The sequence below is a fragment of the Colletotrichum gloeosporioides genome (genome assembly GCF_011800055.1).
Source record: "Colletotrichum gloeosporioides strain Lc1 chromosome Unknown consensus_92, whole genome shotgun sequence".
Lineage (NCBI taxonomy): Eukaryota > Fungi > Ascomycota > Sordariomycetes > Glomerellales > Glomerellaceae > Colletotrichum > Colletotrichum gloeosporioides.
Genome location: NW_025544737.1, coordinates 1 through 226,268, shown reverse-complemented (window position 1 = coordinate 226,268; position 226,268 = coordinate 1). Strand labels below are relative to the sequence as shown.

Here is a 226,268-nt window from a genome sequence, read left to right as displayed (position 1 = left end):
AGTTAAGCGTTATTATTATTCTTATATTATTATTATTATTATTATTATAAAAGAATATTATATATTAATATAAACTTTATTAGTTTATTTTATTTAGAATATTAAAGTAAGTTAAGCGTTATTATTATTCTTATATTATTATTCTTATATTATTATTCTTATAAAAGAATATTATATGCTAACAGGCCCTATTAGTTAGGCCTCTATAGCTCTTAAAAGCATAAAGGAATAAGAATGACCCTACCTCTGTCCAGGAGGGGGGCCCCTTCGCGTAGGTATATAGTAAAGTCGGGCCCCGCCTCAATACCTGCATCTCCAATATTTTGCCACACCTCAGTCTCGCGATAGCCAGCAGGACCGCGCCGCCGATCCAGGGTACACCCCAGTGATGCCCCTGCTTCTCCAAACCGCCCCACAACCTAAAGGTTATTGAAGAAAACGAACGATTGACAGAACAGATCGTGTACTCTCTAGGGTATCAAGACCAAAGAAGAAGAAAATAAAAGAGCCAAGTCGAATTTGCCCACAGACACATCAAAACCACAAGCAGCCCATAATCACGGACGTGCACGATTGTCCAACTAAGATCCTCCATAACGGAGAAACGGCCCTGCTGCAACCACCCAGGGCGCATAATATCCCATCCAGTAGCGAATCTCGTTGACGACACTGGCGAACAACACAAATGAAGCGGCCCATGATCCCGCCGCGTCTTCCTGTTCACTTCAACTAAGGTACCCGGGAATTACGAACTCTGCCGGCCGTCCCATGACCCATTCTCTCCCTCCTTAGTATCCACCCTCATTGGCACAAGCTGTTTCTCCCCCAGTTTGGTTTCCCCAATTACTTCCTCTTAGCACCCCTGCGTTCGCTGCACTTCAAATCACAGATGTGCAGCGCCAGATTTAAGTGCTTGGCTACGAGATGTGGCGGACAATGCTCGGAGAACCCACGTTGCATGCAAGGAACATCAGGTAGGTATCCGTAGTAAGATGCCTCACCTGTCCTCTGCGCATAGATTCCCTGGTCGACACGTTGGCTAGCAACCCTGCAACGCCGTCATCTTCAGCGAGACGGGAAAATTGTACCTGGCCTGGAACTTCTCCCGGCGAACCGCGCCGTGACCATTTCAATGCACACCTACAGACACACTCACACACTCACACACACACACACACACACACACATACCCCAGCTTTTCCTCTGCCGCCCGCTATCCGCTAACGGGAGGCAATTGCCTGAAGTTGATCGACTGCCATCCTTTACCCGGCAGATGATCCAATGCACCCTCTTTCACATGCGGTCTAGCAGACAGACAGTAACAGCTGTCAAACAGCGCGTAGGCCTGCTCAACCGGCTACATCTCTCGCTTCTGCGCCCGAGTGGTCATGTGTTAACGTACATCCGCCCGTCCCTGATCCTCGGTCTGGAACAACAGCGTTGTCAGACTCAACACGTAAAGTTGAATGGGGTTGCGTGGTGTCTCGACGTCGCATCGTGCGACGACTGTCCGATTGCCTCCCCACATCCTCGCGTCTTTCGATCGACTTGGGAAGGAGACAAGCAGATTTCCATGCAAATGTTGGCTACCATGACTGGGATGACTCGGCCAGCTGCTGGCCGTGAAAGTCTACGCGTCCTATCGTTCAGTCGGTGAGCATGTTTGTCCACGGCCCCAGCCCTAATACTGTCCATATACATTCATCCTTCATCTTCCTCATCCCTTCCCTACGGCCTCTGCCTCTTCTCTTTCCCCATCTACTCATCACATTGCGGTAATCCTACGGGCTCGGAGCGCAGATATTATTATAGGCTGTGTTGTTAGACGTGTTTCTCGGCAGATGCTGCGAACCCCATACCGCAACATCCGTTTAATCATGAACAGTGTCGATGATGCCAACAAAGTACCAGGGCACTACCAAGCGACTCACAAGGCTGCGTCCGTAACACCTCGTTAATGGCGGGGTGAAATATGCGCATTCCACACAGATTTCAGACAAAGGTCTAGCGACTATCAAAAGTTGATGTCCAATTCCACACGCCCCATATCAAGAGATTCTGCTTGATACTGGCCATCGGACCTGACGACCCGTCTACGTCTCTTCTCCCTTCGCTAGCTGCATTCTCCCTGTGAGAATGAAAAGTCACGGGTGGTCAGGACAGGGGTACATGTATGCGTGCGCGCGAATGAGCTTCGGCTTGCTGTATTCAAAGGTACCTACACATTGTTGCAACTAATAGCTTGATCTGACACTGGAACGTTTCCTTTTTGTGGCATTTGGAATAATTAAGATCATATTGCAGTCTCCATTCTCAAGACGGTTTAAGCTCACAAGACCAAACAACAGCGTCGACCGCGGATGTTTTGCATGTCTATGACACGGCCATCACTTCGGGAGACTCGTTTGTACTTGTCGCAAGGCACTCAAAGTCAACGTACCCCGCCCGTTCGAGAGCCCCTGGAATAGAAGGTAGCTCTCAAGTGGTTGGAACGATATCTTGCAGAGGGCATTGGGTGGTCAGCACAGCTAGCATGGGGCAACGATGACAAGACGGCTTGGTGCCCGTCGGGCAATTTCACTTTTCCTTCTTCGTTCCCAGAGACTTGGACCGGAGGTTGTTGCTGGTCGTGGGAGTAGAATGAAAAGAGCAATCAAGAGCGGCCAACACAGTCACTTTCATGGCTTCGATAAACCATCTTCGGAAAGCTAGCCGAAGCCCATGTCTTACATCCTTTCTTCATGCCCACTTGGTCCACGTCGTCAGCAGCATAACAAAACTTGTCACTGGGTGCCCTTTGAAGCCAAACAACATCGAGTTCCTGACTTGAAGATTAGGATTCTGACAATACCTGCACGGAACTTAACTATGCGTCATAAATCGCAGGTATTTGAACGACACGTTGTGTGAGGCCTGCCATTCAAGTTACAAACTTAAATCTCACGGGGAAGCCGCTATTTGCCTCCCAACTCTAAGCCCCTTTCACAGGCACATTCTCAGAAACGACATTTACACCTCTCTACTAGACCATACGTTTGAACCCCGGCAGGGTTGATGCCCTTTGCGCCGGTCGAGCCCACCACCCCCCAGCGTTCCACCCAAATCCTGACTGCAAGGGACTGCGGTCCGACGAGATCCTGCCCCAGGCCCCACACGCTCAACGGGGTCTTTCGAGGTAGTTGTTGAAGGGTTGCATTCCCCTGCCCTGCACAACAGTTTTGTGCACCACTCATGCAAGAGTACGTCTTCACGCCGAGCCCAGAAGCCTAAACATCTCAGCGACCAGGGTTGCTACTCACACTACTAGTTGGACGTTCCCCAATGCCAGGGGACCCTTCCCTCCGAGATCTGCAAGCCCGACGCTGAAGTCCATAGGGGGATTGTGCATGTTTTCGTCTACCCCTCCAAATGCATGTATACCGGCCGAAGGGTATGCAGGCTTAAGTGGCAGGGGAGGCCGGCAGAGTGGAAAGCTTTCCCGGGTCTACAAGCGAAGTACCTGGGTCCGGCTTCCAATGCCGTCGAATATGCACGTGTTCTCGATTGGGATGTACTGATTCGTGATTATCTTGATCGTCTCCTGGGCCACCATGCCGCCTGCCGTGGCGGAGACGTTGTGAAGTTCTCCGCCACGAGCACGGGACACCTCGTGAGCGGCTTCGATGACTCGTTTGTTGTCATCAGCATCTGGCAGGATTTTCTGGACGGATGCCATAATATCGTCCGGTGTGGCCGAAGAGCTGTGAGATGTTGCGTGGAGAGCAAGATATATTGGCAGAAGCGAAAAAGGCATCGGCATCGACGGGTCCTTGGCCAGCTCATCGTTGGCAAATTCCTGTTCTATCGATGGTTCAGCTGTGGCACCTCTGAAGTAGACAACAGTGCTATACTTACGAGCTACGCTTCTTAGTTGGCCGACCCCATCAGTTGTGGGGATGATTAACTTGATGAAAGCGGCATTTTTGCAAAACATGTCAACTTCAGCTGGGTCAACGCTGTCGCCACAAGGATTCTGGCGAACAATGCCCAGAACCTCAGCGGCGTCCTTGCGAGCCTTGTCCTTGTAGATGTTTTGTAGCTTGATGTAGACGTTCGATTGAGCCTTCATGTCCGGAAGACCGCCGGGCAGCGGCAGACACTTGTGCTTCTCGTAGAAGTCGCGAACTGCAGCGGCAATGACCCAGAAACTTGACGTTGATTCCAACTGTGGCTAGGTAAGCACCGGTTTCTATGCGGTTTATTCCGTACGTACCTCGTTAGTGTGCTGGTACTCAAACACCTGCTTTACAGCAGTGGGCAGGGATGGCTGCGAGATGGTTTTCAAGACCGCAGCGACAGCCTCTTCAAAGTTTTCCTCGCCACCTTCAGCGTTATCGGCCCTGGCAGCGTTGGCCACCATCTTGCGGAACTCGACTTTCTCCTTATAGTTGGTGGGCGGCACGTCGTCATGGGTTGATCTCCACACTTTGAGGTAATGTAAAAGAATCACTACGAACGGCAAGTGACCGTGCTCGTGGTTATCAAGGCCGTCGATATCCTTGGTCATGTTCTCGGCAAAAGCCGTCAGTTCTTCCCAAGGTGTCAGAAGACGCAAGTCCGTGGTGGCGGTTGCATCCGGGTGAGTGTCGACGATGGGGTAGACGCCAGGGAGACGTAGCCTAAAGTAAGCGTAAAAACCTGCTGAGTGGATGGCGATGAGTGGCGTCTTGCGTTCTCGGCTGTAGGACTCGAGTGCGCTGAGATGTTCGGGTCTGATGGGCAGCGTATACAGGATGATTGTGAAAGGGCTGTCACTGCCTAGAACTTCTCCAAGCTCCAGGGTTTCCTGTTCCTGTTGTTAGCACATGAGCTCCTTGATATGGATCATTTTGTGGTAGCTCACCGAGTTCCGAGGATGCCAATCACCGTCGACTTCTGGGTTGAGCTCAAGAAGTAGCTCAGTGCAGCACTGTGCACGAGACTTACCCAGAGAGCTCTCGTCAAGGAAGAAGTTGACACCCAGATCAGCCTCAGTCACGGTAGTGTCGTCGGCGATGGTGAATTTGCCGATGCCTGAGTTCGATTAGCTGCTCTTTTCGGCTCCAAAGCGGTATAGTCATATGATGCCTACCTGGGAGAACAAGATTCTTCAGGGTTTCTACGCCGACAGTCCCCGAGCCGGAGTTGACCAGCAGAACATTGGCTGACTCCAGAGCAGCCTGGCCGCTGGCGGCCCATAATCTGAGCTGGCGATCATACTTCTTTTCCTTCTCTGAAGGAACAGAGAGGGAGGGCAGAGCTTGACCGGCGATGATATCAGTCATATTGGACTGTACGCCACAGAGGATTGAACGATTTGGGAGGTTTGTACGCTTAATGTTGTGACGCTGACAGATGGAACTTGAAGGCTGTGAAGACGTGCAGGTACCGTTGCCGCGAGATGTCTCCGCTGAGATGAGTAAAAGGCCAACTGAGCTCCGCTTGGTTTTCCTGGCTGGGTGATGCGAAGCCAATTCGAAGAACGGCGTACGAGGTAATCCGATTGCACTGGCCTGCCTAAGGTAGCAGGGTAGGTAAGTAGGGTATGGAGCGTTTGCTGAGGTAGTCACTAGTGTAAGGTAGTATACAGAGTACAATGAGAGAGAACCTTTACCTAAGGTAGGTAAAGGCGCGGTAGGTACCTACCGGGCTTGGCACGTCCCAGAAAGACTGGTCAGGGAATGCTTACATAACAGCAATCCGAGCTGGACCTAGGTGCCCCCCGCGACACCGGGGGCTTGGCTTCACCCTTTCGGAAGTGTGGCAACTATCTTCCGGGCGTGACAGCGGGTCCAGGTCCCGTCCGTCTTTCAGCTGCGTCTTCCACGGGTGTCGTCTCGTCTATTCCAAACAGGAAATCAAGCTGAAATCGGGAAATAAGCAAAATGGACAGGTAAGTCAACTACCATGTTCCCCTTCATTGTCGCTTTGGTGCCTGCGGGAGATTTTCTTGCCGCCCTTCACGTCCTGCTGTTGTTTCCATCCGTCCCCTGTGTTGCTTGCGAGGGAAGGCCCCTTGCAGGTGCTCCGACAGTAAAATTTAGCAGAGAGGGAGCATGGCGTGGTCGCCGCAGCCGCCCTATTTGGTAGAAAATTTCGACTCACGCACCTTTCACCAGGCGCCCGGTGTCACAGAGACACCGCCATCTCTACGAACGTCTTCTGCGCAAAAGCAATCATGTTCGCCTAGGTGGGAAGGTGTATCTAGTCGTCTTGACATCCATGCGGAATAGGTGAACACACGTTTAGTAGATGCTGGCTGACACCGAAACGAAGCCGCCTAGAACCTCCAGGGCTTCCGGGATATTGCCCAAGGATTGAAACACTCAATCGAAACGTTATTCAACCTTCAGCCCGCATTTTCCAATCCATTCCTCGCGCATGCATGCCGACTAGGGCTGGGCGTCTACCCACATTGTAGCTCGGTGTCTCTGATGCTCGCTGCGCCTTTGCTTTGGTTGGCTCTCTTTTTGGTTATGCCGGCGTTTGGTGTATCATCCATCACCTTGCCAGCAGACACCGACCCCGATATCCAATGACCTCCGACGCTAGGTTCGGTATTGAGGACCGTGGACCATAAAGGTCGGCTTCCCCACAAGATGGCAAGAACGAGACCCGTGGACGGATTCAAGGGAACGGACCACTGGCATGTTGTGTTGGCTCAAGTCGAACCTAGACCATGCCTGCCGCCCACACCCTCAACGGCGCGCGGCTCGAGGTCTTGATTACTTAGCATTCCTCATCTGTAATAAACATGCTGGCCCCGAGCGAGAACTACGAGACGCCGAAAGTAGTGAACGCCTGGAATCTTGACAACCTTCTTCTTGCTTTCTTCTTTTCCTCTCGGTTGGTGTTGCCCTTGCTTACACTGGCCTTGCGCCTTGTCTCACCACTGGTCTCAGTCTCTGGGGGTCGGCGTGGCGCGCCGGCTCCACGCCGTCTTCGCCCACGGAATCAGCTTACGGCCGGCAGCGTCGGGCGAGAGACAAACGAATAGAGCCATGAGCCGCGAATTCAGACATACTAGGAGGTTGATTGCCCAGAGACGGTGGTTGAATTGGGTGATTTGCCTTGGGGCGTGATTCGGAGCTAGTGGATCAAATGCGAATGCATTCTGAACGCCGAACATGCTTTTTCGTGTGGTCCTGTTTCCATTTGTCGCTCCGAACGCCGACTCGTTTTTTTTCTTGCATTCGGAAATGGCACCGTCTGTCTATTTGTCTTTTAAGTCATGGTTCTCCGTTGCGTCGCGTATTCTCTGTCGTTTTTGCTCGCTCCTCGACGCGCCTCCCAAGCGCCATCCAGTCGCTGTTCTGGCCATCTCAACGTCGTGGCATTCTTCACTATGAGTTGTGCTGTTCTGCCGCCAACCGCTATACCTGTTTATCACGAGTCGTCGTCGCCGCAAATGGTCCGAGCCAAAGGACCTATAGCCTGACATTGCGGTGCTGTCCTTTCAATCGGAGAGGTTGCCCTGTTCCAGCACAGTTGGCTTTCTTCTGTCTTGCTAGAAAGCTCCAAGCCTGCCGATGCTGTCGCCAAACGCCACATATATCTCGCATATTATACTCACGATCGATCGATCGACAAGCTTTCCTTATCAGAACACTCAAACGCTCTGTCAGGCGGCCTGTCAGGCAAGCCTGAGATCACTTTCAGTTAGGTAGCGATGGGTCACTTGAGGGGCGATGTCGAGACCGCCAAGCCGGAGACGTTGCCGAGGCATCAATATCGCGATGCCTCCCTGCCAGCATGGAGATTTTGGTTACTGAGTGTCGGGTATGTAACTTTCGTCCTCATCGTCGGTGTATCCAGTACTGATCAGGAGCTAGACTTTGCCTTGGCCTTTTTCTGTCCATGTTGGACTCTTCTATTGTTGCCACGAGTCTGTATACGATCGGCGCAGAATTTGAATCCATGGATCTCATCAACTGGGTCGCGTTGGCTTACACGCTCACCTACCTGAGCTGTGCAGTACTGTTTGCTCGAGTCTCCGATGTTATCGGGCGTCGCAATGCTTTCTTGGCAAGCTTCGTCATCTTCTTCTGCTTCTCCCTTGGCTGCGGCTTTTCTCAGAACCTTGAGCAGTTGATCGCATGCCGCGCACTACAAGGCTTAGGCGGCTCTGGTATGCTGAACACGTTGTATTCTCACCGGAAAAGAAACTAAGTGACTGCAACAGGTTTGTACTCCATTACTATGATCATATTCCCAGAGGTCAGCCCGAAGCATCTGCGCCAGCATATCGCCAGCCTCGTGGGAATGGTGATCGCTAGTGCTGGTGTTCTTGGACCCGTACTTGGCGGCATCTTAACGCATTACACCTCTTGGCGATGGATTTTCTGGATCAAGTAAGTCTACTCACAGTCAGAACGGGCTGATGCTAAGTTGCTACTAGTGGTCCAGTTGGATTTGTATCCATGGTCGTTTTCTACTTGACTTGGCCCCAGGCTGAGCACCTCCCAAGCCTGCAACGTCGAACTTGGAAAGAACTAGACTTTGTTGGGTCCTTCCTCCTCGTGGCTGGCTCCGTGCTCGTTGTTTTCTCGTTTCAGAACGTTGGCTCGGATGGAGACAAGTGGCATCGGGCTATTTTCATAGTCCCGGTGACTGTAGGTGTCTTCTCCTTCATTGCCTTGGTGAGCTGGGAGACACTCGTAGCTCGGTTCTGGGACAAGCGCGTTATGGCGGCAATTCCGATTCGACTGCTACGAAACCACGTGTACGTCGCTGCTATGCTACACACCATGTTTCTGGGATTTCCGTACCTGCTTGTTGTCTACGCCTTCCCTGTTCACCTGCAGATCGTCAACAACAAAAGCTCCTTGCTCGCCGGCATACTTCTCCTGCCGATGCTAGGATCCGTCGCTCTAGGCAGCACTCTTGGCGGCCTGGTGAGCAAGAACAGAAACCTTCTCTTTGAGACTCTGCTCACCGCAAGTTGTTTCATGACACTGGGTTGCGGACTGTTAACAACATTATCACCGTCGGCTGAGCTGGAGCCGAAGGCACTAGGTTTCCTAACCCTGATCGGCTTCGGATTTGGATTGTCGGCAACATCGGCCACTATCCTCGGCACAACAGAATCCGAGATTCCGGACCATGGTAAGTGCCGCGTCAGCCCTGCACCTCTTCTATCTTGGTCTCTGACAGAGCACAGCTGCAGCCCAGGGAATCATCGCACAAGCCCGTATTCTCGGCGGTAGCCTAGGAATTGCGGCGTCGACGGCGATCTTAGGTACTCATATGAGAGAAGAGCTGGCAGGAATCCTAGGACCAGACCAGCTGTCAACGATAACTGGAGTGGGGACGAGCCTGACGGAGGCGCAAGCTACGGCTGTCCGACAGGTGTACGCAGAGTCATTCCAACAAGACATGAAGGTTGGGGCCATCTTATCAGGCGTGGCAATACTGATCAGCTTGGGAGCCTACCGCCGAAATCGGATTTCGATCGAAGAGCAGCGACAACTGCACATCGAGACAGAGATGGAGAGGAGAAGAAGGGCGTCGGCAGCGACTACGCTCGTGTCTTCGACAGATTGAATATGGATAAGGCTGGTTGGTCTGGTTTTGGCGTACGATAGATGACACATAGATTGGCGAGCATGGCGGCAACGCATGATGAATAGACATGACAACGAATTGTTTCCTGTGGGTATTCATACACACTCCTCTGCTGACGAGCGGCGGGGGTCTTGGACTGCGGTGGCGGGGGGAGGAAAGGCCGCCAAGTTTGACATTGCCTTGCACTCATCTTCCATTAGTGGGCGTTTGGTATGACGAGCCGCCCTAGAAGACAACACGCAATGTGGCATTGCCCGGCCCCTAAGTACCTACACCAAAGCGCGACGAAATTCTGTTTACTCCTCGTCTAGTCGTTTACTGCGGTGAAAATAAAATAAAAATAAAAACGCATGTTTATACAAAATATCTACATAGTATCATAAAAGCACACACCTCGGATAGGAAATGATGCAATCGCGTTCCCCCGCCGGTTATCGGGCTGTTGAAACCCCGCATAGTGGGGCTTATCCATTCCGTCCGCCGTACCGTCTTATTCTACCATCTGCTTCCCCTTGCCTTATCCGTCTCTAGAAAGTCGGAAACGTGCTAAGAATCATTCGTCCCTGGGGTTACACGCTGCCTTGGCCAAAGGGTCCAAATCAACAACTTAAAGTCGGCCATTACTTTTAAGTCCCCAGTTGTGCAATCTCCCTACCCTCCTCTTCTGGCTCTTACACATGAAACGCATAGTCCGCTCGCTGTCTTCTACGCTCTGCTCTCGTCATCACCTTCGTCTATCGTCCACCTTCCAGACCATCTTCAACAAGAGCCACATCAGAACCATCATGTCTGCCACCGCTGCCGCCAGACGCCTTGAGGGCAAGACGGTGCTTATCACTGGCGCCTCCAGTGGTATTGGAAAGAGCACTGCCTTTGAATACGCGCGGACGTCGCCCAATAATTTGAAGCTCATTCTCACAGCCCGTCGTATCGACAGTTTGAAAGAGATCGCCGCAAAGATCAACGAGGAGGTCGGAAATGGCGTCAAGATTCATCCTGTCAAATTGGACGTCAGCAACCCGGAGGAGGTCCGCCAGCTTGTGCCCAACCTACCCGAGGATTTCAAAGACATCAGCATCCTGGTGAACAACGCGTAAGTCCCCACCCACGATATTTTAACAGCCTTCCCCATGGTCCTCGCGATTACAGTCATTGAGTGAGACTGATCTTGGCATGCAGAGGTCTCGTCAAGGGCGTCGCAAAAGCCCCTGAAATTGCCGAGGAGGACATCAATGTAATGTTCGCAACCAACGTCACTGGTCTTATCAACATCACCCAGGCCATTCTGCCCATTTTCAAGGCGAGGCCCGACGGTGGCGGCGGTGACATTATTAACATTGGTTCTATTGCCGGTATGTTGAACTAGGGTCTATGGGTTTGAGAACTTCGTTGACGTAAACCACAGGTCGCGAGCCCTACCCGGGTGGTTCTATTTACTGTGCCACCAAGGCTGCTGTGCGTAGCTTCACGGACAGTCTGAGAAAGGAGCTCATTGCCACTCGCATCCGCGTCATCGAAATTGATCCCGGACAGGTTGAGACTGTACGTTCCCAACTCAAGGCGGAACGCCAAATACCTGCCGGCTCTTTTTCTAAAACCAAATTAGGAATTCTCCGTCGTCCGCTTCTATGGTGACAAGTCCAAGGCCGACGCCGTCTATGCGTAAGTGAATAGCCTCGGAGTCCCCACGGCTCTCGTCGATGTTCTTTCCAAATATCTCAGACGCTCCCCCATCTGGAGCTGGTATAGACTGAGCTGACGTTCGCCTGGGTACAGCGGCTGCGAGCCACTGACTCCCGACGACATTGCCGAAGTAGTCGTTTTTACCAGCACGCGCCGGGAGAACGTGGTTGTGGCAGACACCCTCATCTTCCCCCAGCACCAAGTAAGTCAATCAATGAAGGCAAATCGTCGATGGCTCGACTGACATGCTACTAGGGTGCTGCTGGTATCCTCCATCGCAAGTCTTGAAAGTGATCCGCAGTACTGGGATACCTATTCAATCGAGAAAGCTTGGCGTCATTTGGCATTTGCGATCTGGGTGAAGTTGATGAGCCTGGAATCGTTGAGTTAAGCAACTGCACAGATAGATTCAACCAACTTGACAATGAAGAATTGGGTACTCATTGCTAAATCGACATATCAGCAGTAAGAGGCCAGGTGTACTCGATGCTGCAAAGAGCCGTGGGAATAACCTAATATGCGAATGCAAGCTCGGAAAGATGTCCGATAATGCGCTTTTCCGTTACTCAACGACGTTTGTAGGCACATACCTTAAAAGGTACCGAAATTACCTACGCACGCCTCCCCGCCCGGGTCACGAAAGTAGGTACGCAGTATGGGTACCTAGGTACCGATTGTGTTGCGGCCCCCTACCCCGCCCAGAGGCACACCTGCCCGACGGCCTGCCCGGGACTCCCCGCAAGCACGTTGAGGTGACGTTTGGGACACTCAGGTGCCTTAGCTAATACCAACCTCGCAGCCTAGTCCCTAAGTACCTTCGGGTAAGGTAGTCCCCAATGAGGCGACAGAAAATAGAGCAAAAACAACGACATCCCCTAGACCGCTTCTTTAACTCTTGTCAACAGTCCTCATGCCCGTCTCCTGACCCTTTACCTACACGCCTTGCTTCCACGACGACTGCGTGGCTCGCCAACCCCTCAGCTGTGTCCATGCCGCGCGTGGTTGGCATATTGCCCTCAGTCGCACCGCATCGATCTGCTCTGATCCCAATGTCAATGCAACTTCGTTGACTCTTACTTCGTCAGTCCGATTCAACCGCGTCGCAGTACTGCTTTCGCGACATGCAAAGCCTACCACGGCCATGAGCAATCGAAATGGGCTTCACGACCTTCCTCGGCTCCTCCACCGAACGACTGCATTCCCCTCGCACAAAGCCTTCGGCTCCTTCATGCACCGACAAAGTCGACGACACTCTGAATGTAGACTCGGACGTGACCGCGGACACCACCTCTCACAATGGTTACATCTACGACGAATCACACATGTGCGGTCTGCCAGCCGACTGCCCCGATATACGCGAACTTAACAACAGTTTGGTGGCCCTGGCCGCCGTGTTTCCCGACGTCCAGATCCAGGTTTTCCGCGAAATGCTTTCCAACTTCGACCAAGAGTCCAGGCTTGCCGTAGTTGCCGACGCCCTTCTGAAAAACCGTGTCGCCTGGGTCAAAGGTCGCTGGAGAGTCGCCAGTCATCAGCGCACAGAGCCCCAACGGCACGAAAAAGACTTAGGAGAACCAGAAAACCTGCTGGTTCCCCGTGTCGAAACATTTCGAGCCTCTGACTACAAGCAGGCCGTTCAAGCCTTGGCCTGGCACGAGTTCAAGGGTCTCTCGCGATCCACTATCAACGCTGTCCTTGCGGAATCCAACTATTCATATCTCGAAGCACGCAAAATCCTCGTGTCTCTCTCGTCGAAGTCCTGGCGTTTTACCATATCCTCTCTTTTCCTCCGGAGGAAGCCCGTGGCATCTGTCGACGCCGAGAACCATCCTCTAGTAGTCTGGAAGTCAACCGGACAGGGCGCTATTGTGCCGTCTCTCAAAGCTACGGGAAATGCCGAACTGGACAGCGAGTTGTATCGTAATCTAATCCAACCACTGAAGGAGAGGGCCAGGCAAGCGCAGGAGGAAAAAGACCACGGTTATGCCATTCTACTGAATCACGAACAGGCTGAGGAGGTTCACGCCTATCACGAATGTGCTTGCTGCTTTACCGAGACCACCTTCGAGGAATTCACGAACTGCAATGCGGATGGCCACATGCTATGCTTTCGTTGCGTTCAACATTCCGTCAAAGAGGCTGTTTTTGGCCAGGGTTGGCACAGCAGCATCGATATAGATTCCGGCACGCTCAGATGCCTGGCGGTCGAAGCGGACGGATGCCCTGGCTGTATCCCGTACGATCATATGCGCCGCGCAATGCTAGAGGAGAGGAAAGGAGCAGAAATCCTCCACAAGCTCGACCAACGCTTGGCGGAAAACAGCCTGCTAGCATCGAATTTGCCGCTCATCCGGTGTCCATTCTGCGAATATGCCGAAGTTGATGACATTTACCTGCCGGCTCACGAGACACGATTACGCGTCAGGCTTGATAGCCTTCTTAGCCTTTTACTGATTTTTCTTTGCATCCTGACGGTGCCCTTCATTCTCCCCATAGTATTACTCTCATCAGTCGTCTGTCTCTTGGTCAGCACCGAGCGCACGATGGGCGACCACCTCGTGATTCAATGGAAACTCGCTCTCGGTCGCCATCGAAGGCGGCGTCGCGGACTGAAGTTCACTTGTCAGAACCCTGATTGCAACAAGGATTCTTGTCTATGCTGCTCCAAGGCGTGGACAGACATCCACGTGTGCAACGAGTCATCCTTGGTTGCTCTGCGTACACAAGTGGAGCAGGCCATGAGCATGGCCATCAAACGAGTCTGTCCGCGTTGCCATACGTCCTTCGTCAAGAACTCAGGCTGTAATAAACTTACCTGCCCTTGCGGATACAAGATGTGTTACGTATGCCGCAAAGACATCGGGGGCATGAACGGCGAGGGCGAAGGTTACCGGCATTTCTGTGATCACTTCAGGCCTGATGGCGACCCACGACCATGCACTGAGTGCACGAGGTGTAATTTATGGGAGAGCGAGGATACGGACTTCGTGCTAAGGCAGGCGAAGGAGGAGGCCGAGGCCAAGTGGCGGGAGACGGAGAACCGGGAGTTGAGTGGTGCAGAGAAGGCTTTTTTGGAGACGGGCTTCGCTAGGAATGGAGTCTCGTCGGTCGAAAGTTACATCAAGAACGGACGATTGCCGACCTTGGCCGAAGTGTGCGACTTTATAGTCGAAACCGGCTTCGTCTGACGGCCGGCCAGTGGTCTACATGTAGATCACCCACAATGTTGCCTGGTTAGACAAGCCCCTGAAGAACACAAGTTCCGTGGTTTGGGCCGAGACAGGGCGACTTGAAGTTCAATTGTTGTCCCACTTTTGGCTTGCAGGAGCACATCTGGGTGTCGTGATACAGGAACGGCACGTTCTGCCTGCCAGCCGTCCCAAGCGGGATGCTCAATAGGGATTTGGATCATCAAAACGTCCGTTTCGGCTCGTTACAGAGGCCTATGAAAGAATTGTTGACAACATGCTACGTTGTAATAGGAAAACAGGTTAAATCTGAATGCACCGCATCGATTTTCTGATAATATGTATCACTACGAAGGGAAGACATGCAGTACCACTGGTTGATTGTACATGAATTTACGTGTCAAGCGACGAACTAAGGGCTATTTCTATGAAGCCTGCCGGATTTCCAACTTTCAACTACACCGAGCAAATCCGAGCACGCTAGATCTTACTCTTATCGGACAATAGCTCTGCTGCGGCACCGCCGATGGCGAGCTTGCCCGTCTCCTTCACCTTAGTCTGGAAGATGACCTTACTGCCGTCCTTCCACATTTCCGTAACCAAAGTTTGGCCAGGAATTACAGTGCCAGCAAAACGCACCTTGACGTTCTTGATGGGGCCGAAACGCTCATAGACGGCCTTGCCGGCGATGCCAAAGAAGCATAAGCCATGAAGGATGGGAGCTTTAAAACCTCCCATCTTGGCAAAAGCTGGGTCTACGTGTAGAGGACTGCAACCGAACACATTAGGGTGAGATCGACAAGAAAAGGGCAATTTAAGGGGGCAAACGTACTTGTAGTCGCCGCTCAGTCGGTACAATGCGGCCTGCTCCTCGGTTGTCTTTTCCTCAATCACGACGTCAGGATGCCTAGAAGGAGGCTTGTTGGCAGCGGTGCTGGCTCCGCGGTCAGCGGGTTTCTTTTGGCCGCCAAAACCACCACAGCCTCTCAAGAACACTGTCATCTCGTTGTAGAAGATGGGCTCCTTAGTCTCTGCATTGACAGTTGTGATGCCGTTCTTGACGATGGCAGCGTTACCCTTGTCAACTACCTCGAGCAGCTTCCCGTACGATACGAGCTTCGCCGTTGTGGGTATGGGATACTTCTTGATCTCCAGGTACTGCTCTCCATGTAACAGCATCATTGGCGAAAAGTTCGGAACGATATCGTCGAAGTTGTATGGCATTTCTGTTCCAAAGGGAGGAATGACTCCAAACGTCGGAATCACTTGGAAGTCATCAGCACCCTCAAAGACATACTTCAACTGCTCGCGCTTGGCACCAATTCCCAAGTTGTAAAGCATGACATCACGCTCTTCGTACTGGAATTCAGTGCCCTTTGGTTCGGCCTTCATCGCGGCCTTGATGGCTTCGAGGTACTGCGATCCACCGCCAGACGATTCGTCTTGCTGTAATTCAATGGTCAATAACTTGGGTTTCTTTGTTAAGACTAGCGCTACTATACAACGTGTGCCGACAGCATCATCGGGAAATGTAAAGTCATACCTTGTTGCTCTTGTTTTCCATGTTCGCCATGACCTTCTGCAGACCATCCTGTGTCTTTTCGGGATGGTCGGCGCGTCCATCTTCAAAGTTGCGGATCGCATCCCAGTGTTTCAGCACCTCCTCAGGGGTTAATGGGACGTCGACCGGGAAACCGTGACCGCCGCTTCGTTGCCAGCGGGTCTGGCCAACCCAGCCACTGCCGACTTCGTACAGACCGCCGGTAGGGTTTTTCGGCACTTTGTCACTGCAAAGGGCCAAAACAACTGGGGCGATATAGTCAGGCTTGAAGGCCTGGACCATCTCCTCGGGCATAATCGTCCTAGTCATGGCTGTACCGGCATTGGGCGCGATAGTGTTGACATAAATGTTGTACTTGTAGCCCTCGAGAGCCAGCGCGCGAGAGAAGCCCAAGATACCGCATTTCTGCGTGCCTGTTAGTCAAGTAACTTTGCGCATACGGAGACGGAGGAACACGTACAGCAGCTGCATAGTTTGCCTGCCCGAAGTTACCGTAGATACCCGAGGTAGACGTGGTATTGATTACGCGACCATACTTCTGCTTCAGGAAGTAGGGCCAAGCAGCTTTGGTAACCTTGTATGTGCCACGTAGGTGTACGTTCAATACAGGATCCCACAGACTGTCATCCATGTTGTTGAAAGCCTTATCGCGGAGGATGCCTGCGTTGTTAATGACAACATCAACCCGGCCAAAGGCATCGATCGCAGCTTTCACAACTGCGTCACCGTCCTCGGCAGATGCCTTCACTCCAACAGCCTTTCCTCCGAGTTTCTTGATCTCGTTGACGACGTCGTCAGGATTCGCCAGGTCATTGACAACCACGGAGGCGCCATGCTTCGCAAACGCTAAACTATAAGCGCGGCCAATACTGAGCCTTGTTAGCCGGGTCCGGCAGACGTAGGCATGAGGCAACTTACCCAGCACCTCCGCCGGTGACGAGTGCAACGCGGCCAGTGAAGTCCAGCTTCTCTCCCTGATCATTAGGGCCCATCTTCATGGAGTCCTCCAGAAGAGTCAAGAAATCATTGGGTCCCGATGGATATTGAGGATTGGAAAAGTCGGTAGCCTGATCCCACCTTTTCAGAACAGCTCCAGGAGTGTAGCTGTCGTCGGCCTTGAGCAACAAACCGTTGGATCGTTCCCAGCGCAACTTTGCCACATGGCCGCCTCCGACCTCAAAGATGGAGCCGTTCTCATCCACATTGTCTTTATGTACCAGGACAGCAACGAGGGGAACGACCCAGTCGGGCTTCAGGTTTTCCAAAACATCGGGCGGCATCACGGTCTGGGTCATCCTGCTGGCAGCTGTCACACGACTTAGCGCGCCATCTCGCTTGAATCTCCGCTTATCCCACGTTGCACTTACCGATTGGTGCAATCACATTGGAAAGGATGTTGTACTTGGCGCCCTCCTTGGCCAAGGTTTCGGTGAAGCCAACCATAGCGAGTTTGGCAGCTATGCGGCAGCTTAGCGTTAGAAAATCATCGGATGTTGGGCCTTGCAACGAGGCTTACCCGAGTAGTTGGTCTGGCCGAAGCTGCCAAAAAGTCCAGCTGCTGATGCAGTATTGATGACGCGGCCGTATTTTTGCTTCCTGAAATGGGGCCATGCTGCGCGGGCGCACTTGTAGGAACCCTTCACATGTACCTTCATAATCAAGTCCCAGTCTTCGTCCTTCATGTTTTTGAAACTAATGTCCCTCAAAATACCGGCATTGTTGATGAGGATGTCGATGCGACCGAAGTTTTGGATAGCCGTCTCGATAATTTTGTCGCCATTCTCGACCGAGTCGTAGTTCGCAACAGCCTTGCCGCCGGCAGCCTTGATCTCGTTGGCAACAACGTCAGCAGCCTAGAGTGATGTTAGCAACTTCCGAACTATTGACGGCATGTGTCGTGATACCATCATGGTCACAAACCTTTGTCGAGTTGCCTTCGCCCTTGAAAGAGCCGCCTAAATCGTTCACAACAACACTGGCACCGCGGGAGCCGAAGAAGGTGGCATAAGCCTTGCCCAAGCCGCCGCCAGCGCCCGTGACAATAACGACCTGGCCGTCATAGCGTAGCTGGCCAGCCATCTTATCTCTGGAGCTTTGGGGGGACAATGAACGAATAGACGTTTGATGTATTGGGGAAGGGTTTCGATGTAACGCAGACACAGTCGAATGAATGATAGCGTGAGGACATGCGAGATAGAGAAATTGGATAACGCGAGGTTGGAACTGATGTATTGAGAGAGGATGGGCGGATGGTTTTCTAACGCAGCACGTCCGGCAACTCTGAAAGAGCCAGCGTGACGGTTGCCGCAGACAGAGCCGAGGCAGCTTCTCTGACCGAAGCCGACAAATGGCGCTAGTCCGTAATAAGACAGAGACTGGATTCACATGCAACTTAGCCGTGGGTCTGGCGGAAGTCTCCATGAGGTCATGTGGAGAAAAAGACGTCTCCCCCGCCCCTTCCCCATGTCACATGTCCCCAGATTTTGTAAGTTTGACCAGTGACACGAGAGTATTCCGACGGGGCATAATCTGCCTCCACTGAGCCCACCTCTAAGACACCTTACTGCGTAGTGTCCATACATGCAGCGAACCTATTAGTACCTAGGTATTACCGCAACCACCAGGTAGCAGGGTAGGAAAGACGCCGCCACAGGTATGCGGGTGGAAATGCAGTAAGGTTGGTGCTGTACTGCGGTAGCAGGCCAAAGTAAAAGCCCCTATTCAGGTATCTGTGGCTCAAGCAGACCAGGTGCGGTACATCGATCGCAGGCGAAAGACCGGCCACTCAGCGGTTATTCCAGAGCTTCCTGTGGGACCGTCAGTCCCCACGATACGTGGCTTGGGGCTATTACTTACCCATAACACCATAGTATGTTGCGCCTCGGGTCTTCCTCACCTAGAGCTGGATGGACCCAGCTGCCGAACAACACCAAGGTAATGGGATATCGACTCGTGCAGCCAGCAACCTAAATTGATTACAAAACCCAACCCCTGGATTCTCGGAAGTATGATTCGGCACATGCGACGCAGCGACCGGTTGACTGGTTACGCCGCAGAAGACGTACAACACTTCTTCAATGTTTAGGAGAAACTCATCTCAGCGGCAACGTCCACTCCGTGATGCTTGGATGTTCTCCACCCACTAACAACCTCCCTCCCCGGAGTTCGGCACACCTTCGGGACGTCTCAAGGCCTCTACATGTACCACAAGCCTGAGGCCTACTTGCTGCTGTTTGCGCTCAATCTAAACATCATCTTGGGTCAGTCAAAGGAGAAACTTGTGGCATGATGACCGATTCCATGGACATATCCCTTCACATTGATGCGGAGGATAACGAACACGGAGACCTTTTGATGTTTTTTCTTTTTTTCCTCCCTTCGGATAAATAACATCCATCATTCTTCGACCCCATCAACGGTGGTGTGGTGTCTTCGCAGCAAACCAGGGCATCAAGTTCAGACTCGTCGTGGACAAAAACAAGAGAATGACGACACATAGCGGTACAAATAATGTTCTCACTGACGACGTATTTTCTTTGGTGGCAAAATTGATTAGAATACAGTATCGCGGCGGATCTTCCTGTCGCAGAAAGGTTCGTTTTCTCCCCAACTCCAATCGTGATAATCGTGATTCGTAACTCGTAATAACTTTGTCACAGGAAAATATACTCTCCATGGATCTCATACTTGTGACCGTGAGAGATAAAAAAGCAGCTTAGAGGCAAGCTGGTGAATCGTTTCAGAATTCCTTATCCGCCAACATGTCTTCACCCTTGTGTTTGATTTGATTCAATTTTTTGGCGATGCTCTCGGCCCGAAGACGAACAGCTTCCTCCCTAGTTGCGATTTCGTTCTCGAACTGTTCGACCATGTTTCGCTTGTTCTGACGGGCAGCTTTCAGCTTCTGGGTAATCTGGCTGAACTGTTCCAAAAACCAGTCGCCAGAGCGTTCCCAATCACTGACTGGCATTTGCATGAAAAATTGCTTCTGGTCTGCTTCACGCTGGCCTTGGAAATGGACAAGCTTTGCAGGCAGACTATCACCAGTAAGGGGACCGATTCCTTTCAGGGATTTCTTCGTTGGGTCATCGTCAAACGGTTGCTCACGCAGCTCAGAGTACGTCATTCCTGCAAGCTCGTCATCGGCATAGTCGCAGCTGCCCCGGCGCCGCTTTTTTGTATTGTTTCGCTGAGTGCGGCTGGGTGCCGGTAGAGGATTCTCCACGAGGGCCGGCTCTCGAGACAAGGCCTTCTTTCGATTGGCTCGAGGAGTGCCATTATCGTCCTCGCTCAAAGGGTAGTCGCTCGCGAGGCTTCCATCGACCTCGTCATCCAGGTGAAACCCGGCAGTGTGGCGAGTTGGCTGGGTTTGTCCAAGCTTTTCAACCCTTACGAGGCTATTGTTGGGGATCTTGTATGTCGGGGAGTCCGAAAAGACTTCCTGGTCGTCTTCGTAGGCAGCAGGTGCATAAGATCGTCGTACAGTTGCAGGATGCAGTGAGAGTTTCACGGGACGTTGTGGTGAAGAAGTATATGGCTCAGTGGAATAGGCATCCTTTTGAGCTGCAGGTTCGACAGAGGCAGGACCATCACTTTGAGTAAGAGGCAGATCGGGGCCATCATTCGAGTGTGCAACGCGCATGGCACCGTTCTTGCTGATCGTGTATGGCAGTTTGTCAACAGTCTGCAGCGGCAGGAGATTGCCCATAGCGAAAGTAGGCGGTGGGGAGCGGAGCCGGCTGTGGATGTCCATTACGGCGTCATATTTCTCGGACCGTTGAGTCGTAGGCGAGCCGAATTGGCTATCGATCTGTGATTCTGGCCAAAATGCGGACCTATCGCTGCTCTGGGAGTTGGCTCGTTGGTGATGGTGCCTTCGCGGTGAAGCATCGGGAGCGTTCGCGGCAGAGTGCACGCGCAGGGGCTGCATTGAAGATAATCCCGACTGAGGAGGCTGTCGGAGAGTTGTCAGATGTGTAGTATGCGCTCTAGCAGATGCAAATGGTTTTGGGGCAGGAAGCTTCGTGGAGTCGGTAATTGCGTGACTTGAGATTGAATATGCCGGAGGTGTTGCGGAACGCCGTTCCACTTCGTGATTTCTGGCGAGGTTCGCAGTTCCATCGGGAAGAACCGAATCAGAGGAAGGGTTCCTGGCGTACTGGGCCATCCTGTTCGAGCCCAGATTCGGAGGCATGTTGCCAGTGACGTTGCGTCCGTCACTACGCGGCGCCTGGTTTTACTGGGTGTCAAACGTCGAGATCGGATGTCGGGAAAGAATTTTGCGGAAGCAGTTGGGAATTGGTCATTGCAGATGACCACGATGGTCAACAAGCCTTGGGTTGAAAAGGACTGAGACACAATGAGGTGTCGGGCTTTCTTTGATCGAGAACCGTAGGCTGATGCAGCATCAGCTCATCTCTGGTGAGACGGAAGGAGGTGTTTGATACAGCAAGTAGTAGGCTTTAGGTACCGGGCGCGTCAAGGTTCGCGTATTAATGGCCAAAGCGCGCTCAGATGGCATCGGGACAGGGGAGCACGGGAGTACATAAATGTACCTTTTGTGGCGTTAAGTCGGACTCCACAAAACAGCCTATCGCACTATTCGGGTCCCCCCCCCCCCCCCCCCCCCNCCCCCTTTTGGGGCCCCCCCCCCCCCCCTTTTCTGTCTAAAGTTTCGTATCGCGAGTTTTGCCGGTTGAGTGATGTATCCACGTATACCATTCATTATCGCGTTGGGAAACGGTACAGCCCTGTCGCTGATACCACTCCTGCGTGCTTCGGCAAGCAGGCGCGTGAACCATCAGTAAATTGGGCTTTCGATACGCGTCGCCACTCTCGCATGATTATGCCACACGCACTCACCTTGGGGATCTCCCAACCACGATGCGTAAATGACGCCTCTGAGAATTCGGGCGAAAGTTGAATCTCCTTCAAAGGCATAGAAGCGACTTACTAACGACAAGAGCCTCAGTCTATTTCACTGCAGAGCGACTGAGCCCGCCAGCCTGCATTGCCTAGGAGACATAGAAAGACGTAACACTCCAGTTTGCGGTAGCCCCAGCTTGACATCTAGTGCAAATACTTTCAAATCAGTACGGCCGATTGGTATGATCTCTGCCGGCGGCACCAAGCGAGGTTATTGACCGTATCTCGTCAGCGGTGTCACGTGAAATTGGCGTCTCTTCCGGTTATCGGGCCAAACGGGCTTCCAGTAGCTTCTTGCTATCGTCGTCATGATCCATCTCTCGTACCTTAGCGATGAGGGTTAGCAGCTGGGGCGAAACGTGACAGCCCTCAAACTCACAATCCAGTAAACAAGTACCTCACCACTGTTTTCTGACCTCGCATGGCTGGAATGTCTGCACAATGGAGGCATCACATCATAAAGTAGAACGCCAATTCACGTGGTGCTTGAGGAAGGCTGACCAGACGGAGAAGACTGTATCCGGCTTACCGCAGAGACAAAGTTTCAGCGACGTTCTATTTATGCGGTCAGGTGCGGAAGGCGATCCTCAGATTTGGTAATTTGTTTCGGTATTCTCCGGTTCCTCAATAGACCTAGTCTAGCAACCATCTTGGCTGACGAGAAGCTGAGCATGCAGCTCTGCTAACCGCTAAGCCACTTGGGCGCCTCACACGAATTGCTCGACTGCTTCTTCCGATCTATCCTCTTGTTCTCTATGGCGAAGCAATGGTTTCGCCGACTCCCTGGGCAAATATCGTCACCTGCACGACCGCGCCTCCCGCTTACCAGTCATATTTGCTGTCTCTTGGTCTCAGTACTATCCGCTCGCCAGATCTGTAGCAGCTTCATTGCCAGCCAGATCGGCCGAAGCTCGTCTCCAAACGCCGTAGCTCGCAGACGCATTATGAGCAGAGTCTGACGGCAGGCAACGAAAACTGGTGTCGTTAGTTTGTCGGTGCCCTTCACGCCTGTCCTTTGCAATCACAGGACCCATCCTTCCGGCCAACCTCTCACTCAGACTTTTTTCTGGTGCTGCCAATGTTTTCGTGGCCCCATCACCTGGCGCTTAGCCCGAAAAGTGAAAACGGGCCGCCTCAAGTTGGCCAAGACCCTCTCGGGGAGCTACATATCGCCGGCGGTAGGTGTTGGTGAAATCTTGCAGAAGCGCTCTCACTTGTCTGATTGCGCCAGGATCATCACCGCCCAGGCGCTCCTTGATTTTAGTCATCAGTCGGTTTGCTTCGACTGGCGTGATTGTGCCTTGTGGCAGGAGATGGATGGTTCGCTCAACCCAAGCGGTAGTCTCGGCCGGGAACAGCTGGAACATTGCCAGCAGAACGCCGCTGCCATCTGCAAAGCAATCTCGGGGAAAGGTGATCATCATTCCTGCCATGACTTGCTTGACCAGTTTCTCACCGTGTGTGCTGAGCAACTTACTGACGACCTCGCGAATGTGAGCAGCAACATCCGGAGGGAGAACGTCTGATGTTGCCGGGTTGTCGCCGCCGTATGTAAGGAGGTCGCGAAGGAAATGAAGCGTAGCCGAGAGAGGATCGCGTTGTTCCAATGTCAATGCAAAGACGGCTGCTTCAAAGATCGGACCCAGGAGCTCCGATGGTATCAGTCGTTGCGGGTAGTAAAGTAGCGCGTCAATCAGCAGTCGGAAAAAGTCCTCAATGACATCTGGCACCTCGCCGGGCTGAAGCTCGCTCATAACGCGCAGGAATGTCGTTGTCTGCGCCTCGAAGAAGGCGTATATGCTTTGCGTGATTTCCTGGTCCACGTGCTCCCGATCCTCCGAGAACTCTCGAAGTATAGCTGCCGTAACCCAGAGAAAGGCGCCTTGGCGAGAGGCCGAGAAGCCACTGGCCAGCTTGTTCGCCATCTCTGGCAAGAGCGGCGTCATAGCCGTTCTGTAAGAGATGATCATGTTGCGCCAGCACCGGCAAATTCTTTCACAAATGGGAACGAATCCCAGGAAATTGTCCAAGATCGTGGCAAGCACAGGAAAAACCTCTTGCCAGTACTTGACAGCGGGGTTCTCTTCCCCAGGCCCGACATATGGCACTACAACCTGCACAAATGTAGTAACGAGCTGAAGGTGGTCTGGTTATCGTGTCAGCGGCGTGTTAATCGATAAGTCTCAATTGCCAACCCACCAGCAAGTGCCAATTTGCCCTTGTCATCAGTGGCGACATTGGCTTTGTTCATCAAACGTTGAACCAGTGGATCGCAGTAGAGCTTAAGAAGTTTGTAAATCTCAGCAGCCGGCTGGACGGCAACAACACTGGCCACTCCCTCTGTGATTTCCTCCTGACTCATGTCGGGAAGTTTGTCGAGTATTTGATCGTAAAAAGTTTGCATCTGGAGTACTTGCCCACTAAGGAGCTGCTTGCAGTCAGTGCAGAAATATTTGATGGCCATAGCTGCCGCCCTTACAACCTCTTTTGAGTCTGTCTGGAATGAGGTTACGATGTAATTGAACTGCGGCTCGAGATATTCGGGGTGGGCCGCCGTCCATTCCGTATATCGCCCCAGGACCATGATAGTGGCAAACCGGAGCTTCTCATGGCTAGGGATCTGGACGAGTAACGGCATCAACTGCGGAAGAACAATGTTCTCGTCCTTTTCGACCATCTGTCCCATTGCCCGCATCGCAAATAGCGGAGCCTCCAGCTCTTGCCAATGTGGAACGGAAGTTGCTGTGGCTTGACCGGCATACTTTTGCATCCAAAGCTTGATAGCCTCAAGAACCTTAGTAAGGCAGTCTGTCACGCCCATTACTTCGCACGAATCCTTGAGAGTGTCGCCCATTTGATGTCGGAATTCGCGGAATCTTTCCTCCTGCTCCCGATCACCATCAAATAAGTCAGTTTCGTCTGTCGATTCTGACTGGGGGTATTCCAAGTGCTTCAGAAGTAAATCCACGAGTTTGGAATAAACGTCGACAAGCTCCAATCTCGCCTGAATGTAACGTTCGAGTGTCAGGTACTGCTTGAGCTCATACCAGAACTGGAAGGTGTGCTCAATCACATCTCTGTCCTTGTCTCTGGCCGCACATTCCAAGACTGAATCGACGAGAGACCGGAAGTGTCCCGGCTCGCGGGCAATAGCTACCACCCATGCCTCTGCAGCCAGAGCGAAGATCTTGGTCAGAGACTTGTATACTTCCGTATCTTCCTCGTTGACAACAGCCTCGATCCTGGGACGGAGAGCAATAACGCGAGGCAGGAGAGCTTGTATCGTGTCGAGATTGTCGTCGACATCCCTCGTCTCCCGAAAAATTGTGCAGAGACATTCTGAGGCCTCCTGCGAAGCCTGATCGTTGCCCACAGCGTTGAAGATAACGTCGAGAAGAGGGGACTTAACAACAGTGCTGACGGGAACCTCACGGAGCCAGGATGTAATACACTCCATTAACTGGGGGTTTTGAGCAGCAGAGGCTGCATAAATGACTCATCAGCGCGGTTTCTAAGATGTATATCTTGTATACGGGTTCAGGACGTACCAGATGATTGAGAGTAGTTAATTAGCAGTTGCACAACCTGGTCCGTATTGTCACCCAGCAATTCCCTGGTCCGCTGAGAAAGCTCTTCTTCCTGTCATTGCCAATTAGACTCTGATCCCTGTTGATATCGGCCCAGCAAAACCCCGCCGCTGGAAGTAGAAGGCCGGTCGGTGTTTCCGTGATCCACGTACAGTTAAGGTGATTTTGCGGCCTTCGGTCACCTCCTCGGGCAGCACGCGCAGAAAGTCGAGAATGGCGGCGTGGCTCTCAACGCTGTCCCCGAGAGATGATACTACCGTGGGAAGAACATCCTTCCAGTCCTTCATCTGCACTGCCAGTGTCGCCAGACACACGCAGAGCTGAACTCGTATGGGTTTGGGACCGGGAGCGAAATGCTTCAAAAGGAACAGGATTTGGTCTCGCAGCGCAGGCAGCTCTGTTTCCGATACTTGCGTCGTCAAGTCGTAAGTTATCTGTACAGAGTCATGATCAGCTCACCATTTCAAGAAAGACAACCTGAATGTTGTACCTTTCCGCGCAAAGTAATAGCCGCAAAGAGCTTGGCCTCGGGCTCTGCGTCGGACTGAAGGATGCCAATGATGGTGCCCCATGCATCTTTCTATAATCGTTGTTAGCAGAGAAGTAAGCCGGTGACAGTTGCGTCAGAATTGTGGTAGTCTGACAGATTTTTGGAAACGTTCCAGGTAGGCGTGCGCTTTCTTCTTTGTCTCTTGCTCGCCGCCGCGCATGGTCACCATTGCCGACAAGACGTCGTTGGGCGCGAAGGCCTCTTCAATCCCGTTGGTGGCCATACTTCAGACGTCTAGCGATGTCGCAAGTGTCAATCGGCTGTTTGATAAGGCGGGGAGCGGATATGTGGTCGAGAGAATGTGGTAGGAAAGCCGCATATGACGTCGTGCGGAAGGACCGCAGGTGCCGCAGAAGGGGTATGCGATGAGAGATTAGGTTGCAACTCAGCTCTCGTTTCTTTGAGGCGAAAGGAGCGTTGGGCCAGTGAGGTGGCAGTTGGGAGGCTATCAAAGCTATGCGGCGACGTCCAAAAAGGGTGGATGGAGGGGGTGGAAGAACGTCGCGAAAGGAAAATAAAACGTCAGTCAGGCTGGCGGGACAGCAGGCGGGTCCAGAGACAACCTACCTAGGTACCTTAGGAATCCGACCTGACTAGGTGTCTAAAGCCGGCTAGGCTGTTCTCTCCCCCCTACCATACCCTATGCTTATTCGCACCTTAGGTAAGGAATCCGTAGGTACTCCGTACCTAGACCAGCACCTACGTCCCTACCTACGTCCCTAACTACCTCCCTGCCTACCTCCCTACCTAGATAGGTAGATACACTGGTAAAATACAAGTATGATTACCTGCATACATTGCATCAGTGTAACGCATATAATATTGCTGAGGCACACCAAAGAGCGCCTCATATAATGTACCCATCCGTAGCTGCGCCAACAACATGTCCTCTCGTACCTTTCCTTGGGTGCCTAGCATTTCATTCCCTGGAGCTTGCAGTGTAGGCAGGTATACTACTTACCTTACCTGCTTACTGACTGGAGATTCTCAAGTTGTTTGCCACGAGCAATTGCCGCGGCACTATTTGAGTCGTTAGAAAGATCTTTTGAGTTATCCGTAGCACCTTTCAGTGCCATGGTAGGTGCTGTGAGGCGCCGCCGGCTTGGGCAACCAGACCTGGATGAGCAAAAGTGGCAGGGGAAGGGACATGATCTATCTCGCGCCGTAACACTATTACGGGTCCATCCATGGATCCATGCCGTGCGTACCTACGCGGAGGACCCCCCTCCTGGACAGAGGTAGGGTCATTCTTGTTCCTTTATGCTTTTAGGGGCCATAGGGTCCTAATAGGCAGAGCCCACTGCAGGCCATTCTTAGCTCTTAATACTAGCGCCCTTCTCGATCCATTCCTTCCCTCTATTATTATTTTTATTCTATGAATAGAGTGATCTACTCCTAATAGACTTACCTACATAAAAGCGATCTCACGGTTCAGATCATAAAAATAATCGAAGAAACAGGGAACTCAAGCGAGGAAATAGGTCCTTTATTATAACCCAATTGACTTAAGCCAGACTACCCTGACTTCAGCATAAGCACCTTTAGAGGCATAACCTCTGCCCTCTGTCGTGCACCCCCTCCCGGGTAGCTACCTAAGACCGGATGGAATATCATTTTGCCAGCCCCACCTAAATTCTAGCAAACCACGGGAACCACCCACACCTGTAACTGACTGAGCCCAGGCCGGGAGTCGCGCACCCTCATCGCGCCCCAGCTGCGAAGAACGTGCTTGCCGACAACTTGCTCCGCCACAACACACTCGACGAAGCCGAACGCGAGCGACAGACAGTACTTGCCGCTGTTCCATATCGTAAAATATTCGAACTCAAAAGCATTGCTCGACCTCTCTCCCACACACCAAAATATGTCAGGACGCGGCGGCGGCGGTGGTCGCAGAGTACTGCTTCCTCCCATCAACTTCATCTTCAGACTCCTTCAGTATGTCGCTGCACAATTCAGGCCCTATGTGTACCGAGATGCTAAAACTTTTATAGGCAGCACACGACCGTCCAGATTTGGCTGTACGAGCAGCTTTCGATTCGAATCGAAGGCAAGATCAGGGTGCGGCGAGTCGTCGAGGTTCTATCAAGAAGCGCTGTACTGACTTGGAGATCACAGGGCTTTGACGAGTTTATGAATCTTGTCATTGATGATGCAGTCGAGGTCAAGCAGGTCACAAAGACGAACCCGGAGGAATCACGGCGGCCACTGGGTGAGTGCCGAAGCTGGTATCAGGCATCCTATTAAGCTAACCACATTGTACAGGTCAAATATTGCTGAAGGGTGACAATGTCTCGCTGATTCAGAGTGTCTCGGAATAGACAGCGATCATGGCGAAGGAACCACATTGCGACGACGAGCCTTGCACACGGATGTTAGGAAGAAGAAAAAGCTTGATACCACGAATTTATCAACATGATGCGGCGGGCTGTCAGCGGTTTTTGAAGCTTTCCACCGGCCTCCTAACCTCCCCGCTGCCGAGGACCACGCCGTCGAGCGGCTGGTCGTGTTGTGCGACGGGAACTGTGCTATCTGAAGGCTGGGAGAGAAATTGCTCCGATAGGGCCAGGCCAAAGAGCATCAGAGGCTTTGTCGCTACTGACGAACTGTTGTTGTACTTCGCAGCGTAACGTCGAATAAAGAGGTCATAAAATCCCTTGCCATGGCCTAGTCTTCGCAGCGAACCTGACTGGGGGTCAATGTCAAAAGCAACTCCTGGGAGCAGCATAAGGTCCAAGAAAGAGGATTCTGGGGGTTCGGCTCCATGCTCACCCAGGACGCGTTGTCTCTGGTCGATGGTGGCTGGGTCAATGCTGGGAATGCCCCATTTGTCCGGCTGCAGCGACTCGTAGTCTTGAAGATCGCGCAAACGGACCATGTCCATGACCCTGGGCGGCGTCTCCTCGGAAGGAAAAGGTGGTTTGTGGAGATACGGGACGTAAACTTGCTTTCCGGATGATAAGGCATGGCGCACAATGTCGTCCGTCTGTATCTCGCCGGACGACATGGAGAGGAAAACGCTGACCCTCTGCGCCTCCACATAAGGTTTGAATGTCTTCAGAGTTTCGCAGACAGTCCGGCCTTTTGGCGAAGCTGAGCATGTGCGTTCCAGAAGAGGTGAGCAGCTTACTTTGAATGTTGATGGACTCATGAGCAACGCCACCTAGCCTGTCCCTCATGACAGACCGCAGCTGCTTCTTGGCGGCCACTAGCGTGGAGCCCATTGTGATTTGTTCCCGTTCCCTCGGCTGTCTGGGGTGCTGGTGTATAGAAAGAAGCTTCTCTGGGTCTTCTGGCATCGGCTTGGTTCCAACTGTGAACGTTATGCATTAGTTAAAGACGAACGAAGCATGCCGTGGAGAGGGATTCACGTGGGGCGTATTTTGAGCATCTTCTGACGTTTCGTTCGTGCGTTCTTGAGGCGGCCTACCTATTGTCGACGATTCACATGCGGGCAAGCGGGGCGTTGTCAGATGGTGACTTGCAGCGATGGTCTTGGGAGATATGTAATAAATGCAGTATGCAAATAGAAGGTACATCGGGGAAACGTATTGTATGTAGTAGTGTTTGCAACGATAATCGAGGCCTCGCAAGTACAAGCATCACCTACGTGAAAAAAGAGACAAAATATATCTGGCGCAGATTCATCGGGACACACATGCTAATGTGTGTGATAGTGGCTGTGTGTCGGCCACTGAAGAGGCCACGCGACAACCTCATCGGGCGAAACAGTAAGTTCTCAACTTGCTGGTGTATTGTTGGTGGCTCTCAGCAAGCCATGCTCTGAAAGGAATTGTCAACCAAATCATGCCAAGTCTACTGGACTCTGGAACCGCACGTACGGATACTTTGGTGCACGTTAATGCGCCAAGAGGCTTGTTGCTTGGCTGGACGTGAAGAAGCCGACACAGGACGGCTCAGTCATATGGATTGCAAGGCTAAGACGCGGGGGAAAGCGTTGGGGCAGGCGAGGGTGGCCGGCCAGAAGCATCACTGGCAATGCGCCAACCCAATTGCCAAGGCGTGGCATTCCGCTACCTTGCTTTACGACTAGACCGACGGCCTCAATAGGCTTGGATCTGTCCTTGGTGACGGTATCCTAAGACGAGTTCTGGCCTTAATTTCCCCGTGCTGTGGGATTTGAGGGGGACAGGGCGGACGCATTTCCTTTCTCGACGTGAAGACAAGCAACTCTGTACAATTTGTTTTTTGTGTTATAGTAAATCACAGACGATATGGGAAAACCCAACAGCTCCAGCTCTTGAGAAGGAAGCACCGCATTGTCTATCCGCCGGAATCCATTCACTAACGCTGCCAGGTGTAGTCGATCCATGCGCAGATTTAATAGGAATGTGGTTTTATCCAATGTCTTGCAGTACCATATCTTACCTACTTGGTACCTTTTCGGCCAGCGAGTTACGACGCCATTCCAGGTTCATGTCGTAGTACTTATTCACACAAGACGTACGCCCACGAAACAAGGGGACCGTCCGGTCTACTGTGCAGTATACTACCCCGCAAAGGCGCATCGCTGCACAGCGGTGCATCATCTGTGTCGCTGCTGTGCCTGTATCCGTACTTAGCTGCGTGAGGGAGGGAAGCTTCACGACTGACGGCTCCAGGCACTTGGTGAAATATATAGATCATTCCCTCAACTCTCTGGTTCGTATTTTCAAAGCACCCAAGCAAATACGTACGCGATAGCGTTGGTTTGTGGTGTAGGTTCATTACTCTAGGGCACCTACTGTGGCGCGACGAGTGTTTTCTACCTGCCTGACCTTGTCCATTGATGGATATACACACGTACTGAGGTAGATACTGCGGTGGGCAGGCAGGTTCAGTGAGGTACCTAATGTAGCTAGCGGCTGCAAGGATCCTGTCAATTGGAAAGTGCGGGACGCTCCCTGGATAGGTAGGTACCCAGGTGTCTAAAGTACAGTCCAGCAGGAGGTAGAGTGCACTGACTTTCACACTACCTATGCCCAGCTAGCTAGGCCTGGAGCTTGAGCCACACTATGACTTTTGTGGAGATCCACTCGCCCTCTCAAAGCAAGTTAGAAGAGCCAAGAAACCCCCCCAGAAGCTCCCACGAGCGTGTCCGGCGTCTTTTGACGGCACTTTTTGCCTTCCCTTCCCATTGCCTGTGCCTTCTCGCCATCCGACCAACAAATACCCCGACCGCCCCCTTCCTTAGCTGCTTTACTACGTAGACCTCTTTCCAACACCAAACTCCACAATCTGAAGATCTTTAGCTCCTACCAAGCGCTCACGGCGACCTCCTCCAAGAAACCTACTGTCGCCCACCTCGACCCGTCGCTTCCGCGCGCCGTCCACGTCTTTTTCTCAAGCTCCCAAAGGCAGCGACTGCAAACAGCCATAATACTCTTCCAGGTAACCAATATCCTAGACGCTCATTTCAGCAATGGCTTCGCCGCCAAAGTCCAAGTACGACATCCTGCCCAGGATGCAGGTCAAGGGCCCATTCTCCGTCCCCTCGCCTGGTGCAATTCCAAAAGAGGGGGAGACGTTACCTCGTCGCCTACCCCAGGCTGTTCCCGACCTGATCACCCTTCCCGGAGGCAACATCACCACCACATACGAGCTAGTCAAGTCAAGCGCCGAGAAGTACGGGAACGCAAAGTGCCTGGGTTCCCGCAAGCTCATCACCACCCACCGCGAGTCAAAAAAGATCAAGAAGATGGTGGATGGTGAGGAGCAAGAGGTCAGCAAAGACTGGACCTATTTCGAGCTGAGCCCTTACGAGTACATCACCTACCACGAGTACGAAAAACTCACCCTCCAGCTCGGCTCTGGCCTGCGCAAGTTAGGCATGACCAAGGGCGATCGCGTCCATATCTACGCTGCCACCAGTGCGCACTGGCTAGCCATGTCCCACGCCGCCGCTTCTCAGTCCATGCCTGTCGTGACTGCCTACGACACTCTAGGCGAGCAAGGTCTGAGATACTCAATGGTTGCTACCGCCGCCAAGGCCATCTTCCTTGACCCTCATCTTCTCCCTACACTCGTGAATGTCCTCAACGATGCCAAGGACATCCGCTACGTCATCTGGAACAACCAGAACCAGGCTCAGCAGGCACACGTCGACCAGCTCAAGTCTGCACATCCTCAAATCACTATCCTCAGCTTCGATGACCTGAGGAAGCTTGGCCAAGACAACACAGTCGATCCTGTTCCCCCTGGTGCCGAGGACTTGTGCTGTATTATGTATACTTCGGGCTCGACTGGCACTCCAAAGGGTGTCCCCCTGAAGCATAAGGCTGTCGTTGCCGCCGGTATGTTCCCAATCTAGATCTCGAGATCGTCTCGATGGCTGACATTCGTTCCAGTTGCTGGTGTCAGTGTCGTCGTGCAGCCACACATTGGACCTGGCGATGGTCTTCTGACGTACCTCCCTCTCGCCCATATCCTTGAATTTGTTTTCGAGAATGCCTGTCTCTACTGGGGGTCGACCATGGGCTACGGCAACCCCAAGACATTGTCCGATACTTCGGTCCGAAACTGTGCCGGCGATATCAGAGAGTTCAAGCCCTCCGTCATGGTCGGCGTCCCTGCAGTCTGGGAGACGGTCAAGAAGGGCATCATCGCAAAGGTCAATGCTAGCGGCGCGGTTGTCAAGACGCTCTTCTGGAATGCCTTGGCTACGAAGACGAGCCTGATGAATGCCGGCCTTCCGGGATCTAGCATCGTTGATACTGTGTTCTTGAAGAAATTGAAAGAAGCGACTGGTGGACGCCTCAAGCTTTGCATGAACGGAGGTGGACCCATCGCCAAAGAAACTCAGCATTTCATTTCCATGGCCATTGCGCCTATGATCATAGGATACGGTCTAACCGAGACTACCGCCATGGGCTGTCTTATGAACCCATTGGAGTGGAACGTCAACAATATGGGAGCTATGCCTGCGTCAATTGAGGTCAAGCTGGTTGACTTCGCGGAGGCCGGCTACTTCGCTCACAATAAGCCGAATTCCCAGGGTGAGGTGTGGATCCGCGGCCCGTCGGTCATGGAAGAGTACTGGGACAACCCTAAGGAGACCAAAGAGGCTATCACTGAAGATGGCTGGTTCAAGACAGGCGACATCGGTGAGTTTGACGGCAACGGCCACCTCAGGCTCATCGACCGAAAGAAGAACTTGGTCAAGACTTTGAACGGCGAGTACATTGCCCTTGAGAAGCTGGAATCAATTTATCGTGCGTCCGCACTTGTGGCCAACATTTGTGTGTATGCCGATGCCCAGAAAGCGAAGCCTATTGCGATCATTGTTCCTGCCGAGCCTGCTTTGATGAAGCTGGCAGAGAGCATCGGGATCAAGGGCCCATCTTTGGAAGGACTCGTACATGACCGGAAACTGCAGAGCGCCGTTCTCAAGGAGTTACAGAGCGCCGGCCGACAGGGTGGTCTTTCTGGCATCGAGATCATTGAGGGAGTTGTCTTGTCCGACGAGGAATGGACGCCCCAGAACGTAAGTTTACATGGCTGACCCGGGTTGTCTCTAAAATTTCTTGGATGGCTAATATCTATCGCAGGACTTGGTTACAGCAGCCCAAAAACTGCAGCGCAAGAAGATTTTGGAGAAGTACAAGACCGAGGTGGTCAAGGCGTATGGCTCATCCAACTAGTCAAACACCTAGATGCTTGTTTTCTAGTTGCGTTGAAGTTCTCTAGGACTTGGTATTTATCGAGACCCTTTTTCTTTTTCTTTCTTTCTTTTTTTTCTTCCACAGGTTGGGTTGGACTACGAAACGCTTGATATCCAGGAGTGTGCACGATTCGACTTTGTAACACATAATAACGATTGAGGCCCCTGTTCCCAATCAAAACCAGTTAATGCAATTCGTATTTCACACTCACAGGTAAGGCTAAGGCTCTTACAGAACTATAACGGAGTAAGTGCTGGAATACCGGAGGTTTCGCACGGAAGCTGCTGCTGCCCGGGCGGCCCGGGTTAATTTCAAGGTTGCCTTGCCGACTCGGGACGGTCGGTTCTGGCCACCATCTATACTGGGTTTCCGACGGACCCAGCGGCCCTGGGTCCAGCAATCAGGTGTGGCGTGTTGGTCAATATGATATTGTGAGACACAACACGGCAAAATCACTGGAATCCCATTCCTGTCTGGCCTTGGGTAGGAAATAATAATAATAATAATTGCACTTTGTCCCGCACAGCTCGTCTAGCCCGCAAAACACCACAATACCTTTCAAATCATGGTGAACGTTCCACTTACACCAGGCCATCGTACAGAGAAAGGGCGGATACGATGGTCTCATCGCGTTTGCTACCCTCCTTGAATTCTTCCATGTCGAGACTGCCGTTCTCGTCCTTGTCCATCATGCGAAAAATCTTCCGTACCCGTTTCTCGGGGGTATCTTCGTCCTCAGGAAGCTTAACCATGGAGCCAACCTAGTTCCGAGATTGTCAGCGGGCAACATGGGACAGGCCGAGCTATTTTCCCGGGAGGAGGGTGCGGTATGAGAATGGGACCGGCACCATTGCAAACTGACCATCTTGTAAATCGCCTCGACGATCTTGAGCATTTCGTCGTAGCTAATCTTCCCGTCGCCGTCGATGTCATACAGCTGGAAAGCCCAGTCGAGCTTGTCCTCCATTTTTCCGCGGCTCGTAACGCTTAGAGCGCAAATGAACTCCTTGAAGTCGATGCTTCCTGACTTGTCGCTGTCGAAGACGTTGAAAACGTAGTCTGCAAATGAACTTGGATCGCCAAACGGGAAGAACTGTCTGTAAATCTTCTGAAACTCCTCCTTAGTGAGCATGCCCGACGGACAGTCCTTGAGGAAGCCTGGGTTGCAGGTCAGAACCGTTTGTTCTCGGAAAGTTCGCGATGCGCCCCGAGGAAACAGGTAAAGTAACGAGGAAATATTTTCCGGGCAATTCGTGGTTCGTTTCGCGCGCGATAGATTTTGGGGACTGTGACCAACGTACCCTTGTACCATTGTTGCAACTCCTTCTTGTCGAAATGGGTCGACTTCTGCAGTTCAGCAAGCTGCTCTTGGGAAAGCTTGGACTGGCTGTACAACGGCTTGTTAGCCAATGTCTCGGATGATCTCATTCGACGCAGGTGCTGGAGTCCTCGCCATAAGGTCCGCAGGGTGGTATTCCGTGCCGATGATGGTGACAGAACATGGAAGGACGGAGGACAACGGCACTGTCCGGTGGGTGGCGATCGACTCACGATTTGCCCATGGCTATCTAAAAGCCTTAGCAGCCGAGAACAAGGCGCAGCGAGAGATGTCCTAGAGATGCAGGAGGGGGTATAAGGATCGTGCGAGCGGGCGGTGCGCGATAGGCTTCAGTCGGCAGTGAGTTTGTCGCAAAGAGGGATTGTGTGTGAGAATGATTAGCGTCGGCGGTTGCGGAGGTGGTGGCCGGCTCGGCGTCAGGTTGTCGGCGCGACAGAGTAGGTGAAAACAGGGTGTCCAGGATAAGCGCAAGGAGGTTCTTCCGTTTGTTGGCCAAGGCAAGTGACGAGGATGGCGCGTAGACGAAGACGAGGAGGACAACGAGGCTGGAGACAGGCAAACAAGGTGACGGTGGTAGATGACACAAGCGGGGGAGGGGAAAGAAATAAAGCCCAAGGATGCTGGGGGGGACGGGACACTGGAGGCGACCAACCCAGCCAGGCGGGGGACCAGACCCGACGACCTGACGGGAACTGAGGGTTGAGGCCGGGAACTCGAGGTAAGGTAGGTAGGTAAGGTAAGCTGAGCTGGCGGCGATAGGAGGGGCGGGTACCCTGTAATGAGGAAGCTGTAGCGGAGTAGATGCTGTGCGCGGCCTGTTGGGCAGGCAGTCGACGAGGCGAGAATGAGGTGGAGATACCTGTCATGAAGTGGCTTTCAATGCTGTGGGCGAAGTCGCTATCCACCTATCCCGGGTGAGCTTGCCTACTACCTACCTCACCTGAAGTACCTGGGTAAGTACGTGAGGCAGGCATGATTTGAAGCTACCCGCTCCCTCCCCCCTCTTTGTTTTTTTTCTTTCGTACGCGCTGTCGCTGGCGACTGCGCCGCAGCAAAAGAGCGAGGCCGGTGTTATTCGTCCGATATGGTGGAGGCAGCCCGGCAGCTTCCATGACATTCACCCTACGGCAATGATTCGCCGAAGTGTGCTTGGTCGAAGCTCGCCTTGTCACTGCAAGGCTCGTCAACTACTGTTGAACTGCTAGGACGGTGATGGTGACGGTGACGGTGATGGTGACGGGACTGCATGCGTGTGCCACCAGCCACACTGCGCTTGGATATCTGCTGAGCGGCATGTGCTGAAGCCTCGGAACATTCGCACAAGTGGGGCATATCTTTTCTACGGCGAAAGTACTACCTTAGGTACGCTACTTTAGAGCAGAAGGCGAAGAAACAAGAGCTAAGAAACCTCCAATGACGTTACCCCGGGCATCCAAATCCTGAACGAGGCCCGCTCCTTCTACCAAAATGCGACTTGTCCCACTCGACGTCTTAAGGTAGTTGCCAAGCGGCCTCCGACAACACAGCCCGCCACTTTGGTGCGCAGGAACGTGTGGTAGTCTGCCAATGGTAGGAAGCAGGACGTCAGCTTGGCTCCTTCTCAATGAACAGTGACCTGAACAGTCTGCCCCAATATACGTCTTCATGCAAAAGGCAGTTCCTTGGGCATCCCTTGATCATCGCACGAAGAAAACCGCCACCAGCTTCTGTGTGTGGGGATGAAGAACCACCGGAACAGTATCATAACGAACCACGGCAGCGCTGGCCACCACGCATATATTCCGTCCTCGAACAACTTGTCTCGGTTTGTGAGAAGAAGCGGGATCGTTGTTGTCTGCAATCAAGCCATCATGTGAGCCATCCAGTCGCACATCTGTGCCGGGGGGGAGGAGGACAAGACCGTAATTGGTGCATACCTTAAGCGCCGGGTCGTTGCTCTTGCGAAGCAGCTCTTTCATGAGTTTCTCAAACCACTCGTCCCATTCGACATCATATTCTCCAAGCTTCAGCAACGTGTCAATCTCGTCGCTCAAATGCTGCCGCAGGCCCGGCATGAACGAGTCAATGATGCCCTTGAGCTTCATTCCGTTGTACGCCTCCTCGCCCTCCCCTTCCCCCTTTTGCACCTTCTCCAAATAGCTCAGGTACTCATGCAACCCGCCAGTAAAGGCCTCATGTTGGGCGATGTTGGCTTCCATGAGCCCCGATGCTTCTGCCATCTTCTCGATTGCCGGGAACACATCTCTCTCCTCGGTCTGGTGGTGTTCTTCCACCATCTTTGCCCACTCTATGGCGTACGAAACAAAGTCCTGGACGTCGTTTGGCGACTTCTCTACGTTGATGCACTGCAGGTAGACCGTGTTGATGATACGGATGATCATATTGTGGATAATGATCATGTCTTCGGCCATGCGCCTGGCTCCGGTGGTTTTCACGCCTTTCTAACCGGGCACAGAATGTTAACCCAAGTTCGACGATTGCGAAGCGCTCGCCACAGCAAAGAGTCTCTGTAGACATACCTGAGATCCTACACGAGCACTGCTGATGAGGGTAAAGGGCCCGTCGGCCCATGGCTTTTGGCCAGTCATGCTGATGGGATTGTGTAATAAAAACTCGACTCTTTTCGCAAATGTTTCTGGTAGAGATGCTGTCAGCTAACGAGGAGATGGCAAGATGACCTACGTATGCTCACACATCCGAACAAAGACTGCAAGCGATCAGGAGCTGCCTGGGCCATATTTGAAGTGTTCCTCGAGACTTGGACTGTCAAGCCTAGTTTCCTTACAATGAGCGGCTGACGAGACAGGATTTTGAGTGCTGACAATAGCACCGAACGCGGCAAGACGAGCCGGGTTGATGGCCCGTTTGAGATGCTGTCACGCCTTGGCCCTTTTTTACCCAACGCCTGTCAACCTATTGTTGTCTTTGGATTGTCAGGATTTGCCCTTTGATTGGGCTTACTGTTTTAATTACCCCGGCCACAGAATATCCAAAGTCCCAAACGCTGGCAGGTTGCCGTGGAGCATCTGCTTCCGAGAGTAAGACATCGATTACGGATCTGGGGCGGGGGCTTTTCAGACACAAGCCGACGGAGGAGACTCCAGGTCACTAAGAATCCTGATCACAGGATAGCGATGATTGAAAGGTACATTATCTGATGGGCCACCAATACGCTACGAACCCAACACTTGAGACTGCTCTTGCCGCTAGAGTTGACAAAAAATTTGATAATTACGAAAGCAGAATGAATGATCCATGCCCGTGTCTCGTTAAGCTTGTTTCTCCCGGCCAGGTCTCTCATAGTCAGAATCAACGAAAAACGCCTCAGTCCACCGTGTAAAAAGAAAAACCCCCGAGCCACCACCGCGTCTCTCAGTTGAGCTCCCCTCGCCCGCCTCATTGTGCGCTGGCATGTCCTTTAACCAACCACGGCTTTCATGCTTAGACTTTCCAAGAACGCCCCTAGATCCTCCTTCTTGACCTCCACCACGCAATGCTCAAAGCTGTCTATTCGAACACGAGCGTTGGTCTCTGCGACAACTTCCTGAAACGCGGAGCCGAATCGGTTTAAGCCATATCCCCTGTCTTTAGCGGGCTCGTCCTCATCCTCGTCCTCGGCCTCGTCGGAATCGGACCCGTCTGATGCCTCTGATTCGGTATCGAGCTCATCATCGTCCTCATCATCCTGCCCTGCCGCTCGGCGAGCAGCTCTTTTTTCTTCGCGAATCTTTTCCTGGTTTCGCCGAGACTCCTCCTTTCGTTTGGACCTTTCGTCCTTGGCTGCCTGTCGTTTTTTTGCCGCCTCGCGGTCGAGAAAGGTCGAGTCCGGCCCACCGCCGCCGCCTGTTCCGACAACGAGGTACACACCGCGTTTGTCATTCAGGCTAGCGACAACTAGGGGAGTACCGCGGCCGCCATGAGAGAGGCGACCTGTAGCATCCTTCTCCTGCTCCACAAGAGCCTCACCCACCCAGAGGGCTAGCTTGGTAAGGGCAGCTGGATGACCAAAAACGGGAACGTCAGGACCCTCCTTGACCACACACATGCGGAACGCCCGCAGATGCTTGATTTGTTTCTTATTTATGAGCGAAGTGCCAGTGCGATAAATGGCGCGGTGTAGAAATTGGGCAGTCGGCAAACCCGACTTGAGATCATCGATGCTGGCGCGAGATCGTTAACAGCAAGATACGCGAAAAAATCCAACGGGGTACATACTTTTCGAGGGCATCATACGCTTCCCAGAACCGGCTAACCCACTCTTGGCTCTGTGTGTTGACACTATCTTCGTCATTGCCGTCCTCAATTTGGGAATCTTTGATTGGATGAGCCAGCTCCGAGCCATCTGCATGTTTGCCGACTTCTAGCAGAGCGCCGATGACAACACCAACATCCTGTGCGCTCAGTGTAGCTCGCCAACCCCAACTTCGAACGAAACCCCAGCCATCCTTGGCGCCAGCGCGGTCTCTGCCATCGGTGTCTACCGCAGGGACCATGTCATCCAAGTTGTAGAGAGAAGCGTATTTTAGGAGCTTGGCTCGAAGCTCACGTTTGAGCATCATGTCCATGTGGGTGTAGCTCTGTTTGCATTGAACAAGGCTCACGCCCATCTTGGCCAACAGCTTGTGCAGCCGCTTTAAGCCAGTCTCACTCCACGTCTTTAGACGGGCAAATAGGTAGGGCGAATGGAGCATGCTGTCGTAGAGACTCCAATGTCTAATGAGAAGGAATTTGGGTTCTGGAGATAGCCTGATGCTCATGTCCTCCGGGCTCCGGGCAGTAGTCGGAATGATACCGGAGTTTTCGGCCGATGTACGGGAGCTGGAGACATCCGGAGGATTCAAACGGCGAACCTCATCTCTGAGAAGTTGGCGGATGCGAGCGCCGCGAACTCCCATCCAGCCGTTACCCTGCCCACGGTCTGAGTTGCGGACTGGGACGGCAATGCCTGCAGACGACCTGCCATAGAGCTCCATGGAGGTGACACCAACGATGGTAAGCCAAAGAAGATCATTGTCTTCACGGCCAAGCTCTGACGCCAACGAATACATCATTGAAGATATGGGTTCCGAAAACGAGGCGCCAATTTTGTAGTACTTTCGCAGGACCCCCTCTTTTTCTCTGCGCAAGCGCAGCAGGCGATGTCGCAAGGACCTCGCTGATGGTGCAGGGGGTGGTTGAGCAGCAGATGGGGGCTCCAGAGGGTCGCTAGACAAAACCATGCCAGCGTCACGGAGAGACACTAGTCCTCTGTGAGCTGGTCGCTGGGGCGATGAGGGTATGGATGAGGACTATTCGGTCTACGGTCAGAAGCTGTCCTGCGATAAAGAGCAATCGGGAATGGGTTTAACTCACAGAATTGCTTCTTCTGCGCTGCCGTGGCCTTTCGTCCGTGTCGCTGGAATCTTCGTCCGGATCTGACCAACTTTTTCTTTTCTGGCCAGCATGGACAGAACCTTCAAAGAGGTCCTCGTCATCGTCGTCTTCTTCTCCAAGATCTTCTCCGTCGTCGTCGATTTCGGGCATGTCAAGCAGAGCCAGATATGCATCTTTTTCGGTCGTGAGGTCGTCCTCTATGTCGCCATCATCAAAAACAATGATCCCTCCCTTTCCTGGTGTATAGGCACGTCCAATTCGACCTGCAACTACTCCACCAGGACAGCGTGCCTGAAGACTTTCATCCTCGTCAACGGCAGGCTCAAGAGGAAAGCCGCCGAAGACATTGCCAAGGTTCCAGGGACGGTGAGAATCGATGACCCAGACCTCAACGCCGCCAAAAGTCAATTCGTCTCCTTCGGGCTCCAGCCCGAGCAAAGTACCCAGATCGACCATGCCCCCAACACCGAGACAGACGACAACTCCTCCGCTCCCCCCTTGGGTTTCCATCATGGGCTGGACCAAGTCCCGGCCGGCGCGCTCGAGATCGGCATAGCCGGAGACAGGCTGGATCTTGTGGGGGATGTAGTCGTGTTTCAATAAACGAGTCAAGATTCGGCATGCGCAGAGGGCGTCAGGCTCGAGCGCAACGAGGATGAGGACGGGTGGTGATAGTGGGTGTCGCGTGTTTTGTAGGTGAAGGTAGAGTTTGGATATCTGAGACCGTGGAAGATACATGGCTAAGAGGATTTCGATGCGTTCCCACGGTATCTGCCGAGTGGCTTCATGAGATGTAAAGGTCGCTTCTTTTTCTCAGGATATGGAGGCGTACTTTGGATGTTGTTGGCGTTCGGGGGCAGGCCGAGAAGACGGGCGTCGGTAGGTTCGAAAGCAAACGCGGCAAGCCAACTCGGACAATGAGCTTGTAGGACCTGATTGAACATTCAAGAACGGCAGGTCGCTTGAATTTGCTACCTCATGCAAAGTCAATCGGCGGCGAGTGCAGTCGGCAGAGATGTTGACGAGCAGGTTTTGACAAGGCAGGCAGTATGAACAAGGTACCAGCACCAGGGAAACGAGGTGGGAGTGATTGACTGAGAGGATGGCCCGGGCGGTTGATTGCCTGAGTGTTTTGCGCGTGAACGCGGTTTACGCGACTGGGGATTGATCTGTACGCGTATGGTGGGGACGGGACGTGCACGCCTACCTTAGGCAAGGTAAGGTGCACCGCACCACACCCTAGGTGCCTCACGTGGGATGGACACTCAAGGAGTTCGGCCGAATGCACTGACCAGATGGAAAGCCAGACCTACCTTACCTTAAGGTAGGTAGGGAATGGAGGGGAATGTCTTCCTACCTTAGGCCGTCCAGCCGGACCTGGCCTTGTGTGCCTCGATGCCATCCACGCCGTCGGATGTCAACCAGGCACGCCAGGGAGGCACCTTCGCGCAAAGCTCAAATTTGCTGGCATCATTTATCTTCACTTCGAGCCATACAACTCCCTTCCCTTCGCCTCTCGACGCCTTTCAGGTCACAAAAATGCCGCGACCGCTTTCTCGAGAAGCTGCATGCGCATACTGAGGTACACCCGGGCGGTTGTGCCTGTTGCATGCCGCATATGCGAGACCTCCTCGAAATGGCAAAGTCCGCGTAGCTCGTCCTCGCGAATTGGTTTGCTCCATCCATCTAGTTAGTTATCTATTGCTGGGTACCTTCACTCACAGTGATCCGCCTGCCCGCCTTGTAGGGGATTCGACTGATATGAGGTGTCCGTTGTGACTCTCGTCATGGTCGTGGATTCGGACATTTACCGCCACAGCACGTTGGAGCCGGTTCTGCTCTTGTATTGCTTTAGTCAACGGATGGGCATCCTTAGAACATTGGGACCAGCCCCGTCAACACCAACGGCTGCGAGCAGTTGGCCGTGATTGGCCTACCACGCCGTCGGTACTGGGAGGAGACCCGGTTCCTGTTACCAGGTGGTGTGCTCTGTTTTCTCTCGCCTGGCTTCTTCCCCGTCCCGCGTCTCCCAGATCCATCCTCCCGTCTCGCCCTCATTTTTTCCCTTTGCCTTCACCACAATTCGTTCCCGCAGTGTTCCGTACACCAATTGTCACGCTCTGCTGCTGCCTGGCCTTTTCGGCATTGCATGTCCAACAGTCTCCACAGCTACGATTTACTTTGGCACCTTCTCACTTCGAGGTCACATCTCAGTTGCTGGACCCTCCGCTCGACGCCACCCGACCCTATAGTCCGGTTCGGACATTGCTGATGCACCCGCCTGTCACCCAACACTTACCGCAGTCTTAGAACAAGCTTACAAACACCGGCAAAACCTGCTCCGTTACGAGGCATCTTAACTGCCCACGACACCTTACAGGTAGGCAGTGCTATGTCGATGAATTAATAACCATCCGTTTCTCTGCAGACCTGGTCTTAGGTCACCTCTCAGAGGCGCTGCGGCCATGAATATGTCCACCACCGAGCCAATAGAGCCGGCTCCAGCAGACATAGTGGATGACGACGCATTCGAGGGTTCGGATTACGGGGAGTCGCTCGCATCCTCGGGCTTCACATCGCTTGCTTCCCGCGTCATGAGACATTCGCACGAAGGTGGCAGGTATATTGCCAACACCCTCGTCTTCGTCCTTGGTACAAAACTGAGCCTTCACTCAATAGACGATATCAGTCCTTCCTTCAGGGGATATACCCCCTGCCCAACGACGAGACGGAACAGTTCCGGGAAGAAATGAAGCACCAATTGATCAAACGTCTTCTTGATGGCAATGACTACCTCGCCCCCATCAATGACAGTCCACAAAAAATCATGGACGTCGGCACCGGCACCGGCCTATGGGCTGTAGAAGGTAAGTTTGGTGCTAGTCGTACCCGGTGCCTATGTTGGGCGAAGCTCGCAGTTCTGACCCATCTTCAAGTGGCCGACAAGTTTCCTAGTGCGCATGTCATTGGAGTAGACATCTCTCCGATCCAGAATTCCTATGGTCCTCAGAATGTGGACTGGCGAATTGACGATATTGAAGAAACCTGGTCCCCTCTATACTCTGACTTGGACTTTGTGCATTTGCGTTCAGTCAGTGTGACCCTTCGAGACCCAGTGAAGGTCATCACGTCGGCGTATCAGTAAGATGAATGCCATGGGTTGGCCCTTACAACGGCTGACGTTGTCACAGTAATCTAAAACCAGGCGGTTGGATTGAATTCCAGGACGCTGGCGTCCAAATCGGATGCGACGATCACACGATACCCGAGCACTATGCTCCAACAAGATTCATGGACCTTTTCGTTCGCACGTTCAGAACTCACTTTTCCTGGGACCTAGGGATTCCTCTCGTCCTACCAGAGATTCTAAGAAATATTGGTTTCGTCAATGTCCACTGCCGAACTCACAAAATGCCCATCGGGCCATGGGCCAAAAGCAGGCATCAGCGAGAAATCGGCCTCTTCTTGAGTAAGGACGTCTTGTGGCAGCTCGTTCGCGCCGTCCTCGTGAAATGGCCGCAGATGGGCCTCACCCAGCAGGAGGCCGCCGCCATGGAACAGGAAATCCGGAAGGCGTTCCACGACACCAGAATACATGCGTATCTGCCGTGGATCTCCGTCTGGGCCCAAAAGCCTTCCGCTTGAAACGAGACCTCCGCTTCCTTTCCTCCGCCTCCTGTGGTACCCTAACCGGCAGGATATGATCTACCGATTGCCGACCAGAACTTGCTGGGCCGTTCGCCAATGGTTTCAATATGTTCCAGAAGGTCCAATTAATTGTCAGTCCGAGGGCCAAGAAGTGTTCCTTTTTGGCTGCGCTTTAGACTCATGCAAGAGTCTCCGCCAGACTTGTGACGTTGGCTACGTCGGCCGCTCCAGTCGTGGGTCGCGTCGCCTAGGAAGCAGACAGGTACAATACACGGTTGACAGCATGCGTGCCAGGGAGTAACAATTTGGCTTGATCGCGGTGCGAAGACTCGAAAGCATGACCGCCTGGGCACCGATGATACAGTCAGCGACCTCCGACAAGAAAGCTCTCCATCACAATACACCCCTCGTGCGATGTGATGGCCTAAGGGTACAGAAAATGCGACATCAATTTAGCAGCTAAACATGTTATGGCTTTCTCCCATACGTAACGTACACGTCGAAGTAGCCATGCCTCCTTACATCACGCCATTCTGCACTCGCCCTCGCGCTGAAGTCCCATACCTCCTCCTTTCTCCACCCCATAAACCGGGTGAAGAGGGCCAAAGTCATCGACTCAAGACCAACACTGAAGTTGGCTTCGGTCCAGAGGCCCAGGGTTTTATGCCTGACATCCCGCGGCCATTGATTTATTGGCCATTTGAACGGTATTCGCACAATGTCAATGAAGCCTGCATTGGCCATCATTTCCGCTGCGCGGCCACACGTGTCGAGGAGGAAACCCGATCTTCTACCAGCCTCCATCATGAGGTCATTCCATCTCCCCAGATCGCATTCGGGTGGAATCGTCCCGTCATCGCATCTCATGGGAAAGTCAATATCCTGGATCTCGAGCCACCCCCCCGGGTTGAGGTTACTGCAAGACAATATTAGCGAAGGACAGGATGATGAGTGGGGATCCGTGGTTGGAGAAGCGACAGACTCAAATGCTTGTCGGTGAAAGTTGGGCCAGTCTCTAAAGGCACCTGTCATCATCATGCTGTGGATGTAGTCAAACTTTCTCGAAAAGCTCCATTCTTCCTCGAGGTCGTCTATTTCATAGTGGACGTTGGGTGGTGTACTGTAAATGTTAGTGAAATCGCAGTAGAGCAGGACAAGCGATTCTTACAAGCCTGGCTGAACGGGCGAGAGGTCAACGCCAATCACCTCGGATTCGGGATGCTCTTCGCCTGGTTCCGGAATAAACAAGCCTCCATGTGCTAAAGGGACTCGAATAGTATCTTACCAAAGTCTATTGCCCACATGCCTATGGGTTGTCAATATGCAGGCTACAAAGACGTCCGCGCGGAGGCCTAAGGATCGGGGCAGAGACGGAAAGGAAGAGAGCGACACACACCTATACCACATCCAACATCTAGAACCCTATGTGGGTGGTAGATCGGCGCGAAGTTGAGCCTGTTCTCGAACGTCAACTGGCATAGCTGGTACTGAAATGCTATTGCGACATTTAGAAAGCAAGTACACCGCCTGAGTTGGTCTGCTAGCAGATGAACTCACCTTGGCGGTCGAGCTCCTCCTGCAGACAAAATTGCGTTAGTCTAGACGGCATCGTGTCGGCAGTCGTATTACGCTCGGAGATACTCATACTTGATCAGTTGGCAAGACATATTTGCCATCTTTGTACCCATGATAGATGCGGCCGTTCTCCTCCATGGCCCGGACTATGCTCGACCGTAATGAGGCGGTTGACGAAGGCCATGCTTCGGACTGTGATGCGTAAGCTCGCTAATCTACGATTCCATCAATGCTGAGAAACTTGCTTCGCCCAATGCCGAGTCGACATCGCTCCCCAAATTGCTCTGCATATCGGCATCGGAAACTTCCTGTAAGGCGTGGTAAGTAAGGAACATATGAGAGATCAGGATCCCGAAGGTGATGAGCCTCCACTTCGACGCTGACCTCGTCAGGTTCCAGGTCCAGATTGGCTCCCAGTGGGAGCACAGTGTCGACATTATGCGTCGCTTCCAGGACCGGGTCCTCCATCGTCATCGCCTTGTCTCGTCGAAGCTCCTTCGAAGTCCCTGGCAGTGGTGCAGCATTAACTCGAGCCTGCTCCGACAATTCCGACAACAATACGGTGGCGAGACAGTTCAAGGCTCTATTCGCTCTTTCTTCTTTATCTACTTTTGCTTCAAAAGAAACCCCGAAAGCGGCTCGATACAATATTTGAAAGGTGCTGGCTGCATCTCCCCTCTCTGTCACTGAGGTTGGAGACGGAAGGTCACGTCTGTGGTAATAACATGAGGGGAACGGCTCGGCTGCGGTGCTCCTGGAGAGGGAAACACGAACAAGTGGCTTCCTTGTCAGGCCGAATTTCCGGTTCCGTGTCACTCAAAGCTGTGTATCTTTCTATCTTCACTTTGGGCTAACCACCCTCCCCTCAACACAGGGTAGGGACTCCGTGCCTTATTTCTATCAGCGCAAAAAGCTCGGGACGATGGCGTCAGCCGCCTTCTGGTATAACCACCACAAATAATGCTGTACAGAAGTTAGTCATGGATGTAAGAACGGTAGCTATGGAATTGCTCGACTGGGTTTGCACCGGGTCGGTCGAAGCATACGCACAGTTGAGGTATCAATATCGTACTGGGGAGGAGGGTTACACAAGCCACGTGCATTCGTCCAGTCATAACTTGACAGCTATTACCTGCGCCTATGGCCAGGGGGTAGGTTGGCGTCTTCCGAGCTGTCAACTGCTGATGATGTGCACGAACCATGATCGTGGCCTGCAGAGAGGGGTAAGGATCCCGATGGCGAGGGTTCAGGTTGTGTTTTGAGAGCCGACAGTCGTAGCATACATCACGGCCGTTCCGCTGACAGTCGGTTTCCTGCATACAATCATGCAGGCAGTCGGGGAGAAGACAAATACGGTGGGTAGCATGCTGCTGCTGTGGCCCACCAACGTCTTGCTATCATGACCATGCCGCGAGAAAACAGGAATAGTGGGTGTGGTAGCCGGCGAGAAAACAAGTCCGTCTATCCGTTTCCTGGGAATCCTGCATAGTCCGAGGCGATTCTTGTATTTCGAGCACCCGTGCGACAAAACAAGAGTGGCCGCAACCAGTGTAACTGGCTGGGTCCAGCCACCCATTTTAGTCCAACGTCAGGTTCGAAAGATCCTGTGACCCGTTCCATGAAATATCCTCGTGAACCGAAGAGTGGCTGGCAATTCATGGCTAATGGTTGATGGTTTATAGCTAATGGCAGTAAAGTTTGGCCACCGCGATCATGCATGTTACACGCAGATACCTTGGGCGGGACGCAGTATTCTCCCAGGCTATAGTGAAAGATGGGCACACAGCCGACGCATGCAGGTATGCCTGGGGAAATTGACTGGCAGGTACAAGTAGTCTTCCGATGGGTCGGTCGGCAAAGGAGGCCAACAAGTCGGACGTCTTGCGTCTGACCGCCGTGTCTGTCACATCTGGCCAGGCTCTCGTTCGATGCCTAGCAGGCTAGAACGGAGGACTGCAGATGACAGCTCATATTTTCCATTGAATGTAAGTGCAGGAGCGTGACCAGAGAGGTAGTCGGGCAGATCACGACTGAAGGAGAAGAGTCTTTGACGGGGTGCTGGGAGAAACCCTCGTCAAGACGGAAATGGCAGCAACGGGAATGGGGTCAAAAGCAAAAGAGTGAGAGGGGAAGCAAAAGAGTCAGAGGGAAGCAAAAGGAGAGAGGAAACAAAACAGATTTGTGCTTGTTTTGATTTTTAGGTTGTTACCGATTTGCCTAAACCTGCCTACCTGATAAATGAAGGTGAATATTTGCGATTCTGCCGCCTTCACAGTATTCTCGGCGGGCATCTGCCCTGGATACCTTAGATATCAAAGAAACCTTACAAAAATGCGGAAGATATTTGAAATGGCCATACCACAAATTGTGACCGTCACTGCAGGGCAAGGTACCATGAGATGTCAACAAAAAAAACCCGGCCAGGCCGGAGGCGGTCGACGACACTCATCCTCCCTCCTCCCTCCACCCGCTCTTGCCCACCTAGGTGTTCGTTGGTAAAGCACCTACCTACCTTACCTCACCTCGTCCAATCTTACCTGCAACTGGTTACTTACACGTTGATTTTCATGCCATCACCGGGCGTCATTGCCGCCTGCCGCACTTTTATGCTCTTGCCCTCTCGGGAAGAAGTCGATGCCATCCAAGCCCCGGCCGCCGTGCTTACCTTACCTTCCGTTACCTACCGGGCTGCCTCGACCTGAGGTACCTTACCTTACCTGATCACCTACCACCCTTCCCCATCTCTCCGAGGGAGCCGAAGTAAAGTAAGCAGGTAGGTATCTACATAACCTAACTCCTGGTTTGTCTAGTCAAAAACTTGCCTCCTCCCTCGACTTCTTCCGGCTGTCAGACTCTCACCCTGCATTCATTCTCACACTCAGTTCGATCCACACCACCTTCAACATTAGAGGAAGGGGGAGAAAGGAAAAGGAAGATAATACCAGGTGGAAGACAAGAACCAGAATCCACTCTTCATCTCACACCACAGCCCCAGACCCTGCCTCACAAAACCGCCTCAGACAACGCGTCATGGCTGCCCTCATCGAGCTTTCGGGCCGCTTCCAGAGCCCGTTTATTCCTCTGCTTGCTGCCATTCTCATATATCTAACGGTGATGAACTACCGCTCATGGAACCGTCTCAGACATGTTCCTGGACCGCCAGCTGCTGCCTTCAGCAAATGGTGGATGCTACGTAACACACTGGGTGGGCAGATGCATCTCGCCCTCAAGCGAGCCTGTGATGACTACGGTGAGTCAACCCTGGAATCTTCCTACGCCCGATCCCCAGCACATTTCCAGTCCTCACCACTCGACCGCTCGCCTCTGCCACAGAGATGGGTTGTGCCGTCCGAGAAGGTCTCAGACACACATGCGGACTCATCCACTGCGTGCTCAAGAGCCGCAGACATTTCCCCCGTCTGGCTTCCACAGGCTGCTGACAGAAACCCTTGCGTCCTAGGCCCGGTCGTCCGCATTGGTCCCAACGACTTGGTAACCAATGACGCGGAATTGCTTCGTCGGATGTGGGCGGTTCGTTCGCCATATCGCAAGGGCGCCTGGTATCAGGCCGTCAGATTCGATCCTACCAGGGACAACATCATCTCCATGAGAAACGATCATGACCACAATGAACTCAGAGCCAAGATGGCCATTGGCGTAAGTTGTGCCATGTTCCTGTCTTTCCCGTTCTTACATTCGATTTCAATCAACGCGCCATCTTCTGACACAAAACCAAACAGTACTCTGGCAAGGAAAATGAGGGTCTGGAGTCCACCGTTGACATTCAAATACAGTCACTCGTCCGGCTCATTGAGGAGAAATATGTGTCCACTGCTGTAAACTTCCGACCTGTGGATTTGTGCAGGAAGATTCAGTACCTCACATTGGATATAATCACATCGCTCGCGTTTGGCTATCACTTCGGGTACCTCGAGCAAGATGCCGACGTTCACCGATACATCCAGATGACCGAGGAGAGCATGCCAGTCATGATGACGCTCACCGTGTTCCCTCAACTGGCAAAACTGCTTCAGTCGCCCCTTTTCCGCCGGGCAATGCCCTCGGAGCATGACCGCGTGGGTTTTGGCCAGTTCATCGCGTGAGTGATTGTGTTGCTCTGTGCCATCTTTGGTGTGAACACAAGACCACTGACTGTTGTTTGCTTCATGCTAGCGTCGCGAAGAGGGTTGTCACAGAAAGGCTTATGTCAGACAAAACGGCGAAACGGCAGGACATGTTAGGGTCCTTCCTTGCACACGGCCTGACCAGAGAGGAGGCTGAGGGTGAGACATTGGTACAGATCATAGCCGGGTCCGACACGACAGCCACCTCAATCCGGACCACAATCCTGTATCTGATGACAGCCCCATCCTGTTATTCCCGGCTTGCCAACGAGATACGGGATGCGTCGCGAAGGGGTATCATATCATCCCCCATTACTAACCGGGAAGCGGGTGACCTTCGCTACTTGCAAGCTGTGATCAAGGAAGGCTTGCGTGTGTTTCCTCCGGTCACCGGCCTCATGTCGGCGACAGTGCCCAAGGGAGGTGATTTCATGCATGGCATGAGTATACCCGAAGGAGCTGATATTGGTTGGACTGCCTTCGGAGTGCTCCGCTCCCAAACGGTATACGGCCCAGACGCCGATGTGTTCCGGCCGGAACGCTGGTTAGAGGCCGAAGATGATCAACTCAAATCCATGACGGCGCAATGGGAACTGGTATTCAAATACGGCAAGTGGCAGTGTCTGGGGAAGACGGTGGCCCTATTGGAGATGAACAAAGTGTTCGTTGAAGTAAGTCTTCCCTGGGCTAGCTAGCATCCTGCGCAAGAGGCATCTTTGGTTGACTAACTTTCACTGCCAGCTCTTGCGGCGATTCGACTTTGCCCTGACAGACCCCACCAAGTCATGGAACTCGTTCTCGGCTGGAATCTTTATCCAGTCTGACCTATGGGTTAGAGTGAGCAGAGTGGAGTAGCCGAGACGAGAGGTAGCCAAGAGGTCGTTGGAAAGATCAGGTGCGGGATGTGGATGGCGAATCCTTTGAGAATAGGTGCGAATGATGCAGCACACACGCATGCGTTGGTAAAATTGTAGATGGAAGCACATACAACCGAAGCAAGTTGGCAAGAGCCAAGCCCCCCCTCCCAACCTTTGGACTACAGGCTACCAAATACGGTTTGAAGGCATCCAACCTGTGTTGAAAGTGAACCATAGAGTGCTTTGCATACCAGTCGACCCTGTGGGCGGATGAGGATAGGTCGGTCGCATGCTTCAGAGATCCGAGACCGAAGTTCGTCTCGGCGAGTCATGGATGTGTGTTTTCTGTGGTGTTCGTGTGGACGGTTCAGAAGGTTGCAAATACTAATTATATAGATTTCTGATGGACGTGGTAAAGGTGAGGGTGCTAATTAGGCGATCCTTTCCTCCTCTCCGCACTCAGCCGGCTTAACCGAGCCCCTAAACCCCACAACTTTGAAGTAAGTTGCCGTCCTTAGCAGAAGCACCTTACTCGGCCTGCTGGGTTTAGACCAAATAGTCCGGTGTCGCCCCGGGCCCCTTGTAAACCTTCCCACTGGGTTCACTTTCGAATGAAATGACAGTCCCCACGCATCGCGGCGACTCCTTTTCCACTTCCATTGCCAGGCAGGCAGAGGCGCCATCCCTGTAAACAAGACGACTTGGGATGAACGTGCAGGGCAGTCCAGAACGATGATGCCGGTAATAAGCTTTGCTGCAAACTATTGTTTTCCTGCACAATACGAGTTGCTTGGGATGTCTCAGCACGAGGATTTTTGTTTGTATTGTACACAACAACTTTCTATATATACATATCAGGCAGCCGTCACCAATCGCGTCGATGTTGCCGAATCCTACCTCCGAAAGCCATCCATAGGATCAAGCACGGATTTCGCCATACGCTGGGCACTTGCTTCTCATTTGTGACGCCATGTCTCTGCGATCTGGGTTGCTCTCCCTATTCGGCCTCGTCGCCAATGTCCTCGCGGCAGATCTCGATGACTTTGTCACTCGTCAAAGGGACATTTCTCTCATAAGCGCCCTGAACAACATCGGACCCCATGGTTCAATGGTTCAAGGGGCTGGTGCCGGCATTGTTGTCGCCAGCCCGTCCAAGTCGGACCCTGATTGTTTGTTACCGACCCCAAACTCCATTGCCTTCGTTCGCTAACCCAATACGCGCCGCAGACTTTTATACCTGGACCCGAGATGCCGCGTTGACCATGAAGATGGTCGTTGACGAATTCATTCTTGGCAACAAGGATCTCCAAGTCTACATCGAGGACTACTACCACTCTCAGGCTATCCTGCAAACCGTCACAAACCCTTCGGGATCTCTGCTGGCCTCTGGCCGCGGCTTAGGCGAGGCCAAGTACTTGGTCGACGGCTCACGCTTCAACGGTGCCTGGGGTCGCCCTCAAAGAGACGGGCCGGCGTTGCGAGCAATCACACTCATTACCTATTCGCATTGGCTTATTCAGAATGGCCAGGAATCCAAGGTCAAAGACGTCATCTGGCCCATTATCGCCAACGATTTGTCCTACGTTGGCCAATACTGGTAAGTCAATCTCCGAAAGACGCATGTCGTGTCGATGGCCTGACAAGGAGCCTAGGAACTCTACTGGATTCGACCTCTGGGAAGAAGTCTCCGGCTCTAGCTTTTTCACCACTCAGAGCCAGTATCGAACCCTCGTGGAAGGCAACGCGCTGGCACAATCTCTTGGCGTCAAGTGCACAGGCTGTGAGTTGGCACCCGACGTCTTGTGTTTCCTGCAAACTTTCTGGAACGGGGAATACTTCACGGCCAACATCAACACCCAAGCACAACGGTCCGGCAAGGATGCCAACGTCATGCTCGGGTCCATCGCCGTGTTTGATATCGCAGCTAGCTGCGACGATCCTTCCATTCAACCCTGCCACAGCAAATCTCTGGCCAACTTCAAGGTCTTGATCGACGCTTTCCGCAACGCCACGCTCTACCCCATCAACGAGGGAATCGCCATGAACAAGGGTGTAGCTCTGGGCCGCTACACCGAGGATGTGTACTTTGACGGCAATCCTTGGTGAGTTAAATCCGAAATTCCACGCCACAAGCATGGAGCTGACCCGAGATCAGGTATCTCATCACCATCGGAGCAGCCGAGTTCCTGTACGACGCAGTGGCTCAATGGAAGTCGCAGGGCCAAATCAAGGTGGACTCGACGTCGCAGCCTTTCTTCGCCGACTTGTACCCCAAAGTCAAGGAGGGCACTTACCAGAAGGCCGCCAACCTATCCAATGACTACAGCAGCATTCTCAGCGCCGTCACCGCCTACGCGGATTCCTTCGTTGCCGTAGCTCAACAGTATATCCCCAAGAACGGCTCAATGTCTGAGCAATTCAACAAAGCCCCGCCAGGCAACCCTATGTCTGCAGCTGACCTCACATGGTCGTACGCGGCCTTCGTCACGATGAGTGAGCGCCGCGCCGGCTTGTACCCGCCTAGCTGGACTGCCTTCACGGAGCTACCGGCTACATGCACCACGTCCTCGACGACCGGCAGTTACGCCCCGGCAATTGCTGCCGGAGCCCCTAACGTGACGGGCTCCTGTTCTGTACCCGTCAGTTTCTTGGTCAATGCGACGACGTACTACGGCGAAAATGTCTACCTTGTTGGCAATGTTGCCGAACTTGGTTCCTGGAACGTTGGAAACGGCCAGCAATTGAGCGCATCAAACTACACCTCTGAACGTCCGCTTTGGACCGTCGACGTAGAACTTCCCGGGGGCCAGAACGTGAGCTATGTCTACGTGAGGAAGCAAAACTGCGACCAAGGCTACATTTACGAGACAACAAACCGTACACTGTCTGTCCCTGCCTGTGGCTCGACGCAAAGCCCGGTGGCAAACGATGCTTGGAAAGGGCCTACGGGATCAAGTGGCACCTGCTAAGCTGGGCACCAAGTGTTGTGCTGATGGGTAATAAAGTACATAATGTGAAGCGAGGACTCTCATTTAATACATAGACTATTGCCCAGGCCTTCGCCTTACCCTCCAAGGAGGGATTGAAAGTTCCTCAACTCCCAAACATATTACCACCATCCGGGTTCCCCATCATCCCCGGGCCGACCATGCCATTACCGCCCAGAGGAAAGCCGCCGAACCCCCCTCCAAATGCCGCATACGTATCCATGTCGTACCCTTGCATCAAGTAGCTCCAATCCATATCCACAACATCACCTTCCGAAGCCGGGGGACCCATTGCCGGGGTCCCCGCAGTCACCGATGGTGGCGTCATAATCATGTTTGTCGGCATTTGCATAGGGCCGACCTGGGACGTAGTATTGTTGACCGGTGCATTTCTGGCGGCCTGTTGTGGGAATCCGGCGCCTCCATCTGGCCCGGGCCGGCCGCCGCGCTGCTTCTTGCCCGCCTTCTCTGCCCGCTGGCGCAACCTCGTGATCCACATGGGCTCCTGCTCAGGTCTTCCGATCTGTTGCTGGCCGGCTTCGTGAGCGTCCCATGCCTTTATAAACAGATTGCCGAAAGCGATGTGCATCGGGCTATGCAGTGTATTCATCAGCCCTCGCCGTTCGTGGTTCTCAGCAATGGCATCCCATGCTCTTTCAACCATCGGCCCGGTCAGCCGTTGCCGTAACTCCGTAACCAGGAACATGTAGGCCGGAAAGGGGAAGTGGAGGTACGTATACCACTTGTATCCCTGCAGGCTTTCCGCAGCCTGAACGATATTATCGTATTCGATCATCTGGATAGCTTCAAGAAAGAGCGTATCGCGCTCATGGTCTTGGAGCGTGGTCGCTTCGCCGTTGCCCATGCGTACAAGGAATGAGATGACCCTCATCTTACAAAGTGATTGCCGCGTCATCGTGAGAGTAAAGAAATGTAAGGGTATTTTGGGGTCACACCATTTGAGGTAGGTGCCCTCGATATGCGCGAAGAAGCCGTCTAGTGTGTAGGTTTGATCCTGCCCAGCCATGCGAACCGTCGGGACCGGTCGCGGTGCAATAGCCGCAGGACCGGATTCTTTCTCTTTGTCCCCATTGCGCTGCCCATCGCGTACAGTATCGCTGCTAATAGCCATGGCCAACTCTGTCCGGATGAGGACGAAGAGCATCTCGGTCGCACCCTGGTGTGGAGTCGGAGCATCTTTACCGTTGATATGTAGGTCAGTATCGTTGATATTGAGAGGCAGCTTGCAGTCACCGGCAGTAGACAAGGCTGTTACGGTTGAGCCCGTCATCTCTCCTATCCGACGATCGTAGCCGACAATAGTCCACCAGAGACGCCGCCTTTGCTCGACCTCATAGGGTGAGAGCCCAAAGGCTGCGGCATCCCGATGCAGACCCATCCGCTGGCCGATCCTTACAGCTATGCCGACCAGGCAAAAGATCTGTCTTGGATCGACGAACATGCGAACGGCGATCTACGCGTGAATTAGCAAGCCTGCCGTGCAGAAACGCGTTTGAAGAAAGCGGTTCGTATCTACCAAGAAGAGCATATAGGCCTGGAGGACCATTGTGTCACTTGTCCGCATAAAGCCAGCATTGACAAGTGCCTGTTGGAGAGCCGTGTGGAACCTAGATAAGACGGAAGGTTTGGGTTCGTTAAACATCTTGGCGACCTCGGTATCCTCAAGTGAGGTGACTGCTAAAAGATAGATTGCAAACATGAGACATTCCACGTTCTTTGAAATCTTCTCTAGGTTAGCACTGGCCTCTATGATGAGACCTTGAACAGTGGGAACGTGTGTTATTTTCAGGAGAGGATTGACGTTGTTAATATAAATTTGCCAGAGTTGGAAGATTTGAATGGGAGATGGATGCAGGTGTGTCACGGAAGCATTTCGGTTGCCGACAATGAATGGGAAGCCATCCTGGTTGTCATACATCTTATCGAAGGCGTGGTGTATCGTGGAACCATCGACCTCATCTTCCGAGGAATCCCTCAACAGTTCCTCGCTGGCTCTGAACTGGGCCATCAGTTAGGACAGAGTGTGGCAAAGGGCAAAAGTGAGGCGCGTAGATAAATGAAGCGGAGTAGGGCAGCAAACCTCTTTGTGAAAGGGAAACCATTTGTTGAAGGGTCTAGTATACCGAGTTAGATATTAGCGCATGTACAAAGGGGGAGTTCTTGCTGTTGCTGTTGTTGTTGTTGTTATTGTTGTTGTTGTTGTAGTAGTAGTAGTAGTAGTAGTAGTAGTAGTAGTAGTAGTAGTAGTAGTAGTAGTAGTAGTAGTATAGGGCCGCTTTACTCACTTGTCGGACTGTGACCTCCTACTGCCGGCGACGGAGGGTGATGTGCTTCCCTCGGGCGACGTCTTGAGACCCTCGAAGTCGTTTTCCAGCTCAGCAACCTCATCGATACTAGGGCCCTCGTCGATGTGGATAGAGTCTCGGTCTGAAGGCTTCAGGTCGGCTGCGATGGGGTCGAACTTGACGCCATTTTCAGCCAAGAGCAGCTCATACTTTTTCAGTCTGTCGACAAGGTCTCTCTCTTGAAGACGCTTCTTTCGTCGCCTCGGTGGTTGTGGGGGAATGACTCGACATTCGACGCGAGCCTTGACACAGTTGGCACATGGCTTGTTCTTGTCGCAACGAACCTTTCGCTGCTGGCAAAGAACACATGATGTGCCCCTGGTAAGCTTCATGGCAGCCATGGGGTCGGGCTCGGGGGGAGGAGGAGCCCTCGGCGGAGGTAGTAGTTGTGCTTCTCCCGACATGGTTTATTATGTGGATACGGGCAACTTCTGGTATGCAGATGGCGAGACGCTGACTGACTGGCTGATTACCGTACAGATCTTGATGTCGGCTGGCTGAATCCCGGTTCGGATCCGAAAGGTGAGGTTGCAGGCGAAACGTCGACGGGTGCGGGACGAGTTTAATGAAGAGACCAATGAACAATCATCAGATGCGCCAAGGGGCAGCTGGCCAGACCCGTCGGTCCGGAGTGTAGTGGAGTGGAGCGGAGCGGCGTCGTATTCTGTCTCGAGGGGCTCTCTGCCGGAGACCACGAGGTTCGGTGAAGATTTGGTTCTGACTACCCGAGACACTGTTGAAATGGACGGTCTGTTGGATTGTTGGAATGGGCAGAAGATGGCTGCGGTAAGCCGAGTAGATGTGTATGTGTGTACGGATAACGAGCAGGCAGCAGGCAGAAGCTCAGCTTAGGTAGGTTTGGTGGAGACAAGCGTGGATATGCGTGCAGAGATGGAGAATTTGGGGGGACGGGCGAAGTAAGGCAGACTGGGGTAAAGGTATGGATACGTAGGTAGGTCCAGTCAGATGCGGATAAGGTACCTAGATAGGTAAAGCGGTTGGGTTCGGTTATGGAACCAGGCGTCGAGGGTAATGGATCCGTAGGCGGTGGGAGTATCAGCATCAGCACCAGCACCAGCACCAGCACAAGCTCTAGTATCCGCAAAGATGGTATGCTAGAGCCAGGCAATGGGCCTATTCGTGGACCAACCCGGTAGAGACAGGACGAACGACAGGGCCGTGGGCGTTTCCAGTCCGGTGGGTGCGGTGCTGTTGAGGCTCTTGCCTAGGTTGTAGGGTAGGTAGGTAGACCGTAGCTTAGGCCCGGCGACGACCACAGGGCGAGACTGGGACCTTGGAACTGGGAACTGGTGGATGGGATGGGATGGAACGTCGCGATGTCTGAGGGGGAAGACCGGCAGGGAGAGAGAGCACCTGAGGAGAATACCTAATTAATTACCCGTCCGGGACCGAACGAGAGGTGACGTCGATCCAAGTTGACAGATTCAGATCAGAGGTCAATGCAACAACAGAGCCCGCCAGCTTCACAAAGAGCCCTGAGCAGTTTTAGGTAAGCAGGGGCATCGGGCAGTAAGGTGCACCTCATGGGTAGTACTACGGATGCCCAGGTACCTTATCTATGCATTACCTACCCGAGCACCCGAGGCCCTGCCGCAAACGGCGCAGTCGAGACCCCGCCGGACACAAGGACGACCTCCGGTGTCCGAGACATGGCCTTCTAAGGTTCTATGGATGCTGAGTATCCTTCGCTTCTCCCTACGAAAATGTCCGAGACTAACGAGCGACGACACTCGCCTGGACATCCCCATCGGCCTCGACTAAGCTCTTCTGGCACCCATCGCATCCCACCGCCATTGCGCCATTGCATCTCAGTCGCGTGAGACACTCGCGGCAGCCACCATACGATGATGGTGTACACAGTATCGCGTCGCGTCCGAGGCACCTTCACTGGTCGCCGACGGCCGCGTTGACACCATGCTAACTAACCAAGTGTCCGTAGCCACCCATATTTATAATTAAAATGGCCTGAGTTGACCGATTCTCACCCGTCTGTGGTTCATGCCTGTGAACTGCCCGAGCGCCAAGCAGCGAGAAGAAAAAGCGGCAGAGGCGAAAGAAAAAGAAAGGGGGGGAAAAAAAAGTCCAGCCGAACTTGTTGTCTGCTCACTCATTATTCTGATCAATTCCTACCACCAAAGCCAAGGCATCTTTTTTCTCCCACCGTCTTGTGCGGCGCCTCCTTCTCTACCTCCTCGAGGGCATCATCGTCGCGAGTGGGCCTAATTAGAGAGCATCCCGAATCATCATGGTCGACACTACCCCAACGACCAAGTCTGCCGAGGGCGACGGCGCTTCTTTCAACGGCGAAGCTTTCCGAGGAACAAATACCTCAACGCCCACCTTGGCCCCGAGGGAAAGCGATGATCACGTGGAGAAGAAATCGGAGGACAGGCCATCAACGTTACAGGAGAAGGTCACGGTTCACACGCCGATAATATCAGCCAGCCCGTCAGCCAATGCCAGCCAGCTCGACGTCTCGAAAGAGCCCAATTTGGACGAGAAGCGAGATGCAGAGAACCGAGCTCCGGAGGGGCTACCGGTTGAGATTGACGAGGCAGAAGAGAATTTCAAGCCAAAGAGCATCAAGTTTTGGCTCACCATCTTTTCCAACTTCATCGCCTTATTCCTAGTGGCACTCGATCGAACCATCATAGCCACCGCAATCCCACGCATCACTGACGAGTTTGGGAGCTTGGGGGATATCGGCTGGTATGGGTCGGCTTACATGCTCACCACTGCCGCTTCCCAACTGGTGTTTGGCCGAGTTTATAAGTTCTACAATCTTCGATGGTACGTAGTGCTACGACCAGGGGCTATAGAAGCGTTCGTGGCTGATCTTTTGGGCGTACAGGGTTTTCCTCAGCAGTATATTTGTTTTTGAGATTGGCTCACTGCTTTGCGGCGTCGCTCCCAACTCGGCCACTTTGATTGCAGGAAGAGCCATTGCAGGTGTCGGCTCCGCTGGTATCTTCACTGGAGCCATGATGGTCATGATTCCAATGGTGCCGCTACACAAAAGGCCAATGTTTCAAGGTAACCAAAAATCACTGTCTTGAGCAGACGTGTCCAAGTTTTAACACCAACCGTAGGAATCTTTGGTATGGTCTTTGGCCTTGCTTCCGTGATCGGGCCACTAATCGGCGGTGGCTTCACGGGCACAGTCACTTGGAGGTATGTTGCACTCAACATGTCTCTAGCTAGAATGGCTTGGACTAACGCGGGAATCCGGAAAACAGATGGTGCTTCTACATGAATCTTCCTATTGGAGGTGCGGCTTTGGTATACCTGTTCTTCATGCTCAAGGCTCCCAAGCAGCAACCACGAGAACCTGCAACACTCACCCAGCATATCTTGCGCCTTGATCCCTTGGGGACGTTCTTCTTCCTACCCTCCATCGTGGCCCTTCTCCTTGCCCTGGAGTGGGGTGGGGCGACGTATGCATGGAGCGATGGCCGCATCATTGCTCTTTTTATTGTCTTTGGGGTTGCCTTCAGCGCTTTCGCCGCCGTCCAGGTATTCATGCCCAAGACGGCAACGGTTCCAGTCAGGATCATCACCCAGAGGACCATGCTAGCCGGCGCATTCTTCATGTTTTTCTTGGCTGGGTCGATGATGTTGGCGGTTTACTATCTTCCTCTGTGGTGTAAGTTCTGCTTTCCCCCCCTCTTCCAAAAAAAGGAGAAAAAAAGGGCCGGTGTTTTGCTGCGAAGAGAAGACGTGTTAATAAATATTCCAGTTCAAGCTGTACAGGGTGCGGATCCCGTGGACTCTGGTATTTATACACTACCGCTGGTGCTCAGCATCGTGGCGTCATCCATCATCTCAGGGGGGGCGACGCAAAAGATTGGCTACTACGTGCCATCGATGATCCTCTGTCCATGCATCATGGCAACAGGTCTAGGGTTGATGAGTACCTTTCAGCCGGGAATTAGCTCGGCACACTGGATCGGATACCAGTTTCTCACAGGTTTCGGCCTGGGGTTTGGCATGCAAACCGTTGGTCTTGCTGTGCAGGCGGTGTTCCCCAAAGAAGATGTGTCAACAGGTGTTTCCATCAGCTTCTTTGCGCAGCAATTGGGAGCAGCCATATTCGTCTCGGTAGGACAGTCGATTCTCAGCAACATGCTTGTGTCGCAGCTTTCTGGCATTCCTGGACTACCTGCACAAGTCATTGTCAAGATTGGGGCAACCGATTTACACAATGTCGTTCCGTCCCAGTTCTTGGATGTGGTCGTCAAGGCATACAACTACGCATGCACTAGGATCTTCTTGGCAGGCATGGGACTGTCATTGGCAACCCTTGTCTGCGCTCTATGCATGGAATGGAGAAATATCAAGAAGGGGAGGAACCGTGCCAGTAGAATCGAGCCGGAAACTGAGGCGTAGTGCTGGATCATCAGGCGAGGGGACGCGGCAAGGACGACTAAGTGACATACAAGCACATACATACCATATACGGTACCTTAGTTCACCTACCTTGACATACTTACCTTAATGATGATTGCACTCGTTGGCCTCAGGCGGTCAGGGCCATCTCCAGTGCAATCCTGGAAGGGGTGTAGCGCCAACACACGATGTTGGGCCCCGAACGGGCTGACGTTTCGGGGCTCACTGACGGAGGCCACCCACAGCCACAATGCACGTCACGCCTCTCAAACCACCATACTTTTTTTTTAAGAAAAAAAAAAAAAGAAGAAGAAGAAGAAGCCTTCGAAACCGGCCCATTCCCGTCCGATCACCTTTTCTCAGGTTCATGATCCTGCCTGAGTCAGGTTCGTTGAGTAAGGTACGGCTGAAGTAATATAACACTCCGTTTAGGCATCCGTTCCCGTGTTCAAGTTCTTATCAGATCTCGTCGTCCCACATGACGCTGTCAATGTGCATGCATGCGGACGAGGCAACCTGCTCCACGTATTTTCGCGCGCCTGCTCCCCGATCAGTGAACGTCCCATCACTCGAAATCCGCCTTCGTTCAAGCCAATGGTTCCCATCTCGAGGATCAGTGGAAGCACCGCGAGTATGCCAAAGCAGACTGCTGTCCCTGTGAAATGCAAGAGGGCAAGCAAACCCAAAGTTCGAACAGGGTGCTTAACATGGTGAGCCCCTATTCATTACTATTGCCCCTGTTCCCGCGGCTGTAAAGATTAACTGACCGCAGCAAGTACGGCACTCTTACCAACGAGAATGGTGCCTGAGCTGCGATCCGCTAACACATGGCTACAATTTGTTATAGAACAAGACGCATCAAATGCGGAGGAGAGAGACCTGCCTGCATACTTTGCACATCGACCGGAAGGAAATGCGATGGTTACGACCAAGTTATGCCGTCTCGACCGGCAGAGGCGGACGACGATACGCGTGGTCCCGCACTAGTTGCCCAGGCATCTTGTATGCAGCCATGCTCTGAAATCAAGGCTCTGCGCATATTACGGCCCTTAGTCGCCGACATAGACGGCACTCACACGGAGCGTCTCTATTTCCACCGCTTTCGCCGCGTTGCCGAGACCGGTCTCTGTGACCATGTCACCAACCTCACCAGTTTTTGGAGCCGATTAGCCACTCGGTTGAGCCATGCTGACGAGGCTGTAAAGTGGGAAACTCCAAGAGCTACGGATCAAAGTTGAAGAAGACTAAATACGTGCTTAGGCAAACCCGGTATCGACACAATAATTTACTCGTGTGTCCCTAATTGTTGTTGTTGCTGTCCTCTCTATTCTACGGATGTGCTGGCCCTCATTTGTGTATAGAGAAGAATATGAGAGGAAAGAAAGTAAAAAAAAATCTATAACCTAAAGCCTCAGACGTTTCCCGTTCATTAGCAACTCCATTGTTAAGTGAGTACCTACTTACTTCCATATGAGTGAGTAGGTTAGGTAGCTGCGCAAGACCGCCTTACAATACCTACCTGAGGTAGGTACCTAAGGTGCACTGGTGGTCAATGGCCCGATGGTACGTGCCCTTCCGCACGGCGTCCTTCGTGGGGCTTTTGCTGAACCATATCATCGAAGCTTCAATCACCACGCACTCGTCGCGCCTGGTTTGCAACGTCGATACTCGAGAAGCGCTGAAAACGCGCCATTTGACGCCAAAAGTCGCACACGATGGCGTCATTTCCTCACGAAGTCCCCACAATCACCGAAGAGAGGACCGGTTTCGACTTGAATCTCCAGCATGGCCACCAGGATCTGGTTCAAGCTGTAGCCTTCAATGCCTATGGCGATCGCTGTGCAACCGGCTCCGTCGACGGGAAGATCAAAGTTTTCAACCGCCACAAGGATGGTGTCTGGCATCATTGCGATACTTGGGGGGCGCATGGCAGCGAGATTCTTGAGGTAGGCGACTCTGGTGCTGCGCACAATCACTGCCCATTCAAGACTGACACACCCTCCATCCAGCTCCAATGGCTTCCCCCAACCGTATATCCGAATCTCATCGCATCTCTCGGGATAGAAGGCCGCTTCAAGTTATGGGCCGAAGATCCATCTGCTGCTCCAGGCCGTCGCTTCAGCGCCAGCAACCGTGCGACGACAAGCAAAGCCGCATACGAAATGCGCTCCTCGAAATACCCCTACCGCTCGTTTTCCATGAAGCACAACGAGGAGACGAGGCACACTTACCTTGCCCTTCTCGCCTCCGACGGTCGCCTGATTGTGTACGAGAATGAGCAACCTGAAAACATGTCCGAATACACCTCGATAGACGAGTTTAGCGTATGTCCCAAGCCGAATCGCGGAGAAGAGGTTAGCTTCAAGGTTCGGTTCGATTCGAATCCAGACCCGTGTTACAGTGCATTGCGGGCAGGGGTCGCAAACGACTCTTTGGGCCTCGTTGTGGCGGGTATGTCTTCGGTCAAGGTGTATCGCTCTAGGGACGTGATCACAACCTCGTACGGCGTCGCTCAATCACAACGCGAGTTCTATCTTGCTGTTGACGTTGGTGTCCATAGAGGCCTTGTGCGCGATATAGCATGGGCGCCTGGGAATATCCGAGGATACGACATTATTGCGACGGCTTGTCAAGACGGGTTTGTACGCATATTCCGCATAGACACACCCTACTCGTCAGATGATGGCAAGACATGGTCAACGGCGGAACTCACTAGGCATGAAAATCACCAAGCGCAGGCATTCTCCAACGTAGGCCAGTCTACAGACAACAAGCAACCTCAGTCAGGTCTCAGTGCCAGTCTAGCTAAGTCTGGCTCGCACGTGGAGAGGCACTTCTCGGGCCAGCCAGGACAAGTGAAGCATATTTTCAAAGAAATTGCCAAGCTGGATAGCCATCGTACGCCTGTATGGCGCGTCGGCTTCGACGATGATGGCCAGATCTTGGCCAGCACTGGCGACGACGGAAAGTTGGTGTGCTATCGTCAGACTCCAAACGGCGCCTGGGCAAAAAGTTCTGAGCTGGCTATGGTGAAAACGAGAATGGCCCTGCCTTGAGCCGGCTCCATGGGTTGGTCCAGCTTGCATCGATCGGCCCTCATCGCTCACTCGTGCCATTCTCGTGCCGTGGTAGTGTTTCAACCGACGCCCAGCGGCCAAATTAGCATGACCTCCTCAAAGGCCAGGGGCCAACATCAACATGGCTCTAATGCAAAATCCCGGCTTGCTGCTATCGCAAACCAGTGTCCGACGCAGACGTGGCTGTTGCACTACAGGTAGGCGGTAGAAAGGGCGATCTGAAAGAAGTAGACTACCATGATGGATCGGGCCATCAACTTTGCCATCCGGCTACCACACATCTCGAAATGCGGATTGGCTCGAGTCACAGTCTTGGTTTTCAAGGAGAAGTTAGATACCCCCAATGAATGATTTTGCAACCTAAGCCTGACTGATGCGACTAATTGCCAAGCGCCCTTAATTACACATTCTTCGAAAAGTAGTAGATGACTTTTGACCCGCCCTAGACATTTTCCCTCACTACTTCCTACGCTTCTGACCTCCGCCGCCGGCCCCCTCGTCCGCTGCTTGGCGCTTTCTGCCGTTCTTACGCCAGAACTCCTTGCTCTCCTTCTTCTCCCTCGCCTCCTTCTTTTCCTCAGACTCGGCCACCTTTTTGCGGTACTCGGCACGCTTCTCCTCCTTTTTGGCGGCGCGGCGAGCGACCTTGTCGTTACGGATCGTGGTAAGCTGCTGCAGCAGGTTGCGCGCTGTCTTCTCCTCCTTGTTGAGCACGACAGCCCGCTTCTGCATGTAGGTCTCTTTGTTCTGCTTGCGAGCCTGCACAATCTGTGACTTGAAGGGCAGCTCGGCGGCGAGGGCACGGGGCACGCGCAGAGCGTTGAAGTGGCGAGTCTCGCGCTCAATCTTGCGATACTGGCTGTTCTTTTGCGAAGGTGTCTCGATGCCCTCAGCGCGGCGCACCTCACCCGTAAGCCGCATCGCCTGCCAGCCGATGAGGTTTGTTACGGGGCTGTAAAAGCGATGAGGCTTGATGGGATACCATGCTCGCAGGAAGACGATATCGCTGTACAGAATCTTGTCTTCGAAGGTGGCACGGAAATGGCCCTCCGGCTTGGACAGTGCACGTTTGATCTGACCACGAACGCCGGAAACTGTCTTGATGGACGCGCCTTCGAATTTCGCGATCTCGAGCGACGAGTTGAACATGCCCTTGATGAAGGCCGTGTTCTTGTGGATCTTGTCGGCAGTACCCGTGAGCTTGAGCTTCTTGACAATTTCGGTTGATTCGTCGACGCTGAGGACTGTCCCTGTTGCTGCTATCCGGAAGCCAGGATTAGATGACGAGAAGGAATTGAAACAAACAAAGCCGGAGTTAGGCGCGATGAGTGGACCGTAAATGGTTGCGAAACAATGCATATGCTCTGGTGTGTATTTCAGCATGCGATTTCTCGTTCTCGAGTCTGAGATGCTGTAAATAGGCATGGTCTGGAATCGCCTCCATCCGAGGGAGAAGATCAATGGATCGTTCGTCTTGAGAATCTTTTTGTGCCACCTATGCTTTTTGATTCGGACCTGCACATATCCAAAGCGATCCTCGGTAGGGCTCAGACCACCAAGAATTAGAGGCATCCTCGCATTGAACATCTGGACGAACTCGGCTGGAATACCGTCCAGGACAATCTTGGCATACTTGCCGGCCTTGAAGCCCTCGACAACAGTTCTCTGCCTCTCGTCAAGGTTTTCGAACTCTGCCTTGTTGATATCCAGCTGCTTCTGGATAAGGGCCTTTTGCGATTCGTACCACTCGTCCTCGCCGAATTCCTGTTCGCCGCCTTCCCTCCGGGCATTTGCTTTGTCGTTGAGAAATCCTTCTCTATCTTCTTCCTCAAACCGTAGTTTGAGTTCCTCTTTGCGTTTCGCGTTCCTTTCACGCTCGTCCTCGAAGTTTTCCTCTTCGTCGTGCTCTTCGGGGCCGTGCTGTTCTCCGGTTTCCAGGTCCTCGAAGACACCATCGCCTTCGTCATCGTCCTCGTCATCGTCGACGCCATCAAATTCATCGTCATCCCCGTCATCGTCATCCCCACCTCGTGACGCCGATGTTGTGAACCGGCGCCTCAATGCCTCCACATTTGCCTGAAGAGACCACTTTGCGGCCAGATCCTGATAGTCGTACAAGGGTATTGACCTATCCTCCACTTTGTCTTCCGTCTCCTGTTTGGACTTTTTGAAGAATTCGTCGTCGTCCTCTGAAGCTTCGACATCTTCTTCCTCCTCCCGGTCCTCACCACGCCACCTCTTCAGTGCTTCCTGTGGTGTTATGGAGTCGTCATACATGAACCTAGCGAGATCCGGTGTATGGAAGGAACGTCTCTTGCCATGCAGCCTCTTGGCGCGCTCTGCCATGTTTTCCTTCCACTTCAGAGCAGCCGCTTCCTCGTCCGAGTCGAAGCCTTCACCATCCATGTCCCCATCCTCATCTTCCAGCCCAGAAATGGATCCGAGGTCAGAGTCACTGTCAGCGAAGGCTAGATCCTCATCGTCACCATCCCTTTCAGAATCCTTGAGGAAGATCTTGCCGAGCTTGCCCTCGTCGAATTCTTCTTCAACGTCAGACTCGCCATTCTCTTCACCACTGACGAAACCCTCGTCATCGACCATCTCCTCATCGGACTCTCCATACCGGTCTGGAAGATGCGCAAATCGTTGGGTCTTTCGGCCAGTATCATTGTCCTCGGCGACGTCCTTCAGTTGTTCGCCGCCCTTGAAAAGCTGAACACCCTCCTCGGTCTGACCTAGCAACTTCCGCTCGCCCTGAAGTCCAACAATGAGCTCTTCACCTTCGCCCCTCTCGCCATCTTCGGCATCCTTGTCGAAGTTGAACCCCTTTTCCCTTGTGATCCAAATAGCGTCACCGTCGATCTTGAGACCGCTGCGATCTGACAAGGGGGCGTATAATTTCTTCTCCTTCTCGTCTAGGCGTCGGCGTGTCGTCTTGCCTGTGATCTTGGCCATGGCTTGTTCCATAGCAGGAGTCGGGCAGGGGTCTGGAAGCACCTCGAGGTTGGCGACGGTAAAGTCCCCAAGGCCGGGAATATGCACTCTTTGGCCTTGGGAGGCAAAGTTAGTTCCTCTGAGGTAGCCTGAAACAACAACAGAGCGGTCGCACTTGGGGTCCTCCTCGACCTTGGTGGGATGGGTGATGTCTCGATAGCTGTCGACGATGGTGTAAGGATGGGAGTTTCTCCAGACCAATGGTCGCGGATTCTTCATGACGGAGAGGAAGCGCGAGAGATTGTGAATCTCACGGTCGGGATAACGCCCATTCATAACTCCTGAGAGATAGAAGAGGTGTGCGCCTTGGTAGAGCTCGCTCCAAAGTCTTCTCTTGATCCGTTTCTTCGCATCTTTCAAAGTCTGAACTTTCTTGAACAGGTCCAAGTGAGTCAGGATCGTAAAGACGTTTCCAGGCATGCCGACGGAGCTAAATATATTCAAGGCTTCCATTGTCTCCATCTCGAAGCCGTAGTTGCCATCGATCATCAGCAGGACGATGTCTGCGATCTTGGCCAAGTCGACCATGGCCTCGAGTTCGTTGGGACACTCGACAAATGTCAGCCGCTGCTTCTTTGATGTAACAACGGTGATGGGACCCTGGGGGTCGGAAATGGTTTCCTTCGCATATCGACGGATCAGAGATTTGAGTAGAGTCGTTTTGCCGACACCAGGAGGTCCTATGATGGTGACCAGCTTTGGTGGCGGCTCGTCGGGGAGTCGGTCGACGAGGGGCACATGAAATCGCCTTTCTTTGATCTATCCAATAGCATTAGTCAACGCTTGTGTAGATTGCCGTCGGTTCACGGGTGCGTACGTCGGCAGATCGCGCGTTGGACTTGAGAAGCTTTCCGGGGTTGGAGAAGGTGAAAGCCTTCGGGTTTCGGTCTGAAGCGCTTGTGAGTATTGAACTGAATGCAGCCAGGGTCAGATCCATGTAATTTACCTCCAGTATGACCTTTCTTCTTGTCCTTCGCCTTGCGGTGAGGCTTGTGCACTTGGTCGTCCATGATGGCGGCAGTGTTACCCAGTACGGTTGAGGATTCCTGTAGCGACACGGCGAGCGCATCCAAGATTTTTTTTTCCCTCTGGTCGCGACGCTGCGCACTTACCTTCCTTAGCTTACCAGAAAATTTGTTATGGGTCTCGCCGTATCTTATCGCGTTATCGATAAGAAGAACACTGACCCATTGCATGGACCCCACTACGTACCTAGTCCCTAGCACCGATAGGTAAGCTAAGGCACTGGCTGCGTTACCCCTCTTACACTACCCCTCCCTCCCTCTCTCCCCTTGAACTGACTCTGTCGATGAGGCCGATCATCAAGGCGTTGCATTACAACCAACACAGACGTACACCTGATATGAGCCGTTTGAGAGGCATACGTAATTCTTGTACCTGCCACTCAAAACGAATGAATAAGCCACGGCCCATGCGCAGCAGCAGCTGGGTACAGTTTAGAAGCTACCGCGGGATGATGGACAGGCAGAGATGGTAGCTATTTCACGTCAGGCAACATTTCTGCAAACCAGCCACAGTCAGCAGTGACGGCATAGCCGATGACGAGTGTTGTCGAGGCAGATGATGATACTTGGCAGATAGACCTTGATTGGCTTCTGCGTCGAGTCACAAGACACCAAGGGGCTCCGCAATCGTCTGCGAGCAGACGCATCATGCCTGAAGAAACAAGACAGGCGCTCGAACACTGAAGCTGCAGATTAGGTCGGTAAGATTTCTTATCTGTAATCTGGGTACACGGAAGGCGGACATGGTCTGGGGCGTAGTTATGCAGTAGCGGTGTTTATTCAGATGTGGTGTGCGCTCCACGCGCGCGGGTTAAGGGCGTTGGCTGGCTTGAGGCAGCCACAGCACACGCAGACGAGGGTTCAAGTGCGTTATGGGATGACGTATTGGCAGGTGTGGGACGCCTCATTGAGTTGTCCGTGATGGATGGGGGTTGAATGCTATCCGTATGTGCCACCCACACACAATCCTCACCTACCTACCTGACGCTCACGTTTGCATGGGCCACACTGAAGCACCGCCTACGGTTCGCTGTCTCCTCAGAAGCAAACTTGGCGTCACTTTTAGTTCCCGGCAAGTCGCGAAGTTCCCACACCCCGTTCAAGCCTTGCTACTGGCCTGTTGTCCCTACCTTCCTACTGACCTTCCTGACCTGTCTGTGCCTTCCATGCCTGGGAAAACCGGGCACGTATGAGACCCGTTGGCCTGGTTATAAAGACTGCCTTGCAGACGCATTCCCGTTTGCTAACTTCACCTCATCATCTGCTTCAATCTCCATACACAACCAAAATCGTCGCCACATACTACCAACTTCAAAACTCTTTCCACACCACCCCGCTCGTCACCATGCCTACATACATTGTACGTATCAAGCTTGCTTTTGACGTTGTTTCTGGAACGCATCGTGTTGACGTGATGCTTTCCTAGGTCACCTGCAAGGAGGATGCCACTCCGGAGCAATTCCAGGCGTAAGTCGGCAATTACGTTTTATGAAGCATCACGTTTTAACTGACCACGCAGGGCCAAGAAGCATGCTGAGGACCAGGGTGGGAAGATTGGCCACGAGTACAGCCTGATTAAGGGTTTTTCGTAAGTCTCTGCGACGATATAGTCCCTTTACACTGACTACGACTGACCTAATCAACTCCGTCAGTGTCGAGTTTCCCGAAGACCAGATCTCCACTCTCGAGAAACACGAGCATGTCAAGCACGTCGAGAAGGACCAGGAAGTTCGCACGCAATAGACACCGAGCAAGGCTTTGGCTTATGGTTTCAATGAGCCTTGCACCCGATTCAGTACATACCTTAACTAGAATCATGACGTCCGTAATGATTTGATGCTCTTCTTTTCTTTCCGCTCCCACTTGCACCTTCTAGGCTCTATGCGTGACAAACGTGAACGATTTGTGGCGCTACAACAGAGCCTCGCATTTCACTGGGTTTCACTGCACCACCGCGCATCCCCTCTCAAAACTGTTTCTGGAAGAGTGACAGTCATGTGTCTTTGTACCATTCGCCCTCCGCACCCTTCGTTCGCCATTTGCTTGAAGCGCCTCGCGGTTGGCATCGGCCCCCGCCTGTGTCTCATCACCCGGCACGGAAGCCACAGGGATCGGTCTAGGCCATCAGCCACCCCTGCCTTCAAGCCCCAGCACGGACAGCACCCGGTGACTACGCTAAGATCGGCTCCCTGCGTCTAATTCGTTCCGAGTCAAGCCTCTTGTCCCGATGCATATGATCTCATTCCCTCCTAAGCCAAAGTTCTCTTCCTCGCACTCCTTGACCGCAACATCTCTTGCCCGGCAACTACAGTTCTTACAATGCCGCCATGAGGAGTATTGCTAGACTGTTGAGGCGCACACAGCCCCAGAGGATACCCCTACGAGCCTGCTCTTCTTATCCCTGCCGTTTCTTCACCTCACGCCATGGCTACGGCGGTGCCAACTCTTCCTATCTGTCGCGTGTCGACGAACACGAGATTGTACAGCTGGCCAAGAAACCTCAGCATCCACTGAGCCTCGCCGATTTGGTCAAGTATTGATGACCCTCCCAGCCCGATATTCCCATGAGCTTTTCAATCTGACGTTTGGTCAACCCAACCTAGACATGGCCGTCCTCCGCTGAGCGAAAAGTCCCTCTTCTCTTCGGCCAACTTCACCCTGTCACTACTACCCATTCGCCTTGCCCACCGCATCCAGGCCCTCCGAAACCTGCCATATATCGTGGTGTCGAACCCCAACATTAGTCGAATCTATAACAACTACGTCCACTCCCTCTCGACACTACTTCCTTGGTGGACTAAGGGCGGCAAGGGCGGCGAGAATGCGGTTCGGACGCTCGACGATGAGATTCGCTTCACAGAGGTCCTGGCTGAGCTCGTCGCGACACACACCGATACCATACCGATTCTCGCTCGGGGTTTTCTCGAGTGCCGCCGCTATATAAGCCCCGCAGAAGTCACTCGCTTTCTTGATGAACATCTCCGTGCTCGCATAGGCACACGCCTCGTGGCCGAGCAGCACATCGCCCTTCACTACAGCAGCCAGCCGCATTTCGACCCGGCTGCCAGTCCGACGCCATGTCCGGAGCATCCCAGCTACATTGGCGTTATCGACACCGCTCTACGTCCTGCTCACATTGTCGAATCCTGCGCTGGCTTTGTTGCCGACATTTGCGAACTACGGTACGGCGTTCGCCCACACTTGATCATTGATGGAGAACCAGACACTACCTTTGCCTTTGTGCCAATGCATCTCGAGTACATCGTCACCGAGCTGCTCAAGAATGCCTTCCGAGCCACCGTAGAACACCGTGACAACAAGGAGCCTATCGTGGTAACGATCGCTCCCGAGCCGCCCGCTCGCAAGCAGTCAGGCCAGCCCCTCAAGATTGACGTGCCCAAAGAGGGCAGGGGTGAATTTAGGAGCGATGCTATACGGCCACTGGATGACAACGTGCCAGGAGTGACCATTCGGATAAGGGACCGAGGGGGTGGTATAGCCCCTGAGGTACTGCCCAATATCTGGTCGTACTCATTCACCACGTTCTCCGAAGATGATGAGTTTCCTGGCTCCGATAACGATGGATTAAACGTGATATCCAATGCGAGTGCAGGCGGGAGCACTATTGCAGGTCTCGGATACGGTCTGCCGCTCAGCCGAGCATATGCTGAGTATTTCGGTGGTGGCATCGCTGTGCAGAGCCTACACGGCTGGGGTACTGATGTCTACCTTCGACTCAATGGTGTGGGCAAGATTCAATAGAAGCCTCGTTCTGATGCACTGCCAAGCAGTCAACGCTCGGCCGAACAGCTAAGATTCACACGTGCAAGGGGGTTAGAAAGCGTTGTCAGCACGAACGTCATGAAGATAGCGCATCGTCTGTTCGGTTATTCATACATATTAATTGAACTGCTAGGAGATTGATTACCAGGTGGATGCCGTCCACATTTGATGCGTTACCAATAGCAAATATGTGCCCCTGACCGACAGAGAGAGAAAAACGATAGAATCAAAGATGACGTAATCGAGTAAACTCTTTTCGAAGATGAATTGCGCAACGCCCCAGATTTTTGACCAGCCTCCTGCAAATGCCCTCATTATACGACAGCGCAACGGCTCTTATGTACGATCTCTTGCATATCTCTTACATGTTCGCCAGCTCGTTGTCGATCTGCCTGTCCATGAACGTCCTCCTCTCGCCAACGAGTCCGGTCTGCAGCCGCTGCTCAACCAGAGCACGCACCTGCTTCTTTGTGACGGTGTCGAGGTCCACTTCTCTGAGTACGCCCTGAATGGCTTCGATGATCATACCGTCGTCGGGACCTTGCATGTTACCACGCTGGAAGTCGAACGAAGAAGTAGACTGGTTCGCGCTGGGACGGTTCAGACCCAGTGCTGATTGTGACCGGCTACCGCCGAGACCAGGCGAATGGCTAGCCTGGCCACGAAGGTTAGAGACGCTGGGACGATTGCCGGGGAAGTCTTGATAGGGGGTCTGCATGCGATGGATGTCGTGAGTACCCAGAGAGGCCATCGATTGCCTATTAGCCATGGTCTGGTCATTGTGGTACGGGCTTGTCGCACCTGATGCGCGAGCCATGTGGCCTCCGAAAGGAGCCGGGGACTGAGGCGGCATGTAGGTGTTGTTGCGGTTCATGCCGGTGAGAACGGAGCCCTGGCGAACGGACGAGTAGACCGACCTGATCTCGTCCATCTCGTACTGGTCGTCATAACCCATGTCGGCCTTCTCCATGTAGCCGCCACGACGTCCAGGAAGATTGTTGGCCATGGCGTAATCATCCCATCTCTGCAAAGGAATGCTCCTAGGGTCGAATCCCTCGTCGTCAACAGCGACCAACTGCTTAGCGCCCTTCTCTCCAATGACGATACGAGTGTTACCCCAAGAGAAGTTGTCCTGGTTCCAGAAAGAGTAGATGGGAAGGGCGAAGGAGTAAATAGGGAAAGCAAGAATATAGATGATCATCCATCCGATATGTTGCCACTGTCTCTTCAAGATGAAAATCAAGGCTTGTAGACCATACACTGCAGCGATCATAATAATGGAAATGTACGGAATCTGGCCAGTGCTGGTAGCCAAGGTGTAAATGAGGTATCCGAGATAGACGGTGGTGGCGGGGAGGATGATGGTTCCGAAAAGATCGATGAAGACGATGAAGCGCATGCTGAAGCAGCAGAATCCGCACATTTCCTTCAGCTTCATCAACTCAAAAAGGTTGTGGATGGTGGAGTTGATCCAGCGGCGACGTTGAGACAAAAGAACGCTCCACGATTCGGGAGCTGCGGTTTGGCAGTACGCATCGGGAATAAATTTGTACTTCATAGACGGGAAATATTTCGTCATCAGCGTTGTGAGGTAACGATCCTCACCGAGAGACAACAGGTTCTTCTTGTGAAGAGTGTCGACGTCGCAAACACTGTAGTCGCGAATCACGCCGTCAGAGATGATGAGCGGCTTGCCCTTGTCAACGGTTCGCAGACGGTACATGGTGAAACTGGTGCGGGGTTAGTCAAGTGTCCTCAGTGCGAAAGTCATCGGCAGTCTTCGACTTACCATCCAGGCAAACAGGTAACGCTACCGAAAAGAGACTCGAAGGCCTTGGCGAGGTTGTGGGAAATGAAGTACTCGTAAACCTGGATCATAGTCCACCATGTTCTGTCGTCGTTCTGCAAGCCGGTTTCGCCGCAAATACCAGCAATCTTGGCGTCATTGGCGCAAGCCGACACAAGTCTATTCAGCGAATCTTCCCTGACGCAGGTATCGGCATCAACCATCATGAGATACTCGTAGAGTTCTGGATCAACTCCAATGATGTTGTTGATCTGGTGGAACATCTCAAGTTCGAGAGGACTCATGGGGGCGCGGTGGTGAACTCTGTTGAGGAAGCTCATCAGAAGAATCTGGGAATCACGCTTGCCCCTGTTGCCAGGCTTAGCCTTGGACTGCTCAGATTCCTTTCCAACCTTGACGACAACGATGTATGGGACTACATTTCCCTCAAACTCGTACAGACCTGAGTAGACCTTGCCGTAATTCAGCTGCTCACTGCCAGTGCCAACAGACTTGAAAGGAAGCGCGGGTGGGTCAACCTTGGGATCAACACCGAGGATATCCAGAACGATTTTGGGGGTTGGACGATCGTTGCCAGCACCAACGATGATACCGTCACAGATGACGCAAATGAGCTTCCGTTTGTTGTCATATTGCAAGGCTGTAAGGGAATCGAGGGCTTTCCGCAGTGAGTCTTCGCCTTCAGTATAGGCAGGCACCTGGCAGATGACAAACTTGTCCTGGGGAGCTGGACGTCGCTTCGAGCCAAACTGAAGGGCGGACAAAAACTTGATAAGAATGACGGAGCAGAGAATGATCGTCATCGCTAACATGATGTAGTTGTTTGCCTGACACTTGGCGGAGTTACGAAAGTCCGGAATGCCAACGTAGAAAAGATTCTTTATGCAGTTCATGCTGTTCTGCACAGATGTGTTCTCGGTTGTGTTCGAGGCCGCAGTCTTGATGACGTCGTTCCACAAGTCTGTGACATCTTCGCCAGGGTTGTTGGAAACGACGTTGGTAAGTTTCGTGTTGAGAAACTTGTACGTGTCGACGTTTTTCTGTATATCCATGGTGTTGTAATAGTCGGTCAAGTCGTAGACGGCGCCATCGTAGATAACCCACATGTGGCTGTCGTTGGAGCCTTCATCTGAGACAGTCTTTTTGTCCCAGACGAGGTCACCCTTGTAGTATTCCTTCATACGGGGCAGGAACGTCTTGCTGTACCAGTCGGTGTTGCCCAAAGCACTGGTGCGGTCGGAAGCGTAGTAGCCAGACGTATGGACACCTGTTGTGTACTCCGGGGTGTTGTTCGCTGTCAACTGAGTAGTCTCCGCGAGTCCGAGACCAGGACATACCAGCGTCAGGGGAGGGGGGAAGTACTCGTCCAAGTTCATACCCGCGAATGGCAACATATTGTCCTTGGTGGTCTCGATGGCCGTGTCAGAGTGTTGCGTCTTCCAGAACTTCGAAATATCGTAAACGCGACCTCGAACGCTTACATAGAAGTCGGTTTCACCACCATGATACCCGACTTCTTTCGTATTCCAAGCCTTGTCGAAGTTGGGGCACAAGAGTTTTCCGAACCAGATAATCCAAAAGACGATAGCAGCATTCATGAGAATGATGAACCAAACGAGAACGAGCTTCTCGCGCCAAGCCATGCGGACATCGGGCCGCTTCATACGGCCAACAAAACTCAACAGAGGAGAAGGAATCCACCAGGTCCAAGCCCAGACGATCGCGACCCAAATCCGTCGCTCCTTTGTCATCTCCTTGGTTTCGACATGTTTGCCGTCAGCAAGCTCGGGATCCATCTGTCCGACGAATTCGCCCTCGTTGTTGTAGAAAACTTGGCCCTTGTAAGTATCACCCTTTGTACCCAGTCCATAGTCTCCTGACTGTTGCACATTGCGCATTCCGGAAGGGGCAATGGATGGTGCTCGCATGGCGTTGTTGTGGTTCAGCGTGGCTTGGGAAAGGTTGCCTTGGCTGTAGTTTCGCTGATGAGCAATGAGGTGATCGCGGCTACCATTGGGGGTTGTTTCGCCAAGCATCGGAGTTGGAAAGTAGCCGCTGCCGTTTGCCGAGTATCCCGACTCCAAGTTGTTGGCAACCATGACGTTACCCATGCCAGGAAGGTTGTTGTCCAGTGGCTTCATATCGAGCATGCTCTCGGCCTCCCACCACGCAGCCTCCCGTACCCAAACACGCTCTTTACCGATGACTACTTCGCCATTGGTCCATCCGCGCTCGAGAATCCAGGTTTCAATGCCCTCGCGGCCATCTTTGCAGCCAAGCGCGGCATAACGCTGGACAAACTCGTCAATGTCAAAGTCTGCTGTGAAGTCGAGGTTCTTGTTGCGCCTGTTGGCCCATTCAGGCAGGCGCCAGGCGCGAAGCTGGCGGGAAACGGTACCAGCGGACCAGGCAGAATTCACCGAGGGCAGGGCGGCCAAGCTTGCAGGTGAGTCGTCAGTAGGATGAACGGCAAGATGGTACCAAACACGGCTGGAGCTCATCAAAGACAACAGGTCGATGCGACCGGCACGCCCCAAGGTGATGCCTTCGCCCGTAACGGGGAAAAGCAACTTCTTGAGGAAAGCATCGTCGTCTGCAGAATGTCCAATCTTTTCGAGGACCTCCTCACGTTTCTCCAACTCATGCTGACGGTCCTTACCGGCCGCGCCTGACATGATGCCCATCTCAGGGCCGACCTCGCCAATCGCAGTCTGCATCTCTCGCACGATAGTGCTGCCTGCAGGGGGGACTTCAACGCCATCCGCAATCATCTCAGCATTGATGCCAAGAGTGTCATCGAATATCCCCCTCATAGACAAAGCCTTGCCCAAATTCGGATCAGGCACATCCAAAATAGTGATACAGACGGTGTCTCCGCTGTCACCGTTGGAAGTGGGTGTATGAGTGCCGCGGCCGTCAGTGGACTCAGCACCATCCTTGATGCGCAGCACCTGGGCAGAAATGGCCTCGTTGGCTTTTGAAATGACCCAATCGACCAGTGCCTCGTAAAGACCAGCAACAAAGGTCGATCGGTCCTGCGTTGTACACTGCCTGGCAAGGGCCTCGGGATCCATGCCCAGCAGCCCACTGACATCCTCGCAGATTTCCTCGAAGACGTCCTCATCGACATGGTAGTCCAGAGTGTCACCGAGCTTCAGTAAGCCTGCAAGTGTGGAAATTAGGTTGCGGTGAGCAGAACCCTTGATACCAATGTCTTTCAAGGCGGAGCGGAAGTCATCAGCAGCGGCAGCATCATCGGCGGTCGGGAGATAAGAGGGAGGGCCGTATGTGCCAGATCTGGAAAGTAGAGCGTAGTTGGAGGCAGCCTTCAGGCCCAAGAATTCTCTCTCGGCAGGGGTGGAAGCCGAAGTGAGGAGGTAGTAGAAAACGTCAAAGGCGCGATATCCGGTCTCAGGAGGAATACTAAGCAGACCCTTGGTAGTATCAATGCCGCCCTGAGACAAGGCAACTGACGCCCCTTGAAGATTTCCCGTCAGGTTAAGTGTCAAGGTGACACCGAGAGCAGACTGGCGAGATGCAGAAGGGTTGTATGGGGTAGAGCACCTGAGGAATGGCTGGATGGCTTCCAATGACCTGAACACCGATGAGGGGATCAAGAGGGGGAGAGATGAGAGGAACGGAGTGAGGAGAGAGGGCGTCGATGTGTGAAGAGATCTAGGGAAATCAGCGACCAATCCAGTTGAGACCAAGTGTAAGGTGTGTTGAGTCTTACCCAAGGACGATGCAGCCGTCCTCGGCACGGCGACGAGCGTGTTCCCACGCTCTCGCACCGAGGGTAGGGTCTATGGTTCCACCGGGTCTTCCATCGGAGCCGGCCTGAGCTGCGGTGAGCCATGTGTTGACGACGAGGCTCGTCCCAGCATCCAGATTGTAGGGCTGGGACGACAAGTAGATGTTGTGGACGGCGTTGAGGAGAGTGGTGGTGGACACAGGGGTAGACTGCTGGGCACCACGAGGGCCTCCAAGACCCTCGGATGCCACCGAGTACATTGACATTCGACCGCTGGCCATGTTGATGGGGTTCGAATCGTGATGTCCGGAGTGGACAGCCCCCTCGGAGGGTCAGGACACTATTCGGGGTCGTTTATAAGACGGATTGGGCTACGAACGAAAGTTGAACAGGCGTCGAGGTCGTGGCCTAGAAAGCGAAGGGCAGCCGTGATGGAGAGAATAACAGATGGCGACGGGGAAGAAAGGAAGCGAGTTATTCTTTGGTTGTGCTATTAGGAGGAGTAAGATAGACGGGTGGTAAGACGGATTGAGGCGGAGTGCTATACGATTTGTCGCCGAGCAACGCGTGAAGTTGTGCTTCGAAGGTGGGCGCGAAGCCGATTTCTCCCTTTCTCTTCTTGCCTTCCGGCAAGCAAACGAAGAAGTCGACAGTAAATCGACAGCAGGAGAGAAATCCAAAAAGTCAGCGAACGATGGGACAATCAGACCACCAAAGCGAGTGAGGCGTCCGTCGAGGGGGGAAAGAAGTAGGAGGAAGAAAAGCGAAGTTCCCTGTCCAAGGCTTCGACAACTAAAGATGAGGGTGATGGAAGAGGGTGACAGGCGAAAGGGGAGGGAGAGGGGCGGCAGGTGAAGCAGGTACCTCGATTTTGCAGGTTTGCCCTCAGGTACCTACCTAACTAAGGTAAGGTACGGTAGATACCTTAGGTAGGAAGGCACAGGTACAGACACAGGCGGAGGAGCAGGCAAAGCATAAGGTAGGACACGGCTACCTTGGTAATAGAAGCAGCCAGGCTGCAGACCAGGAAGTTTAGGGAGTGACGGAACGTGGGTCTCGTACAGATGGATAGGTAATAGGAGCCGAATGAGTGAACACTGAAAGTCCGGGGATGGTCTGCCGCAACGCAGCAGGAGGGACAGAACGAGCCTGTCCCAGATAGAGGCTGAGAACTCCCGAAGCTGCTGTCACGGATGCGATATCGTATTGTCCTGCAGCTTACCTTAGGGAAGCCCGACCTGACGGTTCACCAACCTGGGCCTGCCACTCAGCTCGTACAGCACATCAAAATACAGCACGCGTGCCTGTTGAGTTTTTTTTAAACCCCCTTCTGATCCCACCCCCTTCCCTTCCTTTGATCTCATCGCCTTCCTCACCTTGGCCCCTGGGTTGAGGCGGGCGGAACACGCCCAAGACGCAAAGTGTCACTCCAGAGACCCCCGTCCAAATCTTGGACGAAAGAAAGGAGACCCCAGCAACGTCGCCAAGGGCACTCCCTAAACTCAGCATGGGGCTCAGGTTTCCTAGCACTGCTGCGCAGAATGGAGTGGTCAATCCCACCGGTCGGCCCGCGGGCTCGCACTGTAAAGAAAACCCGTCTTACCTAACCTGCGTTTGCCTTCAACCTCATCCACTTGATGCATTCACATGAATTCCAGATGTCCGCCCCAGGAAGTCACAGGGCAGGCATCCGTACGATGACAACTCTGGGAGTTCTTGGAATCAGTCATCCATTGCAGAAGCAAGTTTTATCTGGTGCATCCACAGCTGGGGCTGATGGCGTCCGCGATGGCTTTCAGGGGAAAAGGCGAATACAAGCAACCAACCGCACGAGTTCCCCAAACGACCCCCTCCACGACGACGGCGACGGCGGCGGTCCTTCGACAACCGAACATCCATCGTGTATGCTTTGCCACCGATAGCTCGCATGCGGCAGGAGTTGACCATCATGCTGGTCCGATGTGCCAAGGCAATGCAAAACGCATGACAGACCAGGACACAACTGCCACAACGCAACAGGGGGATGTGCAGCATGCAACACGGTCAAAACCAGATTCTCAGTCGAAGACGACATTATTCCACAACAAATATCCATAGCAGAAAACACGAGCAAGCTTTACTTAGTACGCCCAGCCGCCGCTCGCCCGTCTCCTCGAGCCCACAGTCGTTAGTCGCGAATTCGCCGCCGTGGCCACTAGCACAGTGGCTTGACTGGGACTGCTGCAGATCCGGCCGCGGGCAGTCCTTTTCTTGGAACAAATACGAGCCTGGAGCCCCGGGACATGCCCGGGGAGGCAGTGGAGAGGGCGAGAAGTCGGCCCACCCAGCCGATCGAACGGTGGAAAATGCATCAAATGCGAGCTGCGTATCTGCAGCATGTTCTTGATGCCGACGGCGGCTTCCTCAGTGTGCGACTCTGCCATGCAATTGCCTACACAATGACCACGGCCTCAATCAGTGCTTCTATGAAGGGTCCTTCTGAGTCCTGAGGCGATTCCATATTCCAAACGGCGGGATGAATCATCGGACGGGCGATGGATGAAGAGTGGGTGCAGGGCGTCCGTGTAATTACGCTCGTCCTCACGCACTGCAATAGTTCAGCTGATCTCATGGTTCGGGCAGGAAGAAGGAAGCTCATACGTGTCTCCGTACCTTTGGGTTGGATGCTAAGGATGCATCAACAAGCTCTGTATGTACGCGGTACTGCGTATGTAATTGCCACCATCGTGGATGCGAGATGGTGGTTGGTTTATACTAGTTGGGTGGCTGGGCTGGCTGGGTCGGCCACGGCTGGTGGCTGAATGTCTCCCAGCTGAAGAGACAACAGCCAGCTTCTTCCCTGGTTTTGGTAGCATTATACGATATCACTGAATCAACAAGTGTGTTGTTGTTATTGTAGTAGAAGAAGTAGTGGTAGTAGCAGTAGTAGCTGTTGTTTTTTCCGACCCCCTCTCGGTGCATGGGGCGTCCCTCTTTTTCCCGCCGACTGGTGCTCATAACTGATGGCATAGGATGGATGCATGGCCGGAGTTGGCTTGGCTGAGGAGATGGTTGGTTGGTGAGCAATCGGGCTGGAACGCGATGAGGCTGTACACCGAGTATTGGCCTGACGGGTTTTTTTTTGGTTTTTTTTCCATGTCCTCTTCCTTTTTCACCTACCTAAGTGGTCTGAACCTGATGTATGCGAATAACACCAAACCTCTAGTTGCCTTGGTTTTGTAATCGCAGAGGGTGTAATGTGAGGTAGGCTGAGGTACCTTACCTACGTTACCTTACCTTAAGGTCGGTCATTCCCTCGCGTTGTACTGTAAGGTAGGTAAGATAGGTACGGATAGATGGACGAGACTTGATGCAGCTCAGTGCTTTTTTTGGACTAACCAGCGGGTTAGCGGCCGATGGGCCCATTCAACACCGGCTCTTTCCAGACCCAGTAACGTAGATGGAACCCCACGGCCCCCTTTTTTTCCCAATTTTCTTCAAGCGCCCACTGCACCCCCAGTACTTGCCCCGTCTCTTGCTCCTTCTCTCTGTCTCTTGTTTACCCTACATCATCATTTTACAGGTTCCCTTTTTTTTTCCCCCTTCTTTTCAGCCTACCCTGCCCGGCGTCCCGTTCAGTCTTTGGCCCGCACCTGGGCTGCCTTGCAATCCTTGGCTGCTTCCCTGTCCTTTCCATCCGCTAGCAATGAAATCCCCCAACTAACCCGCGGGTAAGGTACGTATCATCCTGCCGAATGTGCTGGACGCCCTGACGGGGAGGAAAGGGACTCCCTGCGCACTGTGTTCTGAGAAACTTCCCCAGGTAGGCAGGTACCTAGGTACCTACGCAGCAGAGTCCGCACCACATTTCTTTTCTAATTGAGACGATGATAATTCGAGGCAATCAAGCCCGGGTTCTCCACGTCTCCTCCCACCGTGGCAGGGCCCGGATCACCCAGGGAACAGCAACGACCTCGCGGCTCGAACCGCCTGCCATCCAAACTGCCTGCAACTCATCAGACATCAACCATGCATTATGCTTCCTTCACATTCAAGCTTGGAACACCGCCCTCTCGTTATGCTTATCGTCATTCCGATGCTCGTCCGATGGCCGTTTGTGAGACGAACACCACCTCTCAAGCACGCTCCGAACAATACATTCCCGTCAACATCACTCTCGCATGTTGCTACAGGGACATCGTGCAATTACACACTGCATTCCAGATGCTGCAAGATGTCAGTGTAGACACATTCCTCGCCGCTGTCCTCTCGGACCAGGAAACATTCAGTTTGCTATTATCCCTTGAACCGCCATCATCGTCATCCTCCTCGCCATCATCGGCGAATTCCGCGGCCCTGATACGGAGACATGCGCGAAAACGCCGTTGTTGGGAGTTGGGACGCCACGCAGCAACCCGTCTTCTAATAGGTGCACAAAGTTTAGGTAGGGCATGGTTGAACCTCCGTCCATCGTTGCGGCCCTCCAACGTTTTGATTCAATCAGGCTGGCTGTCGCCCATGTGCCTATGAAGCCAACTTCAAACAGCCTCGGTGCTACCGATACTGGCGTATGCAATGCTGTCTTGTGCCTTTTGTGTCCTGGTGACGGCCCCCAAGGGAAACAAGAGCAGCGGAAATGCATGTCGTGGGACAAGACGCGCCTACCTATTCTCCATGCTCAACATGCGCGGGCCGTAGAGGCACTCTGATTGCAACGGCGAAATGATGAAATTAGTAAAAATAAAAATAATAATAAAAAAGGAAAAAGAGAAAGAAAGAAAGAAAGAAAGAAAGAAAATAACCCTCCGGCGGTTTGCACAGTGAGAATACCCCTGATCTCAATACCACTCGGTGTTGTCGGGTCTCACCTCATAGACCCCCAAGGCACACCTATAGAGCCCAGGGGGAAGGGGGCCCGCGGGAGAACTTCAGGCCTCACTCGATCAATCTCATCTCCAGTCGGGGAGCGTTGATTACCTTCGGACCGCCAGCGGCCCTCTTGGTCCCGACTCCATTGGAGCCATTTTATCCTATACAGCGACATGACTTGTATGCGACAAGCGCCCTGCGATAGTATTACCTTATCATGTCTTTGATGTTTACTGGTTTAGTTGGGAATTAAGACGACGCGAGGCGCAGTGATACCCTCGGTACGAATGGACAGGAATAGAACCCACGCTAGCGATGTCCGAGTGCACGTAGGTATACGGATACCAATTTGCTGGCGGGAGGACACTCCTATCCATCAGCATCGTAGCTTGACGGCAACAGGCTTAGGGAACCCCGCATCGAATCGCTGGACGAAGAGGAAGTCACAGGGGATATCTATGTAGACACTGAGAGAACACTGGCGAACACTGCATGGGTAACACTCTCTACGCTACGGACAAATCAGAATGAAGAGTGGAAATGGACGTCTGGAACGAGGTCAGCATGGTCAGCGTTGGAAGCACAGTGCGCAGTACTTGATCCACTGCAAACCGAGATCAGGAATGGGAGAATAGTTGAGAAGAAAAATAAGCAGGGGTACGGACTTGTCATTTCGTCGTCCCCGAGCCTGGATTGAGGCGACAATAGGCAGGCAAGGCAGGCAATGCCCTGATGCTGACGGAGGTGTCGTGAATTGTTCCCGGTCTCCACTCCGTATCCAATGTGTGTGTGTGTGTGTGTGTGGTGCTTGTGGCACACGGTTCGTATGGGAAAGAACTGCGTTCTAGGTCTATCTCGTCCGCCGTATGGAACTGCTGAGAATACTTGCGCCCCGAAGAAAACAATCCCCTTTCCCAGTTGCCATACTCGCTCGTTACTGTTACCCGCCCCCCGTTGCACCATCCTACCTCTCTGCCTCTGCTGCTGCCTCCCTTAGCATTTGGAGGGAAAAGTGGGATTCATCGCGCGCGAAGAAGAGCACGCACGATTGATTGCCCTGAAAGAGAGAGATACAGAGAGGAACCGCTTCGTTCGTTTCGTGCCTCGAGCTTCTCTCACTCGGTCAACTCAACTCAGCCTTGCTGGACTCGTCCGCTCTTCCCTTTCTTCAACTCTCCCTGCACGCTCGTTTCTTGCACACCAAGTGCTGTTGTTGTAGCACGTCTCCTTCGTTTTGAGTTTTCGACTTCTCCCCGTTTGCCAATCAACCATCACGCCTAATTTGACTTCGATCTCACCCTCAGGATTCTCTTGTTCCTTGTTCGACTTCCACATCGGCTCCTTGCACGCCTTGGAATACCTACAGCCCCTCCAGCTCCTCTATTCTGCGATTGACCGATCGACAAACGCGTTCGCGGAGTTCGTACACACCAGGTTGTCGCCGGTGCCATCGTGCCCAGCATGGCAATGAACTTACCACCGCTTGGTGGAAACGGCGGTGGCGCCCATAATCAACCTTCTCTCCCCTCGTTGCCCGCACATTCACAGTCAGACACGCAATTGACTGCCCATTTGGCCAGTCGTTTTCACGTCTCGCTGCCGACTGCTCGACTGTCATCCCACGCCCTCATTTCCCTCAATACCTACACCTCATCCGCCAAAGGTCCTGATGGAGGTAAGGAAGGGAGTGCCATGGCTGGCGCTGAGGATATTGCAGACCGGGCGTGGGTCAGATTGGGTCACAGATCAGAGAACCAGGCCGTCGTCTTTCTGTACGCATTTGTAGCTCCATCTTGATCTTTTTGGCTGTTTCGTACTGACTATCCAAATAGGGGTGAATCTGGCTCAGGAAAGTCTACCCTTCGATCCCACCTCTTGACCGCGTTCCTGGGCAAGTCTTCAACTCCTCTCTCTACGAAAGTATCTCTCGCTGCCTACGTTTTCGATACCCTGACCACAACCAAAACTGCGACGACCCCAACAGCCTCCAAGGCGGGTCTTTTCTACGAACTTCAGTATGACACGGCCACAACAACCAATCCGGTACTTATCGGTGCCAAGCTTCTGGACCACAGACTTGAGAGGAGTCGTATCACAGACATCCCGACTGGGGAACGCAACTTCCACATCTTGTATTACCTTCTGGCGGGTACCAGCGCCGCGGAGAAGGCCCATCTTGGCTTCGAGACCCCGGCTGGTACTGTTCAAAAGAGGTGGAAATATCTTGGTCACCCCACTCAGCTCAAGGTCGGCATTAACGATGCTGAGGGCTTCCAGGTCTTCAAGAATGCGCTGAAGAAGTTGGAGTTTCCCAGAAGCGAAATCGCCGAGATTTGCCAGATCTTGGCCGGCATCCTGCACATTGGTCAGCTTGAGTTTGAAACGACGTCCAACACCCAGATCACCGGTGACGACAGCGGTGGTTTCTCCCACGAGGGAGGCCAGACCGTGACGGCTGTCAAAAATAAGGACGTCCTCAGCATCGTTGCTGCCTTCTTGGGTGTCGGCACCCAAGACTTGCAGACGACCCTGTCCTACAAGACGAAGATGATTCACAAGGAGCGTGTCACTGTCATGCTGGATCCGACCGGTGCCCGGTCCCACGCCAACGAGCTGGCGCGTACCCTCTACTCCCTCTTGGTTGCGTACATTGTCGAGTCTATCAACCAAAGAATCTGCGCCCCTGAAGAGAGCGTCGCGAACACTGTGTCTATCATTGACTTCCCCGGTTTCGCCCAACAGGCGGCAACTCATTCAGCTCTTGACCAACTTCTCAACAACGCTGCCTGCGAAGCTCTCTACAACCTGACGCTACAAAACTTCTTCGATCGCAAGGCAGACATGCTTGAGAATGAGGAGGTAAGCGTTGCAGCTACCAGCTATTTCGATAACTCCGACGCCGTCAGGGGCCTACTCAAGCCTGGGAACGGCTTGCTCAGCATTCTGGATGACCAGACCCGGAGGAACCGCACCGATCACCAGTTCCTCGAGAGTCTGCGCAAGCGTTTCGAGGGCAAGAATCCCGCCATCACCCCTGGCTCCACAACTGCGAGACTCCCAGGCAGCAACTTCCTCACCGAGAATACGGCAGCTCTTTTTACCGTCAAACACTTTGCAGGTGAAGTTGATTACCCTGTGAAGGGCATCATTGAGGAGAACGGCGAGGTGATTTCTGGCGATTTGCTCAACATGATCAATTCTACCAAGAGCGAGTTTGTTGCTCGTTTGTTTGGTCAAGAAGCCCTACGCACAGTTACTCACCCAAAGGAGAGGTCAACTGTGATGCAGGCTACCATCAGCTCCAAGCCAACAAGAGCACCCAGTGTTATGTCACGAAAGACAACTAGGACCGCTCGCAACCAGGCTCGCATTCAACGATATCAACAGCAGCAGCAAGAGGAAGCTCAAGAAGAACTGGACAGGTTGAGCGATGGCAACTCCCAAGCCGGGGGCTCCAAGCTTCAGGCGTCGGAGCAGGGAGCATCTGGTCAATTTCTTGCATCCTTGGAGAACGTTACCAAGGCAGTGGCTGATCCCAGCACCAACTCCTACTTTGTATTCTGCTTGAAGCCCAACGACAGGCGCATCGCCAACCAATTCGACAGCAAGTGTGTTCGCACCCAGGTGCAAACGTTTGGAATCGCTGAGATCAGCCAGCGTCTGCGTTCGGCTGATTTCAGTCTCTTCCTCCCATTCGGCGAATTCTTGGGCTTGGCCGATTCCGACACCATTCTCGTTGGTTCCGAGAGGGAACGTGTTGAGCTTGTCGTTGAAGATAGGCATTGGCCGAGCAACGAGGTTAGAATTGGATCCACCGGTGTCTTCCTCAGCGAGAGATGCTGGATGGAGATTGCGCAGTTGTCCGAAAATGCTTCTGCTTCTGGAAGATACGCTCTACCATCCGACAACGGTGACGGTCACACACCTCAGGACACCCCTTTTGCTGCCTCCAAGGAGCGTCTGCTCTCTGCCGGCAACACGCCCATGGGATACGGCGAGAAGGGCAAGAGCGGATACTTTGGGGGCCAGGACGGCTCCGACGCTCGCTCCGAAGCTGGCGTTTCTGCCTTCGGAGGCGGTGACATGTTCAAGAACCTGGACACCCGTGAGCAGATGGCCGAACGTGGGAATGAGAAGAGTCTCGAAGAAGTCGAAGAATTCAAGGACAGTGCCAGTCGCAAGCGCTGGGTCTTCACCGTCTATCTCATGACCTGGTTTGTTCCCGACATTCTCATCCGCAAGATGGGCAAAATGCCCCGCAAAGATATTCGTGTTGCTTGGAGAGAGAAGCTGGCCATTAATATGTTGATCTGGCTTTTCTGCCTATTTGCTGCTTTTTTCATTGTGGTCTTCCCCAAGCTCATCTGTCCTACGCAACACGTGTACAGCGCTGAAGAACTGTCGTCCAACGACGGACAGGACGACAATTCTGCCTACGTTTCGATTCGCGGCGTCGTCTTTGATCTTGGTTCTTTTGCTCCTCGTCACTACCCGCCGTATGTTACTGTCAAACAGTTGAAGAACTATGCCGGCCAGGACATCAGCTCCCTCTTCCCTATTCAAGTCAGCGCCTTGTGCCAGGGCAAGGACGGTTCCGTCGACGAACACGTGTCACTGGATTACAAGAACACCAACACCACTGGCTCCCCTACGCTCGCCACCGTTGACCAGAACTTCAAGTTCCATGATTTCCGTTCTTGGACCAACGACAGCCGCCCGGATTGGTACTACGAACAGATGACCTTCCTTAAGGCCAACTACAAGAAGGGCAATGTGGGCTACTCTCCTGAGTACGTCAAGACTCTGGCCAACAAGCAGCAAATTGTTGCTATCCTGGACAGTCGTGTGTACGATTTGACGCAATATATCAGCGGCGGTTTGAGGATGCAAGCCCCGGCCGGCGAGTCGGTTCCCGAGGACACGGGCCAGACCAAGTTCATGGACAACACTGTTGCGACGCTCTTCCAGCAAAAGGCCGGATCGGATATCACAAAGCTATGGGATAACCTCAACATCGATGCTGCCATGAAGAAGCGCATGAAGACCTGCCTCAACAACCTCTTCTACATCGGCGACGTCGACACCCGTAACTCGGCCCGTTGCAAGTTCGCCGAGTATCTTGTTCTCGCGATCTCCATCATTTTGTGCGCTATTCTCGGCTTCAAGTTCTTGGCGGCCCTCCAGTTCGGTGGCAAGAATATGCCCGAGAATCTCGACAAGTTTGTCATGTGCCAGATTCCAGCTTACACGGAAGACGAGGAGTCTCTTCGCCGTGCCATTGACTCTTGTGCCAGAATGCATTACGATGATAAGCGCAAGCTTCTCATTGTTGTATGTGACGGTATGATTATCGGGCAGGGTAATGACAAGCCGACGCCTCGCATCGTACTTGACATTCTCGGCGTCTCTGAGACGGTCGACCCCGAGCCACTCAGTTTCGAATCTCTTGGCGAAGGTCAAAAGCAGCACAACATGGGCAAGGTCTTCTCCGGTCTGTACGAGGTCCAAGGCCACATCGTTCCTTTCTTGGTCATCGTCAAGGTTGGCAAGCCGTCAGAGGTTTCCCGTCCAGGAAACCGTGGCAAGCGAGATTCTCAAATGATTCTCATGCGCTTCCTCAATCGCGTTCATTACAACTTGGAGATGAGCCCCTTGGAACTTGAGATGTATCACCAGATTCGCAACATTATTGGCGTCAACCCAACCTTCTACGAATTCATGTTCCAAATCGATGCTGACACAGTCGTCGCTCCCGACTCGGCCACACGGATGGTTTCTGCCTTCCTTAACGACACTCGTCTTATTGCCGTCTGTGGTGAGACGGCACTAACCAACGCCAAGGCATCCTTCATCACCATGATTCAAGTTTACGAATACTGGATCTCTCACAACCTCACAAAGGCTTTCGAAAGTCTGTTCGGCAGCGTCACTTGCTTGCCTGGTTGTTTCTCGATGTACCGCATCCGCGCTGCCGAGACCGGCAAGCCTCTGTTCGTCAGTCGCGAAATCGTCCAAGATTACTCTACCATTCGTGTCGATACGTTGCACATGAAGAACCTACTCCATCTGGGTGAGGACCGTTACCTCACAACGTTGCTGCTCAAGTACCACAACAAGTACAAGACCAAGTACACCAACCGGGCTCATGCTTGGACTATCGCCCCTGACTCTTGGGCTGTGTTTCTCTCCCAGAGACGTCGGTGGATCAACTCGACGGTGCACAACCTGATGGAACTCATTCCCATGGCTCAGCTGTGTGGATTCTGCTGTTTCTCCATGCGTTTCATTGTGTTCGTCGACTTGCTGAGTACTGTTGTCCAGCCTGTCGTCGTCGCTTACATCATTTATCTTATCGTGATGGTTGTCCAAAACCCTACCGTGGTGCCAGTCACGGCCTTCATCATGCTTGGAGCAATTTACGGTTTGCAAGCTATCATCTTTATTGTCCGCCGCAAGTGGGAGATGATCGGTTGGATGATTCTGTATATTCTTGCCATTCCCGTCTTCAGTTTCGCCCTGCCTCTCTACTCCTTCTGGCATATGGATGACTTCAATTGGGGTAACACTCGTGTCATCGCTGGTGAAAAGGGAAAGAACATCGTTATTTCCGACGAGGGCAAATTCGACCCCTCTGTCATTCCCAAGAAGAAGTGGGAAGAATATCAAGCCGAGCTCTGGGATGCGCAGACCGTCCGCGAGGATGCTCGCTCCGAGGCCTCTGGCTATAGCTACGCCACTAAGGGACAGGTTCCTGTTTCTGAGTACGGTTACCACAGCCGTCCTGGCTCCATTGCCGCCGGCTATGCGCCTCCAAGGCCCCCGATGGGTTACGATCAGCGTAACATGTCTCGCATGTCCCTTGCAGCGTCCGAGATGGGCGGTAACCGCAACAGCCAATTCGGCGGTTCGCAATTCTTCTCCCCCGAAGATATGGTCGGCCTGCCCAGCGATGACGCGTTGTTGGCCGAGATCCGCGAGATTCTAAGGACGGCCGATCTGATGACGGTGACGAAGAAGGGTATCAAACAGGAGCTGGAGCGTCGCTTTGGCGTTCCTCTGGATGCCAAACGACAGTACATCAATAGCGGTTAGTCCTTCTCTGGCCACCCTTTACATCTCTCTCCTACTAACGTCCTCTGCAGCTACGGAGGCGCTCTTATCAGGCCAGCTGTAAAACGCAGCGTCGTTGGTGATTTATAACTAATTTAATGCATCACATTTGGCTACGGGGACACCAAAAAAGAGAACACCTCTCACGCTTACGGACATTTGCTATTTATTATCAACTGGGAGGAACTGCATGCATCGGGAAAGTGTTTATTGTATTGCGCATTGTTATATACACAGAGGAATCTAGCATAATACTGGATGAAGTTGTCAGATGAGTTGCCGATTCAGGACCTCGGATAGAGGGGGTAAGGAGCCAATGCCTTAAGTTTCATAATTTAGACAACACTTGTTCTTGCACAAAATACATCCCCATGCGGCTATCAAAATGTCAATCATCCGGCAACTTGTGGATACTGTCGGTATTACATACAATAGTAAGTAGTCTTTTCCCACACCGGATAAGCAATGTTACGTTATTACTTGACGTGGTCATCAACTAGACTGTGCGTGCGATACATGCAGAATCAAGATGACCCCATAACCTGACGACAAATGTAGCATACATAGACAAAACATTCCACCGAGAAAATATCCAGCAGCATTGAGCATCAAGCAGGACAGGTGTTTCCTATCTTTCTTTCTGGCCGTGCATGCTTTCGCGATGGGTCCTCACCGCTTTGTGCTGATTGCCGGAACCTCCTCGTCAAAAGGGAGAACATCAGGCAAAGGACCGACTGGAGTGATGGAGAAAGGGTTGATTTGAGTGTGGCTCTTGGTGTAGTGCCACTTGATATGCTCGAACTGGGTCGTGTCGCGGAAGGCTTGGACATTCCAGTAGAGATTACGCATCCACTTGTGGATGAAAGGGTATCCAGAACGGATATCGCGTATGTTCGTCTTGAAATGTTGCACGTAGACGGGCTGTGCAGCTGTTAGTAACTTCGTGGTCAAGAAGATGCAGCTGAACTCACATCGAATCGAATAATGGTGACAAAGCTGCGCGGGGAAATATAGAGTTAGCTTGGCCTTGATGCCCAACTGAAGAAGGGAAAATAGTAGGAACAGAAAGAAAAGAAGAACGGGACCGCCTGAGACTCACAGTCTGATATCCGCTTCAGTAACTGACTTTCCGAAGTAAAATGGGCCCTTGCTATATGTCGACTTGAGGTGCGCCTCGGCTTTGTCGAGAGCCTCGAAAAGAGCGACGACGTTGCGTTCATAAGCCTCCTGCGTCGTGGCGAAACCAGACTTGTAGACGCCGTTGTTGATCTTGTCGTACGTCCACTCATTTGTCTCGTCAATCTGGGTGCGGAGAGTCTCAGGGTAGAGGCTGACTCGACGGTACTTTTCGTCCACGAGGTCGTCAAACTATGGCCAAGGTCAGCTACGCCAAATCTCTTCTGGCTTCCAAAATTAAGTCACCTCGGTGTAGAACATGCGGATGATTTCGCTGCTTTCGTTGCTAACGATGGTCTTGAGCTTCTTGTCATACAGCACCGGGACAGTGAAGCGGCCCTCATAATTGGGCTCTGACTCGAAGTAAACGTCGCGGAGGTGTGTGAAATTCTCGTGGCCCTGGATGGGGTCTGGGACGACATTGTCACCGGGGACGCTCTCTTGCTCGCCGTTGGTGACGAAGCGCCACCCTGTTGCGCAATCAGCCCAGCTAACACACTGAATTTTTGTGCGATTGACCAAATCTACCTTTCTCTCCTAGGTGCCAGTGAACAACGGAGTAACTGATGATGTCCTCTAGACCCTTGAGCTGGCGGGTGATCAAGGTACGGCAGGCCTGCGGGATGTGAGCTACTTGTCGCGCAGCCACCAGAAAACAGGGCCCTGGAGTGCTGGTAAAACTTACCCAAGGACAAGCATAGCTGACATAGAGATGATAGCGGCCCTTCTCAGCTGGAAACTTGACGCCTTGCTCCCGGGAGATCGAGTCACGGAACGAGCTTTGCTGACGCTTGAACTCGCCGGACATGTCACCGGACTTGACCCACTCGGTGATCTTGCTGGCCTGCGGCGTTTCCGTGTCAGTCCTGTGCCTGATATAGAATTTCCTGCCCGCTGGGCTCTGGTCACCGTGTTACAGTCGCGGCTTTACATACCATTCTGAGCTGTTGGCTGCGAAAAGCGTCTTTATGCTGGACGAAGGTTGACGAATCTGAAGGCGAGATGTGTCGAGGCGATAGCACGGCTGACGTCAAAGACCGAACCTGATGACGGTGGCATAGGCTTTGTTTGCAGCAGTGGGAGAGATGATTCAGAATCCTCACGTTCATGGGCGATGATGATGATGTTGGCCGGCAGCAAGGACCCGCCTCGAGGGTGCGGGGGCGGAAAGATGATTTTATACGGTATGGTCTAGAAAGGGTTGATGCAGTTGCGTGGTGGTACGTTTGTTCGCATTGACGAAGCGAGGACGACTAGCCCATGCGAGCCACTCAACTTGGGCGTAAAGTATCTTTGGTGATTATTACAAAGGCGTACATAACCCATGTCATCTACGGTCTCCTCCCCTTTCATGCCTAGAGTCGCCATCCGCAACGTCCCTCTACAAACGTCCGCGAGATAACAGTTGCGCAACAGCTCTAAGCATTGCTAATGGTGACGTAATCAGGACCCAACAGATACTGTTCCACCCTCCACGCTACTGAAGCAGAGCGCTTACAAATGGCCACTGCACCTTACTCGTACAGGCTTGGGCTTATTCATTCGGGTACGTATTTGGGCGTCTCGTCGTCCCTTGATGCGGATCGGTTATCCTAGCACCGGGTTATCGTGGCACCGGTTTTCTCGCCATGAGAGCATTCCATGAATGTCAAGATGCGATCTAAGTTGTTGTTCCTAGCTGCCTACTTGACCCTGTGATACAGCCTTTTCTTCTTCTGAATCCTATCTTGAATGCTCGACATCCTGATCTGTCTGTTCATCTAAGCCTCCTCCCTGACGACATACCTCAGTCAAGACGTATCGAGCCCTCCAATCTAGACCCTTAGGCCATCTTCATCTTGATGTACGGAACCTCAACATCCTCGCCGTCAACATCTTCTGCCACCATCTCAAAGATGACCTCCTTCTGATGAGAGGGAATAGGCTTCTTGGAAACAGTTTCCACCAGCTGGCTCAGTTTCAGGTTCTGACGGTCCTTCAACTTGGCAGGGGGGAAGAAGCTGGCATACAGCAAGCTGACGCCTGAACTGAGCATAGAGATGCTGAGACCTTGCTTCTCGAAGTGCTCGAGAAGCTCCTTCAGCGTGATATCTGCCACTTCAAAGCGATCCCAGATCTTGTCTAGCTTGACGATACCGTTCGGGCCCTTGAACTCCACCTTGGGGCTTGCAATCGGCTCGCTGAACCCGAAGAATGGCAATGCCAAGTTGATGAAGCCGTTCTTGTACTGCTCTAGATCTTGCTTGCCATCGATGACCTTGTACAGCTCTAAGATGACCAGACCTGTGACGAGAGCCGTGGTTGTCGCAATAGCAGGAATGATCTTCCCAGCAATGAACTTCGTCTTGTGACGGTCAGCCTGCTCAATCTTGTAGTTGGCAGCACGCAGGTTGCTGCAAGCCGTGATGAAGTCGATGTGATGGTTGGAGTCGTCGTCCTTCTCAAAGTCTACAGGTTGGAGTTGGAAGCCGGCCAGATCATTAGGAGATGGCAGGCTGGCAATGATCTTCTGTAACTCATTGTTGTCGTCGAAAGAGCTGCCCTCTCCGCCCTCGGCGTTCGGGTCCTATCAAGTATTAGAAATGACTAACAGACGAGTCTTTCGTTTGAGGTACTCACAGGGTCGTTATCATTGGCCTGGATCTTTACGCCTTCCGCAGGCGAGAAGTCAGGCACAATCACATTTTCAAGCTCGCGCAGGTAAATGTCCTTGTCAGTGCCAGGGGATTTGATGTTGTAGTTGAATGCATGCAGATTGGCAGCAGCAACAACAAAAGCAAAGTGAGTAGGGTTCTTGGCATCGAACTTGAGCGGATCAGGGGCCCGCTTGGGACCAGACCAGAAGGGAGTGCCACTGGAGGTTGTCGAGTCCTTAGGAAAGTTGTGCAGAAGTTGCTGGATCTTGTTGTTGAACTCCTTCTCGAACAGAATCCGTGCCCATGCGATACAGTCTTCGAATGTACGCGGGCGGTCGGTAGTCAGGTAGTCGCGGAGCGTCTCCAGAGTCAACTTAGCGCTACCGCCTTGTTTCAACGTGGCCTCGATGTAATTGGGCTGCGTCAGATAGAGATTGACAGTCGAAGGAGACGTGATGAAGAGGTTCTCGAACATATGGTCCTTGGCCCAGGCAATGGTGTGTTCGATCTTGTTGGGGAAGCTTTTCACGGTGCACATGGGGAATTCCTTCTCGGGAGGGTCTTGAGAGGAGGAGTAGGACTCAGTGAGATGTGGGAGCACAACCTGAGTATTACCCTTGGTTCCGAGGGTGCCGCTTTCAAGGAGAGGCTTGCGGAAGAACACGCAACGTCTGTCAACGTATGTTCTCGCCTCCACGTTGTCAAGTGCATTTGTGACACCATCGAGGTCGTTCCAGAACTGTTCGTTGAAGGTCTCCTCAGTCTCGGGACTTACGCGATCCTTCAGGCAGACGATGTGGCCGTTAAGGTCAGGGTTCATGGCCTGAACGGCTGCTGCTGCACAATCGCTCTTCATATTGCCGACATCCTTGGCACGGAATAGGAACTGACGGTTGAGGTTGCTCTTCTCGATGGAATCCATGTCGGTCACTGTGATCTTGCCCTTGGGGCCGGTACCCAGGCCAATCATAGCCCAGTTCTTGAGCATCTCGCATCCGATGGCACCCGCACCGACTAGGAACTGGCGTAAGTTGGCGATCTTCTCTTGGTACTCGCGACCGAAAACCACAATCTGTCCGTCGTACCGAGTGCCCAACGGCTTGCAGAGCTCCGCAGTACGTGCGGTACTAGTCGGGAGAGACTCGAGCGAGTCGAAGTACATCCACTGCTTGATGGGCTGGAACTTGCCGGAAACGGCCTTGAGGATCTCCTGCGCAGTAATTCCACCAAACAGAGCTGCCATGGGGTTGAGGTCGCCGAGAGCTTGATAACTCAGCTCCTTGATCAGCTTTTCGTCGAACTCGACCTCGAGGCCTTCCGCCTTGGCGAACTCCTCTGCGGAGCGGAGGATGACCGTGGCATCTCCATCGTCCAAGGGGTTAGGGAAGCGACCCTGACTCTCCGCAAACGCGTGGAGAGCCTGGAAACCAAGATGCAACTGCTGGGGACGGTCGAATTTGGCAAAGTCAGACATGACAAATTCAGGCTCCTTGATCGCAGCGGTGATGCTCTTGAAGTTGATAGACTTTGGCATCTTGACCTGCTGGTAGAGACCTCCGCGCTTGTACTGACCAAGACCGGAAACATCGCCGATCGAGAATGTGTACGGGCCCTTGACAGTGATCTTGCGAGGCTCGCTTCCATTCAAGCCTTCCATACCCTCAATCTCAGAAAATGTGACATAGTCACCATCCTCAAGTCCATGACGAGTCTCGTCAAGAGCAGAGACGAGTCCCTCCTCGTCAATGCCGGCGACAATTCCGCTCAAGGGGCTTTCGCCGGTTTGGTCGATGACGGTAAAGTTCTCGCCAAAGTCACAGAATATGGAGCCAAATAGACCGAACGTGTCGGCGGCAACGACGTAAATGCCTTTAGAGTGGCAGTAATCGCCAATAAGAGTCTGCAGTTTCAGAGGAAGGCTAGTTAAGACGACAACCTGGTACTTGTCGAATTGGGAGAGGTTCTCGCCCAAGCTACGTCGTTGGTCAGCTAGATCTTCTTCGGTATTTCATTTTCCGAACTTACTTGGACGACTGGTGGACCTTGATCGGTGTGTATGCGTTCAACTCGGCGACTCGAGGGGCCGTAACCTCATCCCTGGGCTTTCCAACATCTTCCGGGTGAAGGAAGAATTGTGAGGACAAATCGGCGAGGGAGACCAGACCAGGATCGTAGAGTGTGAGACTCTTGACTCCGGCAAGAGCAATGTTCTTGGCAATCTCGACACCTAATCCCTTTAGACCCGCAATCAGAATATTCGAGGCGCCCATGCGCTTCATGGCCTCGTGGCCTAGAACATAGAGCTGGCGACTGTAGAGGGATTCATCGATCTCGGTCAGCCCTACGATGGAGTCGTCAACCTGCATACGGGTCACCAGGTCGACCTCCGGTAACTTTTTGTCCTATGCATGGTGATGTTGTTAGCAGACTGATACGACGCGACGTGAAGAGGCCGGCCATGTCGCGAGCTGCAGCGGCGCTGCGGGGTTAGAACATCGTTTTGGCGAAGCACCTGCTTCGACCACAACCGTAGTCGAGGGGGTAAAACGTACAGCCATGGCTCTTTTCTGGGAATTCGTTGTCCCGCCGTTGGAAAGTTTGCGCTTCCCCAGCTTGGCGAGCTGTTTCTCTCGAGGTGCTGCTATGACGTGGAGGGAAACACGGCGGTGGGACGATCAGCTCAACCCCACCAAACGACGAAGCGAAGGGTCTCGTGTGTGTGTTTGAAGGTGTCGTCTCGTTCGGCCGCGGGGTCCGTTGGTATTGGGTTCGTGAAAAGGGAAGTGCGCTGCGTAGAAATGGAAAATGTGCACCAGGCAAACTCGTAGAGATTCCGAGATGGAGACGCAGATGGCAGAAGAGTAGCCTTGTTGGAGTGATGTAAAGCTGGTCGAGGAGCCTGCGGGTGGAGAGGTGTGGTGTTGACGAGGGGCAGGGGGGTAACTGGGTGATTCAGTGGGGGTTGAGGGAGGTGAGAGGCACCTAGCTACCTTACGGATAAGGTAAGCAACTACCTGACGCTAGAAAAGTGGCGGGCTACCTCACGAATCTACGTTGGTTGGGGGGGTGGGCTTCTCTCACGTACTGCGTACACAGTGTATAGCGCTGGAGCTCCACCACTTGTGGGCTTAATGTAGGCCCACGGGTGGGCGATTTCTAACAGGAGCAGAAGCGTCTTCCGCTCCTGACATCATTACTAAGTGATGTGTCTAAGGTGCCTTCAAGCTATCTACTGCGTACCTTAGTACGCTCGGGCAATGCCGGTGGATGGCTGCAATCGCATCGACCTCTTGGGTTAGCGCGAGGTCAGTAGAACACACTGTACAAGGAAACAAAGTAACGTGTCTGGCTGAACATAGGTGTCAAAACTCCTTTTTTGGCACTGTGCTTCTGCTGCTTTGAGCCAGCTTCTCCGATAATCTACCGAGTTCCATCGCGGGGCGAAGTCCAGTGCCACTGGCCCTTAAGCTCGTCTGTCATTGACCCAATCCTCCACTTCCAGGCACCTCTGCAGTCTGGCATAAACTAAAGCCGGCTGCTCTGATGTGCACCTAGGAGGTCACAATAGGGTACTGTCGAAACCAGTGTTAAATGATTTAGTGACATCCCATCATGCATAGGTCATCACCGACCATCGACAAGGTTGACGCTGTGAACACACTGATCTAGATGTCAATAATCCTGAATACCTCCATGGTAAGGTCGTCGTCCGTTGGCAACTTTTAACAGACTGGATCACGCAATGACGGTTGATATTTGAGCAGATGCGTGACACCCTTCGTTGCTGCTGTGCGAAGTGAACCCAATCTCCGCGCACAAGATCCGGCGTTTACGCAGCTACTAATCAGCTTGGCGTGCTTAACAGTGCGAGGATACCGAGGGTCATGTTGGGAATTTCTTTTGGATTGTATTCAATCTAGTGCGTGTCTGAGTGACTGGCTGAGCAGCACCACCCAACTGCACGACCAGGCCTCAATTGGAGGACGCGGTTTCCACGTGTTCGAGCCCAGAGCAAACGATCCGAATGCATAACGTGGCAGTTTCTCTAGAGTCTATCGCCCCGCGAAGCAAGGTGCTTATAATCATTCGACGTGCTTCAACTCAACGTCACTGTAGTAAAGGTTGTTAGCTTGATAACAGTCCGGCAAGGTTTGGATCCAATGCCAAGGTAAGTGATACATACAAGATGAGATCGGCGCGAGGGGGAATGTGACCGGTGAAGCCGCTAGAGTCGAAAGTCAGTGTCTGTCTAAATGTGCCGCAGCGGCATAGCGGCCGAAGAAGATGCCTACCGCTCGCCATAGGCATAGTCGCTGGTAATGTCAAGGGTGGCCTTCTCGCCAACCTTCATGGTGGTGACGCCCTCATCCCAACCTGCAGCGTATATGTGTTAGCGGTCACGCAGACAAAAACTAGCAGGATATCATCTGCAGATTGCTCCGGTGAAGTAAGCGGGTGGTGATCGTGGCGGACGTCGTCGGAACATACCCTTAATGACCTGGCCGACACCAATGCGGGTGATGAAATCGCCGCGGCCGACAGAAGAGTCGAACCTGTAAGGAAGATGTTGTCAGCAGCGGTATTGAGCAAGTGCTTCCGAAGATGGCGGGGAGGCTTGGGGATGCCACGCAGTGGACGGGTAAGGAGGGCAGCAGAGCAGAGCAGAGTCCGGCGTCCTTACTTCTTGCCCTTGTTGTCGGGCTGTGTGGTGTCCTTCAAGTAGCCAGTGTACTCAATGGTGACGGTCTGGCCGGGCTTGGGGATGGCACCGGAGCCCTCCTGATGAGTAGTCTTGGTAACGCCCATGGTTGCTAAAGTTGGCAATTCGTGTGTGGGAGTGGTTGCGTAGTGTGGAGGTGAGATGAGAGTGGGAAGGAGAGAGAAGAAAGCTGAAGCAACGAAGGCAAGCTTAGATACCTAGGTCCCGAACAGTGGAAGTGGGGTATGGAGGGGTAATTTGTATTCTTCGGGTCAAGGTCCAAGGTCAAGGGCAAGGGGCGGCGGCACTACGGATGCGACAAATCAGCCCGGCGGACGCGACCTTGCACTTTAAATACTTTGTGGGAATTCAATGTGGGAATCGGATCGGTATGGTATCGTATGGTACGTATGCGCATGGGTGGTATGCGCATGGCAATGATGGCTGAGGTGATGTCGCAGTCGCGACGACTTCGCAATTGCTTGATGAGTTGCGCTTGCGCGCGTTAGAGGCCAAAGTACCCCGGTACACCGGTACGACTGTCTCTCTCTCTCCACGGACAGAGATCACGGTTCCAACATCGCGACAGGAACTTGTAGTCAAGCGCCATACATCACTCCACGTACCTTACCCTAGTCATGGTACCATATCTATCTCTCTCGTTGCTTGCGTTTGCCTGACCTGGCACTTCTGGCACCTCCCGCAGCCTGTTTGCCTCTATTTCCTCCAATCAGCCGTACTAGCCAGATTATCTGATCACTCACCGCCCAAACACACATCGTGTAGAATCACCCAGCTTGGGCTGTTTCAACCCCTCTCTGTCTGGCCCGAACTTGATTCACATCCTCAGCCAGTACATAGGGTCTGAGGAATCGCTGCCGCTATCTCGATCTCGTTTACCACTCATCCGTACCCATCCGAAGCCCTGGCGGGCACGCAGTTCGTGGAACACGCAGGGCTGACAAGCGGCGAACATTACGTCGACCGCTCGGCAGTCCCTTGAATTGAACGAGGGGTATGCCCCAGTTCCCAGTTCCCCGTGCTTGATTAGCGTTCGAGTACGAACGCCGTACTCAGTACAGTACGTTGTTTTTTAAGGCCTAAACGTTGTATTTTTTAGGCTAGGATAACATTACGTCAGCCCTCTTAGAAGTGCCCTACGGTAGCACTTTCGGCCCCGTTAAACCTCCGTCCGGGGTCCTTCTATGTCTCGGAAGATCTAATATCCGAACGGTGGGTCACCTATCAGATTAGGCTAGCGTTAAAAACGTGTTGTTCGTTGTATTTGAGGGTCAAAGTACAGAACGTACTATTCTAGCTAAAATACGTATTTTCTCGACCCCTATGCTTGATGCCCCTCCATCCCCTTCGCGCTAGCCTGCCCATTCGCATCACAGCGACGACAACGCCTGCTTGACTTGTGTCTCTGACTGACGAGGTACGTTCGGTCGGACAGAAAGGTAGTCTTGGTCTTCTTTCGATCAGTCTGAACACCTCGCATTATGAACGCCAACGTCAACTGTTCAAACATCCCGCCAGTGATACCTCGAAATCCTCCATCGTTTGGCTGTGCCCCGCCAACTTGGTTCGCCTCGGGCGCGGCCCTATTCGCCCATGTCCCACTGTTGAGCCAATGGCGCCCGACCAGCAAAGCCTTGTCCCCCAGCCACTGACTGCGGCCCTGCCAAAAAAAATAAATAAAAAAAATGTGATAGACAATGCCGTCAACCCAGCTTGAGAACATGACAACACGCACATCTCCACTGCCTTTGACAGCCCTGTCTAATCTCTGCCGTTGTAAATGGCCAGGTCCGAAAACCAAACGCAGAAAAAGAAACCAAACTGTGGGCTCTCTGCCAGCCAGGATGTGCCGTCTCGCAGATACATAGTACAACAGGCGTGAAGCTCGTCATGAAGACTTCGTGGAGCATTTGACACATGATGTGATTGCTCGGAACCTCGCCCGCATATGCATCTTCGCGGCAAGCCCAATACAATTCCGGTCAGGCTTGCGAACGCCCTGTCCTCGTCCTCGTCAATTGTCGTCAGAATATGATAGACCCTCACATCTCCACGTCGGCGGGTGTCCATGGAGCAATTGGTAGGTCTTTCTGCGGGATCTGGCAGTTGTATATCCGTAGTCACAGCCAGTCATTGTCGTCACACGTAGAAGTCGACCTTGCACCACAGCATCGGACCCGGTAACGTGTTCTGTATCGGGGTTCTTTGCAAGACGGCCCAGGCCCCTCATTGGCGAAATGCTGTGGCCAAAGACAAGACGGCTGCGGTCCTGACAGGCTATCAACAAATCGAAACCCATCTCGATCTACACAATACTTGCGTGTTTTCCGCATCAGGCCGCCATCAACGACGGATCGGAGAGGGGCATCAAAGGCGGTGGACTGTGAGAAATATCCAATGGAACTGATAAGTAAAATGTTAGTAAATCATCCTCGTCGTAAGTCTTGGTGGTGTGGTGTACACTTACCAGGTCCAACACATAGTCGACTCTTTGATAGACGCGAGTCTTCGCCAGCAGGCCCCTCTCCCCCGAACCAAGTAGCCAGGTCCCCTCGAGCATAATGAACACAGCTGGCTGAAGACAAGTATGGCCGATGCCCTATTCACGTCTGTAAGGGTAAACGCAGGGCTCTCGAGAGAATGCGAGACGATTAAACAGGGTTGAGAGTTTTGAGAGTTGGTTGTCCGTCGAAGGTGAGATAATGAAGCCGCGCTGACAGGCGAGGTCGTAAGAATCATCGGTGTACATCATCTGAATGCACAACGCATTCGGCTCTGGTAGCGTTGAGAACCCAGACAAGCCCGAGCAACCGAGGCATGCAGCCGGCCCCTCGTCGATGGGGCGGGCCCCGAGGCCTGGGTGCAGACTCGAGTTCTTGCCGTGACAGAAATCGATGGGCATCACACGCGTGTAGGTAAGAGACGTCACAAATTTGGTAACATATTCCAGGGAGTATATGGGATGGATGATGTTGCTTTTCTGGCGCTTCACGGACACTTGCGCTATCAATTTCTAACACGCCGAGTCTGCAGGATCGGGACTGAGGCTTGGGTTAGACCGTGCAAACACTCCACGCAACGTGATGCCGGGGATGGCCTGTTGATGAACGGGAATGCCCAGGTCCAAGAAAGCCACTGAAGCGCCGGAAAAGCAAATCCATCGTCACAGAGTGAACCGAGCAAAGTTGCACTTGGACGAACAAATCAATCGTCGGAGCACCGAGTGCCACGGGATGGGCCGGCGTCACCTGAACCATCGCTGGCGGGTGGCAGCATTGCATTCCGATGACGTCTCTCGGTCTGTTGCTGAAACGCAGGACAGGGCCAAGCTCTATGTTTGCGAGGCGTGGGGTGGTTGAGCCAAACGCGTTGATGAGGCGACCTGGACTGATCAGAGTTCATCCGCTTGATATCCAAAACATGGCATCTGGATCAGCACAAGCCACATGTAGGCCTTGTAGGGTTTGGTGCTTGGGCACATGCAAGAACGGACGAGACGAGGCGTTCATCACGGCAGTCAAGGGAATCGGCAGCGTGGCTGGAACATTCATGCTACTCTGATCTTGCTTCGTTGCAAAAAGGATCATACCAGTGTGTTACAATGGCTAGAATCCGGAAAGAGATTTAAAAGTCTTACCGGTCTGTGCGTCTCGTTCGTCGAAGCAGAGACACTGCCAGACACGCCGGTGATCAAAATCAAGGAGACATACCGTGAGTGCTGTGCTTGGAACGGAAATCGCTGGTTTAATATGATGCGACTGGTAGCTAGCGGATGATGGACATGTAAACAGCTAGCTTTTGCACTCTGGAAGGCGGGGAGAGTGCCTGATGAGTAGCCCCTGGAACGATTTGAAACGAGCTGAAGAAATGCTCGGATGGGTCCAAAGTCAGATTCAGCTGTCACTCACCTACTGATCCAATCCATCCGATATTGTTTCAGGGTTTCAGGACGTGCCCACATTCTCAGGTGCGAGGCGTGCAGAGCCTAGCCGCGCAACACGGTAAGCGCGTCAGTGCCAACGCGCTTAAGTAAGAAGAAAGAGACAGAGAGGGAGGAGAGGGAGTGGAAGCTTTTGTGGGAGAGAACGAGCGCTGGACGAGGGGTAGAGATGAGACGAGACGACGACGACGATGAATGGATCTGATCGCTGTGCAATACCTCACATTTCAGTGGCAGCGCCAGAAATGGGAGTTCGTCACTTGAAGGCGCGAAGCCTGAGGGGGGACACTAGATCAAGCCACGCCCGCGCTGTACCTGGAGCTATGCTCTGATCTCAACGATAGCAAGTGTCTTGACCCCATTTGATCTCAAGCCGGGAGCCTCACTATCGATGGTGGCACACGCGAGGCCATAGCCCAAGGGAGAAAAGGCATGCTGTGGTGGTGACACAATGGCCATTGTCTGGATTCGACACCCAAGTCAACAGGGTTCGGGACCGGACCGGCAGCCGCTGGACAGCCGCCAGGGCACCCACCGGGCAATAGTCGACATGGTGGTGATCGACTGAGGTCTAGACCGAGACATGTCCTGGCTACCGATTGCGAAGCTCTATCGATGGCTTCTCCAACGCCGAAGACATGCAACTCAGGGGGACGGCGGTCTGAGTTTGGCACGCTGATGACACGCTGGGTTCGAAGTTGGGGATGTGACGCGACCCATTGCGAGACGGGCCGGGCGGCAAGTTGCGAGGAATGGGGACGGTAATGGGAGTAACGGGATGTAGAGACACGGCTGAAAAGCCGCAAGGCGTGGAGGCGCCGTTCCTGCCGGCGAGAGAACTGCACAGCCTCAACATGTCGTGTTTTGAGCTTCTGTTGCACCGTCCCGCATTCTGTTCACTGAGGACTTCACACCCAGACCCCGGAGCGCAGTGCTGGGACCACGAAGAGTCTCCTGGACATGTGACGACGAGGGGGGGGAATACGAGACCTCTCGTCTCAGGAAAGCCTTCAGCCAGTGCTTCCAGGCCTGACTGAACTCAAGTTCGACAGACTAACCAGAAAGATTCGAATGACAAAATCGTGCCACGAACGTCTTGTCCTTGTAACAAACAGAGTTTTGGGGGAGGGTCCTTCCAAGCGAAGAGTTTCCGAAGGGATCGTCCGAAGGCAGAATCACAGCGCATATCAGCTTCATGGGATTCTAAAGGACGCAGAGCAACGAGCAAATGGTTTTGAGCCGACGCAGTCCCAAACTAGTCTGCGGTAGAACTGAAGCTGAAGCTGAGAGATGTGTGTGCAACCAACTTGGTCTGCCGACACAGAGAGAAGGGCTCCAAGCGTGCAACTGCCTGAGCATCCATTGCGCCAATGGTGAGGTGAGTTTAGTTGTGTCTGTTTAGGGGTTTAATGAAGTGAATCAGCAATGAACCTGAGTCGCGCGTGGTGACCACGTCGACTTTTTGCAAGCAGCAACTGCAACTGGCAAAGCTTTGGTGATGTTTTTGGCGCTGGCATCGGTCATGACCACGTGGGGAAGACGCGCAACAAGTCGAGTACAATCCGCAGGGTGGCCCTCGGCCGCTGATCGGAACGGGCGAGAACAGTCTTTTGGGGGATCCATCTCCTACCTAGCGAGACCGTCTGGGACCCCCCTCCATCGTCATCTGTGCCTCTCTGTGTGCCCCTGTCTGCTCGCTGATCAACAATGGTAAACCCCGCTTGCCGAGTTACAGAGAGATTGACAAGAACCGGCTTGCCGGCATTGCACTGGAAAAGCAAGCGCGTCGCTGGCCTGGCTATTGGACTCAAGTTTTCAACGACTCGATGGCCTGCGTCTCGTTCTGTGTACACTCGGCACAACAAAGTGTGAACGTGGCACTGTGGGTAGGTAAGCAAGGAGAAGAAGAGGTACGGTGGGAGAGTGTTGTTCAGTGCGGTTGCTTTCGCGAGCGGGCAGAATCTTGATGTTTGGCTGTGTTGGTCCAGTGCCGATGTGATTAAAGGCTCAAGCCCACGGTCCATCGATGGGACATTCGAGACAGGCTAAGGCAAACGGCGTCTCCTCCCATTGGATATGGGTTCTGTGCCATCCACAAAGTGGCAAGGAAAAGGCGAACCATGGACAGGGATGCAGGGCACGGGAGAGGGACAGGAGCAATTTTGCGTCAACGGTAGCCCTGTTTAGCAACGGCACCGTCACCTCCGCCAGCGCCGGGTTGGGCGGCGCAGCGACCAAGGGCTGCTCACTGCTAGGTTGACGCGGCCTGGGTTGTACCCAACTACCTTAGGCACCCACGCAGTGGACGCACTGCCTTCCATAGGTACCTACCTACCTTCCCTACGGAAGGTAGCTAGGTACCTGCACTTTGGTATGCTGCATACCTTAGTACCTATGCCAAAGTCCAGTAACTGGCGGAGGTCACTGCAGCAGGAACCTGGTTAACAGGTGTGTCACCGAGCAGGTGATCGACCCATTGTTTGCTCGATGATCGGCCGCTGGGCGGTTTTGTTGGCCCCGTCGGCCGTGACCAGGCGTTTCCAGGATTGGAATTGAAGGGGGGTCTTTTTTTTCTTCCTTTTTTTTTTTTTTTTTTTTTTTTTTTTTTTTTTTTTTTTTTTTTTTTTTTTTTTTTTTTTTTTTTTTTTTTTTTTTTTTTTTTTTTTTTTTTTTTTTTTTTTTTTTTTTTTTTTTTTTTTTTTTTTTTTTTTTTTTTTTTTTTTTTTTTTTTTTTTTTTTTTTTTTTTTTTTTTTTTTTTTTTTTTTTTTTTTTTTTTTTTTTTTTTTTTTTTTTTTTTTTTTTTTTTTTTTTTTTTTTTTTTTTTTTTTTTTTTTTTTTTTTTTTTTTTTTTTTTTTTTTTTTTTTTTTTTTTTTTTTTTTTTTTTTTTTTTTTTTTTTTTTTTTTTTTTTTTTTTTTTTTTTTTTTTTTTTTTTTTTTTTTTTTTTTTTTTTTTTTTTTTTTTTTTTTTTTTTTTTTTTTTTTTTTTTTTTTTTTTTTTTTTTTTTTTTTTTTTTTTTTTTTTTTTTTTTTTTTTTTTTTTTTTTTTTTTTTTTTTTTTTTTTTTTTTTTTTTTTTCTTTTTTCTCTCTCTTTCTCTGGAAAGATCATCGCCAACGTTGTATTCTCGAGCAATGAAGCTTGTCACGCCGCCAGAAGTAGACTTTTGTGGGCAGTGGGCAAGTGACGATGGGCCATTGGTAGGTACGCATTTGGTTGAGGTGCTGCAGGAGGCAGGTGAATCCCAAGAAGCCAAGTTGACGATGGTATCATTACTGACCGCAGGTGGCGGGCGGCCTGAGCACATCAATTCCCGAGCACGGCAGGCAGGTAATCTATTATGCTCATAAACATCAATTTAGGCACCGTGGCGGGTTGCAACGCCAGCAAGACAATGCGACAGATACTATGCAGTATCGCGGCCTTACGAATACCAGCCTCTGTCACCTACCAACCTTACCTACAGAGTGCAGCTGATGGGCGACGGTCAGCATGCATCGCCATGTGTGTGAGGCGGAAAATGCCAGGCTGCGGCGTGGCGGGACATATTGTGCGATTTCCACAGTAGTGGTCGCGTTCATGGTAGATTATCCGTACCTGCGAAGCGAAGTCCCGTATGCCCGCATGGCCGATATGTGCATACATCGGACCAAGTTGTGCAGCCACGTGAGAGGGATAGCGTGTGCACAGCTGGAGAGGAGAGCCTGCTTCCGCCCATCCAACTCTCGAGATTGTTGGATGTGGATTGATGGAGACCCGGACTGCACACTGGCGCAGGGGTTGAGCGGTGCAAAATTGCCCGTAGCGTCATCCTGCTGAGATTTAGCCAATGATCTGCAATCGCCTGTCAGATTTCGCCTGTCCGTCCCCACTTCCAGCGGGCTGTTCTGTAATCTGTTCTAATCTGTTCTGCTCTGCTCGCTTCACCCTGGAAGGAGCAACAAGCCCCGGCGGGGGAAGGGGCGCACGGAAGTCGATGGGAGAGGTGGGGAAGGAGGAGCCGGCCTGCCCTCCACCGTGTTCAAGAAGGTCTTTCTGATAGAGATGTACTGAAATAACGCCAGCGTCTGCAACTCAATTGTAAGTACTCGAGTATCAGGTCATCCTTCCCCAAGTCAGGTTGTGTCCCGTCTCGCATCACATTCAGTACCGCACCTGCCACTGAGCAAGGTGATGTACTTACTTCATCAGCTACCTACCTTACCTAGGTAGGTACATAGCAGATCCTGATCCTGTAGTGGAGGCTGTCTTCCGAGTCTTTCGTGCTGGACAGACAGACAGACAGACAGACAGCACGCTCTGCCTCCAGAGGTAGGCTCGTCCACCGAGAGGCCTGGCCATTTTTAGACCATGCTCCAAATAAAACATGCAAAGCCTGGGACCCCTTTGGCGTCTGCCATCTCATCGAGTCATCCCATCCAGTCCCAATGGAAGGCAGCCCGGGCACCTGGCCTAAGGTACTATACCTTAGGTAAGAGGTAAGGTAAGGTACCTACCAGGTAAGGTAGAGTATTGGTGCCTCAGCACTACTACCTACCTACGTACTACCTACCTACCTACCTACCTATGGATACTAGGCCTGGTCCCTAGCAGCAGCACCGCCGCAACAATGAGGTGACCTGAACGGTAGACCACGACTAGAACAGCAATGTCATTTCCAAAATTCCCACCTGGCCCACCGGCATGCCGTTGCCGGCCCAGGAGAACAGGGTCAGAAAGGGCCAGAGACGCTCGCGAACACACCCAAAACGTACTTTGAGCCGTCATCGCCGGTACGACGCCATGGCGTCTTCCGGTGAGAGTCGTCGAGATCGTCTGTGCCATTGTCAGTTCAGTTAACCTACCAGTACCTACCTACCTACCTACCTACCTGCGTTAGCTCAGTCTGCAGTTTCCTAGGTAGTCACGGCACACACAGATCAAAAGTACGTAGCGGTAGGCAGGCTATGCAGGGACGTTGGCTCCTTGGACGGCCCGGTGCTCGTCTCTGCTAAACTCCCTAATTTGTTTGTACCTGCGAGATGGGAGGGAGATCCTGGATCCGGTCACCTGCGCACGCAGCGGACCCTGGCTTCCCAGTTAAAATGCAATTTCTTCCGCGGCACGCCCCTTGTTCGTAGAGCACTGCACTTGCACTCGTGAACGGATTGTGTGTGCCCTGCCCTGTTGAGACGCTGCGACTATGCCGCGTACAGAGCTCTCAGTACAAAGAGGCAGACTCGGCATGAGATCAGACGAAGCATATTGAGCGGTTGCTCGTCGCTACCGAGCTGGCCGTTGTCATTCCTCCTCGTCTCAGTCGTCAATTGAGGCGGTGATTCCATAACGATTAGGCATGCCACTACTTAACACACGAGCCGTAGTTCCGCCCGTTTTGCCGTGTATACGCATAAGCGACGCGCATTCACGAATGAATGTTCGAGGTGCTGAGATAGGCTGCTTTGTTGCTTCCGAGTCCACTTGCGCAATCATCGGCCGCCGCTGCTGGCGGAGAGCATAACTCGTACCGCTCCATGCAGACTAGTTAGGCCAGCTGGCACAAGCAAGCTCAGTCGGCCAGGCATTCAGCGACTTGTGTGTGTGTGTGTGTTGGGTGACATGCTGGGTTGGCCCGTAATGATCTTACGGAGGGAACTAGAGGTTACCGCCAACGTAAAACTAATGGAAGTATTGAGTGAGTACGGCGGACACTACACTATACTTTCTTGTTCACTGTTAGGTGCACAAAGTAGCCCAGGTGCCTATCCACGCTGCCAACTCGGCCTTGGCTCACCTGCAGGGCCTTGTGTTCCTCCCGAGAAGAGTCCTGTTGGTTCGTTCGTTCATTCGTCTTGTTGTGGTTGTCGTTACATGCCCGTGCTGTGTTGTTGCTGTGTCGTCGAGCAGAAAAAGGGGGGCGTGTGTGTGTGTGTGTGTGTGTGTGTTCTGAGAGTGTGGTGGGCGTGTGCAACCGCCAGTGCAAGTGTAAGTGCAGGTAAGAGTGAAGTAGCTGCGGTAGGTGAGCGAGAGTGTGGATGGCCAAGAGCTGGGCTGGGCTGGGCTGATTGCAACGGGGAGAGGAACCGACCGGGGATGAGGGAAAACTTAGCAGAAGGGAGGTCGAGGAGGAAGAGGAAGGGTAAAGAAAGAGGGAAAAAAAAAAAAAAAAAAAAACATGCCAAAACCATTGAGCCATCACCCCTGTCTGCGCTCTATTCCGTGCCTGGACCGCGATTTACTACTGCCCAGCAGTGCCCGGCTTGTCTGCCATTCCAACTCCCTTCCGTCCCGGCCAAATCCCAACCCATCCCATCTTATTCCCTCTCATCCTCTCCCCTGCCACTCCCTCATCCCTTCCCCCCCCATCCCCCCTGTCTGCTCATCCTCTCTCTCTCCCCCCCCCCGTCCTGTCGCTCGTCCCTTGTCGTGTGTTTCCATCAATCAATCAATCTCCCATCCTTTTGCTGCATCGTTCCATCCACATTCTTTCCTGTCCCCTTCCATTCCTTTACCACCCTCGCTTTTCCCTTCCCTTCCCTTTTTACTCCTCTCGCTCGCTCTCGTCTTCTGCGCCCCCACCTCTCCCGACCTCGTCTTCGACTCGTCGACCTCGACCTCCTGTCGCCTCCGTCAAGAATTCCCCGGGCGACGTCGATTCTTCGATTCTCGACCTGCGCCCCCTTTGCGCCTACGTGGTCCACCGAGTCGATCCTCTTCCGCTCCCTTATGTGCCACGAACGGATCTGACGACCCGACAAAGGTCTCGCGGACAAACGCCAACTTCCTCATGAATTCGCGATCGAAAACTGCCGTAATTCTTCAAGCCGTGACGGACAACTAAACCACGTCCTTCCCGCACCCATCCGACGGTTTCTCGTCGAGTCGCTCATTTTTACTACCTTGCAAAACACCAAATTACACTTACACTCATTGACACATTTGTCAAGTACATTCGTTGAGAACCCCCTGACAAGTGAGTTCCGTCTGACTCTAGCTGTCGCCGGGCGCCACTGCTGACTCTCCATGGAGACTACTAAACACTGCCAAAGATTGGTATCTTACAATCGCTAAAACAAAACATCAATTGAAAATTCGATAATCGGGATTATTGTTGGGAAGGAAACATGTACGCCAAGTCTGCTCTTCTGGCCGCCGCCTTAGGCTTGGCAACCACTGCCTGCGCCGACCAGGAAAGGCCCAAGATTTATTTTCCCCGTCACGTCAAACGCCAGTTCACGAATTCCACGAGCACGAGACCTGAAACTTTCCCAGCACCGGAGAGCACGCCCTTCGACTCGACAACATCAAGCGGGCCAAGTTCGTCATTTAGTGACTTCCTGACCAGCTTGACCGACACTCTCAATCAGAATCCGTCATCCAGCGCTTCTTCAACAGAGATACCCGCCGTCACGTCGCCTTCGCCTACGTCTACTGTCGCATCGACCCAGCTTGTCTCTTCAGGAGCCACTGAATCCTCCGTATCGCTGTCCACCGCAACTCTTGCAGATGGCAGTGTTACGACTGTTGTGATCTCCAGCACCATCGTCTTCGACCCATCCACGGAGACGACGGCAAGCGGTGCGGCTTCCACCACCAGCCTCCCCCCCGTCATCGTGCCTACGACGAGCGAGTCCTCGGCCGTTGCGACAAGCGATGCCCCTACGACCTCGCCTCTGCCCACCACGACTCAGACGCCCACGCCGACGGCTGAAAGCTCCGCTGCTGCAACAAGCCCGACGACTACCCCCGAGTCGTCCGCTGCTGCCGTTCAATCTACCACATCCCCGGAATCTTCTGTCCCTCAGTCATCCACCGCCCCCGAGTCATCGACTTCGGTGGCTCAGTCATCCAACAGCGCAGAAACCACGCCGGCAGCTTCTAGGGCTGTCGAGTCCACCGCCGCATCCGCGACTGAGATGAACTCGACTCAGCCCACTGACGCCGCTCGTGTGTCCAGTGCTCCCGGTTCAAGCACTGTCGTTCCGCCAACCTCGGAGGCTGTCACGAGCTCCGCCGCCCCTGCTAGTTCTGAGATTGCCAACAGCAGCAATCCGGCTGCTCCCACAACCCAGGCCGGGTCTAGTTCAGTGCCGGAGACGACTCTCTCCATCTCTTCCTCTGGTATCTTGCTTGCCCCGACTGGTGTCGTGAGTGAGACGCCAACTTCGGCGTCCGAGACCCCTGCTGCGGAGTCGACTTCGATTGCCGAACTGCAAACTTCCGGCGTAGTTGCGTCGAGCGTTGCTCCCAGTGTCAACATTACGGAGCCTGCAGTGTCCACTTCAGCCCAGTCCGTCTCACTGCCTGCCGAAACCACCTCTGCCGTTCAATCCTCTGTCTCTGCGCCCGCCGAGAACGCTTCCACAGATGCCACCATTTCCGCCACGCGCCTGCCAACTTCAGTTGCTTCTTCCGAGGCCCCCCAGACAACCAAGCCTACGAACCCGCTGGAGCCCATTGTTTCCCTGATATCCAGCGAAGTTCCCATCATCAACGCAACCTCTGCCGAGCTCCCCGTCGCTTCCTCCTCTGCCGCTTCGTCCGACGTCCCTATCCCGGCGCCCACTGCCCTCCCATCGCCAACTGATCGTACCACGACATCGGCAGTGCCTACCGACCCCATTGTGAATCTTACCTCGGCGCTTGGGATCTCGACTGAGCCGACTACGTCCGTGCCGGTTCCTAGCGACCCAGTTGTTAACATCACTTCCTCAACCGAGCTCCCCGTGTCCCTTCCCACTACTGTGCTTTCTTCTACGGAGGGCATAATCAACGCTACATCGACGGAGATTCCTGTGGGAGAAACGTCAACTAGTAAGCCGGTTACTTTGACTGACAGCACTGTCACGTCTGCACCCACAACCGCAGCGACTGGTTCCGTGGAGCCTATCCCTGCCAACTCCACTTCGACCGAGGTTCCCATTACTAGCGGACTCCCGACGACAACTGAGCTCCCTTCTTCTGTGACTTCCATTAGCAACACTACCGATGCTGAGAGTGCGACCTCTGTTCCGGCGTCCACTGCTTCTATCCCGTCGACAACCATCGCAAACGAGACTGCACCTGTGACCGAGACGTCCGTTCCGGTTACCTCCCAGCCAGCGACGACTGAGCTTCCGGTTGCTACATCGACTGCCACCCCCGTCAACACCACCGAAACGCCTGTTGTTGAGACTACACCTACGGTATCGACTCCTCCTGCCTCGACCACCCCTGTCATCACCAGCATTCCTGCCACGGCCACGATCACTGACTCCGAGTCCTGGCTTCCTACGACCATCATCGTGGAGCAATCCACCTCAATCAGCACTCCTACCGAGGCTCTGGCCCCCACGACGACAGCCCCGTTGCCCTCTGATCTCCCCAAGGTCATCAGCCCGCCTGACCCCAACGTTGAGAAGCCGAAAGATTCCACCCTTCTCCAGATTGGCTTCTTGCACGGCGAGAATTACCAGCACGTCAGCAAGAACCCCAACGCTGCAGCTCAGATCTTCAGCTGTCTTCCCAAGGCTTTGGCCGACGCAGCCGGTCTCGACCTGACCCAGATCAAGATGCAGAAGCTTGTTCCTTACGACACCTCTCAGACCCTCGGCTACATTACCACCCTGGCCAGGTTCTACTATCCTACTAGTATGGTTGATACCCTGCGCATGGATATCAAGATTCCCAACTCTGCCATCTACAACAACCCTGACCAGCTTGTCTTCAACCTCACTCAGAACATCAACCCTGCCATTGAAATTATTCCGGGCATGGAAGATGACCCTAACGCCACTGGTGATGGTGGCTCATCGTCCACCGATGCTGCCAATCCCAACGACCCTTTCAACAATGATAACAACGAGCAGACCCCGATCCAGAAAGGCACTGCGGCGGCTATTGGTATCGGTGCTGTTGGTGTTGCTGCTGCGTACGGCGCCGCCATGTTCATCATTGCTCGCCGCTACAAGCAAAAGAAGCAAGCCCACCGCCGTGCTAGCTCCCTCACCTCGTCTGAAATGCGTTACACTGGCGCGGGCAGTCCTCCGATGATGGGCGGGGCTCTGATGAGCAGAGACTTCTCTAGCTACGGTGGAGTCGCCGGTGGCCGAGACAGTCATGGCAGTGGCCGCACGAACCGCAGCGGCCCGGGTAATTCAGCAAGGACCGCGATCATTTCTGCCCCCGTTGCTGCTGAGAATTCACTTGGTTGGAATTGATTGACGACCTAAACGCCAGTTTCCATGTTTTTCACCATTTACGCTTCGATACCCTTCGGGAGGATCCTGTTTGAATGAGATGCCTGGCGATTGCCCGGTGTCGAACCGATGGCAGTTAGAGAGGGCATATTACATTTGGTACATGTCTTTGGCCATGAGCTATCAGCTCGAAAGATTTCTTTCCTTTTCTTTACTTCATGTCTGGCAGTACGTACCATTCTGCTCACCGGGCCATGGGTGTCGACGGTTTTGTTACCCTGTTCCATAACCGTACTACCATATTCTCGATGCCGCTGTACTTGGGCTGTTCCACCTTCCGTCCCCCACCTTGTCCGGGAGGAGCATTCTTTGGAATATCGAGATTTTTATTTTATTTTTTAATATTTTGTATCTGTGCTCAGGATCTATACATGGGGCGAAAAGCGGGATGGGTGATGCAATGGAGCCATATCAACGAGTGGCGATGAGTTCGGAGTTGGATTATGGCAGGCGATACCCTTGGGGGAAAAGAACCAGGCTGGGTTCCCTTGTACATCTTTTTGTTTCTTTTTTGCAGATGAAGAGGCGTCTATAACACTGCGCCTCGAGCTCGCAGCTCCACCTTTGTCCTGTGTTATTTTCCCCCGCTTGTCAGGTTGAGATGTGCCTACTTCACCGAGGCTGTCGGATAAGGGGTCGCCTCATTCGTATATTTGTCGCAGATACAGCGAATAGAAAAAAAAAAGAAAAAAAAACCTACGTCCGAAGGTCCAGCATTGCAATTTGACCTGCGTAGGCTGTAAATAGAGCCTAGTCATTAACTTCGTCCACGTACATAAGTATTCATATCTGGGTTTACAGCACTAGGAGGGAGTTTTCCAATACCACGGGTGGTGTTCATGCCACCGGACTCCCTTATACGTGTCATGATATCAAGTCTGCCTGAGAACACACCTCTCATGCGGCAGTCTACACCAACAAAACTTTCGGCAGCCCATTTCCAGGTGATGATTTGGATCTGGGGGCTGCGTCTGACTCATTTCATAGAGAGTATTCCTTGCGTAAGCAAATAAGCCCGCAGGATATGAGGATCAAAACTGAGCGAGCTACGAGAAATTAAGAAGGCAGGAGCAGGCAGCCATGCCTCCGCCTCCAAAGGTAAGTACTTAAGATGGGGCACTTGACAACAACCTTGCTTTCCCAACCTCGCTCCAAGTTCACGATCGCCTGCCACGAAGCCAGTATGAACCGACTAGCACTCTTTCAAGGACCGCTGCGCCTTGTGGGCATGTTACGAGCCTCTCCGACGCAGAGCAGTACACCCAATAAACGAACCTACACCACGATGGAGACTGCGGAGGTTGAGGAGGAAGCTGATGAGGAGGCGAAGAAGAAGGGGAGTTGGAGAGAGCGAAAGTACGAGTTTTCGAAGCCGGTCTCGACTGCGTGGGACGACGCGCGCGTCATTCTTCCGGCCGGATGGGAGCGCATGAAGAAGGGGCTCTGGCCGCAGCAGATGGAGGACCGATGGGTGATAGCCCACGTGGCGACGGCGGAGGCGAACGGTGGAGAGGGGGAGGGGATCGTGTTGGCTAGGAGCTGGACAAGGTATCCCTTGGCACAGATCACAGTAGTACCCTCAGGCGCGGACGGTTGCAGCAGGAGGATCACAAAGATTACGTGGGAGGGAGACGAGAAGCGCTGGAGGGTGGATGACCGTAAGAGCGAGGCCAAAAAACTTGTTGTCCGGTTCGCGAGGGGGGTTTTCAAAGTCGACCTGGCAAACGACAGCGAGTACGAAGGGGACTGAAGGCATGTTCATTTCTCTTCCCTTCCCTTCTTTTCTTGGATCCGTGCGTCCGCTCTGCATTCCTTCATCGGATGAACTTAGACTGACTCGGTGCAGAGGTGTTGGAAACCTTCGTCTTGCGGCGGATATGAACCGGCGCGCAGTGTTCCTCCATAGGATATACCCATGCACCACTACACCCAAAGGTTCTCGAGACATAGCTTGCCTTAACTTTGAGACTCTGATTTTACGACTTGGATCGTCCTAGCCGCAGGTTGTGGTGATTTTGCTATTAGTGGCCTTGGCTATTAATTGGTTTTGTATGCCAAGGAATGTCGATTCAAGCACGGGCGAATGGTTTAGTGGTATAATACTCGCTTAGCATGTGAGTGGTCCAGGGTTCGATTCCCTGTTCGTCCATCTCTTTTTCGGGCCAAAGTTTTTGGCAGCTGTTCCTAAACCGAAAAACAATTTGACAGGCTCCATCGGTTTCTGAATGTGGTCTTTGATACTGCCCACACGCTGTAGGTTGCAGTCTCTGAGGAACGTAGCCGCAGCAATAATGACTACGCCAGTTGACTTGCTTCGATAACAAGGCACGTAGTTCTGCATCGTTCGATGAAGATCGCCTACGAAAAAACATACGCCGCAAAGTGTATGGCACATACATAAGTCTCTTTTGATTTACTATTTTCACTACTTGAAGGAAGTTTTTGCTGGATTTATAAAATGCGGCCATGAAACGTTACGAAGGAACTTCATCAGGGCGTGGTCTCATCCATTAAATCAGTATGTATGTACGTAAAGATATAGGTTTCTGCACGACCATGTCCCTTGCGCTCTAGCTGGCTGGCGTCGTCACCGTGGTGGCATCCGTCTTTTCTGGCCTGGGTGATGACTTGCGACTTGCCCTACCAACGATCTTCTCCGTCCAATTCCAGCCTCCGAGCGGCGTCGACGATCGCGCCTTGTCCTTGTCTTTGGGGCCTGTCGGTGACGAGGGACTTCTTGCACTGGCTGTCGTTGTAGTATCGCTATCATCACTGTCCGCCCAGTCACGTTCGCTCCACGTAACCGAGTCGACACGCTCAGGCGGCCGTGGAGGCCGATTTGCCCTCGGCGGACTGGCTGAGGAGCTCCGGGATGACGAGCGGCGCTTCGGGGGTGGCTGCATGTCAGGGACCATGTCTTCCGCCTCCCTCTGGGAGTTGGGAGACAGTAGCGCCGTCCCCAGAACATCGCTCGCGCCATCTCCGTTGAACGAAGCACCACTATCGTTGACCTCATCGCCAAACTTATTAGGCGGCAGGTTAATATTATTAGCTCTTTCACCAGTTGGCTCGTCAGCATCACGTGTCCTCGCCGTAGCGGAGTCGCTAAAGTGGGCGTCGACGAGATGCTTCACCACAGGCCAACCATAGGCATTGGCGAACATTCGACGAACGATGATGTTGTTGTGAGCGTCTGGCTCTAGCTTGACCAAGACCTTCCTCCAAGCGAGTCCACGATGATAAGCGCGTGCGATCTTCTCTTCAACCCGCATCTGCGATGCGTCAATCTCCTCATCGGCGCCCTTGTTCGGGTTTGTGTTCGCTGTGTCATCATAGTCTCTGATTGAGTCCATGGTACCTTCATGTGAAAACCGGTGAGATGGATGCGGAGACGAGTCCGTACTAGTCCTCGACCCTCCAGAGCCAGTTGAGGCGGCCCTTCGGAACGTGCCTCTCCGAGAAGCCAACGATCCCGTGGGTTTCTTCTTCAACGGCGGAGGCGGAATATCAGCGGGCTGGTAGACACGGTCGTGGAAAATTGCGCGAGGCCTTTTGGATGGGTCTATCAGGTATTCGGTGGTAGGAATTTTGGGGTTGATCAGGTCGTGAGCGGACTCGAAGAAGCTCGTTCTCGGCGGGGCAATATGCCGGTTCTCTCCTCTTTCAAGTTCGTGGCCGGCAGTGACCTTGGAGGAGCCACCAGATGACTGTGATATCTCGTCAAAATTGATGGTCTGACTTCTCCTGTAAATCTTGTGTTGCTTGTTGGATATGGGTGGTGCCTTGGGCTGCGAGGAGTCGCTGCTTTTGAACATGGAGAAGAAGCCGGCAAATGGTCCACCACGATTTGCGTCTTTCCCGCCCTCGGGTCCATCTTCATTATAAGGCGTGGGAACAGACCGCAAACTGGCCCTGTCATCTTCCATCATTGCGTTCCGCGGTGGCTGTGGAACCTCGACAGCATTGGACGGGGCCGTGGGGGTGATGTTGCCGGACTGGTCGTCGGGCGTCGCATCTTCTTCCGGAGGGAGCATACTAGTTCTCCGAGGTGTGGGAGCCAAGCTACCGCCGGTCAGTTCAGCCCAACCGGCACCGACCAGAGTCTCAACCAAGCCAGCGTCTCGCCGGGCCTTCTCCACGCGTCCCAATCCTTGCCAGTCCAAGAACAAGAGACAGCTAGTTCTGAGTGGCACAATGCCATCGTTGACGACGTTGGAGTACACCGTCCGGTTGCGGAATTTTTTCAGGGCAGTGTGGGCCGGTCCCGTCGGCAGGATCCTAAGCAGAGGCTTCGACTCTGGCTGAACTTCTCCCATGACTCTCTTGTGTGCGCTCTCTCCGAGGTTACTGACGATTGCCCCCCACCCACTCCTTGCGATGGTCGGCGCCCTCCAGGTTAGGCCAAGATCCTGGCCGGTTCTGCCAACCAACCCGAAGTCGAGGGCAAATTTGACATAGAGAGGGTTCTCGTTGCTGAGACCAAGAAAAGGCGTGGCAAGGGCAACGAAGTTGATCGGTTTGATAATGTTGAAGAACTCTGGGGAGTGTTTCTGAATGTATGCAACGGCGTATGTCTGTATCAATCCACCCAGTGAATGTCCAATGAAACTGATGCTGGTAATGGTAAAGGGACGCTTCTCTTGAATCTCTTCTTTGTGTATAGTGCTGTGTTTGTGGGCTGCCTTGTTGCTGTCTGGTTCAGATTTGTTAAAAACGGCAGCGACTGCTGATTCGGCGTGTCCTTTCTTGGACGGAAGGAAGGGCTGATCGGGGTAGGACATGGAGAGAACGTATCTAGCCAGTCTCTTACCCAGGTATTTAATGCCCCTCTCCGTCCTTGTCGCATTGCCAGAAAAGCCTCGAACAATGACTTCCTCATCATCTCCGTCGTCCTCTGCAGGGGAGTCATCTTCGGGTGCAGTCTCCTGTGAAGAGCTGGCCCCGTTCGTATCGGCTTGTTCTTTGCTTCTTCTTTCTGTACGCTCCTTGGCACGTCTAGCCTTGGCGTCAATCTTGGCCTGGGCAACCGTAGAATCAATGCTCTCCTTGAGATAGAGCATGTCTGCTCCGAGGTTACTGTGTAAGCCATGGGTCAAGACCACTAAATGGACCTTCTTTTGCTTCTCTTCGGGGTTCTTTTCTGTCGGAGCACTGCTATCGTGGGCGACACTCTCGACGGGCTGGTCCTTACGAGGTCGGCTCTTGAGACGGTCAATGTTGAGATCATCCCAGCCCGGAAGCCTCGGAGTATTCCACAATGCGGCCGTGTCCTCAACCTTGAGCTCGATGGCTTTGGAGAAGACGCCCTTCGGCTGCGCCGGATGATGTCCGTCCTTGGCACCTAGGCTCTGCTGAAAGTCGGCGACCTTGCCGGGTTGCGGTACCTGCGCCTGGCCGCCAATGACGGGCAGAGAGTAGCTCAAATTCAGGGACTTGGCATCTCTTGCTATTGTCACCTCGTAGCCCACGGCAGCCGAAGTCGAGAAGATGACTTGTGAAGATACCTCGACGATCCACGTTGCGCTTTCGGTCTCGTGGTCCGGGGATCCGCCAAAATGACTGCCTCCTCCGGTCCCGGCACTCTGCCTTATATGCTCTGGAACAATCAGTTCGCTCTCCCAGGAACCGCCAGCCTTGAGCATGGGTTCGAATTCGGGAACACCATAGCGACGGGGGTTGGCGAACTTGACGTTGGGGTCGAAGTTGGAGGGGTAAGCGGCGGCGGAAAGAGTGTAGGGGCCGTGAACGAAGGCGGCGCGAAGGGCGATTGCTGAGGTGTTGCGGACGCGCAGGTAGAGGCGCTCGGGCGAAGGCAGGATTCGATCTTGAGAGGGTGTATAGGTGACGGTATAGCGGACAACCTCGCCAATCTTGACGCTCCCGACTTGGTAGACGAGAAGCATGATGGTATCGGAGAGTGTGCTGGGTGCGCCGATGGGGTTCGGGGCGGGGCGGGATGACGCAGAGAGTAGGTCCGGCGTATATAACGAGAGAGCTGCTATCGTCGGTCTGTTGGTGACGCCGTCATCTCCGGTCGGGTCGCTCCTCGTTGGCGGCAGTCGGGGAAGTGAAGGGGTCGTCGAGTTTGTCGTGAGCGAAGAGACCGGTGAAGTGGCAGCGACGGTCAGATCAAGGGAATAGTGGGAGTCCGGTCGCGTGTTCGATCTCGCATTCGCACGGATGGTGGGAAAGAGTGGTGTCGAAAGGGCATACGAGGCGTATCCCACACACAGGCGAGAAGAATACGAATAGTATAGTAGGACGTGTAGTAAGTCGGACAAGTAATCGGACAGGGAGGATGGGAAAGCGATGGGATAAGGTAAAGTAAGGTACCCTAGGAGCGGTAGGTAGTCGGGTCGGGTCGGTGGTCGGGGGATGTGAGGCTGGGAAGCACGAGCAGCTCTTCGTCTTGGGAAGCGAAGGCTCAAACTCGCAACCCAAAAGGTAAAGTAAGGCACGTTCGGTTCCGGGTATTGAGCGCGTGCCTATCCTGCAACATGGCAAGGTAGTAAGCCTTTACAACAACTGCGACAGCGCATCAGCAGAAGCAGACAAAGTTGGGAATCAGCCATAGCCCGGGAGCCATGGCAGGATTGGATAGGCACGAGGGAAACCCAAGACTCCGGGGACGCTAAGCAACAGTTGCTTGCAGTGCTTGCAGAGAGCGCACAGCACAATGATGCAACCTTCTCAGCGGACGTCAAGCAGCGCGACTCTTCATTGGATGCCACCAGCGCAGCTGGGGCGAGGCATCCGGAGGTCGAGGACGTGGACCAGGGCCAGGACGTACTAAGCTACTGCATAGTACACTACTCACCTAAGTGGTAGGTACCTTAGTAGGCCCACTACAATAGGACCAGGGACACTTACCTAGGTTGTCACTGCCCACCTACTTTACCTACCTAGGTACCTACCAGGGACAAATGCGCCACTGCCGAATCAAGCCTCACCATCCCATGACGATCCCCATCCGAGTGCCGCCGTAGGCATCTCGGTTTGATTTCGATTACCGGTCCAACATGGAAGTCGCTGCTAAGCTCAGGAGTTGACTTTTGCCCCACGCAGTCCAGACCCAAGCCAATTTCATCTCACGCTCATCATCTAAAGTCGGTTAGACTCAGCACCTTACGACAGAAGCGTCTTGCAGGAACGGGCTCTTGGTCCTCACCGACGCCAGAAAGTCAACATATTACTTACTCAAAGAGAAGAGAGGGTGTGCGGTCCAAGGACCACAGCAGAGCCAAGCATGCTCATCCTCGCCTCCCCGATCCTTACTTGCAGTCCTGCCTGTCCTGCTTTCTCAATGGATGCCCAGGTGCAGGCATCGTCTGTCTTGGCAGGGGACCAGGTCCGATCGATATGTGTTAAAGGCATTTTTGCGCCCTGTGGACGTGCGTCCATGTGCAATGGGGGTGCATCCGAGTGCTGCCGCTTACTGCGTAGTACGTACGCAGCACACCCATTGTTGTAGCTGTGAGATGCTGCGTCGCATACAAGAGTGCAACCGGCACTACCCTGAGATCTGAGATGGGCATCAATGCGAACAACAGCCAGGAACCGCACCACGTCACGTTCTGCCCCACCCGCCACGACCGCCGCAAATGGGCCTCAAGCCTCCCCCTTCGACGGAGCGAGTCAAGATCCGCCGCACGCCTCAGTCTCGTTGATCCCGGACCTGGGTCCGTAAGGTAAGGTGAGCCTCGACTTTCCAGGCTGCCGTCTGCCTGCCTTGGCAACAACCCGCCGTCGCGCCCACCACCAACCACCGGGCTCCTCTCGTCCCACAATCCTCTCGGCCAACGGCAGCATGGAGACTGCCCATCTAAAGTGCAAGGCAACACAAAGCTTGTTCGATCTAAAAGGTCGAGAACGGCCTGCCAGAGACAAATCTTACCTCGTTGGCCCATGCCTTCGGACGACAATGCACATGAGATTCATTCCCGCTCCTCGCCGCGCCGCACAGAAGCGAAGTGACCGAGGCAGAGAGTTCACATGGGAAACAGGCTAACAGCACTCAGTCCGGAAGCGCAGCGCAACGTAACGCCAGATAAAGCTTTGGGGCGGCGTTCTTTCCTAGAAGAAGAGTATACGCGTTACAGTCCTCTCTCAGCAACCAGAAACCCTTACATCCATGACCACCTCGGGACATCACACGCTTAGTACTTCAAGCACGAACCCATAAAACGTCAAGTTGCCTCTCCAAATGTGCAACGTCAACAAAACGGCCACCAAAAAAAAAAAAAAACCCTCGCCAACCATATCGTGTGTCGTGTGTCCGGTGTCATGTGCTGTCATTCAGACACCTTATTGGTTTGGTCTCGATCTTCTGTCGTAAGTACAGGGTCGTTATGCCCGGGCACTGTCTTCCGGGTCTCCTGGGTGGACATGACTCCGCCACTCAAATACCCGGTTCATCCCGCGGCCGGGTCCTGTGAGGCCGGCGAGCGTCGAAGACTTGGGTTCCGCGTATGGACGCCGCCGACTGTGCGTGGCGTGTATCGCTGCCTCTGCCTCGTAGTCATGAGCCATACGTCCAGGTACTACTCGCTCTGGGGGTCGCATGGTTCTAGCCCTGTTATACACTTCCTCCTCCATAGTGTGTCGCCGAAGCATCGGCGTTGGCGGCAGAGGCCCCATTCCTAGGGGCGCCGTCAAAGGAGGGGGGGGAGGCCCCATGGGGGACGCCGTCATCGGCCCGAGAGGCGAAACCGTATGCGGCGGCGGTGGCCCCATCATCACCGACCGGGAGGGGCCGCCCAGGCTGGAACGGAACTCCGAGAAGCGCTCGGCCAGGCGTTGGCCCATCGAGTCTCGTTGGCTTATCGTATCCTGAGGGAGGCCTCGTGCCCGGTTGACGCCTGACATGTAGTCGGTCGGCGTGGGGCGCTCGAAAGCCGCCGGTGGCGTTGGTGCGGGCGGCACTGGTGGTCCGGATACGAATACGTCGTCAGCTTCTCTGCGATAATCATCACTTGCGTAGTTTCCAATCGTCGTGCTGGCACCAGTAAGTTCCCCGTATCCTCTGTCAAGAACGTCGTCGTCTCCGTAACTCGAAAATCTGCGCGTGTCGTCGTCACGGTTGTCTTGAAACCTACGAACGAGTCTGTCTTCGTAATCTTGGGACCGAGACCGAGGTGACGGCCCCGAACGAAGCGCCGGCCGCATGCCCCTGGATGTCATGGTCAAATCCAGCCTTTCAAGCCGCTGGATCACTGCCGGAATTTGTACATCGGGAAGCCTATCCGCGTCTGTCGTATCATAGTTGAACCATGGGCAGTCGCAATTCTTCCATTTGACGCCGCAAATCATGCAGAATTGCGCTCCGCAGCGACTGCTATCGTCAGCAAGCCCGGATCGCAGACGGCCGGTCAACCAATGATGCTTACCATGTCATATGGTTGCAGCCTTCCTCGAGTTCAATCATGTGATTGCACTTGTAGCATCGCTGCCAGCCGGCCTCTTTGGCCTGCTCAAGAAATCTTGTGGTGTCTTCATCGTCGGGACAGTCTCTTGACGAGTGCCATTTCCCTTTGCAAGAGCAGCACACGTCAGTTCCGCATACCCTGCAGGAGCCACACTTGCGACTCCCTCTGCGATAGATGTCCGATGGTCTGATCCATGCTCCGCAGCGTCGCGAGGAGCAGTAGATCCGGTTACGGGTCGAGTACTCCAAATACTTTCTGTTCCACTTCATCTTGAAGTCAGATGACAGCAGACGCTCGACATACTTGAGTGGGATGACGTCTGGCGTGCAGCACCTGGGAGGCATAGACTGGGGATCCGTGATGGAAAGTTGGAATCGCCATTCAAGACAAGACTCGCACATGCGGTGGCCACATTTGAGCTTCGGAACTTTTGAAGACCGATCTTCGTCCATACAAATCATACACTGTGCCCTGGAGTGGAATCATTAGCACATGGCACACCAGAGGAATATTGACCCCCAAGGGCGACTCACATTTTGACAGGTTTCTCGGGCGAGCGAGAACGTACGCTCCTGGCGAGCCTTTGGCCCATGAAATTAGATGAATGTTTGTTCGACGAAGCTGTACTGTGCGATGTGACCTGGGATGCCGCCCCCGAAAGAGTGTGGGAGCGTCGAATCATCCGAGAGTCTCTATACACAACATCTGACTGATGTCTTCTGGAAGATCTGCTCGGGCCAGCGTCAGAATCACCTCGGTAAGGGAGCATTCCGTACGCCAACCTTTTGGAGGACGTAGGAGGCTTGGAGACCATCTCGTAAGTCTTCGCTGGAGGCCGATGTTGGCTCGGCCTCCTTGCAGGGCTGTGGGAGCGCTGCCTCGAGAAATGCCTCTCGGAAGCCGAACGAGACGGACGAGAGCGATGCCGCAAGGGAGACCTGCTGCGTTCGTCGAGAGACTGACGCGATTGTCGCGGCGTATGCACGGTCGATTCATCATCGTCTTCTTCCACATATACGATTTCCTTAATCTTCCTGCGGCGCTTGGGCGTCTTCTTCTTTCTCTCCTCTGGAGGGGACCGCCGTTCTTCCACCACGAGGCGGTGCGTGTGTTTCTCATGCTTCCCTCTCTCCTTCTCCCGCTTCGCCCTCTCGTGCCGTCTCTGGCGTTTCTCTTCCTGGGTCGATACACTGGTCGCTGACTCCTCGTCTGTCTCGGTGTCTGTGCCAGACTCTGAAGACGTGGAAGATCTCTCCCTTGCATAAGGTCGACGGGGCCGGGAGGGTTGGGCGGCTCTTGGGCTCCGACCACGCCGAGGACTCACTCTCCGGCCGGGTGTGGGCGACTCGGTCTCGCCAAAGTCATCATAGGCGTAGTCTGCGGCTGCATATCGTCCCCTTCTATATGTTTCCGTCACTGGAGCTCTCGACAGCACAGGCACGGGCATCGTCTCGATGACGGTGGCAGACGCGCCGCTGCTGGTCCTGGAGGTTCGGCTTCGTCCGGGGGACGAAGTTATCTCGTCGGGTCCTTGTATAGGGTCTTTGGGCCTCCGATATGGGAGTGAATCTAAGGACGTCTCGCCACCGGCATGCCAACCATGGTTGACAGGCAGCGGCCCTTGAGGGTAGCGGCGTCGGGTCTTTGTCCTGTGCCAGTCTTCCACATCTCGGTAGGCCATTGGGCGTCAGAAAGCCTCATCCGGGAGAGGGAGCGGGAGGAAATTGGGATCGAGGCAGGACGGGACGGGAAGTCGTGAGTCGAGGGTGTGGGAAAAAGGGCAGCGGAACAGCTGGTTGCTCGCGAGTGGGCGGACTTAATGCATGCCTATAGCTGTGATTGGGCTTGGATGACGGATTGCATGTCGGCCATGCACTATGTAGGCGGGCGAGAGATGATATGGCGCGCCCTAAGAATCGGGACGATGGCGATTGTTTGCCTCGCTCTTGTGAGGTATCAATCGGGCAGCAGCGGAAGCTGTTTGGTCGGGTTGTCGTGTGTTGTGGAGAGGTAAGAAATGAGAGGGACCAAACAGGATGCAGGCTGCTTCCTGTCTGCTGGACGGCTGGTGGAATCCCGAAATACCTAGGTAGGTAGACGAACGAGGTGGTCAAGCCAGGCTACCTTACGTACGGACTTGGAAGTGAGCAGGCAAGGTAGGCAAGGTAGGTAGATAAGGTAGGCAGTAGACATGGCAGATGGACAGAGGGGTTCTTGTTGATTCGGCGGCACAAGACACGTCCAAAGCAAGGAAAGCAGGCAGCCTCAGGTTGCCGCGAGTGGCTGTCCTCAGTCCCATAAGGACAGAAAAACAAGCAAGGGAAGGGACGTTTCCCGTCGAATCCTCAAACCTGAAAACGACTGCAACATGGCGAGGCCGTTTGTGAGAGAGAGAGAGAGAGAGAGAGAGAGAGAGAGAGAGAGAGAGAGAGTCATTCCATAGCCCGAGCTGCAGCTGCGAAAGGGGGTTAGGGGCGCCACAGATGCGGCAACCGATTGGTTCCCCTTCCACGCCCAGGGCTGCGTGTTGCGGCAGCGGGGTGGAATCGAGACGTTGCTGTCTCTGTGTGTCTCTGCCACTCACTCTGCTGCTCCACCTTGAGAAGGCAGATGGAAGCAATCAAAAGTCGACTCATACAGATGCACCGGCCTGTTTGAAGTTGGTTCCATCACGTCGGCTTTCCGTCCCAGAAGATGCTGACGTGACGGACAGACGGCAAAGACACACGGCCGATGCGTCCGCCGTGCGTCGTCGTCTGAGCTGGCGGCCAGTCCGAACTCCTCCACCACCTAATTATTACCAAGGTTAGCAGAAGAGACTGGACGGTCGGTTCACTTCAGTTCACACCGTGCGTGTCCAGCAGCGCGGGAGAGGCTGCCTGACAGTGAGTGGGCGGGAGGTGAAGTGCCTTGGGGAACGGTGAGGGAACCCTGAAGGATGCTTCGCGGGAGCGAACCGGAGGCTGAGCCCTGATGCTAGCGCTGTCGCTCTGCAGGGGCTGCCCTGGATGATCTGACCGCTCTGGCCGCCGCTGCCCTGGACCGCCCTGGATTTGCCCTCACGTGCCCTGATTTGCCCTCCTAGAGCTCCCGACCCGTCCGTCTTACAAGTTACAACAGCCGTCTGCAGTGTGCGGACGTCGCAGAAGCGAGCGAGCCGCTGGAGTCACGCACCGTGGCGTCGCGCCATGCCATCTTGGCCCATGACAACGGCGCCGGCCCGTCATGAGGGCTGTGATCTGACACAAAGTCTCATTGTGCACTGAAGGAACCCAAGGTTACTAAAGTACCTACCTAGGTACCTTACGTTGGCAATTGGATGCGTAGTGCCTTAAGGTAAGGTGCTGAGGGTCTACCCTAACAATCCACTCTTCCCCACGATATCGAACACCGAAATCCCGCATGCTGTGCACAAGGTTCACCACAACGTGCAAAATCGGGCCATGCACCATAATGCACACTAGCCAGTCCGAACGGCGTCTCGGTCTGCCGATGCCTGCGGTGCTTTCCCGCCCCGGTTGGCCGGTGCGGGGCCGTCCGGTGGTCGGAGCTCCTGCCTGGTCTCGTGCGACTGACCGCCTTATCTCATGCCCGGATTCCTTGGCTCAAAAATTCGCAGAATGCATCCTGACCAAGAAATGCGAACTCATAGGGGCCTGGTTGCTGGATTAAATGGAGACAGAAGCAGATTAACGGCAATCCAGTGTATAACTCTATATATGTACCAATACCGGAGCTCCGAGTGCTTTATTCGGGGAGAACTCCCTTGGGACATCACCTAACTCAGAAGGAATCACTACAACGACGAGAACGACGACCAGACCGCCGCTCACACGAGGACTGTACATTGTATCCAGTATCATTTAAGGCGGGCAGATTCTCTTGAATGTTCATAGCCCAGTCATGGTGTTCAAGCTCCTGTACTTCCAATTTGTGCACGTGGCCTCAACGACGATCTGCTACAAGTGAAAGCAACGTGTTGACTTCAGTGGTCGCTCTTTGAAATACAGCTCCTCTGGTAACATACCTGTTTTGGTACATCTAAGCATGAGACTCCTGGAGATGCGAGGCCAGGCGAAAGTTGCCGCTCTTGCAAGCAAGGCCGAACTCACCGCAACCCTGGCGCATCGAGCGGACTTTAAAGCGCACAGATACCGGCTCCTGCTTCTCCTATGTGGCGGCGCCTATATACAATTTCTCGCATCCATCGAAAATTTTGACAGTCCGCGTTTGCTCGGATTGGTGGATCTTCCGTCCTCCACACAACATCCTGCCCCTCCCCCGATGCTTCGGTCCCACGATTGCCCGTACAGGGCCATCTGGTCCGGCCCCGCATTCTGGACTCCCGGCCTTGAACTCCACATCCGCACCGGCACTCGAAAACGGATACTTGGTCCCGGTACCATGGTGCCTTTTGCCTCCACCCTTCCAACGCTGAAGAGTCATCTGTCAGGGAGGTTTGTTTACGCAGTGGTTCGCCCATGTCCCACGTGTGCCCTAAGGAGGTTCCCGGAAAGGGGAGGGGGGGGAGGGGGGGTTGCAGCGACATAGGGGCGACTGACTCTCGCTTTCCTTTGGGCCGACGCCGCCAATCCGCGGGCACGGAACGCATGTTGATGTCGTACAGACACTGACGAACAGAGAGGTACTATCTCACCACGATCGAATGCCGGCTATCGACTTAGAGGCCGTCGGTTGGCTATGTGGTGCGCGCCAGTCCTCGTGCATAGAGAATGGCAGCCAGTCGATATGAGGCATGCCGGCACCCGCGTCGTCGATAGATACCTTGACTGCTTCCAGAAGGCGCGATATGAAGCTACCAATATCAACTCGCCATCATTCATTGATTCTTTGTCCATAAAAAGCATGGAAATCTGGTCCTGTTTACATTTGCTTACCCGCGCACATTTCCATCAAATGAGCCGTGTTCGATCAAGAACCCACAAGATAGACAACGGCGAGATTGACTGTATGTTACCAAGAAATCGCGTCGTCCCCTAATGACAAGGGAGAGTACAACGTAGAGTGAGCATAGCGCGCCTCGTGACTGCCCTGTATGTGAGATCGCTCGACCTGCATCCTCCAAGTCCTTCCCCTTGCGCGCATGCAACTCATGGGTGGGAACCCCGCGCAGCCCAAGCTTGTCGGGGTAAGTTTGCGTCCCTGGACTGATCGCCCTGCAGCATAATCTCACGTCCTGCTGAGCGTAGACTGTGACCTTCTGAATGGGGGACTATTTGTCCTGTTTGGTAACTGGGGCGCGTTGATGGATGGACGCTGTGCTGCGCCTATCCGAGCACCATCAGGGTTTAACAGAGGCGCATGCTTTTTGGACTTGTGTTGGTCTTTTCTGCACACGCAGGGATATTTTGTTGACAATGCTAATTCCTACAGTGACACCTTGAAAAGTAGACCAGTAAATCCAGAAGGAAATATCTTTCCTCCCCGCAGACTTGAAAATCTTTCAGATCTTTCATGTTCACTGTCCAAAGCTCTGCGATAGAGTCTAGGTGAAGTGCCCGTCAACAATGGGACACTACATGGGTCGAGCGGCTTCGACTGGCTTGCGGCCAGATCGCTGGCGAGGTGGCGTCTCTGAAACCGTCAGCAGGAAACCAGCCGCTGAAGAATCACTCCGAGCACCAGCAGAGTTGCGCTGGTGAGAAATGACAGCAACCAAGCCTCTGTCCCGTGATCCTGCTACCATTCCCGGAGATGGCGGGTGAGTTATCTTGAAGAGGGTTGGCGTGGGATGGAGTCATTGGTTGAACGGGTGAGCGCCGGAGTGTCGGTCCGAATACCGGTGAGCCCAGTATTACCCGCCAACCACGCCTCCCCAATTTGCAGGTCTCCACACATCCCTTCTCCAAGTGATGCAACCCCAGACTGTTTCTGCACCCCAGATGTTTCTCTGGCATTTTGCTACCTGTGTACCTGTTGCGCCCGCTTCCCCAGGTTTGGAGACGATACGGAAGGCCGGGCAGCGATATCACCGGGGATTCACAATATCAGAAAGACTGCAGGCGTCTTGTAGTCGACATTGAGGCTGGAGCCAGGATCGAGGGTGCTTTTGCACTCCTGTCAGACGCAAGGCCACACATGCGTGCTGTTTGTTTCTGGGCATAGCGAGTCCTGTGTGGGTCTTCTTCCCAAATTATTGGAGGAATGTCGTACGAGCAGCGGACTGGCACAGCCCTCAACCGCTCAAGTATGCTCTCCGTCTGACTTCGGCCTCCTTGATGATTTCCGCTGCTAAGCTGAGACTAGGCGCCAGCGTCGAATATCGCTCAATCTCCATCACCACGTCATTAATGATCTGGTCGATGGTTTCCCGGTGAGGAACGAGGGTCAGCAAAATGCTGCTCAGAGAGGGTGACATGGTGGCACCCATAACAAGGAGCGTCTGCGACACAATCGAGAGGGCACCCTGCCACAAGTATGGCATATGTCCGGCATGACTGCGGCAAGTTAGCAGTGGTACGCCGAGAGTGGCATGCCATCACCACAGCACGTGGCGTGACCAATCAGTCGCACTTACTGCGCATTGATGTGCTCCAGTTGCCGAATGGAGGCTTCCAGGCACTTGTGGCAATTCTGTCGGACAGCTGGATCCAACACAGCCTGCTCATTGTCCAATACGGCCAAGATGTACGGGCGGTAGATGATTGTCCGACAGGCGTAGAATCGCAAGCGCAGGACCGTCTGCACCGGATCTGAGAGCACGGTGCGGCCAAAAGGGAACTGCAACGGGATCGGCAGGCTCTCGTACCATTGTTGCAACTGAAAATCGAGTTCCGCCACGACCGGCTCCAGACTGGTGGTCGACGCCATCGAGTCTTTGGAGTAGATGAGTTGACTGACCCTGTTGAGGAGCCGCCGGAGCGCGATCTCGGCCAAGAAGTACCACAAGTCGTCTCGGCCAATCGCTTCTTGCTCCTCGCCCTCGAAGCCACCAGGGAGGCCAACATTCTCCTCAAACTGAACGACGCCCGAGTGTGGTAAATCCAACTCAGCGAGTAAGTCGCTCTCGAACAGGAGCGAGTTCCAGTAGATGCGCTCAGTGAGCTCCCTCTGATTAGGCGGTACCCTGTTGGGGGACATGAGCAGAAGTTGCAACTTGGTACTTGTGGTGCAGAGTAGGTTCCAGGCCTCGAGGGGTCGCACGAGATAGAACAGATAGGCCGAAGCGAGCAGGTGACACTGGGCAGCCAGGACGTTGTTCGATGTCATCATGCCGGGAAGAAGGGCCCAGGCTGCGGTGAAGTACTGTAGGCCGGGCGCATCCTCTCCAGGAACGATTCTGGAGATGCTGCCTCTCAAACTAGCTTGACCCAATGCCAGAACAAGCAGGACGATGCAGCTCTCTGCGCCCTCTCGGAAGCCATTGGAGAGGGCTGTGCGGTAGTGACTCCTCCAGGTGTAGGGGTTCACGCAGGCATACCACACATTGACTCGTTCGAAATAAGCCTCGATGTAGGCGGTGGTGTTGGAGAGGTCGACACATGGGGTTTTTGTGAGTGAGTGCAGCGGTTCGCGGGCCATTTCCAGCTGCAGGAGGATCTGCGGGTCGTAGGGTCGAGATACGAGGTCGCGGATGAGAGGCCACTGAAGCAGGTGCAGGGCGGCGTTGGTGTGTAGCTTGGGCATGGTTGAGATGTTGGTCGGGTTGTTCCAGGTGCCTAAACCACCGTTAGGAATAATTGAGACGAAGTTGCCGGTGCCTGAGATTCCCATCATACTGTCTCCATTGAGTCCTGAGCCGTTGCTCATTGAGGGAGACTCCTGGTTGATGGCGATGCCACCGTTGGCCTGGCCTGCGACCATGTTCATCTGCAGCAAGCTCTCGATACGATTCAAGCGCTCCAGAATCAACTTGTCGCCGGCGTCCAGCTTGATGCCCGGCTCTCTGTAGATGCACTCGGCTCCGAGCTCGGTGCAGAGCTTACACTTGGGCTTGGTTCCATCGCAGCGAGACTTGCGAGAGCGACACACTTCGCACTATTGCGGCCGTCAGTGATGAGCCCTGGGTCAGGTCTGCAGGGGCAGGATTATCGTCAAGGAGGCCGAAAAACGTACCGCGATGGTGGCTCTCCTCCTCGGGTAGTCAACGCCAGCGTCTGTGTTTCTCCTTTTGAGCGGGTTGGAACCCTCATCACTGGACGGCTTGTGTACACCGTTGGTCAAGGCATCGGGGCGGTGGTCGGAAGACTGAGACATGTTCCGGGCTTTGTGGGCGGAGCCAATGAGACCATCTCTGCTGAAACTGGGTGTTCTCTGAGTCTTGAGGGAGGCGGGCGACTTGAGTGGATGTATGCCGTTTACGATGGATGTCATTGAGGGCGAGGGAACCTCGATGTTGAAGTTGTCGCGCGAGGGGACGGAGAAGGGTCTCCCCGCTGTGCCGTTGGCTGAGGGGGGAGAGTCGCCCGTCGAGGACGGGGACATTGCCTGCGTCTGGAGGCGCAACAGTTGTGTGGGAGACGTGAGGGGCAGACTTTGATGCGCCGCGAGAGCGCAGCGCAGTGCAGCACAGAAAGAGAAAGCCGAGTCGGGTCGCGTGGAATTGAGTTAGTTGGTGGATCGTTTGACGGGGAAACGTCCGAGCAAGCGGGCAGCAGTCGGGTCAGTTGTCGGACGGGCAGGGCAGGGCAGGGGCGGCAAGTACGTCCAGTGGTGGCGGGCTCCTCGGTGCGACCAACAAGGCTTTTTAAGTCGTCGACCCGCGGCAGAGACTGTCAGGCCACATTCGAGTTTATCGAGGAAGCCTTTTCACCAGTCACTTGGGAGTAGGGGGCGGGAGCGGTTGGACGACGGGAGAGAGGGTCGGGGGAAGGAGGAGGAGGAAGAAGAGGGTGATGTGATGCGCGGTAGTGGAGCAGGTATCATTCTTATTATTCTGGACCCGAGAAACGATGGGAGGGAAAATGCGGAGGATGCCATACGACTACTGACTGGTGCGATGCTTGCTGGGCAGAGTGGCAGGCCAGTCAGAACCGAAGACTGCAACGGGCATGGGACGAAATGGGCATGGAATGGCAAACCGAAAGACCACGGAACCGGGGAAAGGATGCAGGACAGGGGTATTGGTTTTCTCTCAGCCGTGTGGTGTCGTGTCTCGTTTGTTGCCATGCGCGCGAATACCAACCAGTACTTAGGTGTTTGGTTGGCTTCTGGTCAAGTCACCCGCAGCCAATTTCCATCCGGGCAGGGTAATTGCGGTGCTCAAAAGGAGTGAGGGGTCGGTCTCGCGTGGATGGGTGGATGGATGGATGGATGGATTGGAGTCGGGCACGGCGTGGAGGGTTTTGGGGTAACGCGGTAGGGAGGCGCCTCGGACTGGAAGGTCGAGGTGCCTTCCATGCCCGGGCTGCTGGTTGGTGGGTTCACTGGACCTGCCTGCCTACCTTACCTTCCAGTGACCGCCCTGTCCTTTTCTCCAGCGTCCCTCCCGTCTTCGGGCTCCTTCACGTGGTCCATCGTCGAGGTGCTGCATCTCCAATGGAAACCAGTGGAGGGCCATCTGCGGCGGGAGCTGCTCGCTAATCTTGGACAATTCCATCACATAATGTTGCTTAGCATTTAGACACCTCCTTACAATTTCAAGCCACGCGAACAACCCCAGCAGCCCATCCCGCTGCCACATATTACAGCCGTCATTTGTGGTCCAATAATTGCCGTCTCGCCAGCTAGGTCCCTGCCCGTGGTCCAGTCCCCGCGAATCCGGGGTGCGGACGGCTGGAAGGAATAGCTATCTACATAGTGCGTGCCTCAGCTCACCTCTCCCCAAAACCATCAACCCCATTCGATACCATGTTCAACTCGCTCATACCCAAGGTAGCTTCCTGCAGGTCGCTCGCCAGGGCCTTCTCTGCCGTGCCCACCATATTCTCGACGCAACCGCGGCCGGTGAACCAACCTTTGGCACCGTCGCCTGCTGATTTCCATGGTTCAGAGTCGTATCGAGCCGTTCTTCCGTACGCCGCGGACGTCTGGTTTCCACTCTCCATTTGTACGACACAGGAAGAAGCAAGCCTCTCGACCCCCGAGGTGCAAGTCGCCAACGGAACCCGATGAACGCTTCAGCATGCATGCATGCACGCAGGAGAGACACAAGTTCATCCAACTCTTATTTTTGAGCGCAAATCTGGTAAATGCTATGAACATGATGCCTTGTGCTTCAAGAAGAAAGACAGCCCGTTGTAAGTGAGGCAGGGCCTTGCCTTCGTGACAAAAACATCAGACCTCCGAGACGAAACCGGCAAACCTACTCGTCAAAGATGACGGCAGTGACCTCGCCCTCCACCTTGGTGCTGGCAATGATCTCTCCCAGCTTGCCCGAGACGGCGTCACGGCTGATGAGGACAACGCGACTGTCCGACTGGAGACCGACGGCGACGAGCGAGCCGGCCTTGTTGACGGAGAACTGGCGAGGGATGCGGCCTCCGGCAGGGAACTTTTGCAGGAGAGTGAGCTCACCCGTCTCCGCGTTGATGGTAAAGCTGTTGAGGGAGTCGGACGGAATCTGAGCGCCCTCGTTGGTGTCGGGGTTGGTGATGCTGAAAGCGCTGTCGTTTCGGGAGGAGACGATCAGAAACTTTCCGTCGGACTGTACAGTGTCAGCCAGGTACGATCACCATCACCACCATCATCATCCCCAGATGCTCACAGAGTCACGGAACTTACGGAAATCCAAATCTCAGCACCGCTGGCTCCCGCGGGTGCGGTGTTGCCAGCGCCGTAGGTCGAACCAGAGTACACCTCCTTGAAGCCGAGGGTCTTGTTTTCGCGGTAGGTGACGTCGTAGGCGGTCACGGTGTTTGCCAGCTCGGCGATGAGATACATGTACGTCTTGCCCTCGGGGGTCACGAGAAACTCGAGATGGCGGGGTCCGCTGCCGGGGGCGGCCACCAAGGGTTCGACAGCGGCAAGGTTATTGCCATCAACGGCGAAGACGCGGACGAGATCGGACCCCAGGTCGGGGACTAGCACGAACTGGCCCTTGGGGTCGAGGACGACCTCGTGAGGGTGGGGTGCCTCTTGTCTCGAAGGGTTAGGGCCCGGGCCGGTCATGTTGAAAGTCTCGGACTTGACGGGCGTGATGGCCGCTGGGTTCGAGATGTCGAACCAGCTCAGAGAGGAGCCTCCACTGCATCAGATGTTAGAGTCATGATCAAAGGAGAAAACGTCGTCAATGCCTCTTCGGACTTACTACTGAGCAACGGCCAGGCCGGCCCCTTTCTCACCGAAAAGGACAGCGCTCACCGGCCCGCTGATCGTGTCAACCTTGGACAGCTGCTCCAGCTTGCCGTCGGGGCCGGTCGTGAAGGACGAGACAGTGCCGTGGTCGGTGGTCAGACCCTCATCCGTGCAGTAGAGCTTCGCGTTAGGCTTATCGAGGGTCAGCCACGACGGGCTGGGGGCGCATCCGTTGGAGGTCGAGATGTTCTGCAAGGCAGACTGGGTGCCGTTGTTGCCGGAGAGGGTGAAGTTGAGCGTGGTGATGGCTCCGCTGTACGACGACGCAAAGAGAATCGTGGCAGCGGCCGGCGCGGGCCCTGCCAAGGACGACAGCAGCAACGGCAGGAAGCCTGCGGGGAGCAAATCTCGCATCATGTTGGGCAGCTGGAGTACGACACTGGCAACGAGCTCCGTGAACGAGTGGCAGGGACGGTGTAAGGGACAGGCGAGGCAGCACGCCAGCAGCAAGACGGAAACGAGACACAATAAGAGAGCGAGAGAGACGGCAAGGAAGGCGAGAACGGAATGCGACGATGAGAGAAAGGGACGGCGCCGTCTTGAAGAGCGAGGACGGCGCATTTTCGGTAGTACCCCAACCGGGACCACCCTACGAAGATCGAGAAGACGCCATGAGCCAGGGGTAAGGACGGGTCATGCCTCCAGGTCTGTTAACGATTTTCCTATTGATGACCTTGGCTCCCTGGTCTTGCTGGCCTTGGAAAAACCCACAGACTGCGGTTGCTTGGACGGCGAAACTGGGGCCAAGGTTACCCGTTCTGGAGGCGAACGGGATTCTTCCGTGCTTCTGGTCGTAACCTTAAAAGGCTCGACACTTTATCCGGGGTAGGCCTCCGCAGCGGTAACCCCGGAGAACCGCGGGTGTAGTATGTTTGGATACGCACAGGGAGAGTGTACTGCGTAGAGGCCGTGTGTGAGAAGCAGCGTGAGAGGCGCAGAGAGGCCAGAGTTCAGGCGAGTTGGAACTCCTGTTGGAGGCGGAGTGAAGGGCGGGCACTTTTTGAAGAATGGTCAACGGTCCTGGTGGGCAGTCGATGGCGGTAGGGACATACCCTGTAGCTTTTCAGGGGTGAAGCACCAGTGCCGGAGCGCACCGTTGTCTTGGGAAGAAGATATCCGGCCGTTGAGGGACCACTCGCTGGGCGGTGGGCAGCACGTACGGACCGGCTTTCCCCTGCCACTCTTGCAAGGAAATTCAGGGGAGGAGAATGCGCGACGGACACATCGGATGAGCCAAATGGAGAGCGCGAACCGCAGTATCTCTTCGTCCGGTGTTCGCGTAGGCACACCACACCACTACACAGTACTCTCGCGAACCGTTCGAAAATAAGTGTCACACAAACTCTGGAAAGTGTGGTTCGGGTGGAGAAGGTTACCTTGGGCTTTTGTCGTGTGCCGTGTCTGATGCGGAGAATGTGGAGAAGAGAGAGAGGAGGCCAAAGAGGAGCACGAGGAGAATGGAGGGGAAAGACTGGAGGGCAGGAGGAACAAGCGGAGAGATGAGAGTGGGGGTGGACAAGACACGGAGATGACGGTCGGCGAATCGGCCTGGCCCGTCGAACCGGGCTCGGCTTGAGAAATGGCTCCCGCCGCCTCGCTTCCCTCCAGTGTCTCAGCCTCTAGCTCTCTCTTTCTCTCTTACCTTATTCCCACCGCTGCACATTCACACATTCACCATCGATAATCTCCTGTCACCAAGTCATCTGATTGGGAGCCGCCAATCTCCGGCAGTCAGATGACACAGATGATGGGCGCACCAACTTGATTGGCTACTTATTTCACCTGGCTTGAAGAACGCGAAGCTGCCATGTGTTGGTGCAACGCTGACATGTGGGTGTTTCGGTGGCTCGCATACGTGATGAGTGACCACGGGATGCGCAGTATTGGCATAACCAAGCTATACAAATGCTACTACACGGCGAATGTTCTCATCCGCGGATAGCGCAAGGCTGGACGCGACCGTAGGCCACTGCAAAACCTCTCACGAAGGCATGTCATCTGGCATCATCCCTTCACGTTTAGTCGACGCGAGCTCACTATGGAGGACCGTGACACCAGATATCCAGGCATCGTCCACTGTTTTGACCAGACCCTCTGTCCCTTACGGACGTCACATACGGCTGCAGTCTTGAAGCCCAGGCGCCCTAGGCATCTACAGAATCTAGTGCCTATCTCGGAGGTCTTGCCTTCCCTAATGAAGCTGACCCCGTTGTAGCGTGGAAGAGTCTGATTCTTAAATGTCCTAGGCATAGCTTCCGAGGCCAGGCCGCATCAAATTGGCCCCGGTTCTACCAAGCTTCCGCTTTGTTGGAGTGCCATCCTCCTCTTTGCCTAATGTCAGGCACATTGAACCTGCAAAACTCCTGTTATGCAGCAAGAAGGGGGGTGCATCTTGTGGTGGGGGCTGCTCTTGCATAACTTACCTGAAGACATCCGGGGCAACAGGAACTTGCAGCCGTGATTCCGTGCCGTGTCTCGTGGGGCCTGCTCTGCTGATAGGTGAGGTTTGTCAATTCATGTACCAATGCTGTTGTGCTGCTGAAAGAAATCGCTGCAGTGCGGTATGTTATTGTTCTCAAGGCTAACTCACGGACGCCATCCCAAACGCTTTTCCTACCCCATCCAGACCAAGTTTCTAATTGTGGCAGACGGATCGCTGTTCGGGTCAACTTAAACCGACGACGTTAGAGGCTCACTTAACCAAGCCTGTACCGAAATCATTCTGTTGTCTGGCCATGCCGGTTTCCTCCCATCCACGCAGCATTCTGCAAGATCAACGGGCGCACCTATTTGGGTCAAGATTGACTGCATGATAGCGCACTCATGCCTTTTCGAATGGGGCGCCGGTAGGCGTGCTGGTTCCTTTGGATGCAGACATACTGTATGGCGCCTGCGACTTGTGAGCGGACATCCAGTACGATGCGGTTGCTTCGTTAACTTACCAGAACTTGCTTTGCGTTGCAGATTCTCCAGGCCATCTTCTTGATATTTCCGTCAGCTGGCACAATTGCGGGAGCAAACTCAATGCCAAACATCTGGTGAATAGCGTATACGATCCGCTTAGCATACTTGCCGTCCCTCTCAACGTGGCCGCCAAACGATTCTTCTACTGTGTTAGGGGCAATGTCGGGGTCACGGTCGCAGCAGTTTTGCACCACGGGCAGCAGAGCTTCCTCGACCGCCCGTTCGTATATGCCGTTGGCGTCTACCTCAACATCCTCTTCGTCGAATTTGCCAATGCGGATTTCGAAGGGCTGAGAGATGTTCATCACATTGTGACTGCCAGCGTGGTGATAACGGAATTCAAAGACACCCTGGGTCCACCACAAGCGATCCCCCTCAAAAATGACCTCGCCCTCCACAAGAGCAGGTTCTGACGGATCCTTCTTCGATACAGGACGGTCTGGAACCAAGATGGCCTTGTCTGAGGTGGCTGCGTCATAGTTGCCTGGAGTTGTAGGAACCCATCGCCCCAAAGAAGAGACTTCGGTGATGTCCCTGGAGTGGTTGTCGGTAACCATGTACAGACCGATCCAATCTTTGCTGTCGTGCTTGGCTGGGGCACGCCATTTGACCTTGAGGGGGGCACCGTATTCGAAGATTTGTGTCTCAACACCGCGAGGGAAACGCGCCGTCACACTCTCCTTGCCAGTAGCCCTCTCATTCGCGGCGGAGAGGCTCGAGGGAGTGCCTTCAACCGTGAGAGAGTAACATTTGGGGTTGAGGCCTGCAAGGTCTGGAGATAGCCTTGTGATGGTCAATCGCGCGGGATACTTGTTGAAGAGAGCGGAAGTATCGCGGACAATAGTCTCGATGCCTGCGGCAAATTTGGGGCGCGCAGTGTCGAGAAACTCTTCGATAAACTGCGCGGTGCCGTCAAGAACCTTGTCAACCCCTCGCTGCCAGCCTTGGACTGGCGGGGGAAGAGACCGCTTGATGAACTTGGTGAGCCCCGCCTCTTGGCGGACGCTCCTGCCGTAGATTTTCTGCATGTGCGGCTTCTCAATGAAGTTGATGAAAGCCAAAGTGAGGATTTGACTGATGAGTGCCATGACGAAGATGGCTCTGCTCCAAGTGATCAGGGCAAGTCCCCACAAGCCTGCGGTGCCGAAGATGCGCTCAGGGTTATTGAGGAAGCGGTAGATGGACTTGTAGGTCAACTTTGCTGTTGAATCGTAGAAGAAGTCCCCAAAGAACCAGCCAAATTCTCCGAGCGAGTCGTAGACGCTCACAGAGGTCCAGATCTGAAGGGCAACAAGACCCGCACCAACAACGTGCTTGAGTAGAACCCAACCGTAGGCCCAGTCCTCGGGAGGAGAGTACATCTTCCAGCAGGCTGCCAAAAAGGAACTTGTGGACATGACCAAGCTCAAGTGGTACATACCCTTCCATTGATTCCAAGCCTCAGTGTGCGTCTCCCCGAACTTGAGGAAGTGCCTTGTCCAAAACTTGTTCTTGGATTGCCCATAGAGGATCGCTCCGAGACCCAAATGATACCACACGCGCCAGAGCAGAGCATGCAACAGGAATATGGCCTGAAACACTTGGGTTGAGGGCGTGACCAGAGTAAGAATACCCAAGTACAGTCCAAGCAAGAGAACCGAGGTGTCAGTGATGCGGAACAAGTCGAAGTTGCCTAGACCCAGCATGTTGTGTACTTGAGGTGGGCCTTCTTTGTTTGTCGAGGCTTGTTCGACCAAAACATCTTCAGTATCTGAAGACGACTTGATAGCGACAACCTCAGATTTCTCACCGACGGCGGTCGACACGGTTCGCTTGCGTGGGGCAGGAGGGTTGTAGGTTTTCTCAATGTGAGGGTTTTCAACGATCACCAAGAAGGCAAATTGGGCGAGGTGTGCAATGACGGAAATGAAGAGCACCTCATAACTGGCAGCCATCATGGAAATGCCGTAGTAGCCAGCGTACCCAATTGAGTACATGGGATGAGGAGCCATCTCGAACACGCCGTCAAAGTTCAGCTCTTGGTCAATGAGGTAGAAGAAGTCACCCCAGTACCAGGCATAGTCCTTCACGACCCGGTGAGCGTCTAGCTTTACCCACAAGTTGAAGAGGACGAGTAGGATGCCGACGATCCATCGACCGGCACCAAGCAGAAGACTCTCGCCCTCGGGGGTGTGACCACAGATAATGGCAAAGAGACAGTAGGACACGAAGTCACACATCAAGATCAGATCGACAACACGGCGGAAGACGAGCCAGGTGTTGTACTCCATGGGAGCCTTCTCGAAGCTGTAGTCTTCAGGTATCTTTGCCTCAAGTTCTCTCTTGAGCATGTTATAGAGCCAGGGCCTTGGCTGCTTGCCAGAGCTGGGATGCTCAAAGAGTTTCCATCTAGCAGCCCACGTCTCCAACCTGCGGTGTTGGGATTGAATGGTGAGGAGATAGCCAATGCCGATGTTATAGGCTGCTCTCCAGAAGAGAAAGACGAGAGCAAAGACGGGGCGTTTCCAAGAGGCCGGGATGAAGTAGGCGGCGCCGATCTGTAGGGCGAGGATGGCCAGGACCAACAAATCGGAAAGATTCTTGGGTTGTCTCGGGTCGAGCAACTGCGAAACCATGTCATGGGTCGTGGGAACGGTAAAAACTGGGGGTAGAAGGCCATGTCAGCCTCCAAAACCAAGTGGGAGTCAGAGTTGAAGAAAGCAACCATGCAGCCTACCTGTGCCGTCAGGAGTACGACCAAAGGTCTTGTTGGGCTTCTGGTCGACTTCTAGGTCTTGACCGATGTCAGACGACTGAGACTGGTCGTCTCTGAGAAGTGAGGCATTTAGGTCCTCGTCGTGGGCGGCGGAGGACGCATGCTTCTGACGCTGGCGAAGACCAGCATCATTGGAATTGTAGTCGGTCGAGGAAGTCATTCTGGTGGAATGACTGGCGGTTGTTGAAGATGCCGACGTCCTGGAGAGACACTGATGGAACTTCACACACAGGGGGGTCGGTAAGGGCGAAGTGCAAGAGTAGTTCTGATGCTCAAGGTGTCCATGAGCTGCCAGTTGTCTAAATACCTGGTCTAGTAAGGTATGAAGAAGTTGGTGGGTTGCAGGTGGTTGTGCGCATGAAGTAACGTGCGTGTGTGAAGAGGCAGCGGCAAGAGGGGAAGAGGCAAGTACCTTACCTTAATATGAGGTGTTGAAGGTTAGACGTGGAATTACGACACAGCGACCAGGGGGGGTCGTTTTCCAGTGGGAAGTCCTCCAGAGAGGGCCCCACCATTACACTTGAGCAGTGCACTGAGGGTGGGTTTTTGGGATGAGAGTGCCCGCCCGTCCCGCCCAAAGGCTTTCGATCACATGTCACAGAGACACCAGAGTTTCCTTTTTCAATGTCAAAGGGACAATTGTTGAGGCCGGCCTCAGGCCAAGTGGCCAGGTACGGACTACTGCGGCAATCTGATGAAGCCCCAAGTACTACCTACTTTACCAAGAGCAAGAAAGAGAGAGGGTGAGAGAAAAAGAGAAAACTGGCCCCCCTCCTTCTCCTTCCGCCGCCGCAACTCACTGAGCCCAGAGGACACCACCACCACCATCACAACCTCAGTTTGGGGGCGGCAGACCCAATCAAGCATCTGCCCGGGCGCAGATCCGATCTTACAGGCAAAGAACCTAAGCTCTTCGGATAACTTACTTGTAGTTACTTCAGGGTGAATTGAGAGAATAATAACCTGCAACCACTAATTACCTACCGCCATCTACCTCTCACGCACTCAGCCATCAGCAGGTACAACTGCGTGTCTCAGACGCACACGTGCTCGAGTGTTGTCCCGAGCCCTAACCACCCCAGCCAGCCACCGCCTCAGGTCGACTCATTGTCGTTCTGGGTCTAGGTCTGCCTGGTCTACCTTGCCTTAGGTGCTTAGTGCCCACGGCGGAAGAGAAAATCCTTCACTACCTATGCTTCCAGCGTTTTCCTTCACAGCGGCACCCAACACATTTCATAGGTTGTCCCACGCGGGATGGGATGCTAAGGCAACCTGCAGGCAGGACCACCTTCCCGACCGCGCCAAGCCGCGCCCGGATGCGGGGCACGCCAATGATCTCTCAGAGAAGCCCAGCTTGCTTACCAAACTCAACGTGAGGTGTCTTTGCAGTCTACCATAGTACAGAACCTTCTTTCGCGGTGCTTCTAATAAGCGAGGGTCTCACTGGACGCTTGGACACCCGTCTACCTACCTTAGCTACCTAAGGTAAGGTGCCTTACATAAGACTGTCTGGTGCCCGATAAGAGAGACGTCGGACGGACGCTGGGCCGATAAGCAACTCAAGGGCTCGTCGCCAAGGGGTCGAACCACCTTACCAGGTACAGGTAGAGTTACCTTAGCTTTATTCTCACTTACCAAGTACAACACATCACTCTGCAACTTCAACCCCTGAGCTTAAGGTCTTTCCAGAATTCCTTCAAGATCTAAGAATCCCCTGACAAGTGTCACATCGAACCAAAACTCCCGTTGCAACGGCAACAAATAAGGCCTAACACAAAGCTTCGAGCGGAGCTGGTCCGGCATGCTGCAGACAGGGCCATGCCAGTCTCACCACGCGATGCGGAACAGCAACATGAACCCTCATCAACAACATCCCTCCGCCAAGTTCACGCGCATTCAAGCGCGCCACGCGTTTTGATTTGGTAGCCATGCCACCAAAAACACTTCTTAGTAGCCACTCATTTGCCTGGAGACTGGTCCAATGGAGCCCCTCAAGTTCGGCATCCCTGGCTGGGATTCGCGTTGCCCTTCCAGGGTACGCCCGTTTTTTGCATGAACTTCTAGAATGACAGCATCAAAACACACCCACCTCGCACAAGGGCCCCTTCCTGGCTCAAATTTCTCACCGGCGGGCGCGCTCTGAAGAGTCGCTTCGTTCGGCAGTTGTATAAAGACTGCCGGCGGAGGTCCAATCCCTCTACTAAAAGCTTGACTTACATGTGGTTTTGCCCGCCAAAGCGTCTTATCTGACCTTCATTCGTTCATTGACTCACAAACACACACACATATTTGATACTCACTCAAATAAGCGGGATACCGCCCCTCGCTAGAGAAGACATATCTTGATAATCATATACCACCCCTTGCCACCAAACAGAGCAAAAGACATGGCACGCGCTACCCCGACAGCCTCTCTGGCAGGCGACAAGCCCTTGCCGACCCGTCCCGGCACTTCAGGCACGGAGAACCTCCTCAGGACGAACCGCCGCCAAGCCTCAGACAACTACCAGCGCGCCCAGCGTGCAGAGAGAACTTACCGGGCCAAGAAGCGCGCCACTGCCGCCCGCGCCGACCTCTCCGATGCAAAGACCCACTACGCCGAGTGCTTCAAGCACCTCACCCGCGGCCTGGCCGTCACCTTTAGCGCCGTCAAGTCTCTCCCGTACGTCTTTGACGAGAAGCAGGAGGCCGCCCGCCAGAAGGCCGAGGCCAAGAAGAAGCAGCGTGCCCTCGAGAAGAAGAAGAAGCTGGAGGAGAAGCTTGCGAGGGAGAACGCCGCTGCCGAAGGCGAGACCCCGGCTGAAGAGGCCGCCGCCGAGGATGCTCCTGCCGAGGAGAACGCCGCATGATGGACCATTCGCAGAGTCGAGTCGATTACGTGGTTGAAGGGAATCTAGAGCCAGGCCGAGACTTCGCGGACGGACTCCTCGTGCCAATCCTCGTGCCAACTCTCGAGCTCCGTCTCGCTTCCTTGTCTCGCGTCCATGTTTCCCTCCAAGTCAAACACACACGTTCACCCCGCCTTCAGGACCTCACTCTGCGACGGGACTCTCAGCTTCATGCGCAACCGCGCAGGAACGCGCCATTCCCTCCGGCCCAACACATCGGCAGCAACACGACAAAACAATGACGACACATCATCGACAAGTACCGACCGCAAGGACGACACAATCAACAAAAGAAGAAAAAGCCCTTGACGAGGGGGAAAAACAAGTACGACACTCGTAAGCATCGCAATCTTCGCTCATGAACAACACATTCGCTTTCCCGCCCTCGGGGCACTCACATTCGCTTCACTACACACACCATCAACGCATTTTCCTTATTCTCCTCGCCTTTTTTTCCCCCCCGCTCTTTGCCACTTTTAGTACTGCTTGCTCTCGGCAGCAACATTTTACGGCCTTGGACGAGATAATGATGACGGAGCCAACATACAGACGGACTCTCCTTGTAATAAACACACCAGAATCACTTGGGCACGTAAAATGGGGGGGACCGGCGGTCACGTTTGGGTCTTCTCACTCGGCGTCTTGTCGAAGTTTTCCATCTTTCTCTGCTTGTTCATGTTATTTTTCGACCTTTCCTTTGTAATTGTCCCTTAACTGTTCTTGCTCTAGGTTTCTGGAGAAAAGGGGGGCGGAAAGAGGGAGAGGATGATTCGGCGCGGTCTGGACGTCCCTCCATCAGAGATACCTACTTTGCGATTTTTTTTCCGAATTTGAATATAATGGCATGCCTTTCAAATAAGAGACTGTTCATGCCGTGTCGACTGTGTGAAAAATCTGCGGATGCCGTAAACTAGGATCTTGTCTTCTTCGTCGCTGAGGTCCTAGTACAAACAGAGCCAGCGCGCCATCTAGCCCAACAAGACCAACGGCCTACGCGTGAAGCCCAACACACCGCCGCGACGGGCTACCTATTTCCATGAGATCATGACTTTGCATTTCCGAGAGAGAGAAAAAGGATGAACTACCAAACCCCAGGATGCCAATTTTAATACCGATGCCGTAGCCGTATCTCCAGTAGTAGCATCAAAAAAACCGTCGTTACCGCTCCACACCGTTCCCTCTTCAACCACATTGCAACTCCCTCTTCTGCTCGCGCTTAGTTCGCCTTCTTGGCGAACTCGACTCTGAGAATCAAGTGCTTAAAACCGAAACCGTCCATCTTGGCGCAGGCCTTGACGGCATCGCTCCGGTCTGCGAAGCTGATGAATGCGAAACCCTTGGCCAGGCCCGTCTCTCTGTCCTTGGCCAAGAACACACGAGTGACCCGACCGAATCGCTCGAACATGTCGCGCAGCTCCTGCTCCTCCGCCAGCTCCGAAACCTGTGCAATTCACAATTAGTAACTCACGTACGAACGACAACACCTGTGAGGGATAAAGCCCAATGGAGATGACTCACGTTGGTAACACGCAGGGTAGCCAGGTCGTCTCGCTCGCCGTACTTGCTGCCGCTCATCCTGTCTCCGGCAGCAGCACCAGCGGCGCCAGCTCTGAGTGCAGGCGGGACATAGCTTCCCTTCTTGGCCCCCGGGCCTCCAGCAGCAGCAGCAGCAGCTCCCGCCTCGTCTCCCATGCCGGCGGCAACGTCGGCCGTGCCAGTCTCGGTGCCGATCGGGGCCATGGTGTCCTTGTAAGGGCAGCGGGCTGTGAAATGCTCGCCGTTGCAAATACGGCACTTGACCTTCTTGTCCTTGAGCTTGTCCTTCATGGCCTGGGCGTTGGGGTCCTCGCCCTGCTCCTTCTCATCTTTGCGCCAGTTCGTGCTAGGCCGGAAGATGATGTTCTCACCGACGGAGGTCGTGTCGGGGGCGGGACCGGCGGGATCCTTCGCGCTGAGGCCGAACTTGGACCATGTCTTGCGCTCGGCGACGCGCGGGTTCACTTTTTCGGTGTGCGTGGTGTAGCGGATGCGGCGAGTCGTCTTCACCTTCTGGCCCTGGTCGTTGTAACGGAAGGTGATGATGGTCTTGGTGCCGTCCTTGTTGCTGATGGTCTGGGGCGCGGGGAGGTCGGTGGTGGTCTCGTCGACATCTTCGTCGTCGGCCCAGTCGTGCCTGGACAAAGGGAAAGAGGGGGGAAAATCAGCATTTCTGTATACCCATCTCACATGAAGGCTTCCCCCTGGACGCTCTTCCTCTGCACACAACTACTTTTCCCAACGCTATTTCCAGAGAGGGGGGGCAGGGGGTTCTTGGGGAAATGACTGACTTGGTCTTGGGGGTAGCCATATTGGATCTCTTTCTTTGATTGCTGTCCTATCTCAAAGTCGTCGGGAAGGTGATCACGGATTCTGGCTCGATCAAATCGTGGGTTCGAGGATTGTCAGCGTCGACGAAGCGGATTGTCGCGATGTCCGATTTCTTGGTGGGGTTCTTGAGGTGATGAATTTTGTGATTTTCGTGGTGCGCCTCCGAGCTTTAGTGTGGGGCAAGCTCGCTATACCGTTTCGGGTCTCCCTGACCGTTCTTTACCAACTCCGTTTTCATTACTGTGGCAACAGGGCCAACACGGTGGAATGTGGACCGTTTTGTACGGGACCTTCCTGTAGTTTCCCATCAAAGTCTAATCCGACCTTTGCGTGTCAATCCAGATGTGAGTCAGTCTGAGATGACTCCGCGAAACACCAATGTTGTGCACCACAAGACGCTGGCCATCCAAAATTTTCTTATTGAATGCTTCTAGCCTTCCCCGAGGTCGTCTCGAGGGGATGATGCTTAGCCCGTGCACTACTAATACAAAAATGCAAGTCATACACTACGTCAACAGGTGCTATCCGAAGTATATCTACGTCGCCTTCTGTGTCATCCAAAACCCAGCCATGATGTATGCCCGCCACCGCCGAAACGGTCCCAATGCCGTCCAGATGGTGAATCATGGAGTTGGCCCCTTCTTTCTATCCGTAAACGCCGTTTTGCGCAGCTGAAGGGGTATGACGCAAACAAGGTCCCAAAACGTTGAAAATGACAAAAATAAAATGACATATGAAACGAAACACCCGTGTCGCCCGCCTTAGGCAGTTCTATGGGCCGTGGCCAAGAGACAGAATGGGAAAGCAAATGGTGGTTCATGAATCGAACGAGTGAATGACAAGTCAAGCGTTCTCGCGCGCCTTCTGAGGGATTGGAGGCAGCGCGCAGCTTGGTGGGGGTGCGGGTGGGGGACCCTCGACGAGCTGCGGCATGCTTCGTCTGCCGAGAGACCTTGAGTCGGCTCGGAGATGCCTGGTTGACAGTGTTGGCGGAGTACTGGGTACTCGGGGTGACGACCTTGACGTTGGTGATACCGAGGCGGTCTTTGGGGATACCAACATGGGAGCAACTGTCCTCTCTTGCTCCGGGCTGGCGCTAATGGTGGAGAGCGGGGAAGAAGCGTCGAAGAAAGTACTCGGTCTTCTGGGGGTTTTGTGGCAGGCTTTGGGTGAGTGGAGTTGTCCAAACTCACCCATGGATGAATGGGCAACGGGTGACTCCTCGACCTCGTTGGCCGAAGGCGACGGAGGAGTCCTCGAAGGCAGGATGAAGGTTCTAAGCTCTGGTGAGAGGGATGCCTCCTCCGGCTTGTTCAGCGAAGGGGAGCTCGCGTACTTTCGCGGGCTGGTACGGACTGTCACTGTAGCAGCCTGCTCTCTGGGGCTGAGACTCGTTTGTCTCGGGGGGTAGGCGGCTAAGCTGTCGCCCTGCTGGGCTTGGGCAACCTGTTGCTGGCCAAGCGAGTCGGTGAGGCCTTGCACTGGGGAGGGTTGATCAGCCACCATGGAAAGGGGGCGAGCCATGGCAAGAGCAGTGGGAGGCGGCTTGCGCACGCTTCTTGAGCTCGAAAAAGAGTCCCGGTTTCTGCCTTGCTCAGGGCTCGCTGTGGGTGACTTCATGGCGCTGTAGCGCCTACTGATGGGCACGCTGAAGTTTGCAGCAACTTGTGCAAGCTCATGTTCACTGTATAAAGTGGATTGAGGGCGCGACATGGGTGAGCTTCTCAGCTCAAGGTAGCCCGATGTCTGCAGTGACTGTCTGCGATCAAGGATTGCCGCGGCGTTGGGCCTCGGCCGGACCGTAGGCACCTCGTGACACGGAGGGGGGAGATCCTCGAGGTAGCTGCTCGCAAAGCTATCGCGAACGGGGGAGCACGCAGGCGAAGAGCCAGCCGATGTCATGAATGTGCGTTGGCCAGATGAGATGTAAGAGAGACGGTTGGTGCTATCCCTCAGGCTCTCCAACGCCCGGTCGTCGTGGGACATGACACTATTGGTGGTAGAAATGTCATCAATGGAGGGTTCGCGAGTCATGTCAGCGTCGATGGAAGAATGGCGTTCGGAGTCGTGCAGCCTGGCCTGCTCCAGGTGAAGGCTGAAATCCGGAGGGAGGACTCGCGAGAACCTATCCGGGTCGCGGACAATCAACGTCCGCTGACTAGGCTGCGCCTTCAGCTGTACAACGTTGTCATCAGCTTTGGGCTTGCCAGTCTCAGAAAGATTCTTCTTGCCGCCAAGCGCCTCGATCTCCCGGCGCAGGACCGTGATCCAGGAATCCATTTCCTCCGCGCTCTCGAAAACCATCAGGAAATTGGCAGCGTGTCTCTTGTCGGCGGCGCGGAAGGGAAGTCGGGACAGGAGTGATCGCGAATCGGCAGAAGACATGCCGTTGGCTTCCATTGCTGAGGAAACCTGGAGAACCCAATGGCGTCCGGGAATGGCATCGCTGACGAAGGCAGCAGAATCCTTACCCAGATGCAGCATCTTTTCAGGCAGACGGTCGAAGTTGCCGTCACCAGCATACTGCAACAGGTAGCCAGATGTGCAGAGGACGTATATTTTGGATGTCCACTCCAGTCTGGTGGTGGAAATTGTTCTCAGGTGCTTCTTTCTCGCCTTTTCGTCAGGCTGGTCGTCGCCGAGGTCGGAGGCGAGGTTCAGCTGGGTCAGGTCATCGCGCAGGCTGATGCTACCCTTCCTGTCATTGAAGCGCAGTATAACGTCGGCCGACGTGGTGCAGGCGGGAAGCTGCGCGTGCTTGATCGCTTGGGGGTATGCTTGAAAGAGTGGTGGGGGGTCCCAGGTCGCGAGGTTGCCACGAGAGGATCTGCCGGATGGTGTCTGTGACCTAGATCGCTCGGTGGTGGTCGGTCTTCTTTGGATGGAGGAATCGGTAAAAGGCGCGTTGGTAGCCACTGAGGTTGGTCGTGAGGCGGCGCCAGAGAGTGTGATTTCGGATCTCATGTAAGGCCAGTGGCTAATCTCGGCCAGAGAAGCTCGGATACTACTTGGTCTTCCAGTATCGAAGTAGGATGTCGAGCTGTCGATCTCGCGGACATTCTTATTCCTCCCAAATATGCTTCGAAGCCCCAGGCGCGAATCCCGTCTGCTGAGCCTATTTTCTGAGCGCAGAGGAACGCGGTTCTGCTGTTCGGCGGGGGCAGAATCGATATCTGGAGGTCGAGAGCGGCGTGACTGGGTGGCGCGGTACTGGAGGGTCTCGGCAAAAGTGGCAGCGCTGGGGCTGCTAGGCTCAACGTCGGCCATGGCTAGGTGGTTTGTTCCAGCCAGACGTTGAAGTGGTGTGAAGGTTCAAGGAAAGGAGAGGACCAAAGTGATTCGGGGTTTCCAATCGGAAGAAGGCGGGCGGTGACGTGAGTATTAGACAGAGAGGGACGGCGGTGCGCTTTGGCATAACAAGCAGCAGTGGGTGGATTCGGTAATGTAAGTTGAGATGGTAGGCATAAGAAACAATCGAATGTGGCCAGGGTGGTGTGGTGGTGGTGGATCGTGGAACCAAGCTCTCTGTATCCCAGCAAGCAAACTGACGGAGTAAGTTTGGGAACTATTGACGTGTGATGAGAGGGACGTTGTGGGCGAGTCGAACAAGTTTTTGAGGGTGAAGACTTGGTTGCGTCGCGGTGGCTGGCATGAAGCTGGTTGGCTAGGTGTGTCTCGTGTAGGTGTGTGGGTGTGACTGAGCCGGCAACGGGTGATTGATGAGAATGAGAATGAGAAAGGTACCGAGCTCGATGAGTAGTATTATTCACGACAAGGTAAGGTTGATCAAGTGAGGGCCCGCCTGACGTACCACTGCAAAAGCCGGACGCAGTTGCAGAGGGAAGAGAAGAGGATAAACGAGACAGCAGGACGACAAACCTCCAAGGAAGAGTAGGATGGACGGGGAGGGCATTCGGGGATATTCATAATAATAATAATAAAAACCGAGCCAAAGCAAGAGCCATCCTGGAAATGGGGGCCAGCGTGAGCGAAGGTAAGGATGGAAGGTACGTGGGGAGGTACATGCCTTAGGGTACCTTCCATGCCTACACTACCTTTCATAAGGTACATTGAGATTGGTGGATTGCCCGCCCAAGGCACCTACCTAGGCAAGGTAAGGTAGGTTCCTACTCAAGTCGGATTGGAGCTGGCAGCAGAGAGGCGCGGGTACCTGACGGCAACCTAAGCCGCCGCCGCCGCCTTCCATTTGGACGAGGTGTGCGGGTGCGGTGCGGGGCGGTGCGGCGTGAACGTGAGCCAACCTACCTTACTTTACTTCCAGCTAGGTACCTTAGGAACCCACCTAGGGTAAGTAGGCTATGGAGGACGGTGCACCTACCGTACCTTACTAGGTACGACCTGACCTTACCTTACCTTAGGTAGGTAGGCAGGCACACCTACCAAGGACAAGGACCGTGATCGTTATTATTATTATTACTATGATTATGGATTGTCGCTCGTCCGCTTTGGCGCCCTCTGATGACGAGAGAGGAGACAGAGACGCCGAGAAGAGAGCGCGTCCGTCGTCCAGGCTGAAGCGCAGGACCCTGTTCCTTGCACCTGCTTTTAGTCCGAGGTCGCTTCCATTGCCATTGCCATCGGCTCTTGAGTCTGTGGTATCTGTACAACGCTGGACGCCTTGCATCTTACATCCTGGCACCTGGTTATCTCACCCATACCTCTCTGCTTCGGTAAAGTAGCCTTGCCCTGTCCGCCTACACGCCCCCTTGCTTGAGTCCTCTCGCTTTCCGGATTTGTTGTCACCACCTTGAAAAACAGTGCCCAGTATCCGTCCTTCTAATTAGCAGGTGAGCTTGTGATGCAGATATTTTGCAGTCGAAGAGTATGGGTACTGTTCATGTGCCATCCCATCCCATCCCATCCCGCCTACTGCAGCGAACCCAAATACACAAACTACCTATACTTCTCAACAAGCACTATGCCGGCGGCCGCAACCACGGGACACAGCCGGCAACCTGGAACGGATGGAAGGCATAAAAAAATCAGACCAAAACATAGACAAGGCAGCAAACACAAAAGCTTCCCGCACAAAATAAACTCTGCAGATGCAGCCTCGGCAAGCGATGCTTTGGACGGGATGGCCAAGTTCGAACCAGCGCGCCACACACACCCCCATCCATCGTCGTCATGTCGGTACTCTCGGACAGGGTCCTTAGGGATCTCGACTCGACGACGGGGTAGTGGGACACCAAATCACCGCCGTAGAACAAAAAATTGACACGGCGACGAAAAACTAGATTGCAAGAGGGTCACTCTGATCTTTGATGATGTCCAGTCTCCAGTCTCCAGTCTCCCGGTCAAAGTCCAGGACCAACCACACAGGAAGCGCAGGAAGCTCTTCCCCGAACGCAGCGACGAGTCCCCGTTCCCTCCAATTGCCCGTCGCCCATCAATCACATCCTTAGCGAGCCCCCTCCGAATCGTTTAAGCCCTGGAGGTCCAAAGATCCATCACCCGGATCGTCTGGCCCCTGCCTGTGTTTCTATGTTCCTGGCCTCTGCTACCAAACTTTGGCAAATGGCAAATGAAGCGTCTCCCCAAAAGAGCGACCGACGCACAATCCCGACATGGGTGGACGACAGAGAAAGGAAATACCAGAAATGAGGCCTGTCGGTTTGGCCGTTGACACACGATACGAAATGACCCAATACGACGCCGGCGGTTGCTGTTCGTGTCCTTTGCGGGTTGGATCATGGATGCAGGTTTTTTTCTTTCTTTCTTTTTTTTTTTTTTTTTTTTTTTTTTTGAAAAAAAAAAATTTNATGGGTGCGGGTTTTTTTTTTTTTTTTTTTTTTTTTTTTTTTTTTTTTTTTTTGTGAAAAGTACATATCGTCCAGCTTACGTATGGTGTAAAAGGCGATTAATCTATCTTAGCAACAGAAGGACTGTTGTCTAGGACTCTGGATGGATTGAACTTGGACGGCCTTTCCCTATGTCGTTCATCGTCCGGGGATGTTTTGAAAGTGTGAGAAAGAAACGCGCCAACGGCCCCTTGCTGTCTCCAGCGAATCCCCGACGTGTAAAATCCGACGGGGCGGACACGTCGAGTCTGCAGGGGGGCAGAGCAACGACGTCCCATTCTAAAAGTGGCATAGATCGGACCTCCACAGCGACATCTCTCGCAGCTCGGCACAGAGTAGTGCAGGTTAACATGTACTCCCCTCTTCCACCAACAGCACGGAAGCTGCTGCCCTGGAACGGTAAGAAGCTCAGTGTCACACCCCTCTCCCCCACTCCGGCGCATATGAGCTAGAAAAAGTACTAGGTATCTATGTAAGCGNACCCCTCTCCCCCACTCCGGCGCATATGAGCTAGAAAAAGTACTAGGTATCTATGTAAGCGCCTTGTATGTTGGAAAAGAGGAGGGTGCAAAAAGCAAATATATGAGATGGGCCCCAGGCTCAGTCCGAGGAGAGAGAAGAAACCGCGTCGGAAAAGAAAGGCATGCTACAGAAGAATTTTCACAGGAGAGAAAGCAACGAGACACTACCATTGCGGATTCATCATTCAGCTGGTATCTGTCACCCAATACCTCGCCTGAATTACCTAGGTATCCGTACCGACCATCGATCGCACCTTGGCTCGGACAGGCACAGCCTCTGCCATTCACGACGCTTACACTACCTACCTAAGATATGTACGACGACGACGCACGCACGCACAGCAATGCGGATGCGCTCCTCCCGCGCTTCCTTCACAATTCGTCTAGAACCACCATGGGGCCCTCGTGCGCTCTACTAGCTTCGTAGCGTGGGAGCTTTGGCGTTTTGGTGTCTGTCGTGTGATGGTATGACCATTTTCTCCGAGCTTTCGAAACAGTGGCCTGGAACGTTTCCAGAGCTTGCCTCCGCGGTTGAGTTTGGCGGTATTCGTTGGTAGCCACCGGCCGGCGGCAGGGTGCAAGTAAAGTGAGGTGTGAGGTGGTGCAAACCAGGGAACCTGCCGTGGCCGCGAATTAATGAAGATGTGCGCTGCCTGCCCCACGGTTTGGCCCCTTGATCATGAGGTAAGGTAATGGAAGATATCCGTAGCCGGCTTTGCTCCCCCAAGCTGCGCGAAACAAACACAGAAGCCCCTTTGATTTGGAGGTCCAGATTCCCTTGGCATCGCTTTCTCTGGTTGCAAGATTTGAAGATCTTGCGACTCCGCCTTGAATCTCGACCCCCTGGCCACTCAATCCGATTGTTCGTCAGGCAGCCTTCCCCGTCTTCCACATGTGTCAATTCAACATGGTCCAATATATCGGCGCCTAGAAACCTCCTAGCCTTTCTTCTCTCTCGGGATTACTTATCCCTTTAGGGGCGGAAAATGGCTCAGCCAGGGATTATTTGTACCTCCAGGGGTAGTTAACCAATTGCGTAATTCGATTAATAATTAACTCTACGCGAGGTATATTACCAACAGGGGTTACCACACCCTTCTACCACCTAAAAAATCCAGCCTATAGTGTTGCTATCTAGGCGTTTTCACTATACTATTTTGCCTAGCAGTTGCTAGTACAGCAGAAAAGCATATCGCACTTAACGCAGCCCTAGCGCATATAGCGCTATTCCCAGCCACTGTTTCTATCTACTTACCCTAGTATAGTCCTTCTAAAACGCTTCATATAGGCGTAGTAGCGCTATTCCTTCTAACGTCATCTAAGTTTATGAGGGGGGGCCTCTATATCCTAAATAGGTACAGAGTAACGCTCTCTAATAGCTATAAGCCTAAATTTTGCTATTAACTATTTATAGAGCTCTTATTAGAAGGCTACAGAAGGCTTATTATATATAAGGTTTAAAGCCTTATAGAGTAGGTACATATTAATAAGTATAACCCCTATAGCATAAAAAAGTTAGCAAATATAGCGCTAAAAATGCCCTATAGACCCCTAACGTACCTAATAAGTAATTAAAAGCTATAGGCTGCCAGCTATTATAATAGCAGCATTATTCACTAACGCTACTACAGTTAGCCCTATATTAGTCGCTAATATTAACGCTATTTATACTATAGTTATAGTTATTAATAATATTAGGTATAAGTAGGCGCTAATAAGGTATTATAGCTAGCTTATAACCCTTCTTAGAGGATTATAAACTCTAAGAGTCCTCTACGTTAATAGGTGTGGGAGGGATCTTAAAGGGGATATATGCTGTTCTTACTGAAGTTAATATAGCGTTAGGTTGTTTATATACCTATAGAGTAGTGATCTCCCTACTGTTAAATATACTACTAATTAGAAGTATAACTGCATTATCTTTAAATACAAACTAGTAGGTAAAGCTATCTAGCGTTAGGTAGGTAAAAAGCTAGCCCTATAGCATAAAGTTGCTCTTTTTATTACTAGCTTATAACTGCTTAAGTAGCTTAATAACGCTAAAGTTTAGCTAGGTAGTGCTAGTGGTAGCTATAGGTAGCTGTAGTTAATATAGGTGTTAAATGAGGTTAATAGTAGTAAATAAGTTATTAGTAAAAATATAGTAATAGGTAGTAGCCCTCTCTAGTTAGGGATAGGTAGGGGTAGGTAGGCGCTATATAAGAGTAATAACGATAGCTTAGGTAGGCGCTAACTGCTTAGGTATGTAGAGCTTCTTAGGTATTAACTTATTAGTAAAGCGTGTAAAACCTTATATTACCTCTACTGCAGCTTAAACTAGTAGGGGCTGTAGAGGTAGGATGTTAATACTGAGGGGTCCTTTTTTAGTAGTAATGATCTTAGAAGTTAATAAGGGGTTAGTACGCGTATAGGGGATCTAAGCTAGGAAGTAGCCCTACTAAGTAGCTACTTATAGCTTAAACCTAACTTTAATAAGCTTTTTTAGTATCTTAACGATATTATGAGAGCGTCCCTAAAAGTGTATTATATACTTATTAATAATAATAATAGAGCTAGGGTTTTAGAGTGAGAGAGATACCTCTTAGATCTAGTCTAACTATAGCTAAATCTTATTCTAGATCCCTATAGGGGGCTTAGGTATATTAGGGTCCTATAGGCGAAAATTGTAGTAAAGACTGATAAAACAGTCCCTTAAGATATAGTTAGTGAGATCGTAGTGAAGCCTCTATAGCGTAGTAGACTAATAGTAATCCCACTAAGTAGTAAGGTATATTAATAAGTAGATAAGGTAGGTAAGAAAGATATAAACCTCAGTAAGGCTAGTAATAAACGCCTTATTAAAGCATAACGCCTTCCTTTTAGGGCTTTAGTGAAGGCTATTAGTGCTAACTTAACGTAGAAGAAACTACTAATTAGTCTACTTAGCTTAGTTAGTAATAAGGTTAGTAAGTATAAAGTATAAGAAAATATTGAGGGCTAACTTGCTATTAAGGTGTATAGGGGTTGCAGTATAGTTAGTAGGGTGAAGTTTATAAAAAGAGGGGTAATAATACGCCTCTAGTATGCTACTATTAAGCTACACTTTTAGTAGCTACTATAGTATTAGCTTGAGGCTAAAGTTATTCTTATGCGATAGTACTAACCTTAGGGGGGGCTGTAAGGCTAGCTGTGAGGCTAGCTATAATAGAGGCTGTGATATAGGGGTTAACTATAAAAAATCCTATTCTAGGCAAAAATTAGCTATAGAAATAATAGAAACATTAAAAAAAAGCGCTCACTATTATCTTTATTATCTTTAGCCTCCTCTATAAGGTTTAGTTTGTTATTAAAGGCCCTATTATTATTATTATAGATTAGTAGAGGAGGTAGGTTGAGGAGGGTATCATTTAAGGTAGGTAGAGGAAGAGGGCTAAAGTAGCTAAGGTTAAGTTGTAAAGAAGAGCTTATTATAACTGATTAACGTACTAGCTAGAATCTAATACGTCTAATTAGCTAGAAAGTTATTAAGTAGGGCGAAAAAGACTAGTATTATTAATTAAAGAGATCATAACCTAAGTTGCAAAATGCTTCCTTTTTACCTCTATAGTTAATTAAAAATTCAACTATAATTAGTAAACAAAAAAAAAGACTAGAAAAATAATCACTATATTAATCTGTATAAGAATATCGCTTTTTTTTTATTAGCTAATTTGTGGCTGATTATTACGAGAGTTTTAAAAAGTTCCATAATCACTCTAACCCCCTGCAAGTGGTCAAAAGTCACGAAAAAGAGTACAGTTGAGCCATTTTCCGCCCCTAAAGGGATAGCGTCTTCCTCTAGACACTTGACGAAACACTTATCAACAGCCACTGCCGCCACTTGGACGATATAGACGCCTGCAAATTGCAGCCTGGCGACCTCAGTGATATAGCCACCCGAATCCTCTGACACGTTTGCGCCGTACCACTGAAGCGTGGTTACAGGAAATGGGCAGCGCGAAGCTTGTAAAGGAAATGCATGCGAATCCGTGATCTAGGTGCAGAGTGTACAGATAACACCTACGACATACATGATACAGATACCTCACACGGGATCGCGGGATCGTGCGCAAAGGGTCTCCATTGCATACCTTCCTGGACGACTGATGCTGAGCACGCTCAGCCGATGCAGCTGTCATCCAACAATTGCGCTCGCTCTTTCTGTAAAGTAAGCACAGAGCAGGCGTTCCCAGGCAACCCGCTCAGGCGTCTACCCCGCGGCAGAGGTGTTTCCTGGTGTTGTTCGGACGACTAATGCATCTCCGAACCTTTCTTGCGGGGTCGCGGCCGTCGGGCCACAACGTCAACAATGCAAGCCAGCGGAATCGCAACAGCAACTTAGAAAGGGGCAAATTATCCCCCTTTTACAGTTGTCCACGGCGTTGGGAACTGCGTGGTGTTTGTTTACTGTGTCCAAGCTCTCAAGGCGGGCGCCGAGCGGCTCTTTTCGCTCGGGCAATCCCCCATATCATGCCTTCCCTGCCTTAAGTGAACCGACCCTGTTGATACTTTCCAGGTACCTTAAGGAAGGTAAGGTGAGGAAAGGTAAGGTAGGTACCAAGGCTGCTGGCCCCAACCCGGCCACTACTGCCGGACGGGTCCCTGATCTTTACTGTGAAGCTCCCAGGGCTGGCCGTCAGGTTCTTCCCCGGCCCAACGCCGTTGTCGAAACAATTTTCCGCCTGGGAAATGATGTATGGCAGCCGCCCAGTCAGCCTTCGCCATCCCAGATTCCCAACTAGCAATTACTCAATAACGTCGGCGACGAACTTTTCGCTATCCGTACCACCCGTCCGTCCTCTCGCCTACGCCTAACCCTAACTTGCCCAGGTATATTTGCCGACTAGCCTTTCGAGTCGTCAAGACCCCAATCAACCGTTCGGCCGATGGTGTCGTCACATCCCAACATGGGCCACAGAGTCCTTGGACCTCCAGGGGCTTCGGCACCGCTTGAGAACCGCACACGAACAACATCCAGGCCGGGTGGTATTCCAGCCAAAGGCAGATCTGGCCTGATGGTCTACTTTGGGTCAGGCTGTTCCTGCAGTAGCGTCGTTTTCTTGCCCTCCATGTTTATCCCTGCTGTCCACTGGCTCTCGGGGCTCGACCCGGTCTGAGCCCGGTCACCACGGCACCAGCAAGCCGGAACCCCTCGCGTCCCTCCAACTAGGCAGGTCCCTGCTTGCAGGGCCATCGCCGCCCGGAAAGGCGCAACTCGGAGACACACAGAGAGACAGTGGCTTCTTGTTGGTCTTCTTTGGGTCTGTTACGCACACAGGGACTCTGGAATTCCCGCGCGCAGAGCTAGTTCGGAGCTGGCGCAGACATCAAAACCCGGGCTCATCCGATCGCCGCGCCGTCTTTAACATGGCATCAGCTTCTTGGTACCGGCGTTACGTCCTGCCGCGTGGTGTGGCTTTTGGCGGCTTCAACTTTCGGGACCGCAGTTGGACTGGCCAGCAGCTCCAGCTCACATGCGAGCTACTCGTGAACCAACATGCCTCATCCAACTCGCCAGACGAAGAAGGCCAGGTCGCGCGCACAGGGTCACCCACTTGATGTGACAATCATATCGCCACCATCCTTTGGGATCAAACCTGCAGTCATGGTGAGATCGGTCTCGCCACTGCGGAAGACGCAGCATGCTCCATCGAGTAGCAGCTTGCGAAAACGCAAGGCCGTCAAGTCTTTAACTATCCAATGCAACGGCTGCATACCATACCAGCCCTCAGCCCCAATCTCATCTTCACATTAAGTCCACCAGTGCATTCCTAGGAATTGAGACAAGACCTGGGGATGTCGTTGATAGCTTGACGAGGCTACAGGCTGGCATTACATGATTATGTATCTGCAGGTACATCACATTGATTACGTGCCTTATGGTTTCTATCTCCAATCTGACAACTGAGACCGGCAGATCTGAGGGAAATTTTATCGAGCACCACTAAGGATAGTGTCCGGAGACGGACAACATTGGCCTGCTGTTGGACACGATACGGCGCAGCCCACTCCACGGCTTAACGGCCTGATCCGCGGGTGGCATTAGCTTCTGTGTGCTCGAGTTCGCCGAATGCGCACGTTAGCGCACAGTTGTCAGCCGGATCACCTCGGTACACGCAACTATCTTTATCTTTCCTGGCTTCTGCAACTCGTCTCGGCCGTGAATGACAGCTATGGCTGTAAACAAATCACGGAAGCCATGTTTGGGGTTCTTCAGGTGTGGTTCCACTTCGTCCTTTTGTCCTTCTGGCATGGACGTAGCGGATGGCTGGCTTCACGGGCGGAGACGCCACGATGAATCCGTCGCTGGGCGCTGAACAGGAGGCTGCTGGTGTTCCAGGAACCAGGGCGGTAGTGGAGGATGGGTGGCGACGGCGGCGTGATCGGCACCTTGCCGTGTCGTGTTAGCTTGAGGCGGCGACGGTGACGGACAATCTAGCAACGAGGATCTCCAGATAGGCTTGGGCCCCCGTTGGGCACATGTAGCGGTGGCTTGCGCAAGGTGTTTTCACCTGAGACCTGGAGCAGCTAGAAAGGATGTGGGCAAGCAGACGCATCGGGAAGCGGGTAAAGAGGCTTCACAAGTGTTCTTTCTGACAGGCCGCCATCGAAACAAGCATCTGTTTTTGGGTGCTTTCTCAGGTGGAGAAGCGGCAAGAGTGACGCGGGAAGGAAACACCGAGGTTGAGCTGTAGCCATGGCTATGGGTAGGCCAGCAACGCAGCGTCGAATTGTCGAGAGACCTAGGAGCTCGCTATCAGGCCTCTGGCATGCCCGATATCAGCAGGCGAAAGCCGCCAGCAAATGTTCGTGACATCGCAAAGGCTAGCTAGCAGATCAAGGGCTGGACGGTCTTCCCGGACACTGAACCTATTGGATGTTTTCTCGACTCCGAAGGGTGCGCCACTGTCGTTCACGACTGAAGTCAGGTGGTCTGCTGCGAAATCAAGCTGGCTTTATCAGTCAACGTTGATCACGGCTACCTAGACGCCATGGGCTGAGCAACAGGGTTGGACGTTGGTGTCATAAGCTAACATGAAGAATTACCAGGTTGATATTAGACGGCACTGGGCATGGAGTAAAGGCGTTCAGATGAATTACTGACCGTAATCGTTGCTTTTTTTCGTCCAACCCTACCCACCGTTTTGGAAATGCTGGGATGAAGTGCCTGAGGCATATACAAGGCACACTGTGCCCGGTGAGCTAAGGTAGGTACGGATAGGTAACTTACCTCCAGGTGCTGTAACGGGTGGAGTGGAAGCTCCCCCACTGTGGCCTGGCGGGGAGAGATGGACTGATCTAGTGTCAGCTGCTGTGCAGAAATAGAAACTTCAAGAAACTGCTCATCAGCAGGACATTCTATTAACCGGGCATGCCACCGCACGCCCGTCGTCTCTACACCTCAAGGAGGTATGATATTCCATTTGATGCCTCACAAGTGCTCTTATTCTCTTACTCGTCCTTTTGGTTCGCCCAACCCGACAGACTCCAACATCCATTTCCTCAGAGCAGGCATTGGACCGCCTGTCAGCACATACTTGACGCACAGTGAGGCAGGCACCTACCTACCTGCCTAAGGTACCCTGCCACCTGCCATTGGCTCAATTGGGGTAGCTCCCTACCTATCCGTACCTAAGGTACGGCACCTGAGGTAGCATTACCTCATACCCTACTCCAGTATCGCCGCCCGCCTCTGACGCAGCCTCAACCCCACCTTTTCCGCCTGTTGTTACTGCAGCTGCAATCATCTTGCCGACCATCTCTCGATCTTCCATTGGATCCTTCTATTTCGCTCTTGTCTCTCGCTGGCTTGACACCTTTGCTACACAAAGTACAATCAAGGACCAACCTCCTCCCATCACCCGGAGGGTCTCCTGAGCTCCCACAAAACGCTGTCATCAATGCCATGTCCCCAGATTTGAACTCTCTTCCTCCTTCATCGCCCCCATCTCTCCCTAACCGATCCAGAATGTCTTCATCCAACGGCGATTCTCCAATGCCACCTTCCGTACCGGCTCCTGCTGGCGCCCCAACGCGAGGCGAGTCTCCCACTGGCTCCCCGCGTCGCCTGTCTACATCGTTGCAGGCTGCCGCCACCATGAATGCGGGTCTTCAACACGAACCATCCAGACGTAAGTTGGTTCGCTCCTCAGTATGGCCTTCTGTAACTCACCTGACATGGTATCTCAGGCTCATCGAGCGGCTCGCTCTCGCGAAGCCGACAATCTCCTGGCGCCGGCCGCCGACGATCGACTGTTTTGATGAATCTGCAACTGAACGATCCTTCAGTTCCCGGTCCTGGTGAAATGGTCGCGGATGGCCAGCATACCCAACATAACAGCGGTGTCAACACTGCCAGCCCTCAGCCTATGGCAAGCTCGCCTCTCATGGTAGCCGCCGGTGATCCCCATCACAACCGTGCTCCTAGCTTGGGAGAGCTCCATCAGGAGCTTGAGGCAGAGCAAGAAGCCCAAGTCGTAAGTGTCCTGCTTTCAAGCCCCCTCCCAGTTGGATCTTCTGTTTCAGGGCCGCACCAAGAAGCTAATGATAATGTCATTACAGAACCGGCTGCTTCACATGATTCGCCAACAGCAACTCCAACTGCAGCAACTCCAAGCCGCTCAAGGACAAGGCTCTTCCGCCATCGAAGACTCTGCGATTGCCTCCGAGAGATCCAATCAGGGCACTCCTATCTCTCAGCCAGCCGCTGCCATACCTCCTTCGGGATTCGCGCCTCTGCCCTCTTCCGGCTCCTTCTCTCGTTCCCCTGGAGTACCTCACCACCCTCGGAGCTCTTTCGACATGGCGAGAGCGGACATCCAACGCCGGTCTAGAACCCCGAGTCGCGGCGCCTCCCCCAGATTGCGTTCAACCTCTATGAGCGGCGACAGTGGCGATCATTTTCTTCTTGGGGGCCGCGACGAGAGCGCATTCTACCAAGCAGAAACTCAGATGCTGGTTAGAGAGAATCAAATGCTGCGTCATCGCATTCGTGACCTAGGCAAGCCTGCCCATGTGCGCGTTTCGGTTGTGATTCATGCTAACAGGTGTTTAGAGAAACAATTAACGGACTTGGTCCCTGGCATCACAGCTCACGGTAACCCTAGCGAGCCCGCCCATTCATCTCATCTCACGAGAGCTACTTCAGCGGGCGAAGAGGATCAAACCACTGCACGAACCACCCCGTCCATCGTCGCTGTTCCTTCTGCGGTCGCGGCGACTAAAGAGACGTCGTAGCTAGGCTATGGCGTGCGACATGATGTTCACCAGGGGAGCTCGCCTTGTATAGGTTATGTTTCCGCGCACTCAAATGGCTTACAAATCGAGCGTTTGGTGTCGCAAATAGCCCGATATTCTTTTCTCACGATTGCGACGACATGGCAACGGCGTTAAGGAAGTACGAACCAGGGTACAGGTCGTCACCCATATTTTTCAGGCAGGCGGCTTCAACTCCACGGAAACACGGCTTAGCAATCATAATTACACATTCACGTCTTCTCGTGTTATCCCGATGATAATAAAGCTCTAGGCTGTCATCTCGCGCGTGATATTATGAGGTACGTCCTGTGGTGATTACGCGAGAAGGCTGAACTTGGCTGGTCGCAGAACAGCCATGTTGGCACATTCAACCACTTGGCATGATTGATTGAGACCTGAGTGTGGTTCAATGGATGGAGTCGTTCAGGTGCTAGCTAATGGGACCGTGTGCACTGTTGCGTCTCGGGGTTTCTGACATTCTGTTTTCGCGAGAGAGTAGCGGTCGGAATCCTTGGGTGCTCTTTATTAGTCAGTCCATCGTAGGTGCGTTCAGCAGGATACGCAAGATGCCTGGGGCAGAAGCTCGGTAAATGCGATTGATCAGCATAAGGAGATGCGCGCTCGAGAAACTGCGTCGCCTTGTAGCATGTCGTAGAATAGGGCCGCCCTAGGTGTTCAGTGCTTTCAAGAGTGACAGTAGAGCAGCCAAATTTACCTGGTGAATGTCTCTTCTTATTGCAAAAGGTGGGAAGCTCCCAATGCATGAGATTTTCAGCGGAAGGACCTCAGATAAGTAAACATTGAATTCAGTACAGTTTCCCTCGGGAAAATGCAGCTTGTCCGCGGCGAGCGACTGGTTCTCAGCGTCTTCCTTCTCTCACAATGCAGCAGATTCAAGTCCTGTGGCCTTGAACTCGGATCAGCGCTGTAGAATCTGTTCTGCCTGCTCTCCCCCGGTCTTCATCAGATTAGGCCCACGATTGATGTCGTTGTCGTTGATTGAAGCCAATGAACTAATACGGTACACAGCTTGTTGAGACACCGGGAGCCTATCGGGTGTCCCCTGCTAACACTTGGAGCGGACCCGGCGCCCCGGAAACACCCCGGCAGGCCCCCGGTGGCGTCATCGGCACTTTTTAACATCTCTACCCACTTCGACAGCTCAGGCGTTCCAAGCTCTGCGAAAGAACCACCTGGAGTCGCCATTCTTAAACATGTTGCTGAGGCCGTTGTGTGCGAGATCCATCCATGGCTTGGGCCGGACCCGTCGAGGCTTCTCAACCACAGCTTCGGTGAGAGCCGACTTCACCCACATTGTGAGTTTGAACTGTCACCGTAACTCCCGGATCCGCGTCGGAGGCCGCTCCGTTGCGCCGGCGCACGCCATAGCACGTAGCATTACGCCACGCACGACGGCCCTTAATCGCAGAGTAGAACAAAAACGAGAAGACACGGGCTAACTGAGATGACAAAACAGGTCGTTGGGGGTGGCGCGGTAGGTCTCGCAATAGCCCGGGCACTCGCCCAACGCCCGGGAACATCCACAGTTGTCCTCGAGCGCCACGGCGCTGTCGGCACAGAAACGTCCTCACGAAACAGCGAAGTCATCCACGCCGGACTCTACTACGGCGCCGGTACCCTCAAGACGGAGCTCTGTATCCGCGGCAAGGAGCTCCTCTACGCCTTCTGCCGCGAGCGTGGCGTCGCACACGCCAACACCGGCAAGTGGATCGTCGCGCAAACGCCCGCGCAGCGCGAGGCTCTGCAGCGCGTGCATGACTTTTGCAGAAACGAGATCAACGTGCCCATACGATGGGTCGGCGAGGAAGAGGCGCGCCGCCTGGAGCCGGGTGTCCGCGGCGAAGCCGGCATTCTCGACAGCCCAACGACGGGCATTGTCGATTCGCACAGCTTGATGGTCGGCCTGGTGGGGCTGTTTGAGGATGCTGGCGGCGAAGTTGCGTTGACCTCGGCCGTGACGGGTGTAACGCCGCTGGGTGAGAAGGGCAGCCAGGGGTGGGAGGTGCGTGTTCGGGACTCGACCACGGGGGAGGAAAGCTTAGTGACGGCCGAAGTGCTGGTGAACGCGGCAGGTCTCGGATCCGTCGACCTTCACAACATGATTGTGCCTCTTGAGAGAAGGCGGACTTTATTCTATGCCAAGGGAAATTACTTCTCGTACTCCCGCTCGAAGCCAAAGGTCGGTAGGCTAATCTATCCGGCGCCCGAGCCGGGTGCTGGTGGCTTGGGCACGCATTTGACGCTGGATCTTGCTGGGAGGGTGCGCTTTGGACCCGATGTGGAATGGGTAGACTCACCCAATGAACTGGCGGTCAACGGTTCACGATTGCCCCTGGCCATTGAAGCCATCAAGAAGTACCTGCCGGAACTCGACGAAAGTTGTCTCGAGCCAGACTACGCCGGCATTCGACCCAAGCTAGGACAATTGGGCGCTGTTGCGCAAGGCACAGGGTTTCACGACTTCGTCGTGAGAAAGGAAGAGGGATATGAGGGCTGGGTGAATCTGCTCGGCATAGAATCTCCCGGCTTAACAAGTTGCTTGGCCATCGCGGAGCGGGTGGATAAGATTCTGTATGAATAAACTCTTTTGTCATTCATTCTGTGTTTAACCCAGCCTCGACCGAGATCAGAACAGTATAGCCCCAAGATGCATATTATACATACAAGATACTCAGTGACGCTAGCAGACATGCATCAAAACACTCCTCCCAAAGTTGTAGTGATAACCAGATACCGTATGATGCCACACACTTCAAAACGGAATCGTTTCTGCTGTCAGCTCTCCCCTACAGCTTCCATTTCAACTCCTCAAACGCCTATTCCGTGAAAAGAATCGATGGCAAAGGTTTTTATTGCCGTGATCTGCAACAGTGCCCGCAATCGTAACGCCTGTGGAAAAGAGGAATGATTACAATGACCCATGCTTATCGCAAAGTCAAGTTCGGGCGGAATTTCCGCCCTTGTACATCAACGTGAAACTCGTAGATGCCGTTTTCTGCGCCGACATACCTAGACCCGTCGTCAGTACACGCCTGATTGATGTGCCAAAGGGGGCCTCACAAAATGCGGCCGTCCTCGCTCCACGAGATCCCAGCCGTGTTGTCGGGCTCTGGAGGAGCCTCATGAACACCATGCTCCAGCACGACGCGTCGCCGAGCACTGCGCTCCTCTAGCTCGCGGATCGCAACAGAGTTGAGCAGTGGCAAAATCGAAGACCGATCTCTGTCACGATCTCTGGTGGCGCTGCGCAGGTCTTGAATATTACTTTCGAAAGAAAGGCTGTACACAGCTTCCAAATCGGCCCAACCGCTACCGGAAGGCGTCAAGCTACGTAAGTCGTTGGCGGTTCGCTGGGTTGCAGCAGAGGAGTCACCTGGTCGAATACTCGCAGGTCGCCTCGGAGGATGGGCATTCATCATACCCAGCATGCGCTCTCGGTCAGGGCTCGACTGTAGAATAAGCCGATGCGCATTGCGTATCCGCTCTTGGGCCCGTTCTCGCGAGTCTCGAATATTACCTAAGAGATCCCCGATGGCGCGAGATACACTGCCAGGCTGGAAGTCGCTGCGCTCCTCTATTACACGCGCCGCATCAACTTGCTCTACCATGCTGCGAGACATACTACTGCTTCGCACGCGCGTCGTAGCTACTCTGGTGTTAGATTCGTGGTCAATCAAGCGGGGAGAAGCGGCGCCCCGATAAGAGGGTAGCTGTTGAGGGGTTGACAGACTTGCCGCCTGCTCCGCCATACGGGCTGCTATCCGGTCTCTCTGCTCTCTTCTCCGACGTTCGTCTTGCAGAGCTTCAAGCACCCGCGTCTCATCGGGAGTCAAGGCCAAATGATGCCTCTCCAGACCTTCGGATCCTCGTCGTCGGCGACTTTCTCCAATACCGAGCGGGGCGGCAAAAGGGGACGGCGAAGCGGTTTCCCGCTCGCCACGACCTTCCAAAAGGCGAGGGTCAATGGTTGCGCGGTCAAGCACGGTAACGTGCTCGTAGTCGCCCTCCGCACTGATATCCAGTACTTGACGCTGTACAAACCCAGATCTCAGGTCAGCTACGCCTACATGACCGCGATCTTCTGTCCACGCCAAGAGATCGTAAGGACCGGGGCAGAAAGCCATGTCACGGACAGCTCCAGAGCCTGCCATTGGTCTCGATGAGGTGAAAGATGTCAGCAGAGGATCGGTAACATCTGGATCTGTCAGCCCGGCAACATCATATATAGAGATGGTGCCGTATTGAGTGCCCACTGCCAAATATGCCCCTGTGTTCGAAAAACAAGCAGCGAAGCTACCCCTGCTGTCGGAGCCATCATCTCTTCGTTGACTCTTCAGCAAGATCTTGCCGCACAATTCCCAGCGATACTCGGCCTTGTCGTCCGCCCTGAAAGGACCATTTTCGTCGATGGTCGTCTCAACACGGTGGTGAATATACAAGAACGGATCGTCAAGAATGGCGACGAGGAGCCGACCGTCGGGAGATATTATGGCACGATTGACGTAGTCCGGGTAGGTCACTACATCCAGTGGTTCGACTTTGTCCTGGCCCTCGAAGTCGCGCAAGCTAACCAAAACCACAGTCTTGTCGTTATTTGCTAAGACAGCAGCGGGCTCGGTGTAGGCGCCATGATGCATGGGACCAGCGATAGGCGGGAACCACATAGTTATGCAATTGACGCGGTCACGCGCCAGCTTTTGACTCTTGGCTGTGTAGCTTTTATTTAGTCGACTGCCCATGTTCAACCGTCGCGACTGCGCAACAAGAGAAAAGACGGTATCTTCGGGGCGCGGTGAATCTGAGTCGAAGCCGAGGGGTAGTCGAGCGTCGGGTTCCAGGTTCAGCTGGAGATCAAGGTCGTTGCCGTCATCGGCGGTGCTGTCGAGCTGAATCGCCGTAAACTCGCCAGTCTCTCCCCCGCAGCAAATCCATCCGCTCTCGGCAACTAGACATCGTGGCGAAAACGAAAGGAACTTGACAGTTTCGCATTCCTTGGTGGTGGTGTTGAGACGCTGGACATGGTTGCTTCCAGAGCCTCCGGGGAAATATATTATGTTTTGCTTCTCGGCGCTGATAAGAGATCGTAGTTGCCAATGTCTGAAGATGAGCAGTCCTGTCAGTACTACCCGCATGTGACAGGGCGCATTGGAAAAGGTCAAGTATGACTGGGAGGACGCACTGGGATCGGACTGGAATGCGATAGTGCTTTCGCGGCTTCTTGGAGATCAGGTTGCTGGTCGGATAATATCTGCATCGGTGAAGAATGAGTATGACGATGTGCATTGAAGAAGGGTGGATGGTGTCGTACGAGACGCCATCTTTCACAGCCATGATGGCCTATGGCTATGGGTCGGCCGGAGGAAGGGTCAGTAGGCGTGCATGTAGATGCGCAGGCACGCGGTATGGGACGGCGAGGGTGGTGTGTCGAAAAGGAGTTCGATTCTACGGGAGCACAAGGAGCAGGCGAAGATGGGGAGGGCAGTAGGCAAAGCTTCCTGGCTAAGAGGACATTGAATGGTTGCAGGGTCGGATGTTTGGAGATGATGTGTGAGATGCAAGTTGCGCGAGCGAGAGGCAACTTTCCGCATGACGTCCAGGTCCGTGTATGGCAGGAGGGGCCTGGCCTCGGTGACCTGTCTGATTTGATTACAGCTGGTTGGCTGGCGGTGTTGCGCTCTCGCTTTCGACAAGAGCTGCCGTGTGCACTCGTTGTCCCGGGCGTGGTGCCTTGCTGAGGGGTGGGTACGCCGGCTGTGCCCCACGGGCGGGCAGTATCACGGGCTGGCTTCAGGTCCTGAACCACCTTACCTAAGGCAGGGTAGGTAGGTGCCGATGGAACTGATTGTGATTGGGAGCTTGGGCTGCCACCCGCTGCAACCAAACATAGCCTGCTCAGGCATGGCGTTGTACGCAGTACACTACATACCTAGTTTGCTAGTATAGGTACGCTGGGGGCACCTTAAGGCAGGCAGTCGGAGCTCCGTCTGCTACGACTGGGAGGGACCGGGGAGGCTTAGTCAAGGGTCTCATCCTGAGGTGACGTGTGAAGCTGGAACTCCCATGTAATCAACTCCATCATCGATCTTAGTTCCGCAACAGGCAGGCACGGTAACAGCGTGCGCTATACTCCTTTGCACCTCTGTAATCGACATTTCCGACGGCATCATGTTGCCGGTAGATACATACTATACCGACTTGAAGTAAAAGGTATTCTACCGCACAAGCGCAGCATGCGCCTCTACAGCTTCTCAGTTCTCCCGTCCAATGTTTTGATTCCGAACCCTGTCGCCGATGGATCGTGCCCGAAGGCCCTTGACATCAATACCCGGCTCCATATCCCCTTCGCAGTCAAGGTCTCAGCAACCACCTGGCTGCCAGTACGGCGTAAGCATGTGGATTCAAGGCAACTTGCGAACAATAAGCATGGCGAGATAGAGCCAATAATGAGCCAGAGGTGCTGGGAACGAATTGCCTGCGGCGCTCCCGTGAAGATGGAAGTACTTCAAGAATCCAATTGCACCGTCGCGTATCTGTTCCACGTCAACAGGAGCGCCACACGTTGGCCTCACGAGCATTGAAAATTTCTAGTTCAGCTGGTCTAGCTCCGTACCCGGCGTTTAGCGGGAACGCCCATGACCTGCAATTGCCGGCTCTTCCCGTCACCTCCGGGAGGCTCCAGCATGTTCCTGCCATTCGTTCGTCACGTGCAGTAGCTCTATCGACCTAGGTATTAGCGTCGCAGCCCCTCATTGCTCAGTGTAAGGTACGTGACAGGCAGGCACGCAGGTGCCAATAGGTACCTCCTGGCGCTGGCACAAAGACTGCTACGGTTTTTATTGTACATATTTTTTTTCTCTTCTTCCATTATAGCCGGAAGTAGAATGGGAGTGTCGACCTTACACTGGGTACTCCGGTACCTGCCTAAGGTGCCCCGGTACATTACCTTCATGTTCCAGTGCAAGGTACCATAAGGTACGGGGCGGGGAATTTCGGGGCCGGAATAACCCAAGCCGTCTTGCCGGCCGTGCGGGATTCGGTCGGCTTCTACGACCGGGGGCAAGCATCATTTTCGGGACAAAAAATTTCGACCCTCCCGCCATCATCATTTTCTCGCACCTCACTACTCCTCCCCATCCCTCCACCAACCCACTCATCATTTTGTACTCTATAATTACCGCTCGTCCATTCCTTTTGGCGCGCAGTCCATTTTGCCTCACTTCACATCCCTTTATACCCACACACAGCTAGGCAAAATGATGTCTTCACGCTTCTCCAGAGCTGTAAGTCCTCTCTCCCCGCGCATCGCTGCAGCGCCCAAATCAGAGTTTGCATTTCTAACCCACGACAGCTTCCCAGAGCTACCAGCTCAGTAGCCCGCTCGGCAGGCTTTGCCCGCCAGCCCTTTGCCTCCAAGTTCGCTCGCTATGAGTCTACAGCTTCTGAGGGCAAGGTCCAGGGCTCCGTCATCGGTATCGATCTCGGTACCACCAACTCTGCCGTCGCTATTATGGAGGGCAAGGTCCCCAAGATCATCGAGAACTCTGAGGGTAAGCCATTGTCCCAACTAAGCCAGCTGGAATATCACGGCAAAGCGCTGACTTGTTAATCGTAGGTGCCCGCACAACGCCATCTGTTGTCGCCTTCGCCCAGGACGGCGAGCGTCTCGTCGGTGTCGCCGCCAAGCGCCAGGCCGTCGTCAACCCCGAAAACACCCTCTTCGCCACCAAGCGTCTTATCGGTCGCAAGTTCACCGATGCTGAGGTCCAGAGAGATATCAAGGAGGTCCCTTACAAGATCGTCCAGCACACCAATGGTGACGCCTGGGTTCAGGCTCGCGACCAGAAGTACTCTCCATCTCAGATTGGTGGCTTCGTTCTCAACAAGATGAAGGAGACCGCTGAGGCCTACCTGTCGAAGCCCGTCAAGAACGCCGTTGTCACCGTCCCTGCCTATTTCAACGACTCTCAGCGTCAGGCTACCAAGGATGCCGGTCAGATTGCTGGTCTGAACGTTCTCCGCGTCGTCAACGAGCCCACTGCTGCCGCTCTGGCCTATGGTTTGGAAAAGGAGGATGATCGCGTCGTCGCTGTCTACGACCTTGGCGGCGGTACCTTCGATATCTCGGTTCTTGAGATCCAGAACGGTGTCTTCGAGGTCAAGTCCACCAACGGTGACACCCACTTGGGCGGTGAGGACTTCGATATTCACCTTGTCCGCCACCTTGTTCAGCAGTTCAAGAAGGACTCCAACATTGACCTGTCTGGCGACCGCATGGCCATCCAGAGAATCCGTGAGGCTGCTGAGAAGGCCAAGATCGAGCTGTCTTCTTCTCTCTCCACCGACATCAACCTGCCCTTCATTACTGCCGATGCCTCCGGCCCTAAGCACATCAACCAGAAGCTCACCCGTGCTCAGCTCGAGAAGATGGTTGACCCCCTCATTACCCGTACCATTGACCCTGTTCGCAAGGCCCTGAAGGACGCCAACCTCCAGGCCAAGGACATTCAGGAGGTTATCCTCGTCGGTGGTATGACCCGTATGCCCAAGGTCTCCGAGTCCGTCAAGAGCATTTTCGGCCGCGACCCCGCCAAGTCTGTGAACCCCGACGAGGCTGTCGCCATTGGTGCTGCTATCCAGGGTGCCGTTCTGTCTGGTGAGGTCAAGGACCTTCTTTTGCTCGACGTCACTCCTCTCTCCCTCGGTATCGAGACCCTTGGTGGTGTCTTCACTCGCCTCATCAACCGTAACACCACCATCCCCACCAAGAAGTCCCAGACTTTCTCCACTGCTGCCGACTTCCAGACCGCTGTCGAGATCAAGGTCTACCAGGGTGAGCGTGAGCTTGTCCGTGACAACAAGCTTCTTGGCAACTTCCAGCTCGTTGGCATCCCTCCTGCCCACCGTGGTGTTCCCCAAATCGAGGTTACGTTTGACATTGACGCCGATTCCATCGTCCACGTCCACGCCAAGGACAAGTCCACCAACAAGGACCAGTCCATCACCATTGCTTCTGGCTCTGGCCTGTCCGACTCTGAAATTCAGCAGATGGTTGAGGACTCTGAGAAGTACGCCGAGGCCGACAAGGAGCGCAAGGGTTCCATCGAGGCCGCCAACCGCGCTGACAGCGTCCTGAACGACACGGAGCGTGCCCTCAACGAGTACGCTGACAAGTTGGACAAGGCAGAGGCCGACGGCATCCGTGAGAAGATTGCCTCCCTCCGCGAGTTCGTCTCCAAGAGCTTGGCTGGTGAGGGCACTGCCACCGCCACCGAAATCAAGGAGAAGACCGACGAGCTCCAGGTTGCCAGCTTGAACCTCTTTGACAAGATGCACAAGGCCCGTGCTGAGTCTGGCGAGCAACCCGCCCAGGACGCCAACGCCTCCGAGAACAAGGACGAGAAGAAGCCTTAAATGACTCTTTCGTTTCCTTCGGCTCTTCCTACCACTTCTTCGGGTCTTAAAAACAACCTGATGCGATGTTTGATTACGGCGGCATAGAATTTCTTCCCACTTGTTTGTATTCCATTGTACTCATAGTTCCGGTCGAATCAGGCCGTTCACTCTTCCTTGTTGTCCCTTTTACAATGATTGTTAATACCTGCGGTCGGCGGAACCGGCGTTGGAGCATCAAAACATTCACACGAGATACCTCATGGTATTCATGATATGATCGACGGCATGGATCATGGGGATAAGACGGGGTTGCACATGTACAAAACCAAAACGAATCCGGAGTCGTTAGATGTGAGATAATCTACATCCCCTCTCAAAACAAAAATTTACAATAAGTTCTCTTGCCACCGTTGAGCTCTGTGAGATGAGCAAGTGATCGAATCGCTGTGTGCGTATGCATTGATGAGCAGCAACAGAGTGGGAGGGGGGCTGGCTTCCTGACGCCGGGTGACATTTCCCGCGCGAGGTATCATGGACACATTGTACACACTCCAACTTGGCCATCTTCGCCAAGAGAAGTTCAATTTAACCCCATGTTCCCATGGTCAACGCTGGGTGTCCATTTTTGATGAATTCAAGTGTCCATGTGTCTCATCCGTCCAGTTTGAACTCCGTTTTTCCTTTAGAACGAGCAAAGAATCACAGCACACATCTGCGATGCAATGCTTCTGAACAACACGTAGAAACGTGCCCAATGATCGGATTTGGTATTGCCCTGTTTATCTACCGAAACCAAACCAGCCCCTCTTCTGTGGCTGTTGAGACTTGACCTCGCTCTCAACGTCAGGTTGCTTGCTGGACAGTGGTACCGCTTGCTGAGGCTCCTTGCCCGGGTAGTCAATGTAGTTCCAAGCAACGTCAAGGAAAATGGGCTTGACGGGAATCGTCGCCAGTTTGGGCGGAATATTGACGATATTGGCCAGGTCAACTCCGTTGGAGGGGTACTCGCGAAGTCGCTCAATCAAGGGGATGAACCTCGTGTCATCCTCTTTGGAATCAGAATCCTTGAGCAGGTTGGACAGATGCACAAGAGCGCGATGGCGTTGCAGCTCGCCTTCCAAGAAAGTCAATAGGCCATGTGCGTCTTTTCCCGTAATTTCAATGTGACGGGGAGAGTTGGTAGATGTTTCGCCGAGCTTGGACGCCGCCTTTTGAGCTTCCTCGAATGCGTGCTTGATAAGAGCTAAGGCATTCACCGTGTTACCAATGAGAGCATGAGAGCGAGCGATGGAAAGAGACCTAGAACGATTAGCGTTGAATGAAAGTTTGGAGAGCGAGCAGCTCACTTCAAAGCGCGGAAATATCCAGCAAAAGCCTCAAGCTGTCCTGCGAGGCCTTCGTCATTGGCTACTCCAGGCAGTTCCTTGGCGGCATCCAAGCTCTGCAGGGTTCCTTCGTAAAGGGCCACCAGTTCTTTCAGCTTCGCGGCTTTGCGACTCGGCGTCTCTTCCTTACGCTTCTTGATCGCTGGGTCCTTCTTAGACTTCTTCTGAGAGACACTGTAGTTCTCGACTAGGCCATCATCGCTTCCTGTCAGGACACGGTTTCGGCCAATCCGCCAACTGATCATCTCGTAGTTGACGGCAGTTCTAGTGATCTGCAAGCTCTGCATGCGGGGATCGCTCTGAGATACACCTTCTCCTCGCATGTCGTCGATGGCTTCTTTTGTCGCATCGGCAGCATCTTGGGTTGCCTCGAGAATACCGTCGTATGCTGCGGCGACCTCCCTGGGTTCAGCGTCTGCGAGAGAAGGCCATCGCTGCGTCAATTGGGCCTTGGCCTCCTCTACCCTGCCCCAAGCGAGGGAGATGGCAGCGTCTTCGATCTTAACCTCCCGCGAACGCCAGGTAAGCGTTCTGGGGGCATTCTCGGCATCGGTCTTATCCTTACTGGCCTCACTATCTACCTGCTTGAGCACATTGGGATCGAGATTATTGATTTGTTGGACGAGAGCCGAGTCCGATTGGGGGAATGCTCGCCTCGCAATGGCAGGTATCGGTATCGTTCGCGGTGTCTTCAGCTGATAAGCGGCATAGCGGATCGACGGGTCGATGGTGTCGGAGAGTAGGTCTTTGAAGACGTCTCCCTTGGTGGATGTAGCCATGGCGCTGTATATGGCACGAGCGACGGCATAGCTTTTGAGGGAGGGCTCCCAATGCTGATTCTCAAACATTGCAGCACCTCGGATCTGTGCAGCATAAGCCCGAGACTCGAGCTTGTCGTTCTCGGTAGCGCCAGCTTCGGACTGGGCCAGCAATTCGACGAGGTGCTCTGCGGCCTTTGCGGCCTTGTCGAGTCGGGACACTATGTGAGAGCGCGTCTTTCCAGTAACACCCTTCGCATCAGAAGTATGGGAGGATTTCATGGCCATAGCGTTGGCCCAGGCGCGCTCACTCGTGAGCAGGAGAAGACGTGTGTACCTAGAAGCCGTCAGTGGGCAGGACGAGCTAGTGAGCGGAGGCGGGCGACGCACTCATGGTTCTCGGAAATCTGGTCAGCGGTGATATCTGCCTTCTTGTGGAATTTGCCGCGGTTCTTGGTTGCGATGCCCAGTTTCTTGCGACTGTTCAGTAGCTTTTTGCCTAGCTGAGTCTGGTAGGTTGTATAGTCTCCGTAGAGGAGAGCTGAGTCCCTTCCGGAGATGACAAATCTGGTGATATCCATGATTTCACAACTGTCGGCGATCGAAGTGTTCGTCCGTGATAGTCGCCGTTGTTGAGTCTGCGGAAGCCGTGTACCGCAGGGCTGACTAGGTAGGCCAGATGCTGTCGTGAAAAGGCCGAAATCGTAATTGGTCTGCGCTGCGCGGGGGCGGAAGATGGTGGGGCGCACACTCAGTTTCCAGTGTCCTTTCCACCCAAAAAGTTAAAACCTGCTGAATGGATAATTAGGTACACTTGCTAGGTACTTAGCACCCTACCTTGGGTACGGGGGCCCTTTGGTGAGGTAAGCATGGATAGGTACCAATGGTGGCATGGAATTTTTTCTCAGGGTCCATTCCAGCAAGCCGGGCCGGAAATGTTCCCCTCCAACGGTTCCATTTTGACATGCGCTCTGAAGGCGCTGGATTGGCCGAAGCTCCTGGGAAAAAAAAGTCCATCACACTGGACGATCAATGGGCTGATGATAAACAAGACCTTTTAGCCGCAGCTCGTCTTGTTACTCGGTATCACACGGGAAAGCATTGCCACAAGGCAAATCGATACAGTTTCTGTTTTCAGGCTTCTTGGTCACATTTTCTTTGACCCTCAAGGCCTGTCTTGTGGCGCCCTTCCGGAGGTGTCCGAGCCGCCTCAGGCAATTGTTTTGACGTCGTCGACGTCGTCGATTCCAACCGGGAGCGATAAAGATACTCCACCTCCAAAACTTTTTCCCGCCGAACGCGACGAGCCCGAGGTCTACGACGACAACTCCACGACCAGCATGTTCTCAAGTTCCAGTCTTTTCTACGCTCGGAAGTCATAGTCGACAGCTATTGCTTCGTTGACACCCTCATTCCCAATGCTGGAGAGAACGGCGGCGACCCTGGAATCGTGCACGACTCTTCATGCGCTTCCTTCCGCCACCCACTCTTTGAGAAGTTGCCGAAAGTTGCACACCGGCTTTTGGCAACATGGAGCTGCCCCCATAGACATCCACAGCCCTGCGCTGTCTGTGCACTGCAATGAGCCAGACTCATCCGCCTCAGAGCCGTCGTCTTCCTCCTCGCCCTCGTCGACATCTGCGCCGTACGATGGCCTGGTTGCTTCCACCTTCCTGCTCGACTTTCTATACCCCAGTGGAGCTGCTGCCCTGTTGCGCAGACTTGCTCACGGCAATAATGACCGCCAGCCGTCGATACAGAGGCTACCTCGTAGGTCTCGGCTGTTCACCTCGTCCGCTGTTGCCGCCACCGCCAAAACTCCAGAATCGTCACAATCGGACGCTTCCGATCCTCCTTCGCGGTACAGCAACCCGGAAAGGCCAGTCGATACCAACACGAGAAGCACATTGCGCGCTCGCCTCGGGGAAAGCGAACAAGATAATTCTAAGGGAGACGTAGAGCGGCGAAGAGATGTTGAGGAAGGCGATGTCGACGACAGCAATGCACACGGCCTTACGGTTATTCGCGAGGCCGATGTCATAAATACAACCAAAACCCATAGCGGCCCCTCGTTTGCCGGCTATGGATCGCGGCCTGATCTGATGAGGGACTTGATGGCAGTCGAGCAGACGGAATACTTTGGCTCAATATGGCAGCTTTATTCCCAGCTTGAACCGCAGTTACAGCCAATATTCTGTCCGGAAGTTATAGTCTACCTATACCGATCCGACAACCTTTTAGATGCTCGCAGAATCATTCTCCTCTTCTCTCAGCTCGAGCGCAGCCAATGGACACCAGCGGTTCTTTCATCCGTCGTGAACGCCAATTTACGTCTCGGCAACGAGCGTGAAGCTCTTGAGCTTTACCACACAGGCCTCGATGAACAAACGATGGTTGGCGGACTAGATGATCTCCTCCAATACGGCTTCAGGAAGGCGAAGTGGGATTTTGTGAGACATGTCTGGGCATCGTATCATGTTGTTTTCAAAACCCACGGAATCAAATGCGGAAAATTGGAACGTCTGGCAGCCGTTCCGAACCTTGGTGGCCTCGCAATTCAATTTTCCAAGGAAATTGACACCTGGTCCACCGAGAACCCAGAGAACACCGAAAAGGTCGACACAATCAACATTCTCAAGAAGAAGGTGGCGCGGCGAGCTCTTCAGCAGCCTTGCAAACCGAATGAGGCTCTTCCATTGCTGAGGATCGTCGATCAAGTGAAATGGTACACCATCTACCTGTCTGAGGCCGTCCAAAGAGGCCAAACAGAGTGCCTACCGGAAATATACCGCATCTACCGGGCATTTCCTGGCACGAAACCCTACTGGGCCATCCTGCACGGTATGTTCGAGATCTTCTATCCTAATGACATAGAGGGTCTTGAACAGGTATACGAAGACTATCACACTTCTTACCAGGGGTTGGATCGATGGGGTTTCCGGAAGTTTCTCAAGTTCTATGCTGCGCGTGGCGATATCAAGTCTGCCGAGCGTTTGTGGGACCAGTACGTTCAGTCTTACCAACATCGCAAGGTCCTTCAAGAGCCGGAAACCTTCAACCATTTACTGAATGCTTATGCAAACAATGGAGATCCCGAAGGTGCCCGCAGAGTGTTCGATGAAATGAGGGACCGCTATGGAGTCACTCCCAGTATCTACAGCTGGAACATCCTGCTCAAGAGCTACGTGCGCTCGAAATCGTACGACGGCGGCTTGGGTATTTTTGACGAGCTCTGTGTAGCAACCGCTCCCGATCAAACTTCCTTTGCGACAATTATGTCTCTTACGGGCAGGAGCGGTGACCTAGACATGACATCGGGGCTCCTTGAGAAGGCGATAAAAAAGGAGGTTGTGATCAATGTACCCATCTTGGAAGCCATGGTACACGCTTACTGCCAGAACAAGAAGTTCTCGCATGCCTTGGCAACCTGCGTGAATGCCAAGAAGCAGCTGGTTCCGGGAAACCAAACGCGACTATGGAACGCATTGCTGTTTTACCACTCTGAACGTCGAGCTTTCAACGAGTTGTGCCGCGTTCTGAAAATCATGGCCGAGATGGGGATAGAGTGGACGTCAACCACCCACAATGTACTGCTCCAAGCACTGGTTCGTTGCAAACAAACTCACCATGCCTACGATTTGCTTCGAAAAGCGCTGCGAGACAAGAGCTTTGAGCTCACACCAGAACACTTCTCTACCGTCATGGACGGTGGCTTGCGTACGCGGGAGTACGGGCTGGTCACTGCCACGGAAAGGATGAGACTGCGTAATGCTACAGCGCGATCTGTGGATGCTCTGATTCGACTGGTGGAGGCCATGATTAGGCGGCAGATATACAGCACACTGCCGACTGAAGAAGACGCCGGCAAAGCCTTGTTGGCTTCATCGTTGCAACAAATGATTGAAACCGTTGATGGAAACAATGTCCCGGACAGCGTTCTCAGTGCGTCACTTCGAAGCGCGGACTCACTCCACCGCCTGCGACGCGTGTTACCTAGAGCCATTACGCTCTTTTCACGGTACCGGGACTTCCGCTTGGTCAAGGAGCTTTTTCGTCTGCAGACAGACTTTGGGTTAGTGCCCGCTCCACAGAGCTCTGACGACCTTCCTTTCAACATGCTTTGTGCGTTGTTGAAGGAGAATGTCGAGGATCACAGCTGGGAGAAGGCCAAGGAAACATGGAAGCTCATCTGGCAGCATGCTCTCCGGCTTGGATGGCCACAGACTCGAAAAGGCTCTATGAACGGCAAGGTGATGCAGCGACACGCAGTTATGCTCTCTGCCCCAGTCAATACGATTGCCAAGATGTACCTGGACCAAAAAGACCCCGATGGATTCAAGAAACTGGTCGACAGCGTGTTGAGTGCTGGCTTCACCTTCGGCAGGCAAACTATGAACGCGATCTGCCAGACTCTGGCCAGACTGGGCTACTGGGCAGAGGCCTGCGAGTACTGCGAGAAATATCTCATGCCGGGCTTCAGCGGATGGCAAATGAAACGTCTCAGGAACCGCCACAAGAAGAACTTGCCGCTCGAACAACGAAGAATAGGCAGTGCGCCGCAGTGGCTACGTCCCACTTCATATACCATCGTTGTCCTCGCGGAGGAATACATGGAGATCAAAACTATGATGCCATGGTCCTCTGCCGCCGCAGAAATGATCCATATCGCCAGGGACAAGTTTCCTCGCGTCGTGGCAGCCATCGACACAATCACATACACAGGCATCGGCATTGAGGTGGACGTCTTTGGTGACAAGACGCTGTCGACAGGCCAGGGAATTTTGGAGCGGGAGAACGCCACCACGGAGAATGCCCAGGAGGAAAGCCGACGGCCAAGTTCACCTGGAGCTAGTAAGTCAAAGGATAATGGCTTCGCCCAGCGGTTCGAAGATCGTATATAGACATGCAGATTCCGTGTACAAACGATGCAAATGGTGCGAGGGTGGAAAGAGTCACATATCAAGCGTTGTAGATTGGTGGTTGAATTCTCTTTTTGATAAGAGATGTAACAATACAACTTTTCTTTATTGACACCCCCAAATCTACAAAATATATACATCTGCCAAATCCTTACAAGGAAAAAAGAAGAAAAAAAAGAAAAAAAGGGGGCCGCACGAGCCGGTCGTTGGTGTGTGGTTTGCATAGGTCATCGCATTGGCGTACGCATGATGTCTTGCACCTTTCCCACCATAGTGTTGCCCATTCCTTCATTCCGGGCATCCCCGCTGGCTATACCGAGCCGGCTTCTCTGCATAACAAACAACGCAGCCGTGGGCGCGTCCAAGCTGTAGTTCAGATGGGGGTCGAATATGAACTGCCCACCCTGGCAGATGTTATCGCCTGTGTGGCAGACCACGAGTAGCCGCGTCGAATCAACGCCCTGTATCGCTTTTCCACCGAGCGGGTCGCCAAAGAGGACGACGCTCGATATTTTGGCCTGCGCATCTGTCGGCATTGCCGCGATGGCCAGACGTGCCACCTGCGACCCCTGGGAGTAGCCCGACATCGTGAGCTTGGTGTTTGGACACATGGACATTGTTTGCTGGGCCACCCGGGTCATGAAGGCTGCGCCATTAGGGGAGCCTCCGGCGAAGAACCCGGCGGCAATGGCCGGGTAGTTGTTCACGCCTTGCACAGCAACCGTGCCGGTGCCGTTCATGTAGGTTCTGAGGGCGTCAAAAAAGGGGGGGCCGGTGAGGAAGCCCACGTTGCCTGGCAAATTGTGTAAGCGCTCATGTTTCCATGTTTCAGTGCTTTGGTAGGGACAACTCGTGGCTTACCGGGCTCATTGGTTCCCCTAGCAAACACAATGGCGACATCGGGGCATGTGACGGCCTTTGCCGTGCTATTGTTCATCAGAGGCATTCCAGTGGTGGTGTTCAGCCCCAGAATGGTGGTCAAGTCGTCTCGCAGAAGACCGTTCTCGTCCACGGTCTCTTTCAGGGCCCTGACGACTTGAATGGTCGTGTTGATGGCCTGATTAACGATACCCGGCACTGCGTCGAGTATGTCAAGGGCGCCGGAGAGAAGACCGGATAAATCCCGCTTCTCCTCTATGCTGGAGCCGGCGGCGTTGACATCATTGACACCGGGCTTCTCGGAGATGTCTGCTTGAGGTATCGACAAAGCTGTCGTCTGCCGGCATAGCAGCGCCGCCGACAAGAAAACTCTTGGTCTCATCGGGGCCTGTCGGAAGAAGAAAAAAAGCGTTTGCTTGATAAATCCGGTGAATGGTTTGTTCACTCGCCCGGCTGAGGCGTGTAGACAATTCGTGAGCAAGCGGACGATCTCTAAAGGTTTGGGCCAGATCCGCAGAGCCGCAGGAAGACCTAGATTCGATCATCCAAATACGTGGGATATTGCTTACGAAAAAGATTGTAAGATGGGGGTACGTCGGTGTATTTCAAAGCTCTGACGTTTGCTCGTAGAAAGAGCGAGTTGCGTCACGTAGCAATACACCACACACAGTCTTGGGCCGAATAGCAACGTAATGAGTCCGCGGCGACACGGCATTACGTGCGTTGTTCGGCCCAAACAACTCGACGCCAATGGGCCGGACTAGCTTACCGATGGCCCTCACCTGCTGAGGTCAGAGCATCATTGCTGTTGGGGGAGCGACTCGTAGTACGAGTACGCTCAGCCCCAGTGGCCCGAAGGCGAAGGCGTTTCATCCGCTGCGTCCTACGGCGCGAACATGCCGTATGAAACCATCTGATGTTGATAGCACATAGACAGAAAGCCCTCAAAGCACAAAGGCAAAATGCTGCGCGAGGACACTGCGAGTATGCGAGGTTGGCAGTTGGCAGTTGCCGGAGGTATTTGAGAAAACGGTGTTGAGGTTGGGGGCTGCGCATGACGATGACCCCTCTCTGCCACTCGATCCGTTGCTAAGGATCTCAAAGAGCCCTCAGTAATCGAGAATCCATCAAGGCACTTGTAAAATCCTAAGTGGATCTTCAAGAAGAGTTGGGATTCACGCGTGTCGACGACTGTGACGATGAGCTGTAGTTGCATTTAGCTCACCTTTTCGACTGCGTTCAACGGAGTCCGTGTAATCTAGGATGCACCTTAAAAGAGCCAAGACCGCGGCCTCTAAGTAAGGCGCTGATCCTCGCATTCGGAACCGGACACATAAAAGCCTACCTCAGACGACGTTCAGCGTTGGACTACGGTTGCCGCCTACTTAGACCGTGACCGGGATTCTTCAGAAATTGCTATCTGAACAGTAATCGTATTCTCTATCGACAGCGCGGCTAAGAGCACACGCAGTGAATATACTGACGCCCTTCTATGAACCTTTCCTTTCCCATGGAACTCCTTGATCCGACCCAATACACCGTATAATCAGGGGAAATAAATATGATATGTACAATGCATGTATGTAACTTACTCTTGGTTCTGCTGGTTCCCCAAAGGCACTCCGCCCTGGTTCTGTACTCCGAGAGACCGAAGTCTTTGAGAGAGGAGACCTTCCGTGCCGCCCGGGCTCCCGCGCCCCGACGCATTAAACACATTGCCACCGTACCCGACGTCACCTGGATTCAACTTCTGGTATCGGGCGACCTGAGCATCCCAAATATCTTTTGTCATCGGTCTACTGGCTTGTGATGACTGTGGCGATCGAAGTTCTGCAGTCTTGGTGAAGGCATTAGTGCCATCGCTGATGTCACTTCCTAGGCGACCCCGACCCGAGAGAGCGAACGGGATGGGCTCTACGGGCTGACTGCTGCGGGCAAAATTAAATGGTGACGGGGAAGACTGCTGGTCGGGCATCGTCTGCGGAGAGTGAGAAAGCCCGTCGGTTGCATCAAGGGTGTACATGGAAGGGCCGAACGGGATGCCGGAGCTCCGCCGTCTGAAAGCCTTCTCAGCTGCAAGTGTTGCAGCAGGACCGCTGCTAGTGACCATCGGCGGGTGCATCACACGAATTGGCTTGTAGGGGGTGTACCGAGGCTCTGGGCAAGTTGTCTCATTGCGTAGCTTTTCCTTGCCGTCAGGGACCCTGTTTGCGAAGACGATTCGAATGCTCTTGTAGAGATAGTAGCGGCCTCTGGCAGGACAACAGATGTGCAGATGCACAAGATACCTCAAGATGGGTTTGTCAGGTCCAACGGGGTCCTCCAACCCAGGCGCGTTCTCGATGATCGGACCGGCCGAGTAGCTGCGCTGTCGGATGAACGTCTTGGTTCCTGGTTCCATCCCCATCAAATCATAAGGCACCAAGAACAGCTTGACAGCCGTTTTGTTGGGATTCTTGATTACGATTTGGATCTGACCCTTTTCAGGAATCCGATAGCTACCGCCTGGAGGAGCTCTTGGAGAACCAGATCTCCGTCGCGAGCGTTGCGCTTTGCGTGCATCGAGGTCTGACCCATCTGCCACTGAAGAGCTGTTCCCCATGGTCACGTCGTCTTCGGCGATCCTTCGTTCGGCAACCCTGCTCTGCATCTTCCTCTTGGCCCTTTGGCCCTCCCCTGAATTAGATAGGCCATTCTCCAGATCAATCTGACCGACGTATGGACTGGGTCCGTCTTCGGCGTTGACGCGCCCTTGCGCAGCGCTTCCATAGCTGTAGAACACCGCCGGGAACGGCAGTGTTACATGCGCCGGACATCTCAAGCTTGATTTACATTTGCCCAGGCCCAGCACTCCAATCTGAGCGAGAAATTCAAGTGGTTTTGACGGTGTGGTTGACATGCGACCCCGCAGGATACTCTCCTCATAAGAGCCGACCATAGATGCATGCTGCAAAGGCGACGCGTCGGGGTTATTGAACGATGGGCGTCTCGGTCTCAAAAAGATTGGCGTTTGAGGTGACGTTCCAGTGAGGAATGGGGCATTGGGGGCTGAAGTAAGGGAGCGACGAGGCTGATGTGCTTGGCAAGGCAAAGCGACGCTGCCTCGCTGTGAAGCTCGTCTATGCAGGTTAGAGGAGCTTGGTGACGGCAAAGCGAATGGAGACGAAATGGCAGAATGCAACGTATGCCGGCGAGAGCCCACTCCCAAGGGACTTGAGGCGATGTCGATGCTGTTCAGCGGTAGTGACAGGTCAAGATCGTCATTACTCTCGGACTGGACCAATGGACTTGTGGGAGGCTTATAGACAAAACTGGAAGAAAAGGACGAGGACAAAGACGACGGCACTGATTTGAACTCGTCATGCGACGGAAAAAGGATCCTCCTATCGAAGTGAAACGACGAAAAGTCTCGAGGTGGCGACGTCGCGATCCAGGAAGTGCGAGACGTCGAGAAATCATTGGTCCCCTGACTGCCGTCCACCTCTTGCGCCGTCTCTTGACTCGACCTTGGCTGGTCCTCGGTAAAGTCGCCGCTGTGTAGAGCAGATCTCGGCCTCTGTATGCTCAAACCCGCTCGTAGTCTCTCATCTTCTTCCTTTGATCCGTCGAGTTTCTCTGGGGTGATGTCGGCGGGAGGTAGGAGGTTGGAAGAGCTCGACTGCGGGCGCGATGTCCGGGGAGTGATTGGGCGATTTGGATGACTGAAAAGCGACTCAAACTGATTGATATTGTGAGTAAAAAGACTGTCTCGAGCGCTTCTGGGAGTGCCTACATGGCGATTTGGAACCCAAGTCGGGCTCTCTCCTTTCTTCAAGCGCTCGATCAACTCGGCTCGATCGGACGTGACGGCAGCAGCATCAGACTCGGGGGTCGAAGGTCGGGGGCTTTCGAGTATGGGTCCTTCGCAAAGCTCCGTCCGTATGCTCTCCTCGGATAGTTTCCTCGTCAGGGACAGGAGGATGGGCTGTTCGCGTTGTATGGCGATCGGCTGTGGTGGTTCGCCATCCGGAGTGTCAGTGACATTCTTCGGGTGGTCGAAGTCGTCCTGGAAGATGGGCATTTGTTCGGTAAAGGATGGGTCTGAACCACAGCGGTGCTGTGGTTCAGAGCTGTCGTCGGATTCGCAATGTTGGCGGTAGTTTTTGGGCAGAGGCAGAGTTCGGAACGGTCATGCCTCGCTTGGATCGTGGTGTCGGTCTTTGTCGGGTGGTTTGATGGTGTTAGTCACCAGGTTGATTATTCTTTAACAAATGGCTGCGACAAAGCGAGGCGGTAAGACGTCATAAGTGTGTAGTGTACACCATGACGGGCCGCGACACCCCGATTTCGCTTCGTGTCCCTGGCTTGGTTCTGAGTCAAGCAAGGGTGGCGGTGGTTTGCCGGCGCAACTAATTTGACAAGAACGAGGCTTTCTTGGGAGTGAAGAGAGAAAGAAATTACGGTAAGAGGGAGACGGCGCCGCAGACTAGAAGAGGTTGGTGAGTTGCGGTCAACAGTGCGCTCTCATCCCGCAGTGCATTCTCCCGTCCTGGCTGCCTCCTGCAGCTGCAGCTGCCGTTGCCGTTCGTACGAGGTCCAGGTTGGGTACCTAAGGTACGAAGTAGGTAGCTACCTGTGGTCAGCTGCACAGGACCCGAATTAGCGAGACTGCACTACTCCCAGAGGGGCCCATGGCCCCGGGGGAAAGGGTCCCTTGGCTTGCCCAGCTTCCTCCACCGACAACCAACAGCGGTGGCTCCCACTTTGGCGATGGAAAGTCCTTTTTGGACCGGTTGACTGATAAGCCAACGCCGGCGTATTGGATTCTTGGACAATCCTGCAGTCACTGGCGGCATTGATGAAGTGAATTAATTCAGCAACACTGTACACAACTTCCTTGACTGCCACTGAACCGCCCAAGATCCACCTTCTGAGCTGGCATTTGATCTTGAGTCCCACTCATTGTCTCCCGATGTGGGTTGTCGTTGTCCTCGTGGATGATGAACGACGCGGTTCCCAGCCTGCAATGCGTCTGTCATGCCCATGCAAGCACAAAACAGCACAGCATATCTCAACCTAGCTCATGCTGTATCCATATCCCTCTGCCATGCACCCAACGCCCCTGACCACTGGGAGAAACGCAGCAGCGCCGCCGTGCCACACGCGACAAGTGACTTTTCTGGGCAGCAAGGAGGGGTCATATCCTAGTTCAGCCCAACGATGAGGAACAGAGGAGGAGAAGAGGAGAAAGAGGGGAAAGTAGAATCAAACTCCCTTGGTTGTTGGCAAACCTCTCGGCTGAAACATATTGTAAGCCTTGGACCATGGATAGTTCACGCCTTGACTCGGATGCAACTCTGGTTTGCGAAGCCTTAATCCTACCTAATCCCACTCAAATCCATCGAGGCTTGCGTGACAGTTGCGAACTGTCCAAACCTTGCAGCAGGTATGCGTCGTCCGGACCGCGCGATGTATTCATTCTGTCGGCGACAGCCCGTTCGGCCCCGCAGTGGGCCTAGACATGCCGTGTGATCCTGTAACGAGGCCGACTGTCCCGCCCTCCAAGAAAAACCTGCGCAAACCTAGTTCGACACTGTCTTCGTCAAAGGCGCCAGAAAAACCGCGACATGTACCTCTAATTCAAAGACTATAGCTTGGGTTATGGCGAACGGGATATGACGCTACACTTTTAAGGTGTGCAGTGCAGTAAGTAGTTTGTAGCCATGGACGCTTTCACATTTCATCGAACAAAAATGAAGATAACCTTCGGCCTCATCGTAGGAACTGGGGCCATCATAACATCCTCTTAGGAACCATCGCATACCTAAACACATGCCGTGAGATTTCTAACGGGTCTGATATGCTGCGATCGATCCCAAGACCCAGCGTCGAGGAGCGGTTTCTTAATCGTCAAAGTACCAGCTCGTCCTTGGCATAAATATCGTGTGCTGTTATCTTCTTGGGCTACGCTGCGCTTGCGTTCGATGGGTCTGGTAGACTTGCTCGCTGGCGTCTCATAGACTGAGAGAATCGAGATTTGAAAGGTGATCTTGGTGTTTGCTACGTTGGAGGGAACAAAATTGGTAGCCTTGCCCATGACAGCCGTGACTGACTTCGACGGCAGGAAGCCCAAACCCGTGAGCATCGCAAGACCACATGCCGACGCTTTGTTCTGAACGAAGCTCCAGTTGGACGATACATGTGAACTACCAACCCAGTCAATTGAAGTAATGAACTGGCCGGCCATCGCATTATGACCGAGATCCAAAGTAAAGAAACACAGATTGTTGGTATAAGGGGTATCAATTCTTGTTGCCAATGCTTCCTATGCGCGTTTGCCATCCCTAGGCGACAGCTTTATTGCGAGTTTCGTCAATTCACTTGAAGCGTAAACGAACCTCGCAACGTTGCCCAACGCCCTCTAGAGCCACCTTGGGTATTCATGTACTATGGCACAGTGATGATCATCAGTCATGAGTCTCGCCTGCTTCGCCCCTATGCAACTTCCTGTGTCAAAGGAAAGCTCTACGCTCGTCGCCAGGTGTTTCTCCTACTCAACCCCCCAATCGTCGTCGTCTGCAACATCGTAGTCCATCTCAGGCTGTTGTTCAGGTTGCTGGTCAAGAGTGATCGCCGAGGACCCATTAGGAGCGGCGTTTCCTATGGCCACATCCTGGTCCATCGCGCCGGAATACTTGGACGTGCCGTTTTCCGCCGCGTTCTTGGCCAACGCAGCCACCCAGGACAGCTCAAGCTTACAATCGACGCCAGGTATCTCATGGTTTGTCAGCCCGTAATAGAACTTCTCAGCTGTCTTCCGGTGTTTGAAGGTAACCTGGGTATTTGAGGGCGTGGTGTTGATGTCGGTGAACTCTCCAATGCCCTTCACGAAATTTCGTTAGCGTATCTTGCGCACTGATCAGAGAATGCGCCAACTTACTAGGAGATACTGCCGCAGAGCCTCGTCCTTCTCTGGTGAGGTGAAGTCTACACCAGTAAGGGACACAGTCTTGGGACGGTTGTCCAACGAATAAGCCGCATACGCGGCGTGCACGTCGCCTCCGTATCCGCCGCGGTATGATCCTCTGCCCCGCGGAGCGAAGCCTCCTCGCCCGCGTGGCACAGATCCTCCTCGACCTCGGCCTCTACCGCGGCTAGCTGCGTACCAAGGAGTTGGCTCGTCCATCGCGCTTGGGTCTAGACCAAGGAGCTTAGCCTCGTCTTCCAGAGCCGCAAGCTGTGCCCGAAGGGCAGAACTCAATGATCCCGCGTCCTCATCGGGATTTTCTGGGCTTCCGCGCTTGGATCCCGTCAGTCTGGCCTGGAGCTTCTTTTGCTCCTCGCGATGTCGCGCGAGCAGCTCCCTTTGACGATGCTCCAATTCCTGACGTTGCTTGTCAAGCTCTTGCTTCTTCTGCATCTTCTCCTGGTGTAGTCTCTGAGCCTCCTCTTGCTTCTGTAGAAATTCTTCCATGTCGAATTCCGGTTCGGCCGGATGCTGTTCTCCGCCAAAGTCAGTGCCATCCGCTCCAGCTGCAGCAGCAGCTTGCTCGTTTTCGTCCTGATGCCAGAAGACTCTGACAAAACGGTTGTCAAAGATGACCTTCGGAGAACGGTAGGCGGCGTTGGCGGCCGTCCAAGAGTCATACTTCAAAACCGCAAGCCTTCTCTGCGGTTGCATCCAAATGTCTTCAATGGTGCCGAATTCCGAGAAAAACTCTCGAACAGACTCTTCAGACATGTGCTCGTCGGGAATATTCTCCACAACGATTGTAGTCCTTGTTTCGTCAATGACAGGACCCTCCGCTGAGAACGAGGCTCGGTTCTGACGCCGCCGGCTCTTAGCCCCTTGTCGACCCTTTTTGCCACCTCGACCGCCTCTCTCGGCGTTGAAAGCCTCCATCAGCTGCTGCATTGCCTGGAAATTCTGCGACATCATCATAGCTGCAGCCTGGACATCAAATTCTGCATCCTGATCAGTCTATATTCTGCGAGGTAGAATCCATGAGAGAAAGAGGATAACAATGTAGCTTTCAGTAGTCAACCTTATAATAAAATTTGTAAAGTCATCGCATAAATGCTCGGACGGAGTTCTCATCACGCTACGAGTAGGGAAAGAAGAAACAAAGTCATTTGAAACTTACCACCCAGGTGTGGAGGCCCGTTCGTAGCATCGTTGGCTGGCAACCAGATCGGCTCAGAGCCGTGGTCATACTGACAGGAGCTTCCACGAGCGCAATAGCCCTTGGTCGCGAAATCACGGCATTTCTGCCTGTTTCTTCTCGGACCTTGCGGCGTTCCATATGGAGGCACCTGAGAGTAGGCCGGCATTCGCGGCGACGCGTCGCGCCAGGCCTGAGGGCCGGTGGGTGGCTGAGGGTAGTGGGGATCATATGGCGCAGGCCCAGCTGGGAGCTGCGAATAGCCATTGGCATTTGGTTGGGTTTGGTACTCATTCGTGCCACCATCTCCTCTCATCATGGAGCTTGTGTCCCACTGGCCTCGACGCGGCTGCTTGTACGCTCTCTCGGCGTGACCGCTCGACGCGTCTACATCGCCTCTGTCATAGTATGAGCGCTTTCGCGAACTAGTCTGAGGTAATGTGTCGGAACGACTCGTGTGCGAGGAAGGTTCTGTGTAACGGATTTCGCCTGCAGTCTCGAATCGCTTGTTGGGCGGAGAAGGTGCGCCGGGCAGGTAAGACTTGTATTCAATGACGCGAAACAGTTCGTCGACAAAGTCAGGTGCGGTATCTAATTCATTAGTGAATGGACGCATTGTTCGGAGATTTTTTTGGTACTAACCTGTGTTGAGAAATTGCGGCAGCTCGCTTTCGCAAGCCGTACGAATCGGCGCAGCGTCTCCTTCCTGGGATGCGAGAAGAGCAAGGACATAATCTGCCAGGATGTCCGTCTCGGTATCAGAGCTGCCATATGTTAGGGAAGATGCAAGGTATGACGGGGATGATGAGAGACGGACACTTCGGGCAGCTTTTTCATGAGCCATGCCTTAAGCAAGGGCCCATCTTCCTGAGGAAAAAACATGGTAGCGATTCGGACTGTGCCAAACCATGGAGTTGAAGCAGCACTGCTGTATCAATAAGTCTGATACTTGTGATGTGTCGAAGAAATGGGACGAAGTCATTGTCGTTGTTCGGGGGGGAAACCCTCAAACGAACGAGATTTTCGCGCCTACCGGAGAAACGGATCGTGTGGTTGAAGAAAGCAAGAAGCACCCGGAGCGAGGCTGAACTTTTTTTTATTCGCGCCTCGCTAGGACAGACCCACTTTAAACCTAAGTGGGCTCACTCCAGGTCATAGGCCTCTTCGTAGCTGTCTGTACCCATGCTTCTCTAGGTAAGGTAAGGAGAGCCTACCTTGCTGTCCGTGCCTGTCCGATGGGAGAACTTGCAGGGTCCTCTAATGTCAAAACAGGCACAAGCCCTCGTGTATCAATTGATCAATTCCCAATGCACATACGCACGCTGCCGCTTACTGGCATTGTCACACTCTTTCCAGGAATTGACATATTGAACTTGTTTGTCATCATTCCGAGACTACGCAAAAGCTATGGAAAGAACCGGGCTCTTAATTTTTGATATCATCCACCAAACCCAGTTCATCAAATGTGCCCAGAAAAGCACAACGCCATTTTCTATTAACCCGTGGGAAAGGCGTTTACAGCTTGTCGTAGTACTGAAAACAGTTAGCATCATGTCAATGTGAACAGATATCGAGGGTAAACTTACGTTCTCAACACCCGGAACCTCAGTCTTGAGACCCTTACGCTTACGCATCTCCTGGACGACCTGTCCGACCTTGGAGGTGGCATCGAGAGGAGAACCACCGGGCAGAACCTGCCAATGGTCAAAGACGGACTGAGGGAAAGCCTGTCCGGAGGTGGCCTGGCGCAAATCGCCATTGAACCCGAAGGATTCCATGACGGGCAAGTAAGCTTTGATTGTGAAGAGAGGAGTACCAGGACGCTGCTCCTCGTTGAAAACGTGACCACGTCTGCGGGTAAGGACACCGTAGACACCACCCATGGCCTGCTCGGGAACCTGGATCTCGACCAAGAAGACGGGCTCGAGGAGAGCGGGCTCGGCAAGCAGAGCAGCGGCGTAGAGAACACGACGGGCAGTAGGGATGATCTGACCACCACCACGGTGGATGGCATCGGCGTGCAGGGTAACATCCATGATGTTGAAGCGAGTGGAGCGCATGGGCTCCTCAGCGACGGGACCCTCACGGGTGGCCCACTGGAAACCAGAGACGACGGAGTCCTTGATTTCGTTGAGGTACTGGACAGCCTTGGTCTGGTCAACGAGCAAGTTGGCACCAGTGGTGTCGGGGCCGAAGGTCCAGATCTTGCGGGCGTCGGTGACATCCCAGCCGAAGTCGTCGGCGAGGATACGAGCACGAGCCTTGAAATCGTCACGGGGGCCGATCTTGCCAGCCTCGATCTCCTTAGAGAGCTCCTCGTCGATGGGCTCGGCGATCATGTACAGACGGTTGTGCTTGTTGGGAGACTTGGACAGAGCAGTGATGCTGGACTTGCCGGCAACAGTCTCGCGGTACTGGACGACGGGGTCGGAGATGATGAGAGGGACACCGGCGTGGTCGTTCTCGAGATCGTTCAGGCAAATCTCCAGGTGAAGCTCACCAGCGCCGGCAACGACGTGCTCACCAGACTCAGAAGTGTAGGTGAGGACGCAAGGGTCGGACTTGGACAGACGCTTGAGACCCTCAACAAGCTTGGGGAGGTCCTGGGCGTTCTTGACCTGGACGGAGCGCTGCACGACGGGGGAGACGGAGAACTTCATGACCTTGAGGTTGTGGGCGGTGTCGCTGGTGGTGAGGGTACCAGACTTGAGAAGGAACTGGTCAATACCGACCAGACCGACAATGTTACCGGCAGGCATGTCGTCGATGGCCTCGACCTTACCACCCATCATCAGGACGGTACGCTGGATGGCCTTGATGAAAAGGTCCTCCTTCTTGCCAGGGACGTAGTTGGGTCCCTGGATGCGGACCTTCAGACCGGAGCGGACGGTACCGGCGAAGACACGACCGAAGGCGTAGAAACGTCCCTTGTCGGAGGTGGGAACCATCTTGGAGACGTAGAGCATGAGAGGACCCTTGGGGTCACAGTCACGAATGGCAAGGGCAGCCTCATCATCGGGGGGACCCTCATACAGAGTCTCGGCACGGTACTTCTGGGCCGTGACGGGGGAAGGAAGGTGGAGAATCATCATCTCCAGAAGAGCGTCGGCAGCGGGAAGGAAAGTGCGCATGACAGCCTTGAGGAGCTGCTTGCCCTCCTTGTCCTTGTCCTCAGTGGCGAGCTTGAGGTCAAGCTTGGAGAGAAGGGTGGTAACCTCATCCTTCTTGAAGTTCATGACAGCGGAGAAAATCTTGAAAATGGGGTCCAAGATGAACTGGTTGAACGCACGCTCCAGAGGCTTGCCCTCGTGGGTGCCCTTGCTCGTCCACTTCTTGGTATGCGGGTTGAAGTAGCTGTCACCCCAAAGTCTAGAAGGAGAGGGTTAGCAAAAAAATAAAAAATGAAATTCAACGAGTAAGTTCTGTGTCAACTTGCCTCTCCATCATCTTGTTGCGGTCAACACCGAACTTCTTGGCGTAGCGGACGGCAAACTGGCGGACGGTGAAGGCCCAGCCGTGCAGACCGGAACCGAAGGCGATGGTTCCCTTGTAGGGGTAGACCTGGACGTCACCGAGAGACTTGTCGAAGTAGGTGGAGATGATGACGTTGACGGACTCGATGGTACGAGAGAAGGACTGGTACAGGTCCTCCTTGGACACCTGAAGCTCGAGAAGAGCACGGTCGACCTTGTTGATGATGACGACGGGCTTGATGCGCTCACCGAGAGCCTGACGCAGGACAGTCTCGGTCTGAACGCAGACACCCTCGACGGTGTCGACGACGACGAGAGCACCGTCAGTGACACGGAGGGCAGCAGTAACCTCGGAAGAGAAATCAACGTGACCGGGAGAGTCGATCAGGTTGATCAAGAAGTCGGTACCATCGGTCTTCTGGCCGACGATATCCTTGACATCCTCGGGGTCGACGCCGTGGTACAGAGAGATGGCAGTAGACTTGATAGTGATACCACGTTCCTGTTCATCTGCACGTGTATCCGTTGCTCTTGCGTCTCCTGCCTTGGCGGTGGAGATGATACCGGCCTTGGACAGGAGGGAATCGGTAAGGGTGGACTTTCCGTGGTCGACGTGGGCAATGACGGACATGTTACGGACGTTGGTGGGCTTGTCCATAAGCTGCCGGATCTCCTCGATCGTGAAGCTGTGATAGTGATGCCATAGTCAGCCAACTGAAGCAGCGATGAAAGCTTATCTCCGAAAAGGTGAGGTGTTGTTGCTGCAAGTCGGGGTAGGGAGTGGCATTCCTCAATAGCGTAGGTGCCGCAGCGTGCCAACTCGGCATCATCAAGGAATTGCCCATCGCCGCGGTAAAAAGGGCAAAAGCGCGGGCGAGATTGCCAACGACGACGAGAACAGGAGCAGGCAACAAGAGTGGACTCACTTGACCATTTTGACGGCGGTGGCTCGGCGAGCACTTCAAAAATTGGTATGTGTAAGGTTGAAGTTGGGCGAAGCGGGGTTGAAGAATTTGCCCCGCGCTCACAGAGTGCTGAGACCTTTTTCTACTTGAGAAAAGAGGCAAGCAGATAAAGCTTGTGAGATGCCGAAGGTTGAAAGACGACGGTTCCAGGAACGACAGGGGAACTTGAGCTCCTCTGCCACTTCTTTTATCGTCGGGGAGATGATGGGAAGGGCGGGATGGGGAGGAGAAGAAGAAGAGAAAATTTGGAAGTGGTGCAGGCTCTGCTTGAGGTGAAGTGGGTTGGGTTGTGCCAGACGTTGCCCCGAGGGAAAAAAAGTTAGTGCTGTTACGCCGTGGGTGCGTGGGCGCTGGCCCTCGCCGGATGAGAAAAATGGGTACGGTGGGGCGGCCAGAGAGTGAGGAAAAAAACCCCGCCACTCTCGCCCTCCTGCCATATTTTTTTTCCCCCCACCCACCACTGACCAGTGCTCTCTCCAACCACAGCAACTGCAAAACATCACCCCTTCACCACCTTAGGTGTGGTGGGATGAAAGTGGGCACCCTTCGATCGCACCTGCTCATTCGGCCACTGAAAGCCGCGTGAGTCGGCCATTGAATCAGCCTGCTCGCCGTGGCGCCACTCCGTCCCCATTTGCTGCCCGTAGGATTAACACTCTGCATACGCTCCCGCCTGTGTTGACCCCTCAGTACCCAGACACCTACCCATGGTTCACGCGTACCTGCCCGTGCCTACTGAGCGACCGGGCATCGATGGCGGCCCCAAGCACCCCAAAGTAAGGTAGGGTGTCTAACGCCTGTGCTGAGCAGCGGTCCCTTCCCTGGCCCTTGGAGTGCTACCTAAGGTACCTTGTCTACCTACTTACCTAGGTATGCGAAGATGGAAGGGCAACAACCCTGGTCCCCTCGCACCAGAAAGTCCGGACGGCGGACACGAGCTTCAGTGTCTCATCAGACACTGGGCGCTGCTCGTCCGGGGTCTCGTTATTGGCGTCGCCAGCCAGACGCATCTTTGACACAGAACCCGTTTGAATTAGACCAAGCTCGATGCTCTCTCGCCTTAAAATTTTCTGCTGTAGACCATCCAAACCACCTCAGTAATCCTGGGATTGTGGTTTCAATGGAAAGACCCAAAAAGCAGCTTAGTGTGGCAGACTGTGCGAATCCAAAGCCCCGCCCTGGCTGTGTGATCAGCAGCCCGGCCCCCTCCTTGGGACTCGACCCCTCTGTATGACCCAATGACGACGTTGACCGGATTAACTCTGCCCAACTGCCAGCGTTATCCGGCAGGGAGTCATCGGCCTTCCGCCGCAACTATTTATTCAACCGGTCGGCGGCTGAAACAAAATGATTCTGTGAATAAGGGCGCGCCGAACGACTGGATTTCCAGACCGAGCTGTATCTGTACACTCAGTTGGATCCGGGCCACGTCACAGAGCACACCGAGAAGGTCTGTATTGGTGGCGGGGCAAGGTCTAGTCACATGATGCATTCTGTGAGGAATGCGATTGGGATATATGATTACTAAGATAAGACGGGACTTCCATGTTCGCGTCTGGTGTGTACGTGAGGCACGCATCAAGCTCATTCCCCGCAAACTCCCTTAACGCCGAACCAAAACTGCAAACAACCCCCAAAGCTTAGGTACTTATAGTACACGCCGAGTGACTCAACGCTGGGTTTTATGATCCCAAGATTTTAGAGTACGCATCTTCCACCTCGCCGGCCAACTCAAGTAGAGCTACGATGACGATCTGATGCGTCAGGTTGGGCAGCCGGTCTCGGTGAAGGCCAATCCATTCTAGCGGCGGCGTTGCCTCTCCCATATCCCTCAACTGGGGTGTCTCGATAATGGGCGGTTCCAGTGCCACATAGTCGTACTTCGACTGCGGCACGTTCACCTCGGCCGTGATCTTTTGCTGCGATGAGCCTCCCACCTGCTGCTCCTCTGTATCTGGCACGCCCGTCACCTTGATGGCCGTGAGCGGGAGCTCTTTGCCCCAAGTCTGCTCTAGCGACTTTGCGTGATTGGCCCACATCCCTCTGATATAGCTGATGCGCGAGTAGTTCCATCCCACCTCGACTTTGCCCTCGAATGCGCTCTTGAAAATGTAGTCGATGCGATTTTGATTCGGCGTTTGCCATGTTTGCATGACTGCACCCACCTTGGGCACCTTCAGAATGGTTCCACCACGAGACCCTGTGGCTCTCTCGACCACGTCCTCCACAGAAATTTCACTAAGCGTCTTCGGCGCCTCAATATTTCGGACGCCGGCGAGTCCAATACGCAATTGACCGAGCGTGAGCCCCAAGATGCTGTGGACGCGCCGTTGTTCAATGCTTGCGGCGAATCTTGCTTCCGCATCCAGAGCTTCCATTTTGAACACTTGGTGGTCCGAAAACGTGCTCGGAAATACACCAAGATTCAGGGCCTTGAGCGTCACCACAACATCGGTGTCGAGGGAGATAGGTGACTTTGACAACGTATCTTCTTCTCGGAACTTCGGCAAGCTTGTCAGATGAGGAGACGCCGCAGTGTTCCCATAAGACCGTCTCCGCATGAACTTCTCGATTTCTTGCAAGGACATTTCGAAGTTGGCCCTTCGTTCTTGTATCAGCTTCTGCACTGCCTGGTAAAGAGCAACACCTTGCGCTGCAGATGTCGTGGTGCCAAAAACCTGTACCGCGTCTCCGTCAAAGATGGCCACCAACCGGTCTCCGCTGCCTTCGAGACTGCGACGAACGTTGTACATGAGAAGCTGCAGAGATGTGATGTCGGCTACGAGGAACGCTTGGTAGTCAAACGCTGCCTTCACTCGAAATTGGCTGAAGCCAAGCGATGCTTGAACAAGAGGTGTTTCGTTGAGCGCTTGCTCTCTCTCAGGCCATTGGATTGACGTCCGAAGCTGAAATTTTTGGAGGGCAATAAAGCCACTCAATCTGCCGGTGCAGTCGATGCCAATTCTTTCGAAACCAAGGCAGAGATTTTGCTCCCAGTCTGATGTCTTCTTCGATGAAACCCAGAATTCTTTGATGGCGAAAATGGATTTGCCAATGGCTTGACCCATATCGACGCCGACGTTCAAAGAGGCAATCGATACTGTTGCTGTCCAAGGGAACGCCGCAGTTGCAGCCACCTGCTGGTATCTTTGAACCAAGTGGCCTTGCGACGTCTCTGTGTTAAGCTTTGCCACTGGGGCCGTAGTCGTGTTTCGAAGTTCGTTAGGATACCAGATCTCGCGGAAAAGCAAGAAGTCCTGAAGCTGTTTGGCGTTGATTGAAACATTCATAGGGCTCACTTTGAGAATAGCAGACACGCCACTGGTTCCGCTGACGTGTTTGCTGTTCATCAACGATAGCACAATCGAGTCAACGTCAAAGCTCCCCGTCGACTCTCGGGAATATACATGCTGAACGGACGCTTGGAGCTTGGAGAACGCGCCTGATATGGAGAAGAAGTTGCCTTGTTCCACGGATCGTACGGTGTTGACGGTGAAGTAGATGTCGTCAAAACAGGTTGTGGCAGCAACGCGGGCGATGGGCTGACAACTGAGTGAAAACTCTTGACGACATATTCGAAGACCGAGGTTCAATTTGAGACGACCAATGACGGCGTTCGGGTCGGCAGTGAGAATGTTATCCTCGTTGCCAGGTTTGGGCTTGGATGCTGCAGGAGTCTGAACCGCCGGAGCATCTGTGTCCTTGCTGACAACCTCTTTAACGCTCGTTGTCATATCCATGATTAATGGCACAACGGAGGGATACAAGATATTGCTCGATGCGTCGATCTTGATTTCGCCGTACAGGGAAGGATCTTCGCGGCCGTTGTCGCGATACTCGAATTTCCAGGCCAGACCTGGAGTCCTGAGCACAGTGCTGCTGCCGGAGTCATCAGTGCTGAACTGGCCATATTTTCCGGCCAAGGAAGGCCTGCCAGTTCTTGAATTTCCACGAAGCCCATCCGTCGGTTTCTTGCCAGACACGTAAACCACAGCACCCGAGAAGTCAGCGTCTACCAAAAGAGATTCTAGACGTTTGGTGCCGAAGACACTGCGTCTCGGGGGAGCCGGCTCTTCGACCTTCTCTATCTTGTCGACTTTGGCAGGAGCTGTTCCCGTGGTCCAATTTTGCGATGCACGCTGCACATTCTTGATTGAGAGCCCGATGGAGTCATTCAATATGGCCGCAGGAATGATGAAGCCCGAGGTTAGACGAAGATCAAGCGACTTGCCAACTGCCTGGAACGCCAAGCGGCGCGTGTTGGGGTTGGAGACGTATGCGATGTTAAAAACGACCTCCGGAAGCAAAGCCGAGTGAAGAGACCTGAGGCTCCTGTCTTGACCCGGAGGAACCATTTGAAGCTGGAAGTTCTCGATGGTGAGTCTGGCTGACTTTGTCTGGCGTGTTCCAAAGCTGACCAATTGAACTGATAGGATTAGGTCTTCTTTGTTCCCTGCAAGTGGCATTAAGTCGTCCGAAGGATCTCCAACGAGCCAGCAAACTTGAGTGTCGCGCACTTCAAATCGGTAAACAATAGACGAGAGAAAGGAGTCAATAATGTCCGGTTCCTCCATCTCCTCTTGATCGTTGATCGCAATGCGTGGTCTGGTTTGCCGAATTTTGCGTAGATACTCAAGCTCTCGAGAGGTATCGAGATCTTTGATTTTGTCGCCCATGTAACCTAGCGCAGCAACCACCGTTGATACAGTCTCGGGTGATAGATTGATTTCAAGCCCGTCGCTCCTGAAGTTGAAGGATCTCTCTTCTCTGCCGTCCTCTGTGGGACGTGTGTTTGCTGAAATCAGAGCTCCCAGAGCAAGGCTGCCGCAAGATCTCATCGCGTTGTCTTTGCCCTTTTGTACGTCAATCAAGATCTGCCGCAGGTTGACATGTAGCTCGGGCTGCGCCAAGATTGGCCCATGGGACTCGTGCCGATTCGAGACTTCCAGATGCACTCGATCCAAGGCAAAGGACAAGCATGCTGTTGGGTCGTTTTCTGAGACTAGCGGTGTCTTTCCAAACATTTCGATGCCAGCCAAGGTGAGATGGATTGTGTAGACAAGATTTGATGTCGACGGTGGCGGAGAAGTCTCCTTGGGCGCGGCAGAAGGCGTCTCGCCGAAGATTTCGCTGATATGCTCTTGGATGGCCTTGGTGCTCTCTTGCAATTCAGTGACGGCACTGGAGATCTGCGGTCTGTTTAATGCCCGCAGCAAGCTGTAAACCGCGGAAGCATCGAGTTGCATTAGCTCCACAGAGCCGAATACCGACACTGAATGCTCTTCCTGGCCCATATGGCTAACAATCCGGCCGTTCGTGGGTGGGATGCGTAGAAGTGAAATGCTGCGAGGCTGATTTTTTACGTCCATCCGGATCTCGTGCGAGTTTTCCTTCACATCGAAGTCGAAGATAAGCTCCTTTCCAAAATTGGCAGCCACTGCTGCTCGTGCCACAACGCCAGAGATGTTGTATGTCATGGACTGGAGGAGTGGTACGCTTATGAGGTACTCGTCTAGGAACATCGCAACGTTGACCCGGAAAGAAGAGAGTCGTTCGGCTATCTTGATGCTATCGCGCCGAGGCGCCGGTGACTCTGGCAGCTGCTTTTGAAGCTTATGAATTTGGGTAAACTCGTCCTTGACCAGATAATCGACCACTTCCACGAGAAAGAGAGGATCTTGCTTCACAGCCAGAGTCAAATTGCGACTGCTGGCCGTGGATTTGATTGTGTGACACGACGTAGTGTCTGTCTCCAGTAGCTCGTGAGAAATAAACACGCTCGGGTCTCTCAATTGGAACATCCCCAAGAGCTCGGATCGATGGTGCAATCTTGACGTAACTGCATCACAGCTCAAAATGAAGTTGATGGATGAGCCGGTCTTTTCGTACCCATCGATCAAGCAAGATGCTTTCAGATTGTGGCCTAGGGATGTAGCGCTTAGATTGATGGTGTCGATTTCGACAGACCCACGCCCCACAGCCAGAACAACATGGAAGGCGTCCTGGGACTTCATCTTGTTTTCCGAAGGCGTGCTCTGTTGTGGCTGTTTTCGTGGCTTTGCTGCCCGGCTCGATTTGTTGTATAGGCGGAGAACGTCTTCAGCTAACTCGCAGAGCTCCCAATTCAGCATAACGGCCGCTTCTCCGCAGTAAACGTTCAGAACGGTCATGTTTTTAGGGCTCTCCGACTGTTCATGAGAAACGACAATCTTCCTCTCCAACCTCGTTGTCAAATCAGCGAAAACGATCCGGTTTTCCTTCGGCCCGGGATCCAAAAGCAGTTGTATGTCCCTCAACCGAAGAGTAGCCAGAATGGGTAAGTCAGGCGTTGCAGAGTTGCCAGTAGCGTTCATCTGACCGAATACGTTTCTGATCAGCTCGGAACCTGCTACGTCATATAGATCCCAGCTGCGCCATCGTTGGAAAGCATCGATCACTCGCTGAGAGGCATCGGGTAGCGGAGTCACCGAGCCGGACAAACAATTGATTTGTAGATCGTCTCTAAAGCTGGCTGGCATTCTGGTCCATATCTGACGCAGCCGGGCGGCCATCTTCCATGAATCATAGGTCCGGAGATGTTCTGATGCCGATCGTAAGACCGCTGAAGGGCGCGTCAGAAAGGATGGATCGCCAACTGGATGGCCATCTGTCATGAGCTTGTAGACGAAGTGCTTGATCCGATCTTCATGTCGAAATATGGTCTGGCTTAGCACCTCTCCTAGCTCTGAAGCAACGCTGCCAGTCCGATGTATTAGCGAAGCCAGATACTCGATCTTCTCCGATGCAGTGCTGCTTTTGATGCCACCAATATCTGCGTCAATGTAGGTGACGTCCTTTGAGCCCAGTGACAGCATTACCCGCTCGATTTGGGCCATGAAGGCTGCTTGATTTTCTTCCGCCCCGGACAATCGCTCCGAAGCAGACACCTCGGCAGATCCGAGCTTAAGTAGAACCGATGACCTTTTGCTGCTCTTCACCGGCTCTTCTGGGTCTTCCCAAGCCTCACTTGATCGGAGACATAACGAGAGTTTTGACAACGACACATCATACTGGTCTTGTTCCTCGCCTCCGGGATTGAGATGATCCACAGACGAAGAGTTTAGAAACCGGATGCTGGCTTTGGGGATCCTGAGCATTACGTCCGTGATTTCACCCGCAACCTTCTTCTTCTTTTGATGGTCGAAGATGTCGGTCATTGACGCGATCTGTAGACTGTCGAGAATGCTTTCCGGCTCACTTGGCTGCAGTGCTGCAATGAGCAAAGAGGCATGCCGTACAGCAGCAGGATTGAGAAATGCGGTCACCCCCGAGGGTATTTCGATTATAATGCTGTTTTGAGCACGGTCTTCTGTCAAGGAGTCCGGGTCAATATCATCCAGGTCAAATTTCGAGAAGCCGAATGCTGACTGCTTTTCGTCCATCTCGATGCTTTGCATGACAGCTTCCGATGTATCTGGCCGGATGCTCTCGAGAGGGAATGGTGGGGTGAAAAATTGGCTGGAGAAAGCCACAGACGAGTGGTAATTCGTATCTCGTTGCAAATCCCCGACAGCACTGTAGAATGCGGAGTGGCGACCAGTTGAGGCTGAGATATCACGCTGGTGTTGGGGATGCCGCTTTCCTACTTCAGGGCTGTCAGGATAGAGAAGATCAGATTGCCTGGACTTCGCCCGTGACCTGACTGAGCTTCTTGGCCTCACCACGCTGCTGTTGCTGGAACTAGTAGTGGCGGTGGACAGGAAGGAACTCTTGTGGCGAAGACGCCGGCTGCGGCTGAAAGTTGACCGGCTATCAAAAGATCTTTGATCTCCGATGGTGCCGTCCAAGACCGTTGGATGGGGAACTGGCGGGAATCCTTGGGCAGGAGGATCTTGTTGATCAGGGAGCATCTCCTCCAAGATGCTGGGCAGCAACAGGAATTCGGTGCGACCTGTCCGCTGATCTTCACGGCGAATGAGTTCCTGTTGCAACTTGCGCTCTTCAGAAAAATGGAACTTTCTTCCGATTATGGCCACTCGGATAGAGGCTTGGAAAAAGGCATCGGTCTCAACGCCGTGCTGAGCTTTCCACTTGTGTCGCATGGCAGACTCGGAGTTAACACACGAAACCTGAATATCGGGGATCTTGATGTCTGCACGTCTGGAGTAATGCGTTCGAGCCCAATCATTGAACTTAACGTCAAGCGTGCCGGTAGAGAAAAAGAATGCTGCGTCTTCCACATGACACCAGACGCGAACGGCTTGCACAGCTACCCTCAAGAAGGTGACATCGTACACAACAATTGACGAAAGCGGTATCAAGGCATTCTCGTCGTCGTCGAACTCGAACGCGAAGGCCTTGCCTCCACTGATCAATGCAGTCAGAAAGTCGGTCGAACATTCGCCTGAGACTGTTCCAACAGAAATATCCCAATTACACAGGTATGTCGGTTCTGTGGGAGGGAGTCCAAACAAACGATGGCCATAAATCGTGATACCGTCGACGAAGATTTGCGTGCTTGATACTGCACTTATTGGCGTCTCCATGCCTGATTCTGTGTTTCCGAGAGACAGGTTCAGAGGATTGAGGTTGACCTGCAGATCCATGTAGTAATTCGTGAAACGGAGATCTAACGACAGGCCAGCGGTCTCGATTTGAACGTGGCGCTGGCTGGAGTACAGATTGGCAGGCAGTAGTATGCGAGGGTCATCAACCTTGACACACAGAATGACGTCTAAATCGTTTGATTTCTTCGGCGGCGGTCGTGTTGCCAACTCCGCGTCAGGATTAAGTTCTTTCGCTCTTAAAAGTTCCTGATACTCTTCCAGAGTTTTGAAGTGAATGTAGTCTCCAAGGTAGTTGTCCTTCAGCACCAGAAAGTATCGTATCAGAAAGCCATACAGGGTTATGGTGGGCGATTGTACACCCATGTTCAGGGTCAGTGTATCAATATTGGCTGGCGACGTCGTGGCGTTGTAATGATACTTTCCGTCAAGCTCGAAATTCTCACCGTGGCCAATCTCTTTCGATGTGATGAACGCCGCTTGTGTGTTCCACGGTGGCACATGCAAAGACAATTTGAAAGCCTCCGCACCGAGAGCAAAAGAGACTGCGTTGATGCTGGGCCGAAATTTGTCGATAGGAATGCAAACATTCGTTACCAGGGACGGGCTCTGAGCTATGACATACGCATTATCGTCCAAGTCAGTGGGGTTATTGATGATGTTGCCGTCGTTGATGTTCAGATACAACTTGACGTTGCGGAGGTCCAAGTTGAGATAGTATCTGAAGGGAGTAAACACCAGGTACTCGGCTGGCGGACCTGTGGCCCAGTCGTCGACCAAGTCAATCAGAAGGAAGACATGGTCCCTGAGAATGAACAATTCCAATTCGTCTGCGACGACGTTGAAGTACCAGGATCTCAATGAGTTCCACTTCAGGGGCGTAGATAAATCGCAGGATATGCGCTGAGCCCCTGAGCGCCACAGGAGCTCATGATTAACGCTACTTGCAAGCTCAGTACTAGGCAGATCAACGTCTAATTTCATTTGGTACCCGGTTGCGCTGGCCAGCATGTCCATTGTGAAAGAGATTGTCGAATTGCCAGGGACGATGAAATCAAGCCAACCGCCGGGACGCAGAGGGGCGGCATCAGGCTTCATGTCTTTCTTGGCCCGATTTCGTTGTTTCCGCCGTTGCTGCTGCGGGGGTGTCGTTTTCATGGGAGGCTCCTTTCCTTTCCATCTCCAGTTCTTGGAATCCTCTCGTATTGGTATGCGTAGTGTCACCTCTTCGTCCAATTCGACGTATAACTTGAACTGGGTAGGAACACGGTACGCACCCTCTGCAAGAGGGGTCGCAGGAATTGCGTCCTTGGATAGACTGGGCACAAAAACACGCTGAAGATCGGCCCTCTGGCGGTCAGCCCATGGCCCGTAGTTTACAATTCCACCCTTGATGGCGAGGATCATTCCCCAAGCCGGGGCTTCATCGCCATTGATGTACGTTGCTGTGCTCGTGTCTTTAGACTGTCGTCTCGCGGCTTCCGCTGTGACCTTTCCGACAACGTCCCAGTAGATTGTCAACGTTGCCTCAGGACTGTCTACGATGGTCGACTCGGCGGCGTATTCTACGCCAGCCCAACGCAATCTGGCATCCTGTTCGTCCTCGTCAAGATATCGTGCCAAACCTTGCCAATGACTGGACCCAGGTATCTGCGATACGGCTGTCGTAAGAGGGCTCCTAGAACCCAACGAGAAGGACTCGACCGATTTGCGCCAGTACGGGACCAGATTCCTCAAAGTGCCCAGTGCACGGCGCCGTTGTCTCTTGAAAAATGATGTCTTGTAAGTCGGACTAGGTTCCTGGGCTACTAGTTTTTCTCGACTTGCCCTGGCGGCCTGGTCCTCTTTGAAGTCGTCATTTTCTCTCATCTCTACAATGGGATGCTGGAATTTGATCTTGAAGATCTGTTTGTACGGGTCGGGCGTTGACGTTTTTGAGGCATCGATTTCGCCTGACAGTCCATCGGCTTTGACAATCAAGATGGCCTTCGTGTTGTCGTTTCCCAAGACCACCGCCGCTTTTTGGCAAGTAACGAAGATAGGGAATAGCTGCAGCAGGAAGGGTAGGTCGGAGTCGGGCTGAGTGGCCTCATTACTTCCTTCAGGCACATCAGAAGGTGTGCTAATTTGGCTGGCGGAAGAGCCACGGCGACCTAGAGTATTTCCTATTCTGGAAAGAAGCGCAGCTCCAGGAGCTTCCTTTTCAGGGGCATCTTGTGAGCGATCTGACTTCTCGGATTCCCTCTGCCCTCGATTTCTGAGAGACGCCGTCTCTTCTTTAGACTCGAAGGCCGTTGACACGTTCTCGGCAGCGGTCGGTTCCTTGAGTCCAGCCAAAACGCTGTCGTATGCCGGGCTTCGATTGTAGATGAACCACTCCAAGCCAACTAGAGACATGGTCACCCTGCAAGGAAGGTTTGAGTGACGTCCATTTGTGAGAAATGATGCCTGTTCAGCTTGCTGCTGTGCCGAAGCTTTGATGTCCACCTCGCGCACACGGCGCAACCAGTACCTCCAAGTGACGTAGCCATGTTGAACGAGAAAGGTTTCGTTATTGCCGTGATACCGCAGGCCGGTAAAGAATATGCGGCCGCCGAGAAGGGAGACCTGTAACGCCTGGATGTCGAGGTAAATGCGGTAGCGGTGCCAAGTGTAGGTGCGTATGCCCCACGAAAGTAGGGATCCGAAGGCTCGGTTGAAGTAAAGGAGAAAGAAGACGGCACTGGGGAGAGTAAGCAATTGGTCGCGTTGTTTGCCAAAGAGTTGTCGATTCTCACAGAGCAGCGCAGACGAGCATGTAGGCCAGAAACTCCCTGTAAGGATCAGCGGTCAGCATTGGCGAAGCATTATCATGTCAAATCGCGTCATGTACCCGTTGAAGGCTGGCGTTCCCGCCGGAGCGGGATTGGGCTCCCCTTCTTGCGCCATTGCAGAACGGGATCCTCAGAAGCGGCAAGACTCAAGCGGTGGCATCGAATTCAGAGGGTCTCGATCTACTCTTCTGCCATGTCTCTCGTGTGGGTTCGGGTGTTCGTGGTCGCAGGTCGCAGGGGAGATTGGTGCAAGTGTGGTGGTGTTGTCCGAGGAGCACCAGCACGGAGCTAGCAAGCAGTCGCAAGCAGTGCTAGCAGTCCGCGAGATGGAGCATTTGGAGGGGATCGCGTTCGGATTATGGGGGATCGAGAAGTCGAGTCGGGTTGTAATGTTGAGCAGGCAAGAGAGAGCATATACGGTGAGGTGTGCTGCGGTCAGTTGCGGTTGGTGAGGTGAGGTAGCGGAAAGCTGGGACGGGATGGAAGCTCGGGATCCAACCAATGCAGATCAAATGCAAAGCGTAGGTGCCCACCCACGATTCATACGTTGGTAAGGTAGGTTCAGTGATGCATGGAAGGCGCCCGGACTGTGAACCAGCTTCCTGCCCTCCAGCGCATCCATGTGATGGGGCTGTTGTCTCGCGCTAAGTGCCTGAGGTAAGGCAAGTACCTAAGGCAGGCGGAAGTGGTAGGTAAGGTAGGTATCCGCACCTACTACCTAGGTACCTTACCTAAGGTAGGTGGGAGCCCTGCTGGAGCTTCCCGTTCACAGTGGAGTGTATCATCGTAATCAGCCTCTGGAGGCGTGAGGTGGAAGACTCAACTGTCCCCGTCCCCCACATGTCACGGCCCCAAGCATGCGGTGAAACCATCTACCCCAGCAGCCCAAGGGAGCTGCCTGCCGCCTGTCTGCTAAGAATTAATTGGAAGCTCTAATTAAGGTAGTCAGTCGGTGCAGCTGCTGGCGGAGGGTCTGGCCCGCCTGACGTACAGCCGGTACGTACCTTCAGTTGTTGCAGCGACCTGTGCTCCTTTACGTCTGGCAAGTTACACTTACGCAACACTTTACGACTGCAACAGCAGCTGAGGGCAGCACGGTCTATCGTCATCGCTGTCGCCGTCGCCGTCGCCGTCGCCGTCGCGTCTGAAGGTTGCAGCTCCCCTCTTCAAGTCTCGCCCACTTTGTCCTTGTCCCTTGCTATATCTGCAGACTCTTTGCTGGCGATAGGTCAACTTGTGGTTGCGAAAACCACCTACTATCGACCGCCACCGCACGATACTGCTCGTTTCGCGCGTCTCCCACTTCTTCTTCGACCTGAGCTTCCTCGATGGCTCCTAGCTAGGCACACGACCACCATCACCACAACCCACCGCACTTGACGCATCTCTCCGCGCCGCAGACAATATGGCGGGCGGCACGGGCGAGAAGCTGACCGCGGCGACTATCATCGTCTCCGGTGTCGCGGCCTTGATAGCGACACTTTTGTCTGGCGTGTGAGCAGAGCCCTGGGTCCTTCTCAAGACAATCAGAGCTGAGGCTAACATGCGCTCCATAGTTCCATCTTCCTGCAGTCGTAGGCCGTCTCGCGATCCACTTCACGATGCCCAGCCATTAATATGGATATAGCAAAAACTATCGCAAGCCTCTGCTCCAGCGCTATGTCATTCGGATACTGCTCATGTACGTTGGCTTGATGTCGTAGCAGAAGCGTCCGCGTCGTTAACTGGCTGTTTCAGGGTCCCCATCTACTCCATCGCCTCATGGACGAGCATGGTTTCCATTACGGCTGCCTCGTTTCTCGACCCTGTCCGTGATATCTACGAGGTACACCTTATTCCAAAGCTACAGCCTTTCCTATCTGACATTCTCAGGCTTTCACCATCTACACCTTCTTCCAACTCCTTATCAACTACCTCAGTGGGGAACGCGCTTTGATCATCATGACCCATGGCCGGGAGCCCGTTCACCACCTTTGGCCCATGAATCATGTCCTTGCCCGAGTCGACATATCTGACCCTCATACCTTCCTCGCCATCAAGCGCGGCATTCTTCAATATGCATGGCTCAAACCTGTTCTTGCTCTAGCAACCGTCATTATGAAGGCAACCGGAACCTACCAAGAAGGATACATCGGGGCCGAGTCGGGCTACTTCTGGAGCAGCCTGATTTACAACATCAGTGTGACCCTCAGTCTGTACTGCCTTGGTCTGTTCTGGGTGTGTATGCACAACGACCTGGTTCCTTTTCGCCCGGTGCCCAAATTTCTGTGTATCAAACTCATCATCTTTGCATCCTACTGGCAGGGATTTCTGCTCTCGATTCTCGTTTGGCTGGGTGCCATCCCGGATAATGTCGAAGGCTACACCCCCAGCAACCTGGCTGCGGCCATACAGGATGCTCTGATTTGCATAGAGATGCCTGCGTTCGCCATCGCCCACTGGTATGCTTTCTCCTGGCACGACTTCGCTGACAACAGCATCCTGTCTGCCAGGATGCCTGTCAAGTTCGCCTTCCGTGACGCTTTTGGCGTTAGAGATTTGATCGAGGACACCAAGGAGACCCTCAAAGGCGACAAATACGGATACCGTGCTTTCGACTCAGGAGATAAGATCATGGCCCACGAAGAGTCACGCGCCAGGCTTGGCAGGCTTAAGGAGGGCATGCGGTACTCTAGGGGCGGAAAGGGAAAGTACTGGATACCGACACCCGGCCAGGTTGACCGTCAAGTCAACCGTGATATGAACGAGCGGGATCCATTGCTCGTGGGAACTGCGGGCGGCCCGAGCGAAGAGTACAACTATGCCAACGGCACTTTCAATGAAGACCTGGCCAATGATCCCCAGATTGACCCAGATGAAGAGCAACTCTATACCAAGGCACGTGAGCTAGAGTTTGGTGATTGGAATGTAAGATAGATCCCAAAGCGACGTTCATGCAACTTACTGACCTCATCTAGTATCCCGTAATCACGGCGAGTGAGCCGTTGAGCAAGCGGTATATGTCTTCTCAAGGCAGCTTGGGCTTTGCGTCCTCATCCCGTTCCACCACCGAACATCTCCGTCGGTCTCCTCGGCCTGATCAACCCATAGTAGTTGCCAGCAAGAAGAAGAAGAAACAAAAACAGAAGCAAGAGCCTCTTGAGAGACCAGGTTCAACAGCATCCCCGATTCATTCAGAGTCCGGGCCGTCAACCAAGCAGCCAAGTCCGGCTCCTGATTCTGCAAGAGCACCTGCCCCACCGGTTCAACCCGAAATACATCCTGTTGCTCAACAAGACGCAGACAAAGACATAGAGTCACCTCATCTACAAGAAGCCATGGCTTCACCTTGGGCGGAGAGTGAACAAGAAGACGACTTTAACAACAACTTTCGTGTGGGAGATACAGACGATTTCAAGAACGTTTGGGACGGAGGAGAATCCCGCTGACCAAGAGTAGAATACAACGTTGCTTTTCGCAGGTACATAATGAGTTCGATACCCTCACTCCGCATTCTATGTTTAAAGGCGATATTGGCATAGCGAAGGAGTTTGTGTGTGAAAATATGAGTCGTTTTTGCTATGTAGCACTTACCTTCAGTCCTTTGTGTAGGAGAAAACTCAAATGTGTGATTGTGTGTGAAGAATGCCGACGGTGGCTGTGTGATTTTGAGAATTCAACACAAGAGACACCCATAGATTGGCAAGAGATTCAGGGAGCAGAGCGGAAGATATGCTTTCTCCTTCCGCTCTGCTCACTGTACTAATCAGCATCAAAAAGTTTAGATTATGAAGAGGTTGTCCAGGAATACTTCCCAGTTGAGAACCACAAGCTGGCCAAAGCTGGCTCCACCAATGTCGGCCATAACACGCAATAAACTACCATCCAATGGCATGTTGGTCACCGCGACGCCACCAGCGCCTTCGCCGCTGCTGCCTCAACCTCGAACTGGAGCTCGGTGAGTCCACACTAGCCGGACTCGGGGGCAGCTCTCCCGTCGCCCACTCCTTGGGCTCTGTCCCCAGCTCGAATTCAAGCGAGCCCCCTTCAGCGAAGAGATCGTTCCATGACACCCAAGACTTGTCCCATTCCTCACCGTTGACGCGCAAGGATTGCACGTAGAACGACTCCTCGGACCCGCCCGTCGACGTGATGTTGAGCTCACGGCCGCCGCCGAGCGACATGGTCAGGTCTGAGAACCAGGGAGAGCCAACAAGGAACGTCGTCTGTCCTGTCAAGGGATACAGGCCGATCATATTCCAAAGCAGCCACGACTCCATAGCTCCAGCATCGGAGTTTCCTGGCAAGCCGTTGGGGGCGGGCTTGTAGTAGGATTTGGCGACGAAACGCGAACGTTCAACACTGAGGTGCTGCTTATTAACAAAGTTGAATAGGTACGGCGTGCCGAAGCTAGGCTCGTTGCCCGGGTTGAAAATTGTGTTGCCGAATTGGCCGTTGCCCTTGTACTGTCCCGGTTCGAAGGTTTTTTCGAGCCTGTCAGAGTAGTTTTGCGCTCCGCCGACAAGCTCGATCATGTGTGCGGCATCGTGGTGCGCGTTAAACGAGTACTCCCAGGGCGTAGCTTGATAATATGCCTCCGCCCAGTAGCAACCACCGCAGTCAAGGGGGTCCTGTGACGGAAAGCTCCCGTCCGAGTTGCGGGGGCCCATGAAGCCCTTGAAGCCAAGAGCCTCCATGTTCTCGTTCCAGTGGTTACGCCAGTAGCGAGAGCGCTTGAGGTACTTGTCTGCAGTATCCGTCAGACCGAGGCCCTTGGACACCTGGTAGATGGCAAAGTCGTTTGTTGAGTACTCCACGGCGCGAGTAACAGCGCGAGCAAACGTCGGGGTAATGTACCCATACTCTAGCCAGTCGGGGAGTGCGCCGCGGCCTTCCTTGGTCGAGCTGGAGCGGTCACGAGGATCGTTGTTGTTCGGTGGGGTGATTTCTCCGTTCTTGAGCATGGCAGACAAACCGTCATTCCAGTCGACCTTACCGCGGACGCCCTTTACGTACGCGTCGGCGAGGACGTTGTCGCTGTTGGAGCCACCTTGTACGGCACCGTTGAAGAAAGAGGAGCGGGCGTCGGAGACGTAGCCCTCATGGCGCCAGATGTCAATCATGGAACGGATGAATTCTTCATAAGCCTCGGGTTGGAGGATATGAAGGAGCGAAGTGGTGCAACGGAACTATATGGCCTATTAGCTACATGCGAAGTCAGAATCTCCGCGCGCGAGACTTACAGTATCCCAGAACGTAAAGATGTCATCATAGTACGGCTCATCGGAGTCCCAAAGGGGGTTCTCGCCTGTCTTGTTGGTCGGAAGCAGGTTCATGAAGTACAAGGCCGTGTACAACTGGGTGAGCTTTGTCGTGTTCGTGTCGGATGTCCTGACTTTGGAGAGCACCTCTGTGTTCCACGCATCCCGAGTGGCTTGCCTCACGGAAGCCAGACTCTTGTCTGCGGGTATCTCCGCATTCACGTTGCTGCAAGCTTGGGACGTGGAGATGAATGAGACTCCGACCCTCGACTTGACGGCAGTGTCTTCGAAAGTGAAGATGGCTCCCAGCCGCTGGGTCTCGGATTCATAAGTCGTCTCTACGCCGTACTCCGAAAGCTCGGTCGACGTGAGGTCCTTGCCGAGAAATGTTTTCCAAGTCGGTGTGCTGTCAAAGTAGCCGCAGAAGAATACTTGCCATTTCGCCGCGCGGTTCCAGCCCTTTTGGGGGTCAGTCGAGATTCCTGAGTCAAGTGGCATGGTTGGCATAGCTTACGTTGTCATAGTATCCGTAACCTTCGTAGTGAAAGTCATCGCCTTCCTTGATCTCAATCTTCCCCCCCAAATAATTCTGCCCCAGACCCTGTCCCCTGTACGATGGCAGGACATGAGATACGTCTACGATTACATTGGAAGAGCCTTTCTCTTTAGGGAAACTGTACTGATAGAGGCCGGCCTTTTTTGTCGCCCCGAGTTCGACAGTGACTCCAGAGCTGAGAAACGATTTGTAGTGGCCAACCTCAGTCTCGTCGGGCTGCGCCCGGGTGTCGGTGTTTTGGCTCAACGGATTCTCGATGTCGCCTACAACAGGCATTTGGTTGACGACGCCATACTTCGGGGCACCTCCAGTACCGGATTCGTGCAGCATAGAGAAGCCTATGAAGTGGCCATCGGGAAGGTATCCAGAGTAGGCATCGACCCCGTTCTCGAGGTCAGGCCCTAGCTTGACCATGCCCAGGGGCCTCGAAACCCCGGGGAACGTGTTGCCTCCACCCACGGAGCCAGTCTGGGGATATGTCAGTTCCTACGCTAGCTCCAGATCTCAAGCAACTTACATCTGTCAAAACATAGCCGGCTAGGTCGGCAGACTGTGCTGCCACCGTCGACGCCAAGTGCAAAAGAACACCGCGCCGCATTTTCCGACAAAGGCGCAAGGTCTGATAACTTCAAACTAGTGCGGGAAAAAAACAAAAGCAAAGACGCGTGCCAATCGAAGTCTTGCAACAAACCTTCGCCCACCTTGATGTATAAGTATATTTCGAAAGGACAATTGCCCGAAGCACTGGCACCTGGATTGCCCACCCTGGGCAAGTCTCCGAGTGACGGGTCTCAAGCAGGAAGGCGGGGAAGACGGGACTCTGCTGGAGATCTGATAAAGCAATGAACGACCCAGATCTCAAGAACAAGCACGAAACGACGTTGCAGGAGCTCCCACGAGGTAAAGACGACGTCGTATTCTAGGCTGTAGGGACCGTGGTGTGGGTAAAGAGGGACAGGCAACGTGCCGCAACGAAAGACTGTGACTGGACGAGGCGCTTTTCAGGATGGCATGACAAGACCCGGGGGGGGGGAGGATAGATATATAGAAAATGGCTACGGAGGTGAGGCAGAAAGCGGTGTTTAAGACAGCCGCTGGATGGCAGGCTGCAGATGACGGTGCGGTGCTCAGAGCGTGAGTGCCACGAGCCGCGCAAAGTCTTGGTGTTGACGGATTCGTAATGGGGGCTGTTGGGCTCATTTCGCGGCATTACTTATCCAGCTAACCCTTCGCTTGTTGGCCGTCCCGTCTCTGATCTGACCCCTCCGGGAACGGTACTTGGCCAAGTTTACCTAAGCGCCCAACGAGACTAAGCAGAGATCCCAGGTGCGCGAAATGTAACCCTTCAACATAGGCCCCGTCGGATAAGCGCTGCGAGGGAGGGGAAAATTCGGGTCTCGTCGGGGTTGCCTGTCTTTTTGGCGGCCATATCGTGGAAATGGGGGCATACAGAGTCTTGATGCGCCGCCCCGAAGGTGTCAAGTATTAACGTTTCGATGTGCAGCCCAGCCAACCAACGAGCCAGCGCCCGGGCCGAACGGGTTGGCACGTTCTTTGAGCAATCTGGGGGCTAGATGCCGAGACCCGGATTCATCTGGGGAATCTATGGATCGGAGGGAGTCGAGGTCACTGATGGCATCCCCCCTATCCTGTTACCATTAGCGTCAATCAGACGTTCTCGAGGACACGGCCGGAGACACTGAAGCCACTCGGCCCTCGCATGTGGCCTGCATTCGGCCCCGTGCCGGACAGGTTCCATTAAGTAACGACAACGCCGAGACTTGCACGTTTCTTGAGAGTTCCCAGGTAGCTCAGGTACTCGGAGTAGTTTGAAGTGCCCCCCAACAGAGGGACACGAGCCAGTGTCATCCGACCGCGGAGGGGGACTTTGAGCCTACGGGCCAAATGCGCCAATGCACGTGTGGAAGACTTCTCAAGACTCCTCTGTACTCTGTACAACGCTATAGAAATCCAGTAGCGTTCATGGCAACCTACAGCTGCATGGCATATGACAACATTTGTGCAACGGGAATCAAAGGGACGCGCACGTGGAGCCAGAGTTTCGACCCCTCTGCTCTCAAAAGTGAGGAATGAGAGCAGGAATGAAGAGTTCGGAGACCTCGAATGCCTACGAGGGTAGTCCCGTATTGTATGGCAACGGCAACCGCAACCATGGCGCACCTGTGCTGCTAACGATGTTGGCCGAAATGGGCACATCTGGTGCCAGCTGATGGCACTGGTGAGCATCTGGGTGTGACCTTCCTGGGGTGTCACTCACGTGATTGAACATCCCTACCATCATTAATCCGACAGGTGGACGACGGGGTGTTCCGGATTATCTTCATCCAAATTTGGCACAGAGCGGTGTAAAATTTTGGCAGAATTTGTGAATTGCATCGTTCTCTCCAGGTCAAGCAAAGGCAGATCGATCATTGTCACGCGCTGGAATAATCCAGGCAAGGCAATTTTTTGCCTGCAATATCTCCAGACTGCTACGCCGACATTGGCATCTATTCCCTATATCTCAGAGCGCTGATCCGCTGGCAATTCGCCGATATCGACACGGAGGGCAGAATTTCAAAGGCGGTCACCGCGACCCTACAGCGAGCCCGTCTCTCAACCACTCGGTCTCCGGCGGTCAACAGTGCATGCTCTGTCCTGTAAACCAGCACCTCTGAATCCTCGGCCTGTGTACTCGGCTGGGGGCGTTCAGACAGTCATCATGGGCAGAAAACCAAACCCCGTCATTGGGGAGTATTTCACGAGGGGCCCCAAGTTGGCCGACTCTAGTAACCGATATCCCCATACCTGCAAGTTGTGCGGTGAGAACTTCCCCAAAGGCCGCGGCGAAGTTTTGCACAAACACATTACCGAAAAATGCCCCGCCATAACACCAGAGGAACGTATCAATGCCGCACTCGGATTTGCTGGTCTTCACTCAGGCGCGTCCGCCCCGCGGTCCATGAATCTTACTGTCAACCAGCTTGATGCTACAGCCGCAGCAGAAGTCGCGACTGAGGCCCCAGAGAACTGGTCCGCGTTGCGTACCCTCGCAGAAGCCTCACGTCAAGTTGGAGAAAACGAGATGGGTGTTCCTCAAGCTCCAGGACGAGAAGTCGCAGATCCGACCGCTCGTCAAATGGGCATGGGCATGGGCATGGGCATGGGCTTTGAGGTCCAGGAACAGTTCACATTGGAGAACCCACCGGTGAGCTATGAGAACAGGCCTGCTCGTGAGAGAAAGGGTGAGTTTTTCTTCTTCTTTTTTCTTACCTCCTTCACTCCACCCCTTGCACCTCTCGAGAAGTCTTGTCATCCTCTTGCCATGATCCTCGTGGCCAAAAAAAAGAAGAAAAAAAAAGGTCTCCTCTCACCGTGAGTTGAGATGAGTGCAAGTGGTCAATGCTGACTATGTGCAGAGTCGGCCTCCCAGGAAAGCGCCAACCCTCTGAATTTCCTCACCACCGAAGAGAAGATGGAGCACCTTCAAGCAGCAACGCAGCAACCCGCCGCCAATTCTCTAGACTCGTCGGATCTTTCTGTTGCTGCCGCTGCAACCGCCCGTCTCACTCACACCCTAATGGACCCTCAGCTCACTGCCGAGCATCATGAGGCCCAGATCGTAAGCCCCATCATGTCGCCAGCGGAAGTCACCAACGCGATTCCCGACCTCAACAACGCTACTCCTCCTCAACAGCCCTGGGGGGAGATGACTTACATGACTACCAGTCACAACCCCACTATTGCGACTCATGTCGCTACCATTGCACCTCCTAACAGAGGCGGCACCAGAATGCCCATTGGCAATGGGACGTTGAGTGAGCACAAAAGAAAGGCGTATACCCCGGTCCGACGTAAGGAAGTTCAAGCTGCCCGAAAGAAAGGTGCTTGTATTCGATGCCGCATCCTGAGAAAGACCTGCGGCACCCATGACCCCTGCGACCAATGCCGCAAGATCCAAGGCCCCCGTCACTGGACGTATCCTTGTGTTCGGACTCGTCTCAATCAAGAGTTGACCCTCTACTCAGCTGCTTTGATTGTTGTTCTTGCGCAAACTAGAGTTAAGCAGGCCAGGCAATCCTACCAACTACTCTCAAACGGCACCTCTCTCGTTGTTTCCTTGTGGGAAGACAGTCCCAGTCTCAGTCTTGCTGCTCTGGTCACGCCTCGTCAGCCCCAGCCCGAAACAGTCCCCGAAGGAGCAGAGCAGCAAAACGGAGATGGCCAGCCTCCGGAACAACCTCATGCGCTGTTTCAAGTCGTCATGATTGATCAAGACAAGGAAGACCTTCCGGCTCGAATGGAAGAGTTCTTGAAGCTCATTTTACCCACCCTTATACAGCGTGAGCCTTCCCACTTTATGCAAGTGGTCCTGGACTCTGCGCAGAAATTCCCTGAGGACAAGGCCACCGGCAAAATCTTGAAACTTGCCATCGACCTATGGGGTCTTATTGAGATTCTTGACCGTGAGCGCGGCTGGTACATCTCTGAAGAACACCAAGGTGTTGTCGTTCCCCGCGGCCCTGAGGACTTTGCGGGCAGCGACGATCAGGATATCTACAATCTGATAACATTCCAATTGTCCGCAGCAACCGAGCGCAGAGCGAACAACGTCTCTAACAAACTCATTAGTGAGCTTCAGCGGTGTCTTGAAAACGGCAAGGCCAGGATCCACTTTGACGTGTACCTGTCGATCCTAATCCTCCTGCACTGTCTTGAGAAGACCACCTGGACTTTCAAGGTTTGGGAGATGGACGACTTCCGCCAGCGTTGGCCTCTGGACCGTCCACCCTCATGCTATGTCAACCAAGGCCACGAGATTGCAGACCTGTTGAAGATGCTGCTGACCCTCCGGAAGGCCCATCCGAAGACATTCCGGGCACTCGACGGGCGCTTGACCGTACTCGACATTGGCGATCCCGACCATGCTCCAATAGTGGACTTCTTCAATGCGCTGAACCTTGACTGTAAGACAACCTTTGTTCCATTGCCTCTCTGCTGTATCACGATAACTGACCCTCTGGACTCTGACAGACGACGACGTCGTTCGCAAGTTGGAAACCTGCGCCTTCAGTCCAGAGACATCCCGCTCTCTGGAACTCCACTTTTGCAGTCACGTCCTGCTTCCGCCGAAGGAAGGAGAGAGCACAGCCGGTCACCACATGGGTGCGCCCACTAGCTCCGGCCATACCACACCTCCACCGCCTCCAACCTCGGCTCCTTCTGCTGTCGGCTCCCCAACGGTCGCTGACACCCTTCCTACAGTGCTCGTCTAGTACGGCGAACACGGCTTTTGATCTCAGGAGACGGACCTGACAGTCCCAGAAAGTAGGCGGCAAGAGAGCGAGTTGATGTGTGACTCCTATGACGAATGAATGGATGAGAACGAAGAAATAAGACAAAAAAGAGAAAGAAAAGGGAAGAAAAAAAAAAGAAAAAAGCCACGAGGTATGATACCATCAATGACAAAAAGAGACATTACGATGTATGACCTATCCTTCACTTCGATACTCATGTACGCATGAATCAAAATAGGGGATTAGACAGGGAAGAAAATCGGGTGCAGAGAAAAGAGGGAGAGAAAAGAAAAATAAGGCTGGAGAAGGCACCACAGAACTTTGGCACGAGAAGCGCAAAAGGACTGGAGTTCATGATGTTAGGCCCTCTTGGGAATGGAAAAGCTCTTCTAGCCTTTCAAGGTTTGCGTATACATCGGAAATCATCAAACAACAAACATGGACTTCATTGACGGACCTCTGTTTATAAGATGGCTTACAAAAATCCCTTCGGTCGGTCTCCCAGTGGGAGACACACACACACACACACACACACACACACACACACACACACACACTTTCAAGGAGAATTTGCCCATAGATACCCCTCGAAACCCTTGCCGCAAATATATCGACACTTTCATGACAAAGCACTTCCAAGTCACTTGATAAAAGCTCTCACGTGCAACTCTATTATTGCCAAACATTGGGCTATACGACATTGAACATTCAACATTTGCGCACGCATCCTGCGCCTTTGGCAAACACGAAAGCCTTCCTCTTTATCGGCGCGCCCAAAAGCCCTGGCATTATGCTTCGCACAGAGCCTTCAAATCTTCGCCCGCGTTACTCATGAGACACATGCTCCTTTTCTCCTACGATGCTATCGTGCGATGCTATCGTGAGCTGCGCCCTAGGTTGCTTGGTTGTATCTCATCCGTCATCAGCATCAAGCGTGACGATACGGCTGGCAACAAGCAAGTGGTCCATGAACACGAACAGAGCTTCTGGGAGATGCGACATAACGACTCAGTAATATATAGGTCTCCAGCTGCATTCCGGAGGAGGCCTCTAGCCCTTCGTAATACTAGCGGCAGAATCTCCCGTCCCAGTGCGCTGAGGACCCATGCCAGGACGCTTCGGCTTGCGGAAGCACGCAAATTCATTCTTGCTCGCCTCCCGCAGTCGCTTGAGCACGCTGCGCATCTCTGGCAGTTCACTTTGCAGCCGAGCGCGCGCGTCATTGTCGGTGCGTCCGTCAAGTTCCGAATAGATTTCACTTTGGAGCTGGGAGGCGCGGTCTGTTGTGTACTGACTTAGAGTCTGGGCCACAAACTCGACGTCGAGGGTGGCCTGCATTAGAGCCTCGAGCGTATACCGTTGCCGAGTGCGGAATGCCTCGAGGAGCTCACGACTGGTTTGCTCGAGCAGGTAGGACAACACTTGCGAGGTGAGAGTCGGGGCTGTTGTAGAGACCTGAGTGTGAACAAGAACAAGACTGAGCAGAGCCTCGTAGACGTAGGGCTTCGCCTCTCGTGGCTTCTGTCCCGTCTCGGGAACCCAATCGGGTGCTGCGACACCGGCTCGAACAATGTTCCTGAGCGATTCTATCGACGGTCTAGTGTATGATTGGAAGAGTCTCGCATCGATCTGGCCCAAGACGTCCTTGATCGTCTTGGACTCGTCGCTAAGCTTCACCGAGAAGGCGTTCTCGAACTGCGAGTTAAGATTCGGAACAACCTTGGCTCGAAGTGCTTGCAGGTTGCTGAGGGTGAGGAGCATACGGACATTCTACATAAAATTAGTATGGTCCATCGTCGATGTGTATGGGAGCGGCTTACCCTGTCTCCCGCATCGAGAGTCGCCCTTCCGCCTGTAGGGGCGGGTGGGGCGGTGGTGGCGATGGTGCCGTCAATATCAGTCGTCCAATCGTCATCAGCCTTCTTGANGGGGCGGTGGTGGCGATGGTGCCGTCAATATCAGTCGTCCAATCGTCATCAGCCTTCTTGACAGATCTCTCGGCGTTTTCCACCATACCGCTCAGCGCCTTATAGAGCGTTGTAACGTATTGGCTTCTCACCATCTGTAAGAGCTTACTAGGCGGTGGGAGGACGATATCCCCCGCACCAGGCTTGGACATGGCTTCAGATATGTAGAGAATTTTCTGCATGCCTGCGAGCAACGCGCCCTCGAAAGCTGCAAAGCTGGAGGGCATCCGAGTAAGGTCGCCCAGCTCTGGTGAGCGGTACCAGTCCTCGACGTACTTGATGTTCTCGGCATCTTTGTTCCAAGCGGCGCATAGCGCGGTGACACATCTTTCCCGGGAAACGTTCACCAGCGACTTCAGCCTGTCCAAGACGCTGGCATCCGATCCATTCACAACGGGGCCGATGCTCGCCAAGTCGGACGCTCCCGATCCAACAAGAGCAAGCATCTTGGAGAGATAATGAACACCGCTAACAGAGTTCGACCACGGAGGCCAAAAGGCCAGCTTTTCCCAGGTCTCGCCGCGCTTGGGTGAGGGAGGGGGAATGTTGTTAGGATCGAGGTTAAGCCGGGGATCTCGCATGCCTGTTGGCGTTCCGGCAGAAGCGGACGGGGGGCTCTTAGGTGACATGGGTAGAGGCGAGAATAGAAGCGAGATATCCTCTGGTGGCGGGCCAGCGAAAAAGGAAAAGACGGTTTCCCGAATCATATCGACAAGTTCCAGTGTGCCTTTCTGCAGGTCTTCGGCTCCTTGCTCCGTCAAATGGTGATGTTCTTGTGATTCTCCGTTGTAGCCTATCGGCATGGTCCGCTGAATTTTGCCATCCAGGAAACCCTGTACAGTCTGCCAGAAATCCACGACCTCTCCCAGGATTCCTTGCGAGGAGAGAACACTGGACAGGTACGCAAGCATCTTCTCCCACAATTCAATAACGTCAGCCGAGTCGGCCGACGCGATCTTGTTTTCGACGGCCACGCGACCCAGTGAACGGAGGTGTGATGCGACCGCATGGGGACCCGGCTTCTCGGCGTTTGCCAGCCGGCGACGCAGCACTTCGACTTCAACCTTGGAACGATCCGACGTCGATTGGATTTTGCCCTTAAGATAGTCATATCGGCTCAGCAACCAAACCCAGATCGGATTGTCGTCCACGCCCAACTCCAAGAGAAGACTAATCAACTCCATGTGCTGGTCCTGTTGTCCCAAGTTGTCGGCCTTAGAAACGTTGTGTAGAGTGACAAGCTTTCGCCAGACATCCCGCTTGAACGATTGAATCTGCTCGTCAACATCGTGCCACATGCGGGCTGCCAGTACGATCTGATAGAGCTGTGTGTCTGTTGAATTGCTTGCCGATACGTTTGCTGCCAGGTAGCGCGCATTGTCCGAGAACTTGCGCGCCTTGTTGTATTCTTCAACGAGACTCTCGTAGTCTCGGCGCTTGATGCTGTCCGCGATGGCGGAGCTCAATTCCACGTACTCCTTGAAGTGCTCCAGGTTGGCCGAGACGATCTTGAGATTCTCTTCCTTTTCGCGACCTCCAAGAGCAGGGCCCCAAACATCCTCGGCCTTGGCGGACACGTCTAGCAGAGGCGCCTTGATTCCTGCAATGCCGTACTCGCTTTCCTTGACGAGAGCGTTCTTTTTCCGGGTGTCTGAAGTGGGAGATGCAAGGTTGTTGGCAAGGGCGATGCCGCCATTGCTGCTGCGGAAGCTGCTTCGGCTAGCATGTCGAGAATGGCCTCGAGGGCGGCCGGTCGTTGGCGGAGGTGGCGGCTCCGCGCCGCGGTACTTCATCTCCTTGTAGACATTATCTATAGTGGCCTTCGCCTTGACGAAACGCTCAAAGTTGGTTTCCACCAAGACCTTAAGTGATGCAGACTTTTGATCAATTGACTGAGACAGAACGTCCAGGCCGACCAGCAAGCTTTGAGTGTCGGCAGTCGCGTGCATCTGTGACAGAAACAGGGCGGGGGAGAAGGTTGTAGAGGAGAGGAGGAACCGATTGCCTGGGCATTGTGTTAGCATCGGGTCAACAATCGCGGCATTTCCACCGTCCCTTCTTCTCCGTCTCCGTCTCCGTCTCCGTCTCTCCTACCCGGGCTGGTTACGTACGTAAACGAGGGTCGTCTTGGATCGGCACTCCGAGCTGGCGGAGAGTCCTGACGACGCTGTCGGTGGTGCCCAAGGGGTCAGGTTCATCTCGCTGGACAATATTGCCAATGCCGCCCTTCTCGGACTGCGAGCCGGGAATCATGCTGTTGCGGTTGCTGACGGCCCGCTCGAGCGCCTGGTATCGCGACTTGCGGCGATTCAGCTTTGCCTTCTTCTCATCCTTCTCCTCATCGTCGGATCCACCGCTCTGGTTCTTTTCGTCGGGCCATTCGTTCGGGTACGGGCTGGGAAGCTGGTAGAATTCCAGGATGGTTCGCTCGTAGTCTGACATGTTTGGGTATCTTTGTTTGCTGTCGCTATTGTTGTTTGTGGTCGGAAAGCGGCCGGAGGTTCTGTGAGGGAGCGCACAGCTGGCGAGGACGTGGAGCAGCGATTCGTTTCAAATGCGAACGAGAGCAGATTCCATTGGCCAAAGGGCAGCTAGTCACAATGCTTCCCAGGAGGCACTGGAAGCGCCAAAAGCCGCAAGAGGCACCTGTGGACGTCGGTAAGCGCAAGGAAGAACTCGGTCGCAGATGTGGCCAGCTTCACTCGGTGATGTCAAGTCCAGGGCGGTGGTAGGAGCCGGAGCAGCGACCCGACTTCAGCTCAGCATATTACCTAACCTTACCTAGGTACTGATACCTACGCGTTCGCAAAAGAGGTGGGTCGGGGTGGTGTAATTCAGTGACTAGGTACTTGAGTGTTGAGTGACCACGACCTTTCGGGCCGGGTGTGGGTCTTGCCGGCTCAGAGCACCGCTGGCCATGGCCAGCTTCACCTACCGTAGGTACCGCAGTAAGGGGGCGGCACCTTCTTCTTCCACCGAGCAGCAATTGCGGTGCAACACCCCGACATTATCATGCACAGACTCCGGGCTGTGAATACCATAGATCATCTTTCTAAATCAGCCTCGCGACGGGGATTCCAGAGGTCCTTGCAGGCTCACGCTGAAGATTGATTAGCGGTGTCCTTTCTCTTGGAGGATTTCGATCCCCATCGGATCGCGACGCCTGGTTGAGTTCGACCGCATGCCACCAATGCGAGCAGACCGGTGGACTTCGTAAGTGACGCTATTGTAGAGATACTTTGGGTACTTGTCGGACAGCGGTCCTCCACGAACAAGGGGACCTTCTCTTCGGCTTCGAGAACAAGTGGAGGGCTAATGAGGGGAACGAGCGATATAACAGCAGACAGTGGCCTTGGCCAAGTGTGCCAAGCATCGCAGCTATATTTCATCGTCAATGTCATGTTGCTTTGTCGGTGACGAAATCTCCGGGCCCGAGAGGGCAGCCATCTCATCGGCCAATCCCAAGGTCAGCATGCTGCACGAAAACCCGCGGTGGATACACCAGACGGGTAACGCGCCTGAGCTTTGAGTTTCGTCACTTGATCTTGTGGTCGTCTTCTCGTCCGTGTCTGTCAAGGTGTCCAGTGTCTCTTGTCCAAGATGCTTGGCCTCACTTTCGACTCTACACTAATTAAGGTCCAGTGTCTCTTGTCCAAGATGCTTGGCCTCACTTTCAACGGGGTTTTGTGGAGCATCCCGGCCTCCGTCCAGTGGAAAGAGCGCTACGAGAAACCCGGCTCCACGACCTCCGAGTCGTGACATGCGGCCAAGGCTTGGTTTTATCCAGTCTCATGGGGCGGGCTATGGTTCACTTTGAGATTCGGCCATCCCTCGGACTACGGGAGGGACTTCTTCAACCTGAGTTGGAGCGAGTATTTCCTCAGCTGTTTGACGACCAAGCCTGGCCGCTGTGGAAGCACGTCTGGCAGACACTCTCAAGCGGTTGGGAATGAATGCGAGTCATTTGGCCAGAATGTGGTCTTGTCATTCTCCTGCCAGCCAGCCCCGTGAACCGAATCAACCTGAGCTGCTCGACGTGTGTCGGATCCGCTAGGCATCGTCCTGTCTCTTGAATGGGTGCCCCGTGTCAACGTGGATGGGTATGAGGAGCACGTTCCATCTTTCCCTTGACCGACACAGGTTGACCTTTCTCCCCATGGGGATCGCCAAAGAAGAAGGGAGGGAATGGACAGGCATTTGCAGAGGGGCCTACGCAGACATACATAACGCAGCGGTGCACGGGAGCGTCCATGGCGTGTGGTCTTCAGCTCTTCTGCCCACCCCCCCCCCCCCCCCCCCCCCCCCNCCCCCCCCCCCCCCCCCCCGATATTTGGGCGACTGCTCCTCCAATGAAGTATTGTTGACAATGCTCCTGGGCTGCTTCACCTTGCCAAAGAGTTGATCCTGCAGTGCTGAGGATTTGAGCCGATTATGGGATGGGCTGGGGCATGGGGAAGGCCAGAGAACAGGCCAGTCCAGGCCAAGACTCTGGCTCTTGACTTGTTGGGGATGGTGCATCGGAGCGCATGAGAGAAAGATGGGATGGCACTTTGGTCGATTCAGGCAGGACCAAGCTTCCGCGCAGGCTTGGCGAAGTGTGGAATGCTTCTGGAAGCATTTGCTTCGACGCTTTTTCGTTCTTCTTTCCAGGTTCAGCCCTCCTGGCATTGGGTTTCCTTGCCCTACTGTGCCGACGACAGCTAACCAGCTCTCGTCTCTGCTTCTCGGAGTATCACATAATGACAGTGAAAATTTGAGGCCGACCTGGATGGCGGATGCACCTCAGTGTGACTTTGAACCTTGGGTGGGACACCGTCCTCTGATCCTTTCGGCTGTATCAGATGCAAACACGTTGTGGGCGGGGAGGTTGGCGTGAGACGAGCAGAAATGAAAGCCTCGCTATGATGATCACAATTCGAGGTTGACCATTCGCGGGAAACTCGGCGGGGCTCGCTCGCCTCAGGGCATCTACAACCTCGCTCTCGTCCGCGATAGCAGCACACACGCACACACACACACATTTGCCAACTGGGATGAAGCCTCCTCCCGTCGCAGTGGAGGACCTGGAGGCACCACTTGGTCCGCGGTTCAAGTCTCACCGCACATGCGGAACCCCACGCTAAGCGCTCCTGCTCATCTCCTCCAATGTTGACCACTAGCCAGTGGCGGAAACATGAATGCGAATGGGAACCGATGGGACTGGGAATGTCAACGGGAATGGGACAAATTGACAGTCGCTGCATCCCGCGTACCCGTATACGTCGGATTCAAGAAAGAAGCTTCTGCAACCATGTCGGGTTTCCTTGCAGTGCCTGTGATTAGTCGACATCATGGCAGGACCCTCTAATGTCTGGGCACTTGACTCTGGCCTCGGCACGGAGACACAGACCTGGACGGTAGACACAGACTAGGCGGTAGGTACGCGATACAAGCAGAACGGGATGATAAGTAGGATGTACCAGATGGATACCTACATGAGGTGCCTCGCCGTCCTCAGTTGGGGTTTCTGGGCCCATGCTCTGCATCTGCATCTCCAGTCCAGTCCAGTCCAGAATATCGCTCACATCGGCTTCCCTTGCCTTGTCTGCCGGGCGGCCACTTGACACTTCTGCAGGGGTTCTCGTACCTACAACCGTGCCGCACCTAAGCTTAGGTGGTGTATTCGTAGGTACATACACTATCCGTCCTCGTAGATCCAATCGTGGTTCTTTCCATGTTGGGGCCCTTCGTCGCGCTTGTTCGTCGCAACTCGGCGTGTCCAACAGCCCTGGATAAGTCGGCACTCTCTCTCACTCTACATAAGGTACACTGAGCTATTTTCCTATATATTGAAGCAGACTTCCCTCCCTCATCCCAAACCCTCCGTGCCCGGGTCAGCCATCTTCACGCGTCTACTGCTTACACCCTGCCGCTCTCTCCAGTCTTTACTCCTCAGGGACCCAGCTCATATATCATTCCTGCTCAAATAACAATATCAAACCGTCACAATGCCTTCCGCCGACGCTCAGAAGGGTCAGCTCCAGAATGTCTTGGAAAACAAGGGCATCAAGTTCCAGATCAAGTCCGGCACCGCCAAGTATGAGTGCCACCTCCTGGATCGCTCTACCCAGTGAGTTTTGCAACCAACGGCCGAGAAGTTTATACTGACAGGCCACTTCAGTGAACGCATGAAGGCTACCAGAACCAACTCGACAGACACTCAGAGCAGCACGTCGTCTGCTTCCACTGTCAGCAGCTCCCATTAAACCACTTCCCGAACGGGAAGCTGGGGCAGAGGGATAGGAAGCAAGGAAGCACGGAAGTAGGGCCTGGGTGCTGCGATTGGCGGGGTTCAATCCGGTGTTGGCGGAAGCCAAAACCGCCACAAATCACGGCGCAACCACGGCGTTAACAGCGCGCAGCGCGTCCAAACAGACTGAGGCGACACATTTTCGATCCTCGAAGCCTGGTCGGAGTTGACGGCACGCCAACGTGTCTCCACACACCACTACGACGCTCTCGGGAACTGGCCGTCCATGTTCCCGATGTGCGGTCCAAGTCTCTTGCTCCATCAACCTTGAGGAGCGAGAGCGCGAGGCCGATGCACGCAGCCGTTGGTCGGACCGGGATCGGGACGTGGACTATCACTCATCAATTACATCTGATATCGATTACCCGCACTAGGGGGGCATGATAGGGTTTCCAAGGAGTTTTTAGAATCATGGCGTTGGTAGAGCAGCGTGCAGCTGATACCTGTTTTGTTAGTTCAATTTATTTCTTCGTAGGGATTCAAACCAACATGTCCTTCCTCCAAAGCGCTGCAGACCAGAATGCCGACTCCATCAGACCCTATTTTCTCGCCCCGGTTGTTCAACTTCCGGCACATCCGTGGACGTTTGTCTACCGCTGTACCTGTGAGCGCCAATCACTGCATTCTCGATCAGATTGGGTACCTCAGCAACCGGCCCCCGTGAACTTGCCCGATGGGATCCGAAGGGCTGACCGACTCGTGTGAATTCGACCCTCATCAACAGCAAGATGGGTGGTCGCCCCCAAAGCCCCCGATAACCTTTCATTTGGACTTGCCGACTTGGTCTAAGGGTCCTGGGGTCTTCGCCATGTTCGTTTGATCCATGGGTTTCGCGACCGATCGAATTTCATCTAGCCATACGATGACGACACTAGGCGATGTCGCTGGCCCTAAAATGCGAACCGCGCAACCACATTCGAGCGTCGACTGTAGTCTGTAGACTCTCTCTCTGGCAAAGTCCCCGAGCAGGCCGGCTTCGGTCCCGAGGGACAATGGACCCCATCTGCAGGCGGAGCGGAGCGCCGGAGATCGACAACGGCCAGATCGGTGTCGGTCTCGCGTAACCGCCGACCACCGATGCAACCAATGTGCCGGTCTAGATGTGAGGATCCTAGTACATCTGGATTTTGAGACTTGTGCCTGGACGAGGCCGCACCAATGAAGAAGGAGGTACATGTCACTCAGAGTTGCGTTATCTAACAACTCATAGTTGACAGGGCATATGCGAAGAAGCCCCCAAAACAATAATTTTCGTTGGAAATTATGAATGAAGAGTTGAATTCAGCATTGGTCCAACTCGTTGCGTGCTACGCGGGACAGGCTTCCACATCATAGACCCGGATGCTCTCAACGAGCGGAGAATTGCCTGATATCCCATCCAAGGCAGCAGGCTGACGTACGATCCAAGAGCCGCGCATGAGCATGCAAATTCAGATGATGTAAGCAGCCGACAAAGCTGCAAGATCGTCTGTGAATGCAAACATGGACTTGGAGGGGCGTGCGATGTTTGGAGGATACTCAGCTTCGAGGGTTTCTTTGTCTGTCGCAACACCAGTCGTCATTGAGGAAAAAGCAGGCTTTTGTGATGGTATGCTCGGCGGGACAGGCTCAGGCTACGAAGCCCAGCATATCTCTCGCCATCGATTTTGCTATTCCTTTGGGGCCAGGACCGCTCGTTTCCAAGCGTCGCTTGATTAGGTAGCAAGAGACCGAAGCAAACGATGGACACCGCCATTCCTCCTCTGACTGGGCCGCGTATGAGAATGTATATGAGAGCCTGTTTCGACGCCGATGTAGAACCTCGGGGCTGATTGAAAGTGCAGGCTGGACCCGGGCGAGTGGCCTACTGTAGTTGGTTTTCTGTCCGAAAGACTCGCTGCCATGATTGTTTTGACCTTGCCAGACGCCAAGCAAGACGTTGTCAATGCTAATTGACCCTACACACCAGAGATTCCCCTCCACAGATGCCGTTGGGTAGGTAGGTACGTTTCTGAAACCCGACCCCGCTTGCATTGGCCCATGCGCCTGATAGTCCCTCTTACATTTGGTTCCTCAGTCCATGAAAGCATTCGAAATGCCTCCTTCAGTGTGTTAAGGGACGGTGTCGGCGATATAGGCGGTAAGCGTAGATAAACCTTGATCAAGCCTTCGTGAACGTACCTTATGAAGACCCGGCGAGATCAGTGTTAGGTAAGCCCTCTGAGCTCAAGGTGGCGGGCAGTGTGTTGACTGTTGGACTCGTTGCCTCTCTCCCATGTTGCATCCAAAGTCTAAATGCGGTGCCACGTAACTATCGAACAGGTCTCTCCGCTGCACGCGCATCGACATTCGAGAGGAAGCAATACCACAGTAATATTTCACACCGTAAGAAGGGTGCAGTTGAATGAACGCCCCATTGGAGAAAACAGACCGCCTGCAACCAATGGAATGGGCAGACTATCTCTGACAGGGCGCCCCCTACGTTGAGAAAGAGGGCGTTGCTCCTGATAAGATAGCCCTGCGGCGGCCCCCGTGACGTTATCCGGTGCGCCTCGCATCAGGCTTGGACAGTTTGGTCCGCGCGGTCAAACGCTTAGGGAATCACACCTCGAGCTCCAAGGCCATCATGGGTGTCCCCCAAGGCACCCCGAGGCACCCCTCCGCCACTCCCGGCAGAGGCAGGGAGGGAGCTCATGGAAGTGTACATACTGCGTACATCTAAGGTATGTTACCTTGACAGGCTTGGGTGCTAAGGTTTCTCCTGTCGTTGGTAGGCCGGTGTGGTGTCCAGGTCAGTCAGGTACCGCTGCTATTCCTGCATGTCAAACTAAAAAAGTACTGCCTGCCGCACCTTCACCTGCCTTCTCGCCGCACCCTCCTCTCCCCCCATTCTCATTCAACCTCTGGTCGTTCCCTTCCATTCATTATTACGGTTTGGCTGTTAATCATAGGCTGTTCGAAATGCCTGTCCCAATTGCTGCCAAAGGTGAGTGACACCGAACACCCAACCCGTCCTTCTCCAAGTCCCCCTTGTTGCGGCCTATCGCTTGTGCTGCCTACCCCATCCCAATGCCGCCCGAAGATCTGCTGTTTTCTGCTCTTCAATACGCTACCCCGCGCCAGCGCTGTCGCGAATCACGTTGCTTGCCTGAGGTGGTCAGGCCTACGGCATTGTGGCAAATGCTCTCCAGGACTACGCAATCCCAGCTTGACCGTCTGGTGGCCATTTTTACCTCTGGAAATCAGACCTTGAAACCTCGTCCTGGGGGTCGGGTTTCTTATTTCTCCATTTACGGACTGTGTCCCTCTTTCCCTTACACACCGTCCCTCCTCGTTTCCCAAGTTATCGCATTTTGATTCTACCTTCACCCTCATCTTATAATGCCTGGAGTTAACCACGGAGCCCTGGCTTCAGCCGGCGTCATTGCCGTTTCTGTCGCTGTAGCAGCCGCCATCGCCATTTACGAATCGCCCGAGATCCGACGCTATGCTGACGAGCTTCGGAGGCGTATCGCCGTCGCTCTGCATTCGCTGGGCGAGAATATCGATCCGGAGGACCGCCCGCCAATGTTCAACCGCCCTGAGGATGCTGAAGGTTTCATGCAATCTCGTGGAGGACCTGAAGCTGGCGTCGACGCCGACGACGAAACCCGCCGCCGGCAGCGGGAGGAGCTACTGTACTGGAATGCCCTGAAAGTCGCCAAGCAGGAAAAGGAAAAGATGGAGGCCGAACTTGCCGATTCAAAGGAATTGCCGCCTGCCCCGTCGCGCGGAAGGTCCTTCGATGACTTTATGCGACAGGATGAGAGCAGCGACAAGGGAACCTTCGTCTTCAACACCGGTGCCAACGTCCGCGGCGACGACGAGGGCCTTGTTCGTCGACGTCCCGAGGGTGTTCGTGGCCTGAACGCCTCGCTCTACGCAAACCCCTTCGCCGACGAGCACCAAATCGACCAGGACGAGCTGCCGACAACTGAGGAGCCCAACCAACTGTCTCCTGGCCACGACGAGGCCCTTTCAGATATCTACAGTGCCACGACCCGCGACGCAGACGAACGCCCACGCCACACTGCCGCCGCTATCGCCACCATGCCCGCCCTTGTCGATGTTGCTGAAAACTCATCCGAGACCGAAAGATCTACCACCCTTGACCGTGAGCTCGGATCCGAAGAATACATGACCGCTGGCCAGGACGACCGTGACGATGCATACGCCTCTATCCAGGCCTGGGCCCAAGGGTCCAGCCCTTCCAACTTTTATTCACCGCTCCCCATGTCGCCACCCGTGCCCATGTCCGAGCCTGAACTCGTTAGCGACGGCGAGCTGACCCCCACCGACTCGGCTTCCCTCGCTGGCTCCGGCGAGGATGTTGCCAACGACGCTGCTTCGTCCAGAGCTGGTGATACCGGACGATACTACGACGTCCTGAGTGAGAGTGAGGGTATGATGACCCCCGCAAGCTGGTCAGAGGTTGGCAGCATTGTCAGCGAGAGCGAGGCTCAAGCTCCTGCCAGGGCATAATCACATTGGAATGGCCTGCGCACTCGAGTTTTCTTTTTCCTTTCTTCGTTTTCCTGACTGGTTTATTCGTGGTCAAACGATTTAATTCGTTCGAGTAGGGCGACGGTACAGGCAATAGCAACGGCGCAAAAGGTTCAACAGGACTGGGGAAGAGTACTCTGATAGATTTAAGCGGTACTGCACATGAATCGAATTGGCTCCTACGACACCTCTACTCGCTCCACCTTTCGTGATACCTAAATGCGAAAGTGCTAATTGAAGACTGAGATCACTCTGCGATGGCTTCATCGGCCGCTCTGATTCTGCCAAGCCTAATGTCATCGTCGGAAATGTCGTCCTTGTTGATGAGCACAGTTTCCTCATCCTTCAGCTTCTCTGCGTAATCCTTCCACAACTGTTCTACCGGTCGACCAAGAGACTCGGTCCAAAACTCCTTTTCTCGGTATCTTTGATTGCGGAGCTTCTCATTCAGCTTTTGTACGGTTCCAGCGCCGAATCGACCCTCAAGGTAGTCTAGGAAGTAGGCCGTGTGCTGGTAGCCGCCATCCCAGTTACCGCTGGACTCCCTCTTCCAGTGGGGCGGGCTGAGTTTGCTGTTGAGACGGACCCAGTCAGCGATGCCCTCAATGAGGCCGCCGGGACAGGTCCCATGGGCGTTCCATTGGAAGCAGTGAACCATCTCATGTGTGAGGACACCCATGATCTCGCTAGTGCGGCGTTCGGAGGTGATGCCGGCAATGTAGGACATGGAGAAGTGGATTTCCTTGTGGTCGTCATCGAGGTCGGAGCCGGTGGTGTAGGCAACGCCGCCCATGTCGCGGAGGATCAGGGTGACGGAGCGGGTGGGCGGGGCATTGGTGGTGGGGTTTGAGGGGGACTCGTAGAGCAGGTTGAGCACAGAGTGAACGGCGGTGGCCAAGGCGGTGCTGGCGTTCACGGCGGACAGAAAGTGAGCCGCGGCTGGATGGTTAAGATCTCGGATCTCGAGTCGCAACTTGGGCAGATCGAACTTGGAGTCGGAGGGGCGATGGCGATCGGCAGAAGCACCGGCGGGGCCGGCGGGGCTTATGGCCTTCTGCTCCGGAGATTTGGGACGGGATGGGAGAGGTGTCGCGGCGGGCGGGCCCGGAGGCGGTGCTTGGGTTGCGGAGGGCGTTGCGGAGGACATGGCGGGCAGGAAGAGCGAATCGGGCTTTGGAGCTGGTGTGGTGTGAGGTGGGAGGACCATCTGCGGGAGACGTCTTGGTGAGATGCAAGGCGACGCTGAGAACAAGCCTCCGAGGTGTGGGAGACAGCTTGGGACGAAGTTCTATTGTGTGCCCTACCAAGCAGGGTAACATGAGCAATGGAACAGGCAGATAGATGTACGCGTAAGCGGCAGCAGCTTGGTATCTTTATGCAGTCTTGAGAGCTTGATGGCGGCTGAGAGGTGTCCGGTAGCTGATACAAAGAGCTCTTGAGCTTTAGGTTCCGTCACGTCAGTGAAGGTGAATGAGCAAGGTATGAGGACGAGAGTGCTAACCTGGCACCGTCTGCTTGGGGCCCTGATCGTGGACCTGACGTACAGGCAGGCACCTCATGCAGTAAGGTCAAACCTGGGCCGGGGCGCAAAGCCAACCTATGCAGGGGTTGAAGGGCCCCTATCGCGGTAGCGAAGGAGCACATCCCAGGCCGTTTCGCGCTTAGCGGCTTCCTCCTAGCTTCCCGCCGCACCTCAGAGGCGGCACCGTGGGGAAAGACCCACCCGCTGGCCAGTACACCTCTTCCGGGGTCCCATAAGTTAGTGCGAGTTACTTGCAGGGGCTCTGGCGCCAGCTTACCCATTTTTATCCCAGAAGTACTGATCATGAAATTTCGCGGGTTTTCTCTGCGATTCTACACTTTCAGTACCTCTAAATTAAAAGCCGAAAAGCTCAGCCTTAAGTCCGATTTTTTTCAACATCAACACCATCGCAATAGATATATCTTTTTCAGAGGCTACAGCGATACCTCCACTAACGCTACCACTATCAACTTCTCGCGCCCTCATAATTAACAACCTCCTCAACCCACTACCTATCACTACGCCTACCAAAAATAAGCGCGCGCACGCCCACAAGCTCACAAGGGACCAAAGAATCAAGATCCACGCCTTCCGCAAGTACCTAAGATAGACCTACAAAGAGATCGCAAGAAATATGCCTTTTACGATGCAGTAAGTGCAGTTAGCTTGCTAGGACGACGCGCCAGTCACCCCTAAGAAGAACAAAAGCAGGAAGGGCCTTATTCGCACACCTGAGAAGGATCTGTTAACATATAACATTCTTTTATACTAATAATAATAATATAAGAATAATAATAACGCTTAACTTACTTTAATA

General features: G+C 53.6%; 51 protein-coding genes across 51 annotated transcripts; 23 read left to right on the top strand and 28 right to left on the bottom strand.

Annotated features, from left to right (window-relative positions):
* Positions 1-3,484: 3,484 nt before the first annotated feature.
* GCG54_00008986 (NEDD8-activating enzyme E1 regulatory subunit) lies at positions 3,485-5,303 on the bottom strand (the record flags this gene model as incomplete). Its single annotated transcript, XM_045408939.1, has 4 exons — positions 3,485-4,204; positions 4,253-4,825; positions 4,883-5,052; positions 5,111-5,303. The coding sequence occupies 4 exons, from the start codon at positions 5,301-5,303 to the stop codon at positions 3,485-3,487; spliced, it is 1,656 nt and encodes a 551-aa protein (XP_045257855.1).
* A 2,572-nt stretch (positions 5,304-7,875) lies between these two features.
* Positions 7,876-11,553, top strand: GCG54_00008985 (NADP-dependent 3-hydroxy acid dehydrogenase; the record flags this gene model as incomplete). The annotated part of the gene is made up of 9 exons (XM_045408938.1): positions 7,876-8,146; positions 8,201-8,369; positions 8,417-9,123; positions 10,273-10,675; positions 10,762-10,934; positions 10,988-11,124; positions 11,189-11,244; positions 11,359-11,467; positions 11,521-11,553. The coding sequence occupies 9 exons, from the start codon at positions 7,876-7,878 to the stop codon at positions 11,551-11,553; spliced, it is 2,058 nt and encodes a 685-aa protein (XP_045257854.1).
* An 866-nt stretch (positions 11,554-12,419) lies between these two features.
* GCG54_00008984 (uncharacterized protein) lies at positions 12,420-14,453 on the top strand (the record flags this gene model as incomplete). Its single annotated transcript, XM_045408937.1, has 1 exon — positions 12,420-14,453. One exon carries the CDS (start codon positions 12,420-12,422, stop codon positions 14,451-14,453), a length of 2,034 nt encoding a protein of 677 aa, XP_045257853.1.
* A 480-nt stretch (positions 14,454-14,933) lies between these two features.
* Positions 14,934-18,093, bottom strand: GCG54_00008983 (Peroxisomal hydratase-dehydrogenase-epimerase; the record flags this gene model as incomplete). The annotated part of the gene is made up of 8 exons (XM_045408936.1): positions 14,934-15,222; positions 15,286-15,899; positions 15,997-16,419; positions 16,475-16,883; positions 16,933-17,320; positions 17,382-17,471; positions 17,531-17,867; positions 17,935-18,093. 8 exons carry the CDS (start codon positions 18,091-18,093, stop codon positions 14,934-14,936), a joined length of 2,709 nt encoding a protein of 902 aa, XP_045257852.1.
* A 1,660-nt stretch (positions 18,094-19,753) lies between these two features.
* GCG54_00008982 (uncharacterized protein) lies at positions 19,754-21,208 on the bottom strand (the record flags this gene model as incomplete). The annotated part of the gene is made up of 1 exon (XM_045408935.1): positions 19,754-21,208. The coding sequence occupies one exon, from the start codon at positions 21,206-21,208 to the stop codon at positions 19,754-19,756; it is 1,455 nt and encodes a 484-aa protein (XP_045257851.1).
* Positions 21,209-23,045: 1,837 nt separating this feature from the next.
* Positions 23,046-26,299, bottom strand: GCG54_00008981 (uncharacterized protein; the record flags this gene model as incomplete). Its single annotated transcript, XM_045408934.1, has 6 exons — positions 23,046-24,085; positions 24,139-25,422; positions 25,488-25,578; positions 25,679-25,960; positions 26,017-26,106; positions 26,171-26,299. 6 exons carry the CDS (start codon positions 26,297-26,299, stop codon positions 23,046-23,048), a joined length of 2,916 nt encoding a protein of 971 aa, XP_045257850.1.
* Positions 26,300-27,940: 1,641 nt separating this feature from the next.
* On the top strand, positions 27,941-28,397 carry GCG54_00008980 (Small nuclear ribonucleoprotein E; the record flags this gene model as incomplete). Its single annotated transcript, XM_045408933.1, has 3 exons — positions 27,941-28,014; positions 28,071-28,288; positions 28,342-28,397. The coding sequence occupies 3 exons, from the start codon at positions 27,941-27,943 to the stop codon at positions 28,395-28,397; spliced, it is 348 nt and encodes a 115-aa protein (XP_045257849.1).
* A 110-nt stretch (positions 28,398-28,507) lies between these two features.
* GCG54_00008979 (5-formyltetrahydrofolate cyclo-ligase) lies at positions 28,508-29,300 on the bottom strand (the record flags this gene model as incomplete). The annotated part of the gene is made up of 2 exons (XM_045408932.1): positions 28,508-29,169; positions 29,207-29,300. 2 exons carry the CDS (start codon positions 29,298-29,300, stop codon positions 28,508-28,510), a joined length of 756 nt encoding a protein of 251 aa, XP_045257848.1.
* A 2,198-nt stretch (positions 29,301-31,498) lies between these two features.
* Positions 31,499-33,716, top strand: GCG54_00008978 (Long-chain-fatty-acid--CoA ligase 1; the record flags this gene model as incomplete). Its single annotated transcript, XM_045408931.1, has 3 exons — positions 31,499-32,369; positions 32,424-33,559; positions 33,624-33,716. The coding sequence occupies 3 exons, from the start codon at positions 31,499-31,501 to the stop codon at positions 33,714-33,716; spliced, it is 2,100 nt and encodes a 699-aa protein (XP_045257847.1).
* A 602-nt stretch (positions 33,717-34,318) lies between these two features.
* GCG54_00008977 (Calcium-binding protein NCS-1) lies at positions 34,319-35,165 on the bottom strand (the record flags this gene model as incomplete). The annotated part of the gene is made up of 3 exons (XM_045408930.1): positions 34,319-34,498; positions 34,600-34,895; positions 35,039-35,165. 3 exons carry the CDS (start codon positions 35,163-35,165, stop codon positions 34,319-34,321), a joined length of 603 nt encoding a protein of 200 aa, XP_045257846.1.
* Positions 35,166-36,752: 1,587 nt separating this feature from the next.
* GCG54_00008976 (uncharacterized protein) lies at positions 36,753-37,664 on the bottom strand (the record flags this gene model as incomplete). The annotated part of the gene is made up of 2 exons (XM_045408929.1): positions 36,753-37,517; positions 37,596-37,664. The coding sequence occupies 2 exons, from the start codon at positions 37,662-37,664 to the stop codon at positions 36,753-36,755; spliced, it is 834 nt and encodes a 277-aa protein (XP_045257845.1).
* Positions 37,665-42,914: 5,250 nt separating this feature from the next.
* On the top strand, positions 42,915-44,094 carry GCG54_00008973 (Secondary metabolism regulator laeA; the record flags this gene model as incomplete). Its single annotated transcript, XM_045408928.1, has 4 exons — positions 42,915-43,069; positions 43,129-43,316; positions 43,386-43,590; positions 43,641-44,094. 4 exons carry the CDS (start codon positions 42,915-42,917, stop codon positions 44,092-44,094), a joined length of 1,002 nt encoding a protein of 333 aa, XP_045257844.1.
* Positions 44,095-44,565: 471 nt separating this feature from the next.
* On the bottom strand, positions 44,566-46,140 carry GCG54_00008972 (Secondary metabolism regulator laeA; the record flags this gene model as incomplete). Its single annotated transcript, XM_045408927.1, has 7 exons — positions 44,566-45,013; positions 45,080-45,217; positions 45,266-45,356; positions 45,494-45,592; positions 45,655-45,673; positions 45,745-45,864; positions 45,892-46,140. 7 exons carry the CDS (start codon positions 46,138-46,140, stop codon positions 44,566-44,568), a joined length of 1,164 nt encoding a protein of 387 aa, XP_045257843.1.
* Positions 46,141-48,702: 2,562 nt separating this feature from the next.
* Positions 48,703-50,651, top strand: GCG54_00008971 (Pisatin demethylase; the record flags this gene model as incomplete). The annotated part of the gene is made up of 4 exons (XM_045408926.1): positions 48,703-49,329; positions 49,413-49,771; positions 49,846-50,467; positions 50,538-50,651. The coding sequence occupies 4 exons, from the start codon at positions 48,703-48,705 to the stop codon at positions 50,649-50,651; spliced, it is 1,722 nt and encodes a 573-aa protein (XP_045257842.1).
* A 972-nt stretch (positions 50,652-51,623) lies between these two features.
* GCG54_00008970 (Glucoamylase P) lies at positions 51,624-53,622 on the top strand (the record flags this gene model as incomplete). Its single annotated transcript, XM_045408925.1, has 4 exons — positions 51,624-51,822; positions 51,881-52,250; positions 52,306-52,755; positions 52,809-53,622. 4 exons carry the CDS (start codon positions 51,624-51,626, stop codon positions 53,620-53,622), a joined length of 1,833 nt encoding a protein of 610 aa, XP_045257841.1.
* Positions 53,623-53,746: 124 nt separating this feature from the next.
* GCG54_00008969 (Aurofusarin cluster transcription factor aurR2) lies at positions 53,747-56,410 on the bottom strand (the record flags this gene model as incomplete). The annotated part of the gene is made up of 4 exons (XM_045408924.1): positions 53,747-55,114; positions 55,178-55,660; positions 55,742-55,775; positions 55,947-56,410. 4 exons carry the CDS (start codon positions 56,408-56,410, stop codon positions 53,747-53,749), a joined length of 2,349 nt encoding a protein of 782 aa, XP_045257840.1.
* Positions 56,411-58,272: 1,862 nt separating this feature from the next.
* GCG54_00008968 (Efflux pump aflT) lies at positions 58,273-60,413 on the top strand (the record flags this gene model as incomplete). Its single annotated transcript, XM_045408923.1, has 5 exons — positions 58,273-58,817; positions 58,879-59,060; positions 59,117-59,198; positions 59,264-59,670; positions 59,764-60,413. 5 exons carry the CDS (start codon positions 58,273-58,275, stop codon positions 60,411-60,413), a joined length of 1,866 nt encoding a protein of 621 aa, XP_045257839.1.
* A 1,004-nt stretch (positions 60,414-61,417) lies between these two features.
* On the top strand, positions 61,418-61,651 carry GCG54_00008967 (uncharacterized protein; the record flags this gene model as incomplete). The annotated part of the gene is made up of 1 exon (XM_045408922.1): positions 61,418-61,651. The coding sequence occupies one exon, from the start codon at positions 61,418-61,420 to the stop codon at positions 61,649-61,651; it is 234 nt and encodes a 77-aa protein (XP_045257838.1).
* A 477-nt stretch (positions 61,652-62,128) lies between these two features.
* Positions 62,129-63,469, top strand: GCG54_00008966 (Nucleoporin SEH1; the record flags this gene model as incomplete). Its single annotated transcript, XM_045408921.1, has 1 exon — positions 62,129-63,469. The coding sequence occupies one exon, from the start codon at positions 62,129-62,131 to the stop codon at positions 63,467-63,469; it is 1,341 nt and encodes a 446-aa protein (XP_045257837.1).
* A 480-nt stretch (positions 63,470-63,949) lies between these two features.
* GCG54_00008965 (Ribosome biogenesis protein bms1) lies at positions 63,950-67,494 on the bottom strand (the record flags this gene model as incomplete). Its single annotated transcript, XM_045408920.1, has 3 exons — positions 63,950-67,243; positions 67,302-67,372; positions 67,431-67,494. The coding sequence occupies 3 exons, from the start codon at positions 67,492-67,494 to the stop codon at positions 63,950-63,952; spliced, it is 3,429 nt and encodes a 1,142-aa protein (XP_045257836.1).
* A 1,360-nt stretch (positions 67,495-68,854) lies between these two features.
* GCG54_00008964 (uncharacterized protein) lies at positions 68,855-69,252 on the top strand (the record flags this gene model as incomplete). The annotated part of the gene is made up of 4 exons (XM_045408919.1): positions 68,855-68,869; positions 68,936-68,976; positions 69,029-69,097; positions 69,162-69,252. The coding sequence occupies 4 exons, from the start codon at positions 68,855-68,857 to the stop codon at positions 69,250-69,252; spliced, it is 216 nt and encodes a 71-aa protein (XP_045257835.1).
* Positions 69,253-69,836: 584 nt separating this feature from the next.
* Positions 69,837-71,271, top strand: GCG54_00008963 ([3-methyl-2-oxobutanoate dehydrogenase [lipoamide]] kinase; the record flags this gene model as incomplete). The annotated part of the gene is made up of 2 exons (XM_045408918.1): positions 69,837-70,042; positions 70,113-71,271. 2 exons carry the CDS (start codon positions 69,837-69,839, stop codon positions 71,269-71,271), a joined length of 1,365 nt encoding a protein of 454 aa, XP_045257834.1.
* A 382-nt stretch (positions 71,272-71,653) lies between these two features.
* Positions 71,654-77,131, bottom strand: GCG54_00008962 (Chitin synthase 6; the record flags this gene model as incomplete). The annotated part of the gene is made up of 3 exons (XM_045408917.1): positions 71,654-73,022; positions 73,082-76,774; positions 76,833-77,131. 3 exons carry the CDS (start codon positions 77,129-77,131, stop codon positions 71,654-71,656), a joined length of 5,361 nt encoding a protein of 1,786 aa, XP_045257833.1.
* Positions 77,132-83,390: 6,259 nt separating this feature from the next.
* GCG54_00008961 (Chitin synthase 8) lies at positions 83,391-88,872 on the top strand (the record flags this gene model as incomplete). Its single annotated transcript, XM_045408916.1, has 3 exons — positions 83,391-83,470; positions 83,531-88,785; positions 88,841-88,872. 3 exons carry the CDS (start codon positions 83,391-83,393, stop codon positions 88,870-88,872), a joined length of 5,367 nt encoding a protein of 1,788 aa, XP_045257832.1.
* Positions 88,873-89,477: 605 nt separating this feature from the next.
* GCG54_00008960 (Ubiquitin-activating enzyme E1 1) lies at positions 89,478-95,178 on the bottom strand (the record flags this gene model as incomplete). The annotated part of the gene is made up of 10 exons (XM_045408915.1): positions 89,478-89,729; positions 89,780-89,804; positions 89,908-90,176; positions 90,231-90,454; positions 90,513-90,600; positions 90,670-90,850; positions 91,832-92,550; positions 92,604-94,593; positions 94,646-95,022; positions 95,050-95,178. 10 exons carry the CDS (start codon positions 95,176-95,178, stop codon positions 89,478-89,480), a joined length of 4,254 nt encoding a protein of 1,417 aa, XP_045257831.1.
* Positions 95,179-96,745: 1,567 nt separating this feature from the next.
* On the bottom strand, positions 96,746-97,426 carry GCG54_00008959 (FK506-binding protein 1B; the record flags this gene model as incomplete). The annotated part of the gene is made up of 4 exons (XM_045408914.1): positions 96,746-96,845; positions 96,913-96,994; positions 97,109-97,173; positions 97,302-97,426. 4 exons carry the CDS (start codon positions 97,424-97,426, stop codon positions 96,746-96,748), a joined length of 372 nt encoding a protein of 123 aa, XP_045257830.1.
* Positions 97,427-108,381: 10,955 nt separating this feature from the next.
* Positions 108,382-111,456, top strand: GCG54_00008958 (uncharacterized protein; the record flags this gene model as incomplete). Its single annotated transcript, XM_045408913.1, has 1 exon — positions 108,382-111,456. One exon carries the CDS (start codon positions 108,382-108,384, stop codon positions 111,454-111,456), a length of 3,075 nt encoding a protein of 1,024 aa, XP_045257829.1.
* Positions 111,457-112,780: 1,324 nt separating this feature from the next.
* On the top strand, positions 112,781-113,245 carry GCG54_00008957 (uncharacterized protein; the record flags this gene model as incomplete). Its single annotated transcript, XM_045408912.1, has 1 exon — positions 112,781-113,245. One exon carries the CDS (start codon positions 112,781-112,783, stop codon positions 113,243-113,245), a length of 465 nt encoding a protein of 154 aa, XP_045257828.1.
* Positions 113,246-114,065: 820 nt separating this feature from the next.
* Positions 114,066-117,398, bottom strand: GCG54_00008956 (putative lipase ROG1; the record flags this gene model as incomplete). Its single annotated transcript, XM_045408911.1, has 1 exon — positions 114,066-117,398. The coding sequence occupies one exon, from the start codon at positions 117,396-117,398 to the stop codon at positions 114,066-114,068; it is 3,333 nt and encodes a 1,110-aa protein (XP_045257827.1).
* A 2,443-nt stretch (positions 117,399-119,841) lies between these two features.
* Positions 119,842-122,601, bottom strand: GCG54_00008955 (E3 ubiquitin-protein ligase; the record flags this gene model as incomplete). Its single annotated transcript, XM_045408910.1, is given in 4 exon segments — positions 119,842-120,578; positions 120,591-120,826; positions 120,882-121,391; positions 121,454-122,601. 4 exon segments carry the CDS (start codon positions 122,599-122,601, stop codon positions 119,842-119,844), a joined length of 2,631 nt encoding a protein of 876 aa, XP_045257826.1.
* A 4,515-nt stretch (positions 122,602-127,116) lies between these two features.
* On the bottom strand, positions 127,117-129,365 carry GCG54_00008954 (uncharacterized protein; the record flags this gene model as incomplete). The annotated part of the gene is made up of 3 exons (XM_045408909.1): positions 127,117-127,378; positions 127,459-128,918; positions 128,997-129,365. The coding sequence occupies 3 exons, from the start codon at positions 129,363-129,365 to the stop codon at positions 127,117-127,119; spliced, it is 2,091 nt and encodes a 696-aa protein (XP_045257825.1).
* A 1,819-nt stretch (positions 129,366-131,184) lies between these two features.
* GCG54_00008953 (putative 6-phosphogluconolactonase) lies at positions 131,185-132,533 on the bottom strand (the record flags this gene model as incomplete). Its single annotated transcript, XM_045408908.1, has 3 exons — positions 131,185-131,526; positions 131,604-132,066; positions 132,130-132,533. The coding sequence occupies 3 exons, from the start codon at positions 132,531-132,533 to the stop codon at positions 131,185-131,187; spliced, it is 1,209 nt and encodes a 402-aa protein (XP_045257824.1).
* Positions 132,534-134,997: 2,464 nt separating this feature from the next.
* Positions 134,998-138,055, bottom strand: GCG54_00008952 (Phosphatidylethanolamine N-methyltransferase; the record flags this gene model as incomplete). The annotated part of the gene is made up of 3 exons (XM_045408907.1): positions 134,998-135,066; positions 135,119-137,781; positions 137,857-138,055. The coding sequence occupies 3 exons, from the start codon at positions 138,053-138,055 to the stop codon at positions 134,998-135,000; spliced, it is 2,931 nt and encodes a 976-aa protein (XP_045257823.1).
* A 2,227-nt stretch (positions 138,056-140,282) lies between these two features.
* On the top strand, positions 140,283-140,744 carry GCG54_00008951 (uncharacterized protein; the record flags this gene model as incomplete). The annotated part of the gene is made up of 1 exon (XM_045408906.1): positions 140,283-140,744. One exon carries the CDS (start codon positions 140,283-140,285, stop codon positions 140,742-140,744), a length of 462 nt encoding a protein of 153 aa, XP_045257822.1.
* Positions 140,745-141,999: 1,255 nt separating this feature from the next.
* Positions 142,000-146,417, bottom strand: GCG54_00008950 (Eukaryotic translation initiation factor 3 subunit G; the record flags this gene model as incomplete). The annotated part of the gene is given in 4 exon segments (XM_045408905.1): positions 142,000-142,224; positions 142,302-142,956; positions 144,065-144,168; positions 144,186-146,417. The coding sequence occupies 4 exon segments, from the start codon at positions 146,415-146,417 to the stop codon at positions 142,000-142,002; spliced, it is 3,216 nt and encodes a 1,071-aa protein (XP_045257821.1).
* An 11,063-nt stretch (positions 146,418-157,480) lies between these two features.
* On the top strand, positions 157,481-161,371 carry GCG54_00008949 (L-2-hydroxyglutarate dehydrogenase; the record flags this gene model as incomplete). Its single annotated transcript, XM_045408904.1, has 4 exons — positions 157,481-157,643; positions 157,702-157,988; positions 158,038-158,469; positions 160,247-161,371. The coding sequence occupies 4 exons, from the start codon at positions 157,481-157,483 to the stop codon at positions 161,369-161,371; spliced, it is 2,007 nt and encodes a 668-aa protein (XP_045257820.1).
* Positions 161,372-161,714: 343 nt separating this feature from the next.
* Positions 161,715-164,121, bottom strand: GCG54_00008948 (uncharacterized protein; the record flags this gene model as incomplete). Its single annotated transcript, XM_045408903.1, has 3 exons — positions 161,715-161,799; positions 161,851-163,887; positions 163,970-164,121. 3 exons carry the CDS (start codon positions 164,119-164,121, stop codon positions 161,715-161,717), a joined length of 2,274 nt encoding a protein of 757 aa, XP_045257819.1.
* Positions 164,122-166,043: 1,922 nt separating this feature from the next.
* Positions 166,044-168,201, top strand: GCG54_00008947 (Heat shock 70 kDa protein; the record flags this gene model as incomplete). Its single annotated transcript, XM_045408902.1, has 3 exons — positions 166,044-166,070; positions 166,139-166,337; positions 166,403-168,201. The coding sequence occupies 3 exons, from the start codon at positions 166,044-166,046 to the stop codon at positions 168,199-168,201; spliced, it is 2,025 nt and encodes a 674-aa protein (XP_045257818.1).
* A 761-nt stretch (positions 168,202-168,962) lies between these two features.
* GCG54_00008946 (uncharacterized protein) lies at positions 168,963-170,907 on the bottom strand (the record flags this gene model as incomplete). The annotated part of the gene is made up of 3 exons (XM_045408901.1): positions 168,963-169,482; positions 169,530-170,663; positions 170,717-170,907. 3 exons carry the CDS (start codon positions 170,905-170,907, stop codon positions 168,963-168,965), a joined length of 1,845 nt encoding a protein of 614 aa, XP_045257817.1.
* Positions 170,908-171,744: 837 nt separating this feature from the next.
* On the top strand, positions 171,745-175,227 carry GCG54_00008945 (uncharacterized protein; the record flags this gene model as incomplete). Its single annotated transcript, XM_045408900.1, has 1 exon — positions 171,745-175,227. The coding sequence occupies one exon, from the start codon at positions 171,745-171,747 to the stop codon at positions 175,225-175,227; it is 3,483 nt and encodes a 1,160-aa protein (XP_045257816.1).
* A 245-nt stretch (positions 175,228-175,472) lies between these two features.
* GCG54_00008944 (Cutinase) lies at positions 175,473-176,506 on the bottom strand (the record flags this gene model as incomplete). Its single annotated transcript, XM_045408899.1, has 2 exons — positions 175,473-176,038; positions 176,107-176,506. 2 exons carry the CDS (start codon positions 176,504-176,506, stop codon positions 175,473-175,475), a joined length of 966 nt encoding a protein of 321 aa, XP_045257815.1.
* Positions 176,507-177,712: 1,206 nt separating this feature from the next.
* Positions 177,713-180,184, bottom strand: GCG54_00008943 (uncharacterized protein; the record flags this gene model as incomplete). Its single annotated transcript, XM_045408898.1, has 1 exon — positions 177,713-180,184. One exon carries the CDS (start codon positions 180,182-180,184, stop codon positions 177,713-177,715), a length of 2,472 nt encoding a protein of 823 aa, XP_045257814.1.
* Positions 180,185-182,653: 2,469 nt separating this feature from the next.
* GCG54_00008942 (Elongation factor 2) lies at positions 182,654-188,672 on the bottom strand (the record flags this gene model as incomplete). The annotated part of the gene is made up of 8 exons (XM_045408897.1): positions 182,654-182,986; positions 183,044-184,068; positions 184,248-184,856; positions 184,908-185,029; positions 185,083-185,132; positions 185,852-187,634; positions 187,735-188,424; positions 188,665-188,672. The coding sequence occupies 8 exons, from the start codon at positions 188,670-188,672 to the stop codon at positions 182,654-182,656; spliced, it is 4,620 nt and encodes a 1,539-aa protein (XP_045257813.1).
* Positions 188,673-190,385: 1,713 nt separating this feature from the next.
* On the bottom strand, positions 190,386-200,174 carry GCG54_00008941 (Protein CSF1; the record flags this gene model as incomplete). Its single annotated transcript, XM_045408896.1, has 3 exons — positions 190,386-199,968; positions 200,024-200,059; positions 200,119-200,174. The coding sequence occupies 3 exons, from the start codon at positions 200,172-200,174 to the stop codon at positions 190,386-190,388; spliced, it is 9,675 nt and encodes a 3,224-aa protein (XP_045257812.1).
* Positions 200,175-201,464: 1,290 nt separating this feature from the next.
* Positions 201,465-203,487, top strand: GCG54_00008940 (Transmembrane protein; the record flags this gene model as incomplete). Its single annotated transcript, XM_045408895.1, has 6 exons — positions 201,465-201,553; positions 201,616-201,633; positions 201,687-201,740; positions 201,797-201,884; positions 201,932-202,966; positions 203,017-203,487. 6 exons carry the CDS (start codon positions 201,465-201,467, stop codon positions 203,485-203,487), a joined length of 1,755 nt encoding a protein of 584 aa, XP_045257811.1.
* A 429-nt stretch (positions 203,488-203,916) lies between these two features.
* On the bottom strand, positions 203,917-206,453 carry GCG54_00008939 (putative secreted glycosidase; the record flags this gene model as incomplete). The annotated part of the gene is made up of 4 exons (XM_045408894.1): positions 203,917-205,227; positions 205,282-205,758; positions 205,814-206,323; positions 206,373-206,453. 4 exons carry the CDS (start codon positions 206,451-206,453, stop codon positions 203,917-203,919), a joined length of 2,379 nt encoding a protein of 792 aa, XP_045257810.1.
* Positions 206,454-208,577: 2,124 nt separating this feature from the next.
* On the top strand, positions 208,578-211,131 carry GCG54_00008938 (uncharacterized protein; the record flags this gene model as incomplete). The annotated part of the gene is made up of 3 exons (XM_045408893.1): positions 208,578-209,100; positions 209,275-210,822; positions 210,890-211,131. 3 exons carry the CDS (start codon positions 208,578-208,580, stop codon positions 211,129-211,131), a joined length of 2,313 nt encoding a protein of 770 aa, XP_045257809.1.
* Positions 211,132-212,202: 1,071 nt separating this feature from the next.
* On the bottom strand, positions 212,203-215,621 carry GCG54_00008937 (Exocyst complex component SEC5; the record flags this gene model as incomplete). The annotated part of the gene is made up of 3 exons (XM_045408892.1): positions 212,203-212,896; positions 212,973-215,124; positions 215,231-215,621. Coding segments are annotated over 3 exons (3,237 nt in total), but the record flags the coding sequence as incomplete, so codon positions are not given.
* Positions 215,622-219,106: 3,485 nt separating this feature from the next.
* On the top strand, positions 219,107-219,364 carry GCG54_00008936 (uncharacterized protein; the record flags this gene model as incomplete). Its single annotated transcript, XM_045408891.1, has 2 exons — positions 219,107-219,228; positions 219,280-219,364. The coding sequence occupies 2 exons, from the start codon at positions 219,107-219,109 to the stop codon at positions 219,362-219,364; spliced, it is 207 nt and encodes a 68-aa protein (XP_045257807.1).
* Positions 219,365-222,768: 3,404 nt separating this feature from the next.
* Positions 222,769-223,908, top strand: GCG54_00008935 (uncharacterized protein; the record flags this gene model as incomplete). The annotated part of the gene is made up of 1 exon (XM_045408890.1): positions 222,769-223,908. One exon carries the CDS (start codon positions 222,769-222,771, stop codon positions 223,906-223,908), a length of 1,140 nt encoding a protein of 379 aa, XP_045257806.1.
* A 268-nt stretch (positions 223,909-224,176) lies between these two features.
* On the bottom strand, positions 224,177-225,076 carry GCG54_00008934 (uncharacterized protein; the record flags this gene model as incomplete). The annotated part of the gene is made up of 1 exon (XM_045408889.1): positions 224,177-225,076. One exon carries the CDS (start codon positions 225,074-225,076, stop codon positions 224,177-224,179), a length of 900 nt encoding a protein of 299 aa, XP_045257805.1.
* Positions 225,077-226,268: the final 1,192 nt, after the last annotated feature.